The sequence below is a fragment of the Rhineura floridana genome, chromosome 2 (genome assembly GCF_030035675.1).
Source record: "Rhineura floridana isolate rRhiFlo1 chromosome 2, rRhiFlo1.hap2, whole genome shotgun sequence".
Taxonomy (NCBI): Eukaryota; Metazoa; Chordata; class Lepidosauria; order Squamata; family Rhineuridae; genus Rhineura; species Rhineura floridana.
This window is the reverse complement of record NC_084481.1, coordinates 213,316,456-213,604,813: the sequence shown is the minus strand read 5'-3', so window position 1 is coordinate 213,604,813 and position 288,358 is coordinate 213,316,456. Positions and strand designations below refer to the sequence as shown.

At 41.8% G+C, this 288,358-nt stretch overlaps 1 protein-coding gene and 1 long non-coding RNA gene across 12 annotated transcripts; one reads left to right on the top strand and one right to left on the bottom strand.

Annotated features, from left to right (window-relative positions):
* Positions 1-80,546: 80,546 nt before the first annotated feature.
* On the top strand, positions 80,547-265,653 carry BCL11B (BCL11 transcription factor B). Of its 11 annotated transcripts, XM_061612099.1 has the most exons (5): positions 87,060-87,988; positions 107,609-107,977; positions 170,586-170,789; positions 254,712-256,514; positions 262,273-265,653. In XM_061612099.1, coding segments are annotated over exons 1-5 (2,436 nt in total). In that variant the 5' UTR covers positions 87,060-87,930; the 3' UTR covers positions 262,275-265,653. The 11 variants fall into 11 exon arrangements, with proteins under 11 accessions (XP_061468085.1, XP_061468083.1, XP_061468079.1 ...); XM_061612101.1 differs by lacking the exons at positions 87,060-87,988; positions 170,586-170,789 and adding exons at positions 80,547-80,717; positions 83,311-84,026 and having other exon boundaries at positions 254,712-265,653; XM_061612095.1 differs by having other exon boundaries at positions 107,612-107,977; positions 254,712-265,653.
* LOC133377657 (uncharacterized) lies at positions 143,051-162,758 on the bottom strand. Its single transcript, XR_009760761.1, has 5 exons — positions 162,681-162,758; positions 161,507-161,584; positions 155,069-155,126; positions 153,845-153,897; positions 143,051-143,461 (listed from the first exon to the last, which is right to left on the bottom strand). It is a non-coding gene; the product is annotated as an uncharacterized LOC133377657 (long non-coding RNA).
* Positions 265,654-288,358: the final 22,705 nt, after the last annotated feature.

The following is a 288,358-nucleotide window of genomic DNA, read 5'->3' as shown; positions in this document are numbered from 1 at the left end:
AGAAAAAGAAAAACAAAAGACCGTGATGATTTCCTAAATGCAATACTATACCAACCACAGCAAGATTCCTGTGAGTAAGGCAGAACACTCAGCATCCCACAACCAGTCAGGATTCCTAACCAAAAACCAAAGCTAAAAAAATCCTGGCAGCTAGTCAGCCATGGTTACAGAAATCCCCATGCAGCACAACCTGACTCAGGGGCTACAGTTAGTGCAGAATACTATGGCACGATTGCTGACATGAGTGAGACTCTGTCAGCACACAATACTTGTGCTCTGAAATCAGCACTTCTTGCCAATTTGCTACCAGGCCAAGTTCAAGATGTGCTTTTCATGTTACAGGTGCCACACAGTACTTGTTCTGCTCTTGGCACTCCCTGCCTGTTGACATTAGGCAGATGCCTTCATTATATTCTTTTCAGCACCTGCTAAAAACATTTTTGTTTAGGCAACCTACCCAGGCATGTAGAAGCTATTTTGTTTTTTTATCTGTTTTTAGCTCATTGTTGGTTTTATTATTTTGAATGTTTTTAAATACCTGTCTTTACCTGTTTTGAAAATACTTTTAGTGTTTTAATTCCTTCTGTAAACTGCTTTGAGATTTTTTACAATAAAGCGGTATATAAATGTTGTAAATAAAATACATAAATACATTTTGGAGTCACTGTGGTCCTTGGCTTTATTTCCACTTTTAGGAAGAAAGGGATCTGACTCAGGCCATTTGGCACCATTTAGTTCAGTACTGATGACATGGACTAGCATTGGCTCTCCATGATTCCAGGCAATAGCCTTTTCCAAAAATTGAATTTTGGACCTTTGCATGCCAAGCATATGCCCTACCACTGAGCTACAGCCCTTCCCGTTTTAAAAAAGTATATTCTAAAATTGTTCTTTTCAATTCACTAATGAATGCACATCATACCAGAGAGCTTTGGCTATGGGGGGTATACAAATGTAATAAATAAATAATAATAATAATAATAATACCTATGGCAGATCCACAGCATGCATTTAAAGCACATTCAACATACATTTGAAGCACATGAATCCTACCAAAGAGTCATGGGAATTGTAGTTTGTTACGGGTGGTGGGGACTATAACTGTGAGGGGAAAACTACACTTCCCAGGATTCTTTAGTTGAAGTCATGTGCTTTAAATGAAGAAATATTTATATAAGCATGACTGTCAAAGATGTTTATTATTTACAGGACCTGTAAAGATATTTGTAGTGCCATCCTATGTTTGTTTACTCAGAAGCAAGTCCCAATGTATTCAAAGGGGCTTAGTCAAACAGGGAAGCATGCACAGAACTGCAATCTCAGGTGATAAGAAACTTCACTCATCTATCCCAAAATTCAGAATCATGTTTAACCTGTTTTGCATCTGTTTATACTTGTTTTTTATGGTTATTGGATTTTAAAGGAATTTATTTCTTGTTGCGAGCTGCCTTGGTTTCCAATCACCAACCCTACTTCACAGGGTTTTGGGGAAGACTCCATACACACACACACACACACACTGGAGATGTAAAACTACATACGCCTCATATAGTAGTTTATTGTCAAAACCAGTTGGTCATTGCAGAACATTTAAAAAAAATAAAATCAGTATTAGTTTCTTACATAATAAAAGCAATGATACCTATGTAAGTCCTGCTTAAAAAAACAGGATTGGAGGGAAGAGAAAGATTTACAACACAAAGACAAGTCTTTGCTATGTTCACTCAAAAGTCCCATTAATTTACAGCACAATCCTAACCATATCTACTCAAAAGTAAGTCCTATTGAATTAAATGGGGTTTACTTCAGGTATGCGGGATTAGCATTGCAGCTTTACTCCCAGAAAGCAAGTATTGGATTAAAGCTTCATATTGGGAAGGTTTTCAAAACAGTGCCCTCTTCAACAGCCCAGGAAAATTTAAAATTGTTTGACTCCTGCACACAAGAGAGAAAAAGACTGAAAGCTATATACTTACTCAATTTATGAAACACATTTTCAGGCCTTGCAATGTGGTCTTGGTACTGCTTGGAGGTCAACACTTATTGGCTACAAACCTGAAAGGGCGGGACTAGAGCAGCCAGCTATGAGCTTATTTAACAGAAGTTGCAGGGGGGTTGGCTGACGTTTTGGTGTATATCTTGAGAACCAGATCACCTGGAAACTTAATTTTTTAAAGTGAAAGCTGAGAGTCCAGAGATTAAGGTGATTTATCCGGAGACCCGGAGAGGACGCCAAAAATCCAGGGTCTCCAGGCAAAAACAGGACACCTGGCAACCCTAGTAGAGACACAGTTACTGTTGTTAGTTCCAGTGCGTCTCTTTTGTGAAAATGTGGGCACACGATGCTAGTCAAACCTCACCCCTTTTAATTCTAAAACCTATTCAGATTAGCTCCAGTGCGGGTTTTTCTAATTAGTTTGAGACAGATTTCGCAACTGATTAGAAGGCCAACCCATTGCTCCTCCAGATGTGGCCAGTGGAAATGCTTTGCTGGAAGTTCAGGCAAAGACAGTGATTGGCCCAACACTTTGCTGGGCAGTCTTGACAGATCTCAAGTCAGCAGTGGGGAAGGGAGGTGTGTCCAGCTGAGGGCAGAGTCACTTCAAAATGCAGCCAGAAAAAAACATTTTCTCTGCCTATGTATGTACACACCCATGTCTCTCTCTTTCTCACTCTCTGGCTGTAAACACAATAATCGCTGGATCAAAGGTTTCCATTAGCCACATCCAGAGGGGGAACGGGTTTATCTGCTAATCAGTTGCAAAATCGCTTAAAAGCGAATTAAAAAAAAACTGTACTCAAGCAGCTCCCACCAAGTTTTACAGGAAAAGGGGTGGGGTTTGAGTAGTGTTGTGTACCCCAGTTTTCAGAAGAAAGAAGTAGAGATGCACTGGAACTGGCAGAACAGTGAGTAAGTTTCTACCCTCTGTCTCAAATGGCAGTCTATTTTTCTTTTCTTTTCAGAGACACCTCACCCCTTCCACCTGCCTACAGTGGCAGAATCCGAGAGGCTGACCAGATATTGCCTCAGGGAAACCCACAGTGAGAGCTCTATTCAAAGAAATCTAATAGGAAATTCATAATGTTATTAGTTCAGTGGTACTTCACCCCAAAAGGTGATCCATATTATGGGATCAAATTCTGATACACGCAGGTGAGGCTGCCAACAAAAGGGCAGGGCTGACCCATTGTAGTTTGTTGACTGAGGTGAAGGACAAGCCAGTGCCCTTCAGCACTTCTTGTTCCAAAGCTGCCATGAGGCATGCCAGCCGGCAGTGGACCGACACCCAGGAGGGGGACAGGGAACACTTGGACTGGGACATTCCAGCTGGGGAAGGGACATCGAAGCTGCCCCTGCTCAGGTCACTGACGGACCACCTCCAGCCATCCCAGACACCCCCCAGGAGAGACCCCCGGACCGGCTGCTCACTCCTCTGCCTGATGCGCCACCTCTCTCCACCCTGCTGCTGCTGCCAGACAGCTCTCCCTCCCATAGAGGGAGAGGACGGGACTGAAACTGAGGCCCCGCCTTCGCCCATGTCCAGAAGGAATATGTGGTGGGAGGTTCAACAAACCCTGCTCGGGGGAGTCTGTGCTTATGCGCATGCCTCCAAGTGTGACTCGGGATATGCGCAAGCAGGGAGCCCACCCAGCCCTACTTAAGCTGGGCAAGGGGGGAGGGTCAGTTGCTGAGTTAAAATCTTAATGCCGCCAAGTTATGCCTAGTTAGAGAGGGATGCTGAGTTCTGAGTAAGCCGTAGGTAGATTCATGAAGTGCACTGACCTGAAATTTTCTCTTACCTTCAATAAAAGAAAAAACTATAGCTGTGTCTGAGTTCCTCGAGTTTGGGCAGGACAAAAGCTGACTGGACTGGCAATTGAATCTTCCTTCAACAAGATAGTGACTTTCGCACTGCACCTGAAGAAGCAGACTAGTTTAATGTCCCAGGCCAGGCTGTGAAGCATATATAGTGCTATCTTCCAACAGGAGCTACAGCCAGGAAGCTACCACTGCTACCCCCCAGCATCTGCCACCTGAGGTGTTTACCTCACTCTGCCTAATGGTACAGCCGGCCCTGAAAAAGGGACACATTTGCATATGTGGCTAGAGTGCCCAATAACACAATTATGGCAAACAATAGCCTCAGAAGCAATGGGCTCATCTACATAGGAGCATTTCTTCGTAGCAAATACACTGCTTTTCCTTTCGCTATTCATTTGCACTGTCTGTAGTGCCTGCTCAGTGGTAGCTGCCAATAGCTTTTTCCCATTCACATAAATAGGCATTCCTCTGGGAAGGATTAGTCTCACTGTTTCCTTGTGGCCCCGCCCTCTAATTATAAATTTCCACTCCCTCTGGTTGCTCCCTCTGACCCAACATGCTCAGTCTGTTCTACCAGCTGCAGTAGGTTCCTTTAAAAAAACCCAGAAGTGCGAATATCTGTGTTTTCCCTGCTTATGGCTGGTAGGATACAGCTAAAACAAATGTTATGCTTTTGCTCACAAGTTAGGGGGGAAATAAAATAAAGGCACTGTTTGCAGTAATATAAAAAAGGCCAGCCGAATGGAGGAGAGTAGCCGGAAGTTGCTTGTCAACCCACAGGAAACAAAATGAAAGAAGGGAGGAGGAGATAGTGGGCGTGGAGAGGGGAACGATTGACACACCCACCTAAAAGCATTGGAGCAAAGTATCTGTAACCACTAGAGAAACAGAGTGGAGACTTTTTTTCCTTCCCTTTTTGTATTATCAGTGGATTGGGTTAGTAAGGATTTGCATGGGGAAAACTCCATGATAGCATCTGTTTGCCAGTAGCGTCATGTGAACCATGCAAATGTAAAGGAGATCTGAGTAGCACCACACAGTAAACCACCATGTAAATGAGCCCTATGGAACATCAACTATAGTTGACCCCCCCAACAATTGCTATTACTTCTAATGGACACCAAAGATCATCCCTGCCACTTCAGTCAAGCAACTAGTCATCTGCTTGGAAACAGCAGCTCAGATGGCAACTGCATGAACCTGGAAACAGGACTACACCCAATCATACAATCACGCAACAATATTTCTGGAACATTGGTTTGATGGAGAAATAATCTCATAAAATAAGGGCTGAGGCAGCCAGGCAAAAATTAGACCATTTCTTGGAATTGTTGTTTGTACAACTGAAATATATATCAAGAAGATTCTGGCAAAAGTCAAACCCCAAAAATATAATACTTTTTTATCTATAGAGGGAAACTGTTAGATGGTATTCATTTATTTTAGCAAAGTGTTCTTATTGTTATTATTATTACTAGATTTATAGGGCCAACCGCATCAACACATAATCCCTAGCTGGCTTACAAAACAAGAAGTAAAATACAATCTTAAAATGCAATATAATAATTTAAAGAAACCCACTAAAATAATATGTGGTGTTCTTACTGTTAAATTTATTTTTATTTATTTAACAAGATTTATACCATTTAATCATAAAGGCATCTTAGTGGTTTACATGCAATAAACATTAAAATTACTGATCAAATCAGATGTTAAAAACAAGTTAGCCTATTTCTTTTCAAAATATAAATAAAACCAGTAGTTTCAAGAATATACATTATAAAATATAATTACCTACTAAAATACATGTCAGATTTACATGTCTGGGTAGGCTTGCTTAAACAAAAAAAGTTTTTAGCAGGTGCCAAAAAACAGTATAGCTATTTATTTGCTTATTTGACACATTTTTCACCTCATTCTTTACCTCAAAAAGCTCCCAACTTACAAAGATCAGAAATATGTCGATCTCTGTCTTGATTTTAATGGAAAATGGAAAAATGTAATGTTAAAGGTATTAAATGATGGTTTATTAATTATTTATCATTGACTACCATTCTTCAATAGAAATTCCCAGGGTGATTTAAAAATCTGAATGAGAAAATAGCTAGCAGAAACCAGTGAAAATTTACAGATGGGTGTGTTTCCTATCTGTACGAATTCCTTCTCTTCACCCCATCTCCCTCTCCACTTACTCTCCCCATCACATATAATTCATTCCACTCAACACAGCACATAGACCTCAAGTTATATACTTTTATCTTCCGATTTTTTTGTCTTTTATTATCATGGTTTGATATCTTCTGAAAGGTGCCTTTATTTTACTCTCCCATCCTCCATTTTCATGCTGTCCATCCAAAAGATTTGGCCAAAATGGTTTCTTTCTTTATTTTTTATGGGATGCCAGCTGCAGCAGCCATTTTATAGCCCTTCCAATTAAATATGCTAAAAATACAGATCAAATTAGCAGACCTTCCATTAGCTACCTTAGTATCCTGCTGAATGAGGATCCTTTTCTGACTTTTATTGTGGACATGGACAGGAAGCATTTAAAAACCTGCCTGGCATTAATAACTTGACACTGTCCAGCACTCCCATTCTTCTGCCTCCAAATGGCTGGTTAATGACAGCATTTACTTTAATGTCATTTATTAAATTGCATCACCTGTAACAACCTTTCATGCAATTGGCTTGGAACTTTCTTCACTTAATTTCAGCCTCCTCTTTCTGTCCTGAGGGTAGCTTTCAGACCAAATTCCTCTGAGGGGTTCTGCTATTGAAAGAGAACTGGACAAAGACAAAAATAATACAAAATTGTGTAATAGCCTTTCCTGTATGAATTTCTATACATGCTTTTTATCACAATGACACTGCTGTACACTAAAACGTAGATGAAGAATCGTAGCATTTCAAATGGTCTCTTCTCCCTAGCCATATCGGTTATGTGATATTAGGCCTGATTTATGAATGCAGTTTGATTCCCTCCCCTCTGCCCCCCAGGCCACATTCACACTGTACATTTATTCCTCCATTATTTCATTTTAAACAGTCATGGTTTCCCCCAAAGAATTCTGGGAAGTGTAGTTTGTGAAGGATACTGAGAGTTGTTAGGAAAGCCATAGTCCCCTTATAGGCCGGCAATTCCCAGAGTTCTCTGGGGAAAAGGACTGACTGTTAAACTACTTGGGGAATTGTAGCAATGTGAGGAGAATAGGGGTCTCCTAGCAACTCTCAGCACCCTTCACAAACTACACTTCCCAGGATTCTTTGGGGGAAACCATGACTGTTTAAAGTAGAATAATAGTGGAATAAGTGTACAGTGCCACACTTCTGACTCTTAAGGTTACTTGCAGCCAAGCAAGTGAAGAGCAACACGAGACAAAATACCCACCAGTGACTTTGCACAGGACGTTATTTATCTGGACGGTACCCACAGTAGCTCTACTGGCAAACAGCAGGATAAAGAGCATGTCAGGCACCTGAGTCTAAATACTAGCAAAATCCAGCTATCTACCCAACAAAAAAGCAGCAAGAACCTCAAACAGAAGTAGCCCTAGTGGCTTCTCTCACTAATTGTCCCGATTGAGGCCACATCCACACCACACATTTATTCCACTTTAAACAGTCATTGTTTCCCCCAAAGAATCCTGGGAAGTGTAGTTTGTGAAGGCTGATGAGAGTTATTAGGAAACCCCTATTCTCCTCACAGAGTCTCTCTCCCTAGGGAACTCTGGGAATTGTAGTTCTATAAGGGGAAAAGCAGTCTCCTAACAGTTCTCGGCACGCTTAAACAAACTACACTTCCCAGGATCCTTTGGGGGAAAGCCATGACTGTTTAAAGTGGAATAATAGTGTATTTGTGTATGGTGTGGATGGCCCAAAGAATTATTTGAAGGTAAGTGAATAGGTTCTGTTGCCAGAGTCAAGAGTCTTGTACTGACGAATAATTTGGCCTGGAGACTGCCTTGGAACCATACAAATAGGACCTGGTTCAGAGGTAATAGTCTAATAAAGCCATGGTTTATTGTAGTGAGAGCAAGTTGTGTGTCTGCATTCTCCATCCTTGTCCCTTCCATTCCTTCCCCATCTGTCTCATATGCCCACCGTTAGTACTTCTGCTGTGGCTTAATAAACCACAGTTTCCCATTACATATTAACTAGGAAACCTAGGGTTTTTCCTCTGGTTACTAACCAGACTATGAAATCAGGATCAGATCATATTGTTTAACAAACTCCAGAAATGTTCTATTATGATGTGAAGGAGGAGGGAGCATGAAGACACAACAATTGTTCTCAGTTAGAGGTAGAAAATCTGTCGATTTTGGGTTTTCAAAGTTTCTCATTTTTCCAATCTTAGGTTCATTTTCGCAACAGTTGTTTTTCTCCCCCAAAAAGAACCTTGTGAAAATTTCTCAGCATCAGACTGTGCATTTCTTGTAATATAAACATTTTGTATGCAATTTTACCTACTATATAACTTTCTGAAAGCATTTTATCCTAATATATTCATGCATATCTGTATTTTCATCACTATAAGGATTTTATCTAATATGCAGATTTTTGTACACATTTTTTAATCGGAAAGCCACACTGCAAAATGTGGAGAAGTGTGAATTTCACAGGGTAAGCTGCGTTTCGGTTCATGCATTGTTTCAGGAAGAGCTAATTAGGTAGATTTGCATTAAAATGTGAACCCAATCGAATTTCTCCCACATCCCTAGATAGAGGACATATCATCTGAACCAGGACGACGTACGCCCTATGTGAGCAATCTGGAGGAAGGATAAGTTGCAAGTATAACTATTAAATAAAAATACTTGGATTTTATTTCTACTGTCAGAGAAAAAATGTGCATTAGTTTCAGCTATAACTGACAGTGTGGCCTCTGTCCTGGAACCAGAAGTTATATGCCTTCCTGTTGTGATATTTTAGACAGCCATAAGTGCTATGGAACTTTATTTATTACACCTTTAAGCCACACTTCTTTTGGGATGCTCAGGCCAGGTGTTCTGGAAGGCATCTATTTTTTTAAAAGTTACGTTTAAAGTAATGTTGTGATGACAATACCTGCATTTATCATGGAAGAAAGGGTGGAAGTCTTTGGAACTGCTTCCAAATTCTTCCTGAGAAACTGTCTCCTTTCTGAGATAGATGGGTGCATTAATTTGCACAGGTGTACTTTCTGAGAGACCTATGATTTATTGATTTAGTTTATTGATTTTAATACACACATGTACACACAAACACATATATATTTGCACACAACTTCAAGTTACAATTTTAAACTAGCAAATAAATAAATACAAATATTAATACTTCTATAAAGCCTTTTGATTCCAAAAATCTTTAAGGGGGTTAACAAGTTAAAATGCAATCAGTAATAATAATTAGAGCTGTCAACTGATTTACAACTTTTTAGCTGATTTACCATAACAAATCAATTAAATTTAAATTCCTTTGCAGATTGACAAAATCTCAGTATAGGTTCCCTTGTAAGACAATGAAGGATGTAAGGCAAGTTAAACTTTAATCAACTAAAACAAAGTCATTATTGTACATTGTTCATTATTTATATTTTATTTATGCCATTTGTATCCTGTCCTTCATCCAAAGATCTCAGGACGGGTCACAAGCAAAATTCAGTAAAATATCATCCATACATAAGATCATAAAACACAAAAGCAAAATTACAAAAATTGTTTCCTGTTCTAGCACCAGGCATAACCCTGCACATCTTAAGGAGCATCTAGTCATGCAGGATTCCCTGAGATTTCTGAGAGGCCTTTCCTGAAATCCGCTGGAAAGGACTATAGTTCTGTGGTAGAGTCTCTGCCTTGCATGTTAAAAGCTCACAGAACCAATCCCTAGCATCTCCAGGTAGAGCTGGGAAAAGCTCCTGCCTGAATTCCTGGGAAGGTGCTGTCAGTCAGTGGAGACAATACTGATCTAGATGGACTAGTGGTCTGACTCAGCATAAGGCAGCTTTCTATGATGGGCTTGCTGAGCACAGCAGAAACCAATCTTATGCTGGCCAGGAAGAAACCTGGAGTCTCAGGCATTTTGAGTTCAGTGGTATGGTGTTATTAAATAAAAGTTTGCTCCACACTTCATTTTATTAAGCTCACATCCACTTTGTACAATGTGGTTCTTCCAGAGATTCATGGGGCTCCCTTTTATTGTTATTCAGATGAAACACACATACACACAAACGTATTTTCCAATTTTGTTTTACTATTTGTCTGCATGACAAAAAAGGAGGAACCAGGTCTGTTTTTTTCATGGTTTTTAGGATTGTTTTAGGCGTTTAATGTTTGAATCTTATATTTTATGGTTGTTTTTATTGTAGTTGTTAACCACTTTGGATGCCTCTTCTTTGGCAGAATATGTGCCTTCTAAATATATTTGAAACATAATGCACAAGAACCACAATAGCTTCAAAATGATATGCTATCAGGGCTGGCAGCGGTAGGGCTTAATGGAGCGGTATAATCACTGCTACATCCATAGGCCCGCTGTTCATGCCAGCTGGGGCAGAAGGCAGGGGAGCAGAAAGAGTGCCTCTATGCTATGCCAGTTTCCAGACTGGCAGAGCGGCTTGGATTGGGTGTGTTGCTGTCATGTGATGGCAGGAGGACTAGCTCAGGATCCAGCGGATTCTGTGCTGGCCCAGCTTTGCCTCTCTGCCCTTGAAAAACTCTGTTTTGAGGGCTTCCTCTTCCTACTGCCAGTGAAGATACCATCAGTTGTAGCTTCCCAGTGATGGAAAGATCTGTCAGTTTCAGTTCTCTCTGTTTCTCATCTTTCCAATCTTAAATTCAGTTCTCCACATTTCTGCAGCAATCTGTGAATTTTTTTATTTTAAAAATCCTCGTGAAATTTCTCCAGCATTTTAGTGCGAATTTCTCCTAATAAATACATTTTTGTAGACAGTTTTAACTTGCATATTTTTGCAAGCAATTTCTCATCATATAATGCATTATTGTATGTTATTTTCACTCATATATTCATTTTTATGCACACTTTCCCCTAACATTGTTGTAAACAGTGTTTGGTTGGTGAACTGCATTATAAAATTTGAATAAGTATGAATTGCAACGGCTGTGTTTTAGTTCTCATATTGGCAAGTGCAAATTTGATAGATTCAGCTTGAAATGTGAACTGAATCAAATTTCTTGCCCATCCCTACTTCTGCCCGACATTTGGGCAGATGCACTGGAGGGGTACACACTGGCAGTGGCCACTGGCAGATTTTTTTAAAAGCAGATTTTCCAACTGCACAAATTCCCCATTGGCTACCCACCCACCCACACAAAGCCTAACGAACACAAAGCATCCTGTGCTCCTTGCTTACACCCTGTATCAGTGGCAGTTTCTCCATAGGAATCAGTAGTTCTTATCTACTGTACAGCAACAATCCATTTATAAATCTGTATTAGTTCACTAACTAACAGGACAATCCAGTGGCTCTAGCACCAATGTAAATCCCAACACGGTGACAACAGTGCAAGGGCCATTGGATCATCCTAACATAACATAAGAACATAAGAAGAGCCTGCTGGATCAGGCCAGTGGCCCATCTAGTCCAGCATCCTGTTCTCACAGTGGCCAACCAGGTGCCTGGGGGAAGCCCGCAAGCAGGACCCGAGTGCAAGAACACTCTCCCCTCCTGAGGCTTCCGGCAACTGGTTTTCAGAAGCATGCTGCCTCTGACTAGGGTGGCAGAGCACAGCCATCACAGCTAGTAGCCATTGATAGCCCTGTCCTCCATGAATTTGTCTAATCTTCTTTTAAAGCCATCCAAGCTGGTGGCCATTACTGCATCTTGTGGGAGCAAATTCCATAGTTTAACTATGCGCTGAGTAAAGAAGTACTTCCTTTTGTCTGTCCTGAATCTTCCAACATTCAGCTTCTTTGAATGTCCACGAGTTCTAGTATTATGAGAGAGGGAGAAGAACTTTTCTCTATCCACTTTCTCAATGCCATGCATAATTTTATACACTTCTATCATGTCTCCTCTGAACCGCCTTTTCTCTAAACTAAAAAGCCCCAAATGCTGCAACCTTTCCTCGTAAGGGAGTCGCTCCATCCCCTTGATCATTCTGGTTGCCCTCTTCTGAACCTGTTCCAACTCTATAATATCCTTTTTGAGATGAGGCGACCAGAACTGTACACAGTATTCCAAATGCGGCCGCACCATAGATTTATACAACGGCATTATGATATCGGCTGTTTTATTTTCAATACCTTTCCTAATTATCGCTAGCATGGAATTTGCCTTTTTCACAGCTGCCGCACACTGGGTCGACATTTTCATCGTGCTGTCCACTACAACCCCGAGGTCTCTCTCCTGGTTGGTCACCGCCAGTTCAGACCCCATGAGCGTATATGTGAAATTCAGATTTTTTGAATTGCATTTGCCATTTTTCTGCCCATTCACTCAGTTTGGAGAGGTCTTTTTGGAGCTCTTCGCAATCCCTTTTTGTTTTAACAACCCTGAACAATTTAGTGTCATCAGCAAACTTGGCCACTTCACTGCTCACTCCTAGTTCTAGGTCATTAATGAACAAGTTGAAAAGTACAGGTCCCAATACCGATCCTTGAGGGACTCCACTTTCTACAGCCCTCCATTGGGAGAACTGTCCGTTTATTCCTACTCTCTGCTTTCTGCTTCTTAACCAATTCCTTATCCACAAGAGGACCTCTCCTCTTATTCCATGACTGCTAAGCTTCCTCAGAAGCCTTTGGTGAGGTACCTTGTCAAACGCTTTTTGAAAGTCTAAGTACACTATGTCCACTGGATCACCTCTATCTATATGCTTGTTGACACTCTCAAAGAATTCTAATAGGTTACTGAGACAGGACTTTCCCTTGCAGAAGCCATGCTGGCTCTGCTTCAGCAAGGCTTGTTCTTCTATGTGCTTAGTTAATCTAGCTTTAATAATACTTTCTACCAGTTTTCCAGGGACAGAAGTTAAGCTAACTGGCCTGTAATTTCCGGGATCCCCTCTGGATCCCTTTTTGAAGATTGGCGTTACATTTGCCGCTTTCCAGTCCTCAGGCACGGAGGAGGACCCAAGGGACAAGTTACATATTTTAGTTAGCAGATCAGCAATTTCACATTTGAGTTCTTTGAGAACTCTCGGGTGGATGCCATCCGGGCCCGGTGATTTGTCAGTTTTTATATTGTCCATTAAGCTTAGAACTTCCTCTCTCGTTACCACTATTTGTCTCAGTTCCTCAGAATCCCTTCCTGCAAATGTTAGTTCAGGTTCAGGGATCTGCCCTATATCTTCCACTGTGAAGACAGATGCAAAGAATTCATTTAGCTTCTCTGCAATCTCCTTATCGTTCTTTAGTACACCTTTGACTCCCTTATCATCCAAGGGTCCAATCGTCTCCCTAGATGGTCTCCTGCTTTGAATGTATTTATAGAATTTTTTGTTGTTGGTTTTTATGTTCTTAGCAATGTGCTCCTCAAATTCTTTTTTAGCATCCCTTATTGTCTTCCTGAAAATTATCTGTCTATCCCTGCTGCCTCTTCAAACTTGTGCTGCCAAAACAGGTATCTCTCAAACAGTGGGCTTCTCCTGTTTTCACCAAGATTGCCTGGTAAGTACAGTTCAGCTGATGGCTTAAAACTGGTCCATTTCACACTGCATTCAATAGGGCCTGCAGTACAGACTTTCGGTACTGACTGCTGTTAGTTCATAGAAGAAACAGGACAACTCCTGACACCATAGGGTATTATTGTTTGGTTTTTGTGGGTTCAGAGATGAGGGGCATTCATATGGGTAATAAAACACAATCACTCCCCCCTCTGTTCTCGACTAAAAACATCCCTCTACAGAGTCAGACTTGGCTTGTGCTTGTCCTAGTCAGGAAATAACTCCAGAAACTGTATCCAGGAGGTAGTTACAGTTCTCCTCTGCCCTTGAAGGTCTTCTTAGCCCTTCAGCAGAACTCAGGCCTGGTTCTGCTAAGTTCTTACAGCAATGATTCACTGTTACTTCTCTCAATTTAGAAAAATATCACAGGACAGGCCCCAACTCTTTCTTCAGAGCCTGCAGGGTTCTCACCCTTCCTTCTCAAACCCTTCTCTCAGCTTATAGCACCTGCAGCAAACAAGCTCAGAGCGACTCCCAGACTGACAGCAACTAGGCCCAACAGGCTGAACTAGATAGGCTGGAACAGCACACAAGATCTCCAGACAAACTGAAGGACAGTGAGATATAAGTTTGTGCCCTGAACCTATTCCAATATTGCCAGCTCTACTAAAATCTCAATAGATCTACTAAAATATATGCTGATCTACTGATTGTCTGAAAAATTCTACTGATATTTGGCCTTATGTGGTTAAAAAAAAACCCTCCACAACCCCCGCTCCGTGCTTGGTTTACTTACCAGGCGGTGGGGCGAGATTTGCAGCCTGGAGTGAAGTGTTCAGGCACACCTGAACTGGTATGACATCATCAAGGCGCACCTCAGAGGACAAGCGTCCGGGCCTATTTAAGCTCGCACCAGCTCCTCCTCTCCCTCTTCTTTATTTGGCATCAGAGAGATCTGCACTTCAGTGAAGAGAGCAAGGCTGCAGTGTGGCGAGCGCATTTTGATGGAGCAAAAGAGCAGTGTGGTGGGCGCCATTTTCGGGTGTCTTTCAAGGCGTTTTTGCAGGCTTTTTCCTCCCCCCTCACGGGGAGTATATATGTTTGGCCTTACAGAGGCCGGTTCCTGGGCCTCTCCAGCCTTATATTCCCCTGCGAGGAGTGTTAACGGGGCCATCTAGCCTCGCGGAGGCCGGTTCCAGGGCCTGATCCGGGGCCTGGCTGGCACGGGCTGGGTCTCGGCCTCCCTCTCCCCACGGATAGCCAGCCGGCCTGCGAGGCCTCTGAGCCTTCACTGGGCGGGAGCCTTAACTCCTCCCAGGGAGGTTCTGCACGGCTTGCAGGCTTTTCAGAGGCTGACTAACAGGGGCCGATTCTAGGCCTGCTGAGCCTGGCTGATTGGGCCTCACGTTGTGTGTGGGGGTATCATATAGGCTTGCAGGACCATTAGGCCTTCCCATTTACAACTGCTCTCAGGGGTTTTTGTTACGACTGCTCTCAAGGGGTTTAGTCTAGTTAGTGGGCTGTGAATTTGGTCTATAAGGCCTCCTATTACGGGAGTGGGGGTAATAGGAGCCAGGGGCATCAGGCCCCCACTTTTACCTGAGATTTTATAATGCCACCGAAAAAAGGACAAGGGGGGCCTAAGGGGAAAGGTAGGGCCCCCAGATTGGTTTTGGAGGTGCCTCCTCTCGGTGCTTCCATGGCGAAGGATGCTGAACCACCTTGGGCTGCTATCCTGGCTCACCTTGAGGCCTTGGAGAGGACTCCCTCACGGCACTCCACCACCACTCAGTTAGTTGCTACCGCAGCTAATAACCCCTCTGCAAAGAGGGCCAGGGGGAGGGGTCAGCAGGTATCATGCGTGGGATTTAATGACCATACAGCTATGGCCTCTTCTTCCCAGCAATCCACTCCTGTTCGAGGGGTTACCACCACAGCTAGCAACCCCTATGCCAAACACTTCCGCGGTAGGCGCCAGCAGAATGCGACCTCTGAAGGAGATGGTCGAACTGCTACTGCTGTCCATACGACTATTGCCTCTTCTCAGCAAGCCACCCCTAATCAGCTCGACTGGATGCCCTGGAGGCAGGGCCCAGCAGGTTGGCTGACGTGGCATCTGTTTCTGAGCAGGCAAGGACTTCGACTCTGCAGTCATCAATGGATGCTGGATTGGGGGAGAACTCGGGTGAGTGTGACAAGGCCAGCTCGCGAGGACCAGGTCCTGCGTGGGGCTGGCCGCCTTGGGGCTATCCATACTGGGGGCCGGGGCAGGCTTGGCCCTTTTCAGCACCGATGGGAGCTGAGGAGGTTGACCAAGCTACTGCTACGCAAGAAGGGGCTGGCATTCAGGAACAACAACCCACGTTGCTCCAGGCCTGTGACCAGGTATGGGGACCTTCTCAGGCTGGTGCTACAGCTTCCTTAGGGGGGACTTCACCAGATGTTACAGCTGACCCTCTAGGGCGCATTTGTGCGGGAGCCATCCCATTTGGTGAAACTTCTGCCCTTTTGGGATTTCACTTGCTGCCTGCAACCAGGGAGAAAATATGGAAAGGTGACTATATAGACCTTTTTACCCTGTTGTATAGGGAACCAGCGAGGAAGGAGAAAGATAAGGGAGACGATAAGGATAGTGACATGACTAAGAGGCGCAAGATTGAACGTACTTGGGCTAATTGGCTACCTGCCTTTTTAACTTATATGGGTGTCATTATGCAAAAACAGCCACAGCGTGGCTCTGTCATGATTAAATATCTTGATATTATTTATAGAGTATACACAGAGTTCCAGGGTCTGGCTTGGCTTTCATATGACTTAGCCTTTCTCATGAGGGCTGCATATGACACCTCCCTTCTTTGGGACAAGAAGGAGGCGGACCTATGGCTTCAGTTCATGTCCCATTCACATCCAGTGCCGGGCGACCTTACGGATATTGGACACCTCTTGCCTAAGCAGTTAATGTTGACCCCTTCCTGCAGTCCAGCGGGGCAGGGGGTTCAATCACGCCTGCTCTGCTGGGAGTTCAGCTCCCGTGGTTCCTGCAGCCGCAGCTCTAGCAGCTTTAGGCATGAGTGTTCCCTGTGTGGGGGCCAGCATGCCTGTACATCCTGCCCAAAGAGACGTTTCTTCAAAGGAGGGAATAAGGACCACCCCGGCCCCAGGAGGCAAGGAGCTCCTGGCCCAAATCAAGGAAAAGGGCCCCAGTCCAATTAAGTTGATGGAGTTACGAAGTTTATTGGAAGTTTACCCCCTAGTTCATGAAGCTCAGTTTCTGTTAGACGGCTTTACAAGAGGCTTTTGGATCCCTTATATAGGACCTAGGTGTGCGTTCCGGTCCAAGAACCTTAAGTCAGTCTTGGGCATGGAACAGGTGGTACAAGACAAAATTAACAAAGAAAGGGAGACAGGTAGGGTTTTAGGTCCCTTTCCCTCACCACCCACTTCTTCACTTAGAGTTTCTCCACTGGGTATTGTGCCAAAGAAGGCACCTGGTGAGTTCCGCCTGATACATCACCTCTCCTACCCGCACGGCCAGTCAGTAAATGACTTTATTCCCCAACATCTCTGTTCAGTGCGCTACACCCCCTTTGACAGTGCAGTGGCGATGGTTCGGCGCTGCGGGATTGGTGCACTGATGGGAAAGTGCGATATAAAGTCAGCGTTCCGCCTTCTGCCTGTCCATCCCAGGGACTTCGAGTTGTTGGGGTTCGCTTTTGCGGGCAATTTTTATATGGACCGAGCATTGCCCATGGGCTGTTCGATCTCTTGCTCAGTATTTGAGTGTTTTAGCTCTTTTCTGGAGTGGGCAATCAGGAGGCAGTCTGGGGCACAATCAGTGGTTCATTATCTGGATGATTTTTTGTTTGCTGGCTGTGCACGCACTGGTGATTGCAAAGCTCTTATGGATCACTTCATGGGTTTGTCAGAGTACCTTGGGGTTCCGTTAGCGGAGGAGAAAACCGAGGGCCCATCCCCTATTATTACCTTTTTAGGAATTGAAATCGATACTCTGTCCCAATGCTGCCAGCTTCCACTGGCAAAGTTAAAGTTGTTGCGTGACAAGATCACACGTGTTCTGGCCTCCAGCAAGGCGACACTGCTTTCTCTCCAGGAGCTAGCAGGTTCATTAAACTTTGCATGCAGGGTAGTAGCACTGGGGCATGCCTTCCTTCGGAGGGTGTACGATGCAATGTCAGGACTATCACATCCACGACACCACGTTAGAGTTTCAGCGGCCCTTAAGGCAGACCTGGTAGTTTGGTCTGCGTTTCTACAGGATTTTAATGGGGTCTCTTTCTGGATGCGGGATCGCCTACTGGAGGCTGAACTCCAAGTGCACTCCGACGCTTCCGGGTCTTTTGGTTTTGGAGTTATTTTTAATGATTCCTGGTGCCATGGTAGCTGTCCGCTGCACTGGGTTCAAGAGGGTTTAGTCAGAGATTTGACCCTCTTGGAATTCTTCCCCATAGTAGTGGCAGTGCATCTTTGGCCAGACAGGTTACGGGATACCACAGTACATTTCTGGTGTGATAACTTGTCCATGGTGCATGTTATTAATTCATTATCATCAAAAAACCCTAGGGTCATGTACCTAGTACGAGCCTTCGTGTTACATTGTCTCCAGTTTAATATTCTGTTCCTGGCACGCCACGTCCCAGGTGTTGATAATACTATTGCTGATGCTCTGTCACGGAACCAGATGGAGAGATTTTGACAGCTGGCACCGTGGGCCAGGGCTCAGCCAGACGTGATGCCACTGGAACTGTGGGAGATTGGCGGCTTGAATCAGAAAAGGCAATAAGCCTCTCTATGGCCCAGCACTATGGCCAGCTACCAAAGATCAAGTAGGGAGCTTTTGGCTTTCAGGGCTGAAAGGGGATACATACAACAATGGCCTGTCCCAGTGGAGCACCTCATTGAGTTTTGTGCAGAAGGCAGAAGGAAGGGCCTGGCTGTCACAACTATTAGAGGTAAGCTTTCTGGCCTTTCGTTTTTGGCTAAGTCCCAGGGATTTCTGGACCTTTCAGACTACTTCCACATCCGTAAGATGTTGGAAGGTTGGGCACGGGAGCACCCTGTAATTCTGGATGCTCGCTCTCCGATACACCCAGAACTTCTTAGGGGGCTTCAAAGGCAGTGGGAGGTGCTATGTTCTTCCAATTTTGAGGCCAAGCTTCTTCATGCTACTACACTTACACTTTTCTTCGGAGCATTCCGGATTAGTGAAGTGGTGGCTAGGTCCAAGGGGGACTTATCTCTATGCGCCCTTTTGAGGTGTTATTTGGCCCTGAGGGATCAACAACCAGGCTATCTTTTCAATCGCGAGGATGGTCAACCCCTTTCAAAATTTCAATTCTGGGCTTTGACTCGGAAGGCCATGGACAATTTGGGTCTCAACCACCACTTGTTCGGGACTCACTCCTTTCGTATCGGGGCGGCTTCTACAGCAGCATGCCTGGGATACCCCCAGGAGCGACTACAGGCTTTGGGGAGATGGCGTTCCAAGGCATATAAGTCCTATGTGCGATCGTTTACAGGGAGTCAAAACGCTAGCCGTTGAAGTTGGTTATTACTGTTATACGTTATTCATTTGTTTTGACAGGCCACTGGAAAGAAAACGGAAGAGCACGCATCCTCCTGTGTGGCCATAGTATGATCTTTTGGACCGGCTGCAGGGCGGCGAAGTCCCGTGTTGGTATGCAGCTGGGGCTTAGCCAGTAGGCCACGGTGCAGTGGCTCGGCCACCGAGGGATGCGGTGGGATGGGCTCCTTCCAATGCTTTTCCAGTCGGCAGTGGTTCGTGAGGTGCCACAGTTTTTGGTTATTCACCTTGGTGGTAATGACCTGGGTATGCTAAAAGGCAGGGCTCTTATTGAGCAGGCGTGTGCTGACTTCCGGGCCATCGAAGGACGCTGGCCGGGAGTGCACTTGGTGTGGTCGGATATTTTGCCCCGTAGGCAGTGGAACTGCATAAGTGACCCTAGGGGTATAAATAGGACCCGCAAGAAAGTTAATAGGCAGCTCAGGCTGGCTCTTTTGGGCTCTGGTGGGTTGGTTATACACCATCCAGAGATAAGATGCAGTAGGATCGAACTATATAGGTCAGATGGAGTCCATATGACAGATATGGGACCTGCAAGGGGTTTTTCGTGAACTGTTGTTCATCGGTGGGGCAAGTGGGGACTAAACGGAGGTTTGTCCCCTCTTTGGTGGCAAGGAAGTGCGGAAAGGTTAAGGGTGAAGGGCAGCTAGGTGACACCTTTAGGCACCTTTGGAGGTGATAGGCGATTCTGGAGGCCTGCAGCTCAGGGTTGTACGGCCCGAGGACAGGATATGGGTCGCCTTTGGGGCCAACAGGTCTCATCCACTCGGAGTTTCAGGGCACCGGGGGAAGGCGGTGACGCCTGTTGGCCTTCCTACACACCACATGGGTGTGGTCAAGGCAGGGGGTTGGCAGATTGGCACCCCCTTGCCTGGCAGGGGTTGAATCGCCCCAATAGCTGCAAGCAGGCTTTGCCTGACTCACCAAGATAATCCCGCACTTATGTTCCCCTCTGCAGGTTCATTATTCTGATATGGATTTGGTTAATAAAGTGGCCCGTTATTTAACCCAATGCATATTGTGTCTGTGTCTTATTTCACCCCTGGGCTGCAAAAAAGCAGTAATAAATTCTGCACAAGTTGTTCCTTCAGCCAGGCGACTCAGTGGAATCAAAGTGGAGCCAGAGTCAGATGGGCAGTTGTGTTGAGTGTGTACTCTGCAATCGGCAGGATGGTCTGCTCAGGTCCCTCTGCCAGAGTATTTTGTTGTTGCTAACTAATGAAGCTTTTTCAGAGGGTTTCTAGATGGTCTAGCTCAGATTCAGGCCAGGCTTATGATTGGTCTGGTTTGGGCAGTTTGTTTTAAGTATGAAAACTGAGTGCATTCTACCCTTATCTAATTTGTGTACATGCTGTCTCTGCAATTGCTTGTCATTTAAGTGCTTAATAAACATATATACCTAATGTGGCTAGTTTCCTCTCCACTTTTCCAGCTGCACATTATCAGTTTTCCAACAGCACAATTTTATCCAGCTGCACATTTTGTGTCCAACTGCACACTAAAAAAAATCCCTGGCCAGTGGGGCAGAGTTGGATAGAAGGAAACTTCTGCCTCATTCAAACTCCCTCCAGCTCTGCCCATGTGTTAATTGGTTTACCAGTATCAGGATGTCTGTTGACACAACCTTTTTTTGTGAGTGGCCCTTATTGTTTTATGCACTTCGGCAACATCAAATTCTTATCAATGATTGGAATATATAGGCAATTCCTCATTCCAGCTGTCTAATGAATCATGCTTCCCTAGCTGGAATCATACTAATACAGTACCAAACATGCGTGTCATTAGTATATTTCACCAAAATAAAAGCTAACCTTCCAGTGATTGCCATTTGCTTGAAAAACACATTCTCCAGGAAATACATATTTTCTAAAATGCTTAAAGTAGGAAAGACTTCAGGAATTCATCTGTTCCATCATCTGGAGTTAGATGGCTAACAATATGCTAGTACTAGATTGAGGGCATTATCTGAGTTCCATGTATAGCCGGAATTCCAGACAAGATTGAAGTCAATTTTTATTTATGTTGGGTCTTGGTATAGTATCTTTCCATCATGCAGTGGTATCATTCTTTCACATTGCAGAAACTACTTTGAAATGAAATGTTTAGTTACCAGGGTCTGCAGAGCTAATAGCACAATTACTTTCCCGGTGTCTATTAGCTAAAATTTGTTAAAGAAAGGTTATATTTTGCCAAATGAGTGATGACAAGCTGCATTTGACGGACCACCATTTTATTGTTTTGATAACTGCTGGATATATGAATGGGCTAACACACTTCTCATTTTGCAGAAGCTGAAGGCAATGGGAAAATCCCATGGGTGACCTCTTATCCTCTCACAATGCTTGCCATTGCAAAAGAAGGATTCCTTAAGATTTTCTCCCCCTCCTCCAACACTTAAGGGCTATGATTATTTTTAATGTTGTCTAGATGGCCTGAAGATTTTATCTATTGCTCTTACAGGTCACCTTAATATCATCTCACTGAGAAGGAGAATGTGTTTTTGAGTGTGTGTGTGTTTTTGGAGTGGGCTAATATTAAGTTATACAGCACAAGGTCAGACGACTGGAGATGATAATATATGAAAAAAGCCACTGGCCATGAAAGGAACCGGTGAAAAGAGAAAGAAGCAAAGAAGTAAAAAACCAGATGCTTGGGGAAAAGGGGGAAGAAAAACAAACATGAAAAATAAAAAGAGAGAGAGAGGACTGGACAATGCAAATTCAGAGGGTCTTTCATATTTTGCTTGGGAGCTGATTCTCTCCTCTCTCCCCCCCCCCATTCTCTTTCATCTTTGCATTGGCCTCAGATTCTTTCTTGTCTCTGGGATTCCATGTTTTTGAAAATACATCATCACTCTATTTCCATCCTGAAGGCATATTACTCTAATGCATCATTATTGTGATGGCTGACTGATGGTGCAGTCGTGCCATACATCACCACCAGGAGCATCGTCTTACTTTGATGAAATGTTGGTGTGATACATAATCAAAGAGAAGCATACAAAAGGCCCTGGTCTTAATGAACCAAGGGAGTGCAAACTCCTCCAAATTAAAAAGCATTTGTAAAGAACAAGAGAAAAAGCCACAGATCCCATGTGTATTATATCCCCTAAGGATAAAACTCAGACTGTGCATATATTGAAAGCAAATTTAAAGAACATTACTTCCACCAAAGAATCCTGGGAACCACAGTTTGTTAAGGGTGCTGATAATTGTAGCTCTGTGAGGAGAAAACTACAGTTCCCAGGATTATTGGGGAGAAGTCATGTGCTTTAAATGTATGGTGTGTACACACAGACTCAGACTACCTGGCGATGCTATATTCTTGTACTACTCTACCACTTCGGGTCTCCACCACTTCAGTTCTACCTCCCTTTGTTGCTACATGTGTAAACCAGAACATGTAAAACAGCTCTCAGATACTGTAATAATCATGGCTTCATCATGCCTTCTCACTTTAGTATGGTAGCATCTGCTAGTTCACAGGGTCTATTAAAGTACAAAATGGCTAACATCTGAAAGATCATTTGTAGTCTATGTAAGCGACCTTTAAGTTTACTCATTTTGCACAGTAGACTACTGGAGAGGGCATTACAGACTAGGGAGGGCATTTGGGACTAGGGATGGAAGGATCTGTCAATCTCAGTTCCCTCAGTTTCTCATTTTTTCCAGTCTTAAATTCGGTTCTCTACACTGCTGCAGCAACTTGTGATGTTTTTTTTTTTAAATCCTCATGAAAATTCTTCAGCATTTTAGTGCAAATTTCTCCTAATAAATACATTTTTATAGGCAGTTTTGGCTAATGTACATATATTTGCAAGCAATCTTTCCTAGTATATGCATTTTTGTAAATATTGGTTGGTTGGAGAACTGCATCACAAAATTCTGAGAACTGTGAATTTCAAAAAAAGGCTGAGTTTTGTCATCTTGTTTCAGAAACTGCAGAATTTATAAACTTGTCTTTAAATGCAGACTGAATAGAATTTCTTCTCCATCCCTAGTTGTGGCTATTTTATCACATTGCCAAATGGAGTAAAGACTATTTTCCCACCATATTTGGTATATGGTAGCTAGTAGCCAATATCCATCAAAAGCCATCGATACTCATTTAGAAAAGCATCTTCTGCTTCTACCTGCCGATGACCACTGAGGAAGCATCTTTAGCTATTAGCAAAGGAAAAGGCAATCACTTTACAGAGCACAATATTACACCTATTGTAATATTGATTGTATTAGTGCTATCGTGATGGACTGTTTTTCAGATAAGTGGCCACGGTTGGATGGTAGTGAAAAGTAAAGGAAATATACATACTCCTCACACCAAATCGTGTTTATTCGGACGGTTGCCCCATGAAGTGACTCTTAGGTATGAGAACTTGGAACAACAGCATAATGGTATTATCGTACTTGAAACACAGTCTTTGGATACTTGGTGGCAGCATATCACTATCACCACTAAACTAATTTAGGAAAAACATGTTTGAAGTTCCTTTAATTAAGTAGCCTTATGTATACATTTGGGTGAGTGTATGAGAGCTTAAAGTGGAGAGAGATGGGGGTGCACATGCAAGTTCTGCCCCCTACACGTATGCTGGCTCTACTTCTGACCTTGGTGTGTTGAGCACAAAGCACTGAAGGGACATTCTAGCCACATCTGCACTATACATGTAAAGCCCTATTATACCACTTTAAACAGTCATGGCTTCCCCCAAAGAATCTTGGGAGCTGTAGTTTGCTAAGAGTGCTGAGAGCTGTTAGGAGACCCCTATTCCCCTCACAGACCTACAATTCTTGGAGTTCCCTTGTTAATCCACTCTGGGAATTGTAGCTCTGTGTTGAGAATAGGGTTCTCCTAACAAACTCAGCATCCTTAACAAACTATAAAGTAGTATGATAGGGCTTTAAATGTGCAATGCAGATCCCCATCTCTGTGTTCAGGTGAGCATGTTTAGAAGCCTCCCAGTGATGGTGATATAGTGCTGATAATGCAGAGTCCCCAAATGTGGGGAGGCTTCTACCTGAGATTGGACTCTCCCTTCTGATCTCTGTGCTTGACATGCACAGAAGTGGAGCTGGTGCATGTGGGGAAGTCAGAAGCCAGGCTTGCATGCATTACCCCCAGCCAGGCCTGGCATCAATGGTTGGCCAGGTTGGGCACTGGCTGAGGGCCACAAGGATTGGAAGGGCCCCTAGCTACCCTGAACTGGCTGCACCACCATTCACCACCTTCATCGCTGGGCCTCTAGATGCTTTTCAATGGTAGCACCACTTTTGAATGGGAGCCCAGCTCAGCGTGCATCTGCAGTGGCTGTCTATCATTTTATGTTACCCAAAACATAATAGCATGGTCCATAGATGTAAAAATTTATTGATTTCTTTGATCTATAGTCTGGGTAGATCTATAGTCCCACGGTGGCCACCACAAGTGGAGCTGGGCCTTGCTATGGCTGGGAGCGATGGTCCTGGAAGGGTGAGCGGCCCATCAGCAGCACTGAGCCAAGGGTCCCCCTGAAGTCTGGCACTGGCATTGGCACTGGCCTTGTCCTAACCTCTTCCCACTTTAAGCCCATATGCATTCACCTGAATACCTGCACTGGGCTAATGTGTTTACTAGCATTTTCCATCTGTGGAAGTTCTTCAGAATAGAATCAGTCTACTGAGCTGGCCCTCTCATTCAGAAGTGACAGTAGCATTTCCCCAGCTGGCTTTGCTATTAAGACCTCATTTTGTTAGAACCTGATGCCTAAAATGGAGCTTTGGGATATGACCAAAGAGCATGAACAGCATGAGCATGTTTTTGACTGCTCTGCCCTTCCTGTCCCTTCTGCAGAAGCCACTGAATAGCTAGCAGTTACCTCTGTCAATGGCAATGGAATGTGCTCCCTCTTCTGATGCTTGAGCAACTTCCATGTTTCTGAGACATACAACAGTCCAGGGAGGGCAAAGGTCAAGTAGATTTAAGAACTTGCATATAGTTTCTGTATGGCAAGATGGAACTGGACATTCTCAGTGGTGACAGGAGTGACAAATGACTGCTTAGGGATACCTTGGGGCAAACCAGAACTTGACACTTTGAAGCTTTTGTGTTAAAAGATGGTGGGAGACAGGAAGGCAGGTTTTTGTCTACACAGGCTAAATCTGATGAGTTTTGCGGCAAACCTAATGGAGGCTGAAGCTTTAAAATGTAGAGATTTATTTTAAGACAACACCCCAAGTTTCAGATGACTATCTGAGTTGTACAAATGTCTGGAGAGAAGAATGAAGGGGGGGGGGAATTGTTACAAATATCTTCCTGAACATTTTGTAATACTTATCTGAAACTTTCATTAATTCATTTCCACATTGTGGCCAAGAAAACCTTGATTTATTACTAGTGATGATAACTAGGACTAAAAAATTGCAAGTGCATATGTGAAAGATGTCTCCTAAAAATCTATTACTCTTCTAACAAAAACCCTGTTCAAATTATGTTGTGATTTTTCATAGACTCATAGAATCATAAAATCATAGAGTTGGAAGGGGCCTATAAGGCCATCAAGTCCAACCCCCTGCTCAATGCAGAATATAACTTAAGGCATACAGGATAGGTGGCTGTCCAGCTGCCTCTTGAATGCATCCAGTGTTGGAGAGTCCACCACCTCCCTAGGTCATTGGTTCCACTGTCGTACCGCTCTAACAATTAGGAAGTTTTTCCTGATGTTCAGTCAAAATCTGGCTTCCTGCAACATTGAGCTCATTATTCTGTGTCCTGCACTCTGGGATGATCAAGAAGAGATCCTGGCCCTCCTGTGTGTGGCAACCTTTCAAGTACTTGAAGAGTGCTATCATATCTCCCCCCAGTCTCTTCTTCTCAAGGCTAAACATGCCCAGTTCTTTCAGTCTCTCCTCATGGGGCTTTGTTTCTAATTCCCTGATCTTTTTTGTTGCCCTCCTCTGAACCTGTTCCAGTTTGTCTGAATCCTTCTTAAAGTGTGGTGTCCAGAACTGGATGCAGTACTCAAGATGAGGCCTAACCAGTGCCGAATAGAGGGGAACCAATACTTCATGCGATTTGGAAACTATACTTCTGTTAATGCAGCCTAATACTGCATTTGCCTTTTTTGCAGCCACATCACACTTTTGGCTCATATTCAGCTTGTGATCAACAACAATCCCAAGATCCTTCTCACATGTATTACTGCTGAGCCATGTATCTCCCATCTTATAACTGTGCACTTGGTTTCTCCTTCCTGGGTGTAGAACTTTGCACATATAGCTGTTAAATTTCATTCTGTTGTTTTCAGTCCAATGTTCCAGCCTTTCAAGGACACTTTAAATTTTATTTCTGTCTTCCAGGGTATTAACTATCCCTCCCAATTTTCTATCATCTGCAATTTTGATAAGCCTTCCCTGCACTGCCTCATCCAAGTCATTAAAAAAAATGTTGAAGAGCATTGGGCCCAGAGCTAAGCCCTGCGGTATCCTGCTCATTACCTCTCCCCCAGTTTGAAAAGAAACCACTGAACATGATTCCTGGAGTATGATTCTGTAGCCAACTGTGGATCCACTTGATAGTTGTTCCATCCAGCCCACATTTATCAGAATATCATGGGACACTTTGTCAAAAGCTTTGCTGAAGTCGAGATATTATGTCTACAGCATTCCCACAGTCTACCAGGGAGGTTTCCCGATCAAAAAATGAGAAAAGATTAGTCTGGCAGGATTTGTTTTTGATCAATCCATGTTGGCTTCTAGTAATCACTGCATTGTTTTCAAGGTGCTTACAGATTGACTGCTTTATAATCTGCTCCATAATTTCCCCAGGGATTGATGTCAGGCTGACTGGTGTGTAGTTCCCAGGTTCCTCCTTTTTGCCCTTTTTGAAGACAGGGACAACATTAGCCCTCCTCCAGTCATCCGGCACGTCACCCATCCTCCATGATTTTGCAAAGATAATAGACAGTGGTTCCGAAAATTCTTCAGCCAGTTCCTTCAATACTTTAGGATGCAGTTTATCAGGCCCTGCAGATTTAAACTCATTCAAAGTGATTAGGTATTCCTTGACCTTTTGTCTATCAATCTCAAGCTGCAATCTTGCTCCTTCAACTTCATAGACCCTCTTTTGGGAGAAGACTGAGCAAAAGTAGGAATTGAGCACGTTTGCCTTTTCTTTGTCATCTGTTATCATTTTGCCATCTTCATTGAGTAGTTGTACCACCATTTCTTTTTTCTGTCTTTTACTGTGGATGTACCTGAAGATAACTTTTTTGTTGCTTTTGGCATCTCTTGTTAACCTCAGCTCATTCTCACCTTTACCTGATGCCATCCCTGCAATTATGTGCTACCTGTCTGTACTCTTCCTTTGTGGCCTGGCTTTCTTTCCACTTCCTGTATGTGTCCTTTTTCATTTTCAAGTCATCTCTAAGCTTTCTGTGAAGCCACATTGGCTTCTTTTGCTGTCTTCTCCCCTTTTTCCTTGGTGGAATTGTTTGCCATTGTGCCTTTAGAATTTCATTTTTTAGAAACTCCCATCCATCTTGGTCTTTTCTCATTAGGGTTGCTTGCCATGGAACCTTAATTACCATTACTCTGAATTTATTAAAATTGGTTTTCCTGAAGTCCAGGGTATGTGTATGCGCACAGATGCAAAAGAAGAGTCCGGAGTTGTACGACACACACATAATAGGAACATGGAATGTGAGAAGCATGAACCAGGGAAAGTTAGAAATTGTCAAGCAAGAAATGGAACATATCAACATAACAATGGATGGGAATGGGACATTTTCAATCAGGCAAATACAAAATATTTTATGCAGGAAATAAGAAATTAAGAAGAAATGGGGTTGTTTTAATAGTCAGAAGTGATGTAGCGAAAGCAATTAGGAGCTACAACACAAGGTCTGAGCAAGTGATATAAATGAGATTAAACAGGAAACCTATTAACATAACCATCATCCAAGTCTATGCTCCAACAGCAAATGCAGAAGAAGAGGAATGGGAGACATTTTACACAGAAGTACAGGAAGAAATTGATCACACACCAAAACAAGATGTGCTGATAATTATGGGGGACTGGAATGCAAAAGTAGGGAACAGAGAATAACTAGGAACTGTGGGGAAATGGGGCTTAGGAGACAGAAATGAAGCAGGAGAAAGATGTATTGAATTCTGTGAAGCCAATAATTTGTTTCTTGCCAACACATTTTTTGACCAACCAAAAAGACGACTGTACACGTGGACATACTTTCTGTACACATGGACATATTTTCCATACTTTCTGCGAAAACAAGACCAGGAGCAGACTGTGGTACAGATCATGAACTGGTTGTATCAAAAATCAGAGTAAAGCTAAAGAAGAACAACAAAGCAATCCTAAACCCAAAATACAATTTAAATAACATCCCAGAAGATTATAAAGATTAAATAAGGAACAGATTAGAGGCTTTAAGCTTAGTTGACAGAGAACCAGAAGAACTATGGAGTGAAGTAAGAGACATTACCAGGGAAGAATGCAAAAAGACAATACCTCTAGTTAAAAAGAGAGAAAGACCTCAATGGATGACTGAAGAAACTCTTAAAATGGTTAAAGAGAGAAGGAAAGCAAAAGCAAGAGGAGATAGAAACACTGTCAGAACCCTAAATGCAACAATACAGTGACTAGTACATAGGGACAAATAGTTATTGTATAGAAATAGAAGAGGACAACAAAAAGGGAAGAACGAGAGCCCCATTCCAAAAGATTAGAGAAATGAAAAGGAAATTTAAACCAAGAGTAGGGATGTTGAATAACCAACAGGGGTACACACTGACTGACCAAGATGAAATAAAAGGAAAATGGAAGCAATACACTGAAGAACTCTATAAAAGAGATGCCAGGATGACAGATTCATTCATAGAGGAACCGTATGATGAAGAACCAGAAATTCTAGAATATGAGGTGAAAGCTGCTCTTAAAAGACTTGGAAGAAACAAATCATCAGGAACAGATGGCATACCAACAGAGTTGCTACAAGCTACTGAGACGGAATCTGTCCAAATTTTGAGAAAAATCTGTCAAGAAATATGGAAAACTAAACAATGGCCCACAGACTGGATGCGTTCCATATACATCCCAATTCCAAAGAAAGGGGATCCCAGGGAATGCAGTAATTATCGAACTATTGCCTTAATATCCCATGCAAGTAAAGTAATGCTCCAGATTCTACTACAAAGGCTCTTGCCATATATGGAGCGAGAAATGCCAGACATCCAAGCTGGATTTAGAAAGGGAAGAGGCACCAGAGATCATATCACAAACATAGGTTGGATAATGGAATGGAGCAAGGAATTTCAGAAGAAAATCACCCTGTGCTTTACAGATTACAGCAAAGCCTTTGACTGTGTAGATCATGAAAAACTATGGAATGCTTTAAAAGAAATGGGGGTGCCACAGCATCTGATTGTCCTGATGCGCAACCTATACTCCGGACAAGAGGCTACTGTAAGGACAAAATATGAAGAAACCAATTGGTTCCCCATCAGAAAGTGTGTGAGACAGGGGTGTATTTTATCACCCTATTTATTTAATCTATACGTAGAACATATCATACGGAAAGCAGGATTGGACCAAGATGAAGAAGGTGTGAAAATTGGAGGGAGAAATATCAATAATTTAAGATGTGCAGACAATACCATACTACTAGCAGAAACCAGTAATGATTTAAAATGAACGCTGATGAAAGTTAAAGAGGAAAGCACAAAAGCAGGATGACAGCCGAAGGTCAAAAAGACGAAAGTAATGACAACAGAAGATTTATGTAACTTTAAAGTTGACAATGAGGACATTGAACTTGTCAATGATTATCAATACCTTGGCACAGTCATTAACCAAAATAGAGACAATAGACAAGAAATCAGAAGGTGGCTAGGACTGGGGAGGGCAGCTATGAGAGAACTAGAAAAGGTCCTCAAATGCAAAGATGTATCACTGAACACTAAAGTCAGGATCATTCAAACTATGGTATTCCCGATCTCTATGTATGGAGGTGAAAGTTGGACAGTGAAAAAAGCGGTCAAGGGAAAAATCAACTCATTTGAAATGTGGTGCTGGAGGAGAGCTTTGCGCATACCATGGACTGAGAAAAAGACAAATAATTGGTTGTTAGAACAAATTAAACCAGAACTATCATTAGAAGCTAAAATGATGAAACTGAGGTTATCATACTTTGGACACAATGAGAAGACACAATTCACTAGAAAAGACAATAATGCCGGGAAAAACAGAAGGGAGTAGAAAAAGAAGGAGACCAAACAAGAGATGGATTGATTCCATAAACGAAGCCACAGAGCTGAACTTACAAGATCTGAACAGGGTGGTTCACGACAGATGCTACTGGAGGTCGCTGATTCATAGGGTCTCCATAAGTCGTAGTCGACTTGAAGGCACATAACAAAGTCTGTTTTTATGATGTTTTAGAGTGTTTGCAGTGTTTTTGTTTGCCGCCCTGGGCTCCTATTGGGAGGAAGGACGGGATATAAATTTAACAAATAAAATAATAAATAAATAAAACAGCTACTCACCAGCAATAGGCCATACAACAGAGACACAAACAGGGACCACACCCTGCAACAAACTCAGATGCCAACTCTATCTCCATATCTACTCAGACAACACTATTACAGGGCCTAATAATATCAGTCACAATAATATAATAAAATAGCAACAACATCAAGGATTCATTCACCTGCTCATTTTCAAACCTTCCTGAGTCCTTAGATCTTGGCTGTGGCCCTTTGTATTATCCCACCACAAAGGCTGATATATCAAGTGAAGGCACAGGATAGGGTCTCCTCTGTAGAGGCACCCCAGTTATGGAATACCCCCCTGGAAGTACACCAAGCATTGACACTTTTGTTGTAATCTGATTTCAGTTTGTACAGTTTTTATATATTCTGTTTTATGAGATTGTGTAATTTTATTGTATTTTTTGATGTACACCACCCAGAGAGCTATTGCTAGTCGGGCGGTATATAAGTTTAATTAATAATAATAATAAATAATTTGGGGCAACTGGCTCAAGCTTATTTATTTGCCTTGTCATTTTGGAGGGTGTTAGTCTGCTGCTACAGTTTATGTTAGTAGTTTTAACCAGCTCTTATTTATTTATTAGTTTATTTATTTAATGTGGATGTATGATTGCTGTTTTAAGATTTTGAAACCTACCCTGAGATCTGGGGGTGGGTGGGCAAGAATATCCTGAGATATATATGCCAGCAATGCATATGTAGGACAACAGACCAGACTCTACACAAAAGAAGACAATTCTGACATCAGAAGGGTCAAGAATGAGAAACCATGTAAGAACATTTCAGCCTCCAAGGACACTCTGTTACTAACCTCAAGGTGGCCATTCTCCAACAAATGAAGTTTGAAGAGACTCTAACACTGAACTAATCAAGAAGCTTGTTTCCATTTGTTTATACCTGAATCGAGAGAATGGTTTTGTGTCCCACTATGGGTGTTGATTAACATAGCAAAACTGGAATGAACACTAATCCCACCCTGGGCCCCTTCAGGAAGAAGGATGGGATATTGGGATATAAATTCAACAACAACAACAACAACAAATTGCTTGTGGTTACCAACAGATCAGAAAAAATGACCTTGTCTCTGTTCTTACATCTTCAGAGCAGCTTGATGTGCAAAAAGATCAGCAAATGAAGCTTTTCACAGTATGGAAATAAAAACCTTTAGCATCAGCTGGTACCTTTACATGGAGCTGCTGTTAAAACTGACACCAAATATTGAAAAATGATCAGCTTAAAATAAAATACAATAAAAGCATAATAGATAGAGGTTTCCTTTTTGTTGTCTTTGTTTCATCTTGCTAAATAAAGGAAGGTGATGTGATATCTCAGCAGAGGGCAAACTGCTTGGCCAGTTAGAAACCAAATTCCCGAGGGCAGCTAAACTTTCCTAATCAGCCAAGAAGCCGCTTTCCGAAGTCCTGGCGACAAATGCAACAGGACCCATTACTGGGAAGATGCCAAGGCAAGAGTTAGCTCTTCAGGTTAATAGTGCAAGACAGGCAAATAAATAAGGGAGAAAAGTTATCATTTTTCATGTTTCGGCAGCATATTCTAATTATTTACAGTGTCTCCTGGGGGCTCAAGGAGAACAAAGCTCACATCTTGGCAGAAAAAAGAAAAAGCAGGAAGTCATGTTGGTATATTACAGGAAGGAATTCCACATTGCAATACTAGCATGAAACATTTTTCTTACAACCCCTCCAGAGCGGTGGTCTTTTGTGAGTGTATTCTGCAGTATGACGTTGGCACAATAATCGCGTGTGGATTTATACTGGACCATCCACACATCATTCTGCTTTATTGGTTGTTCTGTGATGCTTTCCCAGTAGTAACACATTATTGCTGACTGGAGGGCACTCGCTCACTATACTGCGAGAAGAAAAAACAACACCCTGGAACATTTGTGGTATGAAAAGCTACAGGATTTCAGCAGGAAGCTGAAGTCACACTTCTTTACCCTGACCTTTGACACCTGAGATATATATTTTACCCCCCCCCATTCTTGTGACTATACTTGTTTTACACTGTTTTAAATATTGTATTTTAAATGCTGAAGCACCTTGGACAGCTCCTTGAAAGTTCGGACTAAAACCCAGAGCAGATTCCACTGCCTCACTGACATGGAGCCATCAGCTGCCACTGCTCGCCACTCCCTTTTTACCTCCTGGTAAGCAACACTGACCCACCTGCTGGGAAACTAGCACAATAGAGGCTCTGTCCCACCAGGCAAACCACTGCAGCTACATGTGTTTGGTTTATACATGCCTAGTATTCAATGGCATATTGCAGTGAAGATGTGTGAATGGGATGGGGGAGTTGCTGCTACAATCCTGTTCCCCCCTCCCACAGACACATACATGTTCACTGTATGTATTATAGTGATCTGAATAGTGGTAAGAGAAAGGAGGAGGAGAGAGAAAACGTTGCTGGTAAAAGGCAAGGTGGAAGTCCTGTCTTCAGTATGTGCCATTCTTAAATGGACACTTCAGGAAGCTCACTGTGGACTCAACTGTGGGATAGGTTTGGTTGGACAGAAGAGGATTAACAGGGCTTAAAGTTAGTCAAACCCGCTAGCCAGGTTGTTTTGGAAATTATCAGTGATGTGTCTCCATGGGAACTAATGGTTAGACAAGACTATTCAAGAAAGTTCTGAATAGGAAAACCAACCCTCTCCCCTCCCATCTAAGGATGTAGTCTAGGGCTGTGCTAGGAAGGGTGCTGGGAATTGTAGCTCTGTGAAGGCTAAACTGCAGTTCCCAGAGTTCTTTTGGGGAAAATGTGCTTTAATTGTACGGTAGTGTATGCATCCAAGGTGTCTGTGGGTGAAAAGAACAATAAACTGCATTTTTTAAAAGAGACATAGAGACAGAGGGCTGACGCTCTGTCAGTGAACAGCATTTGTGGGGGATGTTGTTCTTTCCCTTGGATTGTTCACGTTGTGCCTCCAACTATGCACAACCTTGTATATTTACAAATAAGCTCAAATATTATGAAATGCCAGCTAGCTTCCAGCAAACTCCTTCCAAAGGAAACCAAACTCAAATAAGTGCTGCACCTTTGGATAGGGTGAGCGTAACAATATGAAGCTGCCTTATAGTGAGTCAGACCATTGGCCCATCTTGTCTGGTACTGCAAACCTTCAGCTCCCATCAGCCCCAGCCAACATGGCCAATATTTCTTAAGTGCAAATATTCCGTTGCATTGATGGTTTGGACTGAAGCCAAATATGCAAAGGATCTTCTCCTGCAGGCACGCCTCAAACCTTGCCCGCAAAGGAAATGTTTTAGTTTGAGTTGCCTGATCTCATTGTCAGGTGATTGACACGTGGGATGCCCCACCCACCTGTCAAAATGGCCCATAGGGGTGGAGGATGGCCAGAACCTGCTCCTCACCCCTGTGCTACTTGAGCCCTTAACCAGTTGAACCTGGGACCTTATGTGTGCAAAGTACGTAGATACTCTACCAATTTGTTACAGCCCCTTTTTTAACTGATTCATTAAGGATGCAATTTTGCGCATACTCACCTGGGAGGAAGCCCTATTAGGAACACAGGAGGCTGCTTTATATTGAGTCAGACCATTGGTCCATCTCATTCTGTATTTTCTACATTGATTGGCAGTGGCTCTCCAGGGTTTCAGGCAGGGAGTCTCTCCCAGCCATGCTGGGAGATACCGGGGACTGAACCTGGGACCTTCTGCATGCAAGGCAGATATTGTCCCACTGAGCTATAGCCCTTCCCCCCAAATTGAACAAAGTGGGACTTACTTCCTAGCATACGATTATGTTGCATGTTGGTTTGCGCCCAATACAAAAAATCTCATGTTGCACCAAAGCATACAGAAGCAAGAAGCAGTGGTAGTGCTGAAGCACCCTGGACAGCTCTTTGAAAGTTCAGACTAAACCCTGGAGAGGATTCCACTGCCCCACTGACATGGAGCCACCAGGCCACCATTGGCAAGAAGTAATGACTGTTCCCCTTTAAAAATATACATGTCAGCAGGTATTTGGAACTGTGTTCTTACCTTTCTGTATCTCACAGCTGCTCAAAGTACAGCCTTTCAGATACTGTGACAACAGGACCATGATTTGTAAACACAGCTCCTCAACAGCTCCAAAATGTAACCAGCCTGATTGTTACACCGCAGCAGCAATTTCTAATGATTTTACTAAGAAGAAGAAGCTGTTGGAGAGATGTTGTTGATGACAGCCTCACTTGTCTATCCCCAACGGCAGAGTTTCATTGGTGCTTGGGCATCCCAGAGCACAGACCAGGAGCTGTTTTCAGTGCCAGGGCTCAGTGGGGTGACCAGATGCAATCCAGTATAAGGGTCCTGTATCTCTTTAACAGTCGAGTAGAACAGGGGAGTTTGGCAGCTCAACTTGTAGTGCTAGAGAGGTGAGCAACGCTGCACCTGCTGAAATGTCAACTTCCATAAAGATTTTCAATGTACCAGAAGCCTGCCTCTGTCGCTGAGTCTTGGCATTGAAAAGAAGGTTCCAAGCCAAGAGTCCTTGCGGTGCCCAGATTCAAATTAAAGCTCTGTGATTTGGGGCATGGCTGGCAGGAGGGTTGAACTCAAAGGTAACATTCTGTTGGAGTGTATATGTGGGGGAAACTATATGAAGCCATTGGGGGATGTCATTAGGAGATTTGGAGAGAAGGGCCCCCAGTGCACTGTAACATATGAACTGGGAGGCGATGGTGGGATGGATGAGAGTTAATAAACTGAGTCTGAACCTTGGCAAGATGGAGGCTCTGTGGGTGAGTGATTCCCAGGTTCAGGAAGTTGGTCAGTTGCCTGCCCTAGAGGGGATCACTCTCCCTGAATAGCAGGTGCACAGTCTGGAGGTGCTGCTGGATCCAACTCTGTCACCGGAGGCCAGGTGTCTCCAGTGGCTCGGACTGCCTTTTACCTGCTTCATCTGGTAAGACAGCTGCATCCATTCCTGGATCGGGATAGCTTGGCTACCCTTGTCAATGTATTGGTAACTTCAGTGCTGGATTACTCCAATGTACTCTATGTGGGACTACCCTTGAGGTTAGTCTGGATGCTGTAGCTAGTGAAGAATGCTGCTTGGGGGGAAACCTACACTAACATATAGCACAATCTTTACGGGAACTGCACTAGCTGCCAATCTGCCAATCAGGCCCAGCAGAAGAGGGCAGCCAGGTTGTGCCCTGGTGGAAGGACCCTGCAGCCCAGAGGAGCCCCTGAAGGGCCCCTCCTTAGGGTGAGAGGATGGCACTCCCACTCTGTGGAGCAGCATCGGGTCCTGGAACCCACAATGTGTCAGCTCTTCACTGAGACAGCAGTGTCAGTGGGGGTGCAGGCAGGGCTGGAGATTCCTTGATAATTGCCAGGCTGTAAGTCCTCAGCTGGCAGCTTGGCTATAAATCTACCAGGCTAGCAAGGAGAAAGCAAGATAAGGGCAGAGGCCGTTCAAAGCTTACGTGCCAAGCCAGAAATCCAGAAGAGACGTCAGTGAAGGTCCAGGTCTAGTTTGCCGAGATCAGTTCAAGTCAAGGTTCAGGGGATAGGACCACACAAAGTGGTCACGCCTGACGTTGTAGTCAGCAACAAGCAGAAGCCAAGGTTTGACTTTTAAGGAGCAGGTTTGTCAGCAGGTGTGAGCCCTCAGCGTTTTGGCCTTAAGTGGACAGGCCTGCCCCTCTTCTGCCTGACCTTCTGCTGACTACGTTCTGCAGGTGAGGGGAGAGTATCCTGTTGACTGTCTGCATCTGGCTGAAGGGCTTCAGCTGTGTCTGTGGTGCTCTGCAGCTGAGGGGGAGAAGGAGCTGGGTTCTCAGGAGTTTTCTCCGTTTCTCCTTCTGGGTCTGCTGCTGTTACTCCCGAGTCATCCTTGTCTGATGAGTCCTCTGACGGGGCCATGACACAGTGCTGCAGATCGTGGAACAGGAGCTCCCAGGCACCCCCACTATACAGGCAGTGCAGGATTCAGTAAGCCCACATTCCTGCCCCACCTACCTCTCTGGTCAGTGTTTGTGCCGTGTGCATTGTGCCTGCCTGCCTGCCTGCCATCTCCCAAGATGGTAGCAGGGGCCTCCCAAAAGGATTGATGCCACCACTGCCATCTTGGTTGATGGCAGACATGTGCGCTATGTACACACATCACGCACATGAATGTGAGAGATAGGTGGGGCACATGGACAGGCTTATTAGTCCTATGCCGCCTATATCAGGAGGGGTGTTGGGCTATGGTGCTGCAGGCCTAGGACAGGCTGCAGCCCAAAGGCCCAGTCATGCCTGGCTCCAGCCCTGCTGCTAACAGGCCAAGTTCAAGGTTTGGGTATAACAAATAAGGCCCTGTGCAGCTCACAACCAGGTTACTTGAGAGACCACCTTATCCCTTATGTACCCAGCAGATCACTGCATTCTGCAGAAGAGTTTCTCCTTGAAGTCCCTAAAATATCAGAAGCCTACTCCACAGTAACTCAGTGCTTTCAGTGGGGCTGCCCCTGTTGTCTGGAACAGCATCCCTGCTGAGTTACAGCAGGTGCCCACTATTTGTACTTTCTGGAAACAACTGAAAACATTTTTCTTTTAACAAGCTTTTCCAGGTGGGTGAAAAGGTCTCTGCTTTGTGTGTTTATGCTGTATTGTTTTTAAATCAATGTTTTGCTGCTGCTGCTGCTGCTGTTTAAGCTTTTTTTTAGCTGTTTTAATTGAAATTGCCTTGGGATTCATGTGGAAGATGATTAATAAATAAATCAGAGATGGGGAACCTTTGGCCCTCCAGATATTGCTGGAGCGCAACTGTCCAGTTGTTGTATCCCAAATGGGTTCGTTGCCCGGTGCACAATACAGCCAAATGACCACACCCAGGTTGAAGGGTCCAACAAGCTTTATTTTGTTCTGGCCAGAAAGAGGTGCAAGGCGATAATTTGCAAAACAAGCACACCCCTTATTGGGGTGCTACACTTTTATACATTGCAAGCAAACATTCATGGCACATTCTAATTGGCCCCTTAGTGCCAACCTGTCACCTTTCCATTGGTTGATCTTCTAACTATGCTCACCACTTCTTATGCACACGGCACATTAATTTCTCCACCCATATCTGCATTCCAGTTAGTCATTACAGCAGCTTCCAAGCACGTATTTTACTGATAAGCTTCAGAAAGCATGTAACTTCTCTAGGCCTTGTAAAATTTAGTTTCTCTTTTTTGTTTTTTCTTATAAACGCTGGCCCTGAGTCATCACAGTTGGCACTGAACCGTGACACAGCTTTTTCAGTGGTGGCTCCTCATTGGTGGAATGCCCTCCCCAGCAAAGTGTCTCTGTCTCTGGCACTTTTGACTTTCAGGAGGAATTTAAAAACATTGTTTACCCAGGCATTTGATGGCTGAGGGGGACTGTGCCTGGCAACCCAAACATCACACTGATGAAAGAATGTTTTTAAGTGTGATTTAGAATGTTTTTAAGTGTTTTTAGAATGCTTTTCCTTTTCTTGTTAAATTGTTTTGTTTATGTTTGTGCCCTGGGCTCATTTGAGAGGAAGGAAGGGATATATAAATAAATAATCAATCATCAATCATCCCTGGCCATTGGCCATGCTAGCTGGGGCTGATGGAATCATAAGTCCCTCAACATTTGGAGGGCCGCAGATTAACCACCCTCAAAGGTGGGGGAAACACTAGGGGAGGGTTATTGATCTTCATATCCTTCTTGCATGTTGGCCACTATGGGAAGCAGGATTCTGGACTAGATTGACCTTTGGATTGATCTAGGAAGCCTCTTCTGATGATCCATCAAGTCTGCTAAATGTAAGGAGAGACCAGTTCACAGGGCCTTTGTTCAGGCTAAGGCTTCTTCAGCGAGGGATGGGGGAGAAAGTCAATTTTGTTTGCATTTTAATGGGAAACTACCTCATTCATACTTCTCATACCAATACATGGATCAAAACACAGCGGTCCTTCGAAATTTGCACTCCTCCAAATTTTGTGATGCAGTTCTCCAATCAATCAATACATACAAAAATGCATGTATTAGGGGGAAATGTACATTAAAATGCATATATTTGTGACAATAACATACAACAATGCATGACAGTAGGGGAAATTGCTTATGATGTGTATATTAGTCAAAACTGCATACAGACATGTGTTTATTAGAAGAAATTTGCACTAAAGTGCTGACAAATTTTCCTTAGGATTCTCCTCCCCCAAAATGTTAATTGCTGCAGATTTTGCTGTAGAATTTATTTTAAGAATGGGAAAATGAGAAACTGAGAGATCCCTACCTCCAACCAGTGGAGACTGGTGGCTCTGATGTCAGTGGATCCGCTCCAGGTTTTAGGAGCACCTTAGACAGCTCCTTGAAAGTTTGGACTAAAACCTGGAGCAGTTTTACTGCCCCACTAACATCAGAGCCACCAGTCTCCACTGCCTCCAACTCATTCTTGCCACTTTGCAAAAACAACAAACTCTGCAACATGTTTACAAAACTATTTACAGCTCACAGAGTGCCTTTTATACTGTCAATGCCTTCCTTGCCAGTTGCAGCTCAATCCCCTGCTACCGACTATAAGAAAGAGCCAGGAATCTCGGCTGCCTGTGTTTTGAACTGATGTTGATGCTTGCCACCTAGATGTATGCTGTTCCATCAGGGTAATTTGCAGCTAGTTAAATAAAGCTGGCTTTATGAGCACCTGTTACAGCCACCTTAGGCTATACAGGTGTGCTAGGAGCTGTTTGGATGATGCTGGGAACCCCACTACGTAGCTGAATTATACAGAAAGTTACTTCCATCTTGGAGCACCCCTTAAAGAATAAACATGGAAAAGATTGTGCACAGCCAAGACTGAACACCTGAGCCAGTTTTCAGTGCAATGGCTTAGTTACAGAGTGCGTAAGGTGGTATATCTTTGCAGTGGTATCACCTGCTAAAGGGCAATTTACCAATCAAATTTGCTAAACCCTTTCCCTTAATTTGGTATTCCTATTCTACAGTAGACTATAGAATGAAAACTATATATCCCACACTCACTCAGGCTCAACCTATCTATTCCATACAGGTTGGATAGTCTCTCTAGGCCACATAATCTTTCTGTCTTATAGGGAACATAACATAAAATTCAGCTAGGTTTATGTGGCCAAAGCATTTCATAGCTGAGACAACAGAAGAAGCCACATTTGCTTCTTAATTTCATTCAGTGCCTTCATGAACTGAAGTATGTTCAAAGTAGCATCCAGGCATCTGAGTATGACATACATGGACAAGGGGAAATTAAGCATGTGCTTAAATGTGTTCCTTTGAGATCAGTGGGGGTCTCCCCACACCTGATGAATGATGGTGCCCAAGGTGTGTGGGCTTAAGAAAACGTAACATTTATGTGTGTGTCCTTAATACAACTTAAAATCTTTGGTAAGGGAAAAACTGAATACAAGCTATATGCTCAAGTACAAATTTACACTATATTGATCAAGCAGATTGAGGTTTAACCATTCTACACATGGAGCTGATCTTAGAAGCAGAGGCCAGAGCCTTTTGTCTTCTAGTTAACTGGCAACTATTCTGCCCATTTAGTACCTTAAAACAATAGAATCCTTGCTACCCTCTCTGGCTATACCAATATATACCTTTTGGGGGAGCCAATCACAAAATTAATCTGGGATTCACCAAATTTTGGATACTGACTATAAATTAATTGGACAGCAGATAATGGTTTATTTTCTTAAAATTAGATGTGGTGATCTCAGTTCTCCAAGTGTCAGCTCTTATGTAGTCAAAACAGCATCACCCCACGGCAAGAGAGAGGTATCACAGACTGGGGGGGGGGAATCCCCAAGGTTTGCAGAAGGCCAAAACAAAACTTTAGGGGAAAAAAATCCATGGGTGGAAGAACTGGAAAGCCAGCTCAATGAGGACTGAACATGCTCAGTGGGCATGGATGTCTTGATGGGCAGGGCGGTAAATATGAGAGGTACACTGAATGGAATGGAGTGGCCGGAATCCTACACCGAGAGCACTTCATGCTGCAACATTTTGTTGCAGTTCTGACTGGTCATTTCTAATGAACATGCATATAAAAACAGGGAATGGCAAGTGCCACTTTAGGAGAAAGATTCTATGTTGTAGAATCTTGTAATATGAGACCTGCTGTTCTATGCGTGCCTTGTTTAAAACCAAAGTATTGTTTTCTTTCAAACTATTGCTGTTTTCCCCTCACATTAACGTTTGATTAATTGACTGACTATAGATCATATTATTAATTGGCTAAGGTTTCTTTAATCAGCCAACAGCCTATATATATATTGAAACTTCTTGCTACAATGTGATTGCCTGAATTTTCCCAGAGTATCAGCAATTTTTTTAAAAAATGGCTTAAATTTGTAGATCTTACTGAGAGTCAGAAGATGGCAGTAGTTTATTTATACACTGGGACCTCACTGCCAGCCTCTTCTTCATTCACCATGCCTGTCTCTGCAGCACTAGTGCAAATCCGTGTAAAAAGAAGCAGAAGGTCCCAGGTGCGATCCTTGGCATCTCCAGGTAGGGCTGGGAAAGATTCCTGCCTGAAACCCTGGAGAGCTGCTGCCACTCAGTTTAGACAGCACTAAACTAGATGGACCAATGGTCTGGCTGAATATAAGGCAGCTGCCTATGTTCCTAAGTTACCCCAAGACAGGCTTTCTGGTTTATGACTCTGACCTATGAACACCAATGTGACAGAGCCTAATTGGCTTTTATAGATGAGGCCATCAGGATGGTAATTATCACTGAGTGCATGTTTACATTTGTCCAGGTGCCAGGACAGGAAATGTATATGAAGCACCTTTTCTTTCTACGCTATAGCACATTAAAAGCAAAAGAAGTCTTGGGAAGTAAATGGCTGAACCCAGTGCAGGTTCAGTTGAGTCATTACTCTTTAGTGCCCAGCCTTTGTTTGTTTTCTATTTTTCACTGGGGATCCTTTGCCACGAAAGGTTAAAGATTACTGAGATAACTCTCAATAAATATGCCTGGCTGTTGTGACTTTTGACTTATAATTATAACTTGAGCTGGTTGGCTGAGAGCAATCTGTACCAAATGTTATCTGCTATCATGTAGTCAGAGCAGTGAGTGACAAAAGACACAAATTATAGCCTTAATTTTTTTTTTAATATCACGAAGGGAAGAAACACAGTCATTGCTGCCCTTGCCATGAGCTTGGACCTGGTCCTTTCCACAAGAACATCGAAAGAACCCTCCTGCATCAGGGCAGAGGTGCATCTAATCCAGCATCCTGTCTCACAGTAGCCAACACGACCAGATGCCTATGGGAAGCCTGCAAACAGGACCCGAGTGCAAGAGCACTCTCCCCATCTGTGATTCCCAGCAAGTGGCATTCAGAGGCATACTGGCCCCAACAGTGGAGGCAGAGCATTGCCATCATAGCTAGTAGCCAGCCTTATCCTCCATATATTTGTCTAATCCTCTTTTAAAGCGATCCACGTTGGTGGCCTCTTGGGGGAGCAAATTCCATAGTTTAATCATCCACTGTGCTGAAGAAGTGGGCCTGAAACCCTGGAGCACCACTGCCAGTCAGTGTAGACTATACTGGGTCTGACTCACTATAAGGTGGCTTCCTATGTTCCTATGATCTAAGGTTCTCCCTCCCACTAGAGTGATGGTTTGTTTTTTTTAAAAGAAGCACCATAGTTCAGAAGCAGAACATCTGCTTTTTAACGCAGAAGTTACCAGGTTTAACTGTGCCATCTCAAGGTAGGACTGGGAGAGAATCCCGTCTGAACCCTTGAAGAGTGGCTGCCAGTCAGTGTGGGCAATACTGAACTAGATGGACCAATGGTCTGACTCAGTACAAGGCAGCTTCCTTCCTTCCTGTGTTCCTATAGCAGCATACCCTGACCATTCACCCCAGTCGGAGGATGAGGGGGTCTACAGAGTCAAGACAGAGAGAGGAACAGGCAGGGCAGCGATGGCTGCCTTATTTCTTGCACCATCCTTAGATTTAAAGCAAGGACCTTTTTCAGACCGAGGGCCATGTTCTGTTCTGGGCAGCCTCCCAAGGGCCACATGCCAGTGGTGGGCAGGGCCAGAGGCAAATGTGAGTTTTAAAGGTAAAATGTAATTCGTGCCTTTGTACAGTAGGCTAGTTTCTACACACGCCTCTCTATTCCCCATCCAGGCAAGGAAAGGGCCTTATCGGAGGCATTATCAGGCACATTCCAGCCAATCAAAAGCACGGAAGGAGGGTGGGGAGCAGGGCTGCTGGGGGGCATGGCCTGGGTAGAGGGGGTGCAGCAGGGGGAAGCGTGTGGTGTCCTGAGGGCCAGACAGAGGGCTGCATTTGGCCCCTGGCTTCAAGTTCCCCATCAAAGGCAGCCCTTGAAATCCAGCAACCCTAATGCCACATTCACAGGGTCTTTGAAGAAGGCCCAGATTCTCAGAGTTGGAGGGCTCCTTGTAGGTCATCTAGTCCAACCCCATGCTGGATTCAGGAAATCCTGTGGTGGGTTGTATTCAGCTAAGTCACTGTACAAGCAGAAGAACATCTGCTCATGCAGTGGAACGTCCCCTTCTTTTCCTCCCCCCCATTGAGCTTTCCACACACCCCTCAAATCTGCTCTAAGGGGTTCCCCCAACCCTCCAGAGTAGATCTGTGGGCAGTGAAGAAAACCTTTTTTAATGTTTGTGTTGTAAGTTATTTTAAACATGTCTTGCCTCGAGGGGAAAAAACCTTTCCAAAACTTTTTTAAAATAGGGCCAGCGCTATCATTAGTCAGCTGCCTTGGACAGCAGATGCTGGGGAACAGGCAGTAATGGCTTGTTGAAGAATAGAGCCGCATGCGCACAGAGCCTGCCTTGCACTTCCTACGTTAGCTCGCTGCCTTCAGGTGCAGGGGAGGATACTGCCCCACTGCGAGTGCTGAAGCTCTGGTTAGCTTTGAAAGATGGAATGGAGGAGTGCCACCTTGCCCTTTGCCTCAGGCAGCCCTGTTTCTTCATAATATGTTCCTATGACAATTTTGTTTCGGAAGGCAGGAATGAAAGGATCCATGAATACAGCTACTTTCCAAACAAAGGCAGCTTCATAGGTTGCTGATTCATGCTGCTTAGAACTTGCTTAATTTTCTCTGCATGTGATTGCAAACATCTTGTGAGTAGGTCAGCAGTAGCCAGGATTATTATGCTTATGCTCAAATCAGTGAAAAGGTCCAGGGTTTGGTTCCCTTTGGAAGGAGGTCATAAGAAGAGCCTTCTTGGATAAGACCAAAAGCCCATCTAGTCTAGAGCTTTGTTCTCATATGTCTATGGGAAGTCCGCCTTTTGGCATTTGTAATATTTGCATTTAATTAAAAGTTGCAATTAATTAAAAGTACAGCAGCAGGGGTGTAGTCGTTCAGAGTCTCGGGGTGTGTGTGTCTTAGACCTCTTACTTTTTTGGGAGCATGGTCCCAGCCGAGTCCCTATGTCTCCATTCAGCATGAAAGGGGAATGTATTTGGCACCGAGAAGAATCTACTGATATGCTTTGTTTCCTGCTGATTGGAGGCAATCAGAGTGAAAGGAGGTGAGTCAGCCACTGAGAAGACTCTTCTCAGTAGCTAACACATACCTCTTTCATTCTGATTGGCTGTTGTTGTGAGAGAAGGCACACACAGGAAGGACTATGGAGATGACGACAGAAAGCAGGCAAGCGAGGGGCCTTGGCTGCCAGTGGGCGTGGCATGACTATCATAAAGAGACCCTGCACTTCTGAATTTGTTGCTACACTATTGTATTCTGCTTGAGCATAGACAGAGGCACATTTTAAATATTCCTCAGCACAGATAGCCAAACTGCATTGCTCCCACATCAAGATTTTCAGGGAGACAGCCTGCACCCTAAGATGCTTACAGAGCCCAAACTCAGTTCTCTGTGACTCTTTCAGTCTGTCAAAACTCCTCCAAACCACAGTCGGAGGTGCACGGACATCTTGGCCTTTCCTCTGGTGAGAATCCAGGCTAGGGGGTTCTCTCATTAGGGATAGACAATTCTGCCCATTTTGATTTCTCTCAAATTTCTCCTATTCCCAGTATTAAGTTCATTTTGCCACATGTCTGCATCAGTTTGCAATTTTTTGAAAGTCCTCATGGAAATTTGTCAGCATTTTGATGCACATCTCTCCCATTAAACACATGTTTTGCAGGCAATTTGTCCCAATATGATGCATTTTTGTATGTTATTTTCATGAATATAAGCATTTTTGCATACCCTTTACTCTAAAGGTGTGTTTTTGTATGCACTTTTTTGGCTAGAGAGCTGCACTATAAAATTTGAGTAGCGCAGATTTTGAAAGATAATGCAGGACAGCTGCATTTTGGTTCTGGTATTGTTACAGAAAGTGTGAATTAGGCAACGGGCAAACCAAATTCTTCCCCCATCCCTAATATTGTCTGCCACCTTAGCACCCATGAAGACAAATCTCCAGAACATCAGGGTATCAACATACTTTTGTCATCACTAAGGGTAATGTACACATTAGTAGCTTAAAACTCAGTGAGGTCATTTTCACACACACACACACACCGCATTTCAAATTGCATTTGCACATCGCTGTAAACATCAGAGACTGGGTGGGGAGGTCGTCACCTGTTGTGCATTACCTCCCCCGCTGCAAAACAAAAAACAAAAATCCCAGAATTCCTGCTCATGAAGTTGTCATCTGTGCATGAATGCTCATCTGCACATGTGGAATGGCTGTCTCAAATGTACAGACATGGCTTAACTGCAAAGTGAATGTGGCTTAAGTTTCCCAGTTGGATTGAAGCTGGTTTGAGGAAAATGCATCTAACAGCAGTATTTCTGAAGAAACTACAGGATCGCTATGAATGGATTGTGGCTAATGTGTGTATGCGGCTTCAACAACTATCCATGAGAGCTCATTGGAGGCAGAGTAAATGGTGATGTGTACACAGCAAAGAGACTGGCCGGGTATTGCCTGAGAGCCCGACTCACAGAAATTGGATGAGAACCGTGTCACAATATCCACAAAGATGGTCAGACTCAACTCTGTCTTGGAAACCACTCTCAGTGAAAGAGGCACCATAACGTCAGCACTGAAAATGAGTTCCAGAATGAAATTTCAAAAAGGAATTTCTTGTAATAGTGTTTTTTTTTATTTATTTAAAGATCTCTATGGGGGAATTCCGGTCAATACTAGCTTAGAATGTCTCCACGACACTGTTATTTATTCATTCATTTATTTAGGAAAAAGCATTTCTTCCTCGTGGCTTCATAATGAAGCCCCCAAGGTGGCTAACAACTGTAATAAAACATAAAAAACAAATATAGGAGCAGCTGCTACTCACAGATGCTCAAATTAACAAACAATTGTCATAAAAGGTAGGAGTAAACTTAATAGGGCATATCATCGGAGGGCAAAATAAATAACAAAAGGTTATTCATTTCCTGCCTAAAGAAATAGAAGGAGGGAGCAAGCCTCTTATGCAAAGCCATTCCAAAGCCTTGGAGCCACCACCAAGAAGGCTCCGCCCTATATACCACTGGCTGTATATACCACAGGCTGCACCTTAGGTGGTGACAGGACATGAAATAGGGCATCCTCTGAAATGGGATAGTGTGGATAGGTTTATATGGGTAGAGGTATTCCTTTCCTTTCTAAATTCCATGGCACTAGAATTGATCAATTCAAAGGAGGGCAATGCTCCTGTACTTTCAGGAGTACATTGCAGTAAGTAGAAATTTCAGCAGATGCAATTTTTCCTCAGCCTTGCATGCTCAGTTGCATGTTCCCAAATCCCCACATCTGTAGAATTCTGAACCTTTAATAAGGAGTCCCATCCTTCACCGCTTGTGGTCACCCTACAGGGCAGCAACTGTAAACAAAAGAACTCTAGAGCTGCCAAAGTGAGACAACCCTAATGGCCCAGTCTTCCTTGATGGGGCTCTTTCTTCTTTCCAATATTTCCCATCCTCAATGTAACCAAATAAGCTGTGCAAATTAATATGCCTGATTTGCACGATGGATTTCAGGCCAGGTGTAACCCACTGGTATACCTTACTTTAATAATTGTACATATGCTCAGTAAGAGAGTTGAAGCATGAAGCAGCCACCATAATGGGCAGCTAGCCTATAGTTCAGGTGTGGGGGACCTTTCGTCCTCCAGATGTTATGTCATTTTAGATTGTAATCCTGAGGGCAGGGACTGTCTTTTTTCTTTTTTTTTTATCGGTAAACCATTCCAGGAGCTTTTCTTTCTGGCTTTCTTTCTTGGCTGAAGAGCAAGATTTTTTTTTAAAAAAACAATGAATATATTCCCTTCACAATAAAAGGTGAATTTGAATGGGGCAGATCTAAGTGCTTTCCCATTTGTTAAAAGATTATTCTACATTTTATCTGCACATTTACTGAAGAAACTATACAGAGCAGTCAGACTCAAGAGGGGTGTTGTTTTTCTGTCTTGCATATGGACTATCACCCACACCGGTCTTTGTGCTAGGGTGGGAAGACTCACACCAGGAGTTTCCATCTGAAGGCGCACTTTTTGGACTATACAGACGAGAAGCCTTATTGTAACTGAGTTAGTCTCTGTGTTATTGTTTAGCTTTCTTGCTTAGTGTTTTGGGGGTTTTGATGTTTTATATGTTTTTTGCTTTGTACGTCACTCAGAGTGGCTGGGTAGCCAGCCAGGTGAGCGACTAAGAAATCGAATAAATAAAATAAATAAATAAACAGTTCTCTATACATGATTCTTCTGCTGAATCATTTCAGATGATAACTTGACTGGGATGGTTTTGCAAGTTTAAACACACAGAACTGCCACATTCAAATATAGCTGGGCTTTGATTCAACATGTGGACTTCGTTTTTGCCTGCCCTTTGGGTTGTGCCCTTTTGGAAATGCTACCTTTTTTTTTTTTTGCCAACATACAGCATCCTGCTTTGCTTTCCATCTGCTCTACTGAATTCAGGCTCTTATCAGCAGCTTCGTCATGTGATCCTGGCATCAGGTGTGGCCCAGGGTCACCCTCTGAAATTATCCCTGCCTGGTACCTACCTGTCTAGATCCTGGGTTTCACAATTGTCCTTGACCGCCACGTCCCCTTTTCCAGACCAGGTTTCTTTAACCCTTTCTGTATTGGATGTGACAAATCCTTCACAGTGAGGCACATTAGCACTTTCTTTGTGTTAGGTTTTCACTGATTTTTCCCTTGTTCATGATCTAGATTTACACAGACTTCCCAGCCATTTTTAAATTTACTTGCTTACTTACTGTATTTCTATGCTGCACAATAACTCGAGTTCTCTGGGCAGCTTGCAGTAAAAGTTAAAAACAGTTGTATACACAAATAAAGCCATGAAATTTAATACAGCATTAAAACAAGAAGCAAAAGTTAACAACCATAAAATACAGCTCACAGCAGCACCAACAACTCGCAGGTCTTAAAACTGAGAAATATCCAAAGGGCATATAAAGTCACTACAAATTCTTTAAAATAAAGAGATGGAAAAGCCTGGGAAAATGTAAAAGTGTTTTCCCTTGTCACAGAAAACACCACAACATAGATCCTAGGTAAGGTCTCTAGGGAGGGTGTGATGTTCCTGTATTAATGTATATTTATTTATTTATTTTATTTATTTATTTCGATTTCTATACTGCCCACAGCCAAAAGGCTCTCAGGACGGTGCACAACATAGAGTAAAATACAATAAAATTACAAAGGTCAGTAAAAAGCATACATATTAAACAGTAAAACAGCCTGGTATAAATTGAAAGCTAAAAAATAAATTAAGTTAAAATGCCTGGGAGAATAAAAAGGTTTTAACCTGGCGCCGAAAAGATAAAAGTGTAGGTGCCAGGCGTACCTCATCGGGGAGACTGTTCCATAATTCGGGGGCCACTACTGAAAAGGCCCTGGATCTTGTTACAACCCTCCGAGCCTCTCTGTGGGTCGGGACTCGGAGGAGGGCCTTTGATGTTGAACGTAGTGAGCGGGTAGGTTCATATCGGGAGAGGCGTTCCGCTAGGTATTGTGGTCCCGCGCCATGTAAGGCTTTATAAGTCAAAACTAGCACTTTGAATTTAGCCTGGAAACAAATAGGTAGCCAGTGCAAACGAGCCAGGACAGGTGTTATATGTGCGGACCGCCTGGTCCTCGTCAACAGTCTAGCAGCTGCGTTTTGCACTAGCTGTAGTTTCTGAACTGTCTTCAAAGGCAGCCCCACGTAGAGCGCATTGCAGTAATCCAATCTAGAGGTTACCAGAGCACGCACGACTGAAGTGAGGTCATCGCTTTCCAGATAAGGGCGTAGGTGGGCTACCAAACGAAGGTGGTAGAACGCATTCCGTGCCACCGAGGCCACCTGAGCCTCGAGAGACAGGAATGGATCAAAAAGAACCCCCAAGCTACGAATCTGTTCCTTCAGGGGGAGTGTAACCCCATCCAGAACAGGTTGAACATCCACCATCTGGGCGGAGAAGGCACTCACCAACAGCGTCTCAGTCTTGTCAGGATTGAACCTCAGTTTATTAGCTCTCATCCAGTCCATTATCGCGGCCAGGCAACAGTTCAGCACATTAACAGCCTCACCTGATGAAGATGAAAAGGAGAAATAGAGTTGCGTGTCATCAGCATACTGGTGACAACGCACTCCAAAACTCCTGATGACCGCACCCAGCGGCTTCATGTAGATGTTAAAAAGCATAGGGGACAGAACCGATCCCTTCGGGACTCCACAATGGAGAGTCCAGGGTATCGAACAATGCTCCCCAAGCCCTACCTTCTGGAGGCGGTCCACCAAGTAGATTACAGATTCCTTTCACTGACAAACTGGGGAATCAAATTGTGTGTGAGAATGGGATTTTATATAGACTGTGGATGCCTGCTGAGAGAAAGGATGAATGTGAACCAGTGAAGCAATTGATAGTACCTAGCAAATACAGAACCAGATTGCTAGAGGTAGCCCACGATGTCCCATGTGCAGGACATCTGGGAATAAAAAAGACCAAGAGGAGATTGGCTGCACACTATTATTGGCCAAATATCTCCAAAGATGTAAAACAACATTGTCTATCTTGTGGTATATGCCAAAAGGTGGAAAAGTGGAGTAAAGACTAAGGCACCCTTAAAGCCCCTTCCTATAATTGGACAACCGTTTTATAGAGTGGGAGTAGATTTGGTGGGCCCTTTTTCCAAACCCACAAGGCATGGCAAGAAATATCTATTGGTGGTGGTGGATTTTGCCACCAGGTACCCAGACGCGGAAGCATTAAGATCCGTAGAAGCCCCTGTAGTGGCAGAGGCTTTGTTAAAAATCTTTATGAGGCTGAGTTTCCCTCATGAAGTGCTGACGGATCAAGGCAGTGTATTCGTGGGAGAAGTGATGCAATGTATGTGGAAGTGTTGTGGTCTAAAACATCTAAAGACCACCACTTACCATCCAGCCACTAACGGATTGACTGAGAGATTTAATGGGGTTCTGAAGGGCATGATAAGAAGTTATGTTCAAGATCACCCACAAGACTGGGATGAACGTTTGGGGTGCTTCTTATTCGCGTACAGAGAAGTCCCTCAGGAGTCAACAGGCTTCTCACCCTTTGAACTGATGTTCACTAGAAAAGTGAGGGGACCCTTGGAACTGTTAAAAAATTCATGGGAAGGAACCCTGGGAGAGTACAAAACATCTGTAGTTGATTTTGTATTAGACTTCCGCAGCAAATTAACATCGATGATGGAAGCTGTACAAAAGAATTTGAGTCAAGCTCAGGAGAAGCAAAGTTACTGGTATGACAGAACAGCCAGGGAATGTGTGTATGATGTGGGAGATATGGTTATGGCATTCATACCCAGGAAACATGATAAATTACAGGCTAACTGGGAGGGACCATATACCATAAGAGAAAAGCTTGACACAGTGACGTATGTAATTACCACAGACCAATTAAACAAAAACAAAGTAGTTCATGAAAATATGTTGAAACCTTACCATACCAGGGATGCAAAGGTGTTGCAAGTTACCTTATTCCCTGAGGGAAGTGGGCCTGAACTTCCAGATTTGGTACAGGAAAGCAAAGACAAAGGAGGGGTAGATCAAGTGGAATGGTCGGAGGAGGTGAAAGAAGAAGTAAAGAAAGAGATTCTGAGAGTTTTGAAAAACTATGGAGATCTCTTTAGTAATAAACCTGGCCGAACCAGTATAGCCAGACATTCCATTGATACTGGAAATCATGCCCCAATCAGATCTGTTCCGTACCGTGTGAATGGGAAAGTTTTGAGTGAAATTAAAAAGGAGGTCGAAGATATGCTGGAACTAGGAGTGATCAGGGAATCCATCAGTCCCTGGGCCTCAAGTATTGTGCTGGTTCCGAAAAAAGATGGAACCACAAGATTTTGTATTGATTATTGTTTAATCAATAAAATTACTGTCCCAGATGCGTATCCTATGCCTAGGGTGGACGCAATGTTAGAGTTGTTGGGGGCAGCAACCATTATCTCTACGACAGATCTCTGTAAAGGATTTTGGCAGATGGAACTAGACGAGCAATCCAGAGCCAAAATTGCCTTCAGTACACCAGATGGGTTATATGAGTTTGTGACTTTACCCATGGGACTAAGGAACTCACCAAGTTCGTTTCAGAGGCTAATTAGTACTGTGTTGCGAGGCATGTCAGATTTTGCTGTGGCCTATATAGATGACGTGGCCATTTTTAGCAAGTCGGTGCCTGAGCATGTCCAACACTTGACAGCAGTATTAGAGGCATTAAGAAAAGCAGGGCTAACAATAAAAGCTAAGAAATGCCAGTTTGGATTGAAGGAGGTCATCTATTTAGGACATAAGGTGGGGAGTGGGAAAATAACCCCCTTATGGAGCAAAGTTGAGGCAATACAATCATGGCCTATCCCCTTAACAAAGAAACAAGTTAGGGCATTTTTAGGTGTGGCTGGATTCTACCGAAAGTTTGTGGAAAATTTTGGGGAAATAGCGACCCCCTTGCATGAGCTGACAAAGAAAAAGTGTGCTGAACATGTGGTATGGACGGATGAATGTCAAAAGGCTTTTGATCTTTTGAAGCAAGCCTTGTGCCAAGGACCTATATTAATAGCACCAGACTATGAGCAACCATTCATCGTGGCTACGGATGCATCGGACCTCGCGCTGGGAGTCGTCTTGCTGCAGGAGAGAGGAGGCACCAGACATCCGGTGGCATATCTTAGTCGCAAGCTAACATCGAGGGAGAAGAATTATTCATCATCCCAAAGGAGTGCCTAGCGGTCGTGTGGGGACTGAGCAAGTTGCGCCCATACGTGTGGGGACGAAGATTTACGGTGATGATGGATCATCGGGCCTTGTTATGGTTACAGGCTATGAAAAACCATAACACTATGCTGCAGAGGTGGTCCTGGGCTCTACAAGACTATCAAGTGGACTTCAAGTTCATCAAAGGCAAGGACAATGTATTGACCGATGGACTTTCAAGGCAAGTGGCCGGGACTGCAGTGACGTGACGCAGACGTAGGAACAAAAAAGACATTTTCCCCATAAAGACTTGGTTTTATTGTTAACGCGGCATATGAATCCTAGAGCGGGAATAATACTCTGCCGTTATTTTTAAGGGGGGGGGAATATGATGTTCCTGTATTAATGTATATATGGTAAGTGCTGTTTGTATAGAAGATATGTGGTAAGTGGAATGAAAGAGGAGGGGGGAGTAAATGAGCAGTAGAATGCTGGATGATTGGCTGAGTGTTTGGATGGCTGAGAGTATAAATGGAAGGATGACAGTTGAATCTGGGTAGACATTTGTGGGTTGTTTTGGTGGAGTTTGGAGGTGGGTGTGAGTTGGTGTATGTCAGGAGAGTGTGGAGAAAGAGGGAGGTGGAGTTCGGATTAGTAATAAGTCAAATATCACAGTAATAGATGAAACCATAAGCTTGTAGATCATTATCAAAGTTATCTTGTTATTAATGTTATTTAATAAATACTATTTTGGTTTACCAAAGGCCTGATCCTTGGCTGGGGTTTCACAGACCAGAAGGGAGGGTAAGGTAATAACCAAGGCTGAAGGGAAACAGTAACAAATGGTGGCAGCGGTGAAGAGGAGAAGATAACATTATAAGTATCCAGAGCAACCCCGAGTTATGAGTTATCTGCATTGATACAAGGGGGTTGGGAACAGCATAGGCACGCAGTCACGAAGGTAACCGGATAGAGAGACTCAGGCAAGGTCTCTGGGAACATTGGTTGTAGAACGTGACTGGTGGTGCTGCCTAGCAGGGGGATCTATTGAGATCTGTGCTAGAGCGGAGAGAGAAACCATAAAAAAGGACAGTCCGAACTGGTGGAGTCCCTGGTGGTGCCTAGTGAAAGGCAGTAGCCACGAGCAGGTAGGAACCTGACAGGGAGAGCCAGGGAAGGGCGTCACAGAGGGCATTGGGGTGTCACCGCTGAGAAGGTCCTCCTATTTGGTGTGGCCACCTGGAAAAGAGCCTCAAAATCATTCAGAAATGTAGCAACTCTGCCAGCAGAGGGATAAGGGACCAGCTAAACTCTTCCATGCAGACTGCTGTTAAAAGGCACCACAGCAAGAATAGAAAAAAGATGGCAACCCTTAACATCTCTCTCTCTCTTTCTGATTTGGTTCCAGTAGTGCAGCATCAATGTGATGTCAATAATGTGGGGTTTCTTATGCATAACTGCTCCAAAAGGCCAGCCCTATTTGGAAGCAGTTAGAGGGTAGCTCTGCATGAGGTTTCTACCCCCACCCTTCTTGTTTTCTTCCCCCCCTATTTCTCTTTGTTTTTTGGCTTCCCCTCAGACTTGTCTTGGGCTGTGTACACACTATACATTTAACACATTTAAAGTACATGGCTCCCCAACTCCAAAGAATCATGGGAACTGTAGTTTATTAAGGGTGCTGGGAACTGCAGTTGTTTGAAGGGTAAACTACAGTTCCCAGGAATATTTGGGGAAAGGCGTGTGATTTAAATGTGCTTTAAATGCATGGCATGTATGCAGTAGTGTAGTGACAAATTCAGACATGCAGGGTCCCTTCATGTTAGTCATAACCATGCCCCCTTCTCCCCCCTTTTTTTGCTGCTGGGTTGAGGACAAGAACCTTGTTAATGCCTTCTCCCACAACAACAGATGTCCCTAACAGCCAATAAGCATGAAAGGGGAGTGTTAGCTACTGAAGAGAGTCTTCTCTGTGGCTGATTCAGCTCCTTTCACTCTAATTGGCTCCAATCAGCAGGAAAGGACAAGGAAGCAGAAGGCTCTTCCTGTTTACCCACACTCCCCTTTCATGCTAATTGGCTCGTACGATGCTGGAGACATAGGGACCTTGCTGGGACCCTGCTCCCAAAAAGGTAAGGGGTCTAAGACCCCCCCAAGACTCTGGCAAGTACACCCCTGCATGTATGCAGCCCTGATATAATTAGCGCTGTGCATTTACAGTGTTTGGGATTATGGACTGTTGCCTTAAATCATGTTTCCCCTCCCCCAGAAACAGTGAAATGTGAGCAGAAAGGTGTGCATCCTACTGTGTTTTGTTTTAATGGAAGCTCACATTTTCAAATGACTATAATGAATGCAAGAAGACAAATATAGGATGATATCCACTGTTTGTGAGAGCAGCAGACCCTTTTAAATCAAGAGAAAAAAGAGAAAAAGAAACAGTAGAGGAATATTAGAGAGCAATGGCTGGATTGGAAATGTTGCTGGATGGTTACCCAAACAAACAGAAGGGACACTGTGGTTAGTACTATTTAATGACTAGTTTTCACACTGGGGAATTATTTGTTTATTTATTACATTTATATCCTGCCCTTCCTCCCAAACGCGCCTGGGGCAACAAACATAACAAAACAATTTAACAGCAACAAAAAGAAAAGCATTTTAAAAACAGTGAAGAACATTCTATAACACAGTTACAGATTAAAAACATTCTTCCAGCCAGTGATCCCCAGGTTGCCAGGAACGGTCCCCTTCAGCTATCAAATGCCTGGGTAAACAGGAATGTTTTCAGCTGCCTTCAGTAGTGATGGAGACAGATACACCTCAATGGGGAGGACATCCCACAAACAGCGAGCCACTACTGAAAAGACCCTGTCACAGGTCAGTGCCAACCAGGCAACCCCCAGTGGTGGCATCACCAACAAAGCCTCGTCTGCCAATCATAAGTTCCAAGATGGTTGCTACTGGGGAAGATGTTCTTTTAGATACTTGGGTCCCAAGCCAATGAGGGCTTTATATGCTAGTACTAACACCTTGAATTGGGCCCGGTAGTTCACTGACAGCCAATGCAGGGCTTGCAGGACCATTAACACATGGTCCCAGCAGGCTGCCCCACTTACCACCCTAGCAGCTGCTAGTCTTAAACTCAATGAGAATGACTTTTTAGCAAACATTCATAGGGAAGAGTTTGCATGAAACCCAGAAGAACACTAACTGGGACACTACTAGGGATGGGGTGTTTGAACCACAAAAGAAACCTGTGTTCTTTCAAAGTACAAATCATGTAGCGAAATGCAGGCTTATGCGAAGAGCAGCTTTGGAAGTGATGGTGATGATGCAGATGTCTCTCATCTTCTCCATTTCAATCAAACCAAATGCAGCTTGTTTGTTGGGAGAGGCGTGGAAGGTTCCAATGCCGGGGGGTATTTCTGACTCTTCCCACTAGGGATAACACATCCGCTGGAGATGAGATGAAGTACAGAAAAGAAGCACAAGACAATTTTGCTTTCTGCACCTCTGCTCCAGCAGCAGAACATAACTTTTGAAGACACTCTTAAGACTGGTGTTTATTTTATCTTAGTGCAGGGGATCCTCTGGCCCTCCATATGTTGTATATGAAATATAAATAAAAACAGATGTTAAAGGATGTGGGCAAGGTTCTATCCTGTTCTGAGAACATGTTGCAAATTAGGAACATAGGAAGCTGCCTTAGGGTTTCAGGCAACCCTACCTGGAGATGCCAGGGATTGAACCTGGGACCTTCTGCATGCAAGGCAGATGCGTTACCCCTGAGCTAAGCAGGAGTGGCCTTCCAGGTGTTGTAGGACTGAAACTCTCATCAGCTGCAGCAGCCAATGTAGACAGTGGTCAGAAACAATGGGAGTTGGAGTCCAGCAACATCTGAAATGCCACTCCTGTTATAGACAGAGGAGGCAGCTCCAGCCATACTCAAAATTGGCATTCCAAAGAAATTAGCTGCCAACAGAGGACCTAAGCACTCCCAATGTGCGGTATCACGCAATGAGCAAAGAGGGAAGCTGCTGCATGGATTTAATCCACAGAGCTGGTTCATTCATGCATATTCGTCGCTTGATATCGTAGCAGCAAACAATGACTCAGCAAGTATGAATGGTCCATCACATTGAAACAGCTTTCAGTGGAGCCAGTCCACACATTCAGCTGCAAGCCAGGAAGAGTCAGTTCACACATGTGCATGCACATAATTGATTTATCTACTGCGGTGCCTGGCAGCTGAATGTGGGAACCATTAGAAAGCATCATGCTTGAATGGTGTTGTTATACCAGTGATAGTGAATTTTCATGTGCAAGGTGCTGCTTGATGTTGCAGTCATCAAGTGATGTGCATGCATGTGTGAATCAGATCTGTGTTAGGGGGATTATGGATGAATTAAGACTGGATGCAAACAATAGTTGTTTTTAAGAGCAGTTTGAGAGAGACTTTGCTTTTCATGGGGTACACACGTTTTACCTTATCTCTAATTTTTGAAATGATATAAGACCTCACAAAAGCTGTTTTCCAGAGCCAAAAGAAGTGTGAACTGCAATCCCATTTTCCAGTTGCCCTCAAATCTCTGGGGGTGGGGAGCTTGTTTCCAGTTTTAAGAAGGGGTATGTTGGTGTATTTTCATCCCATGTTTAACAATTATTTGGGGGGTAACTGTCTTTCTGTCTCCAGGCTTGTTGCTCTGGCACTTTCTTCATGAACTGGATTCATCAGCCAAAAGAAAGCAAAAGGAGGATGAAAGAAGAAATGCTGAAGAGTCAAGAGCATACTTCAAGACAGCCCTTGGGTCTGATCAAATGGCTAGCATTTATGAGCAAGATAATCCAGTTTTTCATTGATCTTGGCAGTGCTGGCAGGGTGCAGTATTTACATTTGGATGGATGGCCCCTGGACATATTTTTCTCCACAGTATTAAACACAAAGAGGCTTGCTATTAGCACCAGAAAGGCTTGTGCTTTAAAATTCATATCTTCATTACAAATGCATTTCTTTGCAGGCCTAACCAGACTTGCTCCTATACACTATTTTCATTCCAGAAAAGTTGCACTAAAGTTTCTCAAATCACATTGTTTGCTTGTCTTTAACATTCACATATGGATTTTTGCAGATTTCAGCCTCTACAACTGTATCCAAACTTGAGTATCCTGCTGCTCTTTTTTGTAAACCTCAATTATAAAATATCTGTAGCTTGTAAGGAATCAAAGAAATCATAATAATGACAAGCATCTGTTTTCATATAGTAACTCCTAACTCTTGTGCAACTGGTTAGAACTGGGCTTCTTCTGGGAGGAAGGGCAGGATACAAATTTATTAAATAAATAAATAGAATGTTTTAATAAGTGTTGTTCTGTCTTCGTGAAACTTAAGAACACATCTTTATCCAGCTGAAATTCACCTCCTAAATGGGCATACTCCTTTAACCTTGAGGAGGGCAGAATGGATATCTGGAACTGCTGGTAGATCTCTGGGTGATTTGCAGTGAATTCACAAGGATCTGATTCCTAATTGTTTAACAATAGTAACAAGAAAATTAATCCCCCACCTTAAATCGTAGTGCTGAAATTCAATGAAGAACCAAGAGCTGATTTTTGTGTGAAAGGGCTGTGAACTACATTCAGTTCTAGTACTCAAAACAAATTATAGGTCTCAGAATTTTTAATTCCTTTTTTAAAAAGAAATGTTATTTTGCAAATATAATGAAGAGAAAACAAAGACACAATGTCAGTTCATATTAACAAATAAAAATAATCCATCTATCTCACACAGTGTATAGTTAACCTATCAAATTTGCTCCCTCAAGAGGCAGTGATGGCCACCAACGTAGATGACTTTAAAGGAGGACTAGACAAATTCATAAGGACAAGGCTGTCAGTGGCTGCTATGTATGTCCTACCTCTACTGTTGGAGACAGTATGCTCTGCATCCCAGTTACTGGAAACTGCAAGGCAGGAGAGTGCAGTTGTGCTCAGGTCCTGCATGCAGGCTTCCCATAGGCATCTGGTTGGCCACTGTGAGAACTTGATGCTAGACTAGATGGGCCACTGGCCTGATTCAGCAGGCTGTTCTTATGTTCTTAACTTTGACACAGATATTCATATAAGCAGTCCATATGTCTAAACGGATATCCAAACAAGACTGACAATTATTGAAAGGGCAGTGAGATCTTCAGACCACTGAGAAGTGGATGGTGCATGTTTATCCTTCCAACCTAGAAGTATAAAAACAAAAGAAAAAGGGGGGAAAGGGGGAATCATTATTTAATTCTAACTACATGTATTTTGCACCAAGTTGGTGGACCTTGTTCTAGTGAAAAACAAACTAGATCCCACAAAGCTGAAGTGTGTTCATCCTTGCCCTAACCAATCCTAGAAAATCAGACAGCCTGCATGATTGCTGCAAGTAACAAGAGACAGGAGATGGAAGAAGGTGGAAGAGCTTAAATACTGGCAGAACCTAAACAATGTCTGCAAGTGCTACAGAAAACACTATACTGCAGGTGCTTCCAGAGGGGCTTAGGCCCCATCCAGACATCCTTTTTATTGCACATTCATGATGATTTGTTCTTTTGATACTATCAGAGTGGTCATATGCAATACTGCTGTCAAAATGCTTTCTGCCTGCAAAAAGCTTTGGGCTAGTCATTCTGCATCACTTCCAGTCAGTGCATATCCGATAATGTTCTGCTAAAATCCTGTTGCTTTTTATACCACAAACGTTCTTGTTTATTTTTGTCCTGCTTTTGTTGTGCTATAGCCCAACTAGACAGCTAAATAATGTGGAAGCACTGGGGATTGGGGAAGCATGGCAGAACAAACTAAAACAGAGTAAGTCCACCACTAATGCATTATTGTTGTGTTAAGAACTTGTTGCAGAATACATCTGCAATAAAACACCAGTCTGCAGGGGCCCTTAATATTGTAAACAGATAATTTAGGTTCTTGGCAACAGGTTATTTTAATTTACCAGATTTTATGTAGAAGGTGTAAATGGAATTAAATGGGGGGAAATGCAGATTGGTATTTTAATTCCAGTGATGCATGTGGGCACTGTAAAATCTTGTTTATATGAGCAAAACTGATCTCACAACAAACACAAAAGGCAGTGGTGTAGTGGCAAATTCAAAAGTGCAGGGTCCCTTCATGTTACTCATAGCCAACCCCCCTGTGGGGTTGAGAATGAGATCCTTGTCAATGCCTTCTCCCACAACAACAGATGTCCCTAGGAGCCAATAAGCATAAAAGAGGAGAATGTTAACTACTTGGTGGCTGATGCACCTGCTTTCACTCTGATTGGCTCCAATCAGCAATAAAGGACAAGGAAGCATGTTAAAAGACTCTTCACAGTGGCTAACACATTCCCTTTTCATGCTGATTGGTTGTAGGATCCTGGAGACATAGGGACCCAGTGGGACCCTGCTTCCAAAAAACTAAGGGGTCTAAGATCCCCCTAGACCTTAAATGACTACACTCCTGTCTGTAAACACCCTGCAGTGATCTGATAATCTTTAGGAAATCATTGTAGGGTGCTTCCAGGTGGGTGTTTATGCCATCCATTGGATTCTCAGTAAAAGATAAATGAACAATGGATGGCAATCACAGAGAAAATGGGTTTGTTTGTTTGCTTTTCTCCCATCACTGACCATCAATAATGAGTGAGCCCTTACATGGTTGATGCCAGTGAGCAGTTGTGGCTGTTGGCTCCATGTCGGTAAGGCAGTGGAATCCAGTCTGGGTTTTAGCCTGAACTTTTTCTGGATCTGATTCCAATGCCTCACTGATACGGAGCCACCAGCCGCCACTGCCAGTGAGATATCAAGATTTACTACAGGGGATCTGGGGAAACAGTTATGCCATTGATCTGCCTAAAAGAGATCAGAAATGGGTGGCAAATTCTCCAGTTTGTTGCTGTGCTGGCAAAATAGGGGATAAATTCAAACTTTGCACCAATTATCCCCATATACTAATCTTTATGGCAGGGGACGGGAACCTCAGGCCCACGGGCTGAATAGGCCCTCCAAGCTTATTTATCTGGAGTATATTAAGATTCTTCCTGCCCTCAGGCTTAAAATCAGTCACATCCACCCCATGCATTTAAAAGCACTCTTATGCCACTTTAACAGCCATAGCTCTTCCTCCTCAAGTATCCTGGGAAGTGTAGTTTGTTAAGGGTGCTGGGAATTGTAGCAATGTGAGAGGTCCCTGAACAACTGTCAGCATCCTTAGCAAACTATAGGTCACATGGTGTGGATGCAACCTGAAAGACACGACACAAAAGGAAAAGGGATTGGGTAAGTCAAGATGCTTAAGCATGCACACACTCAGTCACTCTCTTGCTCAGATTTTTAACTTTCAGAGTACCTTGCGAGGGAAATCCTGGGACAATTTTATTTTTAAAAACAGGATATAAATGCTTGAAAAAAACCTCATGCTAATAAAAAAGGCAGCCCCATGGTGGGTGGTGGAAAGGGAAATTGATTTATGAGGGACAGATATATAGGAGCAGTTGAAGATTATGTTATCACGCAAGACAATCTACACATGAGTTAATGCTGTTTCCTATACATATGAGCTTTCCATGTAGGAAACACATATGAAGCATCTGTTTATTCATCCCATGCAAAATAATACCCTCTAACAACTAAGATATTTTTTCTGTACTTTTTAACTCTTGTATATATAAAATTCCGCCCCCCAATTATTCATTTCCATTTAAAAATTAATATGAAACCGAATTTTCCAGAGAGAGAGATAGAGTGAGAAAGAGAAAGATTTGCTCTAGCAATCTGTAGTTTTGATCTAGGGACCCGTACAGCTGTGCCTCTGTGCCCTTCTGTGGAACAGTAACCCCTCGGGACATGTGATAGCACATAGAGATGGCTACAATTCAATAAAGTCGCAATAAAACATCCAAGGCCTTTGATACTCTTTCACTTTCTTTAACTCAATTTATTTTTCATTTCATGGACAGAGATTTAGTCTTGGTATTAGTTTGTGATTTTGCTGAAAGAATTACTCTACCCATACGAAAGGGAAATATTATCGTTACTTTTTATTTTATTTTATTTTTTGTGCCACATTATCCCATCGGAGGCTCAACCAACCAACGGAAACAAAAGAGCAAAGCCGAAATCACTTCACCACTGCTGCGTTTTTCATTACAGAAGTTATTACATATAGAAATTACTCCAAATTATCTGAAATGAATGGAAATTATGAGGTTTAAATTCCCCAAGATGTTGCAAGCGCAGCACTGGAAATTTATTTTGTCATCTTGCCGAACGTAATTGCTTCAACAAAATTTTCTCCCATTTTACAAGCACAGCATAACTTATTTATACCAGTGTTCTTGTAATTCGACATCAATAAGTTGCATGGGAAGAAGTACACAGGTGGTAATTGAAAACAATAATTTGTAGTGGGGTCCAGGTGGAACAGTTGGCTGACTCAGAAAAGGCTTTTGCATCAATGTGGCCTTTCCCCCCCTTTTTACCACAGCATAAGCAGCCCTCTGGTCCAGCAGGCTCTGAGGTTGCCTAATCATCCTAAATTACATTTCAAAGTGTCAGCTGAGGTGAGCCAAACAGCTGATCTATAATTATGGCCTTGACACACAGATCACAAGCAGGAAGCACAGGCAAGGCATTGGGGAATCTCTCTCTCTCTCTCTCTCTTTTTAAAGGCCAAGTGAGAGAAGACATGGGCCTCACCTAGGAAACAGTGATTCAACATGGCTGTCCAGAGCTTTATAGTGATACATTTGTTAGGGATGGGGGAGAAATTCCATTCAGTTTGCATTTATATAATTTGCAGTTTCTGGAACGATACCCAAACTGAGACACAGCCATCCCTTGGAATTCCCACTTCTCTGAATTTTGCAGTGCAATTCTCCAGCCAACAGATGTGTACAAAGATGTGTATACTAGGACAAAGTGTGCAACAGAAATGCATATATTAACGAAAATAACATACAAAAATGCATTGTGTAAGGGGAAATTGCTTTGCAAAAATGTGTACGTTAGGGATAACTGCATACCACAATGTGTATATTAGGAGAAATTCACATGAAAATCCTGCTGTATTTTCATGAGTTTTTTTTTAAATCGCCACATAATTTGGAAATGTGGAGACCTGAACGTGAAAAATGAGAAACTGAGAGAAACTGCAATTGACAGACCCATCCATCCCTACTTGCTGTTAAGGTTTCTGGTATAGAAAATGGTTGATGTGTTGCTTCAAAAAAAGGCACAACAGGCATGTTTCCTCTACACCTGTAAAACAGTTTCCAAGCCTCTCCAGCCCCAAAGCCTTGGGAGAAGATGCTATCCTGGGCTCCTTTGGGGAGGAAGGATAGAAGAAGAAGAAGAAGAAGAAGAAGTTAGTTATGGATCACCACACATACACACAAAAAGGACACAGCTTTGCATAAAACTTGCATATGCTAATTTGTGTATAGAAGCACATTTAGAAACTAATTGCTATACATATTTTAGTAGGAATACAATAATTCTCACTGTAGGGCAGATATGGGCAACATTTGCCCCCCTCCTAATGTTGCTGAACTACAACTCTCATCAGCCCCAGCAAGCATGGTCAATGGCCAGGGGTGATGGGAGTTGTAGTTCAGCAACATCTGGAGGGCCAGAGGTTCCCCACACCTACTGGAGGGGGAAGACTATGACCACCAGTTGACCTGCACGCTTGCTCAGTCTGCTGTGCAGGTACTCAGCTCTTAATGGGCGACTTCAAGGCCTCTGCTTTCCGCTCTCATGGGTCTTTCTGTTTAAACCGGAGTTGGACTGGGCAGCCTTTCAGAGCAGGGGCAGCTAACATTTTTATCCAAGGGTGCATTTGCCCTTGGCTAACCCTGCAGAGGCTGTAATACCAGCGATGGGTGTGGCCACCCCACACTCTCCATCCATCCCAACATTGTGTCTAATGTAATTGTTTTCTTTTGCCACACTGCCTTGGTAGGGGTCCTGGGGGGGGGGAAGAAAAATTTGCTTGGGAGGCCAGATTAGGCCCCTGGGCCAAGGGTTAGAAACTGAGGATACCTTCAAATAGAAGACTACTCTCCAACGGCCCTTCAAACAGGGGACTGTGCCTTGTAAAGTAGGACACATGACCACCCTATGACTCACTGAGATGGCAAAGCCGTGTGACTTGGCTTTATCACTTCAGAAATAACCAGTGGCGGCTGCTCATGTGAGTAAGTGTTCCTCCATAAAAATAAAATAAAATGACTATCATGTCAGACCTCTTCCTCCTCACATTTGTATGGCAGGATTTCTTTGTTTGGGGAAACATTCAACTATGGGAGCCCCTCACCTGCAGTCTGAGTAGTGCAATCACCAGTTAAAAGCTATGGGTTGTATTCAACATAGCACTAAGTAAGTGCTCCCTAAATCTGTTCTAGGAGTTCCCCTCCTCCAGAGCAGATTTGGGGAGGGTGCAGGGTGCATGTGGGGGAGGAGAGGGAGGAAAGTCCCATTCTGCTAGCAGTAATCCTTATGGCTGATGGGACACAATAGTCGAATACTGCCCTAGGTCTCTATTAACACAGAATTCTGAACATCCTCCTAATGCTACAATTCCTAGAATTGTTTGGGGAAAGCTGTAACTGCTTAGGGAATTGTAGCTTCCCCCATCATTAGGAGGGAAAGTGTCAATTGGACAGCATGATATGAGCAGGACAATTTCTTGAAGAACAATTTCAATCTTACCTTCAATCCAATCCTTAGCGCCACATCAGTCCGTGCTGTTTGTTCATTTCATCGTTGTTGTTATGTGCCTTCAAGAAGATTACGACTTATGGCGACCCTATGAATCAGCAACCTCCAATAGCATCTGACATGAACCACGCTGTTCAGATCTTGTAAGTTCAGGTCTGTGGCTTCCTTTATGGAATCGATTCATCTCTTGTTTGGCCTTCCGCTTTTTCTGCTGCCTTCTGTTTCCCCCAGAATTATTGTCTTTTCTAGTAAATAAATAATAATAAATTTTATTTGTTGGTCGCCTATCTGTCCGACTTAACGGACACTCTAGGCGACTTACAATAACATAAAATAAATACAGTATACAATAATCATGTCTTCTCATGATGTGTCCAAAGTATGATAACCTCAGTTTCATTATTTTAGCTTCTAGTGATAGTTCTGGTTTATTTTGTTCTAACACCCAATTATTTGTCTTTTTTACAGTCCTTGGTATGTGCAAAGCTCTCTTCCAACACTACATTTCAAATGAGTTGATTTTTCTCTTATCCGTCTTTCACTGTCCAACTTTCACATCCATACATAGAGATCGGGAATACCATGGTCTGAATGATTCTGACTTTAGTGGTCAGTGATACATCTTCGCATTTGAGGACCTTTTCTAGTTCTTTCATAGCTGCCCTCCCTAGTCCTAGCCTTCTTCTGATTTCTTGACTATTGTTTTCATTTTGGCTAAAGACCAAAGGTATTGATAATCCTTGACAACTTCAATGTCCTCGTTGTCAACTTTAAAGTTACGTAAATCTTCTGTTGTCATTACTTTAGTCTTCTTGACATTCAGCTATAGTCCTGCTTTTGTGCTTTCTTCTTTAACTTTCAACAGCATTCGTTTCAAATCATTACTGGTTTCTGCTAGTAGTATGGTATCGTCTGCATATCTTAAATTATTTATATTTCTCCCTCCAATTATCACACCTCCTTCAGAAGAACATAAGAAGAGCCTGCTGGATCAGGCCAGTGGCCCATCTAGTCCAGCATCCTGTTCTCACAGTGGCCAACCAGGTGCCTGGGGGAAGCCCGCAAGCAGGACCTGAGTGCAAGAACACTCTCCCCTCCTGAGGCTTCCGGCAACTGGTTTTCAGAAGCATGCTGCCTCTGACTAGGGTGGCAGAGCACAGCCATCACGGCTAGTAGCCATTGATAGCCCTGTCCTCCATGAATTTGTCTAATCTTCTTTTAAAGCCATCCAAGCTGGTGGCCATTACTGAGTCTTGTGGGAGCAAATTCCATAGTTTAACTATGCACTGAGTAAAGAAGTACTTCCTTTTGTCTGTCCTGAATCTTCCAACATTCAGCTTCTTTGAATGTCCACGAGTTCTAGTATTATGAGAAACTTTTCTCTATCCACTTTCTCAATGCCATGCATAATTTTATACACTTCTATCATGTCTCCTCTGACCCGCCTTTTCTCTAAACTAAAAAGCCCCAAATGCTGCAACCTTTCCTCGTAAGGGAGTCGCTCCATCCCCTTGATCATTCTGGTTGCCCTCTTCTGAACCTTTTCCAACTCTATAATATCCTTTTTGAGATGAGGCGACCAGAACTGTACACAGTATTCCAAATGCGGCCGCACCATAGATTTATACAACGGCATTATGATATCGGCTGTTTTATTTTCAATACCTTTCCTAATTATTGCTAGCATGGAATTTGCCTTTTTCACAGCTGCCGCACACCAGGTCGACATTTTCATTGTGCTGTCCACTACAACCCCGAGGTTTCTCTCCTGGTCGGTCACCGCCAGTTCAGACCCCATGAGCGTATATGTGAAATTCAGATTTTTTGCTCCAATATGCATAATTTTACACTTGTTTATATTGAATTGCATTTGCCATTTTTCCGCCCATTCACTCAGTTTGGAGAAGTCTCTTTGGAGCTCTTCGCAATCCCTTTTTGTTTTAACAACCCTGAACAATTTAGTATCGTCAGCAAACTTGGCCACTTCACTGCTCACTCCTAATTCTAGGTCATTGATGAACAAGTTGAAAAGTACAGGTCCCAATACCGATCCTTGAGGGACTCCACTTTCTACAGCCCTCCACTGGGAGAACTGTCCATTTATTCCTACACTCAGCTTTCTGTTTCTTAACCAATTCCTTATCCACAAGAAGACCTCTCCTCTTATTCCATGACTGCTAAGCTTCCTCAGAAGTCTTTGGTGAGGTACCTTGTCAAAAGCTTTTTGAAAGTCTAAGTACACTATGTCCACTGGATCACCTCTATCTATATGCTTGTTGACACTCTCAAAGAATTCTAATAGGTTACTGAGACAGGACTTTCCCTTGCAGAAGCCATGCTGGCTCTGCTTCAGCAAGGCTTGTTCTTCTATGTGCTTAGTTAATCTAGCTTTAATAATACTTTCTACCAGTTTTCTAGGGACAGAAGTTAAGCTAACTGGCCTGTAATTTCTGGGATCCCCCCTGGATCCCTTTTTGAAGATTGGCGTTACATTTGCCACTTTCCAGTCCTCAGGCATGGAGGAGGACCTGAGGGACAAGTTTCATATTTTAGTTAGCAGATCAGCAATTTCACATTTGAGTTCTTTGAGAACTCTCGGGTGGATGCCATCTGGGCCCGGTGATTTGTCAGTTTTTATATTGTCTATTAAGCCTCATCTTGGTCCAATCTGGCTTTCCGTATGATATGTTCTGCGTATAGATTAAACAAGTAGGGTGATAAAATACACCCCTGTCTCACACCCTTTCCAATTGGGAACCAATCGGTTTCTCCATATTCTGTCCTTACAGTAGTCTCTTGTCCGGAGTATAGGTTGCGTATCAGGACAATCAGATGCTGTGGCACCCCCATTTCTTTTAAAGCATTCCATAGTTTTTCATGATCTACAAAGTCAAAGGCTTTGCTGTAATCTATAACGCACAGGGTGATTTTCTTCTGAAATTCCTTGGTCCGTTCCATTATCCAACCTATGTTTGCAATATGATCTCTGGTGCCTCGTCCCTGTCATGTCCCCGTCAGAGGACTCATCAGACAAGGATGACTCGTGAGTAACAGCAGCAGACCCAGAAGCAGCAGACCCAGAAGGAGAAATGGAGGAAACTCCTGAGAACCCAGCTCCTTCTCCCCCTCAGCTGCAGAGCACCCCAGACACAGCTGAAGCCCTTCAGCCAGACGCAGACAGTCAACAGGATACTCCCCCTTCACCTGCAGAACGTAGACAACAGAAGGTCAGGCAGAAGAGGGGCAGGCCTGTCCACTTAAGGCCAAAACACTGATGGTTCACACCTGCTGACAAACCTGCTCCTTAAAAGTCAAACCTTGGCTTCAGCTTGTTGCTGACAAAAATGTCAGGTGTGATCACTGTGTGTCTTCCTATCCCCTGAACCTTGACTTGGACTGATCTCTCAGCAAACTAGACCCGGACCTTCACGGACGTCTCTTCTGGATTTCTGGCTTGGCACATAAGCTTTGAACGGCCTCTGCCCTTATCTTGCTTCCTCCTTGCTAGCCTGGCAGATTTATAGCCAAGCCGCTGGCTGAGGACTTACGGCCTGGCAATTACCAAGGAATCTCCAGCCCTGCCTGCACCCCCACTGACACTGCTGTCTCAGTGAAGAGCTGACAGTCCCTTTCTAAATCCACCTTGGACATCTGGCATTTCTTACTCCATATATGGTATGAGCCTTTGTTGTAGAATCTTGAGTATTACTTTACTTGCATGGGATATTAAAGCAATAGTTCGATAATTCCTGCATTTCCTGGGATCCCCTTTCATTTCATCATAGAAGACCAAAAATAAAATGTACATTTGTTTTCTCTAGCAAGAGAATTCTGCTTAAAAATGATGGTCCTTCAGCATAATGAGTGTAAATACACTTATGAGAGACTAGGTCTATAGAGTAAGCACTATTGAACACAATGGGTTTTACTTCTGAGCAAACATACACAGGATTGTGTAGTATATGCATTTGGAAATGCCTGCTTTCAAGTCGATCCTGACTTATGGCAACCCTGTGAATAGGGTTTTATTTATTTATTTATTTATTTTATTACATTTTTAGACCGCCCTATAGCAATAAGCTCCCAGGGCGGTGTACAGCATAATAAAACAGGTTAAAATACAAGTGGATGTAGATACACAATAAAACATAATTAAAAAAATTCAATTTTGAATTCAAATTTTAAAATTTTTAAAATTTTTAAAATGCCTGGGCGAAGAGGTAGGTCTTTACCTGGCGCCGAAAAGATAACAAAGAAGGTAAACAGTATTTTCATGGTAAACAGTATTCAGAGGTGGTTTCACCATTGCCTTCCTCATTTGGAGGCTCTGCAAAATGCAGGCCTAGAAAATTAGTCCTAGCCTGGATCTGCAAATCCTCAGAAAGTTTTTCCTGAATTCTGGCTCAGACATATGTTCTATGCGAAGGTCATAAACTCCACCTCAGTTCCTATATCTGTAAAATGGAAAGAATAAATCTTTACATGCCTCACGGAGCTGTCAAGAAGATGAATGCGAGAAATATGTTTTGTTGAATCTTTTTTGCCCAATTAAAGTGCTGTGTAACAAATTAATAATAATTGGTTCCCCCAAAGACACAAATAATGATATTCTTCTTGTTAAACTCTCTCAAGCTGCATTCCTAGCAAACCCCATTACCAATTCCTTGCAAACAATAATCTGCACTTAATGTTCAATCCAAAATTATTGCTCCCAGGTTAGGTGTCCTCAGTTGATTTAGTGTTTCATCTTGGTTGACAGATATAATGTAACTGCAAATGTTTTAAGTGAATCTAAACACTTAGAATTTTAACTGTTTCCTTTGAAGATTGTTTCTTTTAAGTCCCATAATTCTGTATGATCTTATCTTTTAGGGATAAGAACAGAAGGACAGCCCTGCTGGATCAAGCCAAAGGCTCATCTAGTCCTGCATCCTGTTCTCACAGTGGCAACCCAGATGCCTTTGGGAAGCCTGAAAACAAGATATGAGCATAACAGCACTCAGCCTGCTTGGGATTCCCAGCAACTGACATTCACAGGCATACCACTTCTGACTATGGGGAGTGTACAGCCACCGAGACTAGTACCTATTTATAGCCTTATCCTCTAGTCCAGGTGTGAGAAATTTTTGACCCTCCAGATGTTGCTGAACTACAATTCATATCATCTCTGGCCATTGGCCATGCTTGGCGGGGCTGACAGGAATTGTAGTTCAGCAACATCTGGAGGGCCAAAGGTTTTCCTCGCCTGCTCTAGTAAGAATAATGAAAAAGACCAGTAGAAACATATTTTTGTGATGACCACTGCTTAATCTACCCAGCTCTGAAACTTACCAAGCAAGAATAGATTGAAGGGCTCCTCAGCAAGTGCAGAGTACTTTTTTCACTAATTGTGGAGAGCCCTGACATGTCAAAAATGAGGAAGAAGGGCTTCTACCAGGTCAGAGGTTGGTGTCTCCAGGCAGACTTAATAGTGGTGATGTTTATTCTGTCTTCCCACCCCTGCCAAGGCAATGAGCTATAAGGGCTTCGAGCTAAGTTTAAACATTTCATCACTCACATCCTTCACATTTTAGCTGTTTCCTACAATGTGATGAGGGTGGAGTAACATGTCAATTGCCCGAGGTCAGTGGTTCCCAGACTGTTTTCCTCTTGGACCACTTGAAAACTGTGGAGGGTCTTGTTGGACTGCTTAATGATTGTTCTACCTATTGCATAATTGTAATGCACTGTGCTAGATGCTGTATAATTTTTAATTCTATTTGTATTGCTTCTTTTATTTCTTATATACTGTAGTTGATTTCATTCCATAGAATTCAAATGGTAACACAATAAAATACAATATAAGAAATAAGACAAGCAATTAAAATACAAATTAAAAATCAATATGAATATTTAACGGGGGCATGCCACAGACCACCTGAATGAAGCTCACAACCACTGGTGGACCACACATTGGGAATCTCTGCCTTAGGTATCATCTGGTCAAGGGCAAAACAAAAGTAGCATCAAAGGCTATTTAATATATTGGCAGCTATTAAAATAACATTGGACTAGACGGCTAAATTAGTTGCGCTTACTTTCCATTGGAATCAATGGAACCTAAGCCCTATTGATTTGTCCCATTGGTTTTAAAAAGAACCAAGTGCTACCAGCTTAGTCTGGATCCATTGAATTGGGTAATGTTTTCTTTTCAGTCAAGATGGGACTGTATTGAAACACAATCTCATACACTGTTACTCAAAAGTAAGTCTTGCTGTTAGCCATGGGGCTTTCTTGTGGATAAGGGTACACAGTATCACAATCTCAGCCAGCACAGCAGCATACTTCACTGTCTATGATTCTTAACTCGCCTCCATTTTTTTTTAGAATAAGGCTCAGTCTAGGGATGACCTCTGATACAGAAGAATATTTTTTAAACAAATTCTGTAGAGCCAGGTCCAAAGGACTCAAATTCCTACTACTTATGTCACTAGCTGTTTTAAAGTCAACAACCAAAAGGTTCTTATTTTGATTTGTTTTACAAAACAAAAAACAAAAACCCTTTCACATAAGAACATAAGAAGACCCTGTTGGATCAGGCCAATGGTCCATCTAGTCCAGCAGCTGCTGTTCAGAAGCACACTGCCTCTGACTGTGGAGGCGGAGCATAGCCATCATGCCCAGTAGCCACTGTTAGCCTTATCCTCCCTGTATTGGTCTAATCCTCTTTTAAAGCCATTAAAGTTGGTGGTCATCACAGCCTCCTGTGGGAGTGAATCCCATAGTTTATGTGCTGTGTGAAAAAGTATTTTCTTTTGTCTGTTCTGAATCTTCCAACATTCAGCTTCATTGGACATTCATGAGTTCTAGTGTTACGAAAGACGGAGAAAAACTCGATATTCTCCATGCCATGCATAATGTTATACACTTCTGTCATGTCACCTCTTACTTGCCTTTTCTTTAAACTTTTTTAAAAACCCCAGCTTTTCTTCATATAGGAGTTGCTCCATCTACATGATCATTTTGGTTGCCCTTTTCTGAACCTCTTCCAACTTCCATCAGCTCCAGCCAGCATGGCAAATGGGAGTTGTAGTCCAGCAACATTTGGAGGGCACCAGATTGGGGAAAATTGATTTTGAGCCTGACGGCAACTTCACATAGGTGGTCTTTCCATCACATGGCCCTACAAAGCAAAACATAACATCTGAAAGGAACAGACATTTCTCAAGAAATATGACCATGAGTTTTTTGTTGTTATGTGCCTTCCCTGCATTCCCTGGGATCCCCTTTCTTTGGAACTGGGATATATATAGAAAGCTTCCAGTCTGTGGGTCATAGTTTAGTTTTCCATATTTGTTGACAATTTTTTGTCAAAATTTGGACATATTCAATCTCAGTAACTTGTAGCAACTCCATTGGTATGCCATCTATTATCCTGGTGATTTGTTTCTTCCAAGTATTTTAAGAGTAGCTTGCACCTCACATTCTAAAATTTCTGATTCTTCATCATACGGTTCCTCCGTGAATGAATCTGTCATCCTGGCATCTCTTTTATAGAGTTCTTCAGTGTATTGCTTCCATCTTCCTTTTATTTATCTCGGTCAGTCAGGGTGTTCCCCTGTTGGTTATTCAACATCCCTACTCTTGGTTAGAATTTCCCTTTCATTTCTCTAATCTTTTGGAATAGGGCTCTTGTTCTACCTTTTTTGTTGTCCTCTTCTATTTCTATACAATAATTATTGTAGTAGTTCTCTTTGTCCCTACTTACTAGTTGCTGTATTATTGCATTTAGGGTTCTGACTGTGTTTCTATCTCCTTTTACTTTCCTTCTTTCTTTAACCATTTTAAGAGTTTCATCAGTCATCCATTGAGGTCTGTCTTTTTAATAGAGGTATTGTCTTTTTGCATTCTTCCCTGATAATGTCTCTTACTTCACTCCATATTTCTTCTGGTTCTCTGTCAGCTAAGTTAAAGCCTCAAATCTGTTCCTTATTTGATCTTTACATTCTTCTAGGATGTTATTTAAATTGTATTTTGGCATTATGATTGCTTTGTTCTTCTTTAGCTTTACTCTGATTTTCAATATTACCAGTTCATGATCTGTACTGCTCCTGGTCTTGTTTTCGCAGAATGTATGGAACTTCTCCATCTTCTGCTAACAATTATATAATTATATTGATCATTTGGTGATGTCCACATGTACAGTTGTCTTTTCAGTTGCTCAAAAATGTGTTTGCAAGAAACAAATTATTGGCTTCACAGAATTCAGTAAGTTTCTCTCCTGCTTCATTTCTATCTCCTAAGCCCCATTTCCCCACAATTTCTAGTTCTTCTGTGTTCCCTGCTATTGCATTCCAGTCCCCCATGATTATCAGCACATCTTGTTTTGGTGTGTGATCAATTTCTTCCTGTACTTCTGTGTAAAATCTCTCCAATTCCTCTTCTGTGTTTGCTGTTGGAGCATAGACTTGGACGATGGTTATGTTAATAGGTTTCCCATTTAATCTCATTGATATCACTTGCTCAGACTTTGCGTTATATCTCCTAATCACTTCTCACTATTAAAGCAACCCTGTTTCTCCTTAATTTCTCATTTCCTGCATAAAATATTTTGTAGTGGCTTGACTGAAAAGGTCCATTCCCGTTCATTTTAATTCACGCATGCAAAGTATTGTAATGTTGATGCATTCCATTTCTTGCTTGACAATTTCTAACTTTACCTGGTTCATGCTTCTCACGTTCCATGTTCCTACTGTGTACATCATACAACTCCGGACTCTCTGTTTGCATCTGTGTGCATCAGCCTCTGGGTTTCCTTTCGGCTTTGACCCAGTGGTATCATTAGTCACAGCTCTACTTGTACTTGTCCATTGTTCTTTCCCAGTAGCTCGCTGAGTGCCATCTGACCTGGGGTTCTCATCTTCTAGCACTATCTTGTGTTGCATTTTGGATACTCTGTTCATAGGGTTTTCATGGTTAGAGGTATTCAGAGGTGGTTTACCATTGCCTTCCTCTGAGTTTGGATGCATCTTAGTCTGGTGTCTCAGCTTTGACCATTCTGCCCTGGGTAACCCTGCTAGGAATTTAGCCTCTTGGTCTAGATTCCTGACAGCATTGTTCTCAGCTTCTGCAACACTCTCAAACCCCCTCACCACATTAAGGTATGCATCCTAGAGGAGGAGGGACTATGAGTTTAGGTGCATATTATCATTTACTACATGTAATACATGTGATAGCATTCTGTGCAGGAGGGAAGTGGTGGACACTGTAAAAACTCTTCATCCTTGTATCGTGCACGTTCATATTTTTAATTTACTGTATGAAAAAGCCCCAAATCTCACATGCATTAGACAGCACTTCCCTCCGCTCCCTGCACCAATAGCCTAGCTAAAAAATTGCAAGCATGTAGAGCAGGTATGGGGAACCTGTGGCCCTCCAGATATTGGGTTCATTCACATGACAGCTGAACTCCTTTTCAAAGATGAAGCTTTTCTCATTGCAATAGAGCAGTGTTTCCCAAACTTTCAACATGCGCGTACCCCTTTTGAGACCTTGATTTTACCGGCGTACCCAACTTTCACAAAAATAATTGGGAGAGGCGTTAGGTATGAAATGTTTGTAAAAAAATAAATACAAAGTAAGTAATAAACATTTTAATAATAGAAATAATATTTATATAACAAAGATATATATTCAAAAATATAGAAATAATTCATATACTAATAATTAAAATAACTATTATTCAAAGAAAAAAAACCATTCTGGAAATAAAGAGTAATACTTTTTTGGTATTAAAATTGTCAATACAAAACAACTGTTTAATAAGGGGGCTGCGTACCCCTTGAAACCCTTTCGCGTACCACCAGGGGTACGCGTACCACACTTTGGGAAACACTGCGATAGAGTTTAAAGGTTCACACTTACCTTATATGAGCCCTCAATCTGCTGTTTTGCATTTACACTGAAGGGAAAGGGTCAATAACCATACCCTCTTAAGGTCAAACTACCACTTCCTCTGGTTACCTTGGCAACCAAGCATGCTCAGTTTGTTTGAGTAAGTTTCATTAAAAAAAAGAAAAAATCGTGAAGTGCCATTGTTTGTATTTTCAGAATCCAGCAGAAATACAAATATTTGTTTGAACAGTGTTATGCTTTTTGTACAAGTTAGGGGAGAAAGAAAAAAAAGGACAGTTTGCAGCAGGCTTGCAGAATGGGAGCCAGCAGGAAATGACATGAACAAAGGGAGGAGGAGGGAGTGGGTGTGGACACACAAAAGCATGGGATCTCAGTGTCTGCAAGCCCCTAGAGATATGAAGCACAGACAGTTTTTCCTTCCCTTTTTGGATTAAAATTGGATTATTTGCTGCGGATTAAAAGGTAAAAGCAGCGTCTTACGTTCGCCTTGCCTAAAACGTCATGTAAATGCTGCAAATTAAATGGGTCTGCAATTAGCGTCAGATTCACACTAAAACTCCATGTTAACTAGCTCATTGTTGGGCTAAGGCTGAATACGCATGTAGCCTTTGAAACATACAGGGGTCATTTTTTCACAGTGTACTTTGAAAATAGTGGCTTGCAGTTGTACACACTTCTGTGCAATAACGTCATCTACAACAGCAGCTAGAGTCATGGAAAGGGTCTATAAGGCCATCAAGTCCAGCCCCTTGCTCAACGCAGGAAGCCAAATCCAGCTACTATCCATGTTGTCTCTGTACATACAGGTGGGTGTGATTTCAAACTCTCCTCCCCTCAATTAGTGTTTCCACAGACCTTTATTTATTTGCCATGGTCTTTCAAAAGACAGTGGTTGGAAACTAGTGTGCTGATATACAAGGATATATATTGGTATTCAGAGGTGGCTAAGTTACTGTACTGCTTCCTATTTTGCCTATTTCATTTATAGACAAGGTAAGCATGGTGACGGACAGTGGCAGAGCCGTGCGGTGTCATAGGTCCACACTAATAGGAGGTGACCTGAGAAAGTGCTCTCTGTGTACAAATGTATGCAGCAAGTGCTTGAGAAGTGTATTCTTGGCACAAAACAAATTCTAACCATTACAGCAGAATGTGCCTTAGATTGACAAATAGTGTGGGACAGGGACCACATGGGGATCACATCATGTGTACAGCACCCCCAAAAGATGCTTGCATCAAGCAGTGAGTGCACATTATCACACAGTGTGCACATGCCCTAAAACTCCAATCATCCTTAATTGACTGGGGCTGATGGGAGATGGGAATCCAGCAACATCTGGAAGGCTACAAGTTCCTCATCCCTGATGTAGAGAATATATGGCCCATCCAACACAGGAGTATAGTGGAAACAGCAGCAGCTCTGTGATAAAGAGCCAACGCGTCCTGGTTAAAATGTACATGCTATGAATTAAGTAATGAGTGCTCCATTGCAAATATTGATAACATCTTGGAGGGGTGGTCATGGGGCCACACAAACTAGCACTCCCTTGCTGATGATGTGTCTGACAGCTCTACCACCAGTAGGTATTTATTAATTAAATTTATATCTTACTCTTCCTCCCAAAGGGGCCCAGGGCGGCCAGCAAACATAATCAAAACAACTTAACAATAAAATAGTTGGTGTATACCAGAAGGGCCTCTTTCGATGTACATGTCTGGAATTCTTCCATATGAAGGGGGGAACCTGATCCAATCAGAATTCCCCCTTGACATGGAGGAGCAAAGGACAAATCCTTATTGGGCCAGGATCCCTCCCCCCCCACACACACACACATAGGAAGAAGGAAGCTCTATGAAGGTACATGGGGCTAATGCTTTGGTGAGTTTGTGTGCCTGCTAAGGCACTGCTTTTTTAAAAACCTATTGTTTTGAAAGCAGCTTGAAAAATTCTCAGTTACTGATGAGAAAGCTCTTTTCAAGAAAAAGACTTCTCATACCCTCCAAAGTGCAGCAGTTGCACAGATTTGCCACACCTGGGTGACAGAGAACGTAAGAAGAGTCCTGCTGCTTAAGGGCAGTGGCCCATCTAGTCCAGCATCTTGTTCTCACAGCGGCCAGCCTGATACCTCTGGGAAGCCTGCATGCAGGACCTGAGCACAAGAGCACTCGCCCCTCCTGCTGTTTCCAGCAAGTGACATTCAGAAGCATACTGCCTCTGACTACAGAGGCAGAGCAGGCTTTCAAAATATTTCTTCTTCTTCTGGTGTGGTGTTATTCATATCACATGACCTTGTGTGGTGCCTTCTTTTGCATTTTGTCACCCTGTCAGGTTGATTGGCCTCTAGTCAGCATCTTTAGGATTGGTGTCTTAACTGCTCTGCCTACCTCTGCGTCATTGAGGGTTAGGAATACAGGAAGCTGCCTTATTTCAAGTCAAACCAATAGTCCATCTAGCTTGGGCCAGGGTTTCAGAAAGGGTTCTCACCTTGCCCTTACCTCGAGATGCCAGGGGTTGAAACTGCATGCCAAGCAGATGCTCTGCCACTGCGCTAGGGCTCTTCCACTTTTGAACATGAAATGGACTGCCTTCAAGTCAATCCCAACTTATGGCGACCCTATGAATAGGGTTTTCATGGTAAGAGGTATTCAGAGGGGGTTTACCATTGCCTTCCTCTGAGAGGCAGTGACTGGCCTAAGGTCACCCAGTGAGCTTCATGGCTGTGTGGGGATTCGAACCCTGGTCTCCCAGGTCACCGTCCTATGATAGCTAAAACTGACCATTGGGGGGGAGGGGGGGAGGGAGGGATGAAGGAAGGGAGAGGGAAAGGGTGAAAGGGAGAGGATAGGAGGGAGGAGGAGGGGAAGGCAGGTTTGATCATTTGCATGCTTTTTGAGTTCAGTGGGATTTACTCCCATGCAATCATGGTTGAAAATGAAATGGACTGCCTTCAAGTCGATTCCAACTTACGGTGACCCTATGAATAGGGTTTTCATGGTAAGCGGTATTCAGAGGATACCATAGCCATCCTCCGAGGCTGAGAGGCAGTGACTGGCCCAAGGTCACCCAGTGAGCTTCATGGCTGTGTGGGGATTCAAACCCTGGTCTCCCAGATCGTAGTCCAACACTCTGACCACTAGGCCACTCTGCTTTTAGTAGCAACTTAATTCACTAAGCATTAGCAGGTGAATGTCCTTATCCCCATGCTATGAAAACAGGGCCCTACCATTAAGCAGAGTAAGACAGCTGCCTCAGGCGGTAAAGGTGTCCCAGCAGGGCTCTTCCTAAGGGGCAGGCAGGCAGCAGCAAGGTTTGGGGAAGTGTGTATGCCACACAGCCTGTACCCCCTCAGCTAGCCTGACACCCTCAAGTGTTAGAAGATGCTGAACCATCAGCAGCAGGGTCTGACGTAAGGCTGTGAACACACTAGTCGCCAGAGCAAAGCATTTCCATTGGCCACACCTGGAGGGGGAAACGGGTTGATCTGCCAATCAGTTGTGAAATCTCTTTGAAGCTAAATTTTTAAAAAACACACCCAAGCGGCTCCCACCAGGTTTTACAATAAAAAGGGTTGGGGTTTGAGTAGCATCGTGTGTCCCCTTTTTCAGAAGGGAGAGGTGGAGATGCACTGGAACTGGCAGAACAGCAAGTGTGTCTCTAACCTAAGACTGAACTGCCATGGCAGGAAGGCTGCCATCTTGTCCTTCACCTCAGGCAGCAAAAGGTTTTGGGATGGGGGGGGAGGAGAAATTAACCTCCCTGATTTCATTTCAAGCTGCTGTTCAAGTGACAAGAGCAAGTCAAGCTGGATTTTCTTTTTCTCCTGGTCAGTTGGCAATTCTCACACCACTGGAAACGGTTCGGAGAAAAACCAAGATGATGGCTCTGCAGACCACATTGGGAAAGGGGAGAAAAAGTAGGTAAGCAGGGAGGCAGGCGATAGAAGGGAATGGATGAGGCCATCGGCAGGCAAAGCTTGTCATGCAGGGGTCAGAAAAACTGCACCAGCTGAAATCCCCTCTTTGCCTATACAAGTATTAGCCACAGAAGAACTCTGCCCTCTTTGGGATCTGGGAATCCTAACAGAGGGAGGGGGAAAAAAAGGGGGGGGAGTGAATTAAGGCCAACAACAAATTGTGGAAAGACTGGGGGGGGGGCTACCAGAAAGGAGGAGGCCTCAGCAGATGCTAAGAAAGATTTGTCAAAATGTGCTCAGTGCATTGCAAATGTGCAACGAAAGGACAACAGAAGAGATATGACTCTGTGAAAGAATTGGATGGTGTATCATTTCCAGAGGAAATTATGCTGTTGCCTCAAATATGTCTGGCTGTAACATCCTTTGACTGAGAAATCTTTTCTTTAATCCTTGACTTTTTGTAAAAACAACAAGGCGTCTTGTAACACAAATTGTTTTGGGGTAAGCTTATATGGACTGTAGTAGCCATGGCCAGCCTAGAGCCCTCCAGATGTTTTGGACTATAAGTCCCACCAGCTGTTGTGCTGGTTGGGGCTGATGGGAGTTGTAATCCAAAACATGCGAAGGGCACCAGGTTGGCAAAGACTGCTTTATAAAAGGTAGGGCCAATAAAGGTATTTGAAGGAAGCGGAGGACTTCCAAGGAGGACACTTGGAACTGCAACCTTCTGAAAAGCCAGGAAGAATATGGTCATTTTCTCTGTATTTCCTTGAGTTTACTCACAGAGTGATCCAAAAATTAAAGTAAGGTTAGGTTAAGGTGTTTGTGTGTGTACACTAGGGGGGTCTTTTTGCGTTGCTCTTCTGGATATATTTCCACACCTGGGACACAAAGGCTTGACTAGGACAGGCTCTCCTCCTATAGAGCTCTGTACATTCAGGGCCATCAAATTCAACAGTGGCTTCACCTTGACCCGTTCTCCTTTGAACAACACGTTAAGCTAAACCGCGTGCCACAAACAGTTTCCGCCAAAGCAGCGACACGGAAGTCCGTGGGATTCCCGCTAACGTGAGGATCACACTTCAAACCGGAGCGGCCAGATGCAACACAGAGAGGGCTCCAGCACTTTTAACCGTTGCGCGGAAGAGGGCATTTCAGCTGCGCTTGGCTAGCTACGTTTGCTGAAACGCCCTCTTCTGCACAACTATTAAAGGTGCAGGGGCCTTCTGCCCTTTTTCATATCTGGCCACCCTACTTCCAGCTTTGTCCGTACCAGGAGCATCCCAACGCGGTCATGTGTCTCACCGTGGCTAAAACAAACAGGCTCATCCATGCTCCCCTGGGCAAGTCACACTTTTCCCAGCCTCACTTCCCTAGCTGTAAACTGGGAGCGATAATGAGCGTCAGGGCGAGCAAAAGGAATTACTTTCTTCCCGCAGCACAGTAAGGGCCACCACCTTGAATGGCTTTAGAAGAGGATTAGGTTATGCACCGTCATGGAGGAGAAGGCAACCAGTCACTGTGACTTATGGTCTCCAGCCACTGTAGAAAGGCGGGATACCTCCGAGTGCCAGTTGCTGGGCATCGCACGTGGGGAGAACGCTTGCGGGCTTCTCCTGGGCCGTCTGGTTGGTCGCTGTGAGAAGAGGGCGCTGGACTAGATGGGCCTTTGGCTTGATCCAGCGGGGCTCTTCTTACTTTTAGAGACTGATTGGGGACCAAGTCCATTGCTCTACTCGAATTAGAAAAAACGAGGGGCGGGGAGAGAACGGGGACCCAGCTCTCAGCAACTGCTTTTATAAGTCTGGTGGAGGCATGGTTCGGATAAATTTGGTGAGAGCTAGGAAATGGGGCTTGTGGATATTTTAACGGTCCCCTACCTTTCCTCCATAAGTTGAGCTCGGTTAAATTCTTATCTTTGCCGTGCACGCTCTGTGTTTCACATACACTCCACATGCAGGCCACCAGCCATGCGAAGCTAACAATACTGACCTGCCTTGCAGGGCTGTTGTAAGTTTGCTGAGATAGTGAGTGAATACAAATTATTTATCATCCATTAACTTCATAGGGTTAGTACGTGAAATAGAAAGCCCCCCAGGATAATAGCCCCACTCTCTTTTTGGTACATACCACGGAAAGCCTTACAGAGCAATTATTAACAAATCAGGAGCCCGGCTCCTCTTTCCCGAAATGAAAAGGATTCCATCACCCAAACAATTCCATTGAAAGTACAGTAAACCTCCCCAAAACCTTATGGGCTATGTTGCTAAGTTAAACACATGCACGCACACCCACACAGAAATGGGGTTCCGTAAACTTCCGGGGTGTCAACTCGCTACACAAACCAAGGCGTGAGCTGAAATATTTATTTAGTGTCCGCTTAGTGTCCACATGGCTTCTAAGCGGTCTAACGCTGATAATCCTTTGTAGATGTGTTTATTTATTTTTAAAGAACCCACCCTTTAGAAGAGCGCCACACGCGCTCACTGGATCCAAACGCTGCTCTGCTCTATCGATATATGCACGCCGCCGTAAGATGCTACTTAAACCCTGTGCTTCCTCCTTTCCTCGCAAGGTGGAGCGACGTTTTCATCAAGCTTCGGGTTTAGCGTTATTCCACGCACACTCCTTCTCCTCCACCTCTCAGTATGTGAAAAGGACAGTTTACACCGTAGCAGTAACGGACAGACAGACTCGATCCAGGAAGGCCGTTTTAGTTTTGCAAAAACATCTCTCTTCACACCCTCCCCCTGGGTCCCCCAAAGACGTGCAACTCGATCCCTCTATGGGAATACGTTCTTAAGTAGACCAGCGAAGAGTTCAAGGAGACAGAAGTAATAACGCGGAAGTCTCTTCTAACATGATTCTGTAGACCTAGAATTTTATTCTGCCGGGATGGGGGAGTCTCTCTTTTGCGAAGGGGAAGGGAGAATGTCTTCTTGCAATCCATTACAGCCCACAGTTTCAACACACGAGGGGGAAACACAAATCTGAGAAGCTGAAAGGGGGCGGCGTGTCTTGCTTCCAATCCACGCTGAGTGAAGAGGCGCCACAAACTTTTAACCTGCGAATTAAACTTTATAGGATGCACGGAATAAGTAAATCGTCCGTTGTTTTAGCACTTTTCCGGATTTTGTGGTGCCCTTCTATTATAAAGCATTTGGCTTCACGCGAGGATGTGATTGGTTAATATCCTGGTGCGATAATATGGCTGGTTTAAAATATTTCCTCCAAAATGTGCTCTTAAATCAGAACCTTGTACAACCTTCAGTCTCTGTATAACCTTAAATGAAAGAACATTTGGATCAGTCTAAAGTTGAAACGCTACATTCACTTAACTTGGGAGTAAGCCCCATTGAACACAGCGGCGCTTCCTTCCTGGTAAGCATGCATAGGGTTGAGTTGCTGCATCGCTCTGATTTGTGATTATCCTTGACTATGTAGAAAATATACACGTCGCAATATCCTGAGCGGGAGCGTTTTATTTATATTCGTTCCACTTTTGTTGGGGGGGGAGGTGGTGCTTTTATAATTGAAGATGCATTTTACTTGACCTGAGACTTTGATCTAATATTCATTGCATAAAACTTGAGTTTAATCTCACCCCCTCAAAAAAAACCTTAGCCCTCGTTTTCCATATTCATTCTCGTTTTAAGTGCCATCCGGATATTGTAGTGTATTTCCCCGTGTCTGTGCAGGCTTGAGTTTGGGTCCTACCCACGTTGACTCAGAAGCAAGTCCCACTAATTTCAATGGGATTTACTTCCAAATTAAGCCTGCGGCAAAGTTACGCCACCTGTTCTGTCGCTTCCAAAGGACATTAAACCGAGCGACCAAAGTCCTACGCACATTTCCTTGAATTCAGTGGCTCTTAATTCTGAGAAACCACGCATAGGCTCGGGCTGTTTTTGTTGGATTGTGTCCACAAAATGCTTATGGGGAGGGGGGTTTAAATCATTACGAGTCGAATGTCTCCTGCAGGACTGCAGTCAATCGATAGCCTTTTACAAAAAGTTCAGCAGAGTTTCCCAAGCTGTTTTTATGATGTCTCGGAAAAGCAGCCAAAGAAAGCCTGTACCACTCTTCAGATGCAACTTTGCAGACGTCTCGCGCGTTTTGAAAAGAGTGAGGCATGCAGCCCCAAAAGGAAAAGGACTGGGGAAGAGAAGGGGGAAGGGGAGAGAGAGGTCGAGACAGAAGACATTTAGACAAAGCCATAAACAGTCACCATCAGGGAGGCATCGTCCGGCCAACGTGCTCTGATTGTGACTGGCGACCCGGACCTTTGTTGAAGGGGGGTGGGTGGGGAGAGAGAAGGTTTTCCCCCTCCCTTTTCTCCTGCTGCCCTCGGAGAGAAGCGAGCCCCTCTTGTTTGTCTCCTGTCACCGAGTGTGGCTGGGATATCGACAGAGTGTGTGTGTGGGGGAACAAAACCGCGAGGCCAGCTGCAGATGGAGGCGGGGTCGAGGGAGAGGTCAAGGTTAGCGAGAGGCTGCTATTGATCTGACTTTGAACGCGAGACACGGAGCGCAGAGAGACCAAAGGGAGAGCTGTGAGACAAGACATTAACGGCTTTCGCGTTGCTAATGATCACAAGTGCCAGACAGGGGAGGAAAAAGAAGACACGGAGAAATCACTTTGGAACACACACACACACTTTCCCCTCCTCCTTGGAGTATGTTCGGGGAGGAGGAAACACACACACGCACTCTCATATGATCTAGCGCCTTTATCTCTCAGGGAAGAACAGCATCCCCCAACCCCGAAGAGAGGCAATAAAGGACGCGATGCGGCCAATCATTTGTGTGTCCTTATCTTAGGCTTGAATGCCCACTGCAAGGCGGTTGTTAATCAAAAGGGGATGGACAAGTAGTCCCTGATAAGATGGCTCAAATATATGCTATCCTCTTCTCCTCCACCCCACCCTCGCAAGTCCTTTGAAGTTTCCTGCCAGAAGTAACAAAAGGCATTCAAGGTGGACTTTGCTCCCCTCACTTCTCTAGGTCTCCAAGAAACTGTACAAAGGGCGCCACTTGGGAAAGCTCGCTGGAGTTTCCCCAAGTAATTTCCTGCTCGTATCTCTTCACGTAGGGCGCATTCACAAGACCGCGTTCTTCTTACTCACAAGGAAGAGTTACTAGCCCTGGTTCTCTCTTCAGAATCGTGCATTGGAACAGAGTACTTAACATTTCCGCTCTGTGTAGTAATGAAACAAGGGTATCCTACACTTCACCGGTTTTGCACATGTAATCAGAGTCCGATCCTATGAAATGAAGTCAGCCGGATTTCAGGGGAACTGATTTCCGAAGGAATCTTGCATATGGACCCCAAATTTTAGGCGAAATATCACTCTTTAGTCATGCTTGTTGGTTGGGAAGCGCAGCAGGGTGTTTTAAAGAAGTAGCTGTTTTTAAAATGTGATTCCATGGGCCGATCCTCTGCATAATTTACTCGGGAGAAAATCCAACAATTCAAGCTAGGGCTTACTCCTAAGTAACTGTGCGCAGGATATCAGCCTTAAGAGATATGTTTGGCTTGGCTCTTGTAGTAATTGATTATTACAAATTCAGGAAGAAGTAAGAAACGGCGGAAAAGAGAGATTTATGTCAATGAAGGAAATAAAGCGCTTTAGGAAGTTTCTGAATTATTCACGCGTTCAAGTTCAAACCCAAGAGGCTCCTTAGAGGTTATTTAGTTAGTTATTTCGCGGCTTTTATATCCCTTCTTTCCACCAAAATAGGAGCAGAGGGCGGCTCACAAAACAGCATATACAATTATTGCGGTATCTTCTGGGGCACTTTTCCAGCTAGGCTCCCTTGAAACGGCCGCCTCGCACCACTCGCATCTTTCATACCGACACCAGGTGGGGCTGGCGTGTTTCACGCGTAAGATTGTGGAAAAGGGGAGGTACGACGTAAGAATTGGAGTAAGTTCGAAAAAAGATCCTAGCTTCTTCTTTTTTTTTTTTTTGCAGGGGGAGGCGAAGATGCACTGCTGTTACACATCTAGAATATGCAAATTTATTAAATTCTTGCTTCTTCACACGCAAACGAAGCAGCGGGTCCTTTAAGATCCCCCCTCGTTTTTCTTTTCTTTGTCGCTTGGATTGTTTGGACAACTTTTTGAAACAGCGCGCGCGTGTGTCGAAGAAAGCTCTCTCTTTTCGGCGGCTTCCTGCGTTGCAAGGAGTTGTTCTGTCGGGATGCTAATTTGTCTTTTGTAGAAACCTGCAAAGCCCCAAGCAAATCTGCAAAAAGCTGGGAGTGGCACTAGGGAAGGGGTTTAAGAAGCGTTAAACGACTTGCTCCAGCTCTCCTCCCCCCTTTGTGAATGGAGGGGCGGGGGCTGGGCCAGGTCTTCAGAAGAACGGCCAGCGTAGTTGGCCTGGCGCCAGCCAATGAAGCGCAGCTTGCGCGCCGCCTCATCCCATCTCAGGGGCTTGGGGATGGGTACCGCGGCGGAGTTTTCTCTTCTGCTCTGGAAGAGCCCAGCTCAGGTGGGAACAAATCAATGGGCGGGGCATAATCATAAATAAATAGTAATCACAATTAGGCTGCAGATGAAGTGTTGAAGTGGCAAGCAGATTCTGGAAATGGAAGCAGACTGATTTTCGCCTCGAATAAAGTGAGGAAAGAGAAAGGCTCCGCCCGGTCCAGTTTGGACATCTGTCCTATGCACACTTACCTGAAAGTAAGTTCCATTGAACACAGTGGGGCTTAGTTGATTTAGTTATTAAATTTATATCCCGCCCTTTCTCCCGGAAGCAGCCCGGTTCTGAGTAAACACACAAAGGTTTGCCATGGCCACCACTTTTCGAAAGCTCATTTGGTTGCGCTGTGAAAATCCGGCGCTCAGTTCAGTGGTACTTTCGTCCAGATAAGTGGGTACAGACTAGTTGCAGCGTTAAGCATACATTTAATTTTCCCACTACTTTCAAGGGACTTATTTTTTGCTGGATTGTCTTCCACCCTGTTTATTCACTGATAATGTATGAATGCCTATCACAAGGGCGCTTCCTCCCCCTCCCCCCCCCGCGTCTCAGGGACTCGAACAGAAGGAATCCAGACTCGTGGGTTTGTGTGAGGAGTTCCCCTGCCCACATTTCCCGCCCTTCCTGGAGATGCCTGGTAAGGGAAGAGACCCAGTGTGTAGAGCAGAGAGGCCTAGGCTCAACCCCGGCGCCTCTACAGGTAGGGCAAGGGAAGACTCCCTGACTGGAGCGTCGATCGCAGTCAGTCAGTATTGCCAACACTGAGCTAGACGGGCCAATGGCCGCGCTTTTGGTATGAAGCATCTTCCTATGTTCTCCTCTAAAGAGCGCCGCACTTTCCGTTTTATAAAGTGTGTGTGGGGGGCAGACACACACCAGAGAGCAGAATCTTTCAACTGGAAGGGCCCCCCTCTTTTGCCTAGGGAAAATTCCATCCCAGCCCTCTAGTGCTGCTAGTATGGCTCGGGCCCAAGCCAACAGGGGCACCTTAGAGGAAATAAGTTCCGGGTGAGGAATAAGGGCGAGAACCCTGGCAGGGACCGTGGTGATAGGCATTAAGCTTCAATGGGAAGGGCCCTAGCTCAGTGGTAGAGCATCTGCTTGGCGTGCTGAAGGTCCCAGGTCCAGTCCTTGGCATCTCCAGGAAAGGCTTGGAGAGCCGCTACCAGTCAAGTGTAGACAGCACTGACCTAGATGGCCTGATTCAGTATAAGGCAGCTTCCTATGAAGACAAAGGGTGGCCACAAGGAGAGGGCTTGAGTGCCATCTCTATCCACCAGGATGTTTATCTTTTAAATTAATTCTCCCATTCTACACTTTAACCCCTTTGTAACTCAAAAGAGAGAATTCTTACTTGTGGGGTGAAAATGGGATTCTCAGCTGTATGGGTTAGGAGTGACAAAATCAACGGGTGCAGTTAATCCAGAATAGCTCTTGCCTAATATAGAGTGAGATCTGCTGGTGTACGCCTCGAGAAAATTGCAGTGGGAACACTTGGAGGATGCAATTCCTCGCAGCGTTCTCCTGGGAAGGCCCGGGTGGCTATTTCGAAAGGAGCCAATGAAAACGCATGTGACCCCAGACATGCCCTACTACAGGATCCCTCGCAATGTCGTGGAGCATGCTGGGTGCGCTTCCGGATCGTGGTGGCTTGTGGGGTGTCTGTCTGCAGAGAAGCAGCAGGTCAACTGCAGTCAGTTCCGCTATTCCAGGTCACCAGTGTGTTTTTCTGACAACTCTGGGTCTGTCTCCCACTATACTCCAAAACCAGCCAGTGCAGACGAATGATCCTTTTAATACGTTTTAACCATATTTTTGTAAATAAGGGTGGTTAAACTTGTGGTTAAAACGACGGACTTATTCTCTCCCATCCCTCCTTCCTAGTCAGAACTGGACACTCCAAAATGCACCAACTATTCGTGTGGAAATAGGTGGTGATGGCTATTACGAGTTACCTAGTCAGAATTAAGAGGCCATAGTCCTGCTGGGTGTGTGTGTAGGTATATATGTAGGAACCCCCTCCAAATCAGAGGATCACTCAGGCTCACGGGTGCACTCAAGAATGCTGCAAAATTGAAAGGATTTAGCGCAAAGCAGCAGTGTGACCCGAAGAAGCCGCATTTTAAAAAAGCAAACATTGCATAAGATCGTATTAGGGAGTGGAGGAGACTCTTCGGGGTCCACAGTGTCTTTATTTACCGATCTTCCCGCTGTTGACCTGGCCCGCGGCCCGCCTTCCTTGGGTCAACGCTAGTTTGTAGGACAGACTAACCTATTCCTGGAGCGTTCATAGGGATCCTTATCCACACAAAGTGGGTAGGCGAATGAGAAAAAGACGAGACAGTGTGTGTGTGTCTTTGTGACTCCCTCTGCAATCGCAATTCAGATTAAGGGGGGGGAGAAATATCTTTTCCCCCACGCAGATATTTGTGTTATTGTAAAAACTGTTGGAAATGCGAAGGTGTTCTGAGCGGAGTCGGGCTGCTGCTGCCGCCGCCTGCTTGAAAGGAAGAGCGAGATAGCTCCTAGTTTTAAAGGGGGGAAGCGAATGGATCTCCGCGAAGCAAAGATCCACGCCGCCTGGGAGATCTCGGAGCAGGTGGATCGAGCGAGAGCAGGATGGATCCCGCGTCGCCGGGGCGCCCACCTCAGCCCCCTGGCTGGCTCTCCGGGTCGAGCCGATGCTTCTTACCTCCCACTCTTTTTTCTTTTCCGGCGCCAGCCTGCTCGGCTTCACCAACCCCCTTACCTACTCTCTCCCCACCCCCCGCTTCCCTCGGGAAACGTCCGTCCCATTTGGGCCTCTTGCCAGTGGGCGGAGAAGGGGGAGGGGTGCCCGGGGTCCTGATCTCCCCTTCGCCCTCCACCTAAGACCATCCAGACCTTTACTGCGTCTCCTCCTAAACCTGATTGGGGATGGTTTGGAGAACGAAACTCTCTGTGCCCCTTTGCTTGACTGCTTCTCTTCTTCTAAATTCTGGTTAATTTCATTTTGGCTGGCGCTCTGCAGAGGCAGCCGCGGCGAAGCAATCGGAGCCACGCGTGTGCCGAGAGTATGTTTGAGGGTGGCTCCCCCCCTTCTTCTTGTTCTCTTGCAGGGTACAATGTTAAAAAGCCACCGCTAGTCGCCCCCAGTGCTCCTACTCTCTAGGTCTTTTTTGTCTCTAGTGCAGATTAAACGTCACGTCCGCACTTGAACTTGAATTTTATCCCATTGTACGGAGGCAGACCCAGCCATAGAGAGACAGAGCGCTCCCAGGGAACCAGGACTCCGCCATCTTCACATTGCAATATATCTGCTAGTAATAGCCAGCACTAACCCAGAAGCACTGGGGGGCTTCCTTCCTAGCAAGACCCTGTGCCAAGCGAGGGGAGGGGGGGAGCCAGTGGCAAAGTGGTGCGAGCAAAGCCAAGCCAAAAGAAAAAAAATACAGCAACAAAAAACCAACCCAGTGGCACTTGAACTGGCAAAGAGGAGACACAGTTTGGGCTACCCCCTTTTTTAAAAAAGAGAGAGAATTCTAATTAACCCAGCAAGGGCAATTTTTTCCCTGCATTTTTCTCTGCGTGTGGGCAAATTCCAATTTTTCTACGTTTGCGCGAGCCTGTCTGCATATAATCCAATTTTTCTTTTTTTCTTCTTTTAAAAGAAAATCCTCCTGGTGGAAGAAGTGCACTTCGCTTTCCCCCCCTTATTTTCTCTTTCCCCCCTCCCGCCTAAGCACTCTGGAAAAATAAAAAGTGTCAGCGCTTGGTGAGGGGGGTGGGTGGGAGACCATCCTTCTCTCCTGAAGTTCAAGAAAAGACCTGGAAGCGGTGGAAAGGAAAAACACAACACAACAGTTGTCTCGCGAAAATAAAAGCAAGACTCCCCCCTCCTCTTCCGATGATGATTTTTTTAATTGAAGGAAGAATCTCATCTTGAGTGCGCCACGGGGGGGTTGGAACAGTTTTTCCCCTCTTTTTAAAAAAAGAAGAGAACCATCAAGAAGAAAATAGAAGAACACGAGGAAGAAGAAGATCGCTCCCCTCCTCCTCCTCCAACCCGATTCCCCCCTACCCAAGTCCAGCTCTCCGGGCGATGACCGTGTAAATGCCAGGGCAATGTCCCGTCGCAAGCAGGGGAATCCGCAGCACTTATCACAAAGGGAAATTATCACGCGTAAGTTGCAACTCTCAAGGAGCCGGATCGGAAAGAGAAGTGTGTGTGTGTTGTGTGTGTTCGAAAGTTGGGGTGCGTTTGGACGCGCGGTGTGAAATTGCCCAGGAAAGATTGAAGAGGGGTGTGTTAGGCTAAAGTGAAGGGGGCTTTGAGGGTTTGGAAAGAAGGAGAGTAGGAGGGGGTGGTGTATGTGGCTGGCTAGCTGGCAGGACCGAGGGAGAGGTGTTGGGGAAAGTTTGATGTAAAATTGCAGGCGGCGTGGAGATAACGGAGGAGGCCGCGAAGCCGCAGAAGAGGGGGAGAAGCTCGCTGGGGATGGCGGTAAAGACCGGGCGGGGGAGGGGGTCGGCAGCAGGGATTTGGAAAGAGGGTGGATTGGAAAGGCTGGTCCAAAGTTGGCGAGCCCAGGAGAGCCGGCAGCCGGAGCAGGAGCAGCGGCAGCCGGGGAAAGAAAGGTGGCTGGAGTATGTGTGGAGTGAGAGTCTTAATGGGAACCACATGGAAAGAACGCCTGGGCCAGGGATGGAGCGGCGAGGCCGGTGCGGGGAGAGGCGGAGGCGGCGCGTTAAGGCGAGATTGGGGGGGGGAGATCCAGGGATGGGCTCTGTTTCCTCATCACCAGCTTGGTAAGAGAGACCAGAACAGGGACGGGAGGAGGGGGAGAAACGGTAGTGTCCAGGTTGTCCGATAGGCTGCAGCCTTTTGCTCGACTTCCCCCTGGGCAAGGTCCGGCTGCATTGCCCAAAGCGTAGAGTGGCTTTGTATCCATATATGCGCGCGACAACCTTGCTTTCTCAAAAATAAATATATAAATAAATAAATAAAGGGAGGGGGAGACAGGTGTGTGTGGGGTGGGGAACAGTGTGGGAAAATGTGTGCATGGGAAACGTTGCAGAGTGAAGTAGCGCCATTTGTTTTGCAAAGTGGAGCGCGCGCACAGTTTGCAAAGCAGCGAAGGAGTCTTGCAAAAGGCGTGCTACTTTTGCAACAGCGAGGTGGAGGTGGTGATATCCCACCGGAATAACAAAAACAGTCCCAAGCAGCATATTGGGGATTGCAGCGGCGGTGAGAGAGCGATCTAGAACGAGGTGTTCCTTGCACAAGAGGCGGGGGGGGGGTCCAGGCCAGGAGTCGCCTGTATAGGACTCCAGATCCAGGGGAGTCATCGGTCTTCCTCGGCTTTGCGGTACCTCCAGCCCTGCTAATTAAAGACAAACACAAACCGCCAAAACGACCTCCTTTTATGCCCCCCCTATGCTATTTCCAACACTGAGATACAATAGAAACCAAACAGTTCTAAAGGTTGCCCTAAACATTTGCAGGCAGCATTGATCTGCAAGCAATATATTTATATATTTGTTCTCCCGGATATATTTGTATTTTTTGAAGACTAGGTGCAAAAAAAATGTAAGGAAGGAACTCAGCCTGAATTGGTGTTATTGCGGGGTGGGTAGGTGGCGCAGAGCGAGCGAGCGACAGAAAGTCGAAAATCACAGCCCCAAACAAACGCCAAAAAGAGCAGCTCCCTTGCACGCTTGGCTTTTGCAAAGCAGCCGTTGCGCGTGTGGAGCTGGGCAAGCGGAGAAGGGGGGGCGTGCAGTGTGTGTGTGTGTGAGGGGGGGCAGAGAAAGAAACGAGAGGGAAGGGTGCCGAGCCGGAGAGAATGTTTTTTTTGGGGGGGGGAGAGAAGAAAAATAGAATATGTATGTTATATTTTTTAAACATTAGAATAAATAAATAAATAAATATGTAGCCCAGCTTCTCCCCTCCCCCCGAAAGCCTTCGACTAGCAGCCATCTGCCAGCAGCATTTGGTGACAGCGGTCTCTCTCTTTGCTCGCCTTTGTTACAGCCGATAAAAATTGTTGTTTGTAACAATACATCGGAATTATATTGATTGGCGCATGCAGCCGCTCGACCTGGGATGGAGTTGGCTTGTGAATTTTATTTTTCCTCCCCCGTCTCGCTACTTTATTTTGTCTTTTCCTCTTCTTGTCTCCCCCACCTTTCTTGCTTGCCCCCCCCTTTATTAACTGGCTACTACAGCACCAATGAAGATGCATTTGGTAGTGGCCTTTTAATTGATTTTGAGCGCTGGTTTGCAACCGGGGAGTTGACGGTGCTGCCGAATTACCCGGAAAAAAGTGGATTTTATTTTCTTCTTTTTAAAAAATCAAACCCAACAAGCCCAACCCATAACACTTTTTGAGCAAACTGCATTTTTCTTTTCTGCTTAAGAAAACCTACCCGGTTTGTAAATTACCTTTCACTTTGAGGGAAGGGAGGGAGGTGTTGATTTCCTCTCCCACTATTTTAAAAAATCATCCAGGTTATTTAATGTAACTTTTTTTTTCCTGCATGGTTTGCATGGGGAATTTGGTTTTTGAGATTGTTTGTGTGTATAGAAGAAATAGGTGAGGAAGGCAATAATGTGTGGTAATAATACGAAAAGGAAAAACACACTTTTGCAAATGTTTCAAATTGTCTTTCTGCTTGAGGCAAAGTCAGGTAGGATTGTTCCTGAATTTCAGCACTTTCCCATCCACCTCCCAACTGTGAAAATGTTGAAAAGTATATGTCATTTGGGATGAGGTAAGTGGGTGTTAGGTATAATGGAAGGATACCTTAAGGATCTGCTTGTACAGTGTAGCTTTGTAGTGAATAAAGGTTTAGGTTAGAATAGAAACCGTGTGCAAGGCCCTTCTCACTTCTGGAAAGGACTTAACAACAAGAGACTGATGTCTCTCAAACTGTGCTAGCTAAAGACAGAAGAAAGCTAACAACTACACAGGTGATGGGCATGAACAGTCTGTGTTTGTGTGTCTAGATGAGGGAGGGGAAGAATCCAAAAAATGCAACTCATGTTTGAGCAATAGAGAGATGGTTTCACCAGGCAGTAGCTGGACCAATTTCCAGAAAGCAGTTACACATTATTAAAGAGCAGTCTGTTTAAAAAGAAAGGGAGAAATTTAAGAGAAATTTGATGAGAAGCACAAACAAGAAGGGCGAAATGAAGAAATAATTAACTTAATATGACAGCTCCTCTCCACATACACACGGACACCCTTTACTGAGTGAATCTGATGTCTTCTGAGATCCGTACCTATTTGATGGAGCAGTTTGCCAGGAGAATGGCATTGCATTTCAGGGTACTTTGTTAAGTGGTGGAGCTGAGAAGCAGGAAGGCAAATGGGTTCAATTCTAACCCTCTTCATTGGAGTTTATTAGATTTTAGTCCATGTGGGGTGTTGAAATCCTGAAGGGCAAACAAGCAGAAAGTGAGTGTGAGACAAAAAATATTTACAGCCTGGTCCTATTCATGTTTACTCAGAAGAAAGCACAGCTGAGTTCATTGGGGTTTAGTTCCGAATAAGTATGCATAGGATTTTCAGTTGTAAGAATACAATCCAGATTCATTCCAAGACAAGGGGAGGATTTGTTATTGTCTACAGTAACTGCATTCTGACTTTATTGTTACAGTATGCTGGTTTTATAATTTAGAGAGAGGCTCCTATAATTCCTGTGACTTCCATTCCCAAATGTATCTTACCCTGTTTATAACAGAGGAAGAGCTGATGGAATGAGCAAATTTGGATTTGTCTGCAATGACAGATTATTGTGAAAATACAGCAAGTTGCATAACATGGAAATGATAGCTCTCTGTAAAAAGCCAGGCAGAGATGTTCTAGAACTGCAGTGTATGACAGATGATAATGTTGGCCGGACATCTACAACAGGTTTTCCAGTTTAACTGCTTGAGCAGTGAGATTTTGAGCACTAGTTAAGCATTTTAGGAATGGAAGGAATTGTTAGAATGGAATCAAAGTAACCTTCTACCAGCAAAATAACCTTCATTCATAAAATATGGTTGAAACCTCCTGAAGGAACTTCTTGGAGAGGGGAGAGATGGGTGGAGAAAAACATCAAATGATTCCTGTACATTTTTTTAAAATCAGATTTGAAGTCCCTGGTTAACAGGTTATTTGCCAGGCTTTCTGATTTGACCCTGTTGATTCGCATTGTGTCCACATGCTCTAAGTTGAGAGAAAGCACCCTTTATTTATTTTTGAATTAACATATTTTCCTTTAGTAGAAGAATTTCTGCCATTCAAAAATGATCAAGGAAACTAATAGGCATAGTTTACCACAGCATACATGTATAACTAACAGAATTAGCCAGGGAAGGAAATTGTAGAGATGGTTGGATTTTTTTGGGCGTACCTATAAGGCTGTAACACATGCATGTATCTAAGCAGGTGTTACAAGCTGAATTAAGGAAGGGCTTTGAAAATACTGTGTTCTCCATTATTTGCATCCTACTGCACTTTTTCAGGTTGTACATGATACGTATAACTTAAAACACTGCAGATTTGTCAAAAGAGATTTTTAAAAATCCCCCTTTCCCTCCTTGGATACTTCCTAACATTCTATCATTCTTTTCATGTTGTCTTTGAGTTGTTTGATTTGCTCAGGATAAGAAACAGCTTTGTGAATGGATGATGGAATAGGAAACAGCTTTGCTTTTCATTGGTAGACAAACAGAGGAGGCTATTTTGTCAAGCTTATTGAAGCATTTTAGCAAGCATGGCTGAAGGTCTTTTTTTCTTCTTCAGTGTTCATTATGGCAAGGCTTGCATGTGTGTGTCTCCTTGTTGGCATCACATTTATTGCATTGTGTGTGTGTTGAACAAAGGACTGTCTTCTAGTTCACAGAACACAAATGATGATCAGAATGAATGTGGTCCAGGTAAAAGAGGCCAAATTATAGATGTCACTGGCTGTACCTGGCACCGATTCTGCCTCTATCAGAGCTAAACGTGCCTGGAGCTTGATCTATTGGTTTAACACATCTTGCACAAGGCTTTTCTTTTACATTTCCTGTCTACATTGCCCTGCACCCTCTTGTTTGTTGATACAAAATACTTTCCAAAATAAACTTTGCTAGCTTTTCAGCTGAATTGCAAGTCACATTTGTGCCTTCTGGTGCTCAGTGGCTTGTGCTGACGGCTAGGGGGCGCTCATAGCCTGTCTGATAGAAAATGTGGGTTTCCCAGCACCCATGGAGGCACAGAAATAATAGGTGAAAGCTAGTCGGTTCCCATTGCTGCAAAATGTTTTAGGTGTAAAGTTGTGGTATTGATTTTCATGCCGAGATCTATATGGTACAAGATGAGAGAGATTGCAAGTTAGATAAATCTATTTTCTAAGCAAATTATGACTGATTAAACAGCTCCAGCAAGATAGATGTCTTTTAATTAAAATTAGTTTTTAACTGTGTCTTTTACTGTCAACGGCTTGTCTTTGCTTTCTCGGTTTTGAGTTGTTTGATTAGCTGAGAGCAAAGGGTAGACTTGTGTACAAGTATGAAAATGTATATGCATACTATGATTAATTTGTCTTCTGTGTAAGTTTAGATTTGTGCACACTGAGCCTGAAAGTAGAATATATAAATATGATTATTGTGAACGGTAATAAAGGGCCACCTGAGTGAAATCCTGAAGGAAACATGGCAAACAAGCTATATGTTTAAAAGAAGGGATGTGTAGTAGTCCAAATTTGTGTACACAGGGATGGCTCTCTCTGTGCTTGAGTGTGTGTATGCCCAAATTCAGCATGAGAATACTTAACAGAATAATACATATGCATATAATTCATAATAGTGAACTTCTAATGAAACCAAATGCTTCAAAGAACATATAGTTGTGCAGGGGATGTTTGTGCAAATTAGTATCACACATATATCGATTTTCCTGCCACGCACATGTATTTGAGCATACAGTAATTGAACAAAATAGTTATGAATCATGATAAAAAAGATAGTTATCAATAAGTCTAAATGTTATATACAAAACCTTCAGTAAATGCCTGATCATAGTCACGGCTCTGAAGATCAGAATATCCACATTGCCAGATTATCTTTCTTTTAATTGCTCTGCCTCTCTTAGAATAATAAACAAACACAGGTCTTTTCCCTGTAGAAGGAGAGAAATCCACCAACAACATAAAAGTTTTTCTTGCTCTCTCTCTTTGGTGTGTGTGTGTGTGTAGAAATGTGTGGTTTGCTTTTTCAGTGTTCATCTGGCTTGGGCACACTCACGTTTGTGTTGATATTATTGGAGCGCTTCCTTCTCAAATTGTATCCAATGTAATGGGTTGTATAGAAGGAACCTGGGAATGCAAGAAGTTTGTCAGGTTATGGCATTGTTTGATATTCCAGAGATTTCTCACTCATTTTAGGACACAATCTGTGGGTAGATGTTCTCCACTGACAGGGTAGAGGGCTTCATTTGAACTTGAAAGAGAATAAATTAGGTCAGACAAAAGAGTTGGGCTGTCACCCACTATAGGAAAAAGCTTCGCTCTGAACTAGACAGGGCCCACAGTTTATCTGATGATTCCTCCACTTCATTTAAGGTTAGCATCCAGTTTGTTGGAAGTAGAGAGACAGCGGGCAGTTGATTTGGCAACCTGGAAGATAAAGTGATCAGAAAGCTCCCTTTCCTCTCACCTTTGTTATAAAATAAATACACCCTCTAACATTGCCAGTAATAATGTGCTGCAGTCCCAGGACTTTAAAACTGTTCACAATTTTTTTTTTAAGAAACAAAATAGCCCTTGTTAATCAAAGAGGCACCAGTGCCATTCGGCACAATTTAAAGCATCTCTTATGAAGATGGTCATTATCTCCAAATCCTTTCTGAAACAGTGTTGCACCTCCCATCTTGCTTGTTGCTCACTGAATCCTACTGAAGTTAAAGAGATGGATAAAGCTTGGGGTGGGGGATAACCACAATCCTATTCATGTTTACTCAGAAGTAAGTCCCACTGTGTTCATTGGGGGCTTACTCTAAGGTATGTTTGTATAGTATTACAGCCTCACTGACCTTTTGCATGCAGACATACAATGAAGTTTAGTGATGTTAGGAAAAAATCATCATGGAAGCTCTTATATTGTCCTAGTGCACAATCCAATCAGCACGCTGTTGGGCTGCTTCCATTCATTTCAATGGGCCTCGTGTGGGAGAAATCCTAGGCTGTAATCCTGCATCCAGTTCTGCATACCTAGGACTTCAGTGGGGTGCATGTGAAGTGCGCATAGACTTGCGGATATATCTTCATAACAAGATGAGGGAAAATGGGTATTCACACAGAGCCGGCATTACTGATAAATGTGCGATACTCTCAGCTGTTGTTATAGTGACACCTTCCTCCTTTCCTGCTTATTTACTTTTATAAAATGTCCTCACACAGTCCTGAAGCAGTCCCTTTTCCCCCTTGGCTATCAGCTTCGAAGGCAGTTGTGTATTCATAGTAAGTTATATCTCGACATCAGTTAGATTTGCTCACTGATCTACCATCCCTTGGAAAAAACAACTGTCAACAGAAGTCTTTACTATATACAGGGGACTCTTAAACAGCAGGGTACCCTCTTTTACTTGGGGGCTTTTTTCAACTTTATACAGCGTACATGTGAACTAGGAGGGAGATGGATGAGGTAGGTAGTCGCAGTGGCAGCGATTTTATAAGGATATAATCATATTCTAGCAAAAGTGACACCAGATTGGGAGCTTGATTCACAGTATGGCATTCAAGTACCTGCCTTCTTCTTCTTCTTCTTCTTCTTCTTCTCATTTTCATTATTATTATAATTATCTTTATTGTTATTATTTATTTTTACATATGCAAGACTTTTGGCTCAGTGCAAATAATTCTTTTCCTTTTATGAAGGAACTAAAGGTTTGTGTGTTTTGTGAGCACTGAAACTGCTTGTTGGGGATTGTGCGTGTGTGCCATGATACAGAAGCGATGAATGGGGAATGATTTTAGCCAGCAAGTTACCTCCACTTCATTTTTTTAAAAAACACGAGTCTGGAATTGACTGACAAAATCCCCTGGGTGTTGGAACACCCCGGCTTCAGTGGAACTTGTAAATCTGTTTGGGCCATTTTTCAATTCCCTTGACCACCACCACCACCCACTTTTGAACTAGGAACTTGACTAAGGTTCCACCTATGTTTCAATCCACAGCAGAAATCAAATGCATTGATTTCCCCCCCTCATTTTGGTGGTTTTGTTTTGTTCATATATTGCTAAGAATCTATAATCCAGACAGCCTGTTCCAGTATAGCTGTAAGCATAGAGATTCCCTGTGTAGACCTCCCTACTCCTTGTTGAGTATCTATTTCCTCCCCCTCCTTTTTTCTATTTTACTTTTAACTAAAATAAATCTATTCACGCAGGAACAAAGGGAGCTTTTGTATCACATCATCTCAATCCCTGATTTATCTGTGAAGATTTACTGCTTTCGTGGTCTATACAAGAACCTATACATTTTAGCCTCTCAATTGCAATAAATCTTTTTCTTCCTCCCCCTTCTGCACCTCGACCAACTAGTTTATTTAGCAAAACGTGTATTGCCTTTTGTTTCATTAACATTGTATGCATATAGCCTTTGATTTTAAAAAATGCAGAGACATGTCTCGGGGTAGAAATTTAGGGAAGCAAGACTAAGGTAATGCTGGTTTTTCCAGAGGCTGAGGGTGACCACTGTGTCATGCAGCTTTTAAGTGGCCTTCATGAAATCAGTGGACTTTGATTCTGCTGCAAGTTTTATGGTTTGTGCTGGAACATGCTGGGCATTTTATTTTGTTTTTAACTCATTGCTCTTCATCATTGCAGTTATTTTTCTGTTATTTGGAGGCATTTTTCCTACCTTCAGGCATGTGTTGGGGTTAAACTTTGTTTTCTGAGATGACAGGCTTGTTCTTAAAAAGGTGTCTGGCTTGCAGGTTTACAAAGGAGTGCAGAAGTCACACCTGTTAGTGTCATTTGCAGATGCATTTAGTATAAATGAGGAATTCCAAACTACCCCATTTAGATTGTAATCCTGTACTTGCTTCCCTGGGAATAAGCCCCACTGAACTCAGTGGGGTTGTAGGAGTGCACCGTTAAAACCTCTGCTTTCCATAGTTAAAAGGAAGCCGATAGCTTCTGAAACCTGGTCAGTAGTCTTTGCAACTTAGTCCAGTATCAGAGGAAGAGGTCGGGTATCCCAAAAACAAACTTCCCCTTGTCCTTGAGCAGCATGTAGGATCATAAGTGATTGTCACTTTTGTGACATAGCTTCAGTGGCAAGACCAAAGGATGAACAAGTTGGGGAGATTGAATTGTCCTCTTGCCCAGTTTTGAATGTCAAGTGTAAAAAGTGCATTTGAGACTCTTGTGCTCAGATTTCTGCCAATTGTGAATACTGTTAATGTAAGGTAGAATGTTAAACAAACACTGAGTGTGCATGTTAAGCAGTGTAGGTTTTATACTATACCCTTACCACCTTTCAAGTCCTCCATAAATGTTGCCAGACGACAAATGGGCAACCTAGAGGTAGGTCTGGCCATAGCTACCTATGTATCTGCTTAGGCAGGTGGTTATTTATAAGGTTGCAATGAACCATTTTAAGCTCTCGTGTGAAAATGCTGTTAAAGCCATTATTTGCAGTAGGGATCTGCCCATTCATCTGATTTCATTCCACATATAACCACCAGAAGGGCTGTGAGGAAGGGGCATCAATTTTACATGCAGAAGGTCTCAGGTTCAATCTATGGCATCTCTAGGTACAGCTGGGATTGTCCTCTGTTTTTATACTGGAGAGCTGTTGCCAGTCAGAATAGAGACTTTAGAGCTAGCTTCCATCAACGGTCTGATTCAGTATAAGGTAGCTTCTTATGTGGCAAACAGCTGTGATTAACAATCTTGACCAAATGTTTTACTCCAGTGAATTCTTTTTGTTCCATAAAAATATTTATATTTTGTTCCATTAAAATAACATTAACTATAAAAAGAATGGACAATGATGTACATATTTTTGCAAACATTGTAAATTAGCTGTACAGTATCTATGATAATCATATTTTTCATTTCATAACACACATTTTTATCAAGTACAGCATTTTTGGTTTATGTTTGTCCAGTGAATTAAGTTACATTTGATCTGTCTCTCATATTCGTCTGTCTCTGGGCATTGCCTTTCCCTTCGGTTTATTTTTGGTGGAAATCAGTGCCCGTGCCTGCAAAAAAACAAAAACAAACCTTGGCTCCTAAATAAATTAATGTTCAGGGCTGTGATGTTGGTGAAGTCTCTACATTTCTCAGTTTGAGAAGGATTTGCAGGCTAAATACTGGTACACGGGATGGTTGGTTTTGATGAACTGTGTTCGTTTAAACTGCTGGCATCTTTAAAACAATCACTGAGTGACTGATCCAGGTTATCTTCTTACTTGCAACTGCATAATTCTCTCACTCGTGTGTGTGTGTGTGTGTGTGTGTGTGTGTGTGTGAGAGAGAGAGAGAGAGAGAGAGAGAGAGAGAGAGAGAGTATGTGAAAGAGAATTGCTGATGGACACACAGCACCAGTTTAAAAGGTGGTTTATGGGTAGTTATCTTAAGATGAAAGTAATTCCCTCAGTGGGCAACTGGGTAGAGCTTTTGAATGTTCTTCAAACAACCAGCTACTGCACCCTGATCTTGGGAGTACTGGAAGATCCTCAAGGGGGGATGGGGAACAGAAGTGGGAGACTCCGTCTGATATACCTTTGAAGTTAGGATTTCCCTGTAGAGGGGTGCAGCTGGCAAATGCTGCATGATTCATCAGTTCATCATTACAAAACACAGTCAGATCTGGTTATCTGCAGTCTGCTCATCTGGGTTTGTGAAGAGATTTACATGGTAACCAACCTTATAGTACCCATGTTGATTGCAGCACCCATGTCGACTGCAGCACCCGTTAGCACCTCTGCAGATTACTGAAGCAGCAGCAATGTTTCCAGCTGCTTCTGGCCTCAAAACGTGTTTCTGATGTCTTGTAGAACCTGTATATAGGCAAGAATGTTCGAAAGCAGCAAGACATTGGCCCACTAAAACAATCCATCATTCTTTCCCCTCCTTTAAAAATGAATAACAAATAATAAACCTTGCTCTTTTCCACTCTAGATGATAACGTTAGAAAAGGGAGTGAGAGAGCATATAGTCATCTCTTTTCTTCTTCTTTCGTTTAGACATCTGCTACATGAATACAATTTAGATACCATCTTACCAGAAGGTCCATTCCGTACAACATAGGAAGTGAACCTTTAGTGTTGTGGCACCAACCCTTTGGAATTTCCTCCCCTTAAATATCAGACAGGGACCATCTCTGTTATCTTTTCAGTGCCTACTGAAGTCCTTCCTCTTTCAGCAAGCCTTTTAAGTAGAGACCTTTCTTTATCCCAGCCAGTGTCTGTGTTGGAATTAATTTTTTAGATTTGTTTAAAAGCTTTTTAATTTTTTTTTTTAAAGATGCTTTGTTTTAATATGTTTTAAAGTTTTTTGTTTTGAAGATGTTTTAGAGTTTTTAGTGGTTTTGTTTGCCGTTCTGGGCTCTTTCTAGGAGAACAGAAGGGGTATAAATAAATAAAATATTTTGAAATTAAGCATGACCTCAAAAGGGGCCACTTACTGCATTTTTGAAATGTGATGTGAATGCAACAAAGTTGCATCCTATAGGTGTGTTCATTGGGTAGCTGGGATTGACTGCAGCTCCCTCTTGATTGAAGGACTTGTTGCAGTGATGTGAGAATAGGCCCTCAGGAGTTTGATTCAAAGACCACAGCAACTAATGGGTAATATTCTCATTAGATGCTGAAGTTTTCTTGACTCATGCCCAGTGCTCTCCCACAAATGAATTAATTTATCCTGAAGGAGATCTAAATCTTGTAGTGAATATTGATTACACATTTTTTTTGCCCTGCCCCAGCTGTATCATTCATTAAACCAGCTTTCCCCAACCTGGTGCCCTCAAGATGTTGCTGGACATCTCCCATCATTCTTGATCATTGACTGTGCTGTCTGGGACTGTTGGGGGTTGTAGTCCAATAACATGTGGAGGGCACGAGGTTGGGAAAGGCTGCATTAAACCATGAAGGTGTCATCATCCTAAGAATAGTGATGTTAGTGGTATAGGTTTGCAAAACCTCCGGAGGAAGAATGCTGAACTGTATCCTGTTTCAATCAATTGGAATGCAAAGGCTTTTGAAGCTGTTATTGTGCTAGAGCTGACCAGACAGTTTGGAATAATAATAATAATAATAATAATAATAAAGAGGTGATATTGATAGCCTCTGATATCCCAGTCTAACAGAGACCATATTTCTGTCTCCACCTGGAGCATTCAGTTTGATTTCATGGCCTCTGAGCTGTATTTGTTTCTAGATTTTTTTTTAGAAAAAGAGGGCTGGTAAAAATTATGTGATAAATATGATGATGATGATGTGTTTTTATATTACTAAATAGTTATGTTAATAATACAGCACTTGCAATAGAAGCATTTTTCATCCCTGGGTGAATTCATATATGTCTCCAAGTGCATAGGGACACTTAGGCCTGTGTCTTGGGATTGGTTACTGAGCATGGCTCTTGAAGGATGCATTCAGGCACAGTGAGCTTGCATGTTGTTTGATTCCCTCTGTGGAGCCAAAGAAAGCCGCCTTAAACCCTACTTTGTGTGTGTGTGTCTGTGAAGGAAGACATGAACAGTCTTTCTTTGCTTCCAGCAAAGTTTTTCATACTCAGGTACCCTTTGAATTTATGATCACAACCCAGAGAAGCTAGGCCTAAGCACACTCAAACCACTTTCACACCATGTATTTATTTCACTATTATTCCACTTTAAACAGTCATGGCTTCCCTCAAAGAATCCTGGGAAGTGTAGTTTGTGAAGGGTGCTGAGAGTTGTTAAGAGACCCTTATTCCCCTCATAGACCTGCAATTCCCAGAGTTCCCGTGGAAGAGGGATTGACGGTTAAACTATTGTAGGTGAGAATAGGAGTCTCCTAACAACTCTCAACATTCTTAACAAAGTACACTTTCCAGGATTCTTTGGGAGAAGCCATGACTGTTTAAAGTGAAATAACAGTGGAATAAATGTATGGTGTGAATGTGGCCTCACTCTGAAACTGTAGGGAGCCTTATGTATTCTTGCCCCCGAGCAAAACATTGAGTTCAGCTGGCTTTGGGCACAAATTACCGAGTGCTGCTCTTCTGTAAGTCCCATTGACATGAATCCCAGTGTCTTGAGAGTTGGATCTGGAGGATCATGCCCCCTTTTCTTCCATGATAGACTCGTTATGTCACAATATAGAGGCAGCACTTTTGAAGGAAAACCTTCAGAACAACAGTGAGTTGTTTAGACAAGCATATTCAAAGGTGTACTATGTATGCTTCTCACCCGTGCCTATAGATAGGTGGTCAGGGTATTAAAATTTTTATTTTTAGGTCTAACTAGTTAACCAGTGAAGAAGAGCCCTATTTTAGAGAGGCTCTATTTACTCTGGAGCAATCCCATCAAAGTTAATAGGCCTGCTCTGGAGTAACCAGGTTATTGGTTGCAGTTACAAGTATTCCACAATTAGTTTATAAGATTGGCTTTCTTAAATAAGTTATTTCAATTAAAATCAGAATAAAAGTAACTTCAAAAAACTTTTCTTAATTCTGTTGAAAACTCTTGATGACTTTTCAAGAGGGCTTTGGTAGGTGGTGCAGGGAATGTGAAGCTGATTTCCTAAAATGTGAATGGGTATACGGACGGACTTAACTATAGTCAAATGCTACTGAGACCATCGTAATACAAGATGCCAAGTTGGGCAGATAACGCAGGGAAACAGGTGGGCTTAATAACTTTTGATTCCCGACCATCTTGCAAAATGGGAGAACTGATTTTTTTAAAAATAATCCTTCTGAGGGGACTTAAATTATTAGAGAAATGAAAAGAAAAAAGTGAACAATTCAGTTGCTGAGACCTGAAGATTTTGGAATTTCTTCACGGACAGAGTCTGAAAGCTTAACAAGTGTTGCTGTTTTCTGTTCTCTTTCCCCCTTTCTTTTCTTCGAGTGAAAAAAAAATCTCCTTAATCAAAAAGATAAGAAAGGATTTTAAAAGAACAATGGCACCAGCTCTATGTGCACAGCCCAAACACTGTAAATTCAGAAGCATATCCAACTTTGAAGCTATAGGAAATGCCAAGAGACTATTTTGCATTCTTCTGTCCCCATTCAGTTAGCTGTGTGTCTTCTTTACATACTTTGGCTCAGTTCAGCTGTGCTACTTACTTTGCTTCTTCTAGTTCCTTTACCTTATCTCCTTTTGTGCATATGTGTTTTAATATTTTGACACTCTGCTCCCACCTGATAGGAATTCTTTTCTAGACACGGTGCATATGTTGTCTAAAAGAGTCTTTTCACAGCACTCGTATTTTTCTTTCTTTCTTTCCCTTTTGGCTCTAAAATTATGTATATGTAATTGGTAATTAAAGGTGCAAGCTCTCTTCAATATAAACAGTATTGCTCAATGTTAGATCATTAAAGGGAACAGAAGCACTAAATAATTACCTTTTGCATTGTGACAAACCGTTCGCACAGAAATCCACTCACTTCCCGCTCAGCACCAGGGTTATGATTACATTTTCACGATGGCAAAGAGTCTTTTCATAAAATAAATTGGTAAATTAATTACGTTGCATTGTCTACCAACTGCTTTTAAAGTAAACTTAGAGGAAGGGATGGGGGAGTGAAAGTAATTAATGGGTTTCACACACCATGCATTATGCCTAGAGTTGAGTTACCTAGTGGATTAATTTGGCTACAAGTAAGTACAGGAAACTCAAAAGCTTTCGCGCATGCATCTTCTCTTCCTTAGACTGCTTCTTGTTCATGCTCCTCGGTTGACTGTAAAGGGTGGTAGCTTAGGCCTAATTTGAACTGCTGTGAAAATAATAAGCTCCATGTTCTCATATGCTTCTCACATAATGCATGTGCTTAGTGGGCAGTGTTGCAATTTATGATACGTATGATTCATGTACTAATTAGCAATCTTTTTCGGAAAGGGAAGTTAGATTTGTTTTGACCTCCAAATAACTATTTCTCTGGCTGAACCTATGAAATTGGCCTCCTAGTTAGATAGCAGTCTTCTCTCTTTATTATTAATTTTTTAAAATAAAAATATACTGTAGATTTTTTTAAAAAAAATTTTTTAGGCAAAGTTCCCATTCAGTTCAGTGATTGTGGTTCAGAATTACGGCAAACGTTTTACATTGTCCTGCTGCTTTCAGATCTCCAGGAAATTCGGAAACAAATCACCAATGCCAGTATTTCCATGTGTTCATTTTTCCCCCTGCAGAGCTTTACTATTCCCATCTCTAGATAAAACTTCACTGGCTCATCTCTTTTATTTACATGCTGTTAGTTCTCTGTGTGTTGATCGGGCCAAATGATAAAATTTTTGTTCAAAGCAAAATCCTGCCAGCCAATGGGAATTGTGCCTGATTGAAGACCATGTTTCGTGTGGTTTTTCAATTAGGCTGCAATGGAAATAAATATCAAAAAATAAAATAAAAAGCAGCAGCCTGTGAATTTGCCGCTTTGAATGCTTTACTGTTTTATGCAAACCTAGTTTGGTTGTCCCAAACTCCTGGTTATTCAGATTCGTGGAGCGGTATCACACAGCCCCATTTCAGTATCTAAAATAAGGTTTTCTTTTATGTGATCTGATCATCTGTAAAAATGTTGGGCTTCCTCCAGACCACTTACATAAAAGTGGACCTACAGAATTTTTAAGCAGTGCGAAGTATGGTATGAATGTGAATTTGGAAATCAACTCCTCCCTCCCCCACAAAACAAATGCCTTTCAATTATCAGCTTCTTGAAGAAATGTTGATAATATTAAGAAGCTGTAATCCTATGCACCTTTACTTTGCGATCGGTATCATTGAAACTTATTCCCACATAAACATGAATACACTTGGGCTGTAAGTTGACCAAATGTATTTGGGCTGAAGTGCATATTCTTTAACATCTGACCTTTTTTCATTTTTTATTAATTTGCCATTTGGTTGCTTTAAAAATTTCTTCTTGTTCAAGTTTGCATTCCACAGCTATTAGGGTTTTGTGCAGATCCAAAGAAAATGGATGCTTGAGGTTGCCAGGACATTACGTTACAATTCCATAAAACCAGCAAACATTTTTGGGGGGAGAAGGAAAAGAGAGAATGGGATGTGGTAGAATTGCTACCCAACAGGAAAAAGCTTGGAAACAGTGCAATTATGGCTGTTTAGTATTGTAATACCTGAAAAAAAATGTAGCATACATCTCTACACATACTTGAAAAGCAGACGTAGGTAGGTGTGTGTACTGCTGGAGATTTTCCAGAGAAAATTAAGCCAAATTCATTCTTGCACCTACAGCAGAGAGTGGAATCTGAATGCAGAAAAGCTTGGTGTGTGTATATGTCTAGTAGTGGAGAGACTGACCTCCAAGAACCCGATAACTCATAGCAACATAGGAAGCTGCCTTATACTGAATCTGACCAGTTGGTCCATCTAACTTAGTATTTTTGCACAGACTGACAGTGGCTCTCCAGGGTTCTCAGCCTTACCTGAAAATGCACGGGATTGAACCCGGAACCTGCATGCAAGGCAGATTCTCTACCACTGAGCTACAGCCCTTCCGTTCATGAAGAACCTCATGCCCTGTCTCTGTACTCTATTCCACATGGAAACCTGTACATAAGCTAAGTCTGTATGCAAGGCATTTTAAAATTTGCATATTATGCAGCAGTGTGCACAGGGCTGGCCTTTAGGGGTGGGCAAGCTGAGTGCTGAAGGGATTGTCCTGCTGAGGTCAAAGTTGGAATGTACTGTCTGCAGTGAGCTAGGATGAAATAGTTGAGAGGTTGCATTGACCTCTTTTGGTGGGTGCTGCTGGGAAAACCTGGTACACTGCTGGGTTTTGCAATCCTGGAAAAGCCACATAACTTGGCAGCACTGATCATTGGGGAAATGCACTAAAGGTGCTCCTTCCTCATTGTGCTATTTATCCTAGGATTGGCCCTGAGCAGACACGTAGCCAGGGGTGGGTGGAGCCGGCCCCCCAGATGGCCCCTCTGCCCCCAATTTTTTCTGCCCTTCTAATTTTTTTTACAAAAAAAATAATTAAATGTATTATAGACAAAAATTCTGTACCCTCTACCTTTTTGGTGCCCCTCCCCACACTTTTAGGGTGCTTCATCCTCCCATAAGGCCAGATGTCACGTTGCCTTCTGCTGCCAACTGAAGAGCATTGGGCAAGCTTGCTTGCTCATTCAGGCTGTAGCCCCAGTGGTTTGGTCAGGCTTACATTGAGGGATGGGTGCTGAAAGAGAGCCTCTTCCTGTTCAAAGCCAGACCAGGAAGCCACTTGCAAATTTTGCTGCCTGCTGTTTGGTTGCACGCACTATCAATGCAGGGACTTGTTCCCTGAGCTGATTTTTCCCTGGTAGGTGAGTCTTGCCTCAGGCAATGTTTCTGCTACTTTCTTGGCAATGGTGATGCAAGGACTCTGGGATTGCCTTTTGCCATTGAGAAAGGGAGGCTATAGGAGCCATTATTGGAAGCCACATAGCTTTACCTCCGTTGGCCATTCTCAAAATTCAGCACAGTAAATCAGCACAAAGACCAAACTGCTTTTACATAAGATTTGCAATGTGTCGTTCTCTTCAGGCACATTCACTTTCTCTGCTGCTAATGGATGAGCCTTGTGCAATCACATTCATTTCACTGAATTGCGCACACAGCAGGATTTCTTCACAAAATCCTTTTTTAAAGATTAGTTTAAAAATATTATTACAATCAAATCTTTAAACTAAAGAAAACAATGACTACAGTCTTGCGTCTTCACCAAAATTCTCATTGCAAAAAGAAAGAAAAATTGTCCATCTTTCAACAGATTTGTTTTTGTAGGTCACATTTTTCTCTTGCTTGAACATAATGTGTTAATTTATATATTATTGCCATGTCCCATATTTTAAAAGAAACATTCTGACAGTGGCCTGGTGTGTGTGACCATTGCTACATCCACATTTTCTATGTTTCCAAATAGTTCAGAAGTCTATCCACCATTTTGAACCCATGCTTGCTTTTCCCTGATATTTATTTATTTATTTATTTATGATACTGTATATGCCGCCTTTCAGTCAAGCCTCATGAAGTGGTTTACATGGAAATATTAAAAAGGGACCAATTAAAACTATATATTAAAACCACAAAGACAAGCTACAAGGGGTGTGTGTGTGCGTGGGACTTTTTGAAAATGAGAACTCTGTTCTCCTCAGGGCAAGATGGTTCTTGAGTAGCCCTTTGGTATTGGTGGGGGATGGAGAGGCTACCTCAGCTGGAACTCTGGGAGCTAGAAGGTTGGCAGCTTTCCAGGCTGTTCTGTCTTCTCTCTATCGTCCCTTCAGGGCAAGATGGTACTCAGGTGGCCCTGTGGTGTTGCCTGGGAGACGTAGAGGCAACCAGGGTAGAAGGGCTGTAGCTCAGTGGTGGAGCATCTGCTTTGCATGCAGAAGGTCCCGGGTTCAATCCCCGGGTAGGGCTGGGAGAGAACCCTGTCTGGAATCCTGGAGAGCTGCTGCCAGTCAATGTAGATAGTACGGAGCTAGATGGAACCAATGGTCTGACTCGGTATAAGGCAGCTTCCTGTCTTTCTATGAACACTGGGAACTAGATAGAGGCTGATCACTGGACACATAACTGGTGCTAATCCTGAGGTCCCCAACATGGTGCCTGTGGGCATCATGGTGCCCTTGAACTCCCTCCTTTTGGGCTTGTTGTTGCTGAGAGGGGAATTCCTTTTTTTGGGTAGGGTTGCCTGCTTTTTTTGTCTGTGTTCCATTTATTTCAGGGGGATATATACATGGGGGGGGTTCTGAGCATCATCAGTTTGTCTTCTGTGAAATAGGAAACCTAAGACAGTTTTGTAGGTTTCAAAATGAAGGGTGGGACGTAAATTCAATAAATAAATAATAAATAAATGTTCAGCTCTTCCAAAGGACCCATGGCACATCTGAAGTGGTGGGGGCTATGGAAAGGATCTGATAAAATGCATGTTTTGGGGTGATGGTGTAAAGAACGTGAAGATATCCTTTTGTATAAGATAGCGTGGTAGAACAACACTCCATAGCTTATTCACTAAAGTCTATTTAAGGACAAAAGCTGTAAGAGCGATCCTTCCAAAATGTCATCTTTATTGTTCATATATTTCTTCAAGGAAAGAGTTTTCTTTAAACTCTATTTTTAGTCTACAACAACCCTGTCAGGTAGGTCAGTATTGTTTCCATTTTGCATAAGAAGACCCTGAGGATGAGAGAGACTGACTTGGATAGGGTTACTTCATTAGTCCATAGATGAACTTTTGGGACTGCTCACTGGATCTTACCCATTATGATTCTAAAGGCCATCATAGCAGGCCCTTCTTGGTTATCAGTTCATTGCTGCAGGATATTTTGAAGGTGCATTCAGGAAAGCCACATGAGATGTGCCTATTGTTTTGCTTTGCAGGCAAACATGGTTGCAAAATGTATTTAAATCATTTGTGGAGAAAAGCAGGGAATGGGACAATAAAAATAAAAAAAATATGCAACTGGGCTTTAAGAAAATCCGGTTCTAATCCAGGTTACATGAATATATAAACAAATTGCTCTCAATTCTTTTCCTTCTCTTTCTTCCTTTCTCCCTCTTCTCCCTGACCCTCATTTTTTCTTCTGCTTACCTACCTGAAGCAGAGGCTGAACATGTGGAAACGGCCATCGCCCACGAGGATGACACCCTAGCGGTAGGAGAGCCGGTTGGGCTCAGCATTACAGCGGGTGGAGCAGACCCCGACCTATTAACCTGTGGACAGTGTCAGATGAACTTCCCCCTGGGAGACATCTTGGTTTTTATAGAGCACAAGAAGAAGCAGTGCAATGGTGCTGGCGGTGCCTGCTATGAAAAGAACCTGGATAAGGGCAGCCCTCCGCCATCCTCACGCTCCGAGCTCAGGAAAGTGTCAGAGCCAGTGGAAATCGGGATCCAAGTCACGCCTGACGAAGAAGACCGTCTCCTCACGCCTACGAAAGGAATTTGCCCCAAGCTGGAGAACGTTGCAGGTAAAGCATGTTTTTACTTTTAAGTCAACAGCAGAGAGGTAGCCTTCCCCCACTCCTCCCCACCCCACCATCTCCCCTGGGAGAGAGAGTTTCCTGAAAGTCCTGAGAGTTTTAAGACTTCGATAGTAGCCTCTGGGAAAAAATAATTCACAAGACCCATAATATGCTTCAAGGAATCTCTTGCTTTTCAGGCCTCAGTTCCTATTCTGTAGAGGGTTTAGTTCCCTGGACTGTGGAGGGCCCCTTGAATATCTGATTGTTCTGAGTGATGACTACTAGTTAAGGCTGCGGTGCGTGTCAAAGTGACAGGTTTCTGTGTTCCCATTTGGGTGCAATGATCCTCTACTGAGAACATAGGTAAGGTTCTAGGGAAGGTCAGGTATCTGTCTGCTATCCACACCCATAAAAGGTGTTGGCCTGTCCTGTTTAACAGTGGGGAGCAAGCTGCTTGGATTATACAGGCTACCCTGGGAATTCTGCTGATCACTTCCAGCTTTGTACCCTCCATTAGCTAGAATATTTGAGAAAAGTGGTTGAGGTAGCCTTCCTGCAGGGGTTAAATACCTCTAGGGGTAAATACCAACCCATGTTGCCAAGGCAGACTGATGTCTGGAATAGATAAGAAAAATAAGTCTTGGCTAAACTCATCTACTAAACTCATCTTGACCACTAATGTAGATATATTCTCTTTGTTTATACAGTATAACGGTGTGTGTATCCATCCTATACCGGTGTGGGAAACCTTTTCTTTCACAAGGGCTGCATGCCAGTGGTGGACAAAGCAATAGATGTGACTCTTACCTTGTATACAGGAGGCTACATTCCAGAAAGGAAAAGTTTGCGGTTTCTACCAGTCCCCTCCACACCTCTCCATCCAGGCGCTGGAGACCAGTGGCTCCGATGTCAGCAGGAAAGTGAAACAGTTCGGGGATTTTAGTCCAAACTTTCAAGGAGTGTCCAAGGTGAACGTTTGGACTAAAACCCGGAGTGGATTCATTACCCACCAACACTGGAGCCACCAGTCTCCCCTGCATTCTCATAGCTTAAGGACACATTCCAGCCAGGCAAAAGCACTGAAGAAGGTTGTGATGTAGGGCCAGTGAGGAGCGCGGCCTGGGAAGGGGGTGTGGTTGGGGGGAAAGTTCTGAGCAGTGGATAGAGAGCCCTGAGGGCCACATTCAGTCCCTGGGATCTGAGGTTCCCCAACCCTGTCTTATAAAATAATTGGGGGGGGAAGGAGGACTTGAGCCTGAATAACAAAAAAGTTTAGACCACAAATGAAAAACAAAGCATATTTGTTCTCTTTCTCCGCCCCTGCCCCCCTGACTAATTAAATCTGGCTGTTGTAGCTTCTGCAGGAAGATTCCTCCCACCTCTATTAATGCCTGGTGTCCACCACAGTTAAAACTGACTTCAGTGTGCTTTTACAGACAGAGCAATACAAAACTAAGTGTGTTTGCAAGTCTGAAGTGTATCTGGTGCTTGTGCCTTAGGTAGAATGGATTGCAGTGGCTTCAGAGCGCTTGAGCAGGCCCGTCATTCCTGATATTTAAGTGCCTCAAATGTTCCTAAATCTGGAGGGAAGAAAGGGGGTGGGAAGAGAGAGCACAGAACCTTTTATAAACACTTCATCCCAGAAATGTTTCTGCAAAGTAGAAAGTGGGGGTGAGGGGAAAGAGTGTGAGCTGTTCTGAGGTCAGAAGTTGACAAGTATGGTGTGTTTTCATCTCTAAAAGTGCTTGGATGTTGCAGTGAAATTGGATGTGTAGATTAAAGCCACCCTGAGGCTGCCTTCAGCCTGTGCAGTGGGCACTTATTCAGCAGATCACCCCTGATCTAGATGAAGGGACATTACAGAAAGGAGAACCGCAGCATCCACCTGGATGAGCAACTCAGATAAATTATCTTGGAACACACTCCTCAGCCTCAGGATTTGGCTTCCTCCGTATCATTTTTAGATCTTTATGGCAAGGGGGGGGGGAAAGACCTTGATATTTTCAGGGCTAGGAAAATGCTTGTCTGAAGCTTTGGAGTACTTCTGCCAGTCAGAGTAGACTGTACTGAGTGAAATGGACCAATGGTGTAAGGCAGCTTCCTATGTTGTTCTCCCTGTCACTTGGTAATGGATCTTGGGCTATACTTCCTAAAGTGAAAGCATAAGATCTAGGGACACAGAAGCTTCCATATTAAAGTTGAATCATTGATTAACATTAGCACTGTGGGGTATATCCTGGGAACAAAACATATCTTAGATTAAAATGATATGTACGATAACTTTACATGGATGAATGTTAATCTTGTAGCGAAAGTGTGGGGAACCTTTAGCCCTCCAAATGTTGCTGAACTGTGGCTCCCATCACCCCAAGCAAGCACGGCCAATGGCCAGAGATGATAGGAATTGTAGTTCAGCAATATCTGGAGGGCCAAAGGTTCCCCAAACCTGTAGTAGTGGGTGCAGTGTCTGGGTAGCCACCCCCTTAGTCTTCAAGCCCTCATGCATCACATATCAATTGTCACATCCGCTTACAGGATTTTGTAATTGATCTGACAACTGCAGACTTGGTAGCCAAGTTTTTCTAAAACACTCCCAGCCCCCTCAATATGGTGAGTTGAGTTCCAGACTGTGTCCAGCCTTTCAGAAGAGAGGATGCCTGTTGAATGCTTGGCAGAATCTCTGAAGACACAGGTGGAGCTGAGTAAGGTTTCTGCTGATTAGCACAACACTGGCTGCAGGGCCATGCAACTTTTTGTCCCTTTCCATGATTATCAGAAGCCAAATAAATTATGCACTGCAAGACAATACATCTAAAGGACATAATATATATGGGTTAGTTAGCACAGACTTTGGAATACCTAATGTAGATTTTTTGGGGGGAGCAGTTTTTTACATAGCCCAACTAAGCTATAACTTCATTGTATGTAATTTGGTTGTAGCTGTCACATGCTAATCAGTGACATGGGCATTGGCTATGATGTTGAATAGTCTCACGAGATTGCAGTAGGTATGTGATACTGAATGGGATGAAGTCATCCACAGTTTTTTAAATTTGCCCTATAATTTGTCCATCAAAAAGCATATCAACTTAACTCTGGGCCAAACAATTTGTGACATTAAATGCATTTTTTTCATTTAGTGTGTGTGTGTGTTTAAAGGCAATTAGCAGCAGTTGGGGTGTCTGTGATCATTATTAGGATTGCAGCAAATGGGGAATGGGAGTTTGAACTTCTTTTCTCCATTGTTGTAGTCCTGATGGAAATTTCTCCCATGAAGCTGCTGTTTGGTGCCCCTAGTGAGGCGGGCTTTCCTCCCACCACAGATAGCAGCTTCAAAGGATTTTGCCAGAAATTTTGCCAGCATATCCTATGGAACTGGAGTAACACCCCCCCCTTTTCTGGCTTCAATTTCCATTCATATTGTTTTGCCTGTGTTACTAGGTTGTTTCTAGCACACGTGTTTTGGGCATGGCAAATCTGCAGTGTTAGGCCCTCCCCTCGCCCCCAACCCCAAATTGTTCACTCATAGGCAAAAGGAATAATAATGATAATAAGTGCACATACAAAAAAGAAAGAGCAGAGCTGAAGCTCTTTAATCTTTTTTCCATGCTAAAGATCAAATGGAAATGAGTTAGAGATTTTGAATCTGCAAATAAAATAAAAGAAGTGGTTCATTTCCCCCCCTTTTTTCTTTTCTTGACACAGAATAGAAAATATGGCAGAAATCAGGTGTCCTCAAATTAGGGATTGAACTCTTAGATAAAGAGGTTTGTAATGTCTATCTATTTAGGGGAAGGGTTTTTGCTCACCTTCCACTCCCCCTGCCCCTTTCTAAAAAAAAAATAGAAGAGGATAGTTTTCAATAGTAGGATAAAAGCTTCATATTACAGTCATGGAGGGTAGCCATGGGGAAAAAAACCGCACAGAAGTCATTCACTGAAAAGGCTTTAGTGGGATATTCCAAGCCCCTTATTTACTTTTCAATAGAAGGGCTTTCTGCATTAGCCAAGAAAATCGGAATCTGTATTTAACATTAAAGGTATTTCCCAGTGAGAGGCTGTAGAGCATTGTTGTTAGATTTGTTTAAAAAAGAGACTAAATACGATTTCATAAAAGGGAAACTTAATCTCTAAGGCAGTTTTCTCTCCCCCCCCAGTAAGCCTCCTCCTCTCTCTCTTTTTTGTTAATAATGCAACAGCCTACAATATTTTCCCTTTCTATGCGACGAAAGATATTCTTAGCTTTTTCTGTGCTGCGACAGGAAGAATGAAAATTTCTTTATTCCACCAAGAAATATGTAAAATAATCCTTTAGAAGAATGGGGGGGGGGAGATGTGTTTATTCAAAGTATTTAAAATGTTATTTTAATCAAAGGCGCAGAACAGTCGACATGCTATGTCAGCTAAAAGGAGACTATTACATTTGAACTGCAAACTGCACTCATCTTTTTCTTTTATTTTCTACCCCCCCAGCCAAACTCTTTCCCCTCCCTTCCCCAGCACTTTGAAACAAATTTAGAAGAAAAAAAAAGAATAAAAAAAAAGAAGAGAAATAAAGATTAAAGAATAAAGTGTGTGCTTGTGTGCAGGAACTTCAGTAGCTCAAATGTGTAAAAGTAATTTAATATAGCGGAAGCATTAATTATTTTAGCTTAATTGAATTCTGAGGACTGCAGCCATTGCATTTTTGTTAGACAAGCTCTGTTTATTATTTCTTTGTGTGTAGATTAACAGTAAAGGAAACATAGATAACTTTCACTTATTTATTGTAAAATAAATGTGTCAGTTCATGTGTAGAGCAAGCTGTTCAAAGATAATGGAGTCTTTATGTTTGAAGAGTGGGGATGCAGAAATAAGGGGGGGGAGAGAAAAGAAAAATTGAGGTCAGTGAAATATGCAGTTGCCCTCGGAGAGGCTTACATAGCTACTTTTCTCAAACTCATGTCATGTTCCTGGATCTCTTTTTACTCAGAACGATTTGTGAACTTTGCTGTCTCGGTCACAATAGTACAGTTCCTCTGGCCATGTGGAGCCAAGGAAAGTCAAGCAGCGGGTTGGATTAATTGCTGCCTGATTCCTTTTTGTGGATTGTGCAGGCTGGACCTGCAAGAGGACAAATAAAGTGGGGAGCAGGACCAGCTTGACCCTACAGTCATACTAGGCAGCCCTTAAGGTGGCACAATTCAAGGTGCATCACCTCCCACACGAGAGACAGTGTGCAAGTCTTGGTGTCTCTGTTTATTCTGGCACAGCTTGCTTCCTTTGAAACAGAGTGTGCCCAAGAATTCTTTGTGACTCTGTAGGTGTGTTCTCTGATGGGTACTTTGTGCAGGATTTGCTGGCATGCCTAGGATGGCAAACAGAAATACAAACAAATAAACAAGAACAACTGTTTGGTGGCAGAGTGACCACCTGTCCTTCGTAACCAGAGGGCCTTTCTCTCTTTGAAGGGCTGTCCAGCCCAAGTCTGGTTTAAAGACAAAGAACCATAAAAAGGGCGAGGTGACCCTTGAAGTTGCCCATCACCAGTGGACACCTGGACAGTGGTCACTGCCTTTCCCACTATGGCGACATGCACTGTATTTTTGTTTGAATTAAATTAATTATTTCTAAATTTGCATCTTACGTACATTTATTGAACTCTCTTTTTGTTCTTTTAGTGAAGCATTTCTTCCTTGTTGGCAGCATGTAAGTGGTCATGCTACTTGGTGGGGAGGAGTCCTAGGGAATGCAGGGCCCACTTCATGCCTAGCTCTTTCCCAGTCACCCCCCAGCTGTGTTTAACAGGAAAGTACTGCTGTAGGTTACATATTCCCCACCATTTCTTACTAGCAGTGAAGATGGCATAAGATAGGACATAAGTGTAGTGGCCCATTAATGTTATTGCCTCTGACAGAATTAAATTTCCAAACTTTTGGTCGAGGAGCTGTATCTTTGTGAGAGAAGAGAAAGCAGGTCCTCATAGAAATGTTGACTTAATTTATGATGACCTGAAATGTTATTGTTTCCCCTTTGCGTTTATCTGTTTTAATAGTAGGCTGTTTTGTTTCAGACAAATATTTAACACCCTTCCTCCCTGACTTTGACTCTTTTCATTTCCTTTTTAACATGGAAGGGTTTGTGGTTCCACTTCTTTGCTGTTACAGGAAGCCAAAGGAGCTCGTTTGTATCTTCTATGTAGGGCATTAATGGAGTGTCATGGGATTCCTTACCACCACCAACACTCTGTCTGCTCCAGTAGAGCAATCATTCTAATGTTTGCTCCAGTTTGCTGTTGTCCTGCATCTTGGCTGTATGCAGCAATACAGCAAATAATACACCATTGACTAAAAGCTCAGTTCAAGTAGCAAATGGGCTCATGTGAAAAAATATTACAGGACATGCCCCAAGATTTTCTGTGCTAGCAAACAAATGTTGTACTATGTTATAGCTTAACAATTGGTTGTGCCATCATTATGGGCAGGGTAGATTGGTTTAAATCATCAAGAAAAAAAAGACTGACTTAAGTAGAGTTTCTCATTGGTATTTCATGTATTTCCTAAACACTTATACATATCAATTGATTCTTGACCACTGAAAATGCCCTGATTCCAGACAGATATCATAATGAAGTAAGTTTTAGCAACTAGTCTAGATGATCTCTCCTGGATCTTCCCTCCCTTCCTTTCTGTCCCCCTACCCCCATTAGAAGAGCTTTGTTGGATCAGACCAAAAGGCTTTTTTATCCTGTTCTTGAGAATGGCCAGCTAGATGCTTCTCGAAAACCTACAAGGAGTGCATGAAGGCATTAGGTCTCATGCACTGTTGCTCTTCAGCAACAGGCTTAGCATCAGCACATGGTAGCCCCAGCACCAATAGGGCCCTCTACAGATCCTTGCTCTGGTCCACCTTAAGCAGCACTCTCATCCAGTGAGTGCCACACAGCTGGGTTTGGGAACCCCTATTTTAATTTCCCACAATGCTCCTGACTCAAGTAATTTCCTGAGTAGGGAAATTAAAACGGCAGCTTTATTGGAGTGCTGTTGCTGCCTGTTGCTGCCACCAGTAGGTAAGCTCATGGCACAGAGGGAGTCAACAGAGGGTGCTTTGCTGAGGGCCCTCTCAAATTTGGAGCTGGTGCTGTTCAGTGGCATACTGCTTCTGAACATGGAGGTTCTATTTAGCTATCATGGCTAATAGCTATTGATAAGCCTATGCCCCTCATATATTTGTCTAATCTCCCTTTGAGATCACTTAAACCAGTGGCCTTCAGCACAACTTGTGGCAGAAAATTCTATACTGTATTTTTATTTATCGCATGACAGAACTCAAAGTGGCCTGTGGGGTTCTCAGGTATCCAGGCACTGATTAGACACAGACATGCTGAGCATTAGCATGGTGGCTGTATCATATGCTTTCAGAACATGCTACAGGATTACACATTGTATAAAGTGTTTGTTTTACCTGCCTTAATTTTACTGCCAGTTAATTGCTTCAGGTGACCCTAACTTCTAATGTTATGAGAAAGGGAGAACATATTATCTCTGCCTGCTTTCTCCAAACCGTAATTTTATAAACTTCTATCGTGCGTAATTTTATAAACTTCTATCGTGCGTAATTTTATAAACTTCTATCGTGCGTAATTTTATAAACTTCTATCGTGCGTAATTTTATAAACTTCTATCACAGTCCTCCCTTTCCTTTTTTATAAGGAAAACTTAGCAATTTTTGTGAGGAAGGGTTGCTTTCTTTCTTACACGTCATCTTTATGTACTTTGTTTAGCGTTTCTTCTTGTGTTGAATATTTTGCCTTATTTAGTTCCAAGGATATAGGGCATCCATACAGCATGCAGGCATAATCCATAAAGTGATGCTTCTAGTCTGAAAGTAAAGATGAGGACAGCCGTGTTCATGGGATCAGGGAGTTAGATTTTCATCACATAGCAATATTGAAGCTGGCAGTGCTTTTATCTTGTGGCTTTCTGAGTCAACCAGTAGGGCGTAGGAATCTTTTACCTACTTATTATTGGTGATATGCTCTACTGTGCCACATGGTCAAGGGTGTGGAAATCACTGTGGTTCCAGGCTGTGTCACTCAGTGTCTACATGCTTTCCAGCCACTGCAGTTCTGAGCCCCAGCCTTTATTTCCATGTTTGCTACTAGTGAACTCAGTCTCCAAGTTTAAATCTCAGCAAGCTTGAGGAACTTCAAGGTGTGCAGAGATACAAAAACCTTTAGGAAAGAAATCCTGAGGGTGTGTGCAGGCCTGGTGCTAGTGGGTGGCCAGGTTGGGCACTGGCCAAGGGCCCATGAGCTCACAGGGGTCCCTCACCACCACCAGCACTGGGCCTTGTCACCTCTTCCTGCCACCCATCTAAGTTGCTTCGGGGGCCTGCCAGTACTGCCTGGCACGACTTGAGCAAGTGAGTGATGTGAGGCAAAAGGTATGGGCACTTGCTTGCTCACACCAGAAAGCAGCAGCAGCGCCTCTTTCTTCTCTTGCAGGAGTTGCCGGTGGGCGAGGTGGGAAAGGGTGGATGCTAAGCAGGGAGGCTTGCACTTGAACACCTGAGAAGAAAGAGGCACATCTGTTGCTGCCGCTGCTGCCTCACACAACCCAAGTGAGCACCCACCCCCTTCACCTTTCGTCACTCACTTGCTCAAGTTATGCTAGGCAGCAGCAGCGCCTCCTTCGGTGTGTAATTAAAGCCTCCCTCCTTCTCATCTCTCTTTTCCCCCTTCAGAGACCTGACAAATCCTGCAGCCCACCAAACACAGCTAAAGTGGTGGCGGCAGCAGCCCCACCAAAGAGGGGCTTGCAGTGAAGGAGAGCCCTAGAGGGGCCTGTGAGAGAGGGTGGGACAGAAGGGGGAAGGGCATGGAGTTGAGGCAAAAAAGAGAGGTGTTGGGCAGGGAACAAGGAGCAGGAGGGTGGGGGGTAGTAGGAGGGACTGGAGAGAGAAAAAAGTATGGGTGTGAGGCAGGAGGGGCTGGTGACGGAGGAAGAAAAATGGCATGGAGAGGAGGGACTGGAGTGCGGGAAAATGAAGGGATGAGGAATTGGTGAGATAAGAGATAGAAACGAAAATGGGGGCATGGAACATGAGAAGAAAGGGGTGGATATGGGAATGGGAGAGGCTAGTGAGTGAGTAAGTAAGAAAAATGGGGATATGGGGTATGGCTGGGATGAAGGAAAAAGGAGGGGTAGGGGCAGGAGTGGCTGGTGAGTGTGTGTATGAGAGAGAGAGAAAGAACAGGCGTTTGGGGTATAAGGGTGTAAAGAGAAAGGGAGAGGTTATGGGGTAAGCAGGAAAATGATGGGTATGGGGGTGCGAGGGGAAAAAGAGGTCTAAGAGGAATGGAGAGCTGTGGTAGGAAAAGGGGTGCATGAGGTATTAAGGTGGTGGCGGCCACCACGAGGCAACACCTGGGTGTCCTGGGGACAAGGAGCCACTGTGCCCAATAGCTCCCAGAAACCTGGAGCCAGCCCTGTGTGTGTGTGTGTGTGTGTGTGTGTGTGTGAGAGAGAGAGAGAGAGAGAGAGAGAGAGAGAGAAACCCCAAACAAGTCCAATAAGGACTGACCATATTCAGTGGGTACCAAATGCTTACTGGCCATTGAGTGGGGGTGGGGGATATAAAAACTGCAGGGGGAATGGAATATCCTGGAATGGAGTGTCCTGGAAGTGGTCTCAGTAGGCTAGAACATTGAACAGGAGCACTCTGCTCTGCAGCATTTTGTTGCAGATCTGACGTATAGCCAGCATACTAGTAATGCAATATTCAATCTTGTATTATTCAATAATACAAACTGAATAAATAATAATACTGTTTTTGAATGGAGTTTGCACTGTTACTGTAATGTTATATTGATATACTTTTTTTCTTTTGTGTTGTGAGCTGCTTTGAGTGCATTTGTGTGGAAAAGCGGCATACAAATTCAATAAATAATGATAGTAAATATATGTACATTTTAGAGACAAATCCCTTACTCATATTTTCTGATTTGCTTAAAAGGTCAGCATCAAAATTTTAAATTCAGTCTCTACAACAGCATGAAGACGTGTATGGGTTGTGTCTCTAAAACTGGCTCAGCTAGCTGCGAATTCCTGTTCACCATCACTCAGAAAGCTAAATGTCTTCAAAATAAAATGCAGTCTGGTCAGTAGATCAAAGAGGTGGTATCAGCTGCAGTATTATGTGGGAATTTTAGCTATTTTTAAAAAATACTATACACGCACTTGTGTGAGCAGACACACACACACACTCTGCCCATTTGCAATGAGACATTCAATGGCACTTTGTAACTCACCTTCTTACCCTCCAGACAAGTTCTGCAATTCCTCCTCACTCCCTCTGTCGTTTTGTTGAATTCATCTTTTCCTCCTATGCTTTGATCCCATTTTTTGCATTGTCTTCCATGTTTATTTTGAGATCCCATTCCCAGTTTTCGCAACAAAGAACCTTACACAACAATACAGTAGGGCCCCGCTTTACAGTGCTTCACTTTACAGCGATTCGCTAATGTGGCGGCTTTCAATTAGGGAAAGTCCCTGCATTAAGGCGCTTGTTCCGCTTTTACGGCCGTTTTTTTCCGTTGCGCACCATTTTGACATTATTTTCGCGCAATGCGCCCCATTATCGTCAATAGGTTCCGCTTTACGGCGGCAGTCCGGAACGGAACCTGCCGCATAAGCAGGGCCCGCCTGTAGCCCTAATTAGACCAAAGGTCCATCTAGCCTCAGTGCAGCCATCATGGTTAAAAGACCTGTTGATAGATTTATCCATGGTTTGTTTAACCCCTTTTTAAATTGCTACCACCATCCCTGCTGCATCTTCCTTTTTGTCTGCTCCTCCTCACTTTTCATAAAATGAGTAAGCTTATTTGCAACTGGCTCTACTCATTCCTTCCTTCAACTCTCTTTGGGCATATCTATGCTAGAATCTAGAATACTGTCCAGACCTTAGGTGGGTAATAGATGTTTGAATACATCCTAATAACTCCCTATACATATGCAATTAATAGGGCAATGAAAAGGATTCTAGCTTAGCCTTCTTCCTGACATGCTAGTACCGGGATTTTTTAATATGGGGGAGCATTCAAAAATGTGAGTCCTCCCCCCATCTCACATTTGCAGTGATACAGTCAAACACAGGCTGCATCATATAACTGCTCTAATCAATGTGTTTTGATGCTTAGAACATGAGACCTGAAAGGAAGGATTGTCTTGCATATATGTGTTTGGTGCAGCTCCGGTTGAAATGCTAACCAGTTATAACAGCAACAGAGTGGCTGTCCAGAGTGGACAACAGAGTATTGTCCATAGACTTTCAAATGTTGCCCAACCTTTGTTGTTGTGTTGCTATGTGCCTCCAAGTCGACTACAACTTATGGCGACCCTATGAATCAGTGACCTCCGAAAGCATCTGTCATGAACCACCCTGTTCAGATCTTGTAAGTTCAGGTCTGTGGCTTCCTTTATGGAATCAATCCATCTCTTATTTGGCCTTCCTCTTTTTCTACTCCCTTCTGTTTTTCCCAGCATTCTTGTCTTTTCTAGTGAATCATGTCTTCTCATTATGTGTCCAAAGTATGATAAATGATCGGTTTCATCATTTTAGCTTCAAGTGACAGTTCTGGTTTAATTTGTTCCAACACCCAATTATTTGTCTTTTTTGCAGTCCATGGTATGTGTAAAGCTCTCCTCCAACACCACATTCAAATGAGGTGATTTTTCTCTTATCCGCTTTTTTCTCTGCCCAACTTTCACATCCATACATAGATATTGGGAATACCATAGACTGAATGATCCTGACTTTAGTGTTGAGTGATATATCTTTGCATTTGAGGACCTTTTCTAGTTGCAGAAATTTATTAGGCAGGTATGTTAATTGCTACAAAGGCTTCAGAAGATATTACAGAAAGCCCACTTTTTTTTTTAATTCAGCCCAACAAAGCAGCATTCTGGACTTAATGTACTAGATCTTGGAGAATGGAGAAGAAAGGATATTTAGGAGGAGGGAGGAGAGTGTGTGCACATGACATGATGTCAAATGGAGGATTAAACTGCAACCCTTGCTCCATGAGTGTTCATTTTGGCCTTTTCAATGGTAAAACTGCCAGTGAGAGAAACAAAATAACTCGCATGTGCTGGGAGCTCGAGATAAACACTGCTGCAGGTTGCTGTGAAAAGAAGCTATTTGATATATTTAGAATTGTTATTTTTCCTCCAAATTAAGATTAGTTAAAATCCATGTGTGTTGTGTGAGTGATTGTTAACTCCATGGCATGGATTATCCTTTCCTCACATCATGACAGCTAATTATTATTGCTGTCTACCCAGAGACATTCACTTACATTGTGTGCCATTATGGATCTGGGCACCCCATATTAACGTTTAGGAGTCAGACAAGCCACTATGGCATCTTAAGTGGGAGAAGGGAAGGAGGCAGAGAAGGGCGTGCTACTACTTGTGATGAAAAGAGCCCGGTCTAAGTGCCTGTGAGGCCAGGCAGGTTTGGAGCAGGTTGTCAAAAAAGCACTAGGCTGGCAGCCAGAGTTGGAAATTGGTCAGTTTGACAGGTTTTCTTCTTTGGAACAAGGGTGAGCTGTCAGGAAGAGTGAGAGGGAAGTCAAGATTTGTCCAATGGAGTCAGAGCCAAGGGACTGATACCTGAGCCAGAGAACACATCAAGATAAACCAGAACCAGGAAGAACATGCAAAGTCCTAGGCCAAACATGAAGTCCTTTATAGCCTTACATCAGTGGTTCCCAACCTTTATGAGCACGGGACCCCCTTTATAAGCTGAAATTTTTTTGTGACCCCCTCCCCCCAGGGAGGCAGGCTGGCTGCCAGGAAGGAAGGAGGAAAGCAGCCTTTCTTTGCAGGCTTGCTTCTTTTTGCTTCACAAAAAGCCCTCTCCTCTCATGCTAAGTAAGGGCGTTGCCAGTAGCGGCAGTGCAAGGAGACAGGAATCAGTGATAGTAATCCCCTCTTTTTCCTGGTAGCTCCACCCTCAGCCTCCTTTGGCATCTGCCATGTATTTTATAGGCAGATGCCTGCCCTTAGTGCGCCTGAAAGATGCTCTGACGCTTCAGCAAAAGGCCTCCCCTCTTGTTTGGAGCAAGGGGGAGGTGTCATCTGCAGCGGCAGTGGAAAGCAGACAGTGTAGAAGGAGTAAAGACTTTTTAAAAATAATAATAAATAATTCATTTCTTTACTGTTCATGGCCCCCTCTGGATTACTTCGCGGCCCCCCTGGGGGTCCCGGTCCCCAGGTTGGGAACCACTGCCGTACATGTCTAGAAGGGCCCAACGGTCAGCCAGGGTGGACAGGGCCAGTCCAGAGTCTAAAATACTTCGCTGTCCTAGAACATAAGAGCCTGCTGGATCAGGTGAATGGCAATCTAGTCCAGAATCCTGTTCTCACAGTGATCAACCAAATGCCTATGGGAAGCCCGCAAGCAGGACCTAAGCAAAAAAACACTCTCCTCTCCTGCAGTTTCTAGCAACTAGTAAACTGGCAACATGCTAAGTTATGATCCTCTGAATTGGCTCGGTGTGAGGGATTATTTAAAAGCAGTTGTGTCTGAATTAGTCACAGTTATGATGTTGATCTAATAATATAGTATCTCTGTAATCCTTAAAACAACCCAGTAAGGCAGGGAGATTTGTTGTACTCCAGTGCCTGTTAGCCCCAGCCAGCATGGCTAGTGGTCAGGGATAATGGGAGCTATAGGCCAGCAACATCTGGAAGGCAGTTGGTTCCATCCCTGTCATAAAGTATGTTATTATTATTATCCCCCCAATATTATAGTTGTGAGTGTGAATGTTGGGCTGTGTGTGCTGAGGCTAAGAAATAGTGGCTTACTTAAAGTCGTCTAACATAATTGCTCAGGAAATATTTGAACTGAGCACTACTCGCTTCATAACACAGTCTCTTAGTCCCTGTGATAATGCTAGCTTTCACATATATGTCTCTGAATGGACAAAGAGAAAAAGGTGTAAAGTAAACAAATTGAAGGTAGTGAGCTTTGTCACAAAAAAAAGTATTTGGACTGGCAGCTGAACACAATGCCAAGTTAACTACCCTCCCTTTTAAATGATTATCCATGCCCTTAGAGTTTAGGGCTGTTTGCAGGTTATACGTGAGACAAGTGAGATTGGCTAATTCGTTCCTCCTGTTCCACATGCTCTTGACTGCGTTATGTCCATAGTACAAACATATACTAGCCACAGGCAGATGACAGGTGCACTGGCTCATGTGTGTGACTACTGACTTGATTCTTTCTCCAGCCTCTAGTAAAAAAAGGAATACTAGCAGATCCCATCCTCCACCCTTCCCAACAAGGAGAGTGAAATGACCATGAGCACCAGCTGGCAGGAATCCCATTGAAATCGGGAAACTGTTCGGAGAATGGTAAATGGGAAGTTGCATAGAGAAGGGCCATAGCTCAGTAGTAGAGTATCTGCTTTACAGTACATGCAGAAGGTCCCAGTTTCAATCCCTGGCATCTCCAGGTAGAGCTGGGAGGAGACCCTTGTCTGAAATACTAGAGAGCTGCTGCCAGTCAGTGTAGACAGTGCTGAGTTAGATGGATGAATGGTCTGACTCAGTACAAGGTATTTGTTTTGGGAGCACCTCTATCTCTGGCCAGCTCACTGGCTGTTGACATTGAGAGGCTATGTTATAATTGGTGCATCCTGAAATATGCATATCAACTTAAAGAAGGTGTTGGACTACAACCTGGGAGACCCAGGTTCGAATCCCCACACAGCCATGAAGGTCACTGGGTGACCTTGGGCCAGTCACTGCCTCTCAGCCTCATGACAACCCTATTCATAGGGTCGCCATAAGTCGGAATCGACTTAAAGGCAGTACACACATTAGAACAAACAAATTTTGGTCATTGCTATCTTATCTGGCGCAGATGAAAAAAACATGCATGCCAAGAGCTTTCTCTGGGAGCACATTCACTATATTTTGTTCAAATGTACAATCTTGTTTCTTTTCTGTTTTTAAATGATGGAAGTTCAGGGAAAATGTGTTCTTCCTGTCTGTAGCTGAAGACTGCAGTGCACAACACTTTGGCTAGCTTCCTGTGAAGTCACAAGGCCACTTCCCGCTTTTCTGGAGCAGTTTTTCAATGTTTTTTGTGTTTATGTTTTTAAAATAAAGTAAGGAACAAACTTTCAGTTTAATGCTGCAGTTTGTTTTAAAAAAAGGTAAGACAGACTGTCTGAAGTATGTGGGTAAGGGACAACAGATTAGACACAAATCTGTCACAGATACCCTGAATGTGGGATGAATCCACTTCAGGGGAAATATGTGCTGTCGCTCCTGTTTTTTGATATATCTGTGTGCACCTTTGTTTTCTTTTGTATAGCAGATGTATAGAGATCTCCACAAGCTGCAGTGGGATCCAGTCCCAACACTACCCCTTGCTACCTGATGGTCTCTAGATATAGCCATATTCCTTTCTTAAAGCTCTTGCAAAATAGCCTATTTGTATGGTATATTCTTGCTTTTTTTCCATAACATATTCCAGAACAAAACAAAACTAGAAGCTTGTTCAGGCAGTTATCACCTTATAGACCTTTAGCACTACGGTCCAGTGTCAGAAGTATACAGAGCTGTCTAAACACAATGGTTGAGTGAAATGGTAGTCTAGTTGAAGAAGGGATTCTTGTTCTGTGAGCATGTGAAATAAGTGGTGGTAACTTTTCTTTTTTAAAAATGGGGAAACTTTGATTCCACCCACCTTTGTTTTGACTAAATAAGATTCCAAGCGCCAAAGTAAATTAACTCAATAAATAACAATAGCAGGTATGCAGATAGAAAGCCAGCAGGGATATGAGGGCTATCCACTTTATTGTACAGAATGTTACATGTAAAACTCTGCCTGCTGGAGAGAAGTTGTGAAATGAGCTCCTGGCCTTCAGGGACAAGTTTGTTACCTTGAGGTCAAGGTAGCTGACCTGGAGAAGCTGAGAGAGAGAGAGAGAGGTTGTTGGACAAGGCCTTTGGGGATGTGTTAGAGTTGTCCCTGGGGTGACAGCTCCCCTGCTTTTAAGAAGAGAGAAATGATCCATTCGTTGGGGAACAAATGGATATGCTACCATGTTGAGGATACTCCTCTGGGGAGTGTTCCTGGTAGCAGTTGGTTCAATCACTCATGACATAGATAGATGGGCTTATGACAGACATGCAGACTGCATTGTGACCTTCATGACTCCAGTGTGAAATTGCTGATCCTCTAACAAAAATTATGTAATTTGTCCTTAAGATCAGCCTCCATACTTGAGAACTGGAAAGCGGCCAGTTTAACACCAATTTAAAAAAAGTTTTCTGCAGGGGTGCGGGGATCCCAAAAATTACAGACCAGTTAGTTTAACATCTGTTCCAAGAAAACTGGTGGAAAGCATTGTTAAAAGATAGAATTACAAAGCAAGCAGAAGAACAAGTCTTACTGAAGAAGAACCAGCATGGCTGTTGCTAGGGTAAGTCAAACCTGTCTAACCCTCTTAGAGTTCTTTGACAAATATATGGATAGGGGTGATCCAAAGCCATTATGTACTTAGACTTTCAAAAAGTACCTTACCAAAGACTCTTGAGTATGGTTAGCAGTCATTAGATAAGAGGCCAGATCCTCTTATGGATCAGTAATTGGTTAAAGAACAGGAAGCAGACAATGGGAATAAATGGACAGTTTTCACAGTGGAGAGATGTAAGAAATGGGGTACTCTAAGAATTGGCATTGGGGGCTGTGATTTTTAACCTGTTCATCAATTATCTAGAGTTAGGTATGAGCAATGAGGAAGCCAAGTTTTGCTGATGACTCCAAACGGTTCAGAGTGTCATCAGCAAAACTTGTGAGAACATACTGAGTGTAAGAACAAAAAGGAAATGTGAGGAGCTTCAAAAGGATCTGTCCAAACTGGGTGAATTGGCATTAAAATGGCAAATGTGATTCACTGTAAGCAAGTGTAAAGTAATGCACATTGAGGCAAGCAGTCATAACCTCAAATAAATGCTTATGTGGTCTGAACTGGTAGTGATTGACCAGAAAAGAGATCTTGGAGTTGTGGTGGATAGCTTGATAAATATATCAATCCAGTGTGTGGCAGCTGTGAAAAAGGTGAATTCTATGCTAGGGATCATCAGGAAAGAGATTGAAAATAAAACTGGTAGTATTTTAATGTTGTTATACAAATTTATGGTGAGACCACACTTAGAATACTGGGTACAGTTCTGGTCACCTCACCTCAAAAAGGATATTGAACAGGTGGAAAAGGTTCAGAAAATGGCAACCAAAAGGATCAAGTGGCAATAACAACTCCTCTTTGAGGAAAGGTCTTATTGTTTGGGGCTTTTAAATTTTTTTAAAAAAAGGTGAGCAAGGGAGGACATGATAAATGTGTTCAAAATTATGCATGGTGTGGAGAAAGTAGACAAAGAATTCTTTCCCCCTCTCTTTTATAGATCCAAAGACCATCCAATAAAGCTGAATGTTGGAAGACTGAGGACAAACAAAATAAAATACTAACTCCTACAGTGCTTAGATAAACTATGGAATTCACTCTTGCAAGATATAGTTACGGCCACAAACTTGACATTAAGATGGGTATATGGATTCATGGAGGATAAGGCTCTCAATGTCTACTAGCCATGATGGTTATGTATTACCTCCAGTGTAGGAGGTGGTATGCCTCTGAATGCCAGTTGCCAGGGAGCATAACTATGGAAAGTGCTGTTGGGCTTGTGTCTTGCTTGTGCATTTCACATAGGCATATGTTTGGCCACTATAAGAACGGAATGCTGGACTTGATCGGGCTTTAGCCTGATCCAGCAGAACTGTTGTTATCTTCTTATTTTTCAGCTCAGTTATGCTGTTGGCCATTACTGTTTCAAGATATGGATAGTTTCCTGGTAGTTTCTTTCATTTTGGGAAGCTGCATCTTAATTTTAATTTAGCCTTCTCTGAAAATGTAAAGAAATTGCCCGTCATTTCATTTACTGCATGTGTTTCTATATATAGCAAGCTGAAGAGGGACAGTCCTTTGACACTTTCCTCTTGTAGCCATTGATGTGGTTGGTAAGTGGCTGTCTGGTCAGGACATACCTATAGCGCATGGAAGCCTTTTTGATGGATTGCCTGGCTGCTGGCGGAATGACAGATTTGGTTATCTGAAACCCAGGTAGCATTTGCAGGCATTTATTTTAATTTGGTCGTATTGGTAACTAGATTAATCTTGGCGTTTACTTTTTCGGTAATGAGATTTCACAATTACTTAAACTTCAAAGTGCCAGGAAAGACTCGGTTCTGTTCTGGCTTTTTGTTCTGCTGTAACAAAAGGCAACTACATTTGTTTGTTCTCACTTTAGCTTACGGGTACTTCCAGACAGGAGATTTATATTGCAAGTGGGATGCCATTTTCGTGGGTGCACGATTGGCATGTTAGCTTCCACAAATTCTTTTTCTCAGTCATTGATATATTAGTTGCTGTTCTGTTGTTTGCTGTTCACACCAGGGGGAGGATGTTTACAAAATGTATCTGCGCTGTGTTTTTTTTTTCCCCCTTCACTTCCCCTTAAATCACTCCTCTCCCACCCTTCATTACCTTTTGGTCATGCACGCAGGTACTTCACCTGTTTCCATGCACACTTGCTTAAAAAATAAACCAGAAACGGGCAACAGCAATCATTGTCAGCTCCTCTTGAAAGCAACGTACATCTTCATAGTGCCCTCTATAAGTGTATCTTGGAAGATACATTACGACAACAGGAGGCACCATTTTAAACTGGGGGTGGCGAGATCTCTCCCACAGCATAGCTGAAATGTTCTTGATGGGTCAACTTGGTGAGGAAATGGTGAGGAGGCAACCTCATACAGGTGGTACATCACTCCAAGCTCCTTATCCTCTCCCCTTTCTATTTGCCCTTCAGATTGGTTGTTAAAAAGAAAGGTGGGGTATTTGTTGTTGTTATGTGCCTTCAAGTCGACCACGACTCATGGCGACCCTATGAATCAGTGACCTCCAAGAGCATCTGTCATGAATTACCCTGTTCAGATCTTGTAAGTTCAGGTCTGTGGCTTCCTTTATGGAATCAATCCATCTCTTGTTTGGCCTTCTTCTTTTTCTACTTCCTCTGTTTTTCCAAGCATTATGGTCTTTTCTAGGGAATCATACGTTCCATTTCTTGCTTGACAATTTCTAACTTTCCCTGGTTCATGCTTCTCACATTCCATGTTCCTATTGTGTGCGTCATACAACTCCGGACTCTACTTTTGCATCTGTGCGCTTCCTTTCGGCTTTGACCCAGCTGCGTCATTAGTCATAGCAGTACTCGTACATGTCCTTTGTTCTTCCCCAGTAGCTCGGTGAGTGCCTTCTGACCTGGGGGTTTCATCTTCCAGCACTATCTCGTGTTGCATTTTGGATACTCTGTTCATAGGGTCTTTGTGGTAAGAGGTATTCAGAGGTGGTTTACTATTGCCTTCCTCCGAGTTTGGATGCATCTTAGTCTGATGTCTCAGCTTTGACCACTCCACCGTGGGTGCCCCTGCTAGGAGTCTAGCCTCTTGGTCTCTAGACTCCTGACGGCATTGCTCTCAGCTTCTTCAACACTTTCAAACCCCCTCACCACGTTAAGGTGTGCATCCTAAAGGAGGAAGGTGGGGTATAAATGTAACAAATAAAGTATTTATTTGTTACATTTATACCTGCCTTTCTTTTCACCATGGAATCCAAGGCAGCATACATGTGGTTCCCAGGCAGTCTCCCATCCAGGCACTGACTAGACCCAGACCTGCTTAGCTTCAGCAAGGTGATGTCCTCATGTGCCTTCAGACCATAGCCTGGGTCCAGGCACTTGTGCCCATACTGCTAGCTACTCTAGTGTAATGGCACAACATTGTGGATTTGTGTAACCCCTTTGCAAGGTTGTGCCAGTGCAACTGGAGAATGCTTGGATAATTGGGAGAGTAACCTTGGGACGATTTCCAAACAACTTCATATGAGAATTACTGGTCTAGTATTTTGGCAGCATACTGATTGCTGTCTCCAGTGTAGGCTTATTGAAGTCAGAACGAGATGCAAGCCTTGAAAACTGCAGATTTCTATGATTCAATCAAGAAAGTAAATCACGCTAAACACAGTACCAGGAATACAATGCAAAATAGTAGTAAGCAGATTAAAGGTAGAGAAATGCAATTCATGCATCTGACCTCTTTTGTTTGCACTAATCTTAATAGGAACAGCCCATGCCATTCATACTTTATATGCTTAACTGCAGACAGCTGCTTACACATTCAAAACTAGTAGCTGTTTGTTACAACTGGAAAAAACCCAGGTGATAGCTTATGCTATCCCTCTCTGGACAACACAGAGGTTTGCAACAATGCACTCAAATAACAAGGCTGGTTTAAACATTACATAAAGTGAGCAGTAATGTAGGGTCCCAGTAAAATGGAGTTTCCTGCTATAGCTTAATAATGGGATAGTGGCTTGACAACTATATCTACCTTATCTATCACCTTCCTATTCCATCTTTATTCCAAAGAACTAAGGGTGGCATACTACTAGTACTGTTTCTACCATTATTATTAACCACTGACATCAGGTCAGTCCAGTACCCCATGTGGGTTCCTTTAAAAATACCTCCATGTAATGACATTGTGTTGTTCTGCTGGATGCTCTTGTGCTGCTTTGTGCACACAGAATGTGTGGTTTGAGGCTCCATTTAATCTGTGCTAGGAAATAGGTGGACCTGGTATCACTTAAAAATTCAAATTCAGTTCAGAACATTGGTTTCAAAATAGCCATCAAAATGAATACAGAAACTAAGCCAGCAAAATATTTAATTAGCTAAAGGCCTCTTTGAACCTGGAAGCTAATCAGCAGCCAATGCAGATAATGCAAAATCAGTGTGATGGGATCCAGTCGCCTGGCACCTATCTGCACTCTGGCTGAAGCATTTTGCGCTAGTTGCTGATCTAGCCCAGAATTGCCTACCTTGACTGGCAGTGTCCTTCCAGTGTCTCAGGAACAGGTCTTTCTATCACCTGCTACCTGATCCTTTAAACTGGAGAGGTATGTGTGACCTACCACTGAGCTATAGTCTTTCCTATATTGGCTGCCATTTCTCATGGTGTGGAACCGGAAGCAGTAGTACAACCATGTGGCTGTGTTTAACCAAACAGCGGGTGATGGGAGTGTATTTCTTTTGGTAGAATTTAATGTGTAGCATGGATAGTCTGGATGGGGTAAGCAAATAATTATTTAGTGTGAGGAATTGCTTCATCCATTTGTGGAAGGCACACTTGGGATCCAAGCCAATGTAATTTCAACAGCTGTCCCAGAAAAGTATAAATCATAGGCAAGAATTTGGACCAGTTCAGTAGGACTGTACCACATCAAGTGCAGGTGGAAGTTGAAATAAAGTTTAGACCCAGCAGAGGATCTCAATAGCTGAAGTGGGGGAGAGAATTTTTGTCAATTCCTTCTTGCCTTGCAATCCCCTAATGTCCTGGAGGGTTACTCAGCCCTCTGAAGCAGATTTTCAGAGGCAAAAGCAGCTGCAGAAGCAAGGTAGAATGGGCAAAAGTCACCTTCTGTCAGAGAGAACATAATTAGGAAATCTAGTAAGAGCAAACTCAGGATCCAAGCCATTGTATATGTGTGCATGCGTGTGAGGAAGAGAGGGATCACACAGATTCCTGATGTAAGAATGACACATACTGACAAGTTGGATTTTATTTGATGCAAAGATTGTGGTAAAAATTGGTAGAAGGCAATAATTGTCCAATTTGCTAGCTATTTTCTTTTAGCTCTTACAAATAAATGGGGGGGATCATGAATAAGATAGTAATTATTAAAAACAAAAGGGAAAGGGAAAAACAAATGCTGTGGCATTTGTTAGAATGTCAGTAAAAGAAAAAGAGAGAAATACCAACTACTTTACAGTTAGTGGGGTATTGATTGTAGAAGACATGGTATGAGAGTCCGCTAGGGAATTTGAGGTCACCTGGGAAAGTGGTTGAAAAGAACAGAACATCATCTCTCTCTCTCTCTCTCTCTCTCTCTCTCTCTCTCTCTCTGTGTGTGTGTGTGTGTGTGTCTTCCATCAGAAAAGCCAAGTCTGTGAGTCCAAATCATTTGACAGCTGGTGGATGATCAATAAAAGTCACTCTGACTTGGCTTTGTTATATATAAATAAATAAAAGGGACAGAAAACTCTTTTCCCCATCCCCCAAACTCTGCCACATTGCACGAAGAGAGGGTTGCTAGATCACCGGAGTAAGTCTAGCATCATGTCTTTCCAATGATTGTTTTCATTTCTTGGTTCATATTTGAACCTGTGCTGCACTAACGTTCATTGACCAAATAAGCTGTGACACAGTAGGTTCCGTCCCCTGCACTTCTTTTTCCAGGGTTTTCTGAGATGGGAAGCTGTATGTATTGTAGCTGGAAATGTGTTGTATGTGTATATGTGTGAGACAGAATATATAATATATATTCATATATCACAAAGTATTTTTTTTGTACAAGAAAGTTTCGAATTTATCTGTCATGTCTTTTAAATGAGAAGGGGATTGATGTCAGCCTTGGATTTTGATGCTACTTCTAGTGAGGGTTGGGAGATGGGGGTAAAGAGCAGAGTACATGCAGTCAAGAGAGAAGAACAGAGGGTAGGAATGAGTGGCGGGCGAAGGTCCCTCCCCACAGAGCAAGTATATGTTAAATTATATTTCTTAATTGAGCCACACTAGAAGTACCAGCTTGGTACAGCTTCAAAGAAAGTGTCTTGTCAAATCCAGCCAAAATATTTGTGTGTGTGGGAATCTCTTCAAACTCTTCCTTCCCTAGAAATGCAAAATAAAATAAATAATAAAAATCCAAAAACCAACATGACCACCAAAAATAACACTGTAGATGATATGAGTTGTAGTCTTCATCACACACACACACACACACACACACAGAAAGAGAGAGAGAGAGAGAGAGAGAGAGAGAGAGAGAGAGATGACACACATACTATAGTGGGCGAGATATCTTGGGATTTAAGTATTTAAGCTAAGGAGCTAAGCCGGAAATCCCAGCAATGTAATGAAAACAAAACGGACTTTTCACTCGCGCTGTGGCATTCTGGCAGTCAGAGTGCTTTCGTGTGCCAATGTTTTCATTGTAGGTTTTCTCGAGAGAAGTAGTGGAAACGAATCGTTAACCCCTTAACTGGAATAAATGCCTGTAGCAGCAACAGCAGCACAGACAGCAGTAGCAGCAGCAAAGTGGTTTCTGGCTCTCCGGAGTCCTGTTGGAAGGCTGAGAGCAGCAGATGAGGACTGAGGGGGAAGGTAGATGCTTTTCATCAACAAGTTGGGTAAATCAGTGCCCTGTGAAGCAGCTGCTTTTCCTTTTGTCCTCCTGTCCCTTCCACCTGACTGTTTCATTTATGCCTCTGCCATTTTTGTGTAAAAAGAAAAAAAGAAGCCAATAACCAAAGTCTGCCCCTGTACTTGAGCCTCACAGTATTCTGTATATGTTAATATTTAAAAATGTATTTATGATATAGATTCATAGGAGCATGAAAGGCAATGTTCATGCTCTTTGGAAAATCAGATTAACCAAGTAGTATATGTTTACACAAAATAAATTTCTTTAAAATAAAACCCACTAAGGAAGATTTTTGTTTTTTTGGGGTGGGGTAAAGGGGTAAAATTTAAGCTAATTAAACAGTGCTTGCAAGTCTGTTTATATGTGAAAAAAGAGTGGGGCCCCTTTTGCCTCTGTAGATTGCACTGTGATTTTATTCTTGATATTTTCTTTAACCTTTTGATCATGGCCAGTGCTTACTAATCTAAGCCCCCTCCTACCCCCTCTCTCATTAGCATCTTTTATCTTCATTTATGCTAGCAAAACTGGATGGCACATCAGACCCTTTACTAGAGAGCGCCTTAATCTAGCCTTTAGAAATCTGCAGAGCAATTAAAATCATTCACCATCTCCTTTTGGGTGTCCCATAAGCCTGTGTCTTCCTGTCTGGGTTTACCAGTCTCAATCTTTGGAATTTCAGTGCCATGCATAATTTAGGCATAATTGCGCAGCTGCTACGAGGGGCCATGCCTCCCCAGCTGACCTTGGTCAGCATGCCTGGTCCTTGAATAGATGCTCTGCCTTCTTTCTTTCTACTTTGACAGCTCTCTCCCTCCTCGTCACCCACTGTGCGCACACAGACGCACACACACCTCAGCCCTTTCTTTTTCAGTTCTTATTTTGAAAACTCTGTGGTGGTTTAGGAAAATACATTTAAAGATTTGTACAGCACTGTGTACCAAAAGGACTATTGTTGTTTGTTATGTGCCTTCAAGTCGATTATGACGTATGGACTATATATTACAAATGTTAATAACTATGTACCTCTTTTAATGTCTGAACTAATTTCCTCAGTCATCCTCACACAACAACCTTGTGAGGTCCTCTAGCGCCACTTTGTATGATATGCAGCAGCAAAAGCATATTTTCCATCAGCACATAGTTGAAATTGGGAATGGATGCTAAGCCCAACTCTCTAGTTCAGGAGTGGGAACCCTGGGCCTTTAAGGTGTTGTTTGATGCCAACCCCCATCATCCATGATGAAGCATGGGACAGATGTCTGTTTATGTTATGTCTTAGCATTTACATGTAAACGTTTTTTGGATGGGCATTTAATGAGGCCTAGTGAGAGTAACTTCCTATTTCAGTTTATTAAATATAGTGTTGTTTTTTCCACAGGCAACAGGGTTAGGGGCACATTTGGATTTTCAACCTTAGGCCCCGAAAAGTCTTGGAACAGGGTTGTGAATGCTTTATTTGTATACTCTGAAAATGTAATGCATTAAGTGTTCATTAGCTTTACTATTCAGAACTGGTTTTGTCCCAGCTGTGCACATATATAACATTTCTAGCCATTATGTGAGTCTGATGAAGTGGGCGTTAGCCCATGAGAGCATAAGCAGCAATATATTTCTAACCACAAATGTGAATGGGCCTTTGTGGAGCAACTTTGTGTAAGTCCATCCCCTGTAGATTCGTAAAGACATGAGTGCAGAAACCAGGCCTTATTCTTTTAAGGTGCTATGGGACTCTTTTATCTTAAGAGGTAGTTAACTATTCCTCTTATATTATAATTGTATTTCCACTGTATTGATAATATTCTAAAACAAAAGGATATCTCTGGGAATAGAGATGGACAGAAATTTATTTTCACCTGGGGCATGGAAAGCATGTCAGAGAGGTGGACAAGAGTGAAGAATGTTTCATGAAGTCATAAATAACTCATGTGGATTTGCTGCCATTGTTTCTTGCCTTTCCTAAGTGACCACACAAAAAAGAAAAGGGGAAGCAAGCAAATGCAAGCAGGGCTTAAACATGCCCTGTCCTCCTTTATAAAGATGTTTATTATTATTTTCAACATCACTCTGGAGCCTGGTGCTGTAAATGTGTCTGTTTGAACTCTTGGCTGGAGGTGGGGCCTGAAATCTTAGACACAAGAGCTGCTGCTTATTCTGTCCAGACAAAGTCCAGGCTAGGGGACTGAGAGGGAATGAAAACAGCCCTTGAATTGTTTCATTTTGCATTTGTCTCTCATTCTTCCCGTTTCCCCCATCTCCCCCAATTAATTTTCACCTGGCTTCCTACTGTTGTTTGCTAGAGAGGCCTGTTATTAGCTCATTAAAAACAAAACAGTCTTGAAACTAAAGGGAAGTTTCCTAAGTAGGAAGGTTTCCTATTCCATACACACACCCTTCATTTTTCCTTCTTTCTTCCAATGATGGTAGCTAGATTTGGCCTAGTGCCAACCTGTCTTTCAACAGGAACAGAACCATTCCAAGTTGAAATTTATAGAGCAGAGTCCAGGTTCAAGGGCTGGAGCTTGCCACCAGACCCGGCCTCTTTGTTATTGATTAATGTTGCAAGCAGTTCAGCTGGTTTGCTCAACTCAGTCTTCTTTCCTCAGCACTGCCTCTTTTCCTAATAAGCAAGATTTCCTACCACCGCTACTACTTATTTCCCTGCTTCTAATTCTCCCCCACCCACCCACCCACCCTTGGCAACAAGAATTTCTTCTTCCCCTTTTTTTCCCTTTTTCTACCACTTGAGGGCTGAAGTCTTTCGTGTAAATTCTTTTTTCTTGCTCGATGCTTGTCACAGTGCTTTGGGTTTCCTGTTTCAGCTTCAGCTTCTACCAGCAAGGTTTGGGCTCCAAATTTTACTAAGAGGCGTCCTGTGGAACAAAATGGCTTCTTTCAGCCACTGTCCTGTCCTCAAGAGACAGAAGGCACAGGAGGGTGAGGGAAGAAATTGCAGGCCTGGTTACCTGAACTTTATTTTAGATGCATATGGTCAGACTTTTGCAGACATCTAATATGGGTTTAGCTTTAAACTGCTGAAGTGGTCACCTCAAATTCACCTTGAATTTATTTAAATGAGTGTCGTCCTTTAATATATACTACGAGTTGAGGATAAAACAAATCTGCATTTACAAATAGAAGAAGTAGTCCAAGTCCAGACAATTCTCACCACGTGTCCAAACAATGTTGTTAACTGAAACAAGACATGGTGATATGACTTCTCTACCCATATAATTTTTCTAACATGACATCTTTAGTTTATTGGGGTGTGATTTCATGAATACTTAATATGGGTTAATAGCAAATTTGCAAGCTAGTATCTCCTATCTGGTGTGAGGGTGATTTCACTAAGGCAAGACAGATTTCCACCAGGGCACACTGTCCATATTGTCCCAGAGGATGCATTCTGAACCAGGGCAGTGATTAGATCATCATGTAAGAGGCAAACTCCATCCATGATTAAAAGGAGAGTAGTGTAGCTAATCTGTTTGGGTCTGCAGAATGTTTTGTGAGATTTATTTGTGGCATTTATGCCCCATCGTTTACCCAAAACGCCTCTGAGAGCTTACAAACATTATTTTTAAAATGGTCCCTACCCTTAGGTTCAAAAGCACATGAGGAAAAAGAAATGAGAGGGAGGAAGGAAAGGCAAGCTCAAGCACAAGTTCTTCAAACTACGGTTCTCATAACAAGTTGTATAGGCTCTGGTTACCTTTTCAAACGATAAAGAGCAATCCCTCCCAGATTGGATCCAGGAGTAGAGCAGGTGGACAATGTCCAGAGCAGAAGGGCAAGGCAGGAGAAAGCCACACAGTTCTTCCCTTCTACAGCTAGCTGACTTGATGGCAGTTAGAATCTTCACAGGAGGGGCCTTGATGGAGGTACCGACCTCTGTCATTGATGTCAGTGGCTGTTCTGAGTGTCCTGCCCTTCCCAGAAGCATTTCCCCCCATAAGATCCAGGAGCAGAGCAGGTGACAGTGTCCAGGGAAGGAGAACAGGGCAGTTCCAGCCACACAGTTCTTCGCTCAGAGAGCTGACTTGGAGGCAGAATGCATCCAAAGCCCATTTTAGGATTGGATGTTACCTGGCTTAATTTTTTAGGTGGATGTCCGCACTCCAGAACTTTCCATGGTCACCCTTAGAACCTCTGGTGTGAGCAATAACAGACAAAAAGCAAAACAAAAAACAGATCCTGATGGTAGAGAGATGTTTGTAAATGTGAACACAAAAGAGGAAGGGAAATAAAAATGTTCACATTTATTTTTATTTTTAATCCAATGATCATGATTTGTCCATAAATATAGCAAGATTCTTTAACAGCTGCTTTGCATTTTCATATGTGAGAATAAAACGCTCAAAATAACAAGAATGTACCTTCTTCCCCCAACCACCAGTAACAGCAACTCAAATTTATTCTTTTAGTGAACTGAATCTGGACATGGCGTACTGTGACTTCCAGATGCTTCAAGTATGTGTTGGTTATGACTCACCAAAATACACTGAAAAATCAAATTAGATTGTCTGTAGTATGTGTGAACATGATAGTTAAAGTTTTATTGCCATGGCTCTAATCCCAATATACAGATTGGGATTAAGCCTCCACTAGGATAGACTTATTTGGAACCACTTGCTTTTCCTAGGATGCTAGCTCACTAACACTAGTGGTAAGGCTGGTTTAGCAGAAGTCCCCTGCAGGATCTGACTTCTGGCAAAGACAGCTCAACTGAGGCTGCCCATCTCGTTGTGCATTTTTTATGCACTGCTGAATATGTTGCCCATCTCTGACCCAAGTGAAAGGACAATAATAGGGGGGCAAATCAGAAAAAGACAATACGTTGGATTGTTAAAGCACCATGGGGAAAAATAATATGCTGTTTAAAAATATCCAAAGTTTATAAAATAGTGATGAAATTAAGACCTTCAAAGACTTTCACAATGAATCTCAGAAAAACCAATGTTCAAGACAGTTGGTTTAAAATTCAGAGCTGTTTTTCATTACTATATTTTCTTTTATATTAACCAGAAATAAAAACTCATGTAGATACTCACTTTGTTGTGGGACTTTATTATCCTCCCCCCACCACAGCACCCCACTCCCCAACTTTTAAATAGTTATTTAAAGAACTCAAAGAGCACTTCAAGAGCCAGAAAAATAAAGAACAGTATATGCTCATACCACAAAGCTCTTAAATTCTTGTCCAAAGCTGTTACTCCGGAAATAAAAAATGTGCACTGTTTGCCTATAGCAGATTCAGAGTTTACCTTTTAAAATGACGCCCTCTCAAGTCTAGAGTCGGATACATGTTGATGTTTTTGTGGTATGCAGAAACAGGTCTAGACCAGACAGAATATATTTTAAACTAAAAGGGAACAAGGTTTTTTAAAGAATTATTTGTAATTGCAGGGCTTTTCTGCATCTGTCTTGTAACTTTTTTTAAAAAAATGCACAGAAATAGCAAACATGAAACAGCATGACTTGATTTTTTTTTAAGGAAAGCTTGAGGTTTAAAAACTGGGCCAACTATTGAGTATAGAACTATTTGTTCTATGGCTACAAGTGTGGGGGAGAGGAAGGGATAAATTTGACTGGTCCTGGAAATGGAAGAGTCCCCTGGTCCAGGTTGCAACCCCATTATTATGGGGGGGGATTAAGGATAAATAACTTGAAGAATTTGCTTGAGGATATCTGTGGGAACGTCTTTCTCTCTCTATATGTACCTGTTATTCAGATTTTGGGAGATTTTCTGGAGCCAGTCAGTAGCAGTGAGTTGCTGGTTCAGGCCAGTCCTAAGAATAGAGTGTGTGCTTGGGGTGTTAAACAAGGATTTGTAGTTTGAGCTTCTCTATGTGATACTTTTCTCAAGAACTACCAGCTCCAGAGTTCCCATGCCTAGGCAATAAGGAGGAACTGCTGGTGTCAGGACAAGTGGAAGCCAATGTTTCTGGTAGCATTTGCAGGCCCAAAATATATGCAAGTTACTGTCTAGTGCTCTCTCTCCCTCCCTCCCCCACTGCCATGTCTAGCTATAATAACGTGTAAACCTGTATTAATCTTCTTTTAGTATAATAAAAACAAGTGGGAAAAGCCCGGCTGCAGGTTGTGGTAAAATTTCAGAAATGTAGAAGATGTAATTAATTTCAGAATTAAAACTGAAACGTTCCTTTTATGATTCATGGGAATATATGTATGGAATGGGATCATGGTATATGTATGGGAGGAGGCCTGTGCTCCCTGCCCCCCCCCCCGATGTTTGGGGCCAGGTAGTAATACCAACTCTGCAATCATGGACTGAATGGTAGATGCCCAAGCAGGAGCAGGTCATCAAACTCTTGTGAGATTTGTTTAGAAAACACTTCTGGTGGATTGTGCCCCATGTCTACAATGATCTGGTAAATGATTTTGTTTCCTTTTTAATTATTATTTATAATTTTCACATTAGAAACTCAACTTGTATCGAAAACCACAAAGAGGAGCATCTTGGGGAGAAAAAAAAGCTTTCACAGCTGCTGAAGCCTGTGTGTGTTGAATCCCTGGGGTCCTATTTATAACAATCTAACAAGATAGAATCTGCCTTTGAAAGTCAGTAAATATGGCTAAAGATCACAAAACTGTACTCATAATTGTTCAAGTCAAAAAGGCAGAAAATGGTGTTTCATTAGTGTTTGTGGCAAAGGACTTGGGGTGGGTGGGAGAGGCAATGTTTAAAGCAAATCAATCTACATCTCTCCAAATGTATACTAGTCAATTTTTGTCTTTTACTTAATTATATATTTTCAAATGTTATTTTCAAATTATTTTATTTTCAAAAATGTTATTTTTGGGTAGTATAGATTTCAATTTACCTATGCTGGTGGCCCAGCAGCGTGACCTAAGTTGTCCAGCCATTTTTTCTTTGTGTGGGTGTGTTAAATTGCATTAGTGGAAAATATTGAAGAAACAAGAAGTGACTTGCTCTTTGCAGTATTCCCTTACTGGTTGTTGGCTAAGGTTAGAGGCAGAATCCATTTCAAATGGATTTATATACAGAATTTGCCGCTTCTGACCTGACTGAGCTTGGCCTGTATTGGACTGTCTCTTGCATCAAGTGCCTGCTTATATCCATTGTCAGGTTGTAATAGGAAGGAGTCAAGTCCCATGCAATACTATATTTCTGCAGCTTAATTTTATAAGTATTAACACCTAAATACATTGTTATATGTATCTGTTTTTGTTTTGGTTACTTTAGGATATCTGACTGTATGTGTATAATATTATACCTTCAGTAATGCATATAATGTGTGAAAAGTTTCAATTTTTTTATAGGAATAAAAAAAATCCTTGTCAAGATGAGCAAGACAGGAATTAGAAAAAAATCTGTGTGGATAAGCTCAACATTAAGATTTCCAGAAAATTCCATGATTAATGTCAGCCTTCGTAGATGTCACGAGAGCCGGTGTGGCGAAGTAGTTAGAGTGTTGGACTACAACCTTGGGAGACCAGGGTTCTAATCCCCACAAGCCATGAAGCTCACTGGGTGACCTTGGGCCAGTCACTGCCTCTCAGCCTCAGAGGAAGGCAATGGTAAACCCCCTCTGAATACTGCTTACCATGAAAACCCTATTCATAGGGTTGCCATAAGTCGGGATCGACTTGAAGGCAGTCCATTTCCATCTTCATAGATGCTAACCTGATCTTTATTATTTCCCTAAACTTCTATTACAAAAAGAGTGTGTATGCCAAGATGATCCTGAAATTTCCTAGCCAGTTCAAGGACGTTCTGAATTTTTATATCTAATACTAATAATCATAATTTTCAATTTCATTGCATTTATAAAAGTATTGTTCCCATTTTTCAGATGGAAGAACTTGGGCTGAGACACTGACTTTCCCAGGGCCGCCCAGAGAGTTTATAAATGAGCAGGTGTTTGAAACCTTCTCTCAGATCTACAATGGGCTGTGTAGAAGATGCTGGATCACATTGTACAATGTAGAACAGTGGTGGGGAACCTATTTCAGCCTGAGGGCCACATTCTCTGCTGGCCAGTCTTCCAAGGGTCACATGCCAGTGCAGGTTGTTGTCAGAGGCAAAAGTTGGCGGAGCAGCTAATATACATTTCACCTTGGTACAGTCGCCTGCCTTCTACACACCCATCTCTATCCTCCATCCAGACAAACGAGGCATTATCAGACACATTCCAGCAACGCAAAAATGCATGGGATATGAAGCAGGAACAGAGAGGGGTTTTGCCTGGGGAGTGTACTGAAGGCTAGTTAGAGAGGGCTGGAGGTTCCCATCCCTAATGTAGAATATTTAGTGTGGATATGGGTGGCTGCAGAAAAGTTAGAGCCCCAATTAAATGAGCAGGGAAACTCCCTCCTTATTTATTAATTTATTACATTTGTATCCCACCTTTCCCAAGGAGCTGAAGGTGGTGTACATGGTTCTCCCTCTCATGATTTTATCTTCACAACCAGCCTGTGGGGTAGGTTACGCTGAGAGGCAGTGACTGGCCCATGGTCACCCAGTGAGCTTCATGGTCAAGCAGGAATTTGAATCCTGGTCCCCCAGGTTCCAGTCCAACGATCTAACCACAACACCACGCTGGCTGTCCACAAGTATTATTCCACAGCTAATAGTGCAGGAGAAAATCCCCTTTATGCAGCAAATTAACTTATGTTTTATAATTCTGACCCTGAGGCTCATCAGTTCAGTAGCAGGCCAGTCCCTTACCTCTATACATCATCATCACTATCATCACCATCATTTAACACAAAGTGCCAACATTTTTGTAATCACTGTAATATATATATTAAAAGATAAGTCCCTCTCTGCAGGCTCACAGTGTAACAGCCATGATACAAAAGGGAAAGGAATGGGGAGGGAAAAGGAAAGCAAGTATTATAGTAGCTGTTGCTATACTGGCTGATGGATGGGGCCAGGTTGATCTCCTCTTTGCCATGATAATTTTCCTGGAAAGTCAGGGGTGGAGCCTCTCAGTGGCCCTTGGTGTCTGGCCAGTATTAGATGTCTTCCTTAATCTCTGCAATCCCAGGCCAAGTAGCAATTACAGCAAAGTGTTATTTATTGTAGGAAGAAGCAAGCAACCTCCCTGCAGCTGCTCCTTCTCCGGCCAACAGATGGGGCCAGGTTGATCACTCCTTTGCCATGATGATCTTCCTGGGAGATGAGGGGGGGTGCAGCCTCCTGTGGGTCTTGGTGCTCTGGCCAGTGTTAGAGGCCAGAGTGTGCTCCCCCCCCCATTTGTTCTGCACTGGAAAAGTATGTAAACACTTTTTGTAGATCTTTGGAATGGAGCAACTATAGGCATATTTATACTACATGTTTAAACAAATTTGAAGCAGGTGTAATTTTCTTGGCTTCCCCCCAAAAGGATTATAGTTTTATGAGGGTGCTGAATGTTTTGTGATGGTGTCCACAAATTCCTTCATAATGCTGTTATCACCAGAAATACTTGCTGCCTACTGGGACTATTCAACTGATTTGGAGCTAACTTAAATTTGAAGTCTGGACTCGTTTTGTTTCGGTCTAACCTTCATCGCAGGGCTGGTTTTTTTTCACGTTTCCTGAGATGTGCTTTTTAAAGTTATTTGCACACTCAGAGGTGCCATGACAGAAATCATTAAGTTGGGTCTTTTATTTGGAGAAGGAGGCTATAACCTGTAGTTGTTCATACTACATTTCATTCCGTTTTCATCTCTTTTGGTTATGGGTGTTGTTGTTTTCATTATTAGCATATCTTGAGTCATCTTTGGTGCATCAGTGAAAAATTGATTTTCAGTGACTCCTTCATTGGTCTGAAAGACTGTAGATCTTGAAGGGAGGGGGTGGGTGGGGATGAAAGTACAGCTTTTCTGTGTGAAAACAGAGCCAGAAAGGAGGCAAGGTAACACCTTTTTTATTGGATTACTTTCTGTTGGTGAGTGTCCAAGATTTCAGGCATCACAGACCCTGCATTCTGCTGAATAATTCAATTTAAATACGTATTGTAAAATGGTAGCTTTGATGCTCAAATAATAAATCACTATTAGCAGTAAAAATATAAATGGCAGTCTTCTTTTTTTCCTCCTAAAGGTGGGAACATTACCCTCAAGGATTAATCCCAGAAGGATGTTCCATTTTTGGGTGCTTCTCTGGGCTCCTTTGTTTTAACTTGATTAAGTTGGCCTAGAGTTTGCATTGAAAAATATATTTGTAAAAAAGATAAGCAATGTTGTAATCATGATAACGATGTTAGGGATAGGTTTGTGCAACATTATGTCCAATTATCTGCCTATTCAGCCCTGCAGTTGTCTGTCTGTGAAAACACAGGCTTTGGCCCCGGGCAGCAAAATGACTGTGTCTAGAGGAGCTGGGTGTTGCTGAGGCAAACTAGAATCAGCTGACAGAATGGAGAAACTGAGGGAACAGAGAAGATACAGACAGAAGAGATTTGAGAGCTGGTATATTAGTAGTAGTTGTGAACTAGGAAATTGATGGTTTAAATTATGTCTGAATCAGGAACTCACTGACTGTATCTGTGTGTAATGACAAACCAAGGACTTTGGCTTAAAAAACCAAGCATTATCTATTGTGATCTCTACCAATTCCTCCTGCCACCTGGAACCACTGCTAGTTAGTCCTCTGTTACAGGAGATAATAAAATTGATGTACTGTATAGGATTGTTGCAGAGATTACTGAAAGTGTGCAGGAAGCCATTTGGACATCCAGAAAACTGCTATGTAAATTCTAAGTATTAGTATTATTAGTAGTTCATGGACTAAGAGCCCATGTTGGGTGGCAGGGTGATGCAAATGCATGTGAATAATTGAGGCCCAGGGTCAAATCCCTGCTCTGGTTTAACATTCAAGGCTGTTTCACATGTTAAGGAAGAATGTTTCTTCTATGGGGCAGTTACCCTGCAATCTTTGCATAGAGTGTTATACATTATGATTGCACGTGTGGTCTTTTTGCACATGTGCACATACTGACTTGGTTGTGACTCTGCAGCATGTGTGCACACAGCAAAACCAACCAAATGGCCCTTCATATGTGATTATTCATATGAGATACAAGCACATGCATTTCTTCACAGAGGTGTTTTCTGTATAGAATTATTAAGCATTCAGCTTCTAACGGCTGGCCTGGGGAAGTTGCTGTCTAAGTCTAATTTGCCACAGTGGAGAAATTAGATAAAAATTGTATAGCACTCTGTTAGCTAGAGGTTACTATAGAAATTATAGACTAGATGTATGTTAGGTTGAAATATCCTAGCTAGTGGCCAATCCCTAAAAGGAAATCTCATGTGAATGTCACCTCTTGTCTTATATTGCTGAGTGTATACTTTCTCTTTCTAACAGGAATTGATTTACATAGGAGGACAAAAATGTGAACTCTGTGGGAAGTGTGTAACATGAACTCTGAAGCATTTCTTTTGGTTTCTGTGAGCTTAGCAGCATGCCCCCTGTAATTACATAAGCCATTTTAAAATATGTGTTTCGGATGCCCCTACTTACCACTTAGCAGTTTGGTCCGTAGTAGGAGAAGTTTGACATTGCTTCCCATTGTTCTACCACCAGTTTCACATGTTGGGGTCGACTTAATTCTTAAGCTGAGAAGGCTACAGTGTAGGTCTCTGGCCACACTACGGTCCTTGATGTAGTATAATTAGTCTGCCTCTGCATGGAAGGAATGCCATTTCTTTTCTAAAAGTTCATGTGTCACATAATATTTTTATACCATGCGTGCAAGATTTAGTGATTTACATTGAGATTATAAATGTGGGCAAGGCAAAAGAGAAAAAAAATCTAGTCAAATGTTATCTCAGACATAGCATGGAAATTGAAACAGGAGAGGCTGATTGCGCTGTCACAAGGGAGTTGCATGGGTGGGAAATGCAGCAGGTGATTTTATAGCTGTTCCCATTGTTACAAGCATAATGATTCCAAAGTCAGGGCTGGCATTAGGGGTCAGTGTTGTTGGGTCTTGCCGAGGCCTATGCCCTACTTGGAATCTCTGAAGGCTCCTGGACCTGCTGTTCTTCCTCCCTGCTGTTGCCTGTTCACTTGTCTCTCCAAGCAAGAAGAAGCAATAATCTTTGCATGCCTTATCGTCTGGGAGGTGATGCAGATTGTACCTGAAGGGAGAGACAAATAAATGGACAGTGGTGAAGAGAATGAAGTTTATGCACTTTGGAAAGGGAGCCCACTGAGAGCATCTTGTCCACCCCCCCAACCACCCCCCCCGGAACAGGCTTCTGAACACAATAAAATAAAGAATACATCTCCTTATTTATTTAATTCCATTTATGAATCACTTTCCACAAAATATCCCCAAGCGATTTCAGAATAAAACATCAGCAGTAAAAACAATTATACAATTTCATATATAAAAACAATTATAACAATTAAAAATACTTTCATATGTAAAAACAATTTCAGATGCAGTCAGACAATACTTTCAGTTGCCAAATATTAAGATAGATCAAGTTTCTAAATGTTTTAATTGATTGATGGCCTGTTTTATAATGACTTTAAATGTGATAATAATAATATAATAATAATAATTTTAATTTATAAGTCGCCTATCTGGCCAATGGCCACTCTAGGCGACGTACAATTCAATTAAAATACATCATAATAAATACAGTACAACAATAAAACAGTAAAACAGTGACAGTTCAGAGTAGCAGGCAATTAGTCAAAAAGATTAACCCTCCCCGGAAGTCCCGAAGGCCTGTCTGAAAAGCCAGGTCTTCAAGGCCTGGCAGAATACATTCAGGGAAGGGACATGCCGAAGATCATATGGGAGGGAGTTCCAGAGAGTGGGGGCCGCCACAGAGAAGTGATAATGTCTAGGTAATCAATTGGCGTTATTGTTGGATTGTTATGTCTTGAAATGATTTGAAACTATTGTTTTTTTTAAAATGATTGTTATTGATGTAGTGATTTGCATTTTTGTGCTATTGTAGCCACTTTGAGCATATTTAAATGGAAAAGTGGGATATAAATTCAAGTAAAGAAAGTAAAGAAGAATGTAAGAAACACTTGCCAGCTAAGTGGGAATATGCAAGTTGACATTTGTTTCCTTTTTGCCATTTATGAAGGAGAAATTTGAAATGATATGACCTCCCCCTGCCCCAGTCCTGCATATCTATCTTTAAATGAACTGGGAATTGTTAATAGCTAATTGAGAGCTTTGAAGGGAAAAAAAGCTAAAAGCACAATATTCTGGATCACATAAACGAGTCCACGGCAAGGCATAGGATCAGAGCTAAAAATAGTTTTTCCGCTCCTTCAGAGCATTTTTTTTGAAGGATGCTTGCACTTAAACTTTCACTGGCCCTTTACTAGTCTGTTGGAGTGTGTTGAGTTAGCGCCTGGGTGCTCCATTAGTCGTCTTCTTGGCGATCACTCGTGACCAAGTAAGATTGTCTTCCAAGATATAGTCTTTAACAATGGATCCGTCTGAATCTGTATCCACCGCCAATGTACCAGACCATGACTAGGGGTTTCTGGATTTCCCAGTCCTGCCCCCGTCGCCATTTGCCAGTTGCCATGGAACTTTTGTTATGGAAGATGCCTGTAGGTGAATTTGTTTTATGTGGGGAGATCAGTGCACCACGATCAACACACATCTTGACAGAAAAAGGCTTTGATCCAGTGGCATGGGTACCATGACGATTGGAAGTCCTTTATCTGCTGCAGCCTTCATCCACTTTCACAGCCATTGTAACATACACATTGTTACCCTCTGCCTGTTCTGCCGTTGAGGACATTCTTGGATTGTTCTTTGTCTGGTTCCTCTCCCTTGACCTTACTGCCATGGGTGACCCTGCTGGGAGTATATGACTCCCGACGGCATCACTCACAGGGTTCATTGGAACACGCAAGCCCACTCAGCACTACAAGGTGACGATCTAGTGAGGGGGCTCCATTAGTGAGGGCATCTTAAGTCACATACAGATTTTCATTTTTTGAAAAGTGGTTTTTTCCACCTGATCCTGCTTTGAAATCCCATTCCACCTATTTACCCTGCCCATGCCATCAGTTCAAATGCTTGGATCAGCATGCTTCTCCTACCCCACAGAGGCATATTTTACTAAGCTGTTTATAGGGATGGAAAAATTTTGTCAATTTTGGTTCTCCCAGTTTCTAATTTTTCCAACAAATTCAGTTCTGCAGCAATTTGATTTTTTTTAAAAAAAAATCCTCATGAAAATTCTTCAACATTTATCCCACTAAACCTATTTTTATGCAGTTCACAAATGCACACATTTTCCAAGCAATTTCTGCTAATACAATGTATTTTTATGTTATTTTCACGAATATGTTCATTGTTATGCACATTTCCCCTAAATATATGCATTTTTGTAAACATTGGTTGGAGAACTGCTTCGCAAATCTTGAAGGATGGCTGTGTTTCGGTTCTCACACTTTTTCAGAAATTGCAGATTTGATACATTCAGCTTTAAATGCAAACCAAATTGAATTTCTCCCCCAACCCTAGCTATTAATCACGAATCAGTGAATGTCTATGAGAGAGGTGTTCTTGGTAATCTTGCTCCATCTTCAGATGGGTGGTTCTTTCCTTTAAATGTTTGTGGGATGTACATTTCTCCTCACGTGAACCCATCTATACTTCCATTCATTTTTCTTTTATTTACTGTAGTTTAGTGATTGTCCTGTAGTTCAGGATTGTAGAAACAGATACTATTCTACTCTTGCTGTGACTTTCATGCTCATTCCACAGTAGTGCACATCTATGTATGAATATGTAGTCATAGAAGTGGGAGTACGTTGTCTCCTTCGCTAACAAAGATAGTACATGAGAATATGTTTATGTAGAGTGGATGATATTTCCATACTCAAAACTCTTTGAGCAACCACTGACTCTGCTATATCACTTTTTGGTGGACAGCAGAATCTGGATCTTGTGTTTTTGTTTAAATGTACAGTCATGCAATGAAAATACAGGCCGCTGAACATTGGCAAAAGTACTGAAAACAAATATTTGAAAATGGCATATTGGAATTAGAGGAATTGGAGGTATGAAACATGGAGGAAGAGGTGGAGTTTGGTACGTGCCTGGAACATGTTATGCTGAATCAGACCATTTCTTTACCTAGCTTAGTATTGTTTACACTGGCTAGCAGTGGCTCTCCATAGTTTCAGGCAGGGGATATTCCCAGGGGATTAAACCTCGGACCTTCTGCATGCAAAACAGATGCTCTACTACTGACCTATGAGTGGTTGATTCACTCTCAGGTGATATTGCCTGGAAAAGCTGCTCTCTATGAAGGTTCCATCACTACAGAGAGACATCTGGATTGAGAAGGGCAAGCATTCTTTCACAGCACACTCACTGCACATGGCATAGCAGTTCTATTTGCAACCTTAGTTGAGGTGGATTATTGCTGCCCTTCAGGAGCTCCTTGTTCAGTGGGGTGGAGATGCAGCAATAGCCTGGATTGGCTCTGCTGGTGTGTTTTCACATCCCTGAATTTGCTGTCTCTTTGCCCCTCCCCCTGCTGATAAGCACCAGCAACTCTGCTGCCAAAAGCTATTGCTTAGCCTCTGTCACTCCAGGTGCTCCTGCTGCCATATTTCATGGCAGCCATCCTAAGTTTCTGACCTCTTGAGAGAGGAGCATAGGAAGCTGCTTTACGCATAGTCCATTGGTGCATCTAGCTCAGTATTGGGTATCCAGGGTTTCAGATGGGAGTCTTTCCTAGCCCTACCTGGAGATGCCAGGGATTGAGTCTGGGACTTTTTGCATGCAAAGAAGATGCTCTACCCACTGAGCCACAGCCCTTCCCTAAAGGACTTATAAAGGCCACACTGCACGCTGTGATCAGCGATAAGGCTGTGTGCCCAGAACCAGCTTCCCACATTGCTAGTTGCAATATTTAGCACTAAACTGTGGGAGGCAAATCAGAAAAAGACAAGGCACAGAGTTTCTCAGGATTGTGAGCAAGAAACCTGGCACAGTATGTTATGTATATTGTACCAGTAGGTCAGATCCTGTTAATCTGCTCGCCGGAGTACCGGACACCCAAAACAGCCTTTGTAATTACCTAGAAGGGAGAAGTTTCATCTTGGCAGCTTGCCAGTCTCCATGCCCTCACCACTGACTCCAGCACATAGTTTTTGTGTCTGAGTTTTCTTTTTTCCCCTTTTTTTGAAAAAACAAACAAAACAAAAAGACTTTGTTCTGGTTTTAGATTATATTGAAGAAAAAGCAGTTTGGAGGGGGCACGCACATGCCAAAGTATTTGCCCCTCCTGCAGTGGGTGTCCTGCTGCTGCTCCACTAGTTACATTTATATGGGGAGCGTGCCACTTCCCTGTGCCACACTATTGTTGCAATTTTGGGCACACTGCCAAAAGATGGCTGCTGCCTTCCTAATTGAATAAAGATCTAAGTAAATTTCACTTGTGATCATGTGACCAGACTTTGAGCTTTGCTGCAGTCAAAGGAAAAACTGGAATATTTTATGCTGCTCGTATATGATTGTTTCCTCTTTCTACTCCACATAATTAAACCACAAGCTGTTGCTCTTGAACCGAATGGCAAATTTTGTTGTGGTGGATGTTGGCTTCCTTGTAACCTGTGGGTTTTGTGAGGGTGTGTGTGTGTGTTTTATTTTGTGTGTCTTCAGGAGAACAAGGCTACAATTGCAGGGGGTGTGGAAAACAGGGAAAGAAAAGAGTGGTGGCATACTCACCCAACGCCCACATAAATATTGTTGGTAGGAATTGGGTTCTTCATCCTTTGTTAGCAGAGGCTTGTTAATTAACAGCAGATTATTGCCACTGTCCTTTTAATGTATGAATATATTTTGGATTTGAAAATACTTGTGTGTATGCAATAAACCTGTTTGACTGAACAAATTAGAAAAAAGTACCATTGGAGCTCTGTAATGGATTCCCCCAGTTTTTTTAAAGCATCCTGCTATCCCTGTTCTCCTCCCACACATACTTCTTTTCTAAATGTAAGCAGATTTTTGCAGTGTTGTGTTGAAAAGGTGTGTTAAATACAGCAAAATAAATCATATTTACCCTTAGTGTTCTTTACAGTAAATTTTTTTTTAAATGAGTTGGCTGTTTTTTAACTTCCTTATTTCTCAGTGTTTGCTTCCTACCTGTTTTTGAGTGTGTGCCCAGAAATAGTACTTTTGTCAAGCGAGTGGATTATGCCAACCAACAGTTCACTTTGCCAACTAAGCTGCTGGATTGGAAAATCCAGCTCCTTTTTTCCTAGCGACACTGAGATATGTCTCTCTCCCCCCTCTTCCAGTTAACAAAAGAAATGAGGATGTTGAACTGAGGGCATTAAAATCTGCAAAGAAATGGAAGACTTAACACAATACTGGCATTTGGTCCGACCAGTTGAAGAAAATTAGAACACAGATTACGGTGGCCCCTTCCTCTCCTGTTTAATTACTGTGCTTGTGTCAGTTGTGGGGCTTGATAGAGGTAATAAGAACTGGGCCAATAAGAACCAACGATGCTTTTTGTTTCATTTGCCGTCTTCTTTCTCCCCAGAGAACTGGTAGCATTGGGGCTTTATGCCCAGCTAATTCTCACAGTCATAAAGGGGCGGTGATTACAGCCTTTGGTCTAATTGGTTCTTATTTCTACTCATTCCAGATGTGCTCTGTGCTTTCCCATTTGGGTTTGGGTCTGTCTGCACTCTGCACCAACTAATTTCAACACGGCCTGTAGCAGAAAATAATCATCTTATACTAGCTCTTCTTGTGCCCTATCCCTATTATGTGTACTACTTCTGGGTTTCCTTCTGTGAAAGGTAGTACCTCTGTAAATCAGGTACTAAGCTTACTACAACACCACCTGTGTTTTGTTTGGAATCTCCTTCCACTTCTAAGAAGAATGGCCAGTTGTGTTTCGATATCAGCCATACAATCCTATGCATGTTTACTCAGAAATAAGTTCCAAATAAGTAGGTTTGAATGGGACTTAGTTAGATGCATTAATACTTTGTGAATCAATTTGAGGCTTGCGAGTGAAGGAGCGCAAGCAAAACCCTCACAGTGAATGATACAGTCTTTTTTTTGTAGTAAATATACTAGGATAGGGTTTATGCTCAGAGATTAGAGGCAAATAATGTGAGCATCTGCTTTGCGTGCAGAAGATCCAAGGTTCAATCCCCAGCGTCTCCAGTTAGGGCAGGGAGAGACTCCTGCCTGAAACCCTGGAGAGCAGCTGCCAGTCAGTGTAGATATTACTGAACTAGATGGACTAATTGTCTGATTCGGTATAAGGTAGTTTTCTATGTTTATATATTCCTATGCTTTGTTTACTAAGGCATGGAATCAGATTCACCCTTTCTTTTATAATTAGAAGAACTGCATCTAATTAATCCAGATTATGAACCATATCAATGGCCCCCAAATTATAGAATGATTTTGCTGACAAGGTGTGCCTGGCGCCAACACTGTTATCTTTTCGGTGCCAGGTCAAGACGTTTCTCTTCTCCCAGGCAATTTAGCATGTGCTTTTAAATTTATATATTTGTTTTTAATATTTTTAATTGTTGTAAACCGCCCAGAGAGCTTTGGCTATTGGGAGGTATACAAATGCAATAAATAAATAAATAATACTCAAGGTAATTTGAATGCTACAGTTGGTTCTGTGGGCTTGCCTGTAACAGTACGAAGTGGGTGCTTTATAAGAGTTAATGCTTGCTAAATTGCATGTGTACTTGATCCCTATGTAGAAAGCTGTTCCATGTTGAAGTGAATGCAGCCCTCCCTCCCTTGACTGTTACCACATGTGTGCAATTGTAAGAAGGTTCTTGGTTGCATGTCCAGATGTTGAGAAGTTGTATTGGCTGCAGTATCCCACAGTGTGTACGTAGAGTCAAATGTTCAAGTGGCAATAACCCCATCTCCTCATGTGTAGAGTCACTGCACATGAGGAAAGGACTAACTTTGTAACCTGAGGTGGGTGCCGCTCCCCTTCTTTTATGATGTTTGTCCAGGTATACTATAGAATTGTAGTGTAGTGTCTGTGGATACTTTTCTTGGGAAACCTACTTGATCCTTTGGGCTGCTTCCTTTGTTCATGATTTGATGCTGCTTGCTCCCGTTGTGAATGCTTGACCCATGGGTGAGGGTGGGGAACCACACCTGTTGTTGAACTGTGGATTTACAGAGCTATTGACCTCTAGCCGCTTCAGGAGTTAGGAATAAGCATTTCACAGAGAGATACAAAGGGGAGTGGGGGGGGGAACCAGGGTATCCTAACAAATCCTCACTCTTCCCCTCTCTGCAGAACCAGTTTACTTAGGCTTTGTACATGTGTTTTAAATGAGCCAATTATTTGTCATAGATTATCATTTATCGCAAACAACCCTTTGTGTCTTCAAAAAGCCGAATGAATCCTTCCTTTCCCTTTACTAAGCTTTGGAAAATACTTGATGAATTTCATAGCGAGGGTTTTGTGGCGAAGAAATTAAGACAAAAATCAAAGTTTATATGTTATGATTTCCCCCAAATTTCTGGTGGGAATACTTTGTAATAGAAAATGACATATCCATGGAGGTTTTCCCTTCCACTTTGTTTAATTACATTAAGTAGCAGTATAACCCTCAGTAGAAACTAAACCTCTGCTAAATCCAGTTACTTGAATATTGAAATAAGGAATAACTAGCGTAGTGTAACCTGTTATAACAATCTTTATTAAATTAGTAATTTGAAGTGCTACTGTTTTTTATTACAAATACTAATATGACTGCACATTTTCCTCATATCGCTCGTTAAAAGCCTGAAAAGGGGTTTGAATTCTGTTAGGGGAAAAGAAAACCTAGGAAGCTGTTTAGAATACTAAATTGGAAGACTATTGATGATTTTGCAATCGGATCCCTGCCCATCTTTTAAAGAAGGCTCACAATACTTACATTGAAACGGCATCTATAGCATCAAAATTGGGGTTGAAAGGGCTGCTTTGTTTAAACTAATTACGGCCCTATTCATTTTTTAAAACTCTGTGACATTTTAAGAAATCTGGCTTGAAACACAAGAGGCTTTAGAAAGATTTATTTATTTCTTTACTTTGTGACATAAAGCAGCAAGCACCCAATTTGAGTGCATATAATATAGTTTCACTTAAAGCCAAAGCAAAACAGAAACTCACTGGAATTTATTTTAGTAGGATAATAAAGATTAATTGAATACATCCTCTCTCATGTTGAAGCCAGGTCTGTTGTATGACCTACAACAGCAGGATGCTACTGCATTGCTTGTACCTTTTAAAAAGAAAATCTGTAAACATATTCGGTTAATATACTTGAATAAATTCAGCTTCACTTCTGAGTAACCGATGTAATGCGTTTGTTTGTACCTTGCTGAGAAATAAAATAACATACGTTACTAAACCATAAAGCTTGATGTCAACAGGGTATGGAGTACAAACTTAGATGCTTCTTAAGAGGAGATGGGTTAGTGATCTCTCACGATTCATACACACAGTGAGGTAACAACTACTGGTAAGGGAATTGCGAAATTGATGTTTTATTTTCTTTTTTTCTTGTGTGTACACTTTTAGAAGGTGTGTCAGGAGTATTAGGAATCTCATCTGATTCACAGTTAACAATTGTCTCACCCTGTTCCACCTCTAGATTAAGATGTTTCTAATTCAGAAAAAAACAATCACTGTTGCAGAATTATTTAAAGATTTTTTTTTTAGTGGCTGGCAATTAGGCTTTTTAAAGGTTCAGGTTGGCTTTCACAGTTTGTCTGAAATTTGTATTTCATATTTTTACGTCTTATCCTTGCATTATTCTGTATTGCTGGTTTTTATACTTTTTATTGTAAATTGTCTTGAATATTCTGTAGAAAGACAACTAATACATTTATATAGAAATAAATAAACGTGAGAAGTAGTAAGGTAATCAGAATCATTGACTATATGCATAGTTCCTTTCATGATTTAATATGAATTATAATTTACTATTGTGCATATGGGACAGTTCTTATGACATTCATGATTTAGGACTCTTCCATGCACCACACTAGTTCTAGCTGACAACTGCTGAGATCCTTTTAGCATAATAGGATTGGAAGGGATTTGAGGCCAATATCCTGTTCTGAAGCAGGAAACCCTCTACATACAGTCACATGACTGTCCAACCTTTTTCAGAAAACTCCATAGGAAGCAGTTTCTACAAGAGTTCTACAAGAGCACACTTCTGTGTTCATATTTTTCTAACAATTGCAAAACTATTTTCATATACTCCTAGGTGATTTAAAAACCATTGCTCCTTTTCCTATCCTAAATGGATACACTGAACTGTCATTTCCGCACTTCTGTCTGACATGCCTCTCTATCTTATACGAGTTCTATTGAAAGAAAGTCCAACTATGTTAAATGATACCAACTTGCTAGTAAGTGTGCATAGTACTGGAGCTTTTGTTGATTGATTACTTAGCTTGACCATTTAAAAGCATTTTGACTGAGGTGTCCCCAATTAATGAACCAGCAGATTTTTGTCTATGTATTTCATTATTTTTAAAGCTAGTACTTACAAATGATGCAAGCAGCTGTCACCATCTAAGAAGAGGCATTCTGCCTTCTCTATCACAACACAAAGCACCTTCCAAGTTGGTGCCTCCTATATACGTGTATGTGTGTGTGCGTGCTTGTGTGCGCTCAAAAACAAATGAGTGTTGTACTCACCAGAATGATTGTTTTATTCATATGCAAATTTATGGAAATGATGTTGCAGCACATATGCTTATGATTTTTAATTGGGTGAACACCCAACTTTAAATACTTTAAAACTGTTAACCCACCTTGCTAACACCCCTCCCTTGAGTCTTCTTTACCACAGGCTAAACATCAATTTTCTCCTACAAGTTCTCATGACACTTGCCTTCTAGGCCCTTTATCACCTTTATAGCATCTCTTCCCAGCACTTTCCATTTAGTCATCAACCTTTGCAGTGTTCTAAATGAAGCCCCCCAGCTGAGCTGGTCTGAACTGTTATATTGCAAGTCTTGATAAAGTGCTTGATGCAACTTAAAATGTCACCAGTCTGCAATAGTTCATGTGGGGCAATTATAAGGACCCACAAGTCTGAGCAGTGCTCTGCACTATTTGGCTGTGAACCTTAGAACATGTCCCAGAATGTGATCAACAGGGATAGTGTGGCAGATGTATAGGGATTACGCAGCAGATTGATGTGAAATGGTTCCCTAAAATTAGAAAGTTTGAAGGCCATAGTGGTACGTTGCTGACTTGTGTTTAGATTGCTATCCACTGAAATCTCTAAATCATTCTCAGATGTGCTTCTTCATTTATTCCCTCACATTTCATACTAGTGTGTTTGACTAATTTAATTTTTTACTTTGAGTGTGTCCTTGATGAAACTCAGTTTGAAACTGGGTGCCCAGTATATTAAAATCACACTGAATTTTTAGGCTGTCCTGTAGACTGCATGCACACCATACATAAGCACATGGCTCTCCCCACCAAAGAATCACAGGAAGTGTAGTTTACCTGCCATAGAGCTACAACTCCCAACACTGGGCTGCTGTCACCCTGGGCTCCTGCTGGGAGGAAGGGTGGGATATAAATCAGATAATAATAATAAAAAAATAAACACTGTAATCAACAAATTAAAGTTCCCAAGATTATTTGGAGCAAGTCGTAGTGGTTTAAATGTGCTTAAAATGTGATTTAAATGTATGGTGGGTACACAGCCCTAGACTAGAGCATTGTCAGTCCCTTGATTGGCCATCTGTATACTTGTGTCAGGAAGCTCCTGTATTAAGCTCTTGGGTTATACAACAACTCCTTTTTTCCAACCAATATTGTAAAATGCTGAATGTGAGGCTTTTGATTAGTAGTATATAGGGTTGTATATACATACAAGACAGTTAATTTTTTTTTTAAATAGCTGAGCTGTTATTCCATCTTTTGAAGCCAGGGGTTCGAAGCAGTTGTGATACTGTGGTGGAAGCATGGATGGAATTTGCTGTCTCGGAGGTGAAATGGAAATTATGTAATAGGTGGTACTGCAGGAGGAAGTCAGCACCTCATTTGCATAGCTTAGTTGGTGACCTTGGTCTTGTCACTGTAACTCAGTAATCTGCATTTCTGCAATAGCTATAGCTGTTACGAAGTAAAACATGCCACACACTAATAAAAAAAAGTTATGTAAACCCTGGAAGAGCAAGGTTCCACTAGATATTTTTGAACTGATTTGCTGAGTGATATTTCCATCCTGATCTCTCAACTCCCTGGACTTCAAGCTATGTGTAAAGATTTTGAACATAGGAGGTTCACACAGGCAGATAGTTTGCATGCACAGTACAGGTTCATTTACTAATCTCACATGGGTGTTTTAAAGCTAAATTCATTTAAACTTGTGCAGTACTTCAGCATCCTTGAATAGAAGCCATTAGAGGAATGAAAAACTCATTGGCATCAATTATTATTAATGAATTAGCACTCAGTATCTCTCTGCCAGTGGGCAGTGAGAATTTTTTGTGCATGGCTTATTGGGGTTTAAGTGAAGAAACTGATTTAAAAAACACAAAAACAAAATCCTAATTCTCCCCAAATACTTCTGTGCTCTGGAACGCATTGAACTCGCTGAAAGACCATTGTGGCCTGATAATGAGCACAGAGAGTGCTGTTTTAAAAAATTATGGAGGAAATCTCTGTTTCCTATAGAAATGGGCCTTTATATGATACCCCAAAACCATTCCAAAGACTTACTCTGAATTGTTAACTTGCTTCATAGACTTTTTAGTTCAGTGCTGATGTTAGTACATACCTAAAGAACAGACAAAAGACTCCATTCATATTTGATGGACAATCAAACAAAAAGTAGAAGCTGAAATGCAGCCCAATGCATGTTAATCCCATTTTTATTTTATTTTTTGGATTTAAGGTGTTTTAGGCTTATAGAGGTCTTTTGGCCAATCAGCGAACAGAAGAAGATGTACTGAAATAGCACAAAACATATTAAGCCAACGCTATGTTACGTGGTTTTCTTGTGCTTCCATCAGATAGTTTCAGACATCTCTCAAGGTAATACGCTAGTGCAAACTTTTACTGTTATGTGTATTAATGAATCTGCAGATCCTGTAGTAAAACTGTTTCTGAACTGTATCAATTTACTCTGTGTGTGTGTGTGTGTATCTCGGAGTGGATTTCACACATCTGAATGAACAAAAATCCTCACATAGAAAGCTGATATGTCAGGGAGAAGGGTAGACTTTCTCTTTCTGAGAAGTTAGTATTCTCCTTGCAAGGAATTTTTAAAAGGGAGGCTCATATTAATCCAATTTTTCTTTTATTTTTTGGATTTAGGATGTTTTAGGCTTATATGTAACTTTAAAGTTGACAATGTGGACATTGAACTTGTCAAAGATTATCAATACCTGGGCACAGTCATTAACCAAAATGGAGACCATAGTCAAGAAATCAGAAGGCTAGGACTGGGGGGGGGCAGTTATGAGAGAACTAGAAAAGGTCCTCAAATGCAAAGATATATCACTCAACACTAAAGTCAGGATCATTCAGTCTATGGTATTCCCAATATCTATGTATGGATGTGAAAATTGGACAGAGAAAAAAGCGGATAAGAGAAAAATCACCTCATTTGAATGTGGTGTTGGAGGAGAGCTTTACACATACCTTGGACTGCGAAAAAGACCAATAATTGGGTGTTAGAACAAATTAAACCAGAACTATCACTAGAAGCTAAAATGATGAAACTGAGGTTATCATACTTTGGACACATAATAAGAAGACATGATTCACTTGAAAAGACAAGAATGCTGGGAAAAACAGAAGGGAGTAGAAAAAGAGGAAGGCCAAACAAGAGATGGATAGATTCCATAAAGGAAGCCACAGACCTGAACTTACAAGATCTGAACAGGGTGGTTCATGTCAGATGCTGTTGGAGGTCGCTGATTCATAGGGTTGCCATAAGTCGTAATAGATGTGAAGGCACATAACAACAAGGCTTATATGATAGTTTGTATGATGCAGTCATGGATGCTGCAGAACACAGTACAAGACCAAGGAGGCAGAGGGGGAAAGGGCTTCTTAACCCCTTCCCTTATGACATTTTAAATGCCAAAAATCACACCCTGCTTTTTTTCTCAGCAAGGCCGTGCATATAGGTCAATCAGAAAACACAGGAAGTCTCATATTCTTCTGTTTGTAATAGATCACAATGCTGTTCCTCATCTCTGAGACACCAGAGAACACTCAGCCATAGGAAGGTGTAGGACACAACAACTCATTCAAAAATTGTCAAAAAGTTTGTTTTTTCAGCTACTAATTGGATGTATTTCAATTAAGGAGCCCCTTTTGGCAGTGCATACCATTATTATTTGCTCTAGTGTGAATCTTCTAGTGAAGTTGTTAAATTGTGAGAACCTGAATTCATCCAATATTATGTGAAGCTAGAGAGTTATTTTGTTAAATTGTTCATAAATCTACAGAAGGGAAGTACCTTTCTTCCTTAGATTCTTATTGGGTGGATGGTCCCAAGGTTGAACATACGAAGCTACTTTATATTCTGGATTAAGTAAGAAACAGAGTTTAGAGAAAATACAGTCTTTGCTATGAAGAGGATCTGCTATACCCTTTCCATCTCATCTATATATGCTTACAGGAAGCCAGATTTTGGCTGAATATCAGGAAAAATGTCCTGACGTTAGAGCAGTATGACAATGGAACCTATTACCTAGGGAAGTGGTGGCCTCTCCAACACTAGAGACATTCAAGGATCAGCTGGACAGCCACTTGTTGTGTATGCTTTAACTTGGATTCCTTCATTGAGCAGGGAGTTGGACTCAACGGCTTTAAAGGCCCAACTCGATTATATGTGCTTGATACAGTTCAACTAAGCAAGACCATTTACTGACCTAGATTAGTACTGTTTATTTCCACTAGCAGCAGCTGTCCAAGGTCTCAGGCAGAGAACTTTTACAACTCTGCTACTGATCCTTTTAAATGGAGATATTGAGGGTTGAATTTTGGGCTTTCTGTATGCAAAGCATATGCTGTATCATTAAACTATGACCCACCCCTAATGATTCAGCTTCTATGGAAATCTGAAGCATTTCTGTTGGGTCTCATACTATATAAAGTTTTGCACTCTCCCTCTTATCTAACTCGTAGGCAAGGTTTAGGATAAATCATAATTACACAGCTCCAAACGTGGCAGCATATGATACTGAGCTTCCTGAGAATCTCAGCTGTCATTTTTTAAAAAAAACCACCAAGTTTGTAGCCCTTATGGCTGCAAAAATATGCTTACAAGTGTGTGGGCACTGCTTGCTGAAGTCTTAGAAGTCAGGGGAATGGATGGATCCTTGTAACTAACACACCCAGAATTAGTTATGCAAATGTGTTCAATATGCGTAATCCATGCGAGTTGCAGAATTCAGCTAAATTAGTTAACAATTTGGGTTGCCTGGATGCAGAATTTCAATATCTTTTAGTAGAGTGTGCTGTAGGATGCTATCCAAAACTCACTTTGCGCACATTGCCTTGAGCGTGTTGTATACACATGTAATAGAAAAGCACAAGATGGTCGATAATTTGGATGGCTCTGTGGATTGCTCAGGTTATAGTTTCATTTCATGTTTTCAGTTCATTGTCCGTAACCCTTTCTGAACAGTTGCTTCCATCCAGAAAGCGCTTTTTAGGATTGCAGTTACAGAGATGATGATCTCTACACCTTTCATGGCACAATCAACACCTTCAGGATCAAATTATGAAAAGCAGGGTATGAAGTCTCCTGGTAGAGTTATTCTTTTGTAGCTCTATCAGTTTCTAACCAGAAAATAATAATTAAAAAGCCCAATCCTCTTCTCAGGGTAGGCTTTGTGAGGAAATGGGCTTTTCATCTGTGAGCAAACAGTATATTTAATTGATTTTCCTTTCTCTGATCCAATCTTACTACCCACTTAGGCCTTTTTTTCTACCCCACACTATTAAAACAAAGCAGCTGATAAAATATTGAACCAATGAATTTTTATTTTTATTTTTTTTTAAAGAAAAAAATTGTATGATTTCAATTGGGTTATCTTCCTATCTTGTTTGTGAAATTTTGTGCTGTCTTTGCTGCGCAGGCTGTGACTCCCAAATCTTCTGCAGGTCTATTTCCATATTCCTGCATGCTTGTTCTTTGTTAATCACTTGGCAAGCGCTTATTTGAATATTAAAAATTTCTTTAATCATCAAAGGCAGGAGCACAGCTTCATGAATATTCATATTTTTTCTCTCTCCTCAGACTGGATTCTAGTTCATTACCCTGCAGTAAAGCCAAACAGTCATCAATCGCGCTCATTACTGCCGCTGGCGTTTTGATTGGCTGCCTGCTGCTGGTAGCTTTCTCTCCCCCCCCACTTTTCTGTATGAGCTGTTGTGTACCTGCCAACAACAACAACAACAACAAAAACCCTAACAATGCAAGAATAAATTTGTGTGGCTGAAAAACAACTTTGCAAACTTGTCAAATAGTCCTCACCACTTCCCCCTCTCCTATTTCTATTTTATTTTATTTTAAATTGAAAGAGCGTGTTTTTCTTTAAAAAAGGGAGAAACTTGAGCTTCAGAGATGAATATTTGTCAAGAGAGTTGACGTAAGTTTCATTTGCATAATGACTTTGTACTTCTGCATTAATAAAATTTGCATATGAAGCCATGTTAATTACTCCTGATCATGCTTTTTGCATTCATGCATAGTAATTTTCTCCGACTTGTGAGAATTAATGTCTTGGCATGGGGGGGAGGGGAAATCAACGAGGGGGAGGCAGTAAGGGGACTGTCAAGTTTCTGTGCCAGTGTCCCTCACTAGCTAGCAGCCTCTCTTCTTCCTGCTCTCAATATTGCTTTTCTTGATCTATGACTCATTTATACCAAATCAGTAGGAATCCTGGCTATAAAGAAATGTATCAATTCAGAAGGAATCCTTGCTTGCCAGAAAAAGCACACACACACAAAAAAACCACTTCAAGCATATCTAAAGATGTGTGTTAACTTGAAGAGACTGGTAGAAGCCTGTCAGTGTGTGATCCTGTGCTTTCAAAAAGTGGCTACGTATGTGTTTGGTTTGAAAGGTATTAATGCTTCCGCATCTGTACATCTAAGTGCTTGCTTAGTGTGTGCAGTTTGGGGTGCCCTTTGGCATGTTTGTGTCTCTGCATAACTCTTGAGTGTGTTTTTACCTTTGTGTTTTCTTACCAGTGTACCTTGCTTGAGGTGTATTTTGTTACAAACACTTGAACCTCTGTGCAAGTTTACCACTTCTCTTATGTATATGTGCAGTGCACTGGTTCCTGTGTTTGTGCTTTCGTACTTGAGACACAGATTTAGGGTTTGTGTTTATTTTTAAAACAGCAACGTGTTATAGCAAAGCAGTCAGCATTTTGTTTTTTAAAAAAAGCCATAAGAAAGAGATGTGAAAGAGCCTGTTTTCACAGAAAGGCTTTTCAAAGTTTCTTACGAAATTTCTTTTGAGAATTTAGCCAAAGGAGGATGGATCACTGTGTGCAAGTCATATATGTAGACATGCTACAGGGTATATGTAAAATATAAAAATAGCAGAAATAATTATACAGAGCTCTTCCTGAAAGCAAAGAGGCAACTGTAGTTGCAGTTGGACAACTGCATTGTTAGTTTTAGAGACATTGTTAGTTTTAGTTTTAGAAATTTTAAATATTTTTTGTGCCATCCATCCATTGGCATAGCCACATGAATGCTCATAGCTGAGGAGGCTTATGAATGTCAGGAGCCAGTATAGTCCCTTATTCATTGAATAGCCTTGGACAATGCTGCTATCTTGTAACATAAGGGCATTTGTGCAAACGGTTTAAATCAGCTCTTCTTTCACTTGCTTTGCGCTAGGAATACATAAGCTACATTGGCAGGTATGTTCATTTGCATTACAAATGCCTCTCCTTTGTTTCTTTTTCTTCTGTATTTGCAATGACTGGATGTTAAGCTACATAAATATAGTGGAGAGAGGTTCAAAGACAATTTAAGTCTCACATGTGACAACACTCCCAAGCCAGTTTCACATGTTAACTGTAATTAACAAGTATGCATCCACACACAGCATGGGCCTGCATTCCTTATAGCAGGTGAGAGCCGGTCATCTGTTTTTGCACTGTGTACATGCTATGTGCCAATTTAATGGGATCCAGATTAGCTGGATGTGGGACACACACAATGAACACAGGGTTAAAAAATATGGTTCATACATATTATATTGCAGGTTTATGTAATTTTCAGGTATGTGCATTATGGATTAATAATGTATGAAGCAGGCTTCAGTTCTCCAATCAGTAAAATGGGAATAACAACAGTTGAGCTTGAAATATTGTGAGAATTGCAAATTATTTTGCACATATGACTTACACATGCACACTGTCACAAAGAAGCAGATGAATGGTGTCTGCATTGGCAGAGCACTCTGAGCAGCAGGACCAGAAGAATCTTAAAAAGAAGCCATGCTTATCAGAAGTGCGTGTGTTTGTAGGGGGGGGAGTCATTTTTTAAAATACTAAATGAATACTAAAACAGTGTCCTTGCACAGGTTTTTGTTTATTTTTAAATATGTGGGTTCAGTTATGCATTAGCAGCATTTCCCACAGTTCCTAGATACAAATGAAAATAAATGAGGACCATACCTTAAATATGACTACCCAAGTCTTTGTGTGTAATGTTTTAAATTTCATTTGGATTTTGCGGTTTGACTTTCTTTGATTGCCCTCTCTTTTATTGGGAGGGATTTGGTTGGATTACCGTATGGGAATGGGAAAGGAAGTACAAAAATGATTCTTAGATGTGTTTGGTATTCATCAGTGCCTACAGTCTCAAACTCTTAGTTTCCATATGTGGCAAACACATTTAATCCAGGCCTAGAAACTCTTCGCATTGGGGGTGATTGCTGAAAGGTGGGATAAAAATACAAGCAATAATTAATATTAGTTCTGTTTTTTTTTAACATTCCTATTCACCTTGTTAGGAATGGGCTTCCTTATGCAGGATGAAGGGAGACTATGCTACAGAGATTGACACTGTTTATGGGGAGATTTTCTCTTCTTTTCCCTAATGGCCATATAGGAAAATCAAAGTATCAGATGGATCACATGTTCAAAAGCAGACTTAAATTCAAGCCACACTTACTGGCATTCTTCCACGAAACCAGGGGGCATTTATGAGAGTACTAGATAGCTCCTGATATGGGAGACTCCCGTTCCAAGTCTGTAAAGGGAAAGATTAAAATGAAAACATTCAATTAAATTAAGCATTGAAGCTGGTTCTTCTGTTCAACTGGTTGTGAAAGTGACATGGCCACATAACTATCATTTTATAATATGTTATGTTGTTCTAAAGAGTACGCCAGTATATTGAATAGAGGGGTTGCATTCTGTATTACAGTATATTCTTGTCATGGTGACCAAAGATAACAGGGTACCTGTATCTTTAATAATTGTTTAGAACAGGGAATTTAAGCAGGAGCAGTTTCAGGTCACATGATACACTTACTGAAATTCCCTCTTGTACACTTCTGTTAAAGGTGCAAGAGCCCTGTCTTCATTTTGGATCTGGCAGCCCTAATCCATGCAGAATAGGAGTGACTATCTAGCAAAGGTTCCAGTGTCTGAGAGAAATTAAAAAATAAAAGGAATCATTGATGAAAATGCCACTTTATGTATTGAATGGAAGGTGCAGGTAGTGAATAGAAGTTCCATTGCAATCAAACCTGCTGTTTGTTTTTAATTTATAAATGTTGATTGCACACCTTCACTTTAATTTATCTGAATGTAAACTGTGTGGTCTTACGAGTATAGACTAGCACCCTATATCTACCCTTTTAGGTTGGGAGATTTAAACATGTAGCCCCAATGGAACAAATCTTTGCAATTGACTGGTAAAATCCAAGAGCAGTGAACAAGACAAAGTATAATCTGCATTGTAATGGTGTAATAGTACAATCTAATTTGAGTTCAATAAAATATTGAAGCTATTCTGGATTTTCCCAGATACGGTTTAGACTAGAATGCATTTTCTTGGGGAAGGGAAATACAGGTTGCTTTTTCCAAGAGTAGAAGGACAACTCTGGATGTAGCACTGAAACCAGAAGTTAGTTACTAGTTACAAATTCACTAGGAAATTTCAGGACATAAATATAATTGAAATGAGCTATATTCTCAGTGCATCTCAGTGGGGCTTGTGTACATTATGTACATAATCTGTATTTCAGTCACCTGTAGGTTATATTGTTTGTTAACACATGGTCCAGAATGCAGGAAGATGTTGATGTACAGCATAAGAGAGATGAAACTTATCCACCTACCAGCTCCCCTTGCTTTCCACATTCCCTTATACAGTGAACCACTGTTCTCTCCAAAATCCAGTGTAAATGAAGGAGCTGTGATGTGATTAACTCTGAAGTCTCTTAAAGCTATACTTCCAAAGAAGTTTAACAATAATGATTTTAAAAGAAACATCCTTTGCAGCTGCACAAAGCAGTTAATATGATCAAAAATCTCCTCCTTGCCCCCCTTGATGGAGGGACACCATGCATGTAACAACCACGTGTCCTTTACAACATCAGAGACAATACTGTTCTTCGTGCATGGAAGGCCATTTGATCCAGCAGAGGCTTCTATGAAAAGAAGGAAGCGGGAGGTGATTTTTGCAAATTTACCCTTTCTCCTGATGCCCCCTGCAGCATCTCCCATGCCGTTCTGAAGTGTTTCTCCAACACTGGTGCAGAATTGTAGTGAGAAAGGACAGTTAGTGAAAATCACCTCCTTTGCTCTTTGGTTCCCCAAAGGTTCTGCTGGAGCACTAAGAGTCTTCTGTAATTGAAGGACAAGATTGGATACAAACCAATATGCTGAGTTGTTGGGCTGGGTGAACATAATATTTTCTACAATCAACAAAATGCCCTTGTTGTTTTATCTAATAGATAAGGTGTCCTAGCTGTTCCTGAGGATTTTATTTTTACTTATTCACCCACAACACCAACAAGAAGTTAGTTTGGTTGTCTGATATTGGATTTTTTTTTAAAGCATCACTATAGCCTGTAATTGTTGAAACTTAACTTTGTTGTCATGGGAGTTTCCTTTTAATATTGCCCTGAGGTCAGAAGCCTTTGGTGCTAAAAAACCATAGAGATCTACAACAATGTTGGATTCTATAGTATATTGTTTTCTTCTCTGTTTGTGTACTTACCTGTTATTTAGAATAATCTTCCTTGTTTTCCCACTAACCTGAATTACGTTGGTCTAGCAGAGCGAGGCTGTAACCCTGACAGTCTCGGGGTCATATTGACATCCACTCAAGAGCCTGCTGTGACTCAATGCAAGAGATAGCTGCCACCCTTATATTTAATAGAGGTGTGGTTTGTGGAGACAGACTGCACATCCTTGATCAAAATAGTTTGTGCTGCATGTTAAGGCCTGTGTGGCCTTTGTACCTTCTGGTTCCTTCCACGTCAAGTTGGTTCAGCTGCTAGAAAGAAGGGGAGAAATCAGAAATATGAATGTGTTGTGCTTCTACTCTCTCTCAGCTTCTGCTGTGTAATGAGCCTGGCTCACTGTGATAGCTTAGATCCATGAGATCTAGGGTTATGTAGTGTGGCATAGTGGTTAGGACATTGAGGATTGAACCTGGGACTTTCTGCATACAAGGGGCAGTGGTATTGGAAAACAGGATATGCTTCCTCTTGCCTTTCTCATGAACAAAATGTAGAGTTTGAGGGCTCTATGTTTTCCTTCATAGTTTTTTTTCTACTCTTTTAATGTTTAAGTACAAAAAAACCTATAAACTGAGTACAGCAGTCTTAGGAGAAGGTGTTGCCTCTGGGCTTTATCCTTCTCCCCTATGGCCATAATACTAGTGGCCTTCCTCACACAGGTAAATTTATTCTTGACAGAATTTTTGCAAATCTCTTTTAAAACTTAGTACTAAGTATGAAATTACTGCTTATGGCATCCTAGAAGCGAAACTGGCCCTGATGCATGACTTCAGTGAGGCCTTACAGATCACCCATGCAGTTTCCATTGGCACTCTCACTCTGGGAGGTATTACAAGCAATTATTTTGGTGAATATCGGCATGTGGAGAACTGATAAGCCACACTTATTCCAGGCTTATTGTCCAACAGACACATTTCCAGGTTTCGCAGCAACTGAGTTAAATTAACAATGCCAATAGTAATGGTGTGTGTATATATATTATATATATTTTTTAAAAATTCAGAACCCTGAATTTTGAAAATAATTTTAAGAAGCCTCCTTTGTCCACATGCCCTGCCATTATTGATCTGTGTGTGTGTGTGTGTGTGTGTGTGTGTGTGTGTGTGTGTTTCAGAGGACAAGCAAAGTTGTTTCTGTATATTTAGAGATCCCATGCCTGCCATCTGCTTTCATTGGTTTGGCACAAAAATGTCATCTCCAGATTGTAATGTAGATATAATTCTTGTCAGTGGCTTTTTTTACCTGTTTGTATAGCAATTTGAAGTGAAATCAAAAGGTTTCAAAAGAAAAGAAAAAGTATCCCAACAGTCCAGAGATTCTATTTTTTTAAAAAAGCTGCTCAGAAAAGCACACACATTTTATCCTTGATGCTTTGGAGCTCAAGTATTTACGCCAGGGATTTAGACCCTTCACTTGTGGTTTTGGCAACAGCTTCACACAAATGTTTTACCCTGGTAGTCTCTTAGCCATTTAAGATAAATGACAAAATCAAATGTAGTCCATGCAGACTGGAGTGCTGGATGCTTTGCCAAGGATGAAGTGCCCCTATTGGACTTGCATGTATAGCTATCACATCGACATGCTAGCTGTAGCTTTCAAACTGGGATGTTTGAGACTGTGAAGAAACATTAGCGGGGGGAAATGCTGTTCAGTTTATGGAGAGTTTTAATCCGTAATGTCTGTGTAATTGGGAAAAAAACCTGTGTTCAGAGTGGTCATTGTTCAAAACTAGTATTTACCAAGCGATGATTCATTGTCAATATGATGAGTTGAAATAGAAGGAGAAAATTGTGGCAAACCCATGGTGAATTGTATTTGATACACAGAGCATCCTTATCCTAACAGGAAACTGGAAGAAAACGTATTGTGTTGTAGAAGATGGATATAGGTCTTGTTCTTAATGACTTAGATACCACAGCCTCTTCTCCCATGCCCTAGGTGTGTGAGATATGAATAGTGAATATGCTGAGAGAGGCATTCTTATTGCATACTCCAAACTACTAGATTTTTTCTGTTCCTAGAATTTTTCCAAAATATATGCCTAGCCTTCTGGACATCCTGGCATAGGCGTGTATTTTATTTCAGTATTGGTGACTGGAGCCAAAGTGCAGTTGTTTCAGTTGTATTCTTAATATGCTGTATATCTCATATACATATATTATTGTTAGTTTTTAAAGTTGTTGTCTGCCCTGAGCCCTTGTTGAGGAATCACTATAGAAATCTGAATAAAATAAACATACTAGTGTGTGAGTCTTGTGAGTTTATGACAGCAGCTGCATTTGATTATTAACTATCCTAATTTAAGAGCTTCAACTGGACCGTAGCCAGGAGATGTGTATAGGGAACCCCCCAATTATTTCTGCCCCCCTAATTTTTTTTACAAAAAAGAAATAATAAAATTTATTACAGAAAAAATCTCTCCCTACGTTCCCCCCCCCCAACTTGTAGGCTGCCTACGGGCCTGGGCTTCAAGTAAACATTGGCTTTAAATAAAGATATTGCCAAAATCATAGTTACTGAGAATCGGCATACAGCAGCCTGACTGAGTTCTGATGAGTGCTGACTGAAGGTTAACTTTATAAGATATGTGCCTTGTGTACACATTTGTATGCTTTTATTTAATTGCTTTAAATCGTAGTGCTACATTCCAACTACTGCCAAGAGAGCAGGAAGGAGAGCTCTTCCAGCGGAGCAGGAGCAGAGGCTAAATACAGTTTTAAATAACAGATCTGTCTGTGTGTTTTTTAAATGAATAATACAGTTTGAGGTTTTAATATCATTTCTCAACTATTAGGGGAAAAGAAAGGTTGCTGCTTTCTTTATAGACTCTGTATGGGAAATGGAACACATAAATAGAACATGCAAAATGCATTGCTGGCTGCAGCTCAAGTGACAAGAAAGCCACTGTGGCCCGTGAGTGCTTTATTCTGGGAGGTTGATTCTTGGCATCTCTGTGAAGCTGCCTGAGCTGTGAGTTGATGCACTTTGTGCTGGTGTGCTGAGCCTGGTTCAGTGGTAGCTCATCAGACAGCCCTCTTGAGTTCTCTGTTTGGCCAGCTGCATTAGGACAGCCATAAAACAACAATCCCCCTTTCAGTCCAGTTCCCAACAACATGCCCGGTGGCTCTGGCAGCTTCCCTCAGTTCTCTTCCACACCCTTCTATAAAAGAACTCCTCGCACTGGCCATTTCAAACCTAGTCCTGTCATTTCTTCTGTGTTTGCCTGGTGAGTAGCTGCTTTTCTTCATAGTGGTAGAAAAGGTGCCTGGAGCCCTGTCTGGTTTCTTATGGCATGATCTTTCAGATGTAAAAGCCTATTTTATTAGATGTAGGGCAGTTGTTTAACCTGGTAATTATGGTCAAGCCCAGTTCTTAAATAGGCAAAGTTGAGTAGGCCATGAAGAAGTTTAAAGTAACCCCAGGATAATCATAGTTGTCGAATACAGTGTTGGAAAACCAGCATCTAATTGTCATAATTTCTATCTCCCTCATTGACCAGAGTTGAAGGGCTGGTCTTGATGTTGGTCCAGAGAGAGATAACAGGGATCCTGTTAGTGAACTGTGCTGCCCAACAGCCCCCCTTCCTGAACTGGTGGAGGTAGTTTCAGCACTTATGTTGGAGTGCCCCCAGACAATGGTACTGGTGGAGTTCCATAGCCATGCTTGTTTATTATGGGTCAGGACTTTATGACCACCATAGCAACTATGAGGTTGTCTCAGTGCATCATATCCCTAACATATGTAGCAGGACACACCCTTGGCCTAGTCTTTGGTACAGAATAGATTTGTGGTGAAGGTCTACTAGGGTGTCTGTGTGTGCGCTGTCAAATTACCCCATTGTCATGGATGGACAACAGCCTGCTGAGATTTAGATTGATGGTAGCTAGTCCTTCCCGCAGTGGTGGAGAACCAATTAAAAAGATCTGCCCCTGGAGATTTATGGAATCTGAAGGATTCCTGACAGCTCTGGAGGATTTTCCAATTGACATGGCTCGTGTTCCTGTTGAGGCCCTGGTCTTTCTATGGAATGGTGAGATGGAAAGGATCTTCAGTGCAGTGCTCCTAAGTGTCCTCTCCATCACTGTAGTAACTGATTAACTCCTTGCTTTTCTAAGGAGCTTCAGTCTGGAAACAGGCAGGATGATGGCTGGATTACAGGTGATGCAAGTATAGTAGCCAGACCAACTGAACACAGGTGAGAGCATATAATTGTGCCTACTATGCAATCATGGTGGCGGTGAAAAGGGCCCTCTTACTTTACCACCACCATTGCATCCTGAGTGTGCCGCCCAGCGGAACCTTTCTGAGAGATGTGTGGGCTGGTGATTTCTGACACGCAGCTGGAAACATCAGATTCCTTGCAATTCTGCTGTGGCAAATTTGTAGAGCACTTTGAGGGTGCTCAAACTCCACTTGAATCTTGATGCCATGATCTCTAGTGCACTGTTTGATAGTTGTGAGGGATTAGTTTCAGCTGATGTGGCCTACAAGACACTGCAAGGGATTTGGCCAAATTCATGCCCTCTTCATCCTTGACCATCCTGACGAATAAGATTGAACTGTAGAGAACATGGCCACACATGTTGCAAGTTGTGTGGCAAGAGGGGATCATATAATGCTGATCCTACACAAACTGCACTAGCTGCCTATTTGCTGCCATGCCCAACTCAAATTGTTTAATTTAATCTAATGTACAGAACTCTAAATTCTTGTTGGAGCATCTCTCCTCGTATCGCCCACATCGGCCCCTGTGATCTGGCCCTGTGATCTTCAGGAGGGGTCTGTGTCAGGGTCCCTCCAGTAAGCAGGGCTTGCCATGTGGTTACATGGGACTGGCCTTTTTGGCAATGGTTCCCCTTTTGTGGAGCTCCTTCCCTGTGAAGATAAAACTGTCTCCCTTGCAGATGATATTTAGACATCAGTTGAAGATCATAGAATCATAGAACCATAGAATGGTAGAGTTGGAAGGGGCCTACAAGGCCATCAAGTCCAACCCCCTGCTCAATGCAGGAATCCACTTCATAGAGGCGTGTGTGTGTGTGTGTTGGTAAATTAATATTATATTGGAGCTGCTATTGCTGGATTGAATTTTTTGCAGCATTCTTCTGTATATAGGATATACTGTGGAGTTTTATCTCTGTGGTGAGAATTTTTTTGTATTTCTTTCATAATACATATAAAATACATCAAATATTTCAAAGTTTTCATAAAAATTACAAGCCCCTGTTCCATAAGCAAAACAAAGAAATTCTTGTAGTTACAGGAATAACTTAATATTTGTCATTGTAAACTCCTGATAACCGGTCAAAATTCATGAAAATCAAAATTCATGAAAATCAAAACTTGCGTCCATTGATCTGCAACTGAAGCACTTGATAAAACAGAGGTTTAGTGTACAAAGCCCAGGAGATTGGATCCAAAAGTACCCACCACCACTGGTCACCTTGACAGGTGACATCAACTTCAAAGGAAGAATCAAAAGTGCACTCTGCAGGTTTTTTCCTTTGCAGGCTTGAATTCAAGCTATGACTGCAAAGCTATAATTCAGCACTTTTAAATTTAAATTTCTGTTGCTGCAGGGCGACATGAAAAGGCGCCAGATTTAAAAAGTGTCACGTTGTACCAGTGACCAGAAAGGAAGAATTGGGTGCTCCCAATTCTTCCTTTTCAGTTTGACTCTGTATGTTTATCTGTCCTATGACTGATGTCATATGGCATCAAGTGATAGACAGGTGGGGGTGGTTTGAGCAAAACCACACCGTGGGCCAAATGGGGAGGTTTGATGGGCCTAATTAGGCCCACAGGCTGGAGGTTTCCCCACTGCTGAGATAAATGTTCCCAGTTGTTAGTAAGTTTATACCAACTCTTCCTTCCCTTTTCTGCATGAAATATTCTCATCTCGCCATAAGAGTGTAGTCTCACAGCTTATTGAACCAGTTCTTTAATGCGGGTATTTACATGACTTCCCATTCTTTTGTATTTTAACATTTTAATATGCAAACTGCTCTGGGATTTTCTTTATATAAACAGCAGTGTATAGGGTGGATGGATTGATAAAATAATGTTCTTGTACAGCTATTTGGTTCTTACTACAGGCCTGACAAAACAAAACAACAACAGTATTAATTTGTATTTCTACAAAACAACTGGTCTGGTTTTTAAAGTATATTTTCAATTGCTGTTCAGTGTTTCCAGAAATGAAACGCTCATTTTTGAAGGCTGAGCTGACAGAAGTTTAAGGCACACACAATTCTGCTGCAAAGTACATAAATGTCATGGTTATTTTAGAGGGAGCTTTCCACACATATGGGCAACCTGTAAAATGTTATGAACAGGTGGTAACCCTAAACCAGAGGCAGATTGAGGTGGCAGTTTGTGTGTATGTAGCATAACCATAACATGAGAGGCATAGAAGAGGGGGAGAAGACATTGTAAGAACTAAAGACAATGGGTGATATCCAGCTGTGGCTGTCTGTTAGCAGAATAGACTTCTGCTGGTGCAGTGAGACTTGTTCTTCCTCTTACCCTTGCAGCCCCCCTTAGAGGTTGGGAGACCCTCTATAGCAGATTTGGGGAGGGTACGGAGGGCAATGGGAAAGCCCGTTCCACCAGCAGAAGTCCACTTGTGCAACTTTGGATATCATTTTGTGCAAATTTGGATGCTTAGATTTATGGTCACCTCCATTATGAAAGCTTAGGGGAGGTAAGAAAAGCACTCTCCCAGCCAACAAACAAAACCCCAAATAAACCAAATAAAATGACATTGTCTTGATGAGAGGGACTGAGTATAATTTTCAAAATCTCTTCTCGTCTTCCTTATAATGGCCACAGGAATTAGTTCTCCTTGAGCTTTCAGCCTATATCTCCTGCCCTGCGAGTGCATTAAGCAGATCTGCACTGTGAATAAAGCACAGCAGTTGTACATCACTCCTGTTCTCCATCTTTCCCTTCAAATGTAGGTACCACTGACAGATTTTTTTATTGTTTTCTCCTCAGGGCCGTCCAGGCCTGCAAAGCTGCCGGCGGCCTCCATAACTGCCTTCTCCCACCCTCACACATCAGTGATCGCACCACCACCTCTCCGTGCTCTGACCTCAATCCCGCCCTGCCTGAGCCTGCCCTGCTGTGGTGCGCGTGCAGTCTCAGTTGGCGGGTCTCAGACTGAGACAGGCACATTTGGATGTCATTGTCAGTTGTCAGGTAATAGAAAATGTTTTATTGTCGCTATGTGAAGGTCAGCTGACAACATGATGTCCTCTTTAGTATGGGAGCATCATTTCCATTTGGATATGTAAGGACGTGGCTAACCCACTATAAAAACATCTCCCCACCATTTCTGAGGCAAGAATTAAAATCCATTTGCTCTTCTATTGGCCTTTTGTATGTGTGTGTGTGTGTGTGTGTGGGTCTAGTTGACCTCAGATGTTGCCACCAGCCTGTTTGTTGCTGGTTTGTTTATGCCACATTGTGAACAAATGTCTGAGAATCCTCACACAAATGTGATACTCTGGTATCAAGATTTTATCTCTCTGGGCTGTTTACTTTTAAGCTTAATTGGATAACATTTAGCATCTGAGGTCTTTCTTCCTAATGATTTTCATTAAAGACTTTCTTCAGATCTCCTAGGCACATGGCATACTTGTGGTCCACACACTTTCCCTCACTGCTTTTTTTTTTACTCTCATTAATTTCTTTCTTGTTTCATCAGTGCAAAACAATGAAGAGGGAAAACAATCTGGACAGAGCACATTGTACATATTAAAGGCCATTAAAAGAGTAGTCTATTTCTGCTCAAAGTTCAGCCAATCCTACAGGTATTATGGGGAATATTCAGCAGCTGAATGTGACCCGATGAAAGCCCCTCTCTCATAATACTAGAACTAAAGGTCATCCATGGAACCTGAATTGTGGGAGATTCGGAACAGCCAGAAGGAAACACCTTTTCACACTTTGCAGAGTTAAACTATGTAATTCACTGCCACAAGATGTGGTGATGCCCATAAACTTGGACAGTTTTAAAAGTGGGTTAAACAGATTCATGAAGGATAAAGCTATCAGTGACTACTAATTATGATGGCTATGTATTGCTTCCAAGATTAGAAGCGGCGTGATTCTGAATACCAGTTGCTAGGGAATAACAGCAGGGGATGGTCATTGCCACGTGTCCTGCTTCTGAACCTCCCAGAGGCATCTGCTTAGCCAATTTAGGAAAGAGAATATAGGACTAGATGGGCTGTTGGTCTGATCTAGCAGGGCTCTTTTTATGTCCTTAAGTAGGAAGTGATTCAAAGAAAGTCTGATTGAAATATACTTAGTTCTTAAGGAACATTTACTAATGGTTAGATCCTTCCATTCTTCAGTGATTGTCCAAGTAAGCGCTGAACAAAGTGTGAATACAGTGTAAATTGTGTCTTTTTGAGATACTTCATTGAGTTTTCCCATCATTTTCTGTAGCTCATACCAGTGTCAGTTTATACCAGTTGTGGAGAGCTTGCTCCAAGAGAATCTTTCCAGATGATCAGGGTTTTACTAAAATGTTTTTAATTTTTTATAATTGTTCACAATATAAACAATACCCCATCTCACCCACAACTTTCCCCATGTGCTAATGAGAAACGTATAGCCAAAAGAGGGAAATAAATAACAAGCAGCAAGTCAGTATGAAGACACAGAAAAAGAAAAGGAGAGATGAAAAAGAGAAAAGGGTAAGAGGTAGGCCAACCAAGGACAAAGGGAATGGAAGTAGTTGAGGTTTTGTACAGAGGCAAGACCATACATTTCTGCCAAATAAAAATGTAAGCTTCAGAAATCTATTATGAGACACTTTACTACAGCAGTAAATGCTCATTTGTTGCATGCAGTCAGACATCTTTGATAAGGTGTTTATTGTTGTTTTACATTGTTTATATTTACTGTATAGGAGACATGGCACTTTGTAATGTAAAGAGGAAAAAAATCCTGCCCCAAGGAGTTTACAGTCTAAAACAGATTGTAAACTTCTGTTGGATTGCATTTTCCCAGGACATATTTTGCACCTGGGAAAAGACTAGTCTGCTTTCAGGTAGCATGTCAATTACTACTGTTGTTGTCCTGGGAAAGGTAGTTGTCTGTTTGAGTTACATTAATACCATTGTGATGTTGTCTGTAATCTCAATAAAGGCTTGTGACAAAACTATACCACATATCTATGAAGTGGGATGGGTGGCACAAATTCTGCTCTGTATATGAGAATTTATATGATGCAGGATTGGTTTTTATTTATTTTTTATTTATTTATCAAAATTTATATATTGCTTGATTATAGAAAACCTCTAAGCGGTTTACAAAAACATGAAAATTATCATTAAAAACAGTTAAAAACAAGTAATTAAACATTTTTAAACAATTAAAACAATAACAGACTTAAAAGATCAAAGGTCGAATCAAAAGTGATGATGAAACGAGCTGTATGGTTTCAGCCCATCCGTAGTTGAAGGTTGATTTCTGTCTGTTGAATAGGATACTGACGAACTGGGTGCAACCTCATAGAGGGCTCTTACTGGGAGAAAGGGCGAGATATAAATCTAATAAATAATAAATAAATAAATAAATAAATAAGATGTTTATAAAAGACCCAATAACCTTCACAAGATTTTCCCACTTTTTTGCATATGAACCAATGCTGCTGCTGTTCTGTGATTATGTCATCGTTGTATATAGCACTTTAGAACAATAATCCAAAGTCAGAACCCTTACTGTAGGAGCTTACAGTCCAAATTAAGCAGAACTAATTGAATAGGTGGAGGAAAGGAAGGGAGAAAGAAGTTAAGATTAAATGAATATGAGCAAATGCAGTTATACCTAACAAAGGGATCATTCATTTTGGGGTGAGACAAAAGCTTCATGGTTGAGATGGGTTTTGAGGTGGAATTGTAAGGCGGAGGGAATTAGAATGACGGCATCATGCAGCTTTTCTGGGAGAGAGTCCCAGACAGCAAGGGACAATGGGCAGTATCTTTGAAGAGAATTGAAGATCTGTTAGTGGCATAGGATGATAGCGCTGAAGGAATGAAGATCATGGGCATGACTATATTGGATCCATTCAGACATGCTAAACCATAGCATAGCATGGTAAGCACAATACTCTGTGTTCTTTGGATACACTTCACTGACTCTTCCCACCCCTCTCCTCTGGTCCAGCCATGAGGAGCGGTCTGGAAACTTTCAGTACTGATTTGCATTAACTACAGTTTAGTGTGTCATCCAAACCTTACACTGTGGTTAATGTTAATTATGGTTTGCTTATACAAACCAGCTTCAAAACCCATATTTTGAAATTGGCTTTTTTCAAACAAAGCATAGTTAAGATTAGCCACAGTTTGTCAGATCTGGACAACACAACAAGCTGTGGTTAAAGTAAACTGGCCATGCTGAGCGGGAGTGCTGAGTTTGGGACATATTAGTTTAGTGTGATGTCCAAACTGGGCCATTGAGATACAGAAAAATAGATAAAGTTTGAGGACTGTTATGTAGCAGGGCCGGGAAAAAAAGATAAAGTGAAGGAGGTGAGAGTGTGTAGATGTTTAAAGGTAAGGACAAAGCATTTGTATTGGATGAGAAGTATCGCACAGGGGGAAGGGAGGAATCATAGTACAGCACAGCCTTAGCATACAAAATATTTATTTTATTTTCATTGTAAAATTTGTAAGCGTTACAAAACAAAATAATCTAATAATTAAAAAAAGAGAGAGTTTAAGTACAACACCACTGAGCACTAACAGCACACCTCTAAAAAAGAGCCAGAATTTAACACATGGTAATCTAAACAGCAGCAAAATCAAAAACTTGGATAAGAAAAGAGAGAATTGTCTATATGAGGCAGTGCCCAAAGCCCCGACTGCAATACCTCCAGACCTATCTCAGAAGGTGATGACACTCACAGGAGGACTGCATCAGTTGATCTTAAAAGATGGGAAGGTTCACATGGAAGGAAATGGTCCTTTAAGTAGCTTGGTCCCAAACTATTATGGGCTTTAAAAGTAATAGCCAGCACCTTGAATTGCACTGAGAAACAGACCAGTCGCACAGATGATCCAGTAAAGATCTGAGGTTAAGTCCTTGCAAGGGCCCAGCATCGACAGTCAGTGTGGTCAGGCATCTGCTGAAGGCCCACACTTCAGCAGAGTGTCCACTGAAGAGAGCTCTTTGTTCACCCACCTGTTGCTCTGGCCTAGACAGGAGGAGAAGGAGGAGCAATAGATGCCTCAGCTTGTTTGCTCATTGCCCCCTTTGCAGATTATAGCAGAGGTGAGGAAGATCACTATGGTGACAAGGGCGGTGAGGGGTAGCCTCATGGAGGGAGGCCTGTGGAGAGTGTTTTGCCCAAGGGCCTACAATATCCAGACTCAGCCCTGAATCCTTGCCATCTCCTGCTAAAATGATCCTAGGTAAGAGGTATGGGAAAAACTGCTGTTTGAGAATCGCATCCAGCTGGGAGTGGACAGTACTAATTTATTTCTTTAATGCTCTTCAGGCAAAAAAAAAATGCTTCTCAAAACAGTTGACAAACTATATATAGACACACAGGACTGGATAGATGGACCAGTGGTCTGACACCATATAAAAGAGTTTCATATGTTCACATGTGCACGGTCTGAACGATGGGAGAGTTGAATTACTTTAGTGACAGAAAGTTCTAGAACAGGGGTGGCTGCTCCGTGGCTCTCCAGATGCTGCTGAACTACAGCTCCCATCAGTCTCAGCCAACACAGCTCATGGTCAGGGATGATGGGAGCTGTAGTCCAGCAGCATCTGGAGAGCCACGGAGTAGCCACCCCTGTTTTAGAAGGAAATGAGAGGACTGATGAAGGCAAGACAAGAACTGTTTTTCATAGTCCTCTCTCCCCCCTCCTTACTGAGTGAAAGTTGTAGGCTTTGTAACAATTATTAATTCCTGCCCCCACAGATTCTTCCTTATATAGCATTTATTTGGCATAATGCAGACTCGAGTCTCTCTCATGTAGAAGATGTAGCAGGCAAGTGTGCTCCTGTGTTTGCTCACTGCTTCTAAGACAAACATACACCAATAATGGAGAGAGTAAAACTAAAATAGATAAGGAAGGAGTAACTCAATAAAACATACAGAAGCAGGGGATGCTTGTATTTTGCATTCTTTCACTTCCTACTCTATCATTGTGCACTGTTAGTTTTGGACTGATCCGTTTGCTGAACAAGCTGCACTAGCTCTAAGTGGGGGGATCGACCTGCTATCATGGCTTCCTGTAGCTACTGCTGTAGTCTACAGCACTTAGAGAATATGTTAATATAAAGCACACATGAAGCGTTTATGACGGTAGTTAGTCAAGTTTTGTTTGAAATAAATGTTTTTTTCCCTGATTAAAGAGGAGGTTCTTAACCCCTTATTGTCTCTTTCAGTGCAGAAAAAATAAGAAATTAGATGACATTTGAAGCATGCTGCAGTGAAGGCAGTGCATTCTGGGACAATATTTTAAGGGAAGTCAAAATTAGAAGAAGCTTCCTTTCATGGGATTTGTAAGAATGGTGGAATTGAAGGCTCCAGTACATAAATACATAAAACATAAATACATAAAACTCATGCAGTTTTCCATTAGCATTAAGACATCTGGGACAGAAAGTTTCTCCAAATCCTCAATCTGAATATTTGGAGGTTCTAGATTTTGCCTGTTGCTCTGTTTTGGCCTTCATATAGTTACACCAGTGTTTCACTTGCCAGAATTAAAAATTTGCTTTGCTTTGCTTAATTTATGTTTAAGTTGCTTTCTTCCTGTTTTTAGAAATGGTTTCTCTAAACAAATATGTTTATTTCAAGTCTTTGTAATATTCAATGTGGGCTATATCATTAAATCACTTTTCAATTTGGAGTGCCTTTGGTCTCAGATTTGAATCAAAACTGAAATGAATAAAATATTTTTTGTTGTTGCCATTATCATTTCTAAGAAAAAGAAGGCCTTACCAAAAGCTCATGAAAGGAATCAATACATTAAAAACACGAATATAAAATGGCAAGGTTTGAATAATTTTAAAACAAGTAAGACATAACAGTCCATCCCTATGCTAGTTTAAATCCCATCTACTAAAAAGAGCCAGTACCTTACAATGGTTCTGAGAGATGCTCATACTCGGAAAAATATCTAAGAAAAAAAGAAATCTTGCAGTTTTGTCCTGGACAATGGCAAACTTTTACTATGAGGCTTTGCTATTTAGAACTTGTAAGGACAGGAAACTGTTAGGATGGTCCTAGATGCTGAAACTGCAGAAAGCTAAGCCTTGGAGCAGTTCTGCAATTTATAGTAGACATTCTGCATTGCTGGTTGTCTGTGGGTGTTCGGATGCTCATACGTAAAAACTGCCATTGATAATACATCCTATTACTATTTCTGCATGATGTTTCCTACTTACAGCCTGATCCTAAGTCTTGCTGTCCTGACTGTTAACATTAGGTCAGTGTCACAGTCTATAACTTCATGTCTTATCCTGGGCCCATATATGTAGATTTTAGTCTATTAGGCTGCAATCCTATATCCACTTTCATAGCCCCTTTGAAATAATGGGCTTCTGGGTACAAATGCATAGGCTTATACAGTTGTTTGTGCAAGCAAAATTGTCCCATGACCAGGACTCTTTTTGAACTTCAGGCATCACAGGAGCACTCATAAGACAATTGTTCTCTATTATAAAGTAAGCTCTTTATTCTTTCCCTTTTTCTTTTTTCTAATGCTAGCTCTGTTTTCTCATAGGTTTTGAATTCTATATAAAGGCATCATAGGGAACAGACTTTTGCAAGATGGGCCCACTCCCTAAAATGTTGCTTTTAAATATCTACAGACATCTCTGTTGCTATGTCCTTTTTGCCTCTAAGGAGAAGCTTCTGCCTGCTGAATTGGATTCCCCCACTGAAACATTTTTAGTGTCTATTTAATTAGAAACTGGGAGTCGCAAAATTTGCAGGCTTGTGGTGCATAGATCAAAACCAACACATTGCTCCTTTTTCTGATTAACTTGCTCTGAATACAAAAAAGAAAGTTGGAAGTAGTTCTGATAAAATCATGTAAGTCTGATGAAGACAACTAAACCTGGAAATGTTTATAGTCAGCTACCCTTATAGGTAGGTATATATTTTTGTATATGCAGACTAGCAAAGTACAAAGCATTCAGTTTCTTCCACATATGTCCCATTGCCCATATGCCTAGCAAGTACCACTAACACAGTGAATGAATAGTTTGCTATCCCTTCCTCCCCAAACTTGCTATACCTTGATGCTTTCATTTGATGGCTCTGATTTTTTTAAATTGTATATGTTTATTATAGATGGATTGATTCCATAAAGGAAGCCACAGACCTGAACTTACAAGATCTGAACAGGGTGGTTTATAACAGATGCTATTGGAGGTCACTGATTCATAGGGTCACCATAAGTCGTAATCGACTTGAAGGCATATAACAACAAGTATAGGTGGAAGATTTATACCTCACTCTATCCTGTTAGCTCAGAGAAGCTTACAGAAGTCTCAGAGAAGCTTATACCAGTCTCTCCCCCCAAATGCACATATGCTTGTTACAGGGGATCCATAATCTAACTATATATATTATTGTCGATATTTTTGGCGTTATATATGAAAAACTAAACTCACTCAAATTTAGAAATTTCGTACCGATGTGAGCGTTCTAAAGGTCATGTGACACTCATTTACCTGCATGGGCTGTTCTCATTTCAGTGAATGGAAGACATCTGTACAGATCTCCTTTCTTCCACTGCTGTGAATGCAGCATCCCATATAGACATAGCTGAACATAGGTAGTAGTCTATGTTGAGTCAGACCATTGCATCATCTAGCATACTATTAGCTAGGGAACTTTGTGTGTACACTGGAAAGCTGGGGATAAGAGTAAGAGAATGTAGAATAGAATCGTAGTTGGAAGGGGCCTATAAGGTCTTATAAGGCCCTGCTCAGTGCAAGAATCCAACTTAAAGCATACCTGACAGGTGGCTGTCCAGCTGCATCTTGAATGCCTCCAGTGTTGGAGAGCCCACCACCTCACTAGGTAATTGGTTTCATTGTTGTACCACTCTAACAGGAAGTTTTTCCTGATGTTCAGCCAAAATCTGGTTTCCTATAAGTTGAGCCCATTATTCCATATCGTGCACTCTGGAATGATTGAGCAAAGATCCTGGCCCTCCTCTGTGTGGCAGACTTTCAAATACTATCATATTTGCCACTGTCTTCTCAAGTCTAAACATGCCCAGTTCTTTCAGTCTCCTCATAGGGCTTTGTTGCTAGTCCCCTGATCATCCTTGTTGCCCTCCTCTGAACCTGTTCCAGTTTGTCTGCATCCTTCTTAAAATGTGGTGTCCAGAACTGACTGACTACTCAAGATGAGGCCTAACCACTGCCGAATAGAAGGGAACTAGAACTTCACATGATTTGGAAACTATACTTCTGTTAATGCTGCCTTAAACTCTGTAAATGTCGAGATTAAAAACTTTGAACAGTGTAGCAGATGATACATCAATAGCTGAGTTGATTAGGAAGCTGACTTAAAATGAGTCAGACCATTGGTCCCTCTTGCTCATTGTTGTCGACACTGACTGACAGCAGCCCTCCAGGATTTCAGATGGGCGACATTCCCATCCCTAGCTTGAGATGCTGGGGATTGAACTGGAATTTTCTGTATGCAAAGCAGATTATTTTCTACTGACCTATGGTCTTTCCTCTGGACCAATTCTTTTTTGTTTGCTGCTTGCATCCATACCTGTGTACATGAGGGCATTCTTCTATGATGGTAGTCAGCACCTAGTTTTCTGGAAACAGTCACAGGCCAAGGCCCCCATCTCCTCTCCCCAGCGCCTTCCTGGCTACAAATTGCACTTCTTCCACATATTGTCTGTCTCTAACATTTATGCACCACATTTCTGCCACTGCGTTCAGGACAGAATGCAATTTAAAACAATGGCTTACCTTTTAACAGATATCACAGAAAATAGAAAAGGTACAGGAAGGGAAGAAGAAGCAAAAGTTAAGTCAGATACTAGAGAAAGGGAACTTTTTTTTTTTTTACCTCTGGTCCATCTGGGGGCCAGATTTTGCCCCAAGCCCTCTAGTTGCTGATTCCTATTCTTTGGAAATGAAAAACTCAATAAATACAATAGAAAATAGCATTATGCAAGTGGAAGAGATGATGAGTAGCCTTGCATGTGGGGGGCTTTTGTCTTTAGTTTCCATTATGAACCAGATTTCACCAATATAGGCCTTTGTCCAGAGCTATATTAAACATGTATAAAGATCATTAATTCGCTCTGATTCATAGATTTTGCCAAGCAGCAAAAAATGGATTCAGAATATAAAAAGATGGAAACAAATCATGAATTGTGCATATTCAAAAAACAGCAAATGGCCATTGACAAGTTTGATTAATGGGGAAGTCTATGAAGTTCAAGGTCCAACACTGAGGAACGTTCAGTGGCCCTACCTCTGGGAGTTTAAAACAATATATCTCAAATACAAAGAGCTTAGCTGCATTAGTCATTATGGTGTTCTAAAAATTACTGAGCAATCTTGTAAAGTTAACATCAATTTGGGTTTTTTTCTCCTCTGCTTACTGAATTGCTTAGCCAGCCTGATGTTTGAAAAGGGAGCATGAAGGTAAAAGCAATACCTGTAAGTAAAATAATGGGTTTGAATTTAGTGTCTGTGTGTGTGTGTGTTTAAAATATATATACATATATTAATAGGTAATTTTTCTCCTCAATTACATATTCATTTTTGTGCTGGGTTTATACTTAGTCAGCCAATGAGAATCCCTAGATCAGACCACCCTTGCTGTGAAAAAAGAAAAAAAAAGAGCCTGATGCAATTAATACAGTCTGTCTAGAAAGCAGCATTATTTCAGAAACGTTTATGTTAATGATATGGTATGTGTTCTGCACATTTCATACTCAAACAAGAAGCAAGCTTTTGTTTCATTCCAGACTGGGTTTTATTAAAACTGGAGGATCAATGAGAAAACAAAACAGTAATCAGAGTGGAGAATGTAAATTCATCCAGTACAAAAGCCTCTTAACAGTGCAATACTATGCATGTCTACTTAAAAATAAGTTATATTGAGTTCAATAGGACTTACTCCCAGGTAAATGTGTATAAGGCCATAGCTTTAAACTCTTCAAGGAGTATACAGCAGGTCTGGTACAATTCTTGCATCAGGCCCAGATGAATTCTCATGAAGAGCGAAGCACACTGCAGATGTGAAAACACACTGCCCCTGTCCTCCCCCCCCCACCTTAGGTAAGGAAGATGTTAAGAAGAAACTGGCACTTCATGTACATGTGCCAGAGAAAGAGACAAAGAACTACAGTGATACCTATATGTGTCTATCTGTCTGCCCAACTACCTACCAATCTACCTATATATTGACACCACATATAAAATATACCATCTTCCCCTATTGGGAAAACATGGCTTTCACCAGAATGAAATTTGCTAAATTCCGTGTTGGGAGAAATGGCTCTATTAGCCAGTGTTACTTATATTTATTGATTTGAATAAAATATCTATAACATCTAGGAGAATGGAATTTGTGCAAGATTAGTTATTTTATGTGCAAATATGTTTAAAAAAAACCCTAGACTAAGACATGAACAGTGTTACGTCCTCTCAGTTTATCTTGTTTATCTCATATCTAGACATCCAGGAAAATACGGCTGAGTACATGATTGTGTTTGTATTTTTAGGAAACAATTACAGATATGAGTGGAGAATGTTACAGAAACTACGTAGAGAAACAGGCAGAATACTGCAAGTATTCAGAGAAAGCTAGAATTCATTTCTGGGGGTATTCTCAGCCTCTGATGCTATTAATTTAAGGTAGTCCTTTTGTTCTAAAAAAATATTCAAATCGATGTAACTCCATAAATCCTGATCATGTAGAGTTAAGAACTATCAGGGATAACAGTATTTAAAGATGTTCAAAAGTACATGCTGCAACTTCTAAGCATCTAGCCTTGTGTTGTGCTGTGTGTGTGTTAACTGGAATATTATTAGGTGGAAATAGATGGTAAAATCTAAACACAAAAGGTTCCAAGGTAACCAAGAATGTAGCAGAGACAATGCCTCCAATAGTTAGAGAGTTAACTGGATTTTAATCTAATACCCGAGCCCAAGAGCCTGAACTCTTCAAACGCTCCAAATGTAGAGCTAAATCAAAGAATTCTGTTTCAAATCCATACAAGATGTTGCTGTTTCACTCCGCCTCCCCCCCGCCCCCCGTCTGACAGGAGAAACATTTGGAAGTGTAGTTTCTCTTTCTTTCTTTCTTTCTTTCTTTCTTTCTTTCTTTCTTTCTTTCTTTCTTTCTTTCTTCTTTCTTTCTTTCTTTCTTTCTTTCTTTCTTTCTTTTTATAGCTATCTTAAAAAGGAGTTGGATGTTTAGCACAGCTGGTGCTCATTACATTATGCACTATCAATAAAATAGCATGTGTAATTAATTTTTAATGCGGTGCTCTGTGCAGTGCTTTAAAGCAGTTACTGTATGGGGAGAGCTGACACTGGTCACCAACATCAGTAATATTAAAAGAGAAGGCTAGATTTTTGCATTTTTTAGAAGGCATGGAAAAGAGACAGTAGCTGTCATCAGCTCACTGTTCCTGGCCAAGCGTAACAGCGTGGAATGCCTGTGTGTATATATAAGGTGCAAGGAGGGCTTTTGAAAAAGAAGATTACTTTACATAATAACCTAAACCAGTGTGACACAATAGAGGGACATTTTTCTTGGATGTGCAGGGCTGGACCAAGACATCTTCCTGCCTTAGGTGAAGGGAAAGATGGTATCCCTCACCTTCCCACTTGGGCTAGCAGTCAGATCTTACTTCAGCCAAGGGGGCTTGATCCGAGCACTGTACCTGAGAGCAGCAGGTTAGCTTAGGGGGTGCAGGGTAGACCACATGTTGCACACACACAGCTCTGTTGTGCAACATAGGCTAATGGCCGGGGGAGCTCAGGAGAGCTGGCCTGAGGAGCTGCCATTGCTATCCCCTCTCCTGCATTCATCACTTGAGTTGGCTGTCCTACTCTGCTGTTCTCATGTATGTGGGGAACCTGGGTTCAAATCTCCATTCAGTTGTCATACTTATTGGGTGTCCTTAGAGATCCAGTGTGGTGTAGTGGTTAAGGTGTTGGACTACAACCTGGGAGACCAGGGTTTGAATCCCCATGCAGCCATGAAGCTCACTGGGTGACCTTGGGCCAGTCACTGCCTCTCAGCCTCGGAGGAAGGCAATGGTGAAACCACCTCTGAATACTGTTTACCATGAAAACCCTATTCATAGGGTTGCCATAAGTTGGAATTGACTTGAAGGCAGTCCATTTCCATTTCAAACATATCTCATACTTGTTATGAAAGACCACTTGGAGACCCTTGGAAAAAAAACTTAATGAGGCAGGATACAAATGGTAACAGATTAATTTGTCTCACTCTTTTTTTTTAACTGGGTCAGACTTTGCTAAGGAAAGGTTTGGCTCAGGAAACTCTCATCAGAAAAGGTAAATATACCAGTGGATTGAGAAGAAAGTTAGCTTTTCCCCCATCGTCTGACCAATCTGTATTAAAACTCAGTCACAGCTTGTAAATATCAAGCAGGGGGAACCTCTGGGAAAAGACAAATTCGGATGCAAGTCTAAAAGAAAACAAAGGGGAAAGAAGTTGGGTTCCTTCCAGGAAATTTTGCAGAAATAATATGTGCCTTTGCCTTTTTTTTGTGGCTTTTGGTTGGTTACACTCAAAATAAATACCAAACTTCTTTGCTTCGTATTTGGGGAATGACCCTAATTTGGAAGACTGAAGGCCAAAAGAACTGGAACGAGGCCTACATCCTTTGCTCTGATAATTGACCAAATCATAAACAAATCTATTTACACTTTTGTTTCTCTCTTTCTATATTGTGTGAAGCATAGCTCATGCAGACCTTCCTGGAGGCCAAACCAAATGGGATCTCTTAATTTTTAAGTGGGAGAGATGTCAGCAGAGCTTATACATGTGGTTGCCCAATCCTTACTCCTAGAGGGCTGCTGTTACCTTTACACAACAGTAGACATTCACCAGGTGTGGCATTTCGTATCAGTTTTACAGTGTTAGGAAGAGGCACATCCTGATGAAGTTTTCCCTTCCAAGAAGCTGTTAAAAGTGCAGGAGTCCTCTCAGGGCATGGATTTTCACTAGAGATAGGGGGGAAATTTGATTCAGTTTGCATTTAAAGGTGAACCTACCAAATTAGAATTTTCTGAAACTATGTGAAGTGAAACACTCATCTTTATGCACTTCTTCAACTTTTGGAGTTCATTTTTCCAGTCAAGTAATGTGTACAAAAATGCATATACTAGGGTAAAGTATGCATATATTAGTGAAAACAATATGCAAAAAAAAAATTATTTATTTATTTATTTATTTATTTTATTGCACTTGTATACCACCCCATAGCCGAACCTCTCTGGGTGGTTTACAACAATTAAAAACATTTTAAAAAATATACAAATTTAAAAACACATTTTTAAAAAGCAATTTAAAAACACATGCTAAAATGCCTGGGAGAAGAGGAAAGTCTTGACCTGGCGCTGAAAAGATAACAGTGTTGGCGCGAGGCACACCTGGTCAGGGAGATCATTCCATAATTTGGGGGCCACCACTAAGAAGGCCCTCTCTCTTGCATTATAATAGGGAAAATTGATTTGAAAAAATGTTCATATTAGGCAAAATTGCATACAAAAATCTTTATATTTGGAGAAATTTGCACTAAAATGCTGATAAATGTTCATGAGGCCTTAAAAAAATCTGCAAACTGATGCGGAAATGCAGAGAAGTGAATTTAGGGTTGGAAAAATGAGAACTGAAAGAACCTGAAATTGACAGCTTTACCCATCCCTGCTTGTCTGTAGACAACTTGACTTTTTCCACTTAGGTATTTATTTTAAACATTTTTCCTGCCTTCCCCAAAGCTCAAGATACCTCAACATTTTTTTAGTACTTTTGCAATAGTGAGACAGAAATGATCTCTGGAAGGAAGGGGGGAAATGGAAGAATTTTTGGGTGTGCAGTTACAGAGCACTTTCCTTTTTAGAGACTAGGTGGTTCAGTTTCCCCTCTTTTTTTTAAACAAGGAAAAAAAGAAGCTTGGTGCTCCTTAGAGCAGTGACCTGGCTGCCCTCAGCAGCCAGGTATCATGCCTTTTGAAATTTGGAACAGAATGCTGCAATATCGTTGGCTGCTGAGGCATTCAAGCTGCCTTTTGAAGCAGCAGAGGGAGAGGAATTGTGTTTGTATGTGTGTGTTTAAAAAAATAAACAAACTAGGCCACCTTTTCTTTAAAAGTAAGTGCATTTTTGCCTGAAAGCTATATTTTATCTTGTCAAGTCAGTTTGAGACTTTTTATTGTATAAAGCAATTGATAAATGAAATGAAAATAAAGCTCTTTGATTTTCCTTCCCCCATCCCATCCCATCTCACTTTTGTGGGGAGAAAAATGGTCCCTCGACAGTGGTGGTGATGGGGATGTTTGGCTCGAATAAAAATAGGAGGAACCAGCTTCATAAACAAATTACAGTTGCGGTGTTTTTAAAAAATAAAACTCACCACCACTTACCTTTCAAAGCAGACAAAAAAGCCAATTCTTAATGCCTCAAAGCATTACTCACCCTATTTTGGGGGATGTTGTGATTTTTACGTTGTTTTTAACTGTTTTTAATCATGTATTTTAAAACTTGTGACCTTTGCGTCAAGGGCAGGCAATAAATCTAAATGATGATGATGATGATATTGAAAAAGGCTGAAATGGGAGGTATATTACGGTACTTCTCGGCAGAGATCAATACAAAGTCCAGGAGCCACTACCGAAAAGGTCTTGCTGCTTGTGGCAGATGATTTTCCCTCCCATATTGAAGGGAAAAGGAACGATCTGAGCAAGTGGGTGGATGGCAGTTTCTAAAATATATATGTCTCGGAGTCTACAATCCTTTGTTCATTTGAACCTATTCCGAGGCAACATGCACCAGGCTACATAGGAAGCTGAAAAATCAATGTCTTTAAAATATGGGTTTGCTTCACAAAGCATATAAAGTAGGGGGTAGGATCTGGTTTTAAGGCAAAAAGCAGCATGCAGGGGAGAAGTCCTAGACCATCCCCTATCTGTTGCTTACCTGCCTTGCAACTCCCCTCCCTGCCACTTTTCCCATAGCTGGGCTTCCCCAGGAAGGTAAATACTTGGTGATGGACTCTTTAGCAGTCTTCACCTGCATGCCCACTTTACTTTTGCAACTGGACTCCCACTTTTGAAGCAACCACCATGAGCAGTTTGGGAATTGCAACTGAGTAAACCTTTTGGATCAGGATGTAGAGTATGTAGGAAAAAGCACAAGCTGAAGAATATCTTCCAGCCAGTAGCTGGAGCAGTCAAATACCTAGATAAAATGTGGTACACTTCCTTACTCAGTAATCAGGCAGGAATTTCCATCTTTTGCAGGAACATCACCTTAGCAACAGGGTAAACCACCATGGATGATTTGTGTTGTAAAATCAGCCACGCTAACTTACTCCTACAACTCCTCAATTTCGCTAAATGCAGCCAGTCAGCTGAACGTCTCTTTGCAAACACTTCATAAAAAAAAAGATTAAAAACACAGAGAGGAGGACTGCTTGTGTGAAAGAATAATCTGCTAGGAAATGAACCAACAAATTAGAAAACATGGTGCCTCTATGCACTTCCTAGCCTTGTGCTCGGCACAAGAGTTTCAGCACTGGGGTTTTTAGACATGCACATATAATAACTAGGTGGTTGCAACTATTATTGCCTCAATAAAATTCCATTCAGTTGTGTGTAACGTATGCCAAACCATTTCTTTTCATAATATCACCTGGCATTTGTAGCATGGAGTTCTTGTGATCACTCAAACATAATTCCCTTAAGCCCTCTTCGGAGTTTCTTCTTTCTCAGTTAAGTAAACACATGGGGGGGGGAGTGCAAGGATGATTTTGCTAGCCCCATCACCATTCCCATTGCTCTCTACAAGTTAAAGGGAAACTTGTGGAGAAGGGAGCCTCCTGTCTCCATAGAGGGTCCCTGTGTGTTCCACAAGTACAGGAGGCTCCACTCTTCACAAGTTCACCTTCCAACTTGTGGAGGGTGAGGAGATGGGGCAGAGCTAGTGCAGTATGTGGGGAACACACCTGTGTCACTGACCTAATATTTAGCATGAGACATCTACAGGTAAAAGCCCATGCTTTGGCAGAGAAATATGGACTCCTCTTGTAGATCATAGGTCAGGAAATGCTGAACCCATTTTTGCATTCATTCACACAGTTTGCACTGGGTAACACTTAAGCCCAAGGAGGATGTGTCCCAGAGTCCTCTGCAACATCTACAGATTCTGTGGCTGACATACAAGCAGGGCTGGTGCCATGCATGACTGGGCCCTTGGGCACCAGCCTCCCCCAGGCCCGCAGCACTGTAGCCCAAACCCCCCATGCAGGCAGCACAGGGCTAATAAGCCTGCTCACACATCCCACCTATCTCTTGCATCCCTATGAATGACATGTACACTGTGCGTGCGTGTCTGCCATCAACCAAGATGGTGGCAGTGGCATCAGCCCGCTTGGGAATCCCCTGCCGCCAGCTTGGTTGATGGCAGGCTTGTGTACACAGTGCACATGTCATTCACAGGGGCAGGAGAGGTAGATGGGGTGTGCATGCAGGCTTATTGAAGCCTGCACTGACTGTATTGGGGTGTGTGTGTGCCTGAGAGCTCCCTCTCTGTTATCCACAGGAGGGTCAGGAGCTAATGCCGCCTCGGATTGCTACCCTCCGATGCTAAGGAGGGGCCCTTGGTCAGGGCCCAACCTGGCTGCCCTCTGGCGCCGGCACTGCATGCAAGGTCTCCTTTATGGGCAAATTGATGAGGTCCTAGAAACATAAGCTTGAGAACCATTACTCTAGGGCCATCTGATCTTAGAAAAGATAGTGTCAACCTAGGGATAGTGTCACATTATGGTGTCAGCTGACTGACAGATGGATTGTCCCACCAACCTGTCAAATCCCCTTGTACAGCACTCAACAGCTGTCAAAGCACACAGCATAGGCGGTGGATAGGACAGGCCGCCTAGGGTGGACTAAGCTGCTTTCTGCAGGGATTTGCTGGAGGGAACTCTGTCACAAAACCAATCCAGCACGGTGGGCAGTGAGTTCAACCCTGGTTTCTGTAGGGATCAGATGCACAATCGAGTTCACCATGGGAAGTTCAATGATTTTTTTAAAACCAGTGGTTTCTTTGGGTTTCTTGTATTAAATCCAGTGAAGTGTAAATAAATTATCATTGCAGCTGGTTTGAATTAGCTTCTTTCATAAGAACATAAGAACATAAGAAGAGCCTGCTGGATCAGGCCAGTGGCCCATCTAGTCCAGCATCCTGTTCTCACAGTGGCCAACCAGGTGCCTGGGGGAAGCCCGTAAGCAGGACCCGAGTGCAAGAACACTCTCTCCTCCTGAGGCTTCCGGCAACTGGTTTTCAGAAGCATGCTGCCTCTGACTAGGGTGGCAGAGCACAGCCATCATGGCTAGTAGCCATTGATAGCCCTGTCCTCCATGAATTTGTCTAATCTTCTTTTAAAGCCATCCAAGCTGGTGGCCATTACTGCATCTTGTGGGAGCAAATTCCATAGTTTAACTATGCGCTGAGTAAAGAAGTACTTCCTTTTGTCTGTCCTGAATCTTCCAACATTCAGCTTCTTTGAATGTCCACAAGTTCTAGTATTATGAGAGAGGGAGAACTTTTCTCTATCCACTTTCTCAATGCCATGCATAATTTTATACACTTCCATCATGTCTCCTCTGACCCGCCTTTTCTCTAAACTAAAAAGCCCCAAATGCTGCAACCTTTCCTCGTAAGGGAGTCGCTCCATCCCCTTGATCATTCTGGTTGCCCTCTTCTGAACCTTTCCCAACTCTATAATATCCTTTTTGAGATGAGGCGACCAGAACTGTACACAGTATTCCAAATGCGGCCGCACCATAGATTTATACAACGGCATTATGATATCGGCTGTTTTATTTTCAATACCTTTCCTAATTATTGCTAGCATGGAATTTGCCTTTTTCACAGCTGCCGCACACTGGGTCGACATTTTCATCGTGCTGTCCACTACAACCCCGAGGTCTCTCTCCTGGTCGGTCACCGCCAGTTCAGACCCCATGAGCGTATATGTGAAATTAAGATTTTTTGCTCCAATATGCATAATTTTACACTTGTTTATATTGAATTGCATTTGCCATTTTTCCGCCCATTCACTCAGTTTGGAGAGGTCTTTTTGGAGCTCTTCGCAATCCCTTTTTGTTTTAACAACCCTGAACAATTTAGTGTCGTCAGCAAACTTGGCCACTTCACTGCTCACTCCTAATTCTAGGCTATTAATGAACAAGTTGAAAAGTACAGGTCCCAATACCGATCTTTGAGGGACTCCACTTTCTACAGCCCTCCATTGGGAGAACTGTCCGTTTATTCCTACTCTCTGCTTTCTGCTTCTTAACCAATTCCTTATCCACAAGAGGACCTCTCCTCTTATTCCATGACTGCTAAGCTTCCTCAGAAGCCTTTGGTGAGGTACCTTGTCAAACGCTTTTTGAAAGTCTAAGTACACTATGTCCACTGGATCACCTCTATCTATATGCTTGTTGACACTCTCAAAGAATTCTAATAGGTTACTGAGACAGGACTTTCCCTTGCAGAAGCCATGCTGGCTCTGCTTCTTTCTATCTGTTGTGCTATTGTAGTAATTTCTTTTGGTATGTAAGATTAATTTTTCATCAGTGAAACTCCCTCCCCAAGGAGGATCACCTGGTGCCTAATTTATTATCTTTTAAGTCTCAGGTCAAGACATTTTTGTTCTCCCAATCATTTTAATGCTTTTTACTTTTAAAATATAGCAACCTCCCAATACTATTTTAAACACTAGAATTTCTTTTTTACTTTTCTGTTTTAATTGCTATTTTAACTTGTATATTGTGCTAATTATGTTATTTATCACTTTTAATAGGTTTATTGTGTTTTTATTGTTTTGTTTTAAATTACATTGTAAATTGCTGTTGGATAAATATTAGGCAGGGTGGTATATAAATACCATGAAAGAATGAAATATTGGAAAATAAATCTCTTCTTTTTATTGTCTGCTTCTCATCCTCTCAATTTGGTATTGTACTATTCAGTCTGCCAAGTGACTGCAGCCACTATTACATGTTCCTTTTCTCCTTCTTTTTAAAATGATACCCCCTCTTTTTTCCCCCAGTGAGAATGTAGAACTGTAAAGAATGTTTGATTTAGGACAGTGGGGAGGTGGAGATCAGAGGTTGAAATTAAAGATGTAATGAATCAGTAAGATGTCTGTAAGGAATGAAACAAGTCCAAATCTGTCCCAGAGAAGGCTTGCATTTTTTAAAATGAATTCAGCGAGAAAGTCAGAGGTCTAGGGACTTATTGAATGAGGTTAATGTAGGTATGAGTAGTTGAAATGACAAGGGCATTTGGAAAGTTTCCATAAAGCTGCACTTTAAACATTTATTATTCCATGTTGCTGGAGAATTAGGGGGAATCTGGATAGCACAAGATAGGGCCAAACTGCAGAACTTCTATACGTAAGATATTTGGTCATATATTTTGAGCCAAATACAGGGCCTGCAACACATATATCAGTCCTGCTGCTGGGTTCAGGAACTACTTTGATAAAAGAAGCGAAACTGTGGACATCAAGCCCCCAGTATCAATCTAGTTTGACAGTCTAGACCACTCTGCATTTTGAATGCATTGCTTTCTTATTTAGGGCTTTATGCTATATCCTGTGAATTGGTTTTCTTTCTTTTTTATTGCAAAAAGGGAAATACATAAAAGACCACAGAAAATAGATATATGTGTTTAGCTGTGGCATACAAAACATAATATAGCAAGTAAGCATTTTGATATAATATGATGATGATGATGATGATGATGATAATAATAATAATAATAATAATAAAAACAACAACTGATATTCTGGCCAATCTGAACTGAAATGTCCTATTTTAATTTAGATTCAGAACAACTTGTAACCAGCCAACCCATATACAGCCCACCAGCCAAGGATTCAATAAACCTCACTTTTTTGTTGCATTCCTGGTACTGAAGAAAGAAAGAGGGGGGGGGGGAAGAGGAAAAGATTTACTATGGTGGTGGATTTTCATGTATCTGGCAGGGTGGAAATAATGTTTGTTACTTGATAGGTCACAAGTTATGGAAATCTTATTTAAAACATTAAGCTATTTACCTCCAAACAATAACTATTGTTGTTTTGTTTTTTATCCTACGATCTAGAATACTCATAATACCGATAATATTTTTTTTAGTATAAAACAGACTTTCTAATTATTTCAACTTTTTATATTCTCTTAACCATCCTACAAGATAGGTTAGGCTAAGAGAGTCACCACAAGGAAACCAAGTGAGCTTCAAGGCAAAGTAGGGAGCTTCAACCTAATTCTTCTATGGCCAAATCCAGCTATCTATCCGTTCAATCACTCTGGCTGTCTTCTTGAATTTTACAGTCATTTCCTTTCCCCCCATCCTACACTGAGCAACACTGATTACTCTCATTCTTTGTCTGGAAATCATGTTATTTTATGTAGTTGTACATACAAAGTGAGGTCTCTCAATTTATTTACTTGAAAATAAAAGCCAATTTGCATGTGTCTTCATTACTTGATGGGCACAACATTTGATAATGACTTTCATGGGTGAATGGAACCCAGAAATAACTTTTTTCTTTCATTCATTACAAAACTTTACAAAACTACAAACAAAATAGCATCACATCTATTTTTATTTTGTTACAAAGACAAAAGAAGACCCTCCTCCAGTTCCTTATTCCTGACAACCAGAAAGCACTTTTAGTCTCACTTCAAGTGCAGTGCTTTTCGCTAAAGTCAGTTCACACATTCAGTCATCAAGTTCAGAGAAGGCAAATGATGTTATATGGGTGCGTGAACTAGTCCTAAACCTGATTTTGTGTGTGTGTACTCCAATGTATTTCCATGTGACAAGACTGCTAAGAAAAATGATTAGGGTTTCTCCCTCTTTTAAGGGAATGATCAAGAAACAGGGCTACAAATTATAAAAAGGAATGTTTTTTAAAAGGGGTCCGAAAATTAGGTCTGCAGAACTGCAGGTTGCCCATCCCTGGTCTACACAGATGAATTAACCCAAATTCTTCATAAAAATGTGCCAGCTGCTAATTAACTTAACTTTAGATAATTTGTGAGAAAGGCAGGTTTTAAAGCTGCTATTATTATTTCATTTTTGAACTTGCCCTATGAAGTTCAGTGGGGAAAAATTCTTCTGAATCTTTTTTCAAAATCCTTTTTAAGCAACTTCCCTGTTAATTAAATTCTGAGGATATTTCTTGACAAACCAATAGAAGAGATGTGACTTGTTTTTTAGTTCAACAACTGTTTGAGAAGATGTTGGAAAATGCTGAAATAAATGCATGATTTGAAAAACAGAGTAATCTATGACAGTGCTCTGAGAACAATCTTCTGCTTATGCTTTGGCAACTTAGGTTTTTTAAGTACACACCCCAAAAACATAACACATCTGCACATAGCTGTATTGTGTAGATACAGTTGGCAGGGAGCTGACACTGGCTGCTGTTCCATGTGTACATTGAGCATAAAACCCAGGTTTGCTGTACCAAGATGGTTTGAAGGCATTAGCAAATTCAGCTTCTGAAATACTTGTGCAGAGTTATATAGTAACATAGGAACTAGTACATTGGATACACTTGTGATTTACTATCTGTAATAAATTGCAAACCTTTCATCAAACTGATCTTTATTTTTTCCTCCTTATTTCTGTCACGTTTTTTTTTACTTTTAAGTTGGCACTCATACTTCAAATGCAAACTTTCTTGAACCCAAGGGTGTAGTTGTCCAGGGTCTCAGGGGGTCTTAGACTCCTTACTTTTTTGGGTCCCAATAGGGTCCCTATGTCTCCAGCATACTACAAGCCAATCAGCATGAAAGGGGAGTGTGTTCGCCACTGAGAAGAGTCTTCTGGTATGGTTCCTTATCTGCTTCTGCTGATTGGAGCCAATCAGAGTGAAATGAGGTGAGTTAGCCACTGAGAAGACTCTTTTCAGTAGCTAACTCCTTTCATACCGATTGGCTCCTAGGGACGTCTGTTGTTGTGGGAAAAGGCATTAACAAGGATCTCATTCTCAATCCAGCAGCAAAAAGGCGGGGTGGCATGGCTGTGACTATCATGAAGGGACCCTGCACTTCTGAATTTGCCACTGTGCTACTGCTTGAACCTTTCAAGAGTCATTGGCTAGCAATTAGTTTTTCATATTTGCCACCCAGGACTCCTTTGGGAAGTAGGCCAGGATAGAAATTTAATACATACATCACTTTTGTCATAAAACACTTTAAATTATCAGGAAACAGGACAAGCAAGCATAGATAATTTTGTGTGACTGAGATGACATAGGGTAATGTCCAGATCTACGAGGCCTAAAATAGCATGGCCAATGGTCAGGAATGATGAGAGTTGTAGGACAGCAACATCTGGAGGGCCATAGGTTCCCCACCCCTAGATTAAAAGAAATCCTTTTCCATTTTGGTGCAGGTGCTGTTTATTTTCACATATAGCACCCCTTAGTTGACCTAGACTAAGGGCTCAGGATGAGTAACAACAATTATCTGTTAAACTGGAATTCTCTGCATCTAGTGGGCTAATTCATGTATGTGTGTTTTATATTTCCAAATTGGTTTTTTTGGTCATTGTTAGCATAGCTTTAATCTGTATGGAAGGTCTGGAGATCTTCAGGTGTGAGAAACCTGTTGCCCTCCAGATGCTGTTGGACTCAAGCTCAGTATTGGCTAAGCTGGCTGGGGTTGATGGGAGTTGTAGTTCAGCAACATCTGGAGGGCCACAGATCCCCCATATAAATAACCTGCCATCCTAACTTCTCTTGGCAGTGGTATATACAACAGGGCCACTGATGAAGATAATAAATTCTGGGCATGCTGTAATATATGGGAGCTGTAACAAAATATGTATCTTCACCATCTAACAGGAGTGCTCTTGTTCATGGTTCCAGCTAGCTAGCCGTGCTGCTCTTCAGGATATTGTAAGCCGTAAGGGGACCTGTCCAAGTTTTCCATTTTTGTTTCTCAACTGACCTCAACAGACTGTGGCACCTGGAGGCCACTGAACATGCTCTAAGTCTGGGTTTCTGTGGGGGTGGGTTACCACTTTTTGGTTTTCTTAAGAAAATGTTTTGTCGTTGTGCATACCTTGGGATTCACCCAAGCACACTGATGCCTCTTGCTTCTTGCTCATTTTGCCTCCAGTTCCATTGGTACTCAAAACACCTCAGTCTGCTATTAAAGGGGATGACGGTCATAACAATGTGTCTCACCTTTTCCAACTTACCAGTCACCCAACACAAACAGCAGTGTGTGCCCCATTGGGCCTCTAATGGGTGTGTTGCCATTTTGTGTTAGGGAGAGAAACCGGTAAGTGCCTCTTCCTTTACTATGCAAAATGAGTGAGAACATGCCTATGGAAGTATGTGTAATTTCAGAGGCTCTCTCTTCCTCTTTCTCCCCCCCCCCCCACTCACTCTCACACAGACGGAAGCCTGCTAGGCTGAATGTGGAAGGCTAAACCTCAGCATCCTGCTCTCAGTCTTACAAGGGCACCCTCCCCAGAGGCCCCTCCCCAGCTTCTTACCAGCAGATTCTCCCTCTCGGTGCTGTCTATGAAATAGTTTGCTCCGTCTTGGTGTACTGACCCAGCGCACATGCGTACACACACGTGTATCCTGCTCTAGGGATCCCACCCTACTAGCATCATTTTTCCAACTAGGGTGGCCTTGACTGTCCATACTTTTATGAAGGACAGTCTATTTGAAGGTGGGCTGACTGATAGAAGAAGGGAGAGCGGTGGCCTTGAAACTGCCCAACACCAGTTCGCACCTGGACAGCAGGCTGAACTGGCATCGCAGTCTTCCCCTCAACAGTGAGGTGTATTGTATTTATATTTAAATTATAGGAATTCTGTCTGAAGCTTCGCATCATATCTGAATTTTATGCACGTCTGTGTCCTCTTTTTATTTTTTGTGATGTGTCAATGGCCACGTTATTTTCAACCAACCCAACAATAAATCCTTCACTGCTGGTAATTTCTTTCATCTCAGTACCTCCTTATACAGCCCATTTGGTCAATTCCAATAAAATGCATGCATTGCTTTTAGTTTAATATTTTGTTGAACTTCTGAGCAAAATTGTTTTGATTTTAATTGTAAAAGGAAAATTAAATTAAAACAAAATAAAAGGAAGTATTGGCTTACTGGAAACACAACTTTTCAACGCACACATACACACACACACACACACACACACACACACACACAGAGATGTTGTGCCAGCACAAACTATTATAGCAAGATCTTTAAAAACTAAAAATAAGGGGACTGTCCTTTTAAATCTGATCTTTCAAACTTTACTGGATATTTTACAGAGCCTGGTTTCATTTATAGTGGAGCCAGACTTGCTGTGTGAGTCGTTCACATGCTGGAATTAGTCTTAAGCTTGCTTCTGTGGCGTTGCCAAATTCCATGTTTGTGTTTTATTTAGAATTCTTTTCACGGCCAGTCGAATCTGTTCAGGCATACACAGGCGGTGTTGCACCCCACAGAGAAAATAAGCAAGCTTGCGTTTTCTTTGGCATGGGCTGTGGCCACAAAAGACTGTGGTCTAAAAAACATTAAAAAATTTTAAAAAAGCTATTTTAACCCATAACAGATGTATAAAGTAGGCACATGCATGCCAGTTTCCTTAGTTTTAATTAAAAAATAATTATGGCTTTAATGGGATGCTAGTGACAAATTTGGATGAATGGTGGGTGACAGTATCTCCAGGCTCCCTTCAAGTTATAAATTAGTGTATTTCTCTTGGCTGATGGAACAGATGAAATTATGAAAAGGGAGCCGAGTTGTATATCCCCCCCCCCCAAAAAAGTCACACTTATTAAATATAAAATATACTGAAATAATAGAAGGCTTGGAATAACTTTATCATTGGCTGAAGCATTATTGTGCTGGGAGTGAACTTTACTCTGCAAGGCACCTGCAAAGGCATCCATTGCGATTTTGCAGTAGCCAGACTGCCAAATCTTGGTGGTTTACAGCACCAGATAGATTTTATTTATAGCCACGTAGTCAGCAGGAGATTTTCATTCGAGGAATTTTTAAAAATAGGAGCCCATACCTGCACTTCTATTATCATTGCTACTACTGTGATGACCTTATGGGTAGATTACTGTAATAAATGCTCTGTAGGGTTTCCCTTGACTGATAGTGAGTGTGTGTGTGTGTGTGTGTGTGTGTGTGCGTGTGTGTGTGTGTGTGTGAGAGAGAGAGAGAGAGAGAGAGAGAGATTCCCTCCATCAACTTTGGAAAACAAAATGGTCACACTACCACCATCCACATGTTCACCTGGTATGTGTTTATATTGATGAATGTTTATGGGGGATGTGATTGGTCCTCAGAATCCCCCCTCATATGGAGGGGCTCAGCACATAAACAGCTACGTCATATTTGGTGGATGGGGAGGGTGTTCACTGTGTGTGTTGGGGCAGGGAGGGGTTAACTCATGCAGCACCTCAACCTGCCTCATGTCCTTTCAGTGCAGTGAACACCGCCCCCCCCTGAATGATAGGACCAGAAAGAACATTTTAATAGGTTTTATGCTGCTTCTGAATGCAGTTTTAGGATTGTGCTTTATTATTTTGTTTGTAACTTTGCAAACTGCTCTGGAAACTTGTTGAAGGTGGTATAAAAATCTATTTTAACTAACTACAGAGGCATTCTAGATGTCTGCTCTACTGTTACAGAATTTTCCACCCTTGATGACTCACCAAAAGCTGAAGCTGAGCACTGGCCCTTGCTGTGGAGATTGCAAGCTAGGGGAGCCAAACTCAGGACAAATTTTGTTTAAAATATGCCAGTGATGACTCTCAGGCTTCTTGGGGTGCAGCAGCATGGGGTGGGGGAGGGAGAGGAAATATTTCCAAATGAAATGTGTGCATTTCAGCCTAGGGCGACGGCAGGGGAAGCAGGACTCTGGCCTGTGGCTGCCAATTTGGCCTGGAAGGCTATTTTCCCCACACCTGATGTCATGTGTGATATTGGATGTAGGTAGGAGAAGAGAAAGTCAGCCAAGTGTGGGTGTTCTTGCAACACTGTAATGGGAAAAACCACAAGGTGGAATTGAAGGCTGCCAAGAGGTCTTCTGTATCTTTAAAAGTTGTGCAGGGGGAAGGGAGAATTCCACCTTGTGGTTTTTCCCATTACAGGCTTGCAAGAACACCTGCACTTGGCTGACTTTCTCTTCTCCTAAAGATACAGGATCAGTCTCAGGCCCTGAGCCTGGCAACCCTAGGTGTAGGACAAGAAGAGTCGCAGCTGGATTGGCTGGTGACAGAGTTCCCCATGCTGAACTCGATTGTGCAGCTGATCCTTGCAGAAACCAGGGTTGAACTCGCCGCCCATCAGCTGTAGAGTAGTGAGTTCAACCCTGCTGGATTTGCTGCATGACTGAGTTCCCTCCAGCCAATCCCTGCAGAAAGCAGCTTTGCCTGCCCTGTGCTGTGTGCTTCGCTGGCTATTGAATGCTTTGATGGGTTGGTGGGACAATGCATCTGCAATTATCTGACTTCATAATTTGACACTATCCCTAGGGTGACAGAAAAGCTAGTGTCACATGGCCCTAGAGTAATGGTTCTCAGGCTTGTTTCCAGGAGCCCTTGGGAAATTATCAGGAGTTTGTCAGTGAAAAGGTGAATTATGGCAACACTGAAAGACAGCATGTCTATCAGTATACCATAATCTTCCCTTGAAATACGCAGCTGCACAGGTCTGTTGGTTCCATGCAGGTAATAGTTAGCCATAGCAGGCCTGGTTGGTGGTCCATAGACACTGAGAATGAACCCTAGAACTTCCATAAGACAAACTTGGCAAACAAACTGGTGAGAGGGTTTATTTTGCTTACTGTAAAAACTTTGAGAAACACTGCAGGTGGTGAAAAGGTTAAAGCTAGTCCTCATTATAATGATGATGGAGCTGAGGAAGTCATCTAAGTTCTAAGACGGGTTTCCCAAACTGGTCTGCAAGCTTGTGAGGTAGATGCATGATGCATAGGGAATAGGACAGGCAGCAATAGTTTATGGGAGAAAACAGACCATAGCTTTATTGATTAAAGCAAGTAAGTGAGGTTGGCATGGCAGTAGGGCAAGGATCCGCTTCCATTCCAGCAGCCCATGGAATCACCCTTGGGAGTTGGCCAGTGTTAGACCCACGTGAGGCACAAGCCCAAGGAGCCTGAGGTACAATCAAAAATTGTAAATGTTTTCTGATGGTCTGCAGAACCCCTGGTTTAAGATAAGGAGTTATAAGCACCAGTAGAATAATATAATATAATATAATATAATATAATATAATATAATATAATATAATATAATATAATATAATATAATATAATATAATATAATAATTAGGAAATTGGTTTGTTTTCCCTCATCCCACTCCCCCAGCAATCATCTGTTGCCCGCTGGAATGTGCTAAACGTGTTGCTAGGAGGCCTTCCCCCTCCCTGCTGGTGGGGGAGAGGGGTGGGAATGAGCCAAGAGGCCACCAGTCTGCATGCCAGTAGATCCCGCGGTCTCCCTCAGTCATTAGACTGGAGGATTTAGGCTCTGTGTTGGGCCTCCTAAATCTGTCGGCTGGAGAGGGATGGTTACCAGTTGAGGGGGATCAACTGGTAGACCGTTCCACTGCTCCCCCTGAATCTCCAAAGGAGCGTGGAAGAGTCCCCACCCAATACCGATTTCTGGGCTACAGCACGTGGCTCTTTGATGTTCACTTCAACTATGTCCTCTTCCAAAGCTGGCGCATGATGAAAGAGGCAGGCATCCAGCAGGCCAAAGTCTTTTATAGGCCTGGGTCTGTGTCCACCCCTCTGCAGCTTTTGCCAGATCACCTGGGATTACAGGCGATCGTGGGAGCTGGCACAGGTGTGAAGATTAAATCCCCCCTCCCGCTGCTGTCTGGCTGTGCTCCACCCCAAAAAGGCACCCCAGGCCAAGCGCACGAGGCTTGGCTTCATTCAGGTGGTCTGCGCTATGTCTATAAAAATACAATTAAAAATCATACAGCATCTAGCACAGCACATTACAATTGCTACAACAGGCCAAAAAAATCCCCGCCATGAAGTGGTCCGCCAAGATCCTCAGCAATTTTCAAGTGGTGAAATAGGTTTGGGAACCATTGGTCAAAGACATCCAGGATCCAAGCGAAAATGCTGGATGCCTGTTGAGAAAAGATTGGTCTATAGTGTTAGTAAACGTTTTGTCTGGAATATCAGAGAGTTGGTTTGACCAATGTCAATGTGCTGTTCTGATGTCTGGATAGAATATGCGAAACATCTGGATTTTCCTGCTGGGAACTTTCTAAGCAGTAGAGACGGGTGTTTGAAACATGCCCGTGTGGGTGGATTGGAGAAGGGTATTCTGCTTTGCATTATGTGTGAGTCACGCTATCTTCAGTGCTACCACTCTCATAAATAAGAGCCATAGCTTTGGCTTCTGTTGTCAAGACCTTTCTGGCTCAGCTATTACACTTATATAATCTGAATATTTGTTTAGTAAAAAAGTTGCAATCTTCCTATGACACCAGCAAGCTTATTGGGGGGTCACAGAATTCACAACATTCGGTGAAAAATGGTTGTTAATATTAGAGCAGGTGTGTATTTATATCATATTTCTCTTGTGATGTTTTGTCTCATGGTTTTTACTTTCATTTTTGTCTTCCTAGCCATCTTCAGTCTTTGAATTTCCCCTTGATGGAAATGACTCTACATTTGGCATTCAAGCTTAATTCTGCTTTTGATAAACTCAATCAAAATTAGGCCTCTGATTTCAAAGAGTATCAGAATTGCAGGCCTCCACCTACCCACTTCCACTGCTGCCATGTTACTTGCTGACAATAGCCAGCCATGTCAAAGCAAGAAAAAATCCAGCATTGTCTGAAATACACTTTTACTGTAGGAGTTCATTAGAATGTAGTTTCTCAATTAGTTCTTTCCCCTTCAGTTCAAAACAGCATTCTTTTTGGCTTGCCAGCATTCACTATATCCATTGCCTGAAATTGAGCCAATCCAGTTTCCCCCTAAATGCTGGCTTCTGTACATTTAGCTGTGCACAACAAGGGGGAAGAGAGAAATTTTGTTTTCCTTGTGAACAGCACAATTCTGAAAGCACAGTTTACCCTACTCCAAATTCCTCCAAAATGAAAATTATGTTTCAGCTTTAAAACCCTGAGTCATACAAGCACACTGCACATTCCTGGTGTGTTTTTTAAAGGGAAACTTTACACTGGTGTTAATCTGTTCAATTATACCTTATTACTAAATATCAGTACAGTAGGCATTCTGCAAAGAGCCCCTCCTCTGACTGATTTGAAATTATTAGCCTTTGAAAACATTATTTATATGTTGTAACACTGTTCAAGTTAGGTAATTTTCTTTTCAGATTTCTATCTATCTATCTATCTATCTATCTATCTATCTATCTATCTATCTATCTATCTATCTATCTATCTATCTATCTATCTATCTATCTATCATCTATCATCTATCATCTATCATCTATCATCTATCATCTATCTATCTATCATCTATCATCTATCTATCATCTATCCATCTATCCATCTATCTAAGCCTGTTGCTCCCTTGCTCCTTAACTTCCTGTTTTTTTTCTTTTTAAAAAGGGGATGGTGGGAGATAGAGGCTAATTTGATTTGTTCTGATATGTCTCACATATCTAATTGCTGCTGTTGAGAATGATTAATGTCCAGCTGAAGAGTTTCCACATCTATAAATGAAAATTGAAAACAGATGTTACTTTGATGAAAGTGTCTTCCAGCCCTCATCAGCAGTGGCTGACAGTGCAGGCTGCTGAGATACAGCTATCTGTCAATGGATAGATATTTGGTGCCAGATACAGTTCATACACACACTGACAGAGAGCCAAGGCAACAATTAATGGCAATTTCATCCTGTGTGTTTTTCCTCCTCTGAAACCTTACTCCACCCCTTAGTATTTGTAGAAAATATGTGAGCAAGTAAGGCCTGGCACAGCCTTATTTTTTTAAAAAAGAAGATGTAAATAGCTTAAAAATAACTCTAGACTTATTGTCAAGTGCATATCTGCCAAGATCTGCTGTTTAATGCTCAGTCATTCAATTTGTTACGCTGGCCACCTGTTGATGGTTATAGAGAGAACTTCATGGGTCATTTCAGGTTGGCCCAAAGTGATAATCCAACTTGCTCTATCGCTGGTGGTTGGTGGGCTTTGATATTGATGGAGTAAAAGAAGTGACTAGAAAAATGAAGAAGAAAAACACCCTACACACCATCCTGGATATCATGTCCCTGGTCCTGGTCTTCTGAATCAAGCCATATGGCACTGATCTGCCCACTTGCAAACATCCTATGGTCAATCTGCCCCTGTTGCTTGGTGCTTGATAATGCAATAGTCCAGTAGTGGCCAGCAAGGTGGAGGAGGGTGGTGTGGTGTTGCTTACCTAGCTTCCCAACGCAGAGGTTGCTGCCAGTAGCTGAGAGGGATGTGAGGGGGCCAGGAGGTTGGCATTTGTGGGCACAGCAGTGGGAGCACTGGATCAGCTCTACTGCTTGTGCCCATACAATACTAGCCTCCACACCACCTTCCCTGCTCATCTACTCTCCTTTTTTGTTACCAGCAGCGACCTTTGCTTGGGAAGTCAGGTAAGCAGCAGCATCCCACCCCAGTCCACCCTGCCAGCTGCTACAGCAAGAGTCATCTCTCAGTTCATTTAGATCTTTGCTATTTCGGAGAAGAATGTAAACAAACTATCCTATAGGAAGTCTGAATATCAAAATAGGTAACATTTGTATGACCCATTGATTTCACTTGAAATTTTAAGTACATCCTTAACTTTCTTACACTGAAATCAAGGGCAAATAGATATGTTTTTTACAGGATTGTGCCCACTACCTGGCTCTTCTGCAGGTGTTACTAAGGATGAAGTGCCTGGAAAATTATGTGAGGATATTTATTTATTTATTTAAGCTTATATACGCCCGACTAGCAACAGCTCTGTGGGCGGTGAACATTATCCCATTGTTCTGTTTTGATTAGCTTTCAAGAAAAGAAGTAGGGATTCTCTCTAGGGTAGAAAGAGGCAACCTGGGAACCGCTGACAACTTTATCCTTAAAGAATTATTATAGACTTAGAGGCACATAATGTTCATTAATAAGAATTGCATACTTCTGTTCTTTCTGGTCTTCAAATTAGGCCCAAAAATATGTTTGCCTTGCTCATGGTGAACAGCTCATCTCATTTGTGCCTTGGGCCAAAACTGCCATTTTTGCACCAAACAGACTACCTAAATAATGATTGATCCAATTGTATGCAGAATCAAAAAAAATTATATGGTTTTCCAGTGACTGCATGACCCATTGATTATTAGCAGGGAAACAAGCAAAACAAAATGGCAACTATAAGCACAACAATAACATGCATCTTTTCTAAGTGCTGGTCTACACATTATGACACATAATGGTCTACATGTTATGACAGTCGCATAGAGGGTGGATGAAACAGCCCTTGAATACTGGTTGATCCATGCCATAGTCCCAACACACAGAACAGCTTGTCACGTCGATCACCATTACCTTGAAGAGTGTCTTCGTGTTGCTGATCCACATCCCAGATGGTGGATTGCAGTAGTGTCAGAAATCTCTACTCATGTAGGAAACCCATGTGGGAAGCTGTTCTGCACATTACAGTTGCCATGCTGTGGCTCAGCTGCTCTGGAGTAGTTCCTTATGAGTTGGGAATGGGAAATTTTAATTGAAAATAAATAATATGAATGAATTAAATGTACAATAATTATTACAGCCTGGCCTCAGTTTAGGCAATTTCCCTCAAACAGTGCCTACCTTCCCAACACCAGACATCTACAGTGGGAAAACGTCTTTTGTGTGGGTATGGTTTGAATCCAAGCTACATCTACAAACACTTCAAAGGGGCTTGCTAAGTTCAAAGGGGTTACAGTGAGCCCCTTTGAACTTTGACAAGTAGGGCTGGGGGGGTTAAGGATCTGGCCTACATGCTAGGTCCAGTTCCCCACCCTTGGTTTGAGGCTATTTTGTATGGAAGACAAGAATACCCTGTTTACAGTACAAAATTTAATTGGTTTTATCCAGCTGTAATTGCAATTACTTCTGCCCCCCACCCACAGTTAGGAATTTGTAGTTTGGTATGGGTGCTGAAAATTCCATTAGTGTTTGCTAGCGTCCCCTCTTCACAGAACTACAATTCCCAGGAGGGTTCACTAGGAAAATAGAGTGACTGTTAAAGCAGTTTGTGTTTGTAGTCTGGATATGAGATATAGTGTGTCTATAAAGGGAACAGGGGCAAGAGTTTTAATGAAGGAACATAAGAACATAAGAACACAAGAAGAGCCTGCTGGATCAGGCCAGTGGCCCATCTAGTCCAGCATCCTGTTCTCACAGTGGCCAACCAGGTGCCTGGGGGAAGCCCGCAAGCAGGACCCGAGTGCAAGAACACTCTCCCCTCCTGAGGCTTCCGGCAACTGGTTTTCAGAAGCATGCTGCCTCTGACTAGGGTGGCAGAGCACAGCCATCACGGCTAGTAGCCATTGATAGCCCTGTCCTCCATGAATTTGTCTAATCTTCTTTTAAAGCCGTCCAAGCTGGTGGCCATTACTGCATCTTGTGGGAGCAAATTCCATAGTTTAACTATGCGCTGAGTAAAGAAGTACTTCCTTTTGTCTGTCCTGAATCTTCCAACATTCAGCTTCTTTGAATGTCCACGAGTTCTAGTATTATGAGAGAGGGAGAAGAACTTTTCTCTATCCACTTTCTCAATGCCATGCATAATTTTATACACTTCTATCATGTCTCCTCTGACCCGCCTTTTCTCTAAACTAAAAAGCCCCAAATGCTGCAACCTTTCCTCGTAAGGGAGTCGCTCCATCCCCTTGATCATTCTGGTTGCCCTCTTCTGAACCTTTTCCAACTCTATAATATCCCTTTTGAGATGAGGCGACCAGAACTGTACACAGTATTCCAAATGCGGCCGCACCATAGATTTATACAATGGCATTATGATATTGGCTGTTTTATTTTCAATACCTTTCCTAATTATCGCTAGCATGGAATTTGCCTTTTTCACAGCTGCCGCACACTGGGTCGACATTTTCATCGTGCTGTCCACTACAACCCCGAGGTCTCTCTCCTGGTCGGTCACTGCCAGTTCAGACCCCATGAGCGTATATGTGAAATTAAGATTTTTATGGCTCTCAGCAAATCATAGTGTGCCATTTTGGTTTGGAGGATGAGCACAAAGCATATTTGACAATTCATGAATGGCAAGCTATAGTTTGCCACAAACTAGGAAGTAACTAAGGGAATAGTTAGTGCATAAACATGGGGCACATTCCATAGCACCAAAGTATGAACTGATCTACTGTACTCTGCTAGAGTCTTTGGGCTGATCCACATATTGCAATCACCATTGGCATCCCTATAGTGTGTTCCGCCTCCATGGCTGCATCTCATTACTGTACATTTGCTAGGGCCATCACTTTGTAGTTTTTCTTGCTCTTCTGCATCACTGGTGGCCAGCAATAGGTGGGGAAACTCAGTACATGTTGCAGATGGGACAATATTGCAGCAAAAGGTCCATTCTTACCAGGTGGCCTTGCAAGTGCCAGGTACGGGGAATGCCGGATAACAGTTTGTACTTTTAGCTACGAGTGTGAAACCTGTAGGTGGTTCAGGTTATTATAAAATTCTTTTCTAAAATTTTTGCTTTTCCTAGAGAGATTGTTTTGGAATTTTATTTATTTTTAAAACTTCTTCCTAACCTTTCAGCCCAAATGGGCCCCCAAAGCAGCTTACATCCAGTTTCACTGATTCACAGAGCTAAAATACACAGGTTTTAAAGGTATCATTCATGGTCAATATGTTAGTGTGACTTTGAAAAACACAGGTGTTTCAGAACCAAAGCTTGGATAATAAAATCTCACTCTTCAGTTAGTTTTTTTTACTTTTAACGGTAGGAGAAATGGTTCTTTGACAGCTCCCTTTTCAGGTCTCTAAAAAAGTCATCTTACTTGTGCTCCACAAATCTCTCCTCTGCAAAGCATATAGTAATCCTTGACTTTGTCTGGGGACTTGACTATTGGTCTGGGGGGCATTTTAGTAGGTTTGAGAGAGGGCCAAGAATGAAGAAATATTATATCCCTGAGACACAGCCTACAGGACAGGCAACAAGACTGAACTAGCTGCCTTTCTCTGTAAAGCCAAGACAGAGGAAAATCCTTGGTTTAGCATGATGTCATTGCATCCAGTGGGTGGGAGCTGTTGATACCTGCATCAAAATCTTTCTAGGGCGTATCTCAGTATGTTGCTTGAGGGGACATTGAAGAATGCTAAACAAGCAATGTTGAAATGCAAACTTAGAGAGGCTTCATGTAGTGGGTGGGGAAATCTGCTTGATTTCTGACCAACAGCTTGTCGGAGTATGGATCCAGATCTATACTCCTCCACAGCTTGCCTTGTTTTCAGTTATACAAGAGTACCATTCACTGACTGCTGGGAATGGGGGGCAGTGATAATTCCTCAGACTTACTATATCTCTCTGGCTAGGCTCATTTACTTTTACATACTGAGTGACTATTGATATTTATTTACTTACTTCATTTTATATCTCAGTTTTTCTCCAAGGAGCTCAAGGTGGCATATATGGTTTTCTCCCTCCTCATTTAATCCCCACAATAACTCTGTGAGGTGACTGGCCCAAGGTCCCCCAATGAGCTTCATGGCTGAGCGGGGATTGGTCCCAGTGCAATACTCTAACCACTACACCACATGAGCAATTAATAGTATCAATGTGGGTCTGTGTATTTAGATGTGCATGCCATTTTAGCATGTGTTTTATATTGTTTTAAGTTTTTAAATTGTGTTTTAAATTGTTTTTTAAAAGATGTATTTTAAATTGTATTTGTTTTTAGTTACTGTAAACCGCCCAGAGAGCTTTGGCTATGGGGTGGTATACAAAAATCACAGCAACAATTCTTTAATAACACACTTCTAATTTGAAATTAATATATTTAAAAGTGAGGCTTGGGATCTTGCTGAATCTTGCCCTCCAACTCAGATATTTGCCTACACTTCTGAAATGTCATGGGGTATGTTGTTGATTTTGGATTTTAGAATTATTCTGAAGCTATTTTCTACCCCTTTGCAGTTGGAAATGGCAGCGAAGGCTTTGCCTTTCTGACACAAATCGTGCTGCAAACCCTTGTAAACAAGCCCCCTAAAAATCAGTGGGTAGCATGATAATTCCTTTCTAATTCAAACACCTAACCCCGAGAGAAACTTTTGGTTTTTTGATTGCAGCAGTGCTTCAAGGGATCCTGGGAAAGGGACGATATAAACAGCAGAGGCTGCCACTGGCTAGTGGCAGGTTTGGCCTAATAAACTGCAAATAAGTAACCTGGTGATTATCTAGAATTGGCAAGCCACTTAAGTGCAGTGCTGACTAGGTAGACGGGTTTCCCTTTCTGCACTTTAATGCTAAATCACATCATGAGGAAACAACTAGAAAACACACCCAGAGCTCCACAGTGTCAGTCATCCAGAACTTGTTCTGCAACTACTGTGATACCTCTATTTGTTAGTAGTAATGATGTGCATTTATTTCCTACTCTTCTCTTCAGTGAAGCAGAAGTTTGTTACGCCTGTAAAACTGTTAGCTTGGTTGAGATTTGAGAGTGCTGGTTTTGTAATTAAAAACCACAGTGGGTCTGTATTCTTGATGCTTGCTGTATGCTTGTGTTGGAGGCTTGTATGAAGGGCAACCTGGGGCGGGGGGGTAGTTCATTTGGTGACTGTAAGTTCAGGCGCTGACTTGCAGGTGTAAAATGGTCATCAGAAGATAAACAACAGGAAGAGAGCTTTTCCCATGATCTGACATTGGTTTGTCAGATCATATGAAATGTACCACTTTTCAGTGGAGGTAGTTGTTAGTCATGAGAATATAAGAAGAGCCTGCTGGGTGAGACCTAGGGCCCATCTAATCCAGCATCCTGTTCTCATAGAGGCCAACCAGATGTCCATGGGAAGCCTAAAGTGGACCTGAGTGCAACAGTCCTCTCCCCGCTTGTGATTCCCAACAACTGGGATACAGAGGCATACTGCCTCCAACAGTGGAGGTAGAGCATAGCCATCACGGGAAATTGCCACTGATAGCCTTATCCTCCACGAATTGGTCTAATCTTCTTTTAAAGCCAGTCGCTGAGTGATAGGGCATAGAATGGAACAGCACAGAAATACGGCTAAGTGAATAAATAAGCAAACTGCCTTAAACCAGGTCAGACTGTTTCATCCATCTACCCAGCTTTACCTTTTTGGCTGGCTGCAGCTCTCCACAGTCTCCGGCAGAAGTCTACAATCACCTGCTCCTTGATCTTCTTAACTAGAGATGCCAGGGGTCAAATTTGGGACCTTCTGCATACAGTGCACGTGCTCTACTACTGAGATGTGATGATCCCGTTAGAGCAGAGTGGACAAGTGTTTGTTTGCTTTTTTTCCCAGTTGAGGTTGTGATTCTCTCAAAGGTAATCTGCTGTGGAGCAGCACCATACTGATGGTGGACGGTTCTGGAAACAAAAGGAGGCAGGGTTGGAGTCAAATGTGGATGGAGCCACTCCTTTTCTCTCTCTTTTTGCTACCTGCTTCCTATCTGCTATAGTCGCATGACCATCTATCCCTACAGTAGAATAATGGTATTGAATGTGCTTATGTGAATCAAGCCTAAGTCATTTCATTTTCCCTGAAGTAGTAAGATGCTGAAACACAAGCATGGGAGGAGGAAAGACACTTGTGCTCATATATGTGATGTGAGATACTGACCGTATTCATGTGATGGAGAAAAAGAAAGAGGTGAAAACTGATATAAATCCAAATCTTTAGTTTCCACAGTTCTCAGGTCTTGAAAATGGTGTTGAAACCTCAAAGTAGTAGGTGTAAATTCCAGCAAGATCTATGTATTGGGATTGTTAGATACTATACTAACAACATATTAAGTTATTTATGTTTACTACGAGTTCTAACAATTGGTGTTGCAATTTACCAGTAGCTTGGAACTAAGAATATGCTGATAGATATTGAGAGGGGAAAGGAAAATCAGAAATCAGTGCCCTGGGAATTTGTTGATTAATCTTGTTTACTTATCCACTGTTTTCATGTTCAATTTAGGCCTCGGACTTACCTTTTCCAGTCCTGAGAGAAAGACTGGAACCATATTTGATAAACATGGAGGGAGTAACTCAGTGGTTTCCGGGCCACTGAAAAACATGGAGTGGCTGTGCAGCGCCCAGGGCCTTTGATCAAGTCTCGCTGTGCATCTATCAAGAAGCAATGGCATCCATTACAGACCCAACTTTTAGAAAACTTCTGTGCCTTGCAAAAGGATAGCTGACTAGGGGTGATTCCAGATGACCTGCTTATTGACCATTCATCCCAACTTGTTTGCAGGAAGATTAGGTTATGCCAGCTGTTTAATTAGCATTCATTATGATTTGTTTGTGGCGAGGGTAGATGATACTGTGTTAAAGCAATTGTTAACCCATACTTTCCAGTGCATTTTACAATTACAATACAATTACAGATTCATCATGTGATGCAGCTGGTTGTGTGTCTCATCTCTATGGGTAGAGACACACTTAGGGCTCCTCTACACAGTGATTTACTGTGTGCTTGGTGCTGCTCACATCTCCTTTTAATTCACATGGTTCACATGATGTTACTGGCAAACAGAAGATATCATGCAGTTTCCCCCCTGCAAATCCATACTAACCCAATCTGTTGATAATACAAAAAGTGGAAGAAGAAACATCTCCACTATGCTACGCTCCTCCTTGGAGACGCTTTGCTCTGATGCTTTTAGGTGGATGTGTCAATTATTCCCCTTTCCATACCCACTATCTCCTCCTTCCTTCTTTCGTTTCCTGTGGGCTGACAGGAAAGTTTTGGCTGCTCTGCTGGCCTTTTTTATGTTGCTGCAAACTGTGCCTTTATGTTATTTTTCCACTAACTTGTGCACAAAACCATAACACTGCTCAAACAAAGTTATGTATTTCTGCTGTATCATACCAGTGAAAATACAAATAATCGAACTTGTGGATTGTATTTGTTTAAAAATGGATCTTACTGCAGCTGGTAGAACAAACTGAGCATGCTTGGTTGCAAAGCAACCAGAGGGAGTGGAAATTTTAAATTAGAGGGCGTGGTCATTAGGAAACTGTGTGATTGGTCCTTCTCCTCAGTGTGAATAGAAAACACCATGTTCGCAGCTGGCATTGAGCCTTACTGTGGATGGTGCAAACAGAAAACAGAGGTAAAAACAGCATCTTTAGTACAAAGATTCTCCTGATTCCAGTGTGTCTCCACCTCTAAAAATGGGCACACAACACTAGTCAACCCCTCACCCCTTTTTACTGTAAAACTTGGTGGGATCAGCTTGAGTGCATTTTAAAAAAATTGGCTTTGAAGAGATTTTGCAACTGATCAGTAGATCAACCCTTTCCTCCTCCAGTTGTGGCCAATGGAAATGCTTTGCTGTAGATGATTAGTGTGCTCACAGCCTAAGTGAGGCCTGAGGGTAAGAGGTGGAAGGGGGAGGCCTAAAGCTATTGCATCCAAAAGTTTAATGAAGGAAGGACAGGAAACATATGAAATAGTAGGTTGCAGGAGTGAGTGGGGAGAGCTGATAGGACTGACATTAAGCTATATACAGCAAGAAAGTAAGGAATGGCTACCAAGTCCAGAAAATTTCAAGTTTATTTGTAGGGAACGATCAACAACATTTTTGGAAATATTTTGCTTATCGTTTACTCTAAGGCTGTGGGCACACAGAATGTTTTTTCTGGCTGCGTTTTGAAGTGACTCTGCCCTCGGCTGGACACACCTTCCTTCCCCACTTCTGACTTCAGGTCTTTCAGGACCACCCACAGCAACGTGTTGGGCCAATCACTGTCTCTGCCTGAGCCTGCAGCAAGTGTTTCCATTGGCCACACCTGGAGGGGCAACAGATTAATCTACCAATCAGTTGTGAAATCTGTCTGAAGCTAGTTTAAAAACAAACACTGGAGCTGATCCAACCAGGTTTTAGAGTAAAAAGGGGCAAGGTTTGACGAGCGTTGCATGCCCCCATTTTCAGAAAAGAGAGGTGGAGGTGCAGGGGTACAACAATAAGTGTATCTCTACCCTAATAGCCAACTCAGGTAGTGAGTGCCGACAGAAATGGTGTGAAAACTGAGAAATAAGAGGGGAGATATCAGTATGGAATACTGAGGTTTGCAGAAGTACAAACAAAAAAGAACAAAAAAATCTCCCAAATATCCCAGTAAGAATTAAACAGCCACAGAGTGTTCACTTGGAACATTCAGTTGGAAAGGAATTGGGGTACAGGGGGTACTTGCTTCAGTTTCTTCAAGGTTATAATATGTTGGAAGAGGGCATGGCTGGCTGGCAGGAACACTCCTGTTTCCTGTGAGGATACACTGCAGCATTTTGTGATGAGGCTCCCTTGTGTGACCAGAATGCTTCAGCGTGGATGTGTTCATAAATACTGCAATTTAACAAAAGGAGTCGGCTAATCCAGTGTAGAGTTTTAACTCCTTAAATTTCTGTTCATTTCTGAACGGCTGGATTTCTATTTTGAAATATAGACAACACATAGTGGCGCTGTCAGGACAAGACTTTGGGGCAGATATCCAGCCCCCCCCCTCAGCAGAATGAACAGAATAGCCCCCTAAAACAGCAGGGCTGGCTTACCACATATTGAAGTAAGTGAAGTCATACACCTTACTAGCTAGAGATACTCCTCCTCCTCATAGAACCATTAAACCCAGAATCTAAAACGGATGGGTCCCTTTTTTCATTCCAAGGGCCACAGGCCATATGCCAGTAATGGGTGGATTAGAGGCAAAAGAGGGCAGAACAATGGATGCAAATTTTACCTTTGTGCAGTAAGCTAGTATCTGTTCTACGCACACTCACATACCCCTCTCTATCCTCCATCCAGACATGCAAGAGACATTATCAGAGTTCAAGAACACATTTGAGCCTGGCAAAAACACTAAAGGAGGTTGTAAAGCAGGTCTGGTGAGGGTTGCGGCTTGGGGAAAATCCCAGAGAGGCTTGGAAGGCTGCATTTGCCCCTGCGCTTGTGGCTGTCCATCCCTGGCCTAAAATTACCTAACTTCAGCACTGGCCACACAAACACTTCCAATATAGGAGGCTATGAAGCTGCCTTGTAGTGATTCAGACCTCTGACAATTTCACACAAACAATGCTGCTGTCTGTTCCATCTGGCCATGGCTCTGCAAGGCATCAAATCAGAGGTCTTTCACAGAGCTGCTACCTGAGATCCTTTTGACTGGACTTGCCAAGGATTAAACCTAGGACTTTCTGCAAGCAAGCTATGTCCTCTTCCACTGAGCTGTGTCCCCTCCACAATTATGTACAGAGAAAGCAGAGTTAATTATAGAAAAGGAAACAGAGTGAACAGTTGTATCAGATGTTGTTAGGAAAGTGACAAAACCTGGACTTCATAGGCTAAATGAGAAAAAGACCTTTTCTTATTACAGCAACCTCTTCTCTCTTTTTTTTAGCAAAGTTTTTTTGAGTGTGTGTGCAGTAAAATCTGGCAAAAAATAGAATCACACATAAGGTTGCCTGATGCAGATGTCCTGAAACTGTTGTTAATTTGACAGAACAAAGCAATATACTGCAGTTGCCTGCCTTTATATCCTGCATATTCTAGCCAGATTCCAAATAGTTTGTGAAAGTCCCGAGTCCAATGCAAAAAAGGAGCTATGGAGCTGGAGAGGATGTCCTTATAAATAAATCTGGGATGAAAACAGCAGAAACCTGTCTTCAATAGTGAATGACACTTGACTATTGCTGAGATGTAACTTACTTTGTCAGCCTTCACTGAACATCTCTCATGTTCTTTCAGTGGATGCACTGTTGGCCAGAGGTGTTCAAATCCTGCAGGGTTCAGCTTAGAACGGTGTGTTTGACGTGAAGTCCACTGTTAGGTTCGTGAGAGCTTGATGGTCAACCAAAGCCTGTCAGGTTTGCTTGGAGGTTGAGCTAGATAAATTTAAATTATATCAGGCACTCCCTCCCTCACTTTCACTGGTTCCCAGGAGGCCCTCTCCTGTCCTGTACCATCTCAAGATTTTGGGGGGTTGGATTGTCATTAGCTGCTCTATGTATTGTCTGTGTTATTTTCAAGATGAGCAGCAGCATGATAGTATTTGCAAAGTGCTTTGCTTGCTAACTTTTGGGCTTACCCACAACTGTTTCTCCTAAAGGCATATAGCAACATTTAAAGCTGTAGCACTGAACTCAGTTTTAAAAACAATCTGGTTGAAGGCCTCTTTGAATAGATACATGTGGACTGTAAGGACAGGAGCCAGGAATTCTGAGCTGTTCCCCAAGTACCTACTAATTCCAGTGACCAACCCAGTGTGAAAGGGAAAGGCAAGAGACTTCAGAGGAAGCCATTTCCTTTTGGAAAGTTTAGTGATGATTGTGTCCTCTCTTACCAGTCTCAAGGGACCTTCTGAGTCTTTTCCAACTTCCTGGATCTTAACATCCTGCCCTGGACTCCTGCTGGGAGGAAGGGTGGGAAATAAAATATAATAATAATAATAATAATAATGACGACAACAACATAGCCGCTTTCATTTGGGAATAGGGTGGGGGACAACATGCTTTTTTGGGAGCCTGGTTGGAAAGAAAGGCAGCTTAGTTTTCATGTAAAGTTGTTTTCCTACCTAAGAAAGGTATGTTATTTAGTGCTATGAAAACTGGGGAAACTGGCCAAGCCTGTTCAGGGAGAAAATAACGTGGGATGTTCCTTTCTCAAAACCATAGGGGGAGCACAGGGGAAGGGCCAAAGCTCAGAGGCAGAGCATCTATTTTGCATGCAGAATGCCCCAGGTTGGGAGGGGAGGTTTTGACGTGCCAGACTCTTATATTGAGGACTGTGAGGATGAGCTGGGGTAGGAGACAAGCAGCAGGGATAGTCCACAGTGCACGCAAATCCCAGTCACTGACTCCTCGACTCCCCCCCGATCCTGCCCCCCCCCCGCTGAAGTGCAACCAGAACTATTAGAGACTGCCCCTTTGGAGACTGTTCTGTTAGACACTCCCTCATTGCCTGTGCCCATAGCAGAGGCACTGCCTGTTTCACCTGATGTTTCCCAGCTGGGCACCCCACATGTTCCCACGGTCAAGCAAGATGACTGCCCACCACTCTTGGAGGGAGAAGCTGAGAGCCAGCCCCTGTCGCCCCGTGCGCGCTGGAGGCAGAAGTGGGAGATTCAACAGAGGTTGAGGAGGAGCCAACAGCTTTGCGCAAAAGCCAAGCTTTCTTAAGGGGATGCAGGGAAGGGGTTCGTTGCTGAGTCAACATTGTAGTGCTGCGAAGTCATGCTTAGTTACAGTTAGTTAGGGAAAAGTTTCCAGAAAGCAGAGTTAGGCTAGTGAGGTGCACTGCTTTTGATGTAACTTTAATAAAATAAAAAAAAATCACAGCTGCATCTGAAACTGGATCTCTTGACTTTGGGCAGGACACATAGGGTCAAATTAAATGTTATGATAAACACATGGTTACTGGCAAAAACAGTAGCTGTGTGTCTAGCTCCTTCTCATCCTTTGTAATGTCTGATGCCCATTTAGCTGTCTTCCAATGTGGCGACATTTTGTGTTTCTCTGCTGCTCCTGTTCAGTGGTTGCCATTGATGGGTGTATATGCAGGGAAACATGGAAAGTTGTGAAATCAGGCTCTGGGTAAATTGCTATAGACAACATTGAGGGAAAGGAAAGGACTAGACACACTGTTGCTGTTTTGTGGGGAGGAGCCGGAACCATGTGTTTATTTTGGCCCATAGTTTGGACTGTGTTTTAGATCCAGAAAGTGCCATAGCACTTTCAGAGTGCACACAGTTGTGTGTGTGTGTCCATCCTTCACAGGTAGCAAAGGGTGTGTGTGACAGAGGGTGACTATAGATGCCCATTTTCCAATGAGTAATTACTTTTAGGGAAGTGAGAGTAGTTGCTCCTGTAAGTGAGAACAATCTCCTAACCCACCTCACAGCCTAGATTTCATAACTGATTTGATTGGGCCAATAAGCAAGCATGGGCCTGCCTTTCTTCTTCCATTACTTAGGGTAGAGTGTGAAGATGTCCCTTGTGTTGATCTGTGCTGATGGAGCAACTCCATCTTTTTGCAAGACATACTTTGCAACTCTGGAGCCTAATGCCCATATTACCTGGTTCCATTACATTTTTTTTCACCCCCGATTGAGCCACCCAGATGTTTCCCTGGGACAATAATGGATTCTTCTTGCAAAAAGGTATTTGGTGCCTTTGAGTTACACCTGGAAGGTACAAGCCATTTGTTGTTTTGACATTGGGAGTCCTTCTGTGACAAAGGTTGAGGACCCCACCCTTAGATTATACAACATTGGAAGTCACCTTCTCCCTCTCTTTTCTCTAGCCCATTTATATGCATTGTTCATAAACAGGTGTGTTTTATGACATGGATGGTGGGTGGGTAGGGGGAAGGAGGATTCGAGATGTTTGGAAGAGTATAGAAGGACAAGTCTAGACCATGCCTGGCTCAAGGGCAGATTTGTTACTGTTTTTCACAGCGAGATCTGCATGCACAGGTCTAGGAAGGCCACTTGGCAGAATCTTATATTTTCCATAAGATCACTATGACAGCATCAGACCATCAGATCAACTATCCTTAATGTTTGATAGAAACTACTTTTTGGATGTTGTTTAACATTGGTTCTAAATACTTCCATTCATGGTTGTTTTAGTCTTGTAGGTCTTGTTATCTCTGTATCTCCTGTGCTGAATTTTGAAAGGGTAGACCACTAAGCCCTCTGTGTGTGTGTGTGTCGGGGGGGGGGATCCATCCTGTTAATCCTTTTGGCTCAGGTTCATCACTTGTAACACAGTGAAAGCAATCTTTGCTGGCTTTTTAGGAGAGAGATTTTATTGTTATAAGGGAATGTTGCATTGGTCTTGTTAATACATAGAAGTGTGTCTGGTATGCGGCACTCATTTCTGAGGCATGGATTCTGAGGCATTGCAGATTGCAGCTGCAATGCTATACCCAATTACCTGGAAGTATCCTCCATTGAACTCAATGGGATTTACTTCTGACCAGACATATATAGCATTGCATGCTAAATGTATCTAGGAGCATTCATAAAACCACTAGTTTAATATGCCAGAAATCAAACACATAATTTGGCTTGATTTGACTTCCATGTCTCTAGCTTAACTTGGCTTAACTTGATTCCTTGTTGAAATACACATTGGCTTGACCTCAGCAGGGTGATATTCCTGCTCACTAAGGATCCTGTCATGCCAGAGATAATGGCTCATTTTGCATGTAATGTCAAATCATAGTTGGGGGCTGCATTCTAACTCATCTAATGAGCTCCAATTCCCTCCCCGTTGCAAGAAACTGACAATCTATTGTTTGTGCTGAGCCTTTCAAACCAGAATTTGTATTGCGGTTTGAACTCATTTGGCAATTCTGGTTTAGAGGGCAAAGCACAAGTTTGTTGATTTGGTATGCTGGCAAACTATAGTTTGTTACAAAGGAGAAAGTGCAGGAGGGTGCCCAAGGCTTGTTTTTGTAATCAGGGTTTGGTGTTACATCTGAACTGAGCGACAAAAACTCTCAGCTGCCTCTAATTGTAGATTCTTTCTCATTTTGTTTGTTAGTTCAGCCCTTCCCAACCTGGTGCTGTCCAGGTGTTATTGGACTACAACTCCCATCATGCCTGACCACTGACCATGCTGGCTGGGGATGATGGGAGTTGCAGTCCAAAACGCCAGGAGGGTACCAGACTAGGCAAGGCTGTTTTTGTTTCAAGGATGGTCTAAAATGAGTTCTGAACTTAGCAAAAACACCCCTTTTTATTGTCTTGGTACTCCAAATCCTTTTTGGCATTGTAAGAAGAATGATTAAGAAAAAGTTGAGAGGGTTGAGTATGTTGCTCCTTTTTTCACCCATTATACCCTTCACCCATTCTTGGTAAGCAAGGTAGACTTGGTACAGACTTGTGACCAATCTCATCTTCCTGGCAAGTGCAATGCTATAATTCAGGCAGTTATCATGCTCATGTGCCCTACTACATATTTTCTCAGTCATGCACAAATATAACAATGACGGTGGCAAATGCCTGTATTGCACAAGTACACTTGCCAGATTTCCTGCAGTGACTATGTCATTTACCCACCTAAGAACAATACAGGCAGTATGGTTCTGTTTGGTATGGGGCATTCTACCCTTTTTTCTCAGGGGAGAAGGTGTTCAGTGATGCAAATAGGTAAGATAACTGGGAAGACAGAATAAGTCCCATTGTGGGAGGAGAGAACCTCTGTGTGTGCACATGTTGACAACACTGAAGTGTGTATGTGTGTGGGTATAAACACTCTGGGAAATAATTCCTCCCCCCCCCATATTCATTCCACAATGTTTGTGTTGCTTTTGCAGACTTAGGAATGAAAGTAGTCAGGGGGAGCTGTTCCACAACAAATGTAGCTGAAATTCACAGGATCTTTTGGAAGCAAAACCTTTTTAAACACACAGACACATACACCCTTCTGTTCCACAACCTTTATTATTAAGATATTCATTCTTATAAGAGGATGCTAAATAATTAAGCTGGTGGAGGGGGGCAATGTAAATAAATGCTGGAATATATTTAAATAATGAAGAACATCTTTAATTTGTCCGTGTAAAATAATTGCAGACCGATGGCAGGTTAATCCTTTGAATTTATTAAACCATTCTTTCCCTTCATTTTCAAATGGAATAAGCTTGTTGTATTTTCTCCACTCTACCAGACCCAAGCCACTTCAAGGTGTTCTCATTTTGCTGTTGAGGATTCAGATTGGCTATGCACTGTGGTTGCTTTCTTGAAACCTCTTTGGATGGCTAGGTTAGGGAGCAGGTCACCCTTGTGCTGAACTATATTTTGGTGTATCCTTCTGCCTTTATCCGTCACCCAAGTGCTGCAGTTTTTCATCTGCCATCATTAATTTAAAAGGTATAACAAATGCATGGTCATCTTTATGCATGTTTACCCCTATTCTCCCCAGTTTCTAAAATCAGAGGATATTCTGTTTATTTCTTTATGTTATTTATATCCTGGCTTTCCAACAAGTTTCCTAGGCAGCATACAATGCAATTTACAATCAAAATGGAAATGGAAATGGACTGCCTTTAAGTCGATCCTGACTTATGGTGACTCTATGAATAGAGTTTTCACAGTAAGCGGTATTCAGAGGGGGTTTACCATTGCCTTCCTCTGAGGCTGAGAGGCAGTGACTGGCCCAGAGTCATCCAGTGAGCTTCATGGCTGTATGGGGATTCGAACCCTGGTCTCCCAGGTCACAGTCCTAGGATAGGTAAAACTGACCAGGGGGGAGGAGGAGGGGGAGGGAGGGGTGAAGGAAGAGAGAGGGAAAGGGTGAGAGGGAGGGGATAGGAGGGAGGAGGAGGGGAAGGCAGGTTTGATCATTTGCATGCTTTTTGAGTTCAGTGGGATTTACTCCCATGCAATCATGGTTGAAAATGAAAATGGACTGCCTTCAAGTCAATCCCCACTTACTGTGACCCTTTGAATAGGGTTCTCATGGTATTCAGTATTCAGAGGGGGTTTACCATTGCCTTCCTCTGAGGCTAAGAGGCAGTGACTGGCCCAAGGTCACCCAGTGAGCTTCATGGCTGTGTGGGGATTTGAACCCTGGTCTCCCAGGTTGTAGTCCAGCAACATAAAACCACATAAAGGACATATAAATTGTGTGTGAAGCACACTATTTGTCACTGTTAAGGTTATCTCGTGCTGGAAAAGTGTGAAGAGGATGAAGTCACTGGCCACGATCCCTAGTTCCATAAGGCTTCAAAGCATATAATCAACTTTATGTGAGCAAAGGATAGCCCATTTTCTTCAGTGCTCTGTTGGGTATGCAAAATTCCTAGTCACTGGAATAAATCAGTCTGTTCTTGTTCTCATGAAGCTCCTCTGAAGTCTCTTGTGTGCTCAGAAGTCACTGGGACTGGGCAACTACATTCTGAGCTGCAGAATATATTAAAAGAAACCCTACATAGGAAGCAAGAGTGACAAGACTCTACTCTGAAGACTACATAGGATAATGGTGAATCCAGCCCTTCGATTGTATTGCACACTGTGGCCATTCCTCCTGGGAAGGAAGGAAAGGAGGGGGCGGAAAATGTAACCAAATACCCTGGCCATTTAAATGTGGATTCCAAACGATTCAGTGTATTGACAGCAATCAGAATTCTCGGGCCATTGAAACTTCCCCTCTAATTGAACTGGGAAAGGTAAACCAGCTTCAGCGCTCTGCGCGCTGTAATTGCAATAATTTAATTTAGCTATTTAACCTGTAATTCAGTGGTATTTATTAAAGAGCATAGGAGAAAATGAGGCCATTAGGAGCCAGAGATGAATACATTGAAATGAAAATGAACACTTCTAACTGCTAGTTGACCTTCGTTTTGTAGCAGTTTTTATTAGACTGGTCATGGTAATTACCGGGACATGAATCATGGAGAAAAGTGAATAATTCTGTAATGAACATTTTTATTCATTATCTCACATTTTCAGGAAGCAGGGAAGTCTCCTGTAAGAGGACCGGCAGACACTCTCCCCCTTTTGTTTGTTTTTCAACAAATAATGGTTTGTGGACAATAGCCCAGTGCAAAACATCATTCCACCGAGCGAATTTGTGTCATGCTAAATTGATGGGCCAGTGGTGTTCAATATGCAGCATACCGACTTTCATAGTACATTCAGGGAGACATAGCTGTTTGCAAATTGAACAGGAAAAGTACCGGCAAACAGAAGACAAGCTAGTTGCACAGATTCAAAGGCAGGATGTGCAATGTTTATTAAAACAGGCTTTTCACATTACAAGATTCAGATATGTCAGATACATGAGGAGAATAGATCCTCGAAGGTCACTTGGAATCGTTATAGAGCAGTGCTTTACTTTCACTGTAGTCTCATCAGTTGGATAGAGTGAAATGTTTGTGATAATTAACTTACAGGTAAGCACCCCTCCCTTGCTCCCTGTGAGGAAATATTTGCTAGAAATGCCTTTGTTAATGCACTGTCAGTCAGCGGTGTGGTGCATGATATGGTGCCTGTGACATTTCTCCATTAATGCTTCTTATTTACAAGGCAAATTAACATAAGCTGACTTCTTTCTTCAGGAAAGTAACTGATACAATAATATATGTGAGAATAATGTTAAAAAAAACCCAACAATCCTACATCAAGGTGAGGAGGCGAAGGTCTAGAGTAAAATTAAGAATTTTTAAAAAAGGATTTGAAAAAAGAGAGAAAAACCTTAGGACATGTATGGAACTCTGTTGATCTAAGGAGAACTCATTGTGTCAGGATACTTTGAAGGCTAAGTACTGATTTTTAAAAAAAGAAAAAACAGTAACCAAAACCAATTTTGTATAGTAAAGTGGGAGGCAAGGAAGTGCAAGTAAATTATACTCCGCCTTATGTTTTCAGTGTAATGTACAAATAATGATAAGTGGTTGAGGAACACCTTAGCTGTACTTATATCCAGAATTTGCATGTTGGTTGCTTGTCAAGTTTTGTCTATTTCCTCAGAAGCATTGTTGCACTCCTGTCCTACTGTCCTATCTGAAAGCCATCAATATTCCATGGTCAGACAGCAGGAACACAAAAGAGATGTTTTCTCAGTGGTGCCTGCTATGAAACTTTTCCCTTTAATGAATCTCCAGTGTCCAAGTGGTGTGAGACCTGCCTATTCATGGTGGTTTGGAAGAATGATTATGATTCATATTTCAGTTTGATTTAATTTATTTTGTTTTAATGCAATACTTTAATAGTGTGCCATACTCTTTGAGCCATCCCAAGCCTGCACGATGAGTCAAGCTTTATACATTTGAGAGCAATAGTTTAAAATCTATAAATGGCCAAATAAATACAATAGATTTGAATGAATGAATAAATAAAATAATAGAAATGAGCCACTTTTAATAGCCTCCCTGACAGGGTGCAATTGAGATTAGAAATCTAGCCGGCTTGCTATTTTAAAAGTTTATAAGCTTTTTAAAACTCCCTCAGGCATGTCTTCATCACCTGTGGGCATGATAATCCTAACTAATATTAGGAAAGTGCCCCAAGGAATATCCATGTTAATTACATACAATTATGGTTATTGTATAATACAGGCATACAGACATGAATTCCTGGAGATGTAATTCAGTTCTTAGCCTGAACACCTTTTGGAAGCAGTGTAAACCTACTTGTTTGATTTGGCTTTTAGGTTTGAGGATTAAAATGGGAAAGGATGCAGCCATTTCAATGAATTTAATTACGTTTTATTCCATTCCACTGGGGGGCAGAGTGTTGTTTTGTTTTTACTGTTGTTACCTGGCTTCAAGATGGGGTGGGCTACAAATCTAAATTAAAGAAATAAATGTACGGGTTCTGATCCAGAAATAATCCTGTGTCTGCTGCAACTGTTACATGGGTATACTGTATGCCTGCAATTCAGAATTCAAAAAGCCAAGTATCTGTTTATTTCTGAGAGCACACTGAATGATTTAGCCTTTGACATTCCAATTTGGAGAGTGATTAGAATGAACTCTTCAGATTATCAATCTGTCCTTTTGAATATCTTGCCTCCCACTTGTCCATCTCATCAGCAAGTATTCCAAAATTGTGTAGCCTTCAGGTTAAGATATAATTATCATTCCCTTCCTTGACCAACTACAGTCAAAGTCTGTGCTATGCAAAAAAAAAAAAAAATAGAGCTGATAAAACTAGTTGTGGAACTTGCATATATGTATTCATTCAGATATGATTCCTGTATCTATGTTAAACAAAAAATTAAAAAATAGGCAGTTTTGCTTTATAGAGTGGCTTTTGCACCTGGTGTAGAAAATAGTGTGAGTAACCAACAGGTAAAGTAGTTTTTTTTATTTGGCGAAGAATTCTGCAGCACTTCACTTGCCATAAAAGCCTACCTGCATAAGAAACAGTTTCCTGGCTTTTGGGCTAGGATGCTATGTATAAAGTCCTGTTGGTAGCCTTACCTAGCCATTTGCCTAAGCCAGGGAAGAGGAACATGTGGCCCTCCAGATGTTGCTGGACTACAAACACATCATCCTTGATGGTTGGCCATACTAGCTTGGGCTGATGGGAGTTGGACTCTGCCAACATTTGGAGGGCCACAGGTTTCCCACCATTGACCTAAGTCAGCTGTTTTGCTCAGGTGGTGAGAAATGGGAGCACCTCTCATGCAGCTCTGTGGAGCAGAGATCAAGGCCTAGTATTAATGGAAGAGGAGAATTTGCTTATCTTTCCTTAAAGAGGAAATGGCCTCTTGTTCTTTCTTGTTGTCATTCTTTGATAGTATGGATTATAACTTATTTTCAGGATCAGCCCTACCATTAGGCAGAGTGAAATGACTACCTCAGGCAACTGTTTTTGAGTGTCATCAAAGGGCAACAAAGATGCTCATGGGATTTTCTGCCCAGGTGCCAGAATACATTTAATTAATTAATTAATTTGCCAGCTTTGAGTACTATACACCTTGATGAGAGGTGGGGTTCTGGCAAGAAAATGTTTTGGGCCAGTGTGTTGGTGTGAACTAATTAAACTATTGGCCTTCACAGATTGTTGGTGGCCTGTATGGGGGTACAATTTGGTTCTGACTGCACTGCACAAATTAGGCCTGTGTCCTCTGCATGACCACTGTTTGATACTGGTACTTAGCATTTACATGGAACTCCTCTTCCTGCTTTATTGCTACCTGGCCATGACAACGAAGCATCATGGTGCACTATTGCAGGAGCTGCTGACATGCATAGCTCATCTCCGACAAATCTTAGCATGTTCTTCTTATTGACAAGTGGCACTCCTTACTGTAATTGCAATGTGTATGTGTGTGTGGGGGGGGAACAGCATTTGAGATGAAACTGGGGGTGGTGGAGGAAAGGAAATCAAACTACAGGGTTTAAAATATTACAAAACTAGCAGCCTTGTACCCAGCGTTGCTTGAGAATTCTATGAAATCAAAATATCAGTACAGTTTTGAACACTCCAGTCCACCACCTTGATTTAGAGTGGCATCCAGCTGTATACGAAGATAGACAAAAATCTTACTTGATCTCAGGAGCTATCATACAAAAATGGGTTAAAATCAGTGCAGTTTTGAAAAGTGCAGTCTGCCATCTTGATTCAAAATGGTGTCCAATTTTGCTCCTTGATCTCAGGAACTATCGTGCAAAATTTGATTACAATAGCTTCAGAGGTGTCCAAATACATGAAGAACAGACAAAAACTTTCCAAAATATACGGTAATACCTTAGGCTTGGCTTTACTGTGGATAGACTTTCAAGCCTGTGCCTTTGCTTTAAGGTGAGACTGACGAGCATGTGTCTTTGCTTAGCTATTAATAAACTGATAATCCTGTCCCTTTGTTTTGCTAGGGTGAAACTGACAGGCCTGTGTGTTTGCTTTCATTCAAGATATCTCTTGCTTTCTCCCAGGGCTGGGGAGGGAAGGATCCAATATGATTCAGGGGAGGGGGAGGGGGAGGGTGCTGGGTAGGCACCTTTTAAAGCCCCTGTTGAAGCTGCCTCTACCATCTATGAGTGGGTGTAGGAACCTATCCCTGTTCTTTCCACGTTATTCCCACCTCTGGTACCAAAGTTTCTGTTAAAGAAGTAATGTCCAAGAACACATGTGTGTTAACTGAGGTATTACTGTATAGTTGAAGATGATGCGTAGGAGGCAGAATGGCCCTTATATAAGCAAGAGAGAGCCTCCAGGTGTATGTTTATACTCCAGTTCCTATGGTAAGCTAAAACTATGTTCTTGAGAGCATCCATTGTCTACCAAGTTAAAACATTACATGGTCCATGGATAGGCTTCAAGGGAACAATGAACCAGGTGCAAAAAAAAATAATTAATTAAAAATCCAGTGCAGTACAATAATTTATTTATTTATGGGGTCCATCAGATTCTCAAAGGCGTCTGTGACCCCCCCCCCAAAAAAAAGGTTAAGAAGCACTGATCTAGAAGGAAACTTGGTGTTCAGCCAACAACTGATAGAACATCTCCCTTTAAATATTTGCCAAAGTCTGTACATCGTTGGAAGCATTATAATCTCTCATTTTCTTTCTTTTAATTTGGGCTGGAATTTGGTGTTTGGTACTAAGCTGGGATATGGTGAGGTGTTCACTGCCTTCCTTATCTGTTTTCATACAGCTATTTTTTCATATGTATGAAAAATTACCTGTCTAAGGCTCCAGGTTGGGAATCTATAACTATAGATGCATAGATACATTATGGTAAGCTGAAGTGGTGGTAGTTTTGGGGGGACTGTAACAAGTCAAGAAGTACAATTAGGTAGAAGCCAGTATTGTATTGTTTCCTTCAGTTTGGGGAGCGGGGGACAAAAATAGACCACAATAATTTAAGAGCAATGCATTTCTTCTGCTTTTGAACTTTGAAGAGGGCAGAGACAGCTCTGTAGGAATCTGTACTTAAAAACTGAACTAGAAAGTTGGTTTACAAAGGGTTAGGTTTGTTGGATGTCTAGGAGGGGAGACTCCATAATTAATCCAGGTGTCACAAACTAGGGGAGGACTTTGGGAATTTGAACAAACTACTGAAATAGGACTAGCTCTATTTCAAAATGTATTGGCAGGTTATTCTATTTTGTTGTACAAGGGGACATGCAGAGAATGTTCTTGACATTATTAGTGACTCTGGAGTTCTGGCTTGTGGGGCAATGAAATCTAATTGATAGAATTTAAGCATCTGTATGTGTGTGTGTGTGTGTGTGCGTGTGTGTGTGTGGGGCAGGAACTGGAGGTAGGTTAAGAAGGAAAAAGTGGAGTTCTTTGGACCTACTTTGACAACAGATACCAACTTGCTGTATATAACAGATGAAATTATGCACAAAGAGAATGCAATTTGGAAAAAAGTAGAATTGTTTATTCTCAGAATTTGAGGGGGGGAATTAACTCATGAGTGAAGAATAGGTGGGTGTATCTGAAAACAGCTGTAAGTTCCTCGGTTGAATCCTGCTCACCTAAATGATCAGCAGCAAAGTGATCATGTGCTGGAACTTTGAAACCCTTCTTCTGTCTGGTTGCTTGGTTACAGTATCACTTGTCATGTATTCCATTAGAAAAGGCGGGGGGCAAAGAGAAGATTGGATATGCTGTTGAAAATGCAATGAGCCTATTCGATCATATCTAATTCCCATTCATATTACTGAGGACAACCCTACTGTCCAGCTGCCCTCTTGTATGACTCAGATTTATATATATATTTGGTGTGAATGAAGATGGGGGACTGGGCCAGAATTCTCCTCCCAACCTCCTCCATCAAATATAACCTTCTAATTTTTAATTGTTTTCCTGCTTCTTGTGAGATGTTTATCTGGGAGGACTTGTGTGATACAGCACCGGCATAAGACATTGTAACTAGCAATTGCATGTTACTTTGGCAGAAGCAGTTTTTTCAAACACATAAAATGGGAGGGAGGGGAAGAAGATACAAAAATATCCAAGTGATGATGAATACCTGAGCATTATGTCATGTTGCAATGCATAATAAGCCCATTGCTGGTGACTGTGATTACATACCTCTATGCTTACCTCACATATTCACAGATACGTTGCAGAAGCAATTGTTGGATTTTTTGGTTGCAAGTCTTTTCATTTACTGATAGTTAGATTTCTCCCCAGAATTGTCTGTGAGATGTAGGTGCCTACTGTGCTGTTACTCTACCAGCAACCAGGCACCCACATTTCTCACATCTTTGAAAAGTTTGTGTGTAGTGCTGTGATGCTTTCCCTAGATTTAACAGTGTGCAGCCACTGATGCTGTAGTTTGAAGCAGGTGAGGAGCTTCTTAACTCTTTCCCGTCATACTGTTTTCCCACTGGAAATAATCCCATCCAAGTTTGCCTTTATTCCTGCAGGTGAGAAGATCTTTTAAATTACTCTAGTGGCGGGGCTACTGTTCCAAGGACATTGTTAGGAAAGATGCTTCTGTCATCCTTGTATTCTCCCCCACCTGCTGTTTATTCTTTTCATTTTCAGATAACCTAAGTGTTTGGACAAATGAAGGTTTTCAAAACAGAAGTACATGTGACTGTGCAGTGGCAACAGATTGCACAGGAGCACAGCAGAAGGATGCTTTGAGGGTGGGAACTGTGGCCAAAGCACGTAGTTGCGACAAGGAATTTTCTCATGTCTGTTTAGTGGCAGGTGGGCAGACTGTGTACACTGCTTATGAGTCAACAGCTACAGACGGGCAGGATTGGAATGCACAAAAGTTGGATTTTTTTACATACAACCCTTTTAGGTAGGCCACTTATTGTCTTAGGGATTGAGGCTGATACTTACTAGGCCAAAGAATCCCAAGAGCCTACAGCTGATTTCAGCATATGACCCTATTCCATACTGTTAGCATTGGAGTTGAATGCTGGCAGAAGCTGAACTGCAACAGGAACCCTGTTGAAGGAGCACACTTTACCCTGGATATAATCACACTGAAACTCTGGCATTAAGAAGACAATAAAGCATACATTTATTGTGGGAAACATATACTGGATAGGAAAGATCTTAGTTCTAGCTAACTAAAGTTGGAGATGCAAAGAGTCATGTTTGTGGGACAAAGAAGACAGAAGGAGCAGGAAATGAGGTCAGCAAACCTAAGAGTATCAGTACCTGAACAAAGGTCAGCACAGGTTAAGTCAGAAAGTAAGTCTAGGAAGTTTGGAGGTTCCCCTCTCTATCTACTCTTTCCCCATGCAAACCCCATCAAGGTTAGTTGCATCCTAGTTACTTCCAACAAATACTCCTGTCTTTGGACAAGAGTACTCATTGATTCCATTTTTGACTTCTCAGCATAATTCCTTATTATATAATGCATCCACTATCCTTACAGAATCACCCGCCTTGCAGTTAAGGGCTGTTGATGTACAGAATTTGAATTTCTAAGGTTTACCAACCTGACATCGCTGGTACCTACCATCAGTTACTAGACTGAGTCTCTCCTTACAAGTCATTTATATATTCATACTCTGATTATGACAATAGTTATTACTGTATTGCTAAACTGTAGCTGGAATTTCAGTTTTAATTTTTATATGTATAACTACTGGGAGTGGGGGAATCAAGACAAAATGTTTACAGACCATGCAGGTGTTAGATGTTAAGTTTTAAATGCCACGCATTAACCTTTCTGCCAGAGTTTTGCTTTTTATTTGTACAGAAATTCAAATCTTTGAATCTGTTTTATGTAATCAAAATTTAAGCTTGTAAGAAAACACTGAACTGTAAATCCATGGCACTTTGATCTGTACTGATAGAATCATTTTAACAGTGGAAATGTCAGTATTTTGAACTAGAGCTAACCAGTTTTCATTTATGAAATCCAAGAGACTGAATGGAAGAGATGTCAATACATTCCCTAATTCTCCTATTGAAATCACTGGGACTTTGCAGTGCTCGGCTTTAGCTCAGTTATCATGCCCCAGAGTTTTTACCTCGGGAAAAAACTTGCCAACAGCGACCATTTCTGACTTTTGAAATGTAGAATTTATTTATCTTTAAACCACCTTTAAGCATGTTTATGTTTTTAAAGAGAAAACAGCTACAGTACATCTATAGTTCCATGTCACCCTGAGATGCATCAACTTGTTCTTACTGGAGGGAGGGAGAATTCATATAGACTCCAATTTTTACATAAAAATCTCTGGCCCTGTGCCTACCATCCTTGCCTCTGCTGGGTAGAGCACACTTCCACATGATTTCCCAGTGAAACCAGCCTGAGGAAGTGTCATAGATTCAGTCCTCATGTGGGTGATTTAATTCCAGCTATTCTGATCCAGCCCTTAGCATGAAGTTAGCATTTGGCTATATAATTCTTACTGGTTTTGTAAGAGGAAATGTATGAAACCCTTCTGTAGAACCAGCCCTCCAGAACTGCCCGTTCTACTGACAATAGTATCAGTCCTTCAAGTCCTTTGGACCCAATATAATATAAATGGAATTTTCACCATGCAAATCATATTACCTAAACTGCCAATGAAACTAATGGAATTTGGAGTGACTGGAAAAAAATATGCTGCAACGTGATGCACAGTTTAGAATATAAGACTGAGGGGAACTAGCCACTACTGTATGTGTTCAGTTGTGATTAGCGATGTCATCTGGCTAGTTTTTAAAACGGCTTGATCACTTTAAAAAACAACAACACTTAAGCAGTGTTAAGCAGTGGGCCATTACATACATGCATACATTTACATGAATTAACATATGAAGATGAACTGTTGAGCCATTTTGGTTTCCCTGGAGAGAAAAGAGGCCAACTTGGGCCCTAGCAAGCAATTCTGAAGTGCCAAGTGCTTTTTCAGATCCCATTTTTTCTTAGGGGGGTGAGAGGGCCTCAACCTTGCAAAGATGCAATGTTCTTCATGTGGGCTCATCTCCAATGCATCAGCAGCACTTGTTTTGTTCGATTCAAAATGCGTTTAAACATGGGGAGTGGGGAAGAGAACTAGCCCCCTGCTCCCAGAGCTTCCACTTCAAGGGCAGACATTTAGTAGAATTTATGTATATTTTTCACAATAGGAAACATTTTTGCCATAGAGGGTTGGCAGAAAGCATTAGGGAAGTAGGAAGGCACTGGGATACATTTTGACAACTGCTAGATCCAAAATGGCCAAACCTATTTAGACAAAACATTGGTTTTAAAAGAGAGAGAAAGAAAGAAAAAATAGAGAGTAGCTCCAGGCTGTCAACCTGCCTTGGTCTGAGGACATTGAAGGCAGATGGATTTTGAACTCTGGAAAAAGCAAGGTTAGTGAGCGATCTTTCAGCTGTTATCAGTGCTACAGATGGTTGCTGTCACATGGCATAAGAAAAAGGCCTAAGAGCCAATTCACAAGACTACATTGTGTCACAATAGACAGACAGAGTGTATCCTTTACAGAAGCTGGCTGCATGGCAAAGTATTCAACCAGTGCATCTCTGCAGAGCCAGTTTGGTTTCTTCCTGTTGTCCTGTTGACAGTGGCTTATGACAGCTGTATGTGTAGAACCTACAGTCACTTAACCACTTTATGGCTTGAAGGAAGGGCAACTTGGAGAACCACAAATACAGGGTATGGCATTGTCTATACCTGCATGGGCAACCAGTTGCCATTGTCAGATACAGAAAGCAAAGCTCTGTGAACATAACCCTTTTAATTTCCCACAGTGGGAAAGCCATATTGTATCACTACTAGTATGGGTGCCAGAACCATAGCAAGATTTGCACTGATTCACCAGGAATGCTGCTTCTGTGTGGATGGGCTAGGATAGGATCATTGTATGAATCATTTATTAACCACCTTTATATTTTGAAGACAATTTGCCATTTAGCTCTAGAGTGAAAGAAGAATGAATTCTTTTTTCTTTTTTAAAAGAACACTTCAGAGAAAGCGAAGGGAGGAAAGAGCAGGAGGTCACAAAAGAAACAACTGAAATCTGTTGTTCATGTGTAGGGTTTTGTGGAGCTGAGGATTATTTTTCCCAAAGAAAATAATGTCCTTTTTATTTGCTTTTAACATTTGCCCTTGGCATCTGTTCCATCCATTGTGGACTAACCTAGACTGTGTTCTGACAATGGGTTAAAGTGAGCACTTATTGAAAAGTGTTCTGTACTTAATTACTTTTCCTTCTTCTGGAAGCTATTTTTTTTCATAATCACATGTTAATTGTATATTAGCAGGGCTTTCCTGATTAGTTGAAAACATAATGAAACCTTTGTAAACAAGGGAGAGAGAGAAGTGGATACAATAAAAAGCAAAACATAAGTGGTGGGAAGGGAAACCAGCTTTGACGGGGGTGGGAGGGTGGGATAAGTAATGGTGCTTAGAGCAAAACTACACGTTACAAGGAGCACGGGATCGCCACTGAAAACAGGAGTCCGATGTTGAGATCTCCTCTCATCTATTCATTATCTCCTTGTTTATTTAAAAAAATTATACCTCTTAAAATTCTTGCAAAACCCTTGCAAAAAGTTAAAACAAAATTTTAATAATGGTATTGAAACATCATAAAAGATCCAAGAAATGCAAATGATAACAGCAGCAGTTAAGACAGTAAGGGAGCAATCTCAAGTCCTGGCTGGGGAGCAGCAAGGCCAAACAGGGCTGCAAAGCCACTGCCATGTCTGAAGCACTAACACTCACACCGTCCAGAGCAGGAGCTGGGCTTGCAGCGTATGTGTCTTTTCATGAATTTTTGTTGAGTCAGCTCTAGGCTGGCACAGCAGAGAAGGCCAGATCAGACCTCTCTCTGGCTGCTGGACCGACTTAGGGCTCAACTGCTTTTTGGTCTGGCCAAGCCCCATTACAGGGCCTTAACACCACTGGTTGTGGTCTGTCAACAATCTGCACCATCAGTGGGCACAACAAGAGCCTCCACGATGAAGCCCCCTCTCCACCCCCAACACAGTCAGACAGAAGGAAATGTCCACTGCATCCTAACACTCTCCAGCAGCGCAGATTGGGGGTTAGAACTGCTCTGTAAAAATGAATAAAACAGCAGTTAGCAAAAACAAACCATTAAAAACCTGGGTATGGCACTTAAAATTCATTGTACTGGGCACCATGTGAACAGGCCTGGAAAAGCATTCCAAAGTTGGGGTGCCACTATAGAAAAGGCCCTTCTTCTGCTTGCCACTCAACTAACATCTGATGGCAGGGCCAACCAGAAAAAGGACTCTGGTGATGATTTCAAGATTCAGACAACTTGCTCATTATGATGCGGGGAAAATGCACAGTAGAATGATGTCAGGGCATACAGTAATAAGACAAAGTGCCCCATGATATTCTGATTGGCAAGCTAGCTAAATGTGGGCTGGATGGAACTATCAGGTGGATCCACAGTTGGCTACAGAATCGTAGTGCTTATCAACGGTTCCTTCTCAGACTGGAGAGAGGTAATGAGTGGGATACCGCAGGGCTCAGTCCTGGGCCCAGTGCTCTTCCACATTTTCATTAATGACTTGGATGAGGAGGTGGAGGGAATGCTTATCAAATTTGCCGAAGATACAAAATTGGGAGGGATAGATAGCTAATACCATGGAAGACAGAAAACAAAATTCAAAGGGATCTCTTGGACTGAAAACAACAGAATGAAATTTAACAGGGATAAGTGCAAAGTTCTAAACCTAGGAAAAAGAAATCAAGTCGCAGTTATAAGGTGGAGGATAATTGGCTCATCAATACTACATGCAAGAAGGTCTTGGAATTGTTGATCACAACTTGAATATGAGTCAACAGTGTGATATGCCTGCAAAAAAGGCAAATGCTATTTTAGGCTGCATTAACAGAAGTAAAGTTTCCAAATCATGTGAAATACTAGTTCCTCTCCATTCAGCACTGGTTAGACCTCATCTTGAGTACTGCATCCAATTCTGGACACTGCACTTTGAGAAAGATGCAGATAAACAGGTTCAGAGGAGGGCAACAAGGATGATTAGGGGACTGGAATAAAAACCCTGTGAGGAGAGACGGAAAGAACTGGGCATGTTTAGTCTTGAGAAGAGAAGACTGAGGGGAGATATGATAGCACTCTTCAAGAACGTAAAAGATTGTCGTGTAGAGGAGGGCCAGGATCTCTTCTTGAGTATCCCAGAGTGTAGGATGCAGAATCATGGGCTCAAGTTACAGGAAGCCAGATTTTGGTTGAACATCAGGAAAAACTTCCTAACTGTTAGAACAGTATGACAATGGAACCAATTGCCTATGCAGGTGGTGAGCTCTCCAACACTGAATGCTTTCAAGAGGCATTCAGGAGCATATCGGGTATGCATTGAGCAGGGGGTTGGACTCTATGGCCTTATAGGTCCCTTCCAACTCTACTATTCTATGATTCTGTAAGATTTTTTATTTTTATTATTATTATTTCTATGCACTGTTAAAAAATACAGGTCCTTTAGGCATGTAGTTTAATAGACACAATGCAAAAGGGAAAAGCAATGACAGGGAGAGGAAAATAAGCAGTGAAGAAAACAAGTAGTTTCTGCTATCTTCTAAAAAGTTCATCTTGTTTGTAAAATTCCCTTGATACTGTGAGACTTACTGGGCAGTAACTAGGGCTCGGATCTTTTCTGTAGTGGCACCCATTCTGTGGAATGCTTTCCCAAGTGAGCTGCATCATGCCCCTTCACTGTTCAGTTTTAGATGACTGTTTAAGAAGACCTTTCGCTGAATATTTCCTACTTTGTGTTAGTTCTGGTGGCTACTTTGCTCCTGTGAAATTGCTTTTATGCTTTTTTAATGTTTTATTTGGGTTGAAATTGTGAATACTTTGCATCTTATTATTTTGATTTTAATTTGTTAGTCTACACTGAAGTTTCTTTAAAAAAATAGACAATATGTGTTTTTAAATAAATAAATATATTACGTAAACAAAGGATTGGAAATAGCTTGGAGTGTTCCAAGCAAAAGCCAAGTAACTGGATCTCATGAATCTCATTAAGGTGACATTACATCAAAAGCACAAGAACTGGATTGGGTATCCTCTGCCACAGCTTTCTCATAATTGTTAAAACCTTCTTAAAATGTCCACTGTGCTGCTAGTGTGGAAGACTGTGGATGTATTTAGAATCCATGAAGTTATTTTCCTCTTCAACTCTGTATATCAACTGCTGTTTCAAATGCCGTCATTTTCCCTCCCGTACCACCACCTTCTAGATATATTGTGGCTAGATTTCAACCTGCAGGGAGGGAAAAGGCCAGTCATTCAGCATGTAATGTCTAGACAATTATGATGTTTTGTTTACTTATTAGCCCAAAAGCATTTTTGGAAAGGTAGTTGATAAAATAAATAATAATCACAGAATCATAGAGATTGGTCTTCTAGTCCAACCTTCTTCTCAGTGCAGAATGTATAATACAGGATTCAACTTCAGCATCCCTGACAAATGGCCATCCGTTCAACTGCTTTAAACACCTCCAGTGAAGGAGAGCCCACTGCCTCCCACGGCTTTTCCACTGTCAAATACCTCTTCCATTAGGCTGTTACTCCCAATGTTTAGGCAAAATCCACTTCCTTGCAATTAGAGAATAAGTCTGCTCCTTCCCTTCAGACGTTCTTGGCAGAAGTCAGGATATTCTAAATCCTCCATTACCAGTCCTCTGCACTAGCGTTATAGTCTGGAGCGTACTGCTACAACAATTTCTCTTTTGTTTCTCTTCTCTTTTGCTCTTACCCAGACACTTTGAACAGGGCTTCCACTTTCAGATTCGTGAATTTCTGTGCAGGTGTTTACATTTCTTTAGATGTAACATTACTCCCCCTCTCTTCCTGTTGGGTGCATTCCTTCTGAACAAGATACATTTTTCAGTTGCTATATTTCAATCATTAGTCTTATCCCACCAAGCTGCAGTGATACCTATCAGATCACATTTACCATCCTACATTGTTTTATTTAACAAGATTTATATACCTCGTCATAAAAAAGACACCTCTAAGCAGTTTACATAAAATATTCATAAGAACATACTGACAAAATCAACAGGCACTGAGGACAAGTAGACATAATAAAATTATCAAAATAAGAGATAAAATCAACAGTTTAAAAACAATAATACATAAATAAAATGACATTAATTTAGTGGGCATCGACAACAGTACAATGAAGATGCCTGCCCAAAATTAATGGGATCTCAAGTTCATCCTGTTTGTTTCTCATACTTCATGAGTTAGTACATGTGCCATGGAGGCCATGGGTGCTGGCGACTGGGAACCCTTATAGGCCCAAGGTTCCAGTTGTGAGGAGGTGCCCTATATACATACCACTGTGTGTGTGTAGGGCCCTTAAGCTCAATGGACAGCTTCCAGGGTGCTTAGCCATGAGTGGGTTGGGGTCATTGGCACGGCCACTGGGCATGATCCTGCTCCTCACATACACATTCACTGTACGTCAATGCGTGTGTCGTGAGTACCTCTTAGGTTGTGACATTAATCTTGTGCATGCCAATAGCGTGTGTTCATCTAATTTCCCTTTGTAATGTCTAATAATACCTATCTCGCGACTTGATGGTGCTTTGTCTCTTTCACCTGCAGTCACTGTTGCAGAATGACATCACAACTTGATTATGTAATATAAAAGGTAACAGAAAGGGAAGCTAGGTGCTTTGACTGCTGTTTTTGGTGACTGATGCACGAATTTTGGCTTCTCTTAGTTTGGGCTTCATGTGAGCTTTTATAGAAATATTTTGGGAAGGATTGTGCAGTATTAGCAGTTACCTAGTATCTTCAGTCTGCTTGACTCAGCAGGATCAGAGTGTGTGGTGTGCTTCCACTTTCTTAGATACTTCTGAAAAGGGGTCATACAGCTTTATATTGAAAGGACATTCTCCATTTAGAGCTTTGTTTGACAAAGTGGGCCTCGCCCAGCTTTTCCTTCTTTTGCTGCGGCTTTGGAGAATGACACTGAGAGAGATTTTTTATTCTTGCATCTCTCCCTGTGTGTTATTAGCAAACGGGCGTCTGGGACGCTTAAAATGGGAGCGCTACTGTATGGAAGAGCAATATCCACTGTAAGCAGTCCAAGGGAAGCCTGCCAAGGCACTATGTGAACAGCAGCCAAACAAAACACAGGCGCCTTTCCGGTGAAAACCAGCACACTTCTGCAAATAGAGGAAAAATTGACATTCTGATTTGGAGTGTTTCTACAACTCAGAAGCAATGCTACAGGAATTGTTCTAAAAATAATTTCAGAAAATGCATTCTTCAAGGGTTTGAGATGCTTGCTGCTGTTTCATCATGCTTTACATGAAGTGATTAACCTCAGTAATGTTGAAATAAAATTTGGAGGGCTTTTTAATGTTGAAATAAAATTTGCAGTGGTGTGGAAATTTTAAAATGCCACCTTTAAAGAGTAAGGGCATAATTGTTTCCCCCTCCTCCCCTTTTTGGAAATGTAAATGTGTCTGGAATCTTTTGTGTGTGCATGCGTGCGTGCATGCATGCGCATACAATTCACTATTATTTGCCATCAGTATACATGATATTGAACAGAGTTACAAGGAGAAAAATAGACAGGGCCCTGCTCTCAAGGAACTTGCAGTCTCTGATAGACAAATGTGGTTATAGCTTAGTTATAGTTAACAGTTTTAGATGAGGATGAGTTTAATTAAAGCTTAGCTATGGTTGTATAGCTGGGCATGAGAATTAAGGGGGTAACTCAAAGGCCATGGAATGTGGGGTTTTGAGGAGGGATTTGAAGGGTGGGAGAGAGGTGGCTTGTTATTGTTATGTACCTTCAAGTTGATTATGACTTATGGTGACCCTATGAATCAGTGACCTCCAAGAGCATCTGTCGTGAACCTGTTCAGATCTTGTAAGTTCAGGTCTGTGGCTTCCTTTATGGAATCAATCCATCTCTTGTTTGGCCTTCCTCTTTTTCTACTCCCTTCTGTTTTTCACAGCATTATTGTCTTTTCTAGTGAATCATGGCTTCTCATTATGTGTCCAAAGTATAACCTCCTCAGTTTCATCATTTTAGCTTCAAGTGATAGTTCTGGTTTAATTTGTTCTAACACCCAGTTATTTGTCTTTTTTGCAGTCCATGGTATGCGCAAAGCTCTCCTCCAACACCACATTTCAAATGAGTTGATTTTTCTCTTACCTGCTTTTTTCACTGTCCAACTTTCACCTCCATACATAGAGATCGGGAATACCATGGTCTGAATGATCCTGACTTTAGTGTTCAGTGATACATCTTTGCATTTGACGACCTTTTCTAGTTCTCTCATAGCTGCCCTCCCCAGTCCTAGCCACCTTCTGATTTCTTGACTATGGTCTCCATTTTGGTTAATGACTGTGCCAAGGTATTGATAATCCTTGACAAGCTCAATGCCCTCGTTGTCAGCTTTAAAGCTGCATAAATCTTCTGTTGTCATTACTTTGGTCTTTTTGACGTTCATCTGTAGTCCTGCTTTTATGCTTTCCTCTTTAACTTTCATCACCATTCCTTTAGAGAGGTAGCATCATGTATATATTCAAGGAAGGAGTTTCATACACTGGAACAGCAAAGAAATGTGTTAAACTAAGAAAGGACCTCATATTCTGCTATCTCCAGCCGTACCTTTGGAATCTGAAATATATAGTAATAATTCTTAAATGTCCCTGGAACCTCTACGTGGGGCTAAGAAATTCTGCTATCTGAAACCCTGAAGAGCCAATCAGTGTGGACAACACTGAGTTAGACTGACCAGTGGCCTCACTTTTTCTGTCCTGCCCATTGGAATCACTAGGGCATTCGTCTTGCAAGACAACTGTAGGCAGGATCAAGGCTTAATGTTTTTGCTTAGTACACTGTTCTTTTACCACTGTCTGAGCATCACCTTTTACAGGATTCAGAGTCTTATAAGAACCATTTTAACTCAAATATGCAACTGTAGGCATTCTTGCTCTCAAATAATTTCCATAAGGATGGAGAATGTCTGGGATTCCACTTTTTCCTCCCTAATACTCAGAATAAATAATACTTTTTTAAAAAAATGCTGCTTTGCTAGTTTCAGCTATAATTCATACAAGGAAGACTTAATACAAGGGGCTAGGAATGCTGTCCATTCATCTAAAATGGAGGAAAAGAAAGAGAGATGCGGAGAGTATTATTTTTCCTCTGAATATAATAGTGTGGTTGGAGAAGGCAGCAAAATTCCCTGAAGCCTCATTTCAGCAGATCTTTCTTCCTTTTTTTTGTATTTCAGTCAACATGTTTACTGATGTTAAACGTAACTATTTAGCAGAAAGGCCTAGGGGAGGAATTAAACATTATGGCAGCAGACCTATGCCTTCAGACATAGGTTGCCACGAAACCTGTAAAGTAGGGGTGGGTGAATGCAGTTTCAAACAGAAATGTGGGAGGAGAATGCTGAACACTTCCCCTCACCCATTTCCTCCACATCTTGTGCGCCCAGGAACTTTACTTATGACTCTGTGCTTAATTCCAGTCTCATGGCAATGAGCTGCTGGGCTGAGGAAGCACAGGGTCTTCTCTGTGATAGTGCCATATCTCTGAAAGGCCCTCCACAGATATAGATTAAAGCTCTCATATGGTCTCCATCTCTTTTGTCCTTTAGGAAAACCCTAAATACATCATTATGTTTGGTTTTTGGGTTGTTGTTTTTTTAGAATTTTTAACCTGTTACTATTTTAATTTTATTTTTTATTCTTTTAAATTTTGGAATTTTACTTTATTGATTTGTTGTAAACTGCCTTGGGTGAGTATATACCCCAAAGTTGGGCTAGAAGTATAACATCGTCATAATCAGAGGAAAATATTCAGTAATTTCCCCCACTTTCTGCTTTTCAGCTTGGGATTGCCCCCATAAACTAGGTGCCACTACTGAGAAAGCCCTGTATCAAGTAACTGCCTAAGAAGGGAGTTCTTAGAATAGCCTGGCTCCAGGTAATATGTATTTTCTCCTGACCAGAAAGCTTAAAAGAAGCTACACGGGTCAAATATCAGCACAATTGTATTCTATTATACAGAATTTGTTCCTAAAGAACTCAAATTGTCAGAATTTTAAAACTGAGAGTATACACTAGCAAACTTGTCAGATCCAGTTCTCAAGATGAGCAGAAGTCTATTTGTGTGATCCAAAATAGATACATGTGCCAGTAAGCAATAATTTGTATGAGGTACAAATTTGGAACCTGCCAAACTATCTGTTTTGATATAGGTAGTTGCTTTATTGTTCCCAAAGAACAGTAAGAGACAAAACAGGAGGTATAGGCAGCAGTCCTTCTTACATGGAAGTAAGTCTAATTGAACTCAGTGGGACTTATTTTTGAGTAGACATACAGGATTGTGTTATAAAGCTATATTACTGAGTGAACCTAAGTTGGTGAAGGAGGATGCAAGCTCTCAGGTAACACAAGTGTGCATGTATTCTGGTCTCTTGAAGACTTGTGTGTAACTTAAAAGGCCTGCAGGCTTCTACATCAACTGAAGTTTGATCAATAAATGAATAACACTTAAAAAAACAAACTTGTTTTATTCTCTCCAAAAATTAGCCTTCTGGAATCACCTTGGCCTGTGGCAGATGCTTAAAATTCCTATATAGATCAATTCCTGCCTGTGGCCAACTGCTTCCATGTAACTGCCACCATCGTTATGACCAAAGACTGAAAAAACAAACCTTTGTAGGAGTTTCCAGTGACTGTTGCGGCCCCCTGTTCAGGACGTTTTAATATATGTCTTCTTCAGTCTTGAATCTAAGGATTGCAATCCAATATGTTCAAATTGGAACATTTACTTTGTGTGACATATGCCATATCAAGTCATAACAATTGAGTTCTGCATCTTTAAACATTGACTTATAATGGTAGAACCAGGTGAGGTCTGGCCCCAGGTGCGTTGCATGCATTGCTGAGCGATTTTAAAGTATGAATATTAGGTTAGGCTGAAGAATAGAAAGGCAAGCGGGAAGAATAAGACTTTCCTTTTTTGTTCCTTTATTTGGGTGGATTTTAATGTCACAAACATTATGAGCAGCTCATAGGGACATCAGATGTATCAGCATCAGCACATTCCATTCTGTGACCCAGATCTCCTTTGATCTTCCAGGAGCCACCCATCTCTACAAAACTTGTGCTGAATTCATATGTTGATTATGTATTTATTTAGCTCTAGGAATGTGCTAGGCCAGTGGTTCCCAACCTTTATGAGCACGGGACCCCCTTTATAAGCTGAAAAAAAATTGTGACCCCCTCCCCCCAGGGAGGCAGGCTGTCTGCCAGGAAGGAAAGGGGAAAGCAGCCTTTCTTTGCAGGCTTGCTTCTTTTTGCTTCACAAAAAGCCCTCTCCTCTCATTCTAAGTAAGGGCATTGCCAGTAGCGGCAGTGCAAGGAGATGGGAATCAGTGATAGTAATCCCCTCTTCTTCCTGGTAGCCCCACCCTCAGCCTCCTTTGGCATCTGCCATGTATTTTATAGGCAGATGCCTGCCCTTAGTGCACCTGGCACTTCAGCAAAAGGCCTCCCCTCTTGTTTGGAGCAAGGGGGAGGTGTCATCTGCAGCGGCAGTGGAAAGCAGACAGTGTAGAAGGAGTGAAGACTTTTTTAAAAAAATTAATAAATAATTCATTTCTCTACTGTTCACGGCCCCCTCTGGATTACTTCGCGGCCCCCCTGGGGGTCCCGGCCCCCAGGTTGGGAACCACTGTGCTAGGCTTTGTACAGAACACAGAAGGGTTACAGTCCTACAGTACATGGGTGTACAATGTGCCACTACAATTAATCAAGCATATAAATTTATACTGCTAACGTGCTTTACAGTCTTTATTGACAGCCTTCACAATCACTTTGCAAGGTTGGTCACTATGGGCCAAACTACCCATTGTAATGCAGCTTTGTGAAAGTTTAGCTAAAAAGCTGGTTTTCTGTGGCAAAGCATTGCCAGAAGGGAACATTTCTCAGTGGAGAAGCATTGATGTGTGCACTTAACACACCACTTTTCCCCCTGTTGAGTATCAAGGTAAATATGACTGCATTCCTAATTCACTTTTAGGAAGGAAACTCTGTGGTGTAACAGAGCAGGAATTGTGTGTGTGTGTGTGCGCACGCATGCGCACATACAGAAGCCCAGGGGCTTCTTTCAGACTAGTAGCGCCATGGTAATTGATGGATCCTCCTTGCTCTGGCAAGTGAATGAGGCAATAATGAGGCTTTCAAGTTTTACTGTTGTTTGTGACAGATTAGCATAGAGGAAGTCAGAGAATGAGGGCAATAATCAGGCAGACGCTGGATATTTCTTTCCTTTGACAGGGTCCCTATTTCATGCTAGGAATCTAAATGCAAGAAGATTGTTTGCATTTCTGATTAAAAGCTAAATCTGGCTGAAGATCTTTTGTTAAAGCTCAATGTGTTTTATGAGTGGAACCCATGCAATCAGAAGCACTAGCTATGTTCAGTTAAGCTTTCTTGCAGGTAACAATGTATAAGATGACAGTCATGCCGCATGGCAGATTAGGGATGTGAACTCAGGCCTGCCCTGCATAATGAGGAATTAGATATTATGCTACATACTGCTGCTTTGTGTGTGTGTCCATGTCTATATCTGTATTAACATGTCTGATCAACTGCATTTTGGGCGTGGCTATGAGGACTGTCATGAGCACCTGCACTTCAAAATTTCATGTGAATTCCTCAACCCTACTGTGACCATGGGGTCTCCCAGAATGGAGGATTTTACAGCATCTAAACTCTACCATTGTTTTGTCTAAGGCCACATGTTGATGCCATGTGGGACTTCAGCATGATCTCCCCAGATGCAAGTCCAATTCTCCGTCATTAGGCTGTAGACCTAATTATGCTGGCTTGGGTGCAAGTTGTACTGTACTGAAATTTGAAGTAGCTATTTTCAATATAAATATATTTGTGTATTGAAGTGTCTGTATCATTGAGACTGTACAACTCATATTATCTCTGGCCAGAGCTTCATTCTAGATTTCTGAATCACAAGTACAATGCTACAGATTGAGGAGATTTGTCAAAACAAATAGGATTGTGGAGTGATTAAGCTTATTGTTACTGTATGTGAGCATAAGCCTCATGTACCTTTATGCCCCTTATTGCGCCACATACATAAAATGCACTCTTTTGTTTTGTTTCAATTCATCCAGAATAGCTAACACCTTGTAGTTTCCTGCTCACATTCACTAATGTGGATTAGAATCCTCACTTCATGCATTTGAAAGGTTGGATGCAAAAGAGAGAGAGAAAATCCATCCTTTAACCACTCTGTTTTATGATTATATCAGGATGGTTAAGAAACAGCTAATCCGCATTAAGTGATCTCAAATATTCACCTCTTAGATCAGTATGCAAACAAATTGTATAGTGGATTACCAGGAGGGGGGGAATCACTAGAGTCATTTCAGTTTGAATAAAGGGGTTTCAAATTGTCTTCACAGTTATCCATGGCTTGGAGTAAACCCACTTAAATCTCAGGGTAACCAGTGAAGAGCGGTGTGTGTGTGTGTGTGTGTGTGAGAGAGAGAGAGAGAGAGAGAGAGAGAGAGAGAAATACCTTAACAATCTTTATTGAAGGTTTGCGGCTTTGACTTTAATTACAACAGTTTGATATAGCCGAGGGGGGGGGGAATAAGTCCTGTAGGAAGGTTTTATTCTGAGACATCTGTAAGTTGGCAGCTGTGCCAACCATGTCAAATAGCGGAAGCGGCAGAGCTAAGAACCTCCGTGTTTTTGTTGGTGACAGTGTTGTGAATATTGGTTGCACTGCACTGTGACAGAACATTCCCCCCTTCTTTCCCTCCTTTGCATATGTTTTTGGTGTGAGTGTGTGTGTGCATGCACATATGGAATGGAGGGGGAAAGGCTGTCGTGTGTTTTAATTCCAAATCACACTTCCTTTGCTTGCTTGCTTGTGTGTGTCTGTGTGTATGTGTACATCAGCATCCTAGCAGAGCAATTTTGCTAATTATATTGGGCGATCCACTTTAAATTCAGGAACATTGCAACTTTGAAACTGTAACATTTTGACTGGCAAGAATGACCAGGCTTCTTTTCTCTCTCTCTCATTCTCTCTGTCTCCCCTCCCCACCCACCCCCCATTTCACAGTGAGCTAGTTGAAGGAAGCTGGCATTGTCGCAGAGTGAAAGCTCTGCAGAAGTGCCGCAGGTTTTTTCATATGGAAATGTGAAATAATGGGGTGATTAAATAGAGCTGTATATTAAAGTACATCTGACATTAGAATTAGCATAATGTGCTCTAGCCCTAGGCTGAGTACTTTATTTGCCATCTGCGTCGGACCAAAATCCCCTGGGGAAGCGCTAAAATATTCTGAATAAACTCAGCCCGAGTTCTTATTGAGAGTAAAATACCATTTGTGGCACGTCGTATTGATTCGTCTTAATTGCGGTGCAGAAAAGAACATTCAGTCGCCGATGACTTTTGTACTCTATGACAAGTCGGCTGGAGTTATTCTAACACTGCAGTTGGTTAACCTGAACAGACTGTGGTGCTCAGAGAAGGAGAAAAACCTTATCTTCAGCCACATAAAGTACAATATCATCTCATTCTTCTCTTGGATTTTTTGAGCCAAAAGCTTTTTAAACACACACACACACAAACAGGAGAGCAATAGGCTAAAGAAAAAACAAGAGGATCCATCCATTAACATTAAAGTTCTTTTAACCTGTTAATTTTACATGTCTGTTTGCGGAGCTTTCATTGAAGGAACTGGAACATCAGTATAACTTGCCCTTAGGCTTCCATCACCTGAGCCATTAGTTCATGAGATTTATTATATATATTTTGTAAGCACCTAGGATAGTCCTGTATTTGAAACTGTGCTGTGGTAGGGTGTTGTAGTAGCATGATGTGTTATTGTTTCACTCAAAAAGGTTGCTGAGTACCCTCGTTTTATAATACGTGTAAAAAAAGAAAGCACTCCGCCACCTAAACATTTAGTCTAAAGAGGAAAAAATGGTATAATCTGTGCAATTCTGTCAAAATTCATGTTCAGTTTTTACCCTATAATTTCCTATCATTGTACAGGATTTACATATTCAAACATTCCCAACAAACCTTAGTATAGGATGTTTTTATTACAAATTCAGATCAAGGGAGTAACCTTTAACTTCAGAGACAAATGAGACAAATTTACAAGTGCATGTCTGCTGTTTTCTTGTGTTTTATAAATCCCTGTGGACCTGAACACTTTTGCTATAATGCCACTCTGAACAATATACATATATTACCACTTGTTTGTAGTGCTTCAGTAATGAGTCCCCTTTGTATTAGATAACCTATATAATTCAGCATCCAGGCTCTCCATAACGTCAATTATCTCCTCATAGCTAAATGTACATTCCATTAAAACAAGATTTACAGTCCTTGCAGTGCTTCTTAGGCTTGAACGTGGAGATTTTGTGGGTTTGGAAAACAGGGATAGTAAGTTCATGTTGTTAAAGAAGTCATGAATTAAAACAAAAACAATTTCTCGTTTACTAGCTAGGAATAGACACCTAATATCCCCCAGAGTGCATTGCATTAAAACATGTGCAAGTTGGTGGAGGTGGGGGGGGAGGGGAGAATATGTCAAATTTGTTTCCTACCTTTTCTTACCTGCCTTGTATAGCTGGTATAGCACATTGGGGAGGAGAACCTGGCTGGTAGTCCAGAGTCTGTGAGTTCAAATCCCCGCTCGTGTCTCCTGGGTGTCAAGGGCCAGCTAAAGATTGCCCCTACAGTGAGCGGCTCAGGGGTTACGTGCCCTGCAACCTGTGGACAAACTGCAGAGTCCCAAGGAGCCCAGTTGCCCCCCAGCTGGCAGTTGCGGACAAGGAAGGGGCTGGCTTGTGCAGCTGTGGCAAGCTGAGCAGGCCCTAGCCAGCTGGGGTTGACTAGCCTCAGAGGGAGGCAATGGTAAACCCCCTCTCAATACCGCTTGCCATGAAAGCCCTATTCATAGGGTTGCCATAAGTCGGGATCGACTTGAAGGCAATCCATTTCCATTCATAGTTTTTAAAATTCACACTATGCTTTTTTCTCATTAAATGATTTAGAACATTTTTCCCTAATGTTTTCCATCCTCCTTTTCTCCTAAGTTTAGAAACCTGGAATCGCTATTCATTTCTGTAAGAGCAGAATCTCCGAAAACTGCCCTGGAAAGAAAAAAGAAATAAAGAAAGTGGGGGGGAAATCCCTCTGCCAGCTTTCAAACAAGCTACTTGTACAGGAGCTAGATTTTAAAGGCAAGCTGCTGGCTTATTTTATACATAGTAGCAAAGGATGACTTTATTTCAAATGTACTGTATTTGAATGCCTTATGCAAAAGGAGAAGACCTAATGCCTTATGCAAAAGGAAAAGACCTAAAATGTCCTTGAGAAGTGTGGTGTTTCTTCTCAAAGGCTATAAATGTGTATAAAACCCATCATACCATAGGTACATCCTATGGCCTTTTCATTTCACTAATGGGTAAATCTTTTCTACCTTGTATTAATGTGCTGTTTTCTTCTTTTGTCAAACTAATGATTCTTGCAGATTTATAAAGCTGTTCTGTACATTTGTCCCATCCATCCATCCATCTTCTGTCAATCACTATCTAGCATTCCTATCTTAAACTTACATTTACAAACAAAAACATGAAGACATCAAACCATCTACATGCTAATGATGTGAATTACGTTGAAAAACGTTGGACAACAAAAAGCTAACTTAAAAGTTTGCTTACTGCTTTATGACCTTTCCCATTCCTCTGCTTTTCTGTCTTTCTGATATAACAACTGTTGTAGATTTTGGAGTTTAATACTGATTTATAGTCATCCATGGAGATATAATGAAATTCACAATCTTCTCTCATTTTCAAAGCACATGGGAAATACAGATACATTCCCAAACATGTTCAGTGGTTTTTAAGCATTCAGAAAGCAGGACCTCTGAAAGCAGTCTTTGTCATAAGAGGAGTACCTAGAATTGCAAACCACTACTTTTTTCTTTTTTAAATAATACACTAGATGGCTTTATTTAGGATTAATGACCTTTTTCTCTGGATAGTCTGTGTCAGAGTTCCAAGCCTGAGTGAATTTTACTTGTATTTTATACAAGGTAAAGTGGCAACAAATATAATTTTGTATTCTTTGGTTGGTGATCGAGGGCAGCATCGTGGTGGAGTAAGTCAGTGTTTGATGTCATTCAGAATTGCAGTGCCCTCTAGAAGTTTTCCTAGGCACAAGGGAGCTGCTTATTCATGAGCAGTTCCTGTGTGGCTGAAAGAATGTCTAAAGGATATCCACATTTCCCATGATGCATAGTAGGATGCCGTGGAGTTGACTGAGCTCCTAGTCATGTATGGCTTGGTCTCCAGAGCTAGCTATTAGTACACATGACTCTTTTTAAAATTTGCCAGTGACATTCCTGATGGGTTGGTATATTATTTTTGATCAACAAAGCATGTATTACAAATGTGTTGATGAACCCTTAATTATGTCAGTTGGTCACTTAATTCTGGCGTAACTCAACCTGTCAACTTAGCTAAGTACTAGGATGGAGATTAGTGGAATAACTTCATATTTATACTGGCAATGTGAGCTGAGTGTGATCCAATGCTTATATATTTGATTATATTCAGAATGTCTTACCTCTCAGGTTGTCCTCACTATCTTTGCAATCCAGTAGACATCTAAAGGTTCAGCCTGGACTAGCAGTGAAAACTGGGGTTATGTGTTTAATAAAGTCATGGAAGCACTCAATTTCCATCACAAACAGTAAAAAATGTATTTGATTATACAGTTTGTTAAGAAGGGAAGACATACAAGTAGCAAGTATTCTGGCTTGGGCTGTGTCTATTGTTGGTTGAATTAATTATGTGCTGAGGTCAGTGAAAAGAAACACTTGTCTTTGGAGACCACAATTTCATGTCCCTTATTAGCTCTTCTTCCTATTGTGATCCAAGGCAGAAAATTCTGCTCTGGAGTTCAGTGGGGCCCTTTGGTTAGTACAAAAATACACCAACTGATGTGATCTGTGGCCATAAAATAATTTACCATTAGTTTAGTGTTTTCTATGTCTTTGAAGTGAAATATCTCATTTCACATGAGATGGCAAACTAGTGTTGATGGTTTATTATGAATGTGGAGATTGCTGTTGCTTTACATCTCCCCTCTAGCGATTGGGAGCAATAAACCACAATCCCATCGTTAGCACTGCATCTAAACTGGAGATCATGGTTTGCTTCACTGAAACAAACCACAAGTGGCAAGCCACGAACAAACTTGGCTTAACATTATGGTTTGTTTGGAGCAAAACAAAATATGATCCACTCTTTGGAGGTAAGGCTATGTTTGGGGCCGTCTTTGCGATTTGTGAACCACCAATCTGAATATAGCCCACCAATCATCTGCCAGGTGGTTGATAACTGGTTTTGCAGGGCCAGGCAGCAGGGGAAAAAATAGGTGATTTATCAAGACCCTGGTGGTCACCATAAATGGCTAGTGGACTTCATTTGGCTTGGTGGGTCACAAGTTGTACAGGTCCATTCCAGAGGGCACTAGTACTCTCATCCTAAATGTTTGTGCTAACTCACCTGCTTGCAACAGTTAAATATTGTTTCTTCCATGATGGTGAACTGCCTTGCTAATGTAACACCATGTTATGTAACATCCTGTAGGCTTGCAATGTTTCCAGTGAGAGAATCACTGAGCTGGAATGTAACTAAAAGACATCAGCTCAAACCACTTTCTAAGAATACTGAGGGAGAGTGCACATCAGCTCTCTTCCTATATTCACAGTGGATCTCAAACGATGATCAGGGCAGAAGAGGTGTACCTTAGCAAAATTCTTGCAGAGCAGATAGCTCTAGATGATTAAAGCAAGTGAGCTAAAAGAAAGACCTTTGCTGGTGCCAAAAACTTAGGTTATTAATGAATGTATGTTCTTATTCTGCCTTATTTTGACCATTTGGTATTGAATGCCATATTGGTGCTTCTTTAGGACAGAGCTGCCTTACTATGATTAAATGGATTATTTCTCCGAAGCTGCTTTAACATGACCATATTTGCAACTTCAGTTGCAGATTTAAAGGAAGAAAGGAAAACTCTGGGTTACAATCCTGTAGTCCTAATGGAGCTAACCAGTGATAGCCATTTAACACAACAGTTAGTTATCAGTCACACAATAGCTGAAGTCATCCAGTGATAGCTACGTCAGCCAGACCTGGTTAGATTTTAACCTAGGGTATTCTCACCTGTTTTGTGGATCATGCTTTCTTCTTGTGAAACTTCTGATGCTTAAAGGGGAAATGGTTCATTCACTGTGCCATTTTGTGTGATACAGAAGTGTTGGGTACATCAGAGGTTCAGGTTCCAGATTCCTTGAGGAAATATAGCTTTAAACTAGATTGCCTGTCAAATCCTGAGTTCCCCCTAGTTTTTGTTCTTTGAGAAATGTAAAATCTTTGTCATGGTTTAATTCCCTTTTCTTTAATTTCAGCTGGTCTTAATAAGAAGGCTTGTTAAAACTAGCGCTTTCAATTAAAGCATTTTAATTCAATAATAATACAATTAAAGGTGTGTGTGTGTGTGTGTGTGTGTGTGTGTGTGTATGTATGTTGAGCATCCACACTACTATTATTGAGGGTATTAGAATACAAAAATATAAGTGGGAGCAATTATTTAAATACTCATTATTGAGGGGGGAGCAGTAGAAGTAGTTACAGAGGAAGCAGATGCATATCTGCTCCTGAGTGTTGGTAATAAACATTCCCTTGCTTTAAAAATTTTCCAGTAGTGATTTTCCTGAATTTCTAAAGCTGCACTGAAGCACCATTAAAATCCCTTATATTTTTATTTCCTCTGTTGCAGCTTTATAAATTGAACCTGCAGTGTTTTGCAAAGGAGAGCTTAAGTAAAGGTTTTTGGAATGCACCCTTTAACTGTGGTCCAGGGAGCAAATGGGGCTCTCCCTAATGAAAGTATATCTGTTACTAGTTGTCATTAGACCCTCCAACTGAAAACCTCATACAAAAGCTTGAGTTAAATTGTGCATGTGCTAATAAGGAATTGTTTTTTGAACTCTTAAGGACAATGAAATCTACTAACTTCTTTGTTCTAGATCTTTCCCTGAATTCTAACAGAAAAAAAAATGGTTTGGGGAAAATGTAAGAATTTAATATTTATTCATTTATTTTGGTTGTTTGTATGCTGTCTCATAACACAAAGTTGTCTAGGTAGCTTACAAGATATAAGTTAAAAATACAAAATGAAAGATAACACAAACCAAAAAAACCCTATATAAATACAACAAAAACAAAATTCACTGCACCCCCAGAATAAAAGCACAGATTTGAAGCTGGTGATACATAAAAGACATTGTTAATGTATTGATTTATTGATATTCAAAAAGAAACAAGAAACAAACTGGTATACCCATCTTCCAATGCAAAAGCAAATAAATAAATTAAAATCTGTCTTAAATCAGTCACATGATTGCCATATTATTTTGCTTCATCTGAGTGTAATAATTCTCACCCTGTTCCCAAGCAACATCTTTCCCACTATGCACCATAATTTGCAAGGCCAACTTTTAATGGATTTCATCTTAACTTGCAAGTTTGGAGTATATCTGCATGGGAAGCTTCCCAAATTCCTGTTGAAGCTTTTATCTCTCTAAGGATGAGAGCAGGAAGCAGAGCTTGGAAAAGTTACTTTTTTTGAACTACAACTCTCATCATCCCCAGCCAGCATGGCCACTGGATTGGGCTGATGGGAGTTGTAATTCAAAAAAGTAACTTTTCCAAGCTCTAGCAGGAAGTTATAAGGCATAAGAATCCCACACTGGCATTCCTGCTTCGGAAGTGTGGACTGCATCCCCATGTTTATTTATTTATTTATTTATTATTTCAATTTATATACCGCCCTTAGCGAAATAGCTCTCAGGGCGGTGAACAAACAAAATAAAATACAATATATCATAATAAAAATACAAAAACATATACAAACAAACAACGAAAAGCACAGCAAAAACAAAATAAATACTACAAAAATTAAAATACAGATTAAAAGATTAAAAAAGTTAAGAAGATTAAAATGCCTGGGAGCATAAAAAGGTCTTTACCTGGCGCCGAAAAGATGGAAGTGTAGGGAGGCTGTTCCACAACTCAGGGGCCACCACAGAAAAGGCCCTAGATCTCGTAACCACCCTCCGGGCTTCCCGATGGGTTGGTACCCGGAGGAGGGCCTTAGATTCTGAACGAAGTGAACGGGTAGGTTCATAGCGAGAGAGGCGTTCCACAAGGTATTGAGGTCCCACGCCGTGTAAGGCTTTATAGGTCAAAACCAGCACCTTGAATCTCGCCCGGAAGCAAATAGGAAGCCAGTGCAGACGTGCCAGGACAGGTGTTATATGCGAAGACCGACTGGTCCTCGTCAATAATCTGGCAGCTGCGTTCTGCACCAGCTGAAGCTTCCGAACTGTCTTCAAGGGCAGCCCTACGTAGAGCGCATTACAGTAATCCAATCTTGAAGTTACCAGAGCGTGGACAACGGAGGCGAGGTCGTCCCTGTCCAGATAGGGGCGTAGTTGGGCTATCAGACGAAGATGGTAAAACGCATTCCGTGCCACCGAGGCCACTTGGGCCTCAAGAGACAAGGAAGAGTTGAGAAGAACCCCCAAACGACGTACCTGTTCTTTCAGGGGGAGTGTAACCCCATCCAGAACAGGGTAAGCATCCACCATCTGAGCAGGGAAGGTGTTCACCAACAATGTCTCGGTCTTGTCTGGATTGAGTCTCAGTTTATTAGCTCTCATCCAGTCCATTATCGCGGTCAGGCAACGGTTCAGCACATCAACAGTCTCACCTGAGGAAGATGAAAAGGAGAAATAGAGCTGCGTGTCATCAGCGTACTGATGGCAACGCACTCCAAAACTCCTGATGACCGCACCCAGCGGCTGCATGTTAGCTCACAGTCAGTCCTTCTCTTCTTGCAGATAGGCAGAGAGCATGCATAGTGTATGCCTATTGGAAGGATATCCACACCCCACTCCCTCAAGGAGATATGCTCTTCATGTGCACTCCATATTTCTGGAACAGTTACAGAAAAGGATAGCCAGACCTGGCTCACAGTTCAAACAGCTGGTCATTGTCTTAAAGTGCTTATTTTTTTCAAAATGCAATATAAATAATAAATATTCATTATTGTCTGTGAAAAAGGGACTTAGCTTAGGAAAGCATACATGTGTCTGTGTGCATGCATGCAGAGGAAGTGGGGGATTGATAAACCTAGGCCGGAATAAAGCCAGCAATAACTGCTCAGTGAGGGGGAAAAGATGCTGAAGTTGGAAACTCTGGAGGATGCAATTTGTCCTAGCTACTTTGATGAGTGCCCAGTCAAAAACCACTTCAAACCCAGGACAAAGCTCTGGTGAGAAACTGTGCTGTGTGTGGGAGTATTAACTTTGGCTATGCTTTTGCTTTTCTTTGCACCTCTTTTTTTATGCATTCACATTTTTAACATAATGTCACCGATCACCGAGCAAAGGAGAGAACAATTGTTTATTTTCAGAATAAGTCTACTCTCAGAATAGGCAGGTGGGTTCAGCCAATGCACAGTCTATAATTACTTGCATAGATTTAAACTAGGGGATACTCAAAGGCTCATTATTTAATCAAGCAGGATCCATTTGTTAGAAGCTGTTTGAAAGTAGCTGGAAGAGAGCTATCGAGCTCAGGCTGTGCTAAATGTGCTTCCCATAGGGATCTGGTTGGCCTCTGTAGAAAACAGAGTGCTGGACTAGATCAGCCTTTGGTCTGATCCATCAGGGCTCTGCTTACGCTCTTAAGTGAACCTCCAGTGAAACTAGTGGCTGACTTAGAATCTGTTAGTTAATGGACCTCCACACTGCCCCTGCTTGGTCATATTTGATGCACAACCACATTCTGACCCACTTAGATGTTAACAGGCATTGTACATCCAAGACCTGGAGAGAAATGCCATTGTAGAGTCCTTGGTCAAACTTACACTGCAGTTCATGCATTATTTTGTCAATTTAAATAATTGCTGTCAGATGTTTCATACTGTTATACTTTGTAGGAATGGATTGCTTCTGCCATGTGCAATTTAGCATGTTCAGTCCGTGTGGAAGGGAATAAAGAGGAATGGTTCAAGAACAGTGAATCAAGAATAGTGCCACTTGTTTGATGCTAAACAGATTTATTGTACAACTGTAAAAACATTTAATAAAAAAAGATAAGGCTGTATAATAGCACAACTTTAATTGTTCTGAAAATGTAATTTAGTCAGACTCCACCTCCTCAAACAAAGGACTAAGAGCAGCGCTGCATGCTACAAAAAGTGAACTGGGTCAGGAGAGGAAGCAAACGTGACTCAGAGTTCCACTTTTTCATCTTGATACTGTAGCATGTTAAAGGAAAACTCCCACATGGTGATAATGCTTGAAGTTGGCTATTGCACCTGGAGTTCAACCTCCCGCTTCAGGAGGCAGAAAGCATCCTATACACAAATAGTGAACTTATTCTTTGAGTGTTGATCTTTACGTAGCCAAAACGGTACCATCCATGCATAAGACAGAGACAGGAACAGCTTTGGGGAACCCCAAGGTTTGCAAAAGTACAAAAAAAAATCTTTAGAGGGGAAAACACCCTAAAACTGATGGGGGAAAGAAACCCTTAAACAGCCCAGTGACTACTGAGCATGCTCAGTGGGCATAGAATGCTGCCTGATGTTGGGTGAGCCAAACGGAAAATTCGGGGGAGATGAAACAGAATGGAGTATTCTTCAAGTGGGCACGGCTGGCTGGCTGGGTTTCTGAACAGCAGCACTGCAACACTGGCACCATTAAGAAGTGCAAGTGACTCACACTTTCTCTTTTCCACAGGGAGTAAGGTGGCCAAATGTCAAAACTACCTTTCCAGCAAAGTGTTTTTTCAAGGGTAGGCACTCTGCATTATTCACTGTACGGATCACATTATAGCACTATTTGACCGTTCCTGGACATTTTTAAAATACTTAGCAAGTTTTAGCATATAAAAATGTTTGGAGTGGATCTTCAAAGACATTTTGACATTGTTCTGTTCTTAAAAGTGAGCATCCACACTGCTCAGGGCAACTTCGAGGCAAGATAACCATGAAGTGATAATATGGAAATGAACATTTTATTTTTTATTTTTTATTTAAGTATTAAAAAAAAATAAAGGAGAGTCTAGGGAGAGCCTTTGAGGGCTGTGAAAGTGAAGCAGGGGAGGAGGAAGGGAAAAAAGTGAATCTGTCATTGCCTTGGTAGCTGAGTAGCCTGCAGTCAATTTTCCCATTGTGAACAGGGGACTGCCGAACAGAAGAGTTTAGGAGCATGAAAGCGAAATGAAAGAAAAACAAAAGGAAGAGCTGCTACTGTTATGACTGATATCTTGTCATATCAGTATCTTATGCCAGTAATACACACTAATAAGCTGGTTTTGAAAGGGAATCAGAAAGCAGAAGTAAAATGGATTCATTCTCTCACTTGCATTTCAGAGGTGATTTTTTAAATGTAAATTATTTTCAAAACCCAAATCATCTCAACTGCATGAAACAGAAGCCATTGGCTGGCCAGCTGACATTTTAAGGCTAACGTTAATTTTTAGAATTGTCCATTAGACTGACCATAACACACTCTTATATCTGTCTGCTTATCTTGAGCTAAACCTCTATTAAATGTAGAAGGTGTGGGCATGGGTGAAGGAACTCTCTTACTCAGATGAACCACTCTCTAAGAATACTGAGGGAAAACAGATAAATGGAGAATTCACTCAAGGAAGACTCAATCAGCTGTGGGTAATCAATCAATTAATTAGTATATATAAAATGGAGGTAAAGGGTGCTGAACGTTCTTTAATTTGAATCCATATAACCTTGCAAGATTCTGCTCTTCGGTTATTATTGGATCATACTTCAAAAAATGGGGGGCTTTATTTTAAGTCCAAGGGTGAGCTGAGGTAAAACATATTGTTAAAAAAAAGATTTTGACAGAATATGCGATATATTTTAGCCTGCCTCAGTGATTTCTGTCACATCCTATACTACACATAGTGTTGTTTAAGAAACATTAAAGGTCTAGACTTTTTTTTTGGTCACATTTAGTCTCGAGAAAGAAACATTTATCTATTAGAAGTACTAATGGGAGCACTGTCAGTTGAATCATCTTCAGAGCCAACATAAAACACCCCTCTTCCTGCCAAATGCCTCAATAGCTAACGTGATATTAAGGAACGGTTATATGTGGCATCATGGTCTATAAAAATGGTAGGAATCACTGCTAGGAAGCTTTTAATTGTATGTCTTGTTCTTCTGGGGCAAGATTCAGTGTTTGGAAGCAGCATCAATCATAGGCAGTGCCTTTTTTTTTTTTTACAGTAGTCACCAGTATGGAGCACCAGCACCTCTTTTTTTGCTGCCCCTGGCAGCCATTTTGTGCTGGCACCCACTGCACTTTTATCACTTATTAATATATGAGCACCGACACCTCATTTTTTTTACAAAAACACACACACAAAACCACTGATCATAGGTATACAGCAAATTGCTGTACAAAATAAATTGGAGGAGGGGAGGGATTCCTTAGGGATCTTAAATCCCATCACTTAAGAGAGGGAAAGCAAGTTTCTGTAAATTACTAATAGCACATTGACACTGGAGTTGCCTTAAAAGCTATCTTGCTCCTACTACTCAAGCTTATAACCTTTATTGTATACTATTAATTACTAGTGTGTCCCAAAATTTGTGGGGCACAGTGCATCTCATAGGGCAGAAGTGTTTGTCTAGCTTTTCTGTTCAATGACTGGCAAATGTCTCATTTCCCAAAGGTTTAGGCTCCTGACTATGTGTTCTCCTTGTTTATGTGGAGGTGCAGTTAATGATTTTGATGGAACTTGGGAAAGTAATCCCCAAGTGCCCAATGTTTATATATGCTTGTTGCATTCTTGTCCTTCATGGAGAATACACAAGGCATTCAAGACAGCTGTTATAGCCCTGTCTCTGCCAATCAGGAGTACTATAATTAGGGAGTAGGCATCCAGTGTTGTCATCTCTGCATGGCTTGGGGCATGCCTATAGGGTATTCGTTCCCTTGAAGGATCTGAGGTGCTGATTCAAGCATGCAAATACCCTTGTTCACTTTCATTCATTCTGTGACATACCCAAGGCATGTGTCAGTGGTCAGCATGCTTGGGCATCTTCCAGAGCCCATACACTAGTGGGAGGTAGCACATCTGAATTTTTGTGTATGCTACACCAGGACACAGGAAACAGGATTCCCTGTACCCCATCATGGTTTCTTTTGATGCTGTCTCCAAGGCCAAATAGGAAGAGATATAGGGTGGTACAAATAACCATAGCAGATTGCAGCAACAAGGACGATCCGCTTCCATTGCCAGAGCCAATAGTGGAATGCAAGCGGTCAGCACTGTTGAGAAAGAGCCACAGGCAGGAGTATCATTGATATTGTGCTGCCCAAGAACCCATGGAGACCAATAATTGACCCTGATGGTGCCTCTGAAACCTTCTACAAATAGTCTTCTGGTACTTTTGGTGGCCATGCTACTAGCAATCAAAAAAGCAGGGCTCCCATTACTCTGTGCCACCCTTGAGTTGTGATAAGAGAACAGAGACTGTTCAAAAGAAAGGAAATTAGGATGGGCCCCATCTCCATATTGAGCAAGATTTTTGTTTTTAATGTGATTTTTTTAATATGCTTGCTGCTATGAGAATGTATTAATTTTCCAACAGAGCACTTGGAAATTAGCTGCCATAGTTTTCCTGCATAGAACAGACAGCTCCTTTGAAGGGTTGAAGGTGATTTTTAAAAATCTGGAATTTAGCTATATCTAGGAATTTGCCTTGGTTTATGAAAGTGTTCATATTTAAGACGATGATAAAAAGTTTTGCATTTTGTATCCATAGATGACATATTTATAGTTTACAAAATCATGAGTGCTGAGCTGCAACTTGCCCACACCTGCCTTTTATAAAATTCAGAAGGTGGAATGCTTTTTTAAACTTTCATTCAGCTGCTGAGAAGACAAAGGAAGGGTGGATTAGCAACACAAACAAGAAAGACAAAAGTTCTAACTTTTTTGTATTGAATGACATGGTTTAAGTACTTCTGTATGAAACCCAGTTCAAATATGGCCCCAGTGTCTGTCAGTGACTACATACAACTGTTACTGTGGGTTTTCATAATTAGACAATTATTTATCTTCTGACGTATTCAGGGCTTTTGATACGCACAATGGCAGAATGGTTTCTTCTCAGGGTGCATTCTCTAAGCTTAGACAGGATTCTAACACCAGTGTAGTCAAGTGAAAATAAGGTTGGGTTGGAACGTTAGGAGACTGGCATTCAAAGCCTGGTTAGAATGGTTCTGGTAAAATTGTGGGCACATAGGGAACTGCCTGATATCGAGTCAGACCTTTGGTCCATCTAGGTCAGTACATTGACTGGCCTTGGCTCCCTACGGTTTCAGACAGGAGTTTTTCCCAGCTATACCTGGGGATGCCAGGGGTTAAAGCAGGGGCCTTTATCACAGCCTCTTCCATTTAAAAATGGGGATCACAGTAAGTTGGCCTGAAAGATTTAATGAGCTTAATTGGAGGACCAATACAGTATATCTTTAATTTGTCACTGATGGGTTCATATTTGAGGACACTTGATTATTTTGAGACTAATTCGGTTCTGGTGTACAACAGGCAATGAAAAAGAAAATATTAACAAATGAATTTTCCATCTATTTATGAATAGGCAGCTTGTGTTTATTGAGCTGTTAAAGTTTTATCGTTCTTCACTGGCACAAAAAAGGCACCTGTATTTATTTATTTACATTTTAAAAAATCTCATGTTTCCTTAGGGATTTGTAATTTCCCTCTTGCCCATCCGCTTTTATCCTTACAACAAACGTGTGAAGTAGCCCAGGCCCAAGGCCACCCAGTCAGTGTCATAGTTGGGCAAATATTTGAATGAATGACTCTTCTTCTGTTTGTCCTCAGCAAACTGTAATGGATTTAATTGTTGTATTTGCAGATTTGGGATAGGCAATAAATATGTATTTTCTTTTACTATTAAAATGTAGAAATAAAAATAGAAAAGCCATATGTTAACTGTCAGGAGAACAATATTACTTAGAAGCTCACCTTTTGTTACTTTACTGATTGTTCTCTCTTTGTCTCTCTTTTATTTTCCTTCTATAGGTAAAGATGAGCCTTCAAGCTATATTTGCACAACATGCAAGCACCCTTTTAATAGCGCTTGGTTCTTGCTTCAGCATGCTCAGAACACACATGGATTCCGCATCTACCTGGAAACAAGCCCTTCAAACAGCTCCCTTACTCCACGCATCACCATCCCTCCTCCTCTGGGACCCGAGACTGTTGCACAGTCCCCGCTGATGAATTTCCTTGGTGACAACAACCCTTTTAGTCTCTTAAGAATGACAGGTCCCATCCTGCGTGATCACCCTGGCTTTGGCGAAGGTCGGCTCCCCAACACGCCTCCCCTCTTCAGCCCACCACCTCGTCACCATCTGGATCCGCATCGCCTTAGTGCCGAAGAAATGGGGTTAGTTGCCCAGCATCCCAGTGCCTTTGACAGAGTCATGCGTTTAAACCCCATGGCAATTGAGTCGCCAGCGATGGATTTCTCCAGAAGGCTTCGAGAACTGGCAGGGAACAACTCCACCCCTCCACCAGTTTCTCCTAATCGCAGCAACCCTATGCATCGCTTGTTGAATCCTTTCCAGCCAAGCCCTAAGTCTCCTTTTTTGAGCACCCCGCCATTGCCACCGATGCCCCCAAGCAGCACCACGCCTCCCCAGCCTCAGGCTAAAAGTAAGTCCTGTGAATTTTGTGGGAAAACATTCAAGTTCCAGAGCAATCTCATTGTCCACCGGCGTAGTCACACAGGAGAGAAGCCCTATAAATGCCAGCTCTGCGACCATGCTTGTTCCCAAGCCAGCAAGCTAAAACGCCATATGAAAACACATATGCACAAAGCTGGGTCCATGACAGGGAGGTCGGATGATGGACTATCTGCTACGAGCTCCCCTGAGCCTGGCACAAGTGAGCTCACTGGAGAGGGACTAAAGTCTAGTGAGGCAGACTTCAGGAATGAGAGTGATCCATCTCTAGGCCATGACAATGAAGAAGAGGAGGAAGAGGAAGAGGAGGAGGAAGAGCTGGAAAATGAAAGTAGGCCTGAGTCGAGCTTCAGCATGGACTCGGAGCTGAGTCGTAACCGAGAGAATGGTTCCAAATCACTGCCAGATGAAAAATCCCTTGTTCTAGGAAAAGTGATAGAGAATGTTAGCCTTGGTACCATCCAACAATACAGTGACATGTTGGCTGAAAAGCAGAAAAGGGGTGGCTTCCTGAAAAGGTCTTCTGATCAGCGAGATCTCTGCCCCCGAGACCTTTGTCAGAGAGACACAGGTGACGAAGACTCGGTAGCTGGAGAACTTGACCGTACTGAGGAAGGGACAGTCAACGGGAGGAATTTTGGTCCAGGTGAACCCTTTCCCGGCCTGTTCCCTCGCAAGCCTACCCCCATCACAAGCCCCAATTTAAATAACTCCTCAAAAAGAATAAAGATAGAGAAAGATTTGGACTTGCCACCAGCAACAATAATACCTTCTGAAAATGTTTACTCACAGTGGCTGGTAGGATATGCAGCATCAAGGCACTTCATGAAGGATCCGTTTCTAGGATTCACAGACTCCCGACAATCCCCCTTTGCAACTTCTTCTGAGCATTCCTCAGAGAACGGAAGCCTGCGTTTCTCCACTCCACCAGGTGATATGCTGGATGGCGGTCTCTCAGGGCGCAGTGGGACAGCAAGCGGAGGCAGCACGCCCCATATCAGTGGACCTGGCCCCGGTCGACCCAGTTCAAAGGAAGGACGGCGGAGCGATACATGCGAGTACTGTGGCAAGGTCTTTAAGAACTGCAGTAACTTAACGGTGCATCGGCGGAGCCACACAGGAGAGCGGCCTTACAAATGTGAGCTCTGCAACTATGCATGTGCCCAGAGCAGTAAGCTGACACGTCATATGAAAACACATGGCCAGATAGGGAAGGAGGTCTACCGCTGCGACATTTGCCAGATGCCCTTCAGTGTTTACAGCACCCTGGAGAAACACATGAAAAAGTGGCATGGCGAACATTTGCTGACAAATGATGTCAAAATTGAGCAGGCAGAAAGAAGCTAAGGCCCCTGCTGGGTTAAAATTAGGGGTCTAGGTAACATTTAAATTGTACAGTTTAACTATTGCCAACTGAGAAAAGCTGACCTAACTTGCCTCCAAAAACATAATTTAGCATAACTATGGCAGGTGCCAGAATTTGGCACTTAAATATAACCTGTGTCTACAAAGTTTTATTAAACATGAGGATTGGTTAAGGCAGTAAAAATTGTGAAGCCTTTTAACTGTGCAATAATTTCTGTATTTATTGGGTTATTTTGTATTAATTTTTTTTTGGCATGTGCAGGTACTTTTTTTTAAAAAAATACATTTTTTCTTGTTTTAGATTTCCTTTAAAATTTTGTTGGGTATCCCATTCTAATTTTCCCCAGTAGTAACCTGAGATTATTTGCATTACAGGGGGAGATACATATCAATTTAAATTATAATTTTAGAGGGCCGCTGCTTTGTTGAATCTTATGCTAAGCATGTGTAATTTCTTGTGAAGAAGCCAGCATTTTAAGTAATAATTTTTCTTCTTGCTCTTTCTCATTCTCTATTTTTTTTGTTGTACTTTTTTTTAAAAAAAGAAAAAAGAAATCATTTAAAAATTAGGAAATATAAACTTGTACGGCGGATAACAATCTTAAAAATTGTAGCACTTTCTTTTGGATTTGGATCTAATATTTAGCACTGATGATGCCACTAAAAAGAGAGGCCTTTAAAAAATTTTTTTAACAGACTTCCACAGTAGAAGTTGTGAGAGCTAAAAAGAAATGGGCAATTTTCCCCCCAAAGGCAGCTATATTTATAAAAGCAATAGCAAGAACTGTGCATTATTGGTATGGAATTCTACTAATGACTTTTCACCTTTCTCCCATTTTCTTTAAGTTCATTAAATAAAGAAGATGTGAGAGCCCTTAGAGCTGCATGTGTAGATTTTGAAAAGCATGACAGAAAGGAAACCATGTGGCGTATTGTTTTGGCCTTGTTAACATCAGACATTATGCGCATGATAATTGTAGTTATCAGTTGATTGACCTGAATATATGATACTGCTGTAACTGACCATTCTATAGCAAATACATTAGCGCCTTTTTTGGAGCAAGGTTGCAATCCTAACCCCATGTAGCTGGGAGTAAGCCCCGTTGAATTCAATACGACTTACTTCTGAGTAGACATAGCTAGGATTGTGCTGCAAGTGATGCTATGTATTGAATTTTAATTTGTGCATTAAGTGCACATGCATGTGTGTGTGTGTTCATACACACGCACAAACACTCTGTGGCTAAAGGATTATTTTGATTAGGGCTGATGAATCAAATTAAACCTGCATACATTTGTATATGTATGTTTTGAAGAAGAAAACATATGTTCTTTTTTTTGGAGGGGGTGGTACATACATACATCACAGTTGGTGCTCATCTTAGAAGAGGCATTCCTTCTTGTGTGTAAAGGAAGGCAAAGAGAACCTGCTTTGCATGCAAAAGGTCCAGGATTCAGTCCCTGGCATCTCCAGAGACAGCTAGGAATGACCTCTGTCTGAAGTCCTGGAGAGTTGTTGCTAGTCAGTGTAGACAATACTGAGCCAGATGGAGTGACAGTACAAAGCAGCTTTCTTCCTAAGAGAGAAATGCCTCTCCTAATATGGGGCCTGCTATCTGATCTTTTTTTTTTTAGGAAGTACTAGCATTTTAAAAAAGGAAAGGAAAATGTGTTCCCAGATGCTTTTGTTGTTGTTGTTTTATTGCAACCCTAGGCACACTTACCTGGGGAGTAAGCCCCATTGAAGACAGAGACTTACTTTTGAATAAAGGTGTTTAGGTTTGCAGTGCACATATATTAAAGAGGGGTTTTAATATCACCAATTAATCCTTTAAAGTTTGATATATTGTCATACGATCAGTTTTCTCAGGGTGTGCATTTATCACATCAGGCAATCATACAACAATGGGAGAGTTAATCTTTGTTGATGCACATTAAACAGGGCACATAAGCTTGCATAAGAATCTTTGCTGGGTGAACCAAGTTACTCTAATATCCTTTTGAAAGGAAGAGTCACAGCATCTTAAGCCCTTGCATCCTTACATATGTGTCACTCTGTCGGATGCCAACTGGTTAGCTAGCTAATATAATAATTAATACATTTTTATCAAGCTGATAAACAGAGTTCCAGCAGGGTACCCATGTTAGTCTGTGTAGCAAAAACTGAGATTCTTGTACCACTACAAATAAAAGGTATTATATTAAGTTTGAAGGTGTTACGAGACTCAGCTGTTTTTACATCAACAGAATGTAAAACAATGTGGTTTAAAATAATAGAAGAAGAAGACCAAAAGGATGTCAGGTCCAGTTTCCCACCACAAGGCAGGACTAGCCACACATCAGCCCATCCCAATCAACCTACAAAATCCTCATCCCAGTGTACCATAAGAAGTAATAAATTGCAGTGATGCTTGCAGAGCAGATAGTGCCAGATCACCCTACCAAGTGAGCCAAACTATATACTTCCCCAGGCTCATTGATCAATGTGACCTTATGGAAACTTCTACTCCAATAACGGCAATTTTGTGGGATGGTTTCAGTGCAGACCTAGAAGATAAAAGTGTTTTAGGCCCTGGGCTACATTGTTTCCAAAAACCAATTTCCTGCACCCTGGCAACATGACTTCCAATATTTCTTTGAACCACTCATGGGTTTCCACCACTTTTGAGGAACACTTTAGCACTATTCAGGTATTGTTCTCCGTACACTCGTAGTCATATAGAGACAGAAAGAAAGGCCAAACTTGCTGGCCTGGCCATTGTGTCCCCTGCTGTCCCACTACCACTTCTCCACCATCTTCATACATTGGGGAAATACCTGTAGAGGGGAGCATACTCTACAAACACAGTTTCCCCCTGTGATGTAGAACCCTGATCATACTGAGTTCCAAATCATGGGAGATCTTTTGCTCATTCAGCAGGATCCCCTCTACAGACATGCTCCCCTACACATGGACACAGAGCTGATGTGAGAGTAGGGAAAAGAGCTCATCTTTTAGATACATCTGTCTTTCAAATGACAACCGATTTAAAAATGAGAGTACATGTTCAGGAACTGTGACTTGCTCAATATTCCAAGGGACACGAACTGTTATAATACACACACACAATCATGGTTGCTCTACTATTACTAAAGACAGGCCCAGTGCAGCCCACTGGCTACATACAATGGCCCACCAACAGCTTGATATTTTTGGTTGCTTGCTGGGGTGTGAAAATGGCAATTCTCAAGGACCCAACAGGCCACCGTCCATGGCTGGTGGGTGTGGTCAGCTTGGTGAATCACAATTCGTGCAGATATCTGTTTAATGTTTAATAGATCGTGCTGAAGCAAATGTGTTAGGTTGTTGACCACCACAATCATGGAAATGCTTGTAAGGAATATTCCACACTTAAAATTGGAATCAGGATAGGATAAAACACACACTACTGCATATTTGTCTACCGCACAACATGAATTTGTACAATGCTATACAAATACAGTTTACTTACTTCACAGTAGCTTGCTTACTTCACAGTTGTGAGACAGGCCATTGTCTAAGACTTCCATATATACCAATTGTTTAAACTGCACTCTCACAAAAGCAAAAGTGATAGTTACATCTGTTATAAAAGGGTCGAGTGCTAGGCTAGACATTGAGGCATTTTGCTAATAAAATGAAAATATTGTCTCACATAATGCACAATTATGTTATAAATAAAATAGGCCAAACTCTGCAGGCTGCTCCCCTTTTAGAATAGTGCTGTTAAAGTAACATGTAAGTCTTTGGGAACTGCAGCCTTTTAAAAAGGTACTGAAATGAAAAGGCACACAACTTCAACAAACTCCTTACATTTCGAATTGCAGAATTTGAGTTCCTTAAACAAAGTTTATATTTGTTTAAAAACAGCAGCAGCAACAATGCTCACCATTTGTTGAATTAAAAACTTAAAATTTGACATTCTAAGTGATTTTTTTAAAGAATATTATTGGTTAATTATTTTGAAATTAATTTTTGTAACTTCATTTGCCCAATCCAGTCATGTTTTATATTTTGTTTAGGGTTACTACGTGTCATTTGTTTATACTATATCTCTTATTCCAGCATGTTGCATCTCACATAGAGCAGAAAAGAAAGACTTTACTGGGAGTGCTAAAAGCCCTTGTTACTGAAGTCGCCAGATCACTTCAGTGTTATATCTCTTTGAAGCTGTTACTTGGCAGCCTTTTCATACTGAACCTTCTTATGGCAAATGATTGGATTAATCCCTTTATGGTCAGTGTTAAGGCTCATATAGATCTGTAGCTTACAGCGTTTGTTCGGTTAATGGAATAGGAACCCAATGAAGGCAAAATATTGTTCTTTAAACTTCAATAACCCGCTCTACTTTTCTGTTATTTAGTCTCATTTTACTTAAAGTGTGGGTTGGATCTCCTGAGAGAAGCATAAACCTCTAGAAATAGAGACCCAAACTCCTCTCTGCCAATCTCCTCCTCCCAGCTCAGTTTCTGTATGTTGACTGGACTACAAAGTCTCATGTCACATCCACACCATACATTTAAAACACATGGCTTCCTCTAAAGAATCCTGGGAACTGTAGTTTGTTAAGGATGCTGGGAAATGTAGCTCTGAGAGGGGTAAATTACAGTGCCCAGGATTATTTAGGGGAAGCCATGTATTTTAAATGTGCTTTAAATGTACGTTGTGGATGTGACTTAAGCTGTATTTTTCTTTATTTGGTGTTGTATTGTTTGACAGGACTATCGAACAATGGGGCACCTCATGGGCTTTTGGCTTCCATAAATACATCTCATGTGAGCATACCATGAGTCCATATGGCTCAAATCCTTTCTTTTTCTTTTAATATTACAGATCAGAATAGTTGCCCTCACCTAAATTGCCCATCTTTCTTTTGCATCTTTGTTAATCTAGGGAAGGCCCATATCACATGACCTTGGGAGGTTTTCTAGAGCATAATAATTTGGATTCCCCTGATTTAGTCTGTCAAGACAGTGGACAATGTAAAAGTCATACATTTTGATTCTGTTGACCCGCACTTTAAAACTTTTTGTTTGCATTCAAGACCAGCGGCTTCTGAACAAGAAATTACAGCATCTTTTGTCTTTGCTTGGCCCAGAGATGGGTGAAACTGTTAAGGGGGACATCTGAGATTAAGTGTCAGTGTTGCTAAGCGTGGCATTCACAATACTGGCACTATAAAGAAAAAATAATAATTTATTGGACAGTTTTTCTACTGCCATTCAATTTGATGTGAGTGCCTTGAAAACTGATCTTCCTATTTGTGTCTCTTGAGACAAATGCAAACATTTTTGTGAAATGAAAAGACTTTTAAAAAATGGTAGAACAAGAAAAGTATGTTCTTTAGGGTTTAAAAAACAAACAAAAGAGCCACATTTACTTTTTAAAAAATCCTGGTTGAAGATAGTGGACATGAAAATGCCATAAGACCCAATCAAATGAAGATGTATATCCAGCACAACTTCGGACATCCATTTGCTGAATTGTTCTCAGCCTCTCTCTTTTTTTTCAGGACAACGCTGCTTAGGAAATGGAATGGAAATGATTTACTGCTGAATTAAAACTCAAATGACACAATTGCAAGTTGTTATCATTGAATGAAAAAAATTCAGGAACAACGGCTAATTTTTTTAAAAGTTAAATTTAGTGCACTCTGTCTTAAAATACGTTTACAGTATTGAATACATACAAGGGTAAAAAAATTGTGTGTATGTGTGTTTGAGCAATCTCTTCTTTTTTTTCCAAAGTTTGCTTAATAGGTTATTAAAAATGCCATAATGGCCATGTGTATATTGTTTTCTTTTGGTGATGGGGTTTTAGTATATATTATATATATTAAAATTTCTTGATTACTGTAAAAGTGGACCAGTATTTGTAATAATGGAGAATGCCTGGGCATTTTACAAAACCAGAAAGAAAAAAAAAAGTTTCTCTTTTTTCCTTGAAAATGTTGCAGTAAAATTTAAATGGTGGGTCTATAAATTTGTTCTTGTCACTGTAACTGTAAAGTCTGAGTTTTAGTAAATTTTTTTCTGCCTTGGGTGTTGAATTTTTATTTCAAGAAAAATGTATAGAAACTTGTATTTGGGGATTAAAAGGTGACTGCTACACCATGTAGAAAAAGTATGTAGAAAAAAAGTGCTTAATATTGTTATTGCTTTGCAGATTAAAAAAAAAAAATCACATTTCTGACCTGTACCTATTTTTATCTCCCTCCCCCCTCCCCATATCCCCCTCTTCTGGAATGGATATTGATATTGGTTGATTCATATAATGTAGGCACTTGCTGTATTTTTACTGGAACTTGTAATTTTTTAACTGTACGCTTGTCCTTTTAAAGGGATTTAATGTACTTTTTTGTTAGTGAATTTGGAAATAAAAATGAAAACAAACAAACAGGCTGCCATAATATATTTTTTTTAATTTGGCAGGATAAAATAGTGCAAAAAATTGTATGTCAAGACCTTATTGTACAGAAGGGAAAAAAAGGGTTGTTTAACGACCTGTGAGTAAAAGAAACTAAACAATTACTATTTTTAATTATGTGTTTTTGGAGGGGGTGTCAGGTTCTGTTTTTGAGTTGTTTTGTTCACAATTTTAGTTGTGTGTATGTATATATACATTTTTTTCTGTCAAAAATAGCCTACAAAAAAAAAGTGCTGTTCCTTCAGGGCAGTAATGACTTTGAAGCTGCCTGGACCCCTTGTATCAAGGCCTGCCCAGGTATAGTTGAATTAGGATGGATGGCTGTTGCCTGTTATTGTTAAAATGAAATTCAATTTTTGTGAAGATATTTGACGTGACATTCCACAGATGCCCCTTTTTTTAGAGTCAGGGAAGTGGCTTTTTCCTGGCACATGTAAGCCTTTACCCCCAATGCACAATACTGCACATGTGTGCTTAAGATACTCAGTGCTATCATTTTGACAGTGCTGACATCTATTGAGGGGTGAATGGGCCTGTATGCAGTCCTTGCACCATCACTGGACAGGTGATGTAGGCACTGTTAATCCTCACTATGTGCCAACTATCAGTTAAAGGCAATGTGTATCTGGACTTGAGCCCACCTGATCCTGCAAGGGTTTTTACCCAGTACAGCACAGCTACGCTTGAGTTGGGGCTTGGTCCTGGTCCTTGCTGGATCAGGGCACCCATCCATTACCACCCCCTCCCGCACCCCCTTCACAGCCTTCAGATGAAGCCTAAAAAGGGGAAAAGGAAGAAACAAGTGTTCTGTTGGTATAACTGTTAATTGGATTGAAGTAAACATTCGGGCCAGGCACATCCCATTTCTCTCCTCCCCCCCACTCCCTGTCAGAACGGGACCATGTACAGGTTTTGCCAGTCTGTTCTGTCTGCTTTGCTGCTGTTGATTCCTAATTGTACATTCCACACATTTCTTAAATATTTGAAGGACTGGGATGAAATTCTGTGCCTTTGAGTTAAATAACACACCTCCTACCCCAGTTAGGATTACATTTAAATCCCGACTTCCCATGCTTAGGAATGTCCTGTTGAGTGTTTTTATTATCTTGATTTCAATACTTTTATAAGATGGGGCAAGGCACAATGCTAGCAATCAGTTTAAGGAAAGAGAAAGCAACATGAGGAATGATTAATAGAGTGTGAAGAAATGGCAGTGAAAAAAGGAAAAACACATATACACATATGTCAAGTCATAGAGCCATTGCAATGTCAGGTGAGGGGTGTGTTGGCAAATAGAACTGGGCTAGCCATTCCTCATTCCAGCTCTTCAAAATTAGGGAAAAGGTTATGTTAAGACCTGTTGTGGAGCAATCTCATGTATTCATCATGAACACCAGAGAATCTGAAAGAGCAATCTCAGCTTCTTACAGACACATTCCACAAAACCTGCCTTCCCCTACCCTGGAGTAAATCCTGGGAATTCATTGGAGATGTTTTTAGTGAAAATCAGACATCGGATTTTTATTCTTTGGTGTCTGTTTTCTCCAAAACAAAATTCCACAGTGAAGTGAATTCACATTTTATATTGTCTCGGTGAGCACGACACTTTTCATCCTGGACAAACTAAGATTTAAACCACCAGCAGCTGTCTTATCGTGTGTCTTGAATGGCTGAGAAATCAACATAAAGCACAAACGTTGTGTTTAGTGAAACCATGATAATTCCTCCTCCTTCCTGCTTCTAAGAATCCTGCTTTACAAGGCCATAAGCACAATATGGCAGACATGTCATAGTTATCACTGCTGTCATAATGATTGTTACACTGCTAATGTCAGCAACGTTAACTGTGTTAAGTCAGAATTATTCCATACAGCATACCCCTGCTCCACTTAAAATCAATGATCAGAGCATTTCTGGAGCAATAGTTTTAACTTTTCTTTTTTACAATGTGACATGAAAAATAGAATTGTACATGTCAGCATTTCATCCTAGTCCTGATTAAATACAATCCAAGGTTTTGTTTTTCACAGGCAAACTCATTTTATGGTGCTCTTTGTATTTTAGAACTGCAAAGCAAAGTAACGTTGACTTCAGTTGTTTGCATTTGTAATGGCAAGGCAAACTATTTTTATTACCTTTTTCTATTATTGTATGAGCTTTTGTTGTTTACTTGGAGGTTTTGTCTTTTACTACAAGTTTGGAACTATTTATTATTACTTGGTATTTGTGCTCCATTAAAAAAGAAAAATGGGAGCACTTTTTTATTATGGATAAAAATGTTGAGATGGCAGGAGGTCATTTCAATATCACTTAGTGAAATATTTATTGTTCCTTTTATTTTCTGTACAAGACTCCTGGCCTCTTCCCCCCCCCCTTTACTGTCACATTGTTGAGTTCAGCATGTGTCTACCATTTCATTTGTACACTCGTTCAAAACAACGTTTGTTCCAGTTATAAAAATAATAAATTGGACATTTGACTTGATCTCCAAATATTGTCTTTACTGCTTATTTGAAATTGGAAGAAGTCCACGCTAATGTGGAGTGCGAGGCTGACATTTTGTTTAGTAAAAAAAAAATCATTTTAGGTACTGATTCAGGAGTGGAGGAATCGTGTTCCGGGGGGCTGGACATATGACATTGTTCCAACAAGGATGTAGGAAACTTGTGTATAAAATATGTACTGCCCTGATGGTTACTTTGAAAGGGCTCAATGCTGTTCCCAAGTGCAAGAGGTCTGTCCAGTTTTTGATGCCTTACATCAAGCCCAATCATCTTGGACTTTGTGTTCAATCGCATTGCTTCTTGGCACATCTTATTATTTCACGTCTGGTAGAGTTATGAGCATGGGAGTACCTCTGACACAGGGGCATCCTTCACCACTAGATGGGGGAGAAATTCAATGAAGTTCACATTTAAAGGCAAACTTACAGAATTTACATATTCTGAAACCATACAGGAACTGAAACACAGCCATCCTTCAACATTAGTACTTCTCCAAATTTTGCAGTGCAGTTCTCCAGCCAAATAATGTTTATAAAAATGCATGTATATAAAGTGTGCATATACAGTCATACATACAAAATACATATTAAGGGAATTTGCTTTGCAAAAATGGGTTTACAGTATTACGAAAAACTGCATACAAACACATGTATATTACGAGACATCTGCACTAAAATCGATGCATTTTCATGAGGACTTTTTTAAAAAATTGCAAACTGATGTTGAAATGTGGAGAACCAAACTTAAGACACTTAAAAAGACACTGAGAGAAACCACAATTGACATATTCACCCATCCCTACCACTAGATGACCCTTTGTTTGCAGGAGGAGTAAAGAGGGCCTTTCATTTCTTAGTAAACATCTTTCTGTTGCTTAAAAACAACAGGGATAGAGGGGGAAGAAAAGTCAAACCAACTGGATAAGAAACATAGTGGATTGGGTTAAGAGGTGTGTGTGGTCATGGGAGGGGGTTGAGGAGGAGGAGCGGCCCACTGTGACCTGAGGGGCAGAACACAACATTGAGAGAATACAATGGGTTTAATGAAACTTGGTATATATCTGTGTACACTGCCCAAGGTGAATATAGAATCATAGAATAGTAGGAAGGGGCCTTTAAAGGCCATCAAGCCCACCTTTCTGCTTAATGCAGTAATCCAAGTTAAAGCATACCTGGCAGGTGGCTGTCCAGCTGCTTCTTGAATGCCTCCAGTGTTGGAGAGCCCACCACCTCTCTAGTTAATTGGTTGCCTTGTTGCAGGACATTTTTTTATGTTCTGCTGAGATCTGGCTTCCTGTAACTTGAGCCCATTACTCCGAGTCCTGCACTCTGGGACGATCGAGAAGAGATCCTGGCCCATTCTGTGTGACACCCTTTCAAGTACTATCATATCTCCCCTCAGTCTTCTCTTCTCCAGGCTAAACATGCCCAGTTCTTTCAGTCTCCCGGAGCTTTGTTTCTAGTCCCCTGATCAGATGCCTTGTTGCTATCCTCTGAACCTGTTCCAGTTTGTCTGCATACTTCTTAAAGTGCAGTGCCCAGAACTGGAAGCAGTACTCAAAATGAGGCCTAACCAGTGCCAAATAGAGGGGAACACGTAGTTCAAAAATAGTGGATGGCTGCCAGGAGGTTGAAGAAGCCCTACTGGGGACTGACATGCTAAAGGCCTTTGCAGAATGGCTGAGGAGGTCCCCAGACCCAAAAGCTTAGTCGCAGAGGAACATTTCAATTTTTTTTGCAGAATAATGCGGGTTGTTGATTCACATGAGTAGCCCAGACTTCACATGCACTGCTATGATCAATTGCTTGCTAAAATGCAGGGATTTGGGGGAGGGATCAGCTTCCAGCATTCAGCTTAGTTATAATAATAATAATAAAATAATAAAATTTTATTTTTGAGCCGCCTATCTGGACGAATTAACGGCCACTCTAGGCGACGTACAACATACAATAAAATACAATAAAATCAATGCGGATCACATTGCGGATCACAATGCGGATCACATAGTTATTGCTCTTCTCATGCCTGCCATAGCTCCTTTACTCTTTTTGAGTTCTCAAGCATTGTAGGTGGAAAGGGGAAACGGTTGGTAGAGCATCACCTACATGTCCTAACATGCTACCTTCTCCTGAGTGCATCAACCTCAAATGTAGAAAGCACAGGAACATATCAAGTCAAGACCATTGGTCCATCTAGTTCAGTATTAAACACTGACAGGTAGCGACTGCAGGTTTTCAATGCTTTACCACTGAGTTATAGCCTTTGCTTAAGCAGAACATGAGCACATTACTTTCTCAACAAGGAGAGATGTAAATTAGGTGTTGCTCCACGTTTTCCATGCTTGCGCACTAATACACTCTTGGAGAAACTTGAAAATGAAATCAATAGCTGATTCAAAGTTGATTCAAACAACCATCAGATATACATTGCCTTCTTGAAAGCAGCTTAGTATACAGTTGCCACTAAACACACAGCTGGGAGGTGACACATGCAAGGCTCTCATGTGTCTCATACTTACTCTAGTGTGGACTGATTAAATCATTGGTGGGGAGGGGGGCTATTTATTTTACTTGTATACACTTCATATTTCAAAAAATCTCAAAATGGTTTACATTTCAACAAAAATCAATATAAATTCTACATTCAATACTGTTGCTAATAAGAACAATAATCTACATTTTAAGTAACATAATTGAGCAATAAATCCAACGTACATAAAATGAAAACAAAGTGAATCATATACAAAAAAAATTATAAAACAATTATAAAATATATCTAAACACCTGAATATTACCACAAAAAAAAAAGCATTCTCACATCTAATAATGCAGATCAGGAATTTAAAAAATATATATCCTGTTACTTGTCTTCCACTGTATTTTTTAACATTGCTGTAAACCACTTGCAGAGAGGGGTCCATTCGGGTGGAAGGTGTGTGTGCTGAAGATGCAGAGACAGCAAGGAGGAGGAACAACATCAGGAGACATCAAGAGCTGGCAAGAGGTTCTCAGCTGTGGTATGGATCTTAACATGTGGCCAACAATGCTGATCCCTTAGGTCTTCCAGAACCTTTCTTTAGAAACTTTGAAGCTGACTAGAGTGATTGGTTGCTTCATAAAAAACATTACCTTCCTTGATGTTGTCTTGGCAACTATGGGCTTTCTGAAACTTTTCTGCTGCATCAGCTAGTCTCTTTAATGCCTGGACTTCTTGGCCAACAGACTCTCAATGTCCCCTGCCACTTTTCCTACTACTTTCTCTGGGACATTCTTTCTTACTTCAAAAAGGTTCCTTTTTTCACTGTAGATCCATTTGGGCTGGTCAACACCACCAAATATTCTCATCACCCCATCAATCTCTTACTCCAGCCTTGTGGCCCAATACTGTGTTTTTCTCCTCCCTCAAGAGGCATCCTCTTCCTCTTTTCTGTGACTCCCTCTGTGTCAAGCAACCTCTTTCATCTTAGGAGCCATGTAAAATCTGGCTACAGGCCTCCAGATGAAACCAATTCCAATAGTCCCAAGTCCACTTACAGGGGTCATCCGAAGAGAAAGTTCTGGTCACTGTCCAAGGCCAAAGCATGGGAGCAACACAATCTACACTGAGTGGTACCAGCTCTGCAGGGTTTCAGGCAGGGTTCTCTCCCAGTCCTACCTGAAGATGCCAGGGATTGAACCTGTGACCTTCTGCATGCAAAGCAGATACTCTATCACTGAGCTATGGCTCTTCCTTTATGAGGCTGGTTCAGTAGGAGAACAAAGGTCTGCATTTAGCTTTCTCTCTGGGGTAAACTGCTTGGCCAACTCATGTCTAGTGCTTGATTTTTTTCACTAGTGCAATGTTGGACATATTCATTAATGTCTGAAGCCAAATAATATTGATATTATCTGTTGTTCCTGCAAACCTTCAGGCTTGAGGTCACATCAGACCCTAAAAGAACTTTATTCATCTGCTCATCAATAAGGGATGGAAAGCTCAACAATAGAATGTAGATCATTAATGCCAGTATTCTGTGGGTCAGACCAAAAACACACCATTCCGTACACACAATAGAGCCACCGGTACATCACCTCAGCACATGTGATCACAGGGATCAAGCAGGCATATGTATGTGTGTATACCCACAAAATAGCCTGTGGGCATGCAGTCCTGGTGTTTCCACTGCATGTATAAAATTGTTAGAATGATAAGTGTGTGAGCTGGTCCTAAGTTAAAGGAGCATAAACCTTGGCTTAGCTATGTGCACCACTTTCTATTTTATTCAAAAGTTTGCATATTCCTTTCATAACAGAAGCCTTCCCCATTAAAACAACTATTCTTTGCCAGATATGGAATAGATATTGTGGAACAAACTGGGAAACTTGAACTTTTGAATTCAAAATCACACATGTTAATGCAACAAGAGATTTTAATTCAAATAGGAAATTCAGCCATGCTGTGCAGTGCACATAGCCAACAAAGGCGTGCTAAGAGAATACTTTTTTGCCACCACTATTATTTCTCTATTAATACACACACATTTGTGGACAATTTCCAGGTCAAAAAATGAATGGTCATTTCCTATGAATTATTCTATCAGCTTTGCTAAACAGGGCCTTTAGGTACCAAATGACACTGCGTATTCTATTTTTCTGACAGACAACAGCCTGTTCTGTTCTGAAGAAGATCCTACATGCTGAAAACCATATAGAGCTAAAGAGTTCACACTGTGTATCCCCCAAACAAGGCAAGGTTGTTTCTTACAGTATATTTCCTGGATGTTAATGTTATGCAGACAGGGTTGAACATATTTCCACTCACTGTAGAAGTGTAAAAATATAGGATTATGAAAAAGATGGGTGACCCTATTCTGTCCCTGACTGTTTCCTATCAACGAGAGCGGCAATAAGGGAGTCCTCTCTTGTAAAATATGCAAAGGGCTTGCAGATAAATTGGAGCCCTTGAACCTACACTTGCAAGAATCTGAAAAGAAATGCAACACCTTAGGATTCGGTGTGCAAACAAGCAAATCAGATACTAGTAAGCGAAGGGCCAGGGTGATGCCAACAGTTCCATTTGTTTAAATGCACAGAGGATGGAGTGGCTCCAGATTTTAAAACAAAAGGCATATACGCAGGACTCTCTCTCCAGGTATGGCTTACCTCCCTAAAACTTCTCCAAGCACTTTTTCCCACTTTGAGTGCCAAAGTCCAGCTGAGGATTTGTTTATTTAATTGTTTTTATATCCCGCTTTTCCTCCAAGGAGCTCAAAGTGGCATACATTGTTCTCTACCTCCCCATTTTATCCTCACAACAGCCCTGTGAAGGTAGGTTAGGTGGTAAATGACTGGCCCAAGGACACCTTGCAAGTTTCATGGCTGAGTGTGGGTTTGAACGTAGGTCTCCCAGGAAAAAAGCCATGGGTGGGTGTGCTGTACTCCTCACCTTTTGCTTTTAAAGTGGATTCTTCTATACGGTTGCTGTGGCTTCCTATGTAAATGCAAAGAATTGTCACATTCACATCTACTTTAGCTCTAAAACATGTTAAGGGGATATGTACATTTTTGGGTTTTTATTTCTTTGGTTCATATCCATGGATCAAGGCATAGGAGCCCAGCTATGGTGAACTCTGAGATACAGTCCTCATAGTGACCTCAAACTGCAGGAAGTCCAATACTGGTTTCCCAGCCTCAGGAAAACACATATGGATTAGTTAGTGAAAAATAAGGAAGGTTCCAAATTGAAGATTTACCTAAGGAATAATCCCATTAACTAAACAATGACCCCCAACCCAATGTATGGTTCAGGTTAATGTAACACCCACAAAGTAAGCAAGTTCTCCCCAGGAACAGGAATTTACACTCATACATGATACCTGAGACAGGATCTCTAGATTCATCTAGGTAAGGCAAATATTCCAAAAGAAATTCTTTCATGCCTCTAGAACACTGACTTGTACTCTCTCCCAGTTTACATGGAACCCTATGCAATCCAAAAAGACATTTAAGCTAAAGGTTTTGCCAGGGGCAAATCAGCACTCACTGGCTCCAGCGGTTTCCTAGATGCTTGACATTGCCCTCCGGGAGCATCACTCCCTGTGCTGGACCTCATGCCAAAGAAGGGTGAGATCTTTTACATCTGGTTGCTGGGTATTTCAGAAGAGAGAGCTTAAATCTTGCCAGGCACAGAATCTCATTCCTGATTTTGTGTCTTGACTGTCTTCAGGAAAGGCATATTCCTTTACTATCCTTTTCCTCATTTTTTCTTTTTTCTTTGGTGTGAGCCTATGTGCTCAGTATCCTGGGTGTAAATAGGTGTAGGATCTCTTTTTAGGGCGGCACTCCTGGCACTATCATTATCTATTTTTAGATGCCAAGCAAAAACATTTCTCCCAGGCATTTGGCTCCTAAGTCTGGAGGGCTTTGGGGGGGACTTTGATGCTGTTGCCTCTTTCAGTGGGTGTTTTTTTTTCTTTAACTTTTTAGTTTGTTTAAATCGTTTATACTGGTTTTAATCTTTTATTGACTGTATGTCACTTTGAGTTCACCTCATGAAGAAAAGCAACTAAACAAACAAAGAAACAAACAAAGAAACAAACAAAGTCTTACAGTTCTAGTGTGGGACTGTATTAGCTACATGCTGCCCATGTTTTAACTGTAAACTGAATGCTATATTTTTCCCTGTTCAATAAACCAACATTTATTATATCTTGTGTGTGTGCTTTCTTGGATTATTAAGGGTTAGGATCAAAGATTTAAAGCAGCATGGAAGTTTTAATTCCAGGGAAAAGTTCTGCTACGCTCTTGGGGTATGTTTAAGTTTTGTGCAGGGTGGACGTGCATTGGGGTTTCATATATACACATACAGTATAACAAGCAGCAGACCAGAGCAAAACATCTTGGCCAGTTTTAACATCGGTGGTGGTAGTGGTAAGGCTATCAGTGGCTATTTGTCATTATGGCTACATAGAAAGTGGTGGCTACATGTGGGATAAGGATACCAGTTGCTGGGGAACAACCGCAGGAGATGAGTGTTTTTGCCTTCATGTCCTGCTTGTGGCTTCCCAAAGACATCTGACTGGCCACTGTGCAGAACAGGATGCTGGACTAGATCTGACCTAGCAGCACTCTTCTTATGTTGTTGACAGCAGCTTGATCTTGGGAAGGCAATAGCTGGCACTTTTCACAGCAGTGATAACCATTATTACCCCCTAATGCCTGCAACACAAACTTCTATTAAAGGCACAGGAGTGGGCGGGGAGGGGGGCATTTAAAAATGATAGTCCTAAGTATAGTTAGCAAATGGGTGTCAGGATTCAGGTTGGTCAGAGGTCGTATGGTTCTGAATACCAGTTGCTGGAAAATGCGGGTGGGGAGAGTGCTGTTACATTCAGGTCTTGCATGTGAGCTTCCCATGGGCTTCTGTGGGAACAGGATGCTAGTCTACATGAGCCATTGGCCTGATCCAGCAGGCTCTTCTGATGTTGTTAAATCCCTGAACCTGAGATTTACATAGAAGTAAACACTGCTGAGTTTAATGAAAATTACACCCAGGTCAGTGCATATAGGGTTTTGACCTACATGTACTCTTTATTTCTTTTTGTTTAGGAGATGATGCCCTTCCAAAAATGAGGGTGGATGCTGTTTCTGTCCCCTGTTGTTGTTCTTGTTGTTGTTGTATCCAAGATGCACATTGAGCCATATCTTGGCATCTTGGCATTTTCAGCCCAGTGGCTTTTAAGAGCATATGGATTTTAAGAAGTACAATTTATGCTTTTGCCCTTGAATGATGCACCTTTTAACCAATGATAAAACACTTCTATGTTTCTTTTCATTTAGCCCTCTTGGCCTGACTGAGGTGGATCATTTTAGCAAAGAAAAAAAAAGGTTGTCTGCAGTGGATATCTCCCGACCAGGGAAGCTACTTTGTCTTAATTACCTCAGGACGAGAGTCTGGCCCTGAAGCAATCATCTTTGTTTGTTAAAACACCCTATCGGCAGCCCTGCTCCATATAAATAAAACATGACCAAGATTACAATGTCATGTTCTTGTGGACTCCAGACCCTGGTAACTGCTCAAGCCGAATGCACAAAAACATCCCAGAGCAATCTGGTGCATATCAGAGGGCATTAAGGAATGTTATTCATTCCTAAGCAACTGCATGTGAACTGGCTTCTAATATTAAACACAATTGTTTGCTCAAATGCTAAAAAGAAGTGTAGGAACTCACTTTGTTTTCCCATTGTCTTGGGTAAGCAGCAAGCCACAGCGCAATAAACTGACAGGGCTGCATTGTAGCATTTAACTTAAATAATACTTCCACTCCTTGTCTCTCTCTTTTTCTCACCTCCCTACTGACTATTTTTAGTTCCCCCTTTTTCTCTTTTGGCTTCCCCGCTGATTTATATCAGCTGAGGATCAGGCCCTAGTTTTAATGAGCTCTAAAATGCCTATTGGGAGCAAATGACAAATCTATCAAATTCAAAAGGGTGTATTTGTGTGTGTTTTTCTTCCCCTGCCCTTTAAAAAAACAACCATTCAGCTTTAAAAAGCACATTTTTGGCAGGTTCGTTTTTTCAATCACTGGCAATTAATTTACATTTCAGTACTTCATATTTCTTCATAAGTATTTGGTCATTTCTTTTTCCTAATAGTGAACACATTCTCCGAATGTCGATTCTTTTTCTTTTGCAGACAGACTGGCATTATCCATACACTTGAGAGAGGTACTGGGGGGAAGCCAAATTTTACAGAAGTACAAAAAAAAGTATTTATTTTTAAAAAAAACTAAATGGGTGGGGAAACAGTCCATGAGAAATGAACAATGTTCAGTGGCTATGGAATGCTGAAGATGGAGGGATGGAAAACTAGAGGAAGTGGAATGCAGTATCCTGGAAAGGGGCATGGCTGGCTGGCCGGCATCTTGCACAGGACCACTTCAAAGTACAATATTTTGTTATAGTTTCTACTTGTTCTTCAGTATTGACACATTATTTACTAAGGAATTCATGTGTGAAGATCCCACACTAGTACTAGATATCTCAGCCAAAGACCATATTAAATTATCACAGTGGATCATTCTCAAACAGAGAGCAATTCCATGATAGTTTATGATGGGAATCTGCATATTGATATTTATATATGGCTGGAGAATCTACACAGCAAACATGTACAAACTTGGGCTGTTTCATCTGGCACCAGAGCACTGTGGTTACTATTTCCCCATGAATTCCCCCCTCACTGCTTCAGTAAAAAAGGATCAGATAAGGCACATGAGTGATATAGTTCATTTCCACACCAAGGGTCATGAACCCCACTCTGAACAGCAGCCTTGACTGAGAGGAGGAAGGGACAACCAGACCAGTTAGTACAACAATGTAGGAGCCAAAAATGGTTACGAACTCAGGTCCCAACATTGCACATGGGCTGGAGCTAGTGTTGCCACGTCTCCGGTTTTCATCCAGAGATTCCAGTTTTTTGGGGTACTCTATGGGTCTCTGGATGTGTTACCCCAATCTCTGGACTCTTAGCTTTTATTAAAAAAAGATTTAAGTTCCTAGGTGGTCTGGGTCAAGAGCTATACACCAAAATGTAAGTTCCCCCACAAATGAGCTAATAGCTGGCTGCTCAAATTCCTATCCTTTCAGGTTTTTAGCCAATAAGTGAAGTCAGGGTTGTGACTAATGAGAGATTTGTTGACCTTCAGGCAATAGCTAGAACCTTCTGCAAGTCCTGAAAATAGCATTTTTTCTTCTTTGTCTGCACATCACGAGTTGAATTAAGTTTATAGCTTTCAGCAGTAGCAAGAGTGCCTTTTTCTCTGTGTGTATATACTGCACGATAATCAAGCAGGATCTTGGTAAGCATGAATCGTAAACAATTTCAGTTATGATTATAAAAGTATACCTGCAGTGGTTTTTAAAAAATTATTTGCAAAAATAGCATGTTATACATTTTATCTTTCAAATAATTTTTGAACAGAAAGAAAAAAGTGTACATGTGTCTTGTGATACCATTACAACATGTTACATTTTTCTAATTATAAGGGTCAAACAAGTTTACATTTTCTTGGGCTGTTGAAGAGGGCAGTTTATTTGTCCAATTCATAGCCTGTTTTGAAAATATTCCCAATATTAAGCTTTAATTCTATACTCACATTTCTGGGAGTAAAGCTGCAATGCGAATCCCACATAACTTGGAGTAAACCTCATTAAATTCAATAGAACTTTTGAGTAGACATGGTTAGGATTGTGCTGTAAATCAATAGGACTTTTGAGTGAACATAGCAAAGGATTGTGTTGTGAATCTTTCTCTCCCCCTCCAGTCCTATTTTTTTAAGCAATTAGGCAGGGCTTACTTAGGTGTCACTGCTTTTATTTGGTAGGAAAATAATACTGGGTTGGTGTGTTTTTTTAAGTTCTGCAATAGCTATCAGGTTTTGACAATAAACTATTATATGGGGTGTATGTGTTTTTACATCTCCAGTGTGTGTGTTTATGGAGTCTTTCCAACAACGCTGTGAGGTAGGGTTGCTGATTGGAAACCAAGGCAGCTCACAATAAGAAATAAATCCCTTTAAAATCCAATAAACATAAAAACAAGTTTAAAACAGTTGCAAAACAGCTTAAAGTGGCATGATGCTGAATTTTGGGTTGGGTGAGTGAACTTCCTTATCACCGGAAGTTGCAGTCCTGTGCATACTTTGCTGTTTGAGTAAGCCCCATTGAATGCATTGGGTAAATAATAAACATCTTTGACAGTCATGCTTATATAAATATTTCTTCATACTATGTCTAGATAAGTATCTGATTTCACATTATGGTTGTACATTATTATTTCCTTCACATTTTAAGTGTGCCCTTCTTCCTTGTGGTGGTCATGGTCCCCCTCTGTTGTTTTCACCCTCGAGGGAAGATTATTCTGAGAGATGGTGAGTACCTCATGGTCAGCAAGTAAACTTTGTAGCTGATTTCCATTTTAAAAAAATAATTAAAATGATTTATATGCTGGCAAGGCTCAGGAAGTAATGCAGGACTACACAATACATTTAAATCACATCCAACTCGCATTTAAAGCGCATTTATTCCCCCATAAATTTTATTTATGTATTTTATTTACAACATTTATATACTGCTTTATTATAAAAAACTTAAAGCGGTTTACAGAAGGAATTAAAACACTAAAATTATTGGCAAAAACAGTTAAAGACAGGAATTTAAAAACATTCAAAATAATAAAACCAACAATGAGTTAAAAACTGGGAAGGCTTGCATAAACAACAATGTTTTTAGCAGGTGCTGAAAATAGTACAATGAATGCCTAATGTCAATAGGTAGGGAGTTCCAAAGCATAGGTGCTGCCAAAGTAAAGGACTGATTGCTTACAAGATCAGAACATGTACTATGTGGCACCTGTAACATGGAAGGCACATCTTGAACTTGACCTGGTAGCAAATCGGCAATCAGTGCAGATTTCAGAGTAGAGGTATTATGTGCCAACAGGGTCTCACTCATGTCAACAATTATGCCACAGCATTCTGCACTAACTGTAGCCCCTTGGTCAGGTTGTGCTGCATGGGGATTTCTGAGATCTTAGCTGACTGGCTGCCAGGATTCTTTTAGTTTTGGCTGCTAAGCTTTCTGCCTTACTCATAAGAATCTTGTTGTGGTTGGTATGGTATTGCATTTAGGAAATCATCACTGTCTTTTGTTTTTCTTTTTCTATTTCCATTTCATTTACCTTTAACCTCATTCCCTTATATCCATAGAAGCAACAACAGTGGTTCTATGCACTCCGCTCAAGCCCCTTAAACCCACAATGATGCACTTTGTTGGTTGCATGGTGGTTTGTTTCTTGCCCAATAGTGGAAAAAGAGAATTCACAGACTGGGAAGTGTGGCTGCAATTGCTATTGTACCCAAGCTGCTGCCGGTGAAGGTAGACTAAACCATGTTTTTTTTTAATTATTACTCACTGGAATTGGGTCAGCTGTCAAAGTGAGTATATAGCAGCCCACAGGGTAGGCAGGAAAGGCAAGAAAGGGTAGATAATCTTCTTACTCATCTCTTAAGCCTTTGCAGTGAAGGGTCAAGTCTGCAAAGAAGTTTGGAGGAGCCACATTAAAAGGCAGGGGCAAGGCATTCCAGGCAGAGGGTTCCCAACCCACAACACTAGGCTCCCTTCTTCCTACAGAAGGCTAGATTAAATGTTCCCTATCCAGACTCCCTAAGCAGGTGTGAAGGAATGATCCTGTCACTTCAGCTGGACCTAGGAACACACTCATTTAGCTTAAGAGTTCTATGTTAATTTCCAATCAGATATTATTTTGGTTGAATGATATGCTCTGTGGTTGATGCTTAATGTATTATGCTTAATGACATCACTTGGGCCCACCCCTGTGACATCACTAGGCCCCATTCAATGACATCACTAGGGCCTGTCCCTGAAATCTCAGGGTTTGGGATGCTTCTGATATGGCAATCCTGGCTGGAGCCTATTGGCCAGAAGTCTCTCAAGCCAGGATCCCTACTTTGGCATGTTTAATTTCAGTCACCTTTGAGCCTACACCTCCTGTGGATCCGGTCCCCTCCACACCAGAGACCCTCCACAACCTCATGTGCAGGGAGTTAATAGAGTAGGAGTACTAGGCCTTCTCTGTTCCTTAATAGCCAGTGTGTGGCAATCTGGCCTTGTAGGAATAAATGCCTTCAGTTCAGTGCCAGACCTTGGGCTGGTTCACATGACACAAACCTTGGCCACATCTCATGGTCAGTGAGGAGAGAGCTTAAACACAAGTCCCAATTCGGATGACACAATAAGCCTGGTGTGGAGAACCTTTGGCCCTCCAGATGTTGCTGACCTACAGCTCCCATCATCCCTGGCCATTGCCAATGCTTGCTGGGGCTGATGGGAGTTGTAGCTCAGTGACATCGGGGGGGGGCAAAAGTTCCCCACATCTGTGCTAAACTTTCTTTCATGGCCCTCAAGACAGATTACATTTTATACTAATGGTTTACAATCTGAGAGAGAAAAGGGAAGAAGAAAATATGGGAATTCACATACCAACTCTTCCATACTGTTATATAATGAAGGCTGTGAGCACACTAGTCACCTACAGCAAGTGTTTTCATTGGCTACACCTGGAGGGATAATGGGTTGATCTGCCAATCAGTGGCGAAACCTGTCTGAAGCTGATTTTTTTAAAAAATGCACTCAAGCTGATCCCACAAGGTTTTACCGTAAAAAGGGGCAGGGTTTGATGTATGTCATGTGTTCTCATTTTCAGAAAAGAGAGGTGGAGGCGCATTGACACCAGCAGAACAGTTAGCATATCTCTACCCAAAGTTTCATAATGGCCAGGTGGAATAGCCACTGTAGACAATAATTCTAGAAGGGAGATGCCAAATGGCAGCTGGTTTGGGGCTTGGTGAAGCTGATGAAGATGGTTTTACTGTCTCATCTCTCGCTATATGCAGCCAGGTGGGATGGCTGATTATGGAAGCTGTTCTGGGAGGGGGAAGAGTTAAGAGCAGCTGGTTCCAGCAGGATGACAGAGGAGACTTTGCTGTCTCACTTCACTTCCAGCTGCAACTGGGTAGCTCTTGCTTTTATTATCCCTCCCGCATGTGAATTTGCATCATTTTGTCCACTGGATGAACACCTCCCAAGTGTGATCAATTAATGAGAAACTTACAGGAGCGTATTATTGGAAACATTGAAAGGAGATTTAACTGACATGCTTTTCTTCCCCCTCTCTTTTTTGGTTGGATATAAATGCATCCGATCATTAAGGTTGTGCCAGCGTCTCTGTGTTCCTTTAGTGCATGTTGGCACTCCAACGCTCAATCTGGGAACAAACATGCTTACATAATATGCATTTAAAAAAAAACAAAAAACAATTAATTTTGCCTCTTGAAAATGATAAATGAGATGGAGGGGAGAAATCAGATGGTACTAAAAGCTTTGGGCTTTTCTGTTAGTGTGTGGGTGTGCGTGGGTGGGTGAGTTTGCTTTGACCCTAAAAGAAAATCTGGTCATTTATTGCCAAGGAAGCCAAAAAGACTATCTAGAAGCTTCAGCTGGTGCGGAATACTGTTGCTTGTGAGCTGGGCATAGAGAATGTATCAGAGGAGGCTGGTCCATTAGGGCAAATGGGGCCATGGCCCACCAGCCTCAGTCAGTCCCCACCCGCCTGCCTTCTTACTTACAGCCACGATGAAGCACCTTGGACAGCTCCTTGAAAGTTCAGACTGAAACCTAGAGCGGACTCCACTGCTGCATTGACATGGAGCCACCAGCTGCCACTGCTAGAAACACATTCTGAGACACGTACCCCTTAGGGAAAAGGACCACAGGTAGGGCCATGCTTTGCATGCAGAAAGTCCCAGGTTCAGTCCCTAGCATCTCTCATTAGGAAAGAGGTCCAGGTAGCAGATGATGGGAAAGGCCTTCTGCCTGACAGCTTAGTGAGCTACTGCCTGTCAGAGTAGGCAATACTGGTCTAGATAAGCTTTCCCCAGCCTGGTGCCTTCCAGATGTTTTTGACTACAGCCGTCATAATTCCTGACCATTGGCCATGCCGGCCGGGGCTGATGCGATTTGGAGTTCAACAACATCTGGAGTACATGTTGGGGAAGGCCGATCTAGATGTACAAACAGTCTGACCTATGTACTTTTGCGTGCAAGGACCAAGGGCTATTGAGAGAACCTGGGGAGGCTTTCTTACCTCCTTAGGAAATTCATTTTGTGAACACCTGAAGCTGAGCTTTTCCTGATACTGGAGTGCCCTTCCAATGAGGCTTATCAAAACACATCATGATAGATTTTTCAGGAGCCTGATTAAGAATTTGTTGGTTCTGCCAGACATCCATCCATCTATCCATGGTATTTCTTGACCACAATGTTCCCCCAAGGGAGTTTACAACAACACAACAATACAGTATTAAAACCAGTTAAAATAATATTATATATACATATATATATAATCAGAAGAATATTCAGAAAAATAGGGGAAATCCTTATATATATATATATGAACGTAATTGTGATTAACCAAACAGAGGTTTTTATTGTATTAACAAAACGTTTCAGCTTCCACCTTCATCAGCTGCTAACATACAAATGCTGCTACCAAGGTGGCAGTTATAGAGCTTTGAGGATGGAATGCTCAGAGGGGCTTCATTTGCAGAAGCTAAGTAGTGGTGGTACTGTCCTCCAGGTTCAGGCCATGTGGTGCTGGTGATATATATATATATATATCAAATTGGAAAAGGCCACTTGGCAATGGACAATAACCAGAGCTGCTAATTGGTCTTCTAGGTCCAACATACTGTTATGGGATTGCAGGGTTGGCCTGGATGATATCTGGGGTACCCTCCAAGCCTGTGATTCTATAAATTTGGGATCTGCAGTGGAAGGAACCTGCTGAACTGGTCAAAGCAGTTCCTTTGTTAACCTAAAGGGGTTGGCCAAGTTTGTCAAGTACCCTATTTACATGTCTAAAGACTTGGTAAAGAGCAGACATGTTACCATAGGAACAGCTTGCCCATGATGTTCTTTCAGGAGGGTAGCAACCTCCTCACCTGGCTGGAAGCCACTTCACCCTAGGACCAGGAGCTAGCCTTTGTGTTTTATTCTGAACTGGGCTGGAGAAGCTTAATGGCTCTCTTTGCTGAAGCCTATAGAAACCAAATGGGGAAGCAAGATCCATTGGACTGTTTGCTGTGAGCCCTTCCATCTTATGTTCAGCTTGTATATATATGTAACTAAACCATATATCCTAAAGACACCACAGTCTCTGCTGACCTTCATTACAAGTAAACTGAACTCTGGGTAAGCGCTGGAACCCCTGGAGTCTCTCACAGCTTGGAGACTGAAGGGCACACAACAATACTATTTGTACTCTGGGTGTGTGTGTGCTTGTGATGTTCCTATATATTAGTGTATATATGGTAAGTGCTGGTTGTTTAGAGTATACATGGTAAGTAGTGAAAGAGGAGGGGGAGTGAATGGGCAATAGAATGCTTGATGATTGGCTGAATGTTTAAAATGGCTGACAGTATAAATGAAAGGATGACAGGTAAATCTGGGGGAATGTGAGGTGGTGAATTGTGGAATCTGGGGGGAGAAGAGAAAGAGTGGATTGCTTGGTGGGGTTTAGAGAGTTGTTTACCAGGAGGGAGGTGGAGTTTGGATTAGTATTGAGTAAAACCATATGCTTATGTGCCTTAAGAAGAAATCTTGTTAATCTTGTTAGGTTTGTTATCTGTAATAAATACTTAATTTGGTTTACCAAAGGCCTGATCCTTGGCTGGGGTTTCACAGACCAGAAGGGAGGGTAAGGTAATGACCAAGGCTGAAGGGGAACTGTAACAAATGGTGGCAGCGGTGAAGAGAATAACAATACCAGTATTCAGAGTCTCTGGGAATACTAGTATTGGGACATTACTGGTGGTTGCCTAGCAGGGGGATCTGTTGAGATCTGTGCTAGAGCGGGGAGAGAAATCATAAGAGAGAGCGGTCTGGACTGGTGGAGTCCCTGGTGGTGCCTAGAGACAGGCAGTAACCACGAGCAGGTAGGAACCTGACAGGGAGAGCCAGGGAAGGACGCCTCACAGTGCTCATAAGAGCCCCTTTCAGCTCTGCTCATATAGAGAGCTATGGTTATCCTATAATAGTTCACTATTACTTCTGTCTGCAGCCCTAAAGATAATCTATCTGGTTTCTACAGCACTGTGTTTTCATTTCTGTTTTAAAGGAGTCTTATTTGTATAGTTTTGTCTTGGAAAAAAATCTGTATCTGTCAGCTGAGGGACACCAGTTGGATACAACCTGATGTGAGATGATGTAAAAGCTCTATGGTCTGTGATGACATACAAGTAATCACTTGGTGTTGGTAGTCATTAACATGAAACCTTTGCTGGTTTACAGATTCTGTTGTCAATAGAGAAGACACAAACTGGCTGGATACAATTTATCATTCTTTTCAGAGATTAGTAATCCAGTGGTATTTTTGAACCAGTGTAGGAAGTAAAGAGGTATATTTTTAAAAAGTGGGGGAGGGGAAAATAAGAACTAACATATCATTTATGTTTCATTGATGTAAAACAGGTGTGGGGAACTTTTGGCCCTCCAGATGTTGCTGAAATACAACTCCCATCAGCCCAAGCAAGCATAGCCGATGGCCAGGGATGATGGGAATTGTAGTTCAGCAACATCTGGAGGGACAAAGGTTCCCCACACCTGATGTAAAACATAAGGATACCTACATGGAAATGTTGGATAAACTGGGAAAATAAAAGTGAACCTGGATTTAAAAATACTTGGCATTAGCAAACTAAGTAGGTCTCTCTTTAAAGAAGAAAGAGTCCCTTGTTGACACCCTAGGTAGGCATTCCTGTTTCAGAAAGTGGCTGTGAAAGATATAAACTGAAAGACAAGGGCAGGGCGGGTGCCGGGGAGCTCATAGAAATGCAGTCCATCAAAAAGAACTAAGTGGATGATCTCATTCCATTATTTTTAACTCTGTACACCATTGATAATTAATTTGTCTGACATCATACTGATTTCCTGTCTCTTGTTTTATTGTCAACATTTTGTTTGTAATATACAACTGCTTAGCTTCCAATTAACCCTTTGGTCCAAACAGCATCTTGAAGAGTAGGAGTAGGAAGTTTTCCACAGATCTGACTTGCAGTGAAGTGTTAAGAAAAATAAATAAATAAATAAATAAATAAATCCCGAGACAGAATTGTGGAGGAGAAGTAGGTGATTTGATAACGGTGGGCATGAGAGAATTAAGAGATGGACTCCCGCAGGTAAGGGACTATGATGAAATTGTCTTTTTTTCATGCCAGATCTGTGAAGCTTGCCTGCTCTTGGTCTTCAGTTTACCAATTAGCATTTCTAAAGGAATATTTATGCATGAACAAATCAGTATGTGTTGAATTCCTTGATAGAACTTGATGACATTAGAAACCTTGATATTATTATACTACAAATACAACTCTGTATAGGGCCACTGTGGCCCAACACAGCTTTTGCTTTCTTAATTGCAAGCTTTCTAACTTTGTATCTCTGGAGCATCACAAAGGATTTAATAGGATAATTAAAAATGTTTATCCTCCTTTCTTGCCCCAATTCTCTTCCTTAGACATTATTCTAATAACACCAGATTTTGTTTCTGAGCCATCACCAGAGTCACTATGCATACCAATCCTACACAGAGTAACTGATTGGAGAGGGGGAATGGAGTGATGACATAATCTTGGGAAATTCCATTGTTTAGCGATGTCACATAATTAAAAGAAATGTTTGGGCTGCTCCAGACATCCTTTTTATTATGCATTCATGATGACTTGTGCTAGGGTTGCCAGGTTCAGGGCCTGAAACTGATCTTGCATCTTTAGGAGAAGAGAAAGTCAGCCAAGTGCAGGTGTTCTTGCAACACTGTAATGGGAAATACTACAAGGTGGAATTCTCCTTTCCCCCTGCACAACTTTTAAAGATACAGAAGACCTCTTGGAGGCCGGGCCTGGTAACCAAGAGGTCTTCTGTATCTTTAAAAGTTGTGCAGGGGGGAGGGAGAATTCCACCTTGTGGTTTTTCCCATTACAGGCTTGCAAGAACACCTGCACTTGGCTGACTTTCTCTTCTCCTAAAGATACAGGATCAGACTCAGGCCCTGAGCCTGGCAACCCTAACTGGTGCTCATGATTGGTACTGGGGCAGTTATATGTGATCCTGCTGTCAAGACTTTGTGTCTGCAAAAAATTAGGATCAGACACCCTTCTTTGTTTTAAATTGTTACATGTCCCGTAGCTTCCTGCTAAAACCCTGTAACTTTTCATACCATGAATTTTCTAGAGGGTTTTTTTTCCTGCTTTTGTTGCTCTATAGCTCAAGAGGGCCCCTTCACATGGCAATAATGCCATAAGATCAGGGAAGCATTACAGAACTAATAATACAGAATGATGTGCAGATAATCCTCTTATCAGTTCACCACTACTGAACTATGATTGCATCAATCACATGTTGCAGAATACACACTCAAAAAACACCCAGCAGTCTGGAGGGGCCCTTAGTTGAATAATTATTAATTTTAATTTGATTAATCAATTATTATCTGAATATTTTGCATATGTATAAGAACTCTAGTTCCTAATTGAAAGAAAATATATGAGTCTCTTCAGGCATCTAGGGCAAGTGTGTGTGGGCTAACAGTAGGAAGAGGGAAGCCACAAGCATGCAATCCTTGCCCTCAACATCCCAGCATATGCAAGCTCCACTTCAGACCATCCCACACTGAAAGGGAATATAAGGAGAGTCTGTTGGATCAGGCCAAAGGCCCATCTAATCCAGCATCCTATTCTCATGGTGCCAAGCACATGCCTATGGGAAGCCTGAAAGCAGGGACCTGAGCACAACAGCAAGTCTGAATATAAGAATATATAAAAATGCAGTAAACTAAACATCCTGAAAAGCATGGGTGAAGTAAAAAGACAAAACAGAAACCTTGACCTGACACCTGAAAAAGATAACTGAGACAATGTCAGGAGAGCATCCCTGGGAACAGAGTTGCATGTAAATTAATTGATTAATTGTCTAAAACTCACAAGATTGACTATGATCGCTTTAATCAGAAAACAGCAGAATTAATATATTTTGATTGAGTAATTGGAGCCTCTTCCCCATGCAGGAGACTTTTATCTTGAAAAAACAACAGGTTGCAGGTACCATAATAAAAGACACATTTTAAAATCTGTGCATATGATATACTAGTACGTAAGAGCGAATATAAGGGTAGAACGTGCTCCTTGCATTTCTTTATTTAAAATATTTTAACCTTTTTTTAGCTGAAAATAATCCCAGAGTGGCTTAGATAGTAAATACAAACCTAAAACAGTCTTGCCTTCAGGTTTACAGTATGAAAGCCATGACCCAAAAGGGGGAAAAAATGGATGAGGAAAAAAAGAAATTTCAGGCACCATTTCTTAAATTTATCATTCTTATTGTGAAAGACCCCAGCTGGTCATTGAGTTACAGGTATAATTGCTGCCCACTGGCTATCTCCTGCACTCTTATCTCCTTGGACTGCACATGCTCTCCTACTGATATTGTCCAATTAGAATTACTCTTTCTTCTCTGTGCCGGTCCTGTCCAATTAGAACTGTTCTCTCAGTTCTAATCAGTGTTCTCATTGGAGAAGAAAGGGACCAGTTTCCATTTCTGATTTTGTGGTGAATTATAATGGTAGAGAACTGTGTCACTGAGAGTTAAGAAAAGCTGGCAGCCATTATAATTGTGAAATGTCAGTAATAGAGACCGTAGAGGGCACTCGGGTAGGTCTCTGTGAGGTCAGAAGCATCCCAAATCCTGAGATTTCAGGGATGGGCCCGAGTGATGTTACAGGAGCGGGCCTGAGTGATGTCACAGGGGTGGGCCTGAGTGATGTTATTAAGCATGATACATTAAGCATCAACCACAGTTGCTTAGACCATGACCACCTCAAGGAAGAAGGCACGCTTAAAATGTAAAGGAAATAACGATGTAAAACTATAGTGTGAAATTAGATACTTATCGGGACATAGTATGAAGAAATATTTATATAAGCATGACTGTCAAAGATTTTATTATTTACACAACCTGTATAGATATTTATAGTGCAATCCTACATTTGTTTACTCAGAAACAAGCCCCATTGTATTCAATGGGGCTGGCTCAAACAGGGAAGCATGCACAGAACTGCAACCACGAATGATAAGGAACTTCACTCACCCAACCCAAACTTCAGAATCATGCCACTTTAAGCTGTTTTGCAACTGTTTATACTTGTTTTTATGGTTTTTTTTATTTTAAAGGGATTTATTTCTTATTGTGAGCTGCCTTGGTTTCCAGTCAGCAACCCTATCTCTCAGGGTTTTGGAAAGACTCCCTATATATACACACACTGAAGATGTAAAAATATGTATGCCCCATGTAATAGTTTATTGTCAAAACCAGTTGGTCATTGCAGAACATTAAAAAAAATAAAACCAGTATTAGTTTCCTACATAATAAAAGCAGTGACACCTAAGTAAGCCCTGCCTAATTGCTTTAAAAATAGGATTGGGGGGAGAGAAAGATTTATAACATAAAGACAATTCTTTGCTATGGTCACTCAAAAGTTCCATTAATTTACAGCACAATCCTTTTATTTATTTATTTATTAAATTTATACCCCGCCTTATGGCCAAAAGGCCCTCAAGGCGGCTTACAAAAAGAAATGAATATAACAATACATCAGTAGAACATAATACATCAATAAAATAATATAATTCTCAAAATTAAATAATTCTCAAAATTAAATAAAAAATAACATTATTAAAAGCAAATTATCGAGCAAGTGTTACTTTAAATACTTGTATATACATGTCCACAAGCCATGTCTACTCAAAAGTAAGTCCTATTGAATTCTATGGGGTTTACTCTGGGTATGTGGGATTAGCATTGTAGCTTTACTCCCAGAAAAGCGATTATAGGATTAAAGTCTCATATTGGGAAGGTTTTCAAAACACTGCCCTGTTTAACAACTCAGGAAAATTCAATTTTATTTACTCCTGCACACAAATTAGAAAAAGATTGAAAGCTATATACTTTCTTAATTTATGAGATTTTCAGATAAGCAGGAAAAGGCAACAGTTTTCTAGCCTTGCAAAGGGGTCTAACTACTGCCTTGTCAGTCACAACCCTGACTTCATTTATTGGCTACAAATCTGAAAGGGTGGCATTAGAGTAGCCAGCTAGGAGCTCATTGAACAGAAGTTGGGTGTGTGTGACGTTTTTGTGTATATCTCTTGAACCAGACCACCTAGAAACTTAATTTTTTTAAAATGAAAGCTGAGAGTCCAGAGATTAAGTTGACTCACCAAGAGACCTGGAGAGGACTCAAAAAATCTGGAGTCTCTGGGCAAAAACTGGAGGCCTGGCAACCCTAGTGAGCACACCGGTACCTTTAGGCATTATATTGAGGACTCTGGGCCTGTGGTGTATGTGGTGTCAGTGTGGTGTAGTGGTTAGAGTGTTGGTCTGGGGAAATCCAGTTTCTAGTCCCTAGTCAGCCATGAAGCTCACTGGGTGACTTTGAGCCATTCACTGACTCTCAACCTAACCTACCTCACATGTTGTTGTGAGAATAAAATGCAGAGCAGGAGGATGATCATGTAACCTGCCTTTGGTTCCTTGGAGGAATAAAGGTGAGATATAAATATAATTTTTTTTAAAAAAAAGTCTGACTATGGTTGGGCTGGGTTTCTAGCATCTTGCTCACTCTGTCATGACAAAAGGACGCTGCCACCCAGTAGGTTTTGTGATTTTTTCCATTAATGATGCTCAAGTTAGTGGGATTATGAATGAAAAGAGCTGGCAGCAATGCAGCAATGCCAACAATCATGTGGCCCCCTCCATGTATGAGGCCCTCCCTCCTATGTGAGGCCCCAAGGGCAATTGACCTCTTTAAGGGGGGCACAATGGCTCTGGTTAACACTGTTATTTTTCTTTTTTGGACCACCTTATTTATTGTTATTATAATTTATATTCCATATGTATGTGCATGGGAATTGCAATAATTACAGATGTTACTAACAGTTCCACTAGCAGTGATGACTCAAGGCCAGCATTTTTAAGAAAAACAAAGAAGGAACTGAAGTCACAT

Excerpts from the sequence above, each read along its gene's own strand:
- BCL11B (XM_061612093.1), top strand. The coding sequence starts at position 87,931 with ATGTCCCGTCGCAAGCAGGGGAATCCGCAGCACTTATCACAAAGGGAA. Across the intron at positions 107,978-170,585 it reads CAAGCTGGAGAACGTTGCAG|GGCCGTCCAGGCCTGCAAAG; the intron begins GTAAAGCATGTT and ends TTTTCTCCTCAG. Across the intron at positions 170,790-254,711 it reads ATGTCATTGTCAGTTGTCAG|GTAAAGATGAGCCTTCAAGC; the intron begins GTAATAGAAAAT and ends TTCCTTCTATAG.